Source organism: Aulostomus chinensis, chromosome 2, assembly GCF_037954235.1.
Source record: "Aulostomus chinensis isolate RoL2024-O1b breed Wild chromosome 2, RoL_Achi_v1.0, whole genome shotgun sequence".
Lineage (NCBI taxonomy): Eukaryota > Metazoa > Chordata > Actinopteri > Syngnathiformes > Aulostomidae > Aulostomus > Aulostomus chinensis.
In genome coordinates, this window is record NC_141321.1 from 25,877,305 (window position 1) to 26,164,358 (window position 287,054).

Consider the following 287,054-nt stretch of genomic DNA (forward strand, 5'->3'; position numbering starts at 1 on the left):
AATCTAATTTTTTCACATCGGATTGGATCCGAAATACCCACTAAGTCAAGTGTTATTAACATTGTCAATCATAGCTTCCTCTATGGCCCTCCCTCTTCTGTGTGGCTACCTTGCCTACAGTAGATATTAACCCTTTGTTATCCTTTGCCAGGGTACCACCGCACCAGCGGCCACTGACAAGGTTAAGCTCTTTAGAGTAGGTGAGGAGATTACACAGTTTATTATCCACATCTCTCTCTCTCTCTCTCTCTCTCTCTCTCTCTCTCTCTCTCTCTCTCTCTCTCTCTCTCTCTCCCCCCCCCATCCCCTCATTAAACCCCACCCCCAGGCTGGCTGCATGGGGCCTCTCCGAAATTTAATACCATGTCTACAACAAGATAAGGCTTTCTTATGGGCAGATTAACAATATGCCCATTGTTTGTTGCCCCCTTGCAGTCCTACGAGCAGGCAAGCACAGGCACTAAAGCCAGGGACTTGGTTGTCCAATGTGAATTCGAGCAGAAAGAGGAAAGAGATTGAGAGTGGGAGGACGGAGTGCAGAAGAAGAAGGGAAAGAGGAAGGTAGGACGAAGATAGAAACATAAAAAAGTCAATATGTGAGAAGAGGAGGATGAGGGAGAGAAAGGAATTCGGCCACCTCAGATGTTTTACATTGCGGGGTCAAGCGCAGCATACTTGCCCGGTAACTAGAGACCGAGGAAGGCTTGTCAGCAGCCAAATTGCCCCTCAAACCCACTGACAAGGATTGTCAGCAGAGAGGGGAGAGAGACTATTTCTGGTCTACTCTCATGCCAGGGTTAATCACTGACAATTAGAGAGAGGAGGAGCAATCTAAAAGTTGTGATCAGGCGAGGCACTGAAGTGTGTTTGGCTGCTGTACCTGGGTGTCATAACCCACTCCCACGCAAACCAGCAATTTATTAAATGCTGGAAAATAGACTGGTCCTCACATCCAGCAGCCAGAGGGATGAATTAAATGCTAAAGACTGAGGTTCCATTGGTGTGCATTTTGTTTTGTGTGTTTGCACGTGCGTGTGTGTGTGAGCACATATAGGGGTGGTAGGAGGTGATAAGGCCACATGGTCACTCATCATGATGGAGGACAGGAGTATATTAAGGATTGCGGTTCTGAATTAAATAATGAATTACATTATTTTTAGGCTGCACAGTGGTGCAGTGGTCAGCACTGTCGCCTCACAGCAAGAAGGTTCCGAGTTCAAGTCCCGGCTCGGGCACGGGATCTTCCTGTGTGGAGTCTGCATGTTCTCCCTGTTCCTGTGTGGGTTCTCTCTGGTACTCCAGCTTCCTCCCACAGTCCAAAGACATCAAGAGGGGACGAGGCTGATTGATACTCTAAATTGACCGTAGGTGTGACTGTGAGTGTGAATGGTTGTCTGTCTCTATGTGCTGGCCCTGAGATGGACTGGCGACCCGTCCAGGGTGAACCCAGCCTCTCGCCTGTAGTTGCTGGGATAGGCTCCAGCCCCCCCGCAACCCTTAATAGGAATAAGCGGAAGACAATGGATGGAGGGATGGACATTATTTTTAAATATGAGGAAAAAACATTTGAATTTAAATTTGGTTCATAGTCTCTCAGCATTATGTCACATGTGGGTAGAATAATAGGCTTTTAAATGTTTGTATTTTAATAGCCAAGTAAACTACAGAGTCTCACAATGATGCAGCCAAATAGATAACAGGACCGTGCAGTCATTGTTCATCCCAGCAGCTCGATGCAGACATACTTCTGTTCTTGTCGTAGACCGTTTGTATTCACATGGTGACAGTTGACAGCTGTTTTCTTCTTTAATAAGATTAGACTAAAGAAATTAGTTGGGCACTCTTTAATCTGTCATTTAGCAGAGGGGGCCACCTGGGGCCTGCCTTATCCCATCCTCTCTGAATGGCTAATCACAGAGGGTTTGATTCATACAGCAAGCAACACAGCACTTCACCGCACACAGAACCCACAAGCCAATAAAAGCTTAATTACCCTGGCCAAAAAGTCCCAAAATATCACCGTAAAAAAAAGGGGGGGGGGGGGGTTAAAGCATGAGCACCAGAAACACACTGTAGAAAAACAGAAAGTGTCAGTAAAATATATACATACACATACATACATATATACATATACATACATACACACAAACACACACACATTTATATATGTATGTGTATGTATATGTATATATATATATATATATGTGTGTGTGTGTATATATATTCTAAGGAAAAGAAATGCTTTAGTAAATATACGTATTAGTTATAACACTCAAAGTAGATTTTTCTGGGGGGAGACAGCTGTTTTCATAGGTTTGTCCCAGGTTATTACATATAGATGCTCCTGTCAATGGGAATTGATAACTTCAAAATCTACCTGTTCTTGCAAATAAAACTCCAGTAAATTAACCTCAATAGAAACATGTTTTCAGTTGTTCATTATAATGAGTTCTACAGTTAAATTCAGCCGATCTCAAACAATTGTGGGGTTGCAGTTTGTTTGAGTGCTTTGTTTGGGTGTCAGTACAGCAGAGCCGTGACGTTGACCATCAGCTGTACTTCCTGTTTGTTTGTTGCGTCCTCTTTGCACAATGTGATTCCGCCGGGTCCGTTTATCACGCTGTACTATATGTCAGCCGAGCATTTCAAACAGTTAAATATCTGCAAATAAATTTACTTTGTGATAAACTATGATGAGCAATTGAGACCAAAAGCATGTTAAGGTTATCAGTGAAGAAAGAAGTTTGGTTCTGGCTTCACTTTTCAGACAGATCTTAGCCAAAAACTGGAGGGGAATTCCGTACAAGTTGGTCAAACGATCACAAGCAGGAATTTGAGTTTCTTCTGGAACCGAAAATTTCACATTTGCAGCAGCGAGTCCAGTTCTGGAGTCATCAGACTTAGTAACATGAGAACTTTGTTAGTTTATTGCTTCCAAGCACATATTTGGAACAGCGGGTGATTATTGTAAGCATGACAACAAACGTCATGTTAATTTAAGAAAGTAATTCATTTCAAACCTAGGCTGGGATGTTTCCCTAAACCTGGCCATGCCTCAGTAGCATTCACACAACACACAAAATAAGCCTCATTTTATTCTGGAAGGTGACGTACTTCTGTGGAACGGGCACAGCACCATGTTTTCAAGCCAGTTTGCACATCAGAGGGGCACCTGCTGCGTCATAGTTTGAAGAACCTATCGTCAGTATTTGACGAGTTGGAGAATAACAACTTTTTGCCTTTCAACATTTTTGCTCACATGAATATCCTGTTTCAGGGTTAACTAGACTGAAATTAAGTTTGGCCACAACCGGATCACTCCTTGTTTGGAAATGTAGCCAGTGAACCCTCATTTGGTCGATTTGTTACTTAGTGCTGAAAGAGATTAAATATACTGAGCAACAATTAGCTAACAGTCCTTAAGGCTAATTGCACACATTTCCAGTGGAGAAAAGTGCTGTCACCCTCATTTGCTCTCAGCAGGGGTCTCTACATGTTGGTTAATGTGGTTTCTCCGCAGTGGGAGCTGTTGTGGGCTGGTTGGGAGAAACCAGCTCTGGCACAGCTGCACAAATGGGCCTTTTACTGTGCAAATCAATCAGGCAGCCCCGAGCTTGGGTCAGCGCCCAGAAAGCACAGTTTGGAGGGAGTCTCACCTTACCCATGTGCACCGGCTGAAAGGAGCTAGTATTATCACTGTACAGCACTCACCCTGTCACCTCCTCTTTCTTCTCCTCTGCCTCCTCCTCCTCCTCCCCTTGCTCTTTCTTCTCCTGTCATCTCCGTCCTGCTCTCCACTTTCAGCATCACCATTCCTCTGTCCTGTATTCTTCAGTTCTCCTCATGCTCTGCTACCACTTACGCACCCTCCAACTTAACTGATGGCATCAGGAGGCTCTGATCTGAGGAGAAATGTCATATCGTCTCCTGATGTTGGCGGCATGCCCTTCAAATCAGTTGTGACAGTTTCCTATTACATTGTTTACCTGCCTGAAGGCGGCGGCAGCTATACTTTAACCATATTAAAATCTGCTCGATCTGGAGCGACCACAAGTCCATGCATAGCTCCTTTAGGCCGATACGTTATGTGGTTTATAATGTCTACTGTTATTCCAGCGAGGATTTCTTTGGTAATGAGGACCAGATGGAGAAAAATTATCGTGCATGTTGAGATGTTTATGACAAGGTATAAACAGGGGTTTGCTGTAAAATAACCCCCTAAAGCCAACGTGCTTTCTTTGGATTCTCTTTCTTTTTTTGTTGCATACATTTTGTCTGTTAGATTTTTTTTTTTTTCGATGTTGGAGCTATAAATAATTACAACAGAGATTACACAAACAGTTCACCTAAAAGACAAAGTCTGTAATCGCACACAAAAATTGTACACTTCCCGTTTTACACTAATAAAAGATAACAAATTGCAAGCATAAGAAGTATAACGCATTACTTTTCTTGGTTAAGCACAATCAGCTGGTGTAGTAAATGAGTAATAAATCAAAATTGAATCAAGATTAATTGAAGTAAAATCAAATATTTATTTCTAAATTGATCTTACTGAAATGCTACATAACTGTAGTTTAAGTGATTTTGTCCTCTGTGATTTTTTTTTCTCCACAAGAAGTTAAATAAATATACTTGGCATGACTTTGGAACCTGCCCAAGAAAAAAATATTTACCGTATCAGCTTTCATGATTTTCGGTGTTTTAAATTAGCTTTGTGGTTGTGTGAATAAATTAGACTCTGTATGAGGTTTGCTTTAATGTTTCATGAGGACTATAGGAAATATTAAATCGGGTGTTGCTGTTCATTCCGCATGAACTTTATGAAACAGAATGTAAAGCACATGCGCCAGTTGTGAGCTAGCGTAGCACCACTGGCTACACCAGCTTTTCATGGGATCTCCATTGTCTCTGACTCTTATCTGCACAGACAGGTCATCAGGTCAGAGAGATTAGACTGTCAGTTACATGGTAGAATTTGGCAAGTGAGTGAAACAGGTTCCTTATAGCTGTCTAGCACTTCCTCGCCCATCACATCTCCCTCTCTCTTTCTCTCTGTGTGCCAGTGCGTGTTTTTAGACATTTGCACTACGCAGGATTGTCATTACAACAAATCTCATGCTTAAGTTGGCATGACACACATCCAGATGTAGTAACATTCAAATACTTGCGGAACATATTTCTGTAATTGATATGTTGTATAGTTCTCTTTTTTAAATAAAGTCAGGCATGATCACTTGCAGGAAAAGGGAGGTGGCTTGTTGGAGGGAAGAATATGCTTTTAAGTTTTGTGTATTTGGAGAATATTTTATCCTCTTTTACTGTCTTGAACTGACATTTTTAGTAACTATTGAAATCATCTGCCAGGTAATTGGCTTATTGTCTTTTTGAAAATGATATTGAAGTACGACATGCTGACAACATGTCTTTCAAAAGCTCCAAGTCACTGAATAATCAAACCACTGTGATGCTCAGAGAATAAAAGCTCATTTTGTTCTCTTCAATATTTACTAAATTATTTTCTCTTTAAGTCACTGTGTATTAAGAATACAGGAACTCTGCTGGCCTGCCTGTGAACGGTGTGTGCAGAATTCTCCAGAGCCGAACAATTAGTTAATTGAAAAGTTATGTAGTTGGCATGAATAATTGAAAACAGGGTCACTGGAATTAGCACACGATTCTGAGGTACAAACGAATCCTACGCAGCAGATTAGACAAAGAGTGTGATGTTAAGCTAAAGCTACTCCTTTTTCAACGTGCTCTCTCAATATCCTGCTGCTTTGTGAAGCCACAGCTCCAGAAAAATATACAAAGTTCCTGCTAAGAATTCTCAACATTTCATTCAAATATCAAATGTAAAAAAAAAAAAAATCACGACACACATCCGCAAGGAGCTCGAAGCTTTCACGTTAAACGTACAAGTTATTTGAGTGAACAGATGTTAATGGTGACTTTAGAAGTTCTCTGTTTACGATGATAACTTAATTTGTTGCGTGTTTCAATAATGTGTTAGTTTTGCAACCTATCTCTCGATCGAAAACACAGAAACCATGTTGAATTTGTCACATTTTCATGTAAACGGAACCACGCAGACTAAACAATGTAGACTTGTCAGAATCCTTCAGAAGCGTTCAACACATGTGGTTCCTATTAAGAAAACCCAAATCAGACGTCTGTAGTCTCTGCAGCCAGTGACTACAGGAACCTCACAGCCAGTCAAAAGTTAAGTATATCCAAATTCCACAACACTATAAAATATACACTATGTACTGATGTTGATGGATCACTAATGTGGCTTTTAGTATTTGAAAAAAATCATCATCTGGCGCTCTGAGGACTCTGGCGCTCTGAGGACTCTGTCCCCCGTCACTCACATTGAAAATCATTAAAATAAATATATTTTATGAGCGGATGTGCAACTGATTATTGTTTTTAAGGAGGGAAAACTGGGAATCTAACAATCTCACCCCTATTTTTTTTTGTAATGAACCCCTTATTCACCTTCTTCTTCTTTGTGTTACTAACCTCACTGGCATCACATCTTACTTTACTGTTTCTTGCTCTTCTCGCCTCACACGTACTTTGACCGCACACTTAAATGTCATTGTTGCCCTGCTGAGAATCTCAAAGTTTTATTTAGAGAGCTGGCGCTTTCTCATTGTAAATGCTTCCTAGTTAGCTGCTGTGTTTAGCCATGGTTATCTGAACAGGGCTAACATGACCTGCAGGGCTCCTTTACACCCCGCTGCAAATACTTCCGAGACTTCTCACTTGCCTTAATTTGGCAGCTGACCAGAAAGCATCTGTCATAGTAATCAACTTTAGCCCAGAGCTGATGAATAATAAAGAGACATGTGCTATTATTCATGGTACAGTGCTGCAGGATGATTCTCGCTGGGACTGATCGTCTCTGAGAAGTTACTAAACGCCTTTGCAATTATGATTTTAATAAAGTGAAGCCGTCATGAATAGCTCGGATCTTATGATAATGAAGTTTCTGCACTGGTGGGAAACAACATCTGATAATTTCAAGTCTTCATCACTAAATTAGGATTTGGAAAATTACTAAATGATGAAATCGTGCAAAATCGCACATTTAGTGTTGCCATGAATAAATTCTTGTTTCTCCCTCCAAGCATTCTGTATCTTTCAGCAGGCCTCTTTCACTCCAGTGACAGATGAACCAGCGCTGTGCAGGGTTCTCCTCCATTCTGACGAAACTGATCACTTGCCCTATGAACATGAGTGCCACATGGTGAAGTGGTGCGCTGGAGCTGAGCCCGTTACAAACCTGCTCTGGAGTGACAGCAGAGCCGGGATTCCATGACTGAGCTGTATTTAGAGAGGATGTTTAGAAGCTGATGATGAGTCTGCGCTTCATGCAATCAGAAAACATCACTTATATGAAGAACTAGCTGAGAAATTGGGTTTGATATTTGTGTAGGGATTTAACTGAATCCACCTCAGACTGAGTGACAGAGTGGGTGATCAAACCCGGTCACACTGGTGCTAACAGTCAATGTGTCGATTTATTTTCCCTCTGAGAATGCTCCAGTTGTCAGCTTGGGTGAAAGTTTTTAATTCATTAAAATGCTTTATAAGTTTTCTCAGTTTGAAGGACTGAGTTCAGTTCGGCTTTAAGACTCCTGTTTTAAAGATACAGCACCTCAGCATTTATACGTAGGCATTTCATAATTTCACCGTATTTAATCACACAGTAAAATGTAAAACAACATTACATTTGAACTTTTTTCACATTATTTATGAATCTATCTACATCTATATATGTATATATACATATAGATGGATACATAGATATATTTATATAGATATAGATATATACAGATCTGTATAAATGATCTGGGAATGCTGTGAAAATTGAAAAACCTTTGTAAGGACAATTTAGATCTATGATAACTCCTTCCTTATTAAAATACAAGTATAAAATAGAATTTAAAAGTTTGATTGATTTGAGATTTGTGAATAATATCCATAACTGTGTACTTTGAAGAGAAGTACTTCTGTGCCTGCTGTAACTGAGCATGTCCCCTTGACAAAGTGCCGTTTAAGCTGTTGTACTTAAAGTCTAATGTGACTGAAGGTGAATGCACCTGCACCGCTGAGCCCAGTCAAAGACTGACAAATTGACAATAGATGCCTCAGTGAAACCATTAGAGGAGAATGTCATAACAACAAGCTTAAGTCCAGCTGACATGTGACACAATGAGTCAGGAGGTTGTGAGCAGTTGGAAATTGTAATTATTGGCGTGTGTTCTGACTGGCAGCTCTAACAAAGAGGTGAAAGAGGAGTGGGACTGTCTTTGAGGAAAGCTCAGCAAAGGCTCCTATAAATGCTCTTAGCAGCATTGATCAAATACGTGTTTGCCTCCAGAGCTAGCTGGAAGAATTCTGACATCCAGGGAGGTCCTTGATGGACACTTCTCTCTCCAGGACAGCTCTTTGAGAAAAGTTGCAGCCCCTGCAGGGTTGACATACCTGAGCCACTCAGACAAGGTGAGACGGATCCCTCCACCAGCTCCTCCCGGGTCTCAGTGGGCTCCGCTAGTCAGGCCGTCCTGGTGACAGAGTAATAGATCAATTACCAGTGATTTGTAGTGCGGAGAGGGAATGTTCCAGGACCTGTCTCTGACAGACCAATTTGTGATATCACGGTAATGCATAGTCACGGTGGGCTCTCCCTTAAAGCTCAGCATATTGGATTTCAGCTCTGCTTTTTTTTTGTGCCTTTTTTGGAGAAGGGTTAGATAATCTCTGTGTTCCCTGTCATCTGCACAGGAGCAAGAAAACATTGTATATGCGGTTAAGAACCATCCAGATTTAACCCTTATAAACCGTCATGAAGGCTGTTCTCTGTCCTTATTCCTGCGTATATCCTGCCTCTTCCCAGTTAGGTTGCTGGCAAAAATGTGAACAGTTTTGGACAGAGCTCCACTTCCTCTGGCACCATCCACTTCTCCTTCATCGCTCTCCTCAACTACAGTCAAATGCTCTCTGTCACTTGGTGAATGTCCTCTTTATTGCCCCAGTGAAAGGTGTAAGCTGCTGATTTTTCATTCAGGTGCTGATGTTGGTCTGAGTTTTTATCAGCGTAATAAAGGACGTGTGTAGTCTGCTGCTGCAGTGGAGAGGTGATGATGGTAAGCAATCTAGGAAAACCTGTTCTCACTCGCACTCATTAAATATTGACGCTTTGTCAGTGGCTTTTTGCGTCAAACTCTGACGCTGTGAGAACCTCTCAAGCATCAGTGGAGGTGAGGACGCGGTTTGTAAAAAACAGAATGTGATTATATTTATATGTAAAGTGAGAATCAAGTTAGTGAGTGGAGAGATGGACAGGTCAAACACCAGCCTTGCAAGTGGAGAGATGAGATGTGATTTGAGACATACGGATCGTTTGCTTTCACATTTCTAACAATGAGCTATCATTTGTAACTATGGCAACTGTTGTGGCATAACCTGATAGCAGTTGTGAAAAGGGAGCTTAACACTGGACCCCAGCCATTTTCCATTTTTATTAAAATTTTGGGATATTTTAATTTTTGCTGACAACAGGTGCCTGCGACAGCCGCCAGGAGAGCTGAAACGGTTAATCAGGACAGCAAAGTTGAGGGAGGGACAACGAGATTACAGTTTCACCTGAGGAAAGCCCTTCAACATCCTTCCTTTTCCTTTGGACTGAGAATTTACAAAGTTTGTTCTAATTCAAGACAAGATAAGTCAAAACCAAGGTGCCTTCCAAGGTGTCTCACCCTGATTTGTCATCCACCTGCAACGTGACCCCTTTGACATCTGCCCATCGTCATCCCACCCACCAGTGGTTTCTTCAACGTGGGTAACAGATGTTGATGGTCTTGTTTTCTTTGTTAGCACTCAGATTTTGTGTTTTATGATGATGGAGTTACCGCCTTCTTGTGTGGGAGGCAAGCTATTATTCGAGCGAACAATTCTTGTCCATTGAAGGAGGAAAAAGTATGTATGTGTGGATGTGGGCAGAGCCCTGTCTGTGTCAGCTCCCGCCTCGCTTGGTGCAGCAGCCAGAGCCACGTCAGCCCCAGCTGCTGTGGACCAGTGACAGCCAGCTGTTTGATCGGCTGCATGCTTGTTACTGAATATGTGTGAGAAACCTTTGTTCCTTCGTTCATTCAACAGTCCCCCTATAACCACAGTTTGCACAGTAGCCAGGAAATGTGAAGCCTGTAGTCATGGATTGTATGAATAATAAAAATGTTTGAGGGGAGGAGAGGAGAGGAGAGGGGAGGAAAGGGTGAATTTTATGATACATTGACTGGAGATTTAGTCAAAGGTGTAAATATCCTTAAAATGTCACGTTATGCACAGAAGCCCACTTGTCTTTAGTACTGTCTCAGATGAGTACATCAAGAAATAACCTGTGGCCTCTAGGAGACCTAATGGTGCCTCTTTAGTGCCATTTGACAGCTCTGACCCTCCAGTGTCCAGGAGAAACATTGATTTTAGTGAGGGGAGGTGGAACTGAGTCTTCCTTCTCCCTCCCTCTTTTGGTTTTTAGAGGACAGGGGGGCCATGGAGCAGCGTTGGTTGATGTAAAGCTGTCATACTCCCTGCTAAGGTGTCTCAGCGCAGCGTGACTGCAATCACAACCAGACCCTCACACCGTGGAGGTGAAGCACACCTCTGAGTAAGAGATACCTGCACACGGTGTTTCCAGGAGGAAGTGTGGTTCTTTCATTTAGAGCAGAACATGAGGCAAATTTGTAATGAAAATGTTTGCTTACTCATTATGAATCCCAGAAGGAGTTTACGTTGCAGAACTCTGAGCAGTCACATGAATGTGTGTTTGTTGGTGTACCCAGTGTGAACAACTTCAACATTTATGAGGCTGAGCTGGTGATTGGAGGCTAATTACACTTTATTAGACATGATCGTGTTCAATCAAATCATCACTTCTCCAGAATGTTGCTCACCCGCCTCTCATCTGGTAACAAGGATGTCTTTTTAGTGTGTCAGCTATCAGATTGGCTGCTGTCAAACTCTTTAGTTATGATTTTAAATTGAGATATATTGGGGACTCTTTCGGTCTTAAACCAGTTTGATTGCACCTGTGGTATTGCAGATAACTCTGGGGAGACATGATAAAGGAGAGGAGTTTTCTGAGCTTGGCTCTGTACAAAGTCTGTCACAAAAAAAAAAATCCCCCGCAATTTCTTCAAGAGATTTTTTTTTTCCAGTTTTTCCAGATTACAAAAGCAGGTTAACAAAACAGATAAACACATCAAAACAGATCAGACACAGACATGTTTGTCATGTTAGCATCCGAATAATCATTATTGACTCTGGTTTTTACTTACCTCACTGCTCCAAAGGCTGGATGGTGTCGGAGGCTAATTTATCAAGTAATGTTCTCATCAGCATGAATCTTGATGCTTCAGGCAGCTCCAGAACCACACGAGCCACATCACCTTCTGGTCCAGGGAATTGGGAAACACACGCTCATTGCACCGGTGAATTGTGATTAGGAAAGACTGTTTCCTCTGCAAGAATAAACTGGTGTTACCTTTGACCCCTGTTAATCTATCATGATGACAGACAAGGCAGGGCCAGCATTGTTAGCGCACCAGTCAAGCTCAGCCATCCCGCTGGCTTCATGTATAAACCTACCAACCTAAGTCCCCCCTCCCCCCCCCCCCCCCAAAAAAAGCGAGCTCCTCAAGTAGGCAAGAAGAAGCTTTTTAAAACTAACTCAATGAGCTCTGTCATGCAAAGTTCACTCTTTGAAGATAAAAGCATGAAGCGCCCATCTCGGGTGGAAATCTACAAACACGGCCTGGTGATGGGCACTAAAGCAGAAACAAACAAACAGAAGATGAGATCTGGAGCAGGGAAGTAGTTCCATCAGTGTTTAGAGTTGGAAATATCTCAGATGAACTCAGTCGACCTTTACAAAACGAGCTTTACACTGTTAATTAGACAAATAAGTGAGGCTTAAGATGGTTCCGGTTTAATCCGCAATAGTTTGTTCTACAACATACTGCACCAGCGTCATGACAAAGGTAGTGTGTTTTTTGGATTCTAAATCAGGTGACAGTGATTTACACTCTGGCTCATGAAGGATGACTCATGTTTTACGGCATCTGACGCTTATTGTATGTTAAGTCTTAAAATAGCTAAAGAATTTGCCAGTAAATCAAAAGCTAAATGAGTGGTTGTCAAGTTCCTTAGCTTCTTTAGCATCCAATGTTGTATTTCGGAGTGCATGAATTCTCATCTGATTTTAAAGGTACAATTTGTTGATAGTCTGACGATGGAGTGCAGTTTATTCACTCTCCAAATGAAGAACTGAAGAGATCAAGATTACGTTCTTTGCGTGAATTGGCGGGCAGCAAGCAGCATAATTTAGCAGTCAGCTCACCAGCGGTCAAAAGCTTTGAATTTCAACCAAAAGAATGAGACAGCTGGTAGAAGAAGCCAACATGAGGTGCCTCGCAAGGGCAAACATCTCCTTGCGTGACATCCCAAAATACTGCCATTGGAATGATTGCACCCATCTACCATTGCTGGCAGAGAGTGTGTTTCCCAGCATCTTGGCTGGTCCCTGATGCCAGTCTGGTTGTACCTTCCCTACCAGTTTAGCAATTCTGTCACCCAAATCCATCTCTGCACACACTGATGAAAAGTCATGGTGCAGTTCTCCAGCCCTGAACTAGCCAGATGAAGAGCCAGATCATTGGTTACCTACCTGAACTCCTGGTCCGACACATCCAGGCGCAGCCCTCTAGTACGTCTGACGCTCATTCACCCCTGCAGCAGCTCACTGGCTAATTTTCTCAGAGATTCCACAATACTGCTGTAAGACAGATAGTGAAGTGTAAGAGTCACACAATATATAACATTGACTTCCTGAGCGAGATAAACCAATGACTCCTTCGCATGCTGACCAGACGTATTAGACACTGCAATGAGGACCCACAATGTAAACTTTGGCCTTTTCCCTTGTGTGTATACGATATATTAGAGAGGGAAGAGGCTGCAGACAGGATATCAATGCTGTGTATTGTGTGGTGTGTCAGTTTACTTGTCTCGGGCCTCCTCGCTCAAATTGACTCTCACTTTAATCTACAGTGCTCCTGACCTACTGCTGTTCTGTCACCCTGACATGTTTAACAAATACTGTCTGGCTGGGGCAGGATACATCATGGTGTTGCAGAGATGTTGTTGTCACTCCGCTCACAGGCTGATGGATTAGATGTGATTTGAACCTTCTTATCAATATCTTAGAACTTAGACCCCTGCTCATCCCTCCAATCCTATTCAAAAAAGACCCCACTAGAAGTCGAGACATTTTTTTAAATTCTTCAAATAAATAACTTATTCTTCAACAGTTTTATCAATTCCTTCTTTACATTGTCTTTGCTTTAGTTTTTCCTTTGAATCCTATTAAAAATCTGCCCCCCCCCCCCACACACACACACACACACACCCAGGAAGACTGTCTGATCACTGGGGAGGGAGACCGCCTCAGAGGTCTCCCCCTTCAATCACTCAGCACAAAAGCAACAAAACACGCCTCTGTAAATATTTCAGTGGCTTCAGCACCTTGTCCAAGGTCCTGCTGCTGGCTGTCTGCTGGTCTTCAGAGTGACTCATTGTGTTGTCCCATAGCAGACTGTTTTGTGTTGTGCCACTGGACATGGCTGGGCTGTTGTGTGAAGGCAGCGGTGCCTGCATGCATGCAGTAGCAGAGGAGAGGATTAAGGTTGATGTTCCTCTGTGGCTGCCAGGCATGCACCGCTGCCTTGGCACAGCACACCCCATTCACATCATTCGCTTCTCTTTAGTATCAACAAACTTGCAGAATGAACTGATTTATTAGTATTTGATAACATTTGGAGGTGTAATCGTAGGTTGTTATAAGCATTAATTATTAGGTTATAGGTATTAAAAATATAGACTGCATACAATATTTAATAATTCTCACCCCCCCCCCATCTGAAATTAATAGTACATGTTGTCGAGGTACGTGAAATTTGAATTAAAGAAAAATTAAAAACGCTCTGTTTTAAACACTCGGGTGCAATCGTACAAAAACAGTGCAAATTTAAGTTTAAGATTTTATTTAAAAGTGCAAAATAAATTATTTATTAACCTTAATAATTCACTTTAGATTCAATACCAGTAAAAATGTTAACAGTACATAGTTAACGTCTGTTAAGGGTGTAATAAAATATGTATTAACCTTAATAAAGCAACAAAAAGCAGAGCAAATAAAGATTTTTTAAAAATGTAGTCCTATATGTTTTAAGCTATAATAAATGTGTTTCTTCTTCTTCTTCTTCTTCTTCTTCTTTTTAATTTTCTTCTTCTTCTTCTTCTTCTTCTTCTTAACAACTATAAGGCTATATAACGTAAACAACACAATACACATCCTTATAAGGACATATAGGGGCCTTATTACTTATTAATTCATGTTTTTACAAGCCTTCTCAAAATAAAACCTTCCATTTACATTAAGATGAACTTAATGTCTTTGGGTATTTATGTAGAGCAACTTTGTGGCCACTGACTTGTTCTGATCCTGGATATTAGGAGTTTTACCAATCTTTGAGACGTACTTGTTAATGCTTATAGTCCAAGATCATTGTTATAATAAATGTGGATCCTATTTTAGAATGGATTTGCCCTTGGTTACCCACCATGTTGCTCGGTGCTTCGCTGAGTGAGTCTTCAGGGAGCGCTTTCCAATAAGAGTAATGTCCCCCCTGTGCATGGCCACCGTTCCACAATTTACGGGCAGATTACAGATTCTAATAAAATTTTTGCAACCTTAATTAAAGAATCTGCTCCCCATTTTATGATAGTTCAGTTCCCCTCCACCACTTCTATCCAATTTAATTATTCTGATGTACGTAATTAGCATGAGCTGGCCATTGTTCATCTCATTTGCATATTATATTGGATAATTGAATGAGAGTGGCTGATGATTAAATTAGGGTGAATGACAGATGATTCAGCTCGCAGTGTGGAAAAGTTAACAGAATGACCAGACTGGGAATACAACATGTGCCTTTTGAATATTTATATGTTCCAGCGTGGTTCACCCCCGCCACCCCCATGCACCCCTGCAATCTGCTAATTTAAAAATGTACAGCAGCGCAGCAGCTAAACTTGGCTGTTGCTCTCTGCTGTTTCTTCACCTCTGGCTGCAACTCCTGTGCATAAAGAGGCACAAAGGCAATGTGGCGCATAAAATTAACAAAAATCTTACACGTGTCCTTCCATCATCGAGGCAACACATTTACAGACTGATAAGACAAATGAGACTAGTGTGGGGAAATTCATTTTCAGGCACTTCCAGTGTAAACACAGACTCCTGGTGCCTTCCTGCCTGCCACATTATGGCCAGGCTCAAGTGGGCTGATGAAGGTTGTCTTGGAAGGCAGTTTGAAAATAACAAGTGTGGAAGTCAAATGCCAACTGCAGGACAATGACAGACTTTATTCTTTATTTGAAAAATCCCGTTTTCTTTCCCAAAGTAAAGTTAGATTTTTCTTCCTGATTTTTCACTTATCAGTTAAATATTTATTTCATCATCTTGTTTGGTGGTTTATCATTCTATTAACGGCTCAGATCCTCTCGTTGCACCCTAGAATCATCCTGGTGCCTGGAATTTTTCCACGTGGGGCTTCGGGCAGGATAAATGTTTAGAGGGAATATTTAGAACAGCTTTAGCCTTTCACATGCTAATGTAAGCACTGGCGGCACAAGAAAGCTAGCCTGACCCAGGGGCCACACGGTGACACAGTCTGCTGATTCAGTGCCGGCAGTCCTGGCTTTGTTTATGTGTGTGTGCACGAGAAATAATGCACGTCATAAAATGGAGAACTTTGAAGGGGAACCACTACCCTGGATGATAAATGCCCCCTGCTCTTCAGATATAAATAACTCTTCCCAATAGTACAAAAGCCTTCTCAGGAGTGACTTATCCTCCGTCTTTTCTATGATAACATTGGGCCGTGTTTCACCCCTGGTGTTCCTCACGTGTTGAATCATCCGCTGGGAATTTTTCAAGCATGGATTTGAACACTCCCCTCTTCACAATTTAAATAGGCTTTTCAACAACGATCATCAAATCTTTGACGTATTGAGGTCTTGTTTGGGATTTTTGTGGTTTTTCCAGCAAATACAAGGCGGCATGCTTCATTGGTTTACTTCAAGGACTGTTACAATTTGCAACACGTGAAACTACTGTTTGTCTTTGTGTCCCATATAACTTGTAAAATCTCCTCTGTTCTCTGTGTTATAGTACACATCAGTACACAAAGTCTCGTCTCATTGTCTGCCAGGAGTCATTTCAGGGGGTGAAGGAATTTACACAGTCTCAGGATCTGTCAGTAGATGGTATAGGAAACTGTAAAGATAAGTCCTTACTGAAGCTTCCTTTACACAAGAGCCTTCGGCATCTCTCAGATCTCCCAGATACAACCGCATGCCCTCATTCTTATCAGAAACCTGACCATGCCCACTTACAGCTGGGAGAAGGAGTTGAAGATCTACTGTGTGTGTGTGTGTGTGTGTGTGTGTGTGTGTGTGTGTGTGTGTGTGTGTGTGTTCCCTGCCATCTTGCAAGCCTGATATTTGTTGAGGTGTCCGTTGCCCTGCGTCAGCTCAATATAAATGAGGTTCAAGGTGTCTAGACAGTTGAACTCTAGTTAAAGCGGCATGCTGAGGGTCTATTTTAATGCAGCTTTACAAGAACATCATCTATGCATTGTGCTATAAAAGTAGTTTTTTTTGCAGAAGCTGCTTCCTAATGGAAAAACATATGCAACCCTGATAATGAGCCTATTTTCACATAAACAGGAGAATTCTGCCTTCACGCTTATGATAAAAAAACATTCATAACCATATTGGATTTTCTGATAAAGCTGTAAAAACCTCTAAGCGGGGTTGAGTTTTTCATCCTCCCATGAAAAGATGATGTTTACAGTAAGACACAGATATGCTAATACTTCAACATCAATCATACATTTCTGCTTTGGTTGATGGCATGCAAATCCAGTTCCTTATTTTCACCGCATCAAATATCTTTGACACTAAATGCTACTTCAGAACTATCCTGTTGACCAGGTAACACGAGCCAACAGAAATGTAAGCAATATGGTAGCATCACTGTCTTTCTGCATTAATCTGAAGAACTGACCTCTAAATAACTGGAGACAACATGAGATGACGCATGCAGGAGCGACCAAATAGTCTTTTCAATCTACACCTCAGAGCTTCTTCTGTCCTTTCAATCGCTCTCACAGTTGTTTCCTGCACGCTGACAATATCATCTTGTTTCTCACATCCAACCCTGTTGCCCTGCATGGCCACCTCCTTTTTAAATGTCTTTTCCAGCAGCGGCGCTTGATGAAGGACAATTTGTTTGGATGTTTAATGCTGCGGCACTGGCTAGTGGAGGATTATATGAGATGGACCAGTGATTTGTGGTGGCTGGTAGTGGGTTGGACTATGTGTGTTAGTGTGTCTAAACCTCTGTGTGTGTGTGTCTTCTGTGTGTGTGCGCGTGCGCGCGCATGTGTGTGTGCGCGCGCGTGTGTGTAACCAGTTCCACGTCCTCGCTCAAACACAGACGTCAGTTGTCTTCCAGCATGCTTCCTCTGAATTCTTACCTTTATGACAATGGTGCCTCACCTCCCACAGGAAAACATTTCTCACACATTAGTCTTTTTTTTTTACTCACTCTAACATTCATTGGCTACTGAAAGATTAATACTCTTTGAATTTAATTGTTTCAAGATTTATGAAACACGTCTCTTGCAAAGTTCTCTTTATGTATCTTGGCAGCCAGGAGAATCATTGCCTTCTTCTGTGAAGCTTCACACACTGAACACTCAGCCAGTTGCTACTGTGAGATTTCCCAGAGCTCCAACTGACACACGTCACAGCCACACACACACACACACACACACACACACACACACACGGGTGTGTAAAAGAGCAATGGAGGCACACGAAATTTAATATTTCATCTGACTTACTAGTTCTCTATTTGCTAACATTATTTATCATCTATTAAAAATCTCAACAAATGCGATACCTTCTGCTACATGAAGGACTTGCAACATCCTCCTCTGTTGGATAGACGTGTGCCATCCACATGAGCAAGACTCGTCCTGCTCCATCCCATGACACAGACCAATAACCTTTGTTATGAAATCTTCTGTTTATCCCTTTTTCAGTATCAGTGTCCCTTTTAAATGTTGCCCAGTTCTTGGGAAGATGAACCTCAATGTGCTTTATCCTCCAGAGAGCAAAGAGCTAACCGGTTACATCTCAGCTGTGGGCCAAAACATCACACGACAGCCCTTCATTTGATCTGTTCGAGGCTCCTTTGAACGCTGCTGTAGAACGTGGTCCTGAAGGGCTTCACCCTCAGATGATAAAAACGTGAATTATTGGTTTGTTTATCATGCTCTTAAAACCTAAAGTGCATTATTAAACAGAGAGCACATTAAAAGGGGAGTATTGTTAAAAGTGTTTTAAAAATCTTGTAAATCCTGATAATTTATGTCACTGTGGTCGAGGAAGCTCACCCTAGTCTTCTGGTTTTAATTTGCTTTCGGCTTTGCCCTCGGGGGTCTATACCTGTGATGCTGCTGGGTTTTTTTCCCAGACACAAACTGACCGACGTGACCCCCCTTCTGTAGGGCAGCGGTAGCCTGAGATTTAGGAGCAAGTGAGTGGAACTAGAGGTGCTTGTCCCTGAAATGACTGCGGTTGATGCAGCTTTGAGACAAGACACTGAAACGACAAAAAAGAGCCAGTTAAACAATAACAAGCAGGTTTTTTTGTATTATTCTGGAAAGTGTGATGTTTGTATTTATGTATTTTGGTGAGTTCGTGGTGAAAGAAACACCAGGAAGGTGAATTCTCAGTTTGACTCACACGTCCCGTACACCGCTCATCAGTGAGAATGCAACTTTATCAACAATAACACAAATAGAATTAACAGGAACACTAACCAGCTGCCACTAAATGCAACACACACACACACACACACACACACACACACACACACACACACACACACCACTCACGGTTTCTCTTCTCTCATTTCTCTTCAAAAACTGTGAAAGTCTGAACATAATTAACTGAAATAATGACACACCACCACAAACTGAGCACCTTTTAAACCAAAGCTCAGACATCTCCTTCCTGTCCGGTGTGAGTGCCAGCTTCCACAGACCACTTCAGTATTTTGAGGAACATTTTCATGGAAAATGATAGCAATAAATTAAAAAAAAAAAAAAAACCTTACTCAATTTTGTTGAAAAGTTTTGGTGCTGGAGGGTTATTTTGCATTTTTCAAAAAAGACTAAATGCTCAGATGGGAAAGGAAAACTTTTTTCCCCAAAATAAGCCGACTAACTGTTTCCGCTACGTCGTCTTCCCAGATATTCACAAACTTTGGTTCTGTCTTCAGACAGCATGGCCAAACTAGCTGGAACAAAAGAAAAATTACAACTCATCCAAATTATCCAGTTATTCCTCATCCGTCCATTTTTTTGCCAGTAGACCTCAGCAGACAGCCAAGACATCGGCTGCTTCTTTTACTCTCAGCCATGTGTAACGTCGCCTATACCGCCATCCAAGATGAAAATATTTATTGTGTTGCTTATTCACAATGATTTTTTTGCAACATTAACATTTAGATGGAAACACGACTAATGTTTGAGGACAGACGTATGCCCACACACACACCCCCACCCCACCCCAGCTGTGTACTGCAAGACAAAGAACAGCATTCAGAGGATAACGCGAGGTGGTCTGCTTAATGAGACTGTCCAGCTTCGCAGAATTGTTTGGTTGCAGCAGTAGATGTTTGACATGTAAACTAAAAGCCGGCCGTACATTCAGCCCTATACGACATGTACAGGATCAGCCTGACCCATGACAATCATGCTCCAAGAAGGCTTGTAGGGCAAAAACCTTCATGCTCCCAAACATCTTTTGGGAGCGTACACTCTACCTTTCCTTTGTAAACGAGCTAATTGCTTTTATCCTACAAGTCTAACGATTGTGGGGATAAACCATCTTGGTGAGAAATATCCCAAAAAACATTCAGCGCTGGAGATTTAAAGTGGATTACTCCCGAGCAGCTACAGTGACCAGGCCCTGGCTGGATGTTGCCTGGGACCATAAACCTGCTCCGGCCTCTTGGGACTCCCTGGCAGAGGCAACAATGGGTCAGAGCCCCTCTTTGTGTGGTTGCCCTCCTTAATCAAACTAGCCAGTGGAGTGATTGGATTTTAATACTGCTGGGCCCACCATAATGGTGTGATGGACGGGGACTGGTGAATTGGAGCAAGATGTCAGCCCTCGGAGGCCTCCATTAATGATATTGCTTCATTTCTTAAAGTGGCAGGAATGACTTGAGATGAGGGGATCACTGCAGTAGGCAGGCACAGACCTCCCCCTCCCCTTTTTTTGCCCTCTTATTCTGCATTTTTTGAATGTTTCCTTTTTTTATCTAGATGGGCCATTGCTGTCAATCTCTCGTGTCCTTAGTGTTTTCTTCAGCTATAGTCACAGAGTGTGTGTGCGTGTGTGTGGTTTTAAACCGTTGTTGTTGTGGCACTAAATATTGGATGTCATACTTTCCCATTTAACATATGAAAACAGATATCTCCAGTAAATACGGATGCACAGACATGGTATCACCACTGACAGCCTGCCCCGTCAAACAATAACCACCGTGAACACAAAGCAGAGGTGATTTCTCTTACCTTGAGAAAAGATCGCCGCTGTGAGTTACAGCGTTTTCATTTCACAGGAGCAATATATCATTGGTATTTACATCTCCGTTTCTGCTCTGCACGCTGTCATTAAAGTTTGTCTCTGTTCCATCCTATCTCACGAGTCACAGGGTTAATTGAACTTTAGCACTAAATCTAAAAAACAAAGACTTCCTGAAAACAGTCTTGAACTCCTGAACTGACACTGATTTGACCCTGGGGAACGCCAGCGTGTCTCCCTGCAAACCTTTTGGTGCCATCTTCTCAATTGTAATCATAAGTTCCTCATCATTGTTTGGTCCCGTTGACACATGTTTGTCTTCCTCGCTCAGCTAATGACAGTTTAGTCCTGTCAGAGGGGGAGGCAAGTACAGGTGAAGCCTCATTGTGTTTTACAGTGAGTCATTGTCGAGTGGGGCGGCTCCAACCTTGCTCTCTCCTCCTAATGGGTGTTGGTGTGTTGTTTTTGCAGTAGATTTATGTGTGGGTGGGGCGGTGTGATTTACGGAGCTCTGACACTGTCTCAGCAGCGGGACCAGAGACGCTGATTGTAGCTCTCTGTGTGTGTTCCAGGTGAAAAACACACACGTCCACACACACTGACACGAGAGAGCAACATAGTCTTCTGTGCAGAGCTGCTGCGGTGTAACGCTGCAGGCGAGCTGCCACTGTGGTCATTTCCTCCTCGCAGGTTCACCTAAAGTGCAGATGAATTGCAAAAATTGGAGTTGGAATTTGGTTGGTATTTGGGTTGTGATGGTGGTTTTAAGGTGTGTAAATCTGGACGGAAATTTAAATACAAAACATTAATAGAAATTTATTTTGAACATGTACTGAACCAAAAAAAAGAAATAACAGGAAAACCCAAACAAACTCGTTTAAATGCGCAAAAAGGAGTAGGAAGTGCACGCTTTGATACATTTTTTTTCCCTCCCATAATATACAAACCAAATATATATCACTATATTGTGATTATTTTTATACAGATATATCCACTGACTAGTCATCTTTATCCTCTGAGATATATAAATATACTAAAAACGAAACGCAGAATATCAATGCATTTCTTGATCAAATCATGTTTAATCAATAATTGTTTTAATGCAGCTTTCTAAAACCTCCTTCTCCCTTGTTGGCTTCACTCCTCTCTAAAGTTTAAAGGATAATTTTTACTCATCGTGGCAGTTTACCATAAAAGCAGTATTCATTCCCCAAGATCGATACAAGAAGCCCGGTATTCGGCGTGGATGTTGACACTGCCCTTTCATTATCACTGTAAGAGCACAGATGATTAAATTCTTGTCACCAGATGCTAAATTGGCCATTACCCATCTAAGATAAATTGGTCCTTAAATTTCCCACTAAAAACACCTGACAGGACACAGAGAAAACAGAGTGCAAACACAATTAATGATATTGACTCAGGAGTCAAAGCTCTGTTTGGCTGCATTGTGTGGATTATATGGGATGAAAAAGCTGTGATTTTGGTACATCCTGTTTTATGTGGACTCTCTCTTTTTGTAGTTCAAAGGCTCTCCCAGGTGGGGAAGCACGCGGAGGCTCAATCCCACAGATAGTTTTTTTGTTCTTTAGCATCGTGTCATTTTGCATGATTTAATGTTACATGAGCTATTGAGAGTCAAAGTCCAGTCGTTGTGGTTTCTCCACTCCTGTGCGACGCCGCCCCCCCCCTCCCACCACCTCCCTCCCTCTTTCTCGCTTTAGTTTAGCAGAAGAAAAAAAAAAAAAAAGCTCCCACTTCAGTCTCTGCATTAAGTCACCCTGTCAGGATGATTCCCCGGAGAGGTCGGAGCTTTAAGTTTGTCCCAGCGGTTCCTCTGCTGGTGGCCCCCGCTGGAGGACCGGGGTCACGGCGGACCAGACTGTCAAAACTTTCACAGAGACTTCACATGAAACACACACACATTCATACTCAGTGTTTGTCAGAAACGTTAATTCAATAGTCTTTCTTTGAATGTGACAAGATGACGCTCGCAGGCAAATTTCTGCAAAAACATATATCGCTGTGATGTCTTCGTGGATATTTTGGTCTGATGAAACGCGTCCTCTCGTGAAAGGATGGATGCACGTTTTCCCAGGCATGCTTCAACCAGCCCTTAGGAGTGATACAAAGCATGACATAAAAGAGAGAATTATTAGTTTAAAAGGCAAATTTTCTCCTGGTCAGACGCATCTTTGATATAAAATCATTCAAATTTGTCATTGGATTTGGAAAGAAATATTCATAGATTTAAATTTGCTATAGGTCAGATTTCCTCCGTGATCACTTTTTTTTAGATTTTTCTTCTCAGTTTAATTGTAGTTTGATTCATACTCAACCCCAGATGGAGCATCAGAGCGTGGCAGCCTGCTTCTGGGCCGCTGTGGCTCCACAAGCCAAACGCTTTTTTATTTACTTGTGGTCCCCCTCTTGTTTTTCTGAGGGTTTCTGTTTGTCTTGTTGATTTCTACCGAAACAAGATTCCATTACCTGAGGTTTTTCTTACACTTTAACGCTGCTTTTCCTCAGAATGCTTAAACTTATAGAAATCTGCATTCACATGAAAAAAAAATACATAAATGTGTATTCAGGGCCAAGCTGGCTTTGCATCCTGTGAGTAAACAGCAAAGCCATCAGACTCATGAAAGGTATTAGGACACTGGTGCATGTTTATGTTGGGTGTCTAGTGATTCGAGCTTAAGAGATCCTTTTCAAAGCCTTTAAAGAAAAAGAATAAAACGGTGAACTGAGCTAATTCCTGACTGTTGTGTGGTGGTGGATGATAACTGATCATGAAGTCAAGCCCACATGGTTCCACTCCTCCTCTTCAACAATGAGTAGGTCGTGGATAAATGTTGCCATGTCATTATTTTACAGGAAAAACTCATTTAAAAAAAATTGTCTTACAACTGTGTGTCCTCCAACCACTTGAGAATTACCTCTGAAAATGAAATTAACATTATTTATTTCGTGTGCTGTGTTTGTTACATTGAGTCGATTTGAAGGGATAAAATGGTCACGGGCCACAATGTTGTTAGCTCTCAATTTGATGCTTATTTTTATAGCAGTTCTGATGTCAGAGTACAATTAGATATTTGTTCACTTGAAAATTCAGCTCCGGAATGTGCGCGTTTAATGATAATAATAATAACAATAATAACAATAACAATAATAATACGTGATGAATTGTATAATTCAGATTAATTGCTCAAACAGAAAAAATGAATAGAACTGGTGGTCATGGTCCTTGTTATACTGCTTTTTAAATTCCGACAAACGGATGGAAAATGAAGCCGAAGTCAGTCAGTTTATTCCTTTTTCGCTCGTCCAAGTGTTCACTGACTTGTTTTACTTCGTCTCCGTGAAAACCCGAGTTTAAGGAGGATTCCCTGGTGTCTTTGATTATTGACCAGCTCACTAGACCGATGATTGTAGACTAAACGTGTCCACATGGATTGAAGGATCCGGCCTGATCGGTGTGTGCTGGCTTCAGCTGTGTGTGTCTGTCAGTCTTCAGTCACCGTGTGTGTGTGTGTGTGTGTGTGGAGGCTGGTCGCGGTGGGCGGCGCTGGCCTCCTCGCAGGCACGCCGGCTGATCTAATTACTGACACCCTCTATCAATTAGAGAATTACATCACACCTTTAAATGGGGTCCTCTTCTTAATCATTAATGATACGGTGTCATTTCCTCTCACAGCGTCCAGTTGCATTCAGGGCAACTTGACACATGCGGAGGTTTTCAGAGCGGCAGGACTGACAAAGTTCAGAGTTCAGCATCAGCAGAAGGAGATGTGAACCCGTGCAGCGTCCCGGGTGCAGGGAAATAAAGTTAGCTTAGCATTTACTGATCTTGCCATCCGGGCTTCCGTACCAGTGATGCAGCACAGTAAGACCTGAGCTCTGAGATGTGTGTGTGTGTGTGTGTGTGTGTGTGTGTGTGTGTGTGTGTGTGTTTCTGCGCGCGTGTGTACAATGAGGGGAAACGCCCATCAGGAAAGCTCAAAATAGAAAATAATAAAATAATTGTTAAGTTTATTTGCGGGTTAAATCTTGCGTTTGAACACAGTTTTGTGTTTTTATTTTTTTTTTTAATGAATTTGGATATATTTTGTTTAGGAGCCGTTGTATAAATATATACATAAATATATATACGCATATATATGCGTATGTATATTCACATATATGCGTATATATATAAAACATCTTATTTGTCGCCATTTCAAAAGCCACATGTTGAAATCGTTGGTTCTACCTGGTCAAACGCTGTTAATTTGGCAAATTAATTCCCATTTTGGCTTAAAACCTGACTTTAAGATTGAGGGGAATTAAACTAAAACACACGAGAAATACACCGAAGTGGAAACACAGTGACTCCTGTGCCACAGGAGCGCTAATAAGCCCGCATTCTTGTCCGTAAACACCATTGTTATCCCGCCGTTATCTCCGCCATCTTAATCTACCTGCATTGCTTCTCTATCTCATTTCAAATGGCTCAATTACAAATCTATTATCTATCTTCTGTTATTCAATCTACCGATTACATTCGGGAACATTTTTCCCCCAAAATAACGGACTCCACAGTATTACAAAAAGACGTGCATTCAAAAAAAAGGAGGAAAAAAAACAATTGGTAAATGATTGCACTTTGTTTTAATACAGTAAACATTGTCTGTGCGCCAGGATGCCCCCCCCCCCACCCTCTGTCTTCAGAAATATCACTCATTTCACACATCTGCCTTTTTGTTTGAAGTTCCTCAAAACCAGTAAAGCTGCGCAAGTTCAAGTCGAGCTTTTCACTTCTTTTTTTTTTAAAGAGCATATTTCACTACATCGTAATGTCGTTTGCGTCAGTCACGTGAGCAAACGCTGTAAAATAAAACATTTCCAAAGTGACCTCGGTGCTGTCCTGCTCTTTTTTTTTTTTTTTTTTTGGGGGGGGGGGGGGCACTCGCTGTCCTCCCGGCTGACCCGTGCGCAAAACGCAATTCACGAAAGGAAAATAAACCGTAGAGAAGTGACCCTGCCTTAGCTCTCTGCTCTTGGCTCCTTTCACTTACGAAGCGCTTAGGGGAGGGTGTGTGTGTGTGTGTGTGTGTGTGTGTGTGTGTGTGTGTGTGTGTGTGTGTGTCTATCTATTGGGGAGGGGGATAGTTAGTTTGTTGTGGCTTCAGTCAGTGTATCGCTTCCAGGTGATGCCAGAAGAAGATAAGAGGTCGCCGATCCCTGCGCGCTGTCTAGACCGGCTTGTGACTCAACCAGAGAAACTGGACTGAGCGCAATCTACAGCAGTTTGGGTTTTGTTTTGTTTTTTGCCCCAAAGACAGTAAATGACCACCGTCCGATTCCTGCCACATTATCGGGAGGAGAAAACGCCGCAGATGGAGGCGACGATAGGACGAGCGCCTCCCGGCTTCAGCCCAGGCAGGCCGGCGTGATTTAGGCTGGACAGGAATAACAGCATTCAGTGCGCAGCTGACAGTCCACATTTGTTTTACTAGTTTTAAAATACACAAGTTACATGCTTCCCTAATTAGAAATTAGGCTCCTTGCTGTGGCGTCGCATTTTTGTATTTTTAATTATGACCTGAACAAAGCAGCATTTATTTTTGTGCCGAGAGGAATCCTTCCGTCTCTGCTCGATGCTGGACCTTCAATAACAGAATCCAGCTCTGAAATAAAGAATTCTGCAAAGGCGGAGCGATTACTGTCTAAATGGCTATTCCTGCAGAAAGACTGGTCATCGAGACACGTTCTGTAGTCAGCTTTTTTTATTGTTTAATCCCTTTACGAATCGCTCTCCTAACAATAAATAATATAACAATAATTTACTTTTTGTTCGAGAAGCTCAAACAGCCTGCCTGTAAGTATTTTACAACACGAATAGATTGCAGATTCTCATGCTCTGATCTTAAGACAAAGAGTCAACTGGACTCGACAACGCAATAAATGTATCAAAAAATTCTCATGTTGAAGAAACAAGACACAATATGATCACAATGATATCGAAGGATGTCCGTCTGTTTGGAAATGGTTCCGGTTGGTTTCTTGTAGTATATCCACCGAGAGGTCCTCTATACATCTTCTTTCTCCATATCAAGTCATGCAACATTTGTTCTTCTTAGAAATCTCCAGAAAGTCGGAGTCAATCGATTGGTTCTCTGATCAACCATCTCCACGGCAGGGAAATAAAAACTCTCTCCTCTCCGGATTGTGGGCGATGTGATGAGCTGGTCACATGCAGGGGACCGGGATCATGCTGCAATTGTTCTTGCAGGGGAAGGGACCGACAAGGTCTTAGGGCCCCGTTTCACGTCTCCACTGGGCTTGGTACCATACTGTTGGGGGTGTCCGGTAACTGGGAGGATAAAGAGGTCACGTCGCTCCCCGAGGAGTTCCCGAGAGAGCCCGATTCGGAGAAAGATACCTGAAAGATCGATGACAAAGCGTTCGATTATAGAATTAGAAAAAAAAAAAAACAGGTCGCTGCAACACAGCTGGGAAAACAGGAGCTGGGGTGCATCTGCAGGAAGTGTGTGAAACTAACTGCTATTTTCATCATGGAACAATCTCCCTGAATGTATTCACAATTAATAAATCAATCTTTTAGTCTATGAAATGGCCAGAAAACTTGAAAAATGCTCATCAGAGTTTCTTAGAGCCCCAAAAGGCACAGACAAAAAGCAGCACACATTCATAGATAGATAGATAAATGGATAGATAGATAGATAGATAGATAGATAGATAGATAGATAGATAGATAGATAGATAGATAGATAGATAGACCCACCAGTTGTTGGAAGGCTGGCTGGTCCAGGTCACTCTGCAGGGCGAACTCACTCAGGGCCTTCCATGGAGGCTGGTAGGTCTGTACTTCCACTGGGTTCCCCTGCACTGTGCTCTCATGTCGGATAGGACTTCCAGCTACAAGAGGCGTTCCTGTAAGGCCCTGCAGATTCTGTCAGGAGGAGGGGGGGGGGAGGGGGCAGCAAATAGTATATTTATCTGTCTGCAAAACTACTGAGAAATACAGGTAAGACTGGCAGTAAATTATCTAATCTAGTGTGGAGTAAAAGAGATTACTTGCTGATCAAGCCTGGATACAGAGGATGTTTGTTTCAGGACAAACAGCTCAAGGCAAGGCAGCTGAATCATTATTCACTGAATTCAAGTTAGAATAAGAGTAATAACCTCCAGAAGGGTGAAGCATGGATTCATCCTGCTGGAGGGTTAGAATAGAGGCGACACAGAGGAGAGAGAGCCTTCCAAAGACGCCAGTGTAAACCAGGATTCTTCATTTTTGAATTTCAAACCATCCCCGAACTCAAAAGGCTTGATTTTTTTTCCACATATTTAAACAATAATCATATATGTGACATCTGCATTCGCTCTGGTCCTACATGTGCAACAATGACTCGGGCCTGTATAAGTGAAGAAGTTGAAAGAAATCGAGCTCAAACTTACGAAGATGCTTACAGTCTTATCACTGTGCTGCTGCTGCTGGAGCTGCTTGATGAGGAGGGATTTCTTCTTGTCTTTGCAGCGCTTGTTCTGGAACCAGACCCGGATCACTCGGGGACTCAGGCCGGTCATTTCCACCAGCTGCTCCTTCATCAGCGCGTCGGGCCTCGGGTTTGCGTTGTAGCAGGTCCGCAACGTGTGCAGCTGCTTCTCGTTCAGCACCGTCCGGACCCGCGTCGTCTTCTCCGACTGTTTGTGGACGTGGTTCCGATGCGGGGCCTGTCGCACTGTGACCGGGTCTGCTGAGGGCGGAGGGATGGAGAGGGCCGTCACGAACACAGTATGGAGCCCCCGGAGTGTGCTGCTGCAGTCTTCCCATTTTTTTTTTTTATTTTTGTTGTCAGTTTAATGTCGGGCTGTTTAATCATAGAGATTATCAATCACTGAGCCGGACGTGATCGTTTTTTATACTAAATAAATGCACAACAGCCCCAATGTTGAGTTCAGGAAAACTCACCCTTAGACAGTAAAATTTCAAACATTTTTCGTCTAAAATTAGATATTTTACTGAGTTTAAAGTAGGGACATGAACAGCAAAAACAAAAGTTTGGGTTTGGTTTATGTTTTTTTTTTTTTTTAGTGTGTGGCCTTATAACCTGTTATGAGTTCATTACGGTAAAGTAGGAAGTACAGGAGGAAGTCCAGCACATGGAATGATCAGAGGCCTGCTGGCTAAATGAAGGAAGAAGTTGCTGAAAATAATTCACATCTTTGCTTTGTTTGAATTGTTGGCAGGAGCCTTCAGGGTGACAGCTCCCACACACACACACACACACACACACACACACACACACACACACAGAGAGCCGTGACTTAAATACCAGATTATTCCGATAATGACAACAGAACAGGTTCCTGCTAATGCGATTAATTATGAAATTGGCTCAAAGAAAGGCTACACACACACACACACACACACACACACACACATTTAAACTTGGTTGGACAGGCCAATTTAAACATTATACTCACGCTTTTTACCAAACTAAAGTTAAAAAATATTGATAATTATATTTCTAGTAATCATAATAATAATAGTCTGACCTGCCATGTGCAGCGGTCTGTTGGAGTGGATGTGTCCGGGGCTGATGGGGCTCCCGGCGGAGCCTCTCTCCAGCAGCAGGCTGTGGTCCGCCCGGCAAAGCAGCTCGTCTTCCCGCAGAGAGAACTCGTCTCCCGGCAGGAGTTGCCTGCTACACACTGAGCACCGAAAACACTCGATGTGGTACACGTTATCCCGGGCTCTCATCACCAGATCGCTGCTGCTGAATCCCAAATTGCATTTTGCGCATTTTATTCCAAACAATCTGGTAAAAAGAAAAAGAAAATGGGGAAAAAAATTGTGTGTGAGTTAAAAATCTTAAATGAACGATTCATCTGAGACAAACACATCTAAGAGTGGGATGTGGGCTGGGGTGTTTTCATGCAGTTGCACTTTTTTAAATTTAGAATTTATTTCCTTTTATGGAGACGTAATAGCAGAACTTCTCATAAAGTCGTTATTCTGTTTTTTGTGCGTTTCGCTTTTATTCCTACTGTTTACATTTGTCCCAAGCTACGCTCCCAAATGAATGGAAATTCTACAGTTGTATTTTGCTTAATTTCCTTTATTTTACAAGTCAACTTTAACCCCCAGCCTACCGATGACCCCCCAGCCTCTACAGGTAATATCTCCAAATGCCTACCTTACATAATCTCTCTTGCAATAGGTTTTTCCGTCCCGGACGAAGCAAGTGCAGGTCTCGTCCAGGTACTGGCTGCACTCTGCACACTTGAGGCAGGCTGCATGCCACTCCAGGTCGGGAGAGACTCTCAGTATGTACTGGTCATGGATCTGACTTCCACATCCGACACACATGGCGAATCCTGGCTTCTCTGCAAAGACACAAATAACATTTTAACCACAAAGTCAAATGAAGCCACAAACACAAACGAGTGCAGCACCTTTTCTTGATTTTAATATCCTTTTTTTTTTTTTTTTTTAAGTCCAGACACTATGTCTCAGTTCTGCAGCGAGCTCCTCTTTTTCCTGTCTGGACATTCCTTGATGTTATGCAAGCGATGGAGACTGTTGCTACTGCAAACCACGGAACCGTCTCCATTTCAAAAGCGCAGCCGCTGAATAAGTAGGCGACACCTTATTTAGAAAATAAAGTTATCGGCGCTCTGCTGAGTGTATCTTGTAAAGCATGCTGGCGCTGCGACGGTCACAAAATTAGTCCGAACACTTTGGCTGACTTACTTTTGGAATGATCCCCCATATCACCCAAGAAAGAAGAGCTGAAAATAATATCCACCATACAGGAAGGATGAAGGGGATCGAATGTAGGTGCAGAAAAGATGAGGAAGAGATGACCGGCCCTTCGGCTGCCTCCTTGACAACTTGTGTCTCTCCGGACTGGAGGGGGGCAATGAGGCTGCAGGGTCCCACACGCTTCTCATCTGACGTCATGACGTCAAAACCGGACTCTCCAATCGCCCCGCTGCATCCTCTCAACCTGTGAGGGGATAAATCTCGCGCAGGCCCTTAATAAAGACGAATATTGTGTTTCTTTGATTTCGATAAAGTTATTTGTATTTCACATACACACACACACACACACACATTGATTAAGCCATGTGATACCCTCGGTCAATGATGCCACTCGGTCACACAAGAACAAAATGAAAACTTTAAAAATGCTGCATTAAACAGAAACGCTCCTGCACGTGTTCACTCAGGAAATGTGGGATTTGTTGCTGTGTTTATACTGCTGGAAAAGTGTTGGAAGAAATCAAAACCTCACGTTTCATTGCGGGTTTTTTTTTTTAATGTTTTATTTTCCCCAAATTCTTGCCAAAACTGAGGAGTTTGGTTTGCACGATTGAAAAAAGTAGAACAACAAAGATGAGTGCTCTTTGTTTGTTCTCCAAAACGATCAGTTCTGGCTGTTATTTAGTGTGGAGGCGTAAAATACAGCGGGACGCTGGCCAGGACTGCGCTGGCCAGGACTGCACTGTCCCGCCAGCGTTGCTCATCTATGTGAGAAGGCCATCTACTGGAGACAGACTAGAACTACATGTCACGCTAGAGAGGAACCAAGGGCCCCACGTTCATGGGCCTCCTGCATGTTCATGTGTTCATTTTGCTTCAGCAACACTAAGATGAAGTTGTCGACCAACATGGCTGCATGCATCAGATCAGGACTTAGGAGGGCTCCTGTCAGCGTGCTGGTACATGGAGTCTTTTAGATTATTTGCTTCCTTCCAAGACACTGAAAGTGAAATAATATTTTTGACAGCTGTGTTGATGGACATATTTTTTTTACTGAACAAATCTATTTTGAGTGTTATGATAGCAGTTCCCCTCTCAGAGTGGGTGGCTGGCTGACGACGGAGGTTCAAGTGTTGTCAGAGTTGTGTGGTGGAATGGTTTTGATCAGGCTTATAGTTGCTGTAGGCTTAGCCTGCCGGGGGATTTCCCATGGTGCACTGGGCTTCTCTCTCCTCCTCTCTGTCCTCCTACTTGTGTCATATATAAATCACACTCATGTGTTACTAACTTCTTCTTCTCCGGAGCCTTCGGGCTCCCCACATCCCAGGTCCTGGGTGCTGCCGGAGGAGGCAACAGACCTAAAGAGGCTCAAGCTGCCACCTGTAGCACCACCTTCTCACGTCCCCGTCTGACCATCAGTCTCTCCTCTTTCTCCCTCTCTTTATCTCTGCCCCGCCCTCTTGCTCCCTTTCCCCTCAACCGGTCAAAGCAGAGGGCCGTCCCCATTGAGCCTGGATCTGCTCGACGTTCCTGCCTGTTAAAAGGAAGGCTTTCGTTGCCGCTGTTGCAGGATGTGCTTGCTGATGGAGAATAGTTGGGTGTAAATTCACTGAAGGAGTGTGGTACTGGACCTGCTCTACTTGTGAAGTGTCATGGGTTAACTTTTGTTGTGATTTGGTGCTGTACAAATAAAACTGACTATACTTGACTTGTAACACCGCCTCTAACAGGTCAAATCACTGAGTTAATGCTGGTTTATACCCAGCCAACGAGATCCTAAAAACTAAACTCAGCCTTAAATGCTGCAACTATTGTCTTGTTTTTTTGTTGTTTTTTTATGATGACATCAAAACTCTTCCTCAGAGGCTGATTGAGTTCAACCTTCACATTTCTGGCAGTTCTTAATTTCTTCTGAACAAGGTTGTGGCCACAAAGGTAACAGCAACACGGGAGTGATACTAAGGCCTTACTTTGTATGTTTTAGCTGCTGTTTTAATGGAGGAAGACGCTGAATTTATAATAACATTAAAGCTTCTTGTTTTTGTCAAAAACTGTTTTTAAAAAAAAGTTTCTATTGTGGTTTCCTACAGCCAAGGTTTGGTCTTCACTCTGAGGAATGACGTACGCGCAGAGTTCGACGCTAGGAGGCCGTTTTCACATTCATTGATGAAAGCGTCAGTTTTAGTTTTCTGGTTTAAGAGGAGGGCCTACGAGCACGCTGTGTGACATCACAAACATTTTGGAAGCTGATCCTCCCCCAGTATTCATACAAGTATATCTGAGGCGTCCAGTGTCACGGACGGTGAGAACTGTCCTTATCGTGAAGTGCTGGGAAATGAAAATCTTTATATATTAATGTGATCTGAAATTTTAAATGAGGGAGAAGGAGTGGGGGACATTTTGAGACTTTTAATGTGGTAATTATATATTTAGTTTTAAGCAAGAAACATGTCACACACATTATAGTACATAATAGAGTACTTCTGTGTGTCTGTATGTGTGGGAGGGCTCTTTACTCATAAAATGGGTAATCTGACTGCTTTTGCTTCTCTCACTTCGATTACACTGATATGACATATAAAGCAAACCCATTTTATTGTTATATTATGCATCCTGTCACACTATATAATTATTATTCAGGAGAAGATTGAATATTCCTGCCTCTCTGCCCTGCAAATCGAATCTGTTGCTCAGAAAAATAAATGCCAAACAAATACCGATCATTCATAACTGTCCCGCCACAGCTTAAACATCACATATATTTAGTTAAACCAGACTTACTCTTAGAATAGAATTTCTAGATAATTCTGATGCATTTATGTGAGATGCTTAGGCATGCATAAAAATCAGATCAGTGTAATTCATATTGGATTTTGCATCCTTAAGTATTTTATCTCAATGTTCTAATGCATTTAAGTGACCTCATTTTTTGTTTTGTGATTGTTCAGTGGTACTGTCAGCTCACATATCTAATGGTATTTAAATTGAATTAGGATGCATTAAACAAAATCTAGGTATTTTAATCCAGCTCATATCGACTGAGGCTGATTGATCTTTATTGCTCTACCAGGCTTTACTGGGTTTTAGTATTGGAACAATTGCATACCAGCAGATTCAGCAAGTGATAAATTCTGCTGGCTGACTCACTCGCATCAAATTATGCTGCAGCTATTTCTGTATTTCATTGAGTGTCATAGTCAAACCTCTTTAATGTCTTATCCCCCCCCCCCACACACACACACACACACACACACACAAAAAAGGAGTGGTTTGGGGTTTAGCAAAAATTTGTAGCACAGATTTTTCTTCCAACCCTGGGCTCCGTGTTACCTCTGTTAGTGTGTTGTCTGGTGACCTTTTCACTGCCCCGAGAGAGCTCGTCACCGCCATCCCTGTCACCTAAATCTTCTCCGTCACTGTCACTTTGTAGCTTTCAGAGCCAAAAAATGTTGTGGTTCCCTTTCTAGTATCTCCTCCCGAGAGTTTCTGCTAGACTGTACGCGGCTCCGGTTAAGACTTAACTGAGGTCACATCCCAAGACACGTGAGTCTGGTTGCTGCTGTGATAAATGAGCGGAAACAAAACTGGAAAGAGGATTGGCACAAACTGTTGGCGACCATTTAATCAATGTTCTCTGAGGCTACACTCAAGGTCTTTGTGTTTCCTCGGTGATGAGTCAGAAGCTTTTATTATGATCATCTGATCATTATTATAGGCAGAGCAGGCATATTTCCTATATGTTCATATTGTAATGCACTGAATAACTGGTCAAACTGTTTGGCCGCTACCTTCAGGTCAACGGTCAGTTGATTTACAGAGACAGGGACCATCAGATGCAGCATTGTTGTTTGTGACCTGTTAATGACTGCTGGACAGACGTCCTAGCTGTCACTCTGACATAAAAGCCTCCCAGAAGAATCTCTAATCACAGTTTGATGGGGACCATTAACCTCATGAAATATATATGTGTGACTGAAATCATCCACTTAAACTTTGGCAAGAGCCAAATGGAATCCAGGAGGGCTTTCCAGGGCTGCATTACGGAACTTTAGAGTGACATGTTTTCTCTTGAATGTTTTAGAGTTCAATGGCACTTTGCCTCTATTGTCAGATCTATAAGTAATTTACAGTGGCCCTTCCTGCCAAGTCCCCCGGCTCAGTTTGGTTGAAATTTGGCCAGTTTGTTTATATCTGTTGGAACCTGTTTTTTGACACTAAAAACAAGGCAATAGAAGCATTAACCAGAAAGCCTGTTTATTAGCTGGCCTGCTGTGATTAAACTGAGGGAGCTTTGGGGGATCTCGGTGCTGCAGTGATGCTTTGCGCACTGTCACGTTGGCCAGGGTTTGTGAGGGGGACTGCATTTTTTTGCTGCACCTACAGGAGGAACTGCTGCTATAAAGCACTCCGGATGAACCTCGTTTAGTCCTTGAATAATTATTAATTCAGGACCACATCATGTGCCAAACTATGTACAGCTTTTAAGCCTTGATTAAGGGTCATTTGAAATAATCATTTAAAATCATCAGTAGTTGCAACCCTCTCAGCAGCCTCTCCTCTGCTTGTATCATTCCATAGTTTTCCTTCTTCTGTGGGGCTGAAAAGTTTACTTTGATTCTGAAAATCAAATAAACATCAATGATGTGCTGCATAAGGTTCAAGACAAGTGAATCATGTCACCATCATAGCATCATAGCATGTGTGTGTGTGTGTGTGTGTGTGTGTGTGTGTGTGTGCGTGCGTGCGTGTGTGTGTGTGTAGTTCCTGAATACTACAACTCTATCTAAAAGGATTCCTAAATGTTGTGCACTATGCCATCTATTATTTAACCATTTTAACTGAAATGTTTAAATAAGTTAATTTAGACAATTAGGATCCACACTATCAATAAACATATTTGAGAAAGACTTGAACATAGTGAAATGTAGTTAATGGATGGTTTCAAGCTCTAAATGATTTACCAGAATCAGCGCTGAGTTAGCTTTAAGTGCTGTGAGTCCACTCTTTGGTCCGGCGTCAGCCAAAACTGAAATTAATACAAGCACTCAGAGTATAAGATGTTGAAATATGTAAAGAGATAGCTCCTCAAATCATATAGTATAAACATGAGAGGTCAAGTATGAAGTGAAATGTTTTTATATATCAGGGATGGTATGATTTTGTACAGTTATTTATTTTAGTGGCAGCTTTAAAAACAACTCAATGGGAAACAAAATCACATCCTCATGCAAACAAGGCCATTCTGAGAGGGGAACCATGTTGCAGATTTATAATTCATAGTTCCTCAGAGTTAATGCAGTATTCACATGATAATTAGTATTAATTTTTGATTGGTGCCTGCGGGCATCTCTCCATTGTCAGGCTGAGGAACCTGTGCCATTACTACCTTGTTAGTGTAACTGTCAGACACCTGTTTTATTTTACAAATGCACATCTTGTATTTTAGCATCAGCTGTTCTCAGAGCAGCAGGACTGTTGCTTATCAGTAGCTTGAACAAGAAGCTGTGTCACTGTTTGGATCAGTCACAACAACTCTGTCGTTTAGGGGGTGACGCCTCGCCACGTAATCAAAACTTTGCTCTGCAAAGAACCTGTCCTGTTACTGTTGAAGGAGAGGGCATCCGTGTTAACTGTCATTCACGGATATATTTGTGTTTGATTATCTCTGTCAAAACAACAGCAGCACTTTCTAAAATTGTGAAATGCACACAAGACTCCAGCATCTCCTCGCTGCTGTTTTATCCATCTTAATGCAATTGTTCAAATGTGCCATACAGTCTTTTTTTTTATGGGCAAAACAACATGAATGCATTAATTGTATTTATGTGGGCAGAATTTGTGGTAGCACTTTACAGTAAAAGTACATAACTAATTAGTTAAAACTTAGTTAAATGTTATCTAATGCATGTTGCAATCATTAGCTTTAGGGGGTGGGGTTGGGGGGTATTTAAGAGATACACTTGACAATGAGTGTCACAAGAAGCCTCTATAACTGGCACATTATGCTTAAGTAATGCTTTTCGAGCGCTCGCTAAGCATCTAATAACTGTTATTAATGTGCGCTTACTGTCGTTATTTTTGTGTGTGTGTGTGTGTGTGTGTGTGTGTAAAACGATTATGGGCAGAGCAACATCTCATGAGTGATGCCCCTCTGCAGACCAAAGCTGTTGGATGAGAATGAGTACAGAAGTCCAGGACTCCGTCTGCTGTCGCGTGCTCCTCCGCTTCCTGACCACCTGATTAACTCAGTTGTCTCACAATCTGCATGTTTTGTAAAGCACTCATGTTCTCACACCTGAGGGAAGCTTTGCTGTGTGAAGGAAGAGGTTTCAGCATTACTTTGGGGTATTTTATTAACAAGACAGCAGATGCACGACTCCCTGACCTGCTCCCTCCACCAGCTGTGTGAGGAAACATGTGCGGACCAAATGGCTAACAGCCAGAGCTTTGGGAAAACTGGCCAAGCTTGGCAAATCAACCGGCCATTCTGGTCTTTTTAAGGCAAAGGCTGCCTGCTGCCTCATTCAGCTGTTTCCAGAGGAATCTTTGAAAAGCTGTTTGTATGCAGCTGGATACTGAAGGCAAAGCAAAAGTGCTTTTCTTTTTCCTTTTTTTCTGTCTCGCAAGTGAAAAAAGGCCCCCTAGATTGACAGTGCCTTTCATACTGTATTATCTGGCCTGGCTTTTAACTCCAGGAGAACTGTGTTCACAAATTGATGCTCTGCTCCTCAGGGGCTGTAGCTGAAACATTAAATTGTACTGAAATATTCATATGTGAGTGCATTTAGCTGAGAGCAATTGATGTGCGACTCTCCAGAGGACAGATGGAAATGTTGCAGGGCCCCAGCACCCGCTGGCAGACACCCTGAGCTCTGGCCAGGACAGTGATTGTGATTTAGCCGAGTGAAGCAAGTCAAAGTAAGTTGAGGGCTTCAGGAAGGCCCGTCCGGAGGCCAGAGGCACCGCAGACTGGTCAGCAATCCATAGGCTGCGTGGGATTTTAGGACTTGATCATATGGAGCAATATACCACCATTCCTCTCCTCAGTTTGACAGCTGCAAAAATACAGACTTTGTCCATCAAGCAGACACATAATAGAGAGTTTTTAGTGTTGCTGCTTGTTAATGACGTCAGCTGCGGACTCATTTATTCTTGAATATCTTGTGAGATTCATTTTTATGAACGCAATTAGATTTTTTAGAAGACATTGCATGGTGCAGGAAGAGGAGGGGTCATTGTTGGAGGGTTGCTGGCTCGATCCCCACCTCCTCCATCAATAGGGTCGGGTGTGGTTGATCAAGATAGTGGACCTCTAGTTACTGATGAGCTGGATGCTGCCTCGCATGGTAATTGACGTAATTTGGTACGTGTGTGTGGTTCCTCTGTTTCCAGTGCACTGCAGTCAAAAAACCTGCAGGAGCAATGCAGCGTCAGATCAAACTGAACCGAAAATAAAGGAAATGAAACAGAAGTGACTGTGAACACCATGTTACAGTTAACCGCCACTGTACGTTGGATTCTGCCTCATGAATATTCATGCTGTGTTTTCCTCTAGCATAAGCTCTCAATTTTATGTTTAAATTACGTTGTTTTTGTTGTTGTGGTTAGGGTTTTTTTTTGGGGGGGGGGGGGGGTTGCATTCAACCATTCACAACCGCTGAGAAAACAGGGATTATTTGTTTACATTTTGAATAAAGTATAAATAAATTAGGTTGTAGGTGTGTATTCATTCATCAGTGACTCAGAATGTTCTTCCATCCATTCAAACTATGTTATTGTACAAACATGTAAGTTACAGTAAATGTGTAGTCAGGATTTTTATTATTCATTCATGCATAAGCAAACACTGAATATGAATATGTGCATCATCTTTGGGAGATTTTTGAAAAACGTTGAATCTGTGGCCGAGGAATTCCCAGAAGAATTGTGCTCTTTACTCCAAATGTTTGCTGATTTACTCCTCGTGTAGCAAGCCATGCATAACTACGTGCGCACACGTTGGATTTCTGATTTAATTCTGATGTTCTGTAGATTGTGGTATTCAGAGCACGGAGTAATGTAGTGTCCCGTGCAACTCCCGCAGGACGACGTTGGCTGTGTCCTCATGTTTATCAAATGACTCACCACCATTCTTTCTCTCCTGATTGCTTCTAACATATGCTGGAGCAACAAGAGAAACTATCTGCATTTTCATTTCTGTCTTGTCTCTCTCTCTCTCTCTCTCTCCCCCTCCTCCCTCTCTCTATCCCTCTCTCTCTCTCTCTCTCTCTCCCCCTCCTCCCTCTCTCTATCCCTCTCTCTCTCTCTCTATCCCCCCCCCTCTCTCTCCATCTCCTGTATTTGACAAATCAGACTCAGGTATTTTCAGGAATTAGTCATTGATTAGTATATGATTTTTGTTGTTGTTGTTGCTGACCTGAATATTTATAAATGAGGAATTTGAAACATTTGGTTTTTTTGATTGATTGATTATTTTTTTTATTTAAATGATTTTATAATTACTATCATGTCTCACGAGGACTGATGTGATTCAGGTTGGTCACTCAGTAGGTCTTGTTTTTAGCTGTCTTTTTTTTCTGTTGTTGACCCACTTTTAGCCCAGCAAGTATCTGAGGGAGGAGAACCAGGAAAAAAAAACTGCTTTATATAAAAGCTTGGGGGGGGGGGGGGGGGGGAGACACTTCTGTTGCCATGACAACAGTCTCCTGAGTGGATTTCTTCCACTAAGCGAACTTCTGGATCCTGTGCACTTAAGAGGTATGTCTGAAAAAGAGAACCTGAGAAGCTTTTTAAAGAATGATGTATAATTTATTTGTATTTTTCTCAGGCTTCAGAGCTCCTCTGAAGAGTGTCCTGTGTGAGACGTGTTCTGAATCTGTCAGACCACAGCAGTAAAGCAGTCACACTCCTCACATCTATTTGTTCTCAATGAGATTGACCCCGCCGCCCCCCTCCTCCTAACGTATGCCCAGCTGTTTAGTCCCACACAACTGTGTTCTAAACCCCTTCCATGCAGTTGAAAAGAAATCTCATGCTATAATGGGATGAAAGTATTACATTCAGAATATGAACGTGTGTTTGCTCTGCTGGAAACGAATTTACTGGGCTTAAGGTAACACAAGGGGAATTTCAAACAGGCCCCGTATCTGTTGTATTATCACAAACTGTTTTACTAGAGAGTCAAATGAGAGTGACATCATTAGTATTGCATGGCTGCTTTAGGATGACCCAGCACGCCACTCGTTCATCAACGCTGGACCCGGTGTGACACGGCGCTTTTAAGACATCGTGTAAAATAAGAAGTGAAGTTGCGGTTAAAATGACAACATCAAAACAACAAAATATGATTTCGATTCAGCTGCAAACGTGTTTTCCAACAGGGTGGTTGGGGTCACCATTCCTGGAGCGACAGTGATGAAAGTAATATTATGTTAAATGTTTTTGGAGACAAAATCAGACTTTTGAAATAAAATAAATCCAGAATTGTTATTCTGCAATGCCATTAGTATGGTGTGTGTATGTGTGTGTGTGTGTGTGTGTGTGTGTGTGTGTGTGTGTGTTTTATTTTTATGTGGATAACAGGAAAGAAGTCAGGAAATCATAACGCACTAAATTTGGTAAGCTTTTGTCATAGGTAAGGTTTTGTCATATTAGTAAGCGATTGTGAAGTATTGTGATAGCACAGTTTTTCAAATAATTTGCTTCGTAATATTGTAAAGAATGAAGTCGTATCTTGAGCTGAGTTTGAAGGTCTGATTTTATCTCGGTGCCCATCAGTTTCCCTGTTAATGAGAATGAAAACAATGATCATGTAATGTTAATGCAGTTAAAGTGACTCCCTCTGTGCCATTATTAAAACATTTCAATTATTAAGCGTCTAATGGTCACTTTTAATTCACTTAGCTTCTTGTGAGTGTGACAGCGACGGTACCTCTTGATTCATCAGAGATGTCCCAAAAGCAATTTACTTCTTAACAGTTCTGGCGAAAGCCTGCTTCGTGTCTCTGCCTGTCAAAATTTAACTCTTACCTCAGGTCAGGTGATACATATTGACAAATTGGGTTCACATGAATAATTAAGACACGTTCATTCCCCGCATCCTTCAGACATCAGTGGAGGTGTGTGACATCACATGTTGTGCTTATTAGCAAAAGATTCCCACACGTACAAAAACACAAACAGGCTTCATGTGTGAGTGCGTTGCTCGGGGAGGAGCGAGAAGTTGAAGCCCGTGAGCTATCGCCCCTGTTACATGGCTGGTTGAGCTGGAAGGGGATCACATTAGAGGTGCAGAGTCTCCACTTAGACATGAATACTGAGGCGGGCGTGACACATAGAGGCTAGCCGACGCTGCCTGGCACCTTCATTTGACAGCATTCCTTTGTGAGTGTCAGGAACCAAGCAGATCATTATTTATTCACTTGCTCCATGGCATGCGATAGGCATCGTTGTTTTGGTAAACTAGATTGATGTGATGGGCTCAGTTGTTTGCAGATCCAGATTATCAAAGTGGTCTCTTACATTGCAGCTGAAGATCATGACAAAGTATTATTAGAACATTTGTCTGTTTTTACTTCAAATGTTGACGGTGACACGTTTGCTTTGTGAACATTTGTTCATTTGCTTTTACTTTAGGCAAACTAAAAAGAAATTGAATTGCTGAATTATTGTGAAGCGTTAAAAAAATTGTATGTTGACGTTCAAAACGAGAAGCTTTTTTCAGACACTCCACTGATGTTGGTTTTAGTGTAAACCTGGAAACAGTGAGCATGACAACATGCAGATACTTTATTCAGCTGAAGCTGCTAGTTTTTAAATAAGATCTTTTTTTTCTTTTTTTACATCTTAATCTGTTCTTTCTTTTAAAACTCCTCCTGAGGTGAAGGACGATTTGAAACATTAAGCAATTACTAAGTGTTCCATTATGAGATGGGTGTGTTTAACTCATACACCAGAATATCCAGTATCTGCCTAAGCACTCCTGAATCCATATGGTTTTAAATAAGAAATATAAAAAAAATATTGCACCAATACACATCCCAGTAGTAGTTTGCAGTAGTTACGACACAATTCTTGTCTAAACCTCTCAATTCATAATTTAAATGACTTCGATATCTTCCTTCTTTGGGTGCCACACGTTTCTGCCTCCCATAAAAGAGCGAGGTTACACTTCTTTAACTTAAATACATGCTGCACTTGGTGGGAGATGAAATTAAATTGCAGTTTACAGAAAAGAGGAGCTGATAGAAGTCAGACCTGTGGACAGAAATGCTTCATCAGAGTCCACAACGAACCCACTTGAACTCCTGCTGAACCTCTCCTCTCTACCACAGCTGGTTGTCATGTCCTCATATGTGCTCCCTCTATTGTCAGTGAATAAATGTTCTGTAAATTTAGTAATAATTCCCCAAATTTAAAACACTTATTTTGGCAGCTTAATTACGGCACTAATAGTTATTAACAATTAAAACATTCTCTGGATACTTGTAAACATTTGACATGCAACAAAATGGTACACCAGCAGTTTATCTTTTGAATTAATGATATGAGAGAGTAATTAGAGGGGGTCGACTCCTCTTGCTACACAGTGATAATGACTTGACCAATTAGCAGTTGTTGTGACAGGCCCTTCCTATCATAATGACCTTGAATAATTTAGGTTTCATAAAATCATATATAAATTAGAGGATGATGCTTATAAACTAACGTGCAGTGCAGAGTGTCACTGTGAGCCTGTAAGCCACGCGTTCATGGTGACATGTTTTGAAGTTGCAAAATTTTTTAGATTTATACAAAAATTAACGGCAGTCAATCAACTGAGAGCAGTTAAGGAAATACTAACTTTTATTTTTGCTATTTTCATTCAAATGACAACACCTGCATTTGGTGGTTACCAACCCCCCCCCCCCCCCCGCCACCACCACCACCACCACCACCACCACCACCACCAGGTTTACAAAAGTGTCTGTAAACATTAAAGTGCAAAGAATTTGCTTGCCATTTAGGGCACGTATCTTTTAAAGGTTCATGCTACAAGCACTCAAGAAACCAGTCACTTACCTTGTAATTTCACCCAAACATACAATATATACCCTACTTACTCCTTGTAGAACAAGAAAAACAAAAAGGCTATCCAAAAGATTTCCATAATGGTCCATGTTTCCAAACAAATAGGAGTCAAAAAGGCAAAGGTAAGAAAACCTGGCCGTTAGTATAATTAATCCAGTCTTGTGTACCCTGTGTCAAAGACGATTCACGTTTGCAGTTGGTCATACAAAATTAAAGAAAAAAAATATCAAGAAAAAGCAAATAACTGCTTTTAACTGCTTGCAATTCCAAGAACAGGGAACAGTATCTTGGTTTGCAATACTGATAGTTTTGTTCAATAAAGGCTTGAATGGCCCCTTGCTGGTTTTAATTTGTGTCAAGTTCAGTGCGTTTAGGACCTATTCAAAGTGAGAATTCCTGATGAAGAATGTGTTCAAGAACACATAAGAGTCCCCCTGTGGGGAATTTATTGTCTTTGTTGTGCTATACCAGGGCATGTCTGATCCCAGCATCCATCACAGACAAACGGGGAGGTTGAGCATTGTGAAGAAGGGCCTAGGAGATGTTTCTGTCCTGATGTCTGAGCACGTTGTGTTAGTGTTAGCCAACAGCTAAGGCTCAAGCTTGCTCTGAACTAAGATTGGATTCACACAGCAACAGAAAAATCTCTCACAAGGTTTGACCTGCCATAGGAGTTCATATATGTGCCAGAAAAGTTGGCAGTAAAGAAAGAAAGTCCTGCTTCTGCTTGTGTGTAAATGTAAATATATTATGTGTCAGGCATGCGCCCCAGAGGCGTGTCAGCTGGACCCAAGAGCCGGTACTTCTCCTCCAGAGAGGGCTCAGTACTGCTGCCCTGCAGGTGGATCAGTGGCTTGGTTTGCAGCAGCACACAGCCTCTCCCTCGGCCTCGCCTCTCCTCCTGGTTCCTACGGTTGAAGATGTTTATTCTGTTGTCCAGCTCAGGGCTGGCCTTTTCCGAGCCAGTAGGACTGGGAAGCTTAAGGTTGACGGGGTTGACTGGCAGGCCCTTTTGAGCCAGGCAGGAGTCCTCCGAAAGGGAAGAGAGTAGCTCCTGTACAACCATGCTGGGGTCCTGGCCTGAGAAGGAGGGGGGACAGCAGCGATGGGAGCTGTAGCTCAGACTGAGGTCCTGGGCTGTGCTGCTACTGCAGTCTGTCATCGATGAACCGGGGGTGTGGCTACTCAGACTGAGGGGGCGGGCTGTCAGGCTTCCACTGGACCTTGAAATGCTGGTGGAAGCGTCGCTGATGGCACTGCCCACACGCTCCATAGCAAGCATGGGGTTTGACTGGATGGGGTTTGGATTGGTGGGGAGGTGAACATCTATGGCTGCTGTGGTGATGACCCGGGCCCCCAGACCAGAGGCCCCAGGATCTTGAAAGAGTCAGACAACACACATCTGTCATGTAATTCCCTGCATCAGCCTGCTGTCTGAGACTCTCAGCAATTACTTAGATTTGGGTTCTAGATTTTGGGTAAATAGAACAGTTTTAATATAAAAAAATATGAAGTACAATGCAAGACTTTGAATAATCCTGCTCTCCTTTCAAATGCAGTTGGATCACAAATTTGTCCTGTGACTTCTCATCTCACTTCTCGATTTGCTCTAAAGACTTAAAGCGTTAAAGTGTTGGTGGGAAGTGCTGTGGGTGTTCATGCTCACGTACCACTGCTTGCTTCACTGTAGTACTGGCTGATGTAGTTGTTCATGTCATCACGTACAACTGGATCTGAGTTCAAAACGAAAAGTTAATCAACAGAAAATCAAGAGCATCATAGTCTGATTTTTAGTATCAATATTGTACCGGTATATCTGTGTATGTTCTTTATTATTAACGTCTACATATTTACCTTTTTTAAAATTTTAGTTCCTAAACCACAAGTGAATTCTCTCCATATTCAAAGACTAATCTATAAAAGGAGCACGTACACACATTATCTTCAGTTGTGTGCTCGGATGTCTTTAACCTTCCCACACATATATACTTACATATGATCCAAATTGTGATTCTCACTAGAACAATAAGCCAATTATCTAAATATTGACTCACCAACAGTTGATTAAATTAAGTCAAATTTGATTTATATAGCCTGAGATTGCTTATCACAATTTGACCCTGAGGACTTAACAGTCCTTAGACCCTCAATAGAGTGAGGTAAAAACTATCTGAGAGAGAGAGAGAAAAGAGAGAGAGAGTGTGTGTGTGTGTGTGTGAGAGAGAGAGAGAGAGAGAGAGAGAGAGAGTGAAGATATATCCTGCAAGTAAAAAAAAAAGTCATGATACAAGCAACACAACAAAAAAAGAAAATGCATTTAATCTAATCTTCTATTATTCACTACACCATAAATTATCCCAAACCAAGACTGACAGGAAGTGATGTTCTGGACCTTATCGGTGCAGCCCTGTGCACTTCCTGATGAACTACATGTGCACAATGGGTAAAATAATGTGTGTGTGTGTGTGTGTGTGTGTGTGTGTGTGTGTGTGTGTGTGTGTGTGTGTGTGTGTGTGTGTGTGTATATATATATATATATATATATATATATATATATATGTTGTTGCTGTTATTGCCACTAATAAAAAAGGCATATTGTTATGTTGCAAAAGAAATCATCACCAGTCATAGTGAGTTGAGTGAGAGACGCACAGTAGCACCAAGGTTTCACACTCTTTAAACTGTACGAAGCTTCATTTCAATGTTAACAACGGCAAATTGTCCAAATGGAAACTACACCTTATGTTTACAACACAATATTGACAGAAATGACTTCTGCCCCAGGCCACAGGTGCTTGATAGGCCAGTGTGGAGGATCACGCTCTGCTTCGCTGTGCATTAGCTGCACCCAAGTGCACCCACCAATAAACTGGGGGACGGAATAGAACTGGTTGCAGGATAAGATAAGAGCTATCAGGGGGCTCTTTGTTCAGGCAGCCATCCCTCCTGTGTTGCAGAGCTCAGTGTGCATTGTGAAAGGCTGTGATCTGCAATGCTCTTCTGCTCGCTTGATTGGTCTTGAGCTCACTGTCTGCTGGCTGAGTGGGAACCCAGAGTACCCTGAGTGCTAGCCCCTGTCCCCCGGGACATGCTGCAGACTCTGATGGGTAATTTCATTTATTTTTCAGTCTAAAATATTAATCCCTGAGCCACCCCTGGAGAGGAAGCATTGCACTCACTAAAACAAGACTGAGACAATCACTCCACAATTAATAACACATGAGCAATAGAGAAAAAAATAAGAATTATCCGTCCAGCATACATAAAAGGCTGTCCCCTTCCTTCTGTGACAGCCCAGCTACCAAACTGTCATCCGTCTGTGTAAAAGGAGAGCTGACAAGCCAGGGTCCTTTTAGTTCAGTTCTGAACTGAAGTCTCAGTTCTACACCACTGGTCAAAAAATCATGACCTCAGGTGGAGAGCTAATACTTATCTATTATTTGAAATTAATCAGTTTTATTACACTTTTTTTTTGGGGGGGGGGGTTGCAAGATTCATATACCAAACAGGCTTTTAACAGTATGATTGTGTGTTTTTGTGCTCAGATATTGGTAGATATAGTAGGGTCAAAGCTCCTGTGTGCTCACAATAATCCACCCTATCAAAATCAAGGAAAAACTGTTGATTGACACTGAATGTCGCTGAATCTTCTTAAAAATTCAACATGCCTTGGTACTTTTAAGGCCCATAACCCTCAGCCTCCTGAGACATTCATTTTTATGAAGTTTGATGGCACCCTGCAGGTGAGACACAGATAAGTCCACTGAGACACAATATTTGGCAATGCAACTAAACTTGAGTTGATTTGAGGTGACCTGACTTGAGTCCCGTGGTCTAAGTGCTCATCCCAGCGACCATGTTTCTGTAAAAAGCCCACTTGTATCCGAGAGCCAGATTTCCCACTATGCCCTTGGGGTAATATTGTGGCTGCTGCGGAGGCTGCTGGTGCCCTATTGTGGTTTGCAGGTGAATGGGAACAGATGTTGACAGGAGCCCACTCCATCCTAACAAGACCCCAATGCACAGAGCGCTCTGTACCTGAGACAGCCCGAGTGGTCTGGGCCAGCTGTGTTGGCCTCACTGTAAACGGAGGGTAAGAGAAATAATCGGGGCGTGACAGAGGACCAGGCAGGCTGACACAGTGTCAGAATACATGCTTGTTTTCCCCAGAATTCACCAGATCCTAAAAGCTTTTTTGCCCTCATATTGATCTCACTGTGCCTGCGGTCAGATGGGTGTTGTGTGTGAGAATAGAGGGACTAAGAGCCTGGCCTCGGTGATGCTCCAGGGCTACCGCTCCAGATTAACTCTACACTGCTCTGGCATCCAGTTCGCCTGATGTTACACCATTAGGGACTTTTTGTTCCACATAATTATGTACATACTTTATGTTGCACCTCTCTCCTGGTTTGTCATGCTGCTTTCTCAAGCACATCGCACCGCGCAGAGTCAAATGAATTATATTTTTAGGTATAAACTTCAAGATTATTTTATTCATTTAAAATGATCCCATCAAGTGATATTTTCTTTTTGCAACAAATCTCATGTATTTTTTGTTTTGTTTTTTTGTTTACTGTGAAATGATACTCTTTCAACATCCTCTATGAACTCTGAAAACTGGAATTTTGGTAGACATTTGTAAGCTTAAAATGTATGGCTGAGAATTAAATAAAAGGCTTTCATTTATAAGGTATACTAGTCACGCTTGTGTATGGTCCTCAGAAGGTCTTAGAAGGGTTCTTGGTGGCTTTTATTCATATAATGTTAAGGGCGATGAGCTCCTACGTAGGAGGGAAATTCCTGATGAAAACTGAGTTCTAGTGCACATTAACTGGGATGTTAGGGACTTGCATTGGTAGAGCATTTCTGGTGTCTGACATCCATCACGAAGGGACAGGGTTGGCTGGAAAGTGAGGAAAGTCAGTCTGACCACTGACACCTGATCATCTTGAGGAGTTTAGCTGGAAGCTCAGGCTGATATTTGTCTAATACCAAGCCAATTGCAAACATATTTGAACTCTTTATGGATCAAATGGCAGGGCATTTAATATCCTCCGGCCTCAAAATGCGTGATAAACTAAGACGATAGGATCAGATCCACTAAGCCAGTACAACAGTGAACTTTACCGTACCTGCAGTGGCATGCGACTCCCTCAGGTTTCTCTGGCAGCCCTCGTCGTCAGACTCCCCAGGAGTCAAGCCCTCTACAACCTGAAAACTCCTGCCCTGTTTACCCCATACGTGGTGGATCTGCATGGCTGCTTCACGCTCCGCTGCGAGGTCCAGGTCCTGCTGGGCCAGATGGGCCCTCAGCTGCCTGATCTCAAACTGGAGGGAGTTTTGTGTGTGTGCAAGCACGTAAAAAATGGACAATGCAAGAAGGAATGAGGAGGAAATTTTCAAGTGGAGTTGTAATAATGATAAGTGAGACATTTGGGACGGATATGAATTGAGTGTAGTAGAAAGAGGAGAAGAGGGAGAAATGATGGAAAGAGAGGAAAGGAGAGGATGAAGGTGAGGGTAAGGAGTAGAGCAGAGAAAAAAATGACCCTACTATATTAGAATTTCAAAAAAACTGACAATGGCAAGCAAGAGGCCATAAATGTCTAATATCTAACTCAAATATGAGTACACACTTGAGAAAATATCTAAAGCCACCTCAGATGTACCAAACCAGCAGATCAGACAAACAAGTTCGAAGAAATGTCTTAAATTCTCTAAAATTGACTAAATGTTTCTATTTGTCTGGATTTCTTTTTTTTATTCATATTGGAAAAAAAAAAAACCTAATGCTAACTATTAATGACATTTCAGTTATTACTTTCAAGTACTAATACTTGACTGGGTAAATTGCACCGATGTACTGCTGTAATGACATCTTGATTTCAAGGATTTTGACTGTGAACAAAAAAAAAAGAACATTCAGTTTACAGAAGACAAGAATTTTACAGACACCTCCTCAGCACTCCAGCAAGGGTGATATATCACTCTTTGTCCTATCAGAGAGCTGCTTCTCAAGATACTTCAACTGAATCCCACTGAGGGAGGATATAACAATGAAATCAACTTGGGTGAACATTAAACTACATACAACTGACCATCACTTCTGGGAGGATCTGATTGTTTTCTTTGTGATTATTTATTTGGTATCAGAAGAGAACCTTGACAGATTTTTTTTTTTTTAATTTTTCAACACTTATGAAGCTACACGTTTCTGCTGTAAACTGCATCGGATGAAACCTGTGGAAAGAATGTTTCTGTTTGTGGGGTGTTGCTGCCCTCTGGTGGTAGATGCGCTACCAGTTTCTTCTCATTTGTTCTGGGAAACATGGGCTACTCCTTTATCAGACCAATCCATAGGTGTATATTTACCATCCATTCATCCATCCATCCATTTTCTACCGCTTAATCTGTTAAGGGTCCCGGGGGGGCTGGAGCTTATCCCAGCTGCCTTCGGATGAGAGGCGGGGTTCACCCTGAACGGGGTGCTGAACATATACAGACAGAAAACCATTCACTGTCACAGCCACGCCGGGGCTCGAACCCGGAACCTTCTTGCTGTGAGGCGACAGTGCTAACCACTGCACCACCGTGCTGCCTTATATTTATCATGCAACTATTTTTAATTGAAAAAGTTATGGTTATGTGCCATATTGATCAAAAACTAGTTTAAAAAAGTACTGTTACTAAAGTTGTCAAATAATTGTGGTGAAATAAAACATGGAAATGGCATGAAAAGACAAAAAGAAACTTATCACAAACTTTTAATCCGCCAGACTGAATGTGTTAATGTATTTAGTGAAATGTACCACTAAAATATATCATCCATACTTTGGGCAGACTTTGTTACTTCATCTGGTATCTCTGAAATACAAGTGTGTGAAATTGTGCTTAGACACTCTATAAAAAAATATACATTCATCTATCCTCACCACCTCAAAACTGCATCTGTGGGGGATTATACTTCATATTTTCTCGTAGATTACTGTGATCAGAAAGGAGGAAGAGAGTCTGATACTGAGACTAAATCAAAGCTACTCACAGCTTGTTCCTGGCAGATCTGAGTGAGACGCTCCAGCTGCTCCTCTCTTACAGCCTTGGTCTTCTCACACTGCTGGATCTCCAGCTCCATCTCAACTTTGACTTGTAGCACATATGCTAACATGTCGTGGGAAGGGAAGGAAAAAATACAAAAAGCTTCAAAACAATGAAGATAATCCTAGTTAAGACCGTGAGGTGCGTGAGTAAACGTTGTAGAAACGGTGGCATCAGCGCATGTGATGGACAGTTTTTCCTGACTTTTTCAAAACAAACACAACAGGAACTCAAACTCTGGACTACTTTAACATTTTATTTAAAAGAGTTAAGTACATTATGGATTACAATGCAAAAATCTAAAGTGTAATGAGCAGATCAAATGTGTTATTTGTCTTACAGTTCTTGTATAAAGGATTCCTGTGTATCATCAGCTCATTTGTTGATTCTCCTAACTTGACTTGACTTTCATTGACTGGAGGCTTTTTCTGAGGAAAATTTCCCAAAAGGTTACTATTCTTCTGGCTCGCAGGTATGGCTGATGCTCTGCTGTGCACCGTTATGAATATCCTTCTTTGTTTTGGTGGGCCACGTGATCACATGTGCTTGATCTTTGGGTTGCTGGTTAACACAGTTGCGAGTTTCCAGTGAAATATTAAGTAGTGACTTCTGATACGTCCCTCTTCCTTTTATACTGACGTTGCCTGAATTACCACCTCGATTCGCTCTTTTGTTTCCTTTCTTTATTTCTTTAAGAAGTGACTCAGGAGGCGGAGGGTACTGTTTCATTAACATTAAGAAACTATCTGAGGAACTGAGTATCTCTCTCCCCCTCGTCATGGGGGGGTTAAGGTACCGGGGGGGGGGGGGGGGGCACCTCAACCCCCACCATTCAGGGCTGATAGAAGAGCATGAACATCTAGGATGAAAAAGATTCCTGGTTAAACAGTAACTGCGCCTCTTATGATCTGCCTCCATGCTTTATTTATACGTGACATAGCGTCTGGAGTAGGATGGGAAGGTGAAGCTAAAAAAAGGGTATCGAGAGTAAATTTGGATACTTGATGTCATCACAGCTGGCAGACAATCAGTTATTAACACCTCCATGTCATCGTGTTTGTAAGTCAGCCGCATGATTTCACACCTATCGACATGTGTGTTGTGTTGAGACATAATCAGCATTCATACTCATAAATCTCGGCTGCTGGTGCTGCAATTGATCCGAACTATTACAAGACCGACAAGGAACTGAACCTGCCTTCCCTGTACAGAGAAGACAGCATCCAGCTCTCACCACCTGCTCCTCGTACCTATTTATAGTCTCAATGCCACACATCAAATATCAGAATCAGTCCAGTCCGAATTCAAACAAGCTTGAATAATTCCCTACGACAGAATGTGTTGTTTTATCTCCCGTGTTTTTCGTTTTACTCGCACTCTCATCTATATTGGTTTTATTGCATTCAAGTTGATTTTTACAAAGAGAGGCGCATTAACACGATCTCACTGACATTACTAAGGTGTGTTTTGGTCACGTTACGAGAAGCCAAACAAGGTGCCCAATTCACTGAAGTAAAAATTAGTTGCGTTTTTGTCGGACCACCATTTTCTATATGTTTGAGGGATTGATTTCCCATTTGATGTATTGCTTTGCAAATAAATCCAGCTGCTTCACCTCCTGCTTCCTCCTGCAGCTGAATTTCCACTCCCGCTGGACTGACACAAACGTTATACATCAAGCTGATTCTGTGAGAGACTTCATCTCTCTCATGATAACCGAGCAGGTCCCTCCCCTGCGCACTTATTGTTTTGAGTGTGACTTTTGTTTTTTTCCTCCGAGGTGTGTGGCCACCTGCCTAACAAGGAAACTCAATCACTCACAAATATCAAACTCAGCAGGTCAAGTGAGCAGAGGGAAAATCAAGAGTTCATAGTCTGGAAGCCGACACTTCGGAAGCACGATTCTCCAAGGGGATGCTCTCCTGCTCAGTGTGCCTCACGAGAGTGAATCAATGGCACTGAACACTGTAGTGTTTTAATGTGTTCGGTGAATCAGCCACATGTTTGATTAAGGCTCTGGAGCAAAACTATCATGGCCATTTCTATTCAGTATCACCTGTAACACACGGATATACACAATACACTGCATGTACAGGAGAAAACTAGATGTTCATGGGGTATTGCATGTATTTCACGTGACATTACCACACAGCAAAGAGAATTCCTGTTGATCATGTATGCAGCAGGACGTCCGTGGTGAGGGTGACCTCCGAACAGATATCGAACCAGTCTTCATTAGCATAGAGAAGAACAACCACTATATTCATTAAGGCCTCCCCGAATCTACTTAACCAGGGCCTTGCAGTCAATACAAGCTAAAGTGGAGGAGTGGCAGAAATTTACTCTGAGGGATGATCAATAGTTATATCGCCCTGAATAGTAAATAATTTCTATCATCTCTATCATCAGGGGGAGACTGAGCTGGCTGATGCCTCTGATGCTTTTGAGGAAGACTGGCCATTGACTTTCTCATCAGATGATCACCTTTATGAGGCAATGCTGACGGATGTGTCTCACCGTCAATGATCCTCTTGACCCTCCAGATACGTAGCGTGATGATGAGGCTGATAGCATCCCAGGGGCTACTAGGACCATTGGCCACCGTGGAGGCCACCATGGGGGCCAGGGACAGCACGATGACGGCACCATCGAACACCTGAGGGGTCAAACACAACAGCATTCACTCAATTCAACTGATTCCACAGCGCCATGGTGATAATATGACTGGAGGGATGAGTCAGAAATGTAAGTAAGTAAATATAGATATAGAATATAAGAACTTATGACCAAATAACACTGACAACAATTCAATACTGATCCTTAGGATATGTCAGTAGACACAGAATGCCAGCACCAACCTCAACTTTGTTCTCAATGTAGTCCCAGATCCCGAGCACTACAATTCTGAAGACAGTCTAGGACAGAGAGAGAGAGAGAGGGAGAGAGAGAGAGAGAGAGAGAGAGAGAGAGAGAGAGAGAGAGAGAGAGAGAGAGAGAGAGTTGTTTGAGTAGTCAAGATGTATCAACATGGAGTAAAAACAGAGTGCCAGTGTAGTACAGGTTTCCTCCTCAAATATTTATGTCTAATTAATGAATGTAAGATTCATAAATATGCAAAAATGCTACACATAAAGCCACTAATAGTCATTCAGTTCATTTTAAAATCCCAGTGACTTTGATGCTCAATAATGCAAACTTATTTCCAGGATTTTTGAACTCATTCTTATACGACTCTCTTTTGAAAGGAGTCACTGTATCTTTATTTACTTCGATAGATACTTACAAAGACAGAGGACCACCGTTTTTATTTCTCTATGAGAATTCCCTCTGATAGAAGATACACTTTGTTGCAAATCTTTTCCCTGTCCCAGATCTTTGACCCGAAAAAAGAGAGCAACACCTGAAATCTGATCACCCATCAAATTTGACATTGCGCTCCTCAAATGTTGCAGGACCCATTGTTGAACGCCTCCATTGATTTACACTCCAATCAGCATGAGGTGTCATGAATAAGCGGTGCTGCTAATCCATCATCTGGAGTGTCCGTTAGACAATCATGACGGTGTCAGGTGAGACGGTTTGGAGCTCCACCCACATGCTAGGAACCTATTTTGTGATTGGTCAACAGGGACCAGCTGGTGATAGGCTAAATCTAACACCATCCTCAGGTGACTCTTCTCCTGTGATGTCAGTGGTAAAGGTGTGTGGAGGGATCACATTTCTGTAACCCCATCCCCACTGCTCATTAAGCCCAGCTTTAATTATTGCTCCTGCTGGCTCACTGTTAATTAATGTTTGGTTTAGGGCATTGGGGTTGGGGCTGTCAGGGTAATTGTTTTGCGCTGGAGAAGAGGCCCGCTGGTCAAATTTCCCTTCTCGATTTTATTTTTCAGAATTCCGGAGTGATGATTTTGTTTTTATAAAACAATGGCTTGAAATATGTTAACATTAATTAAAATTATAGTTCAAACAATAAACATTGTACGAGCCATCCTGCCTCAAGGTAGTATTTCTAAAGTTACAGCAAAGTCCTAGAAGGGACAATAATGGAAATTAAATGGCAAGGACCTACTCTAGTGCCCTCAAGTCTGCATGGTTTTCTTGACCAGAGATAAAATGACATTTTCAAAAAAAGTAGTTGTGGAACTTAATTAAGAATTCCCAACTCTACATGCTAACGACTCTGGCTTTATTTGCAAAATATCACCCAAAAAAGTGTACAATGCCTTTTCAGGTACTACCAATAGATGTCCTGAGCTCAACCAGACATTGCACTACTTCCTCGTAACTTCAGAAAGCAGAAAGAGCCAGCCACGTATATTTGGATAGGAGATCATGTTAATTGACTTTAAATAACAGCAAAGCCATTCAAAAATATCTGTTTACACCCTCTCAAGCCATCGTCTGGTGGAAACCAAGTCTTCTTTACACAGCCCTTCATTCAATAGTCAACGAATGTTTTTTTAAGCTAAAAACAAACTAATGTGAACAGGCCTGGATGAGTGAAAGCGGGTTGCTTCTACTAGTGCCAAAACACGAGTGTTATAGTTGTTTTGTTTTTGTTTTTTTAGCACAAATCAAATTGCTTTTGGACAACTGAGCATAAAGAAGACCTGGACTATATTGCACAATGTACTTGAGAATTTGTAAATGTCTGTTTATCCTTATGCTAAAAATACATGTCTGGCTCTTTCTGCATTCTGAACTCACAAAAAAAAGTGATGCAGGAGGAAAAAAAACATCGTCATGAGTTCATGACACCTTTGTTGTGACAATTTGAAAGGCGAATCGTACTTTTTGGGTCACTGAATTTGACAAGGGATCACCAGTTATTAAAATTGAAACTTTAAACTTGATCAGTGAAAGATATTTGTATTAATGGTGATACCAGAAATAGGATGAGACCATTGCTGACTGACCTCTGAAAAGAAGAGTGACAGGATGATAAGGCTGATCCAGTGGATGATGCTGGCAAACTGGAAAGCATTGGAAACTGTAGGGACAGGAAGTGGAACAAATGGTAACATATGTTCTGTAGGTGAGCACACATATATACCAAAAAAAAAACCAACAAAAAAAACAATAAAGACTTAAAAAAAATAGCAGCAATTCAAATGTATCTCTCAGTTTGTCCATCATCATTTCAGCTCCCTCCCTTTATGGGGCCATTCCTTATTCTGGGGCCAGACTGTATCAAGCCACAATCTCTACCGCTAATCTTTCTCTTCACCCTCTCTCAACTCAGGTATCATGGAAGCTAAACGCTGGCCAGTAATCAACAGAGATGTGCACCTGCTGTCATTGACATTCATTATTACAACACACACACACACACACACACACACACACACACACACACACACACACACACACACACACACACACACACACACACATTAACTTTTCAGAGCCAAAACAGTGATGATGGACAGAGTGGAAATAGCAGGGTTCACCCTGGACAGGTCACCAGTCCATCACAGGGCCAGCACATAGAGACAGACAACCATTCACACTCACAGTCACACCTACAGTCAATTTAGAGTATCAATCAGTCTCGTCCCCTCTTGATGTCTTTGGACTGTGAGAGGAAGCTGGAGTACCAGAGAGAACCCACACAGGAACAGAGAGAACATGCAGACTCCACACAGAAAGATCCTTCTCTCGAGCCGGGGCTCGAACCCGGAACCTTCTTGCTGTTAGGGGACAGTGCTGACCACTGCACCACTGTGCTGCCCTGTAAATTCTCCTATTAGAAAAAGGAAATGAGGGACAACACTGAAAATCACACTCATACATGACTTTTGTGTGTACATCAGAATGGTGGTTCTCAACCTGGGGGTAAAGAGCTAATTTCTGGGAATAGCTGATTGGTTGCGTGAAAAAAGAATAAAATAACATTTTAAGACAGGAAACAGTGTTTTACATTCTACCACATGTAATAGTGATCAAATTTGTCTTGGCAGTGACATTATTGAATATGTGAGAGTCAAGTGCACTTGAAAAGTATGAAAATAATTCTTAAAATAAGGTCTGTATGAGGTTATTTTATTTTTTTAATCGCTACCTTTTCCTTGGTAATATGAGAATGTAAATCTATATTCTTTTAAGCCTTAAGGACACATGTTAATGGTTATGGTGCAGTAATTTAAATACAACCAAAACACTGAAACCATAATGGAATTAAAACCATGTTTCCGTGGGCAAGAAAGTGAAGGAAGGAAGGGTTGGTCACAATTCCAAAAAGTTGAGAACTACTGGATTCGAGTATATTACTGGCACAGTAGTACATGTACTCCCATATGCATACTGTGTATAGTCAGAGCAATTTGGGGTCTTCAGTCTACCTGACTCACCAGTTTTTGTGCAAGGCCAAAAAATTTCCAGTGAGGGAAGAGAAAAGGCCAGCACTCAGTGTCCTTTGTGCCCTTTAAAGTAGAGGATCAGACAGCAACCAACAAATCAACAAACTAAGTGAGTTCAGCCGTATTCTGCCTGTGCAAACTTGCATCATACGTGTGAATTGCGTGTACAGTATGTATGCATAATATCAGGGGACCTTTGCATGCCAGTCCCCTTGTCCTCTTTCCATGCAGTGGTGTCAGGCACCCAAGCAGACATATGGTGAAGGAGAGAATTCATAACAATAATCATAAATATTTGATATTTGACAAAGAATGAAGCAGACCCTGTCAGTGTATAGGTCACAGTGCAGCAACAGCAGACTTGGTAAGAATGCTGATTAATTCTACATCATTTAATGCTCCATCGCTCCAGTGGCGCTGTTTCTGCAAGCTGCACATACTGCATCGCTGGAAACAGCCCCCCCCCCCCCCCCTCAGGTGTTGAGCGTCACTCAGTGTATAACTGCAGATGAATATTAAAAAAAGTGGCCATGCACTACTTACATTGTAGGAGTTTGGTGTCTATGAGCAACTCCAAGGACAGGAAAAGCACCACCAGGATGACACAGGCCACCAGGATGCAGTTGAAGCCAGCGCTGAGCAGACAGACCTGCCACAGGGCCACCCGACGACCACAGCACGGCTTCAGCCAGTTGGACCTGGGGGGGGGGGGGGGGGGGGGGGTAAAGAGAAACAGAGAGAAAATGGATTCCATGATGCACAGAACAACAAGTCGTACTAATATCAGGTCAAATATGTGATTAGTAGTACAGATAGAATCAATCAATCAATAAATCAGTCTTGATCTGCACTTTTCATCCATGTTTTATATGTATATCAAAAAACAAGTTTACAATTTAAATACGAAAGTTGCTGGATAAATAAAATGACAAATGATGAAAAAGTAGGGTTACTTCTTCCTACTCCTTTTCAAACATGTAAATTCAGTGTTTGGACAAATGGTAACGCCAAACTAAAAACATACGCAGTACCAAGTGGTCGCTCGAATGGCTTGGACCTGCACATTCTAAATCCTCATCTGTGGACTGAACCATCATAACTGAACTTCACGCTACATCAGTGAAAGGAGAGGCTTTTATACTCAACAATGCTGTGGATGTTTGAACTCCCTAACATGGCCAACAGAGGGAGATAGTTTGCAAAGGTGGCATCCACTGGAATGGAAGCAAGGTTTGGTTGGTGGTGACGGAGGGAGCAAAGGGCTGAGGGTGGTCAGAGACAGCATTGACAGGGAGAGGGACAGTGAAGCTCTGTGAACGAGTGGCTTGACCATCAGCCGCATCTGTGGCTGGAATACTGATGAACTCCTTTTTACGTGGCAAGAAAGGGAGTCACTGTAGTGAAGCTGCTCGGGGGCAAAGATTTCACATTCAGCAGAATCAAGAGCTTTAAGACCCAAGTGAGGAGAGTGTGATATATTTACAGACTTACAATTGAACTGGGGAATTTTTTGGATTAAAATCCATTTTTAATAGGAATATCGGCCTGTATTTTGCAATGAATTGAAACAATCAAACATTTCAACATTTTGATATCAAAGTGTCCAGCAAGGTGGCTGATCGCTATTTGGAGACGTATCTTACAGACTGGTGCCTATGCGGACTGACAGTAGGAGCTGAGAGGAACAATGCCTCTCACCAGTTCTCCAGCTGGAGTGGAAAGTTGGCCCTGCCCTCTACCTTTCCCTTCTCCCCATGCGCTGGCATGGAGGAGACAGACGTTAGCAGAGCATTTGTCTCCTCTGATCATGTCTTCATTTCTTGGCACAGAGCTTATTTGGGCTGCAACGGCAGCCAATGTTTCAAGACTGATTACACTGTACTCTCATCATGGAAGACATTGGATAGTGCATTCATTTTACTGCGGCCGACTCAAAACGCATCACTTTCTCACAAACTATTCAGGGAAGATATTGAGTTCTTGTTGAAGTGCATCAAACTGGAATGAAACTACATAAAGTTCTAATTTTATCTCCATTTGCATCCCAAAAGCGATTGCTTTAAAAAGCGAGGTGCTGAAAGGACCGATTCTGCAGCCTTTCATCTCACAGACTGATGTTCTTGATTGGTTCAATTTTTGATTGTGAACTGTATATCACTTTTGATCTAAAGGAAAGCATATTGACCCTTTGTTGTCCTTCTATGAAAACACTATTTTAAAGACATTTTTAGACATTTTCTTCCACGTCGCCTCCTCAGTTCTGCAACTTTTCCTTTGCTCTAATCTGTAGAAGAGACCACATGTGTTCTTAACTCCACATGTGCTTGTTTGGCTCCTTGGTGGAGGAGAAATGTGACAATTTCACATGGCAGCATTGAGTTAAAGCTGCTTTCATAACAGCATGCTATGAAGCTCTGGTGACTGGGAGACTTTCTTCAACATGCGACTATACAAACTTCTACGTATTCATTAATGTGATAATTACCAAATGCACAATACAACAGCTGCTTGGTGGTAAGAGACAAAACATTACTTAAGAATCAACTGCTGAAATGTTTTAAGCACTCGTAAATTGTTCTGTGTGTGTGTGTGTGTGTGTGTGTGTGTGTGTGTGTGTGTGTGTGTGTATTCGTTCAAGTCTGGCATGCAGAAGCACAGTCAAGTAGACATTGCTCAGCTAATCTAATGAAGGTGTAGCCATGTTGATAGCCATCGTGTTCTTGGCTTTGGGTGGGGTGGCACAAGTGAGTGTACTCCAGATGGTGCAGAATCTGCTCCACCAGAGTCTTGGCGAGACTCTGTGGATGCCAGGTATTGTGCCATCCCGCATACCAGCTGACATGCCAGGACACATTCGCACCTTGTCAACAAGCTTTTGGTGCGAATTATTTTACGGTAATTTAAGTTTCATATTTGGCACAAAGTTAAAAACAGATTTAGGACATTTGAGAATAGTGAAAAATCTCAGTAATTTACTTATATTTAGCATAAATCAATTGTTCGGAGGTCATACGATAGCATAATATCCAAATGCAATAATTTATATGAAAATATCAACTCACAGACAAGCCGCGTATCACCCATGTTCACCCATAGCACACAGGAAGCAGTTTGTTCCTCATGCGTGCCAACTACAGATCAAAGACCCACAAACAGAAGCCGCAACAATACAACTGAGAGTTTCTGTATCAAAATATTGAACTGATTTGTGAGGGCGCCTTTAAAGGGACAGTTCACCCAAAAATGATAATTCAGTAATTATTTACTCACTGTCATGCTGATGGAAGGTTGGGTGAAGTTTTAAAGTCCACAAAACACTGCTTGACTTTCACAGGAAATATATATATATATATATATATACAGTGTATATATATATATATATCATAGTTTCTCCATGCTGCTAGCCTAAAGTAATCTAAGCGTCCTGAAGCCTAAAATAAAACTTCATCAAAACTCTGAGAAAAGAAGGTATTAGCAAACAGTACAAATATGCCTTTAAGAGCAACACATTGTGACCCACATCCCTCTTGTTCATTGTGCATGGAGGCCACAGATCAGATCTTCTCACACACTGAGGCTACAAACCTGTGAATAACAATCTTCTTGATAACAACCTCATACACATGCCTGAAACATCACATGCTCTCACAAATCAATGAGAGCTGTTAAATAAGGAAGTGTGAAGCCTCAGCTTTGGTATATAAGTGGCTAAAACTCAGTGAATGTGAGTGTCTTTACTTCATGTCATGCCAAAATGAGCCCAGCCCAGAGGGGACGCAGTCACACGTTGCTAGTGACACATGCAGTATATTAATGAGTCTTATTAAAGCAACAGAGCAGAAGCAAATGGTGTTTCTCTGACCCAGTCGGCCCTGACAGCCTGACAGAACCACCTGGTCCGAGTCACTATCGGGCACACGCAGTGGACAAGGTCACCTATCAAAGTGGTCGTTTTTAAACTCCCAACTGGCTTTAACAGATTTTCACAAACCCAAACTGATTTTCAATCATTTTTTTATATCGTTTCGTTCTCTACACCTTTGTCCTTTCCTCCTCTTCCTCGACTTCCTTTCGGCCCCCAGTGCACGCTGAGCAGGTTGATACAGCTGTCATTGTTTCCCACTGACAGTGAGATTGAGTGGAGCTCGACAGGAAAACAGAGGAGGGAGATTAAATCAGAAGGGTAATCGATATCATCGTGTCAAGCCAGCCACCAAACGCTGGCACTGGAAGACTCACGGTAGCTGACGGTCTCATCAGATAAACGAGAGGATAGGTCGATTAATGCAAGGAACCAAAACATCCCAACGCTTAAGTGACACTTATCATTCAACTTAGGTGACGAGATCTGGAGGGAGCGAAAGTTCACGCCATAAAATGTGAACATTTTGAGGATGTAAGGACAGAGGGTGTTATACCTGGTACCTGGTTATACCTGATACCGTAAGTCAAATTGAGATTTTTTTCGTCTTTTTTTGCTAATTAAGTAGAATTTGATTTATTCTTCAATTTATTTTTATCCTGTTGATACCATCAACTTCTGGCTGCTTTCAACATAACATCTTAGTACACAATCAGCTATTTTTACAAGGTCTAAAATTGAACATCCATCCATCCAGCTGGAGCCTATCCCAGCAGCCTTCAGGCGAGAGGCGGGGTCAACGTCCATCACAGGGTCAGCACATATAGACAGACAACCATTCTCAGAAATATAGCATTTGTACTGCTTGTGTTGCTTCTGCACACATTCTGGAAATACAAACTAATGTGAAGAGAGAGTTTCTTTCTTATAAGAAAAAAAAACACTTCACTCTGAAGTAAATGTACACGCAAAGCAAAGCAAAGCAAAGCAAAGCAAAGCAAACAATGTCTTCACTCCACAAAGGGAGTAGTTTTCCTACACATCAAGGAAGCTCCTTGTGTGCATTGTGCTTATTGTATTTAGCCTGCCTTGCTCCCCTTTTGGACCTGGCTACTACTAATAAACTACACACACAAAACAAAATGCATCATCACTTGTTTTTGACAACATTTTCAGGTGCACCGCTCTTCACTAAAAATAAATCACCTGCGATTAATCTTAGCCGTGGGATTGGTAGGTCAAACTACAATAAGAGCTGTACAACTTGTGTTCCTACGTCACGAGTCCCCTGATGATTCACAGCGAGCAGCGAGGAAGAATCTCTGATGTTCAATAATCAGCTTCTTAGCCACACAGCCCTTCAATAAATTTAGGGCAACACCTCTTTTGATTTTAATTTAGACGCGCAACTCGTCAGTTTTTTCTTTGACTTAGGTTCTATAGGCTAATTACTCCAGGTGCTTTGAAACTGGTGATGACAACCAATCCTAGAAGGAGAGGTGTGATTGGGAATGTTAAGTGAGATCATCTCACACTTTTCATGTATTATAACTGAGGGAGAGGGAGAGAGAGAGAGAAAGAATAAGCTCTCAGAGTCCCAAATAAAATGAACACATGGAGACAATAGCTTGCTGGTTAAGATGCCACAAAAATGACCGTGATGTTTTAAAATGACTTTCTCTGTTGGAAAATAATGTTTTATGATGAGTCAGCACATTCTGAACAGGTTTATGCACAACAGACAAGTGAAACACTTCTCAGATGGGACTCCTGGTCTCCCCTTACAAAGCAGAGCTTCTCGCCACTATCTCACTATCTCGCCTGCTCCCTGATGCGGACTTACTCACGTACTCATGTTCTAACATCAGCGACCACCACCCGTCACGTGACTTTGTTGAACCGGGTAATTCGTGCGCCTGCCACGAAACACAATTCCAAACTGATTTCTGTTGGCATCGATTCAAAGGTTTCCAAATATAAATTTTAGGGATGCACACCAATATTGGGACCAGTATCAGCAGATATTGGTCATATTTTGAATATATGGGTCCATTTATATCAGTGATTTTGCTCAAGTCTCTTCTTCCTCACTCATCGATAAGAAAACAATAATAAATAAATGATTTATGAGCTTTTGCTACAGAACCCCTAAGGTGACGGGAGTTTAAAAAAAGGATAAAGAAGGAAAAAAAGGAGAAACTATCTGGTGCTCACCAGAAGTTATCAGCATCCTTAGTCAGTTTGACACATTCAGTGTAACCCCCACCCAAGAGGTCGTGCTCACTTCTCATACTGGACTACAGATCACCCTGAAAGAGGAAGAAGAGAGGAAATCCCTTCTCTTCATGAGGGAAATTTTGCTAGTGTCCCTCCTCAAGTCACTTGCTTGTGCATTCACGCTTGTCAGGCAACTATAAGAAAGCCCACAAACAGAGAGCATCATCCCCTCAAAACAAATGTGTCTCCGGCAGGCTCCACATTTCAACAAACAAAGCACGCATACAAACACACACAGACACACTCTCAATTCTTCATGCTAAAGCAAACCTGGAAAAGGGGAAATACCAACTAAGCATAAAATACATGCTGAGTTTCCTTGATTCTGTTGAATTGCAGGTAATTAATTTTACTTTTGAAGGTTTCCCTATTACCGATGCCTGTGCTCTACTGATCACGATACATCAGCAGGGAAGAGGCAAACCCAAGAACTCCTGCAGCACTGCTCTCAGGAAGCTCACCCGGAGGAATGAATGACTGACCCTGGAGTGTAGATGAGAATCTCTGATAGCTCAAAGGTAGAGCAGCTCATGTTTTTTTTAAAAACTTTGAGTCTGGCAATAGCAGGAAGGACAAGTGAATTATACAATATCCAGATTTTTACAACAACTAGCGATTACTATTGTGGATTTGTTTACATGTGACAATCATAGAACAGCTTCTTGGTGTATTCTAAAGGTGGCAGCAGCAATGACTGACTGCTGTGAATAGACAGCCACATGTGATGATATTGGTAGGAAATGGATGATGATCTAACTCTTTATCCCTCACCAAGAGTTTTTATAATGTTCCAAATCTTGTTTTGGATAAATCTCTTAATTAATCCCAGCGGTAAAATGATGTTCTCTATGTGTCAGACTGGATTCAACTGGAATATGAAAACCTGAGGACTCAAAGTTTACAGTGAACAGATCCTCATGTTCTCAAGGAGGAAGGCTAGGTGGCACTCAGCTTCTCCTTGTGGTCCTGTGGGAACATGGGGGAAAGAGTCTGACAGGAAGGTCAGTGTGTGTGTGCGTGTGTGTGTGTGTGTGTAACACATATTGTGTGTGTACAGCCTATCAGAGCCAATCTACATCATTACACTGTCACTATAAACTGCTGTTAGTCATGTATCTCAGTTGAGGTGACTGAACTGACAAAATTGAAAGCCATTCAGAGTTCATCCAGCATGCAGCAAACTAAAAACAATGGCACTTTAATGACAGACAAGAAACACGTAAGAAACTCTAATCAAAGAGTAGGTGCTGTAAGGCAGTACACTGGAATTTTACTGCAGCCAAACGCATAAATAACAGGAAGGTCTTGCTGCATTTCTTAGGTACTGTTTTAGCATCCTGGACTGGAGGATATTATTTCTAATAGCCCATCCATCCATCCATTTTCTACCGCTTGTCCTTTTAAGGGTTGCAGTGGGTGGGTGGGGGGGGGATCTCAGCAGCCTACAGGCGAGAGGCAGGGTTCACCCTGGACAGGTCACCAGTCCATCACAGGGCCAACACATAGAGACAGACAACCATTCACACTCACAGTCACACCTACGGTCAATTTAGAGTATCAATCAGCCTCGTCCCCTCTTGATGTCTTTGGACTGTGGGAGGAAGCTGGAGTACCAGAGAGAACCCACACAGGAACAGGGAGAACATGGAGACCCACACAGAAAGATCCCATGCTCAAGCCAGGGCTCGAACCCGGAACCTTCTTGCTGTGAGGCAACGGTGCTGACCACTGCACCACCGTGCTGCCCATTTTTACTACTATATATTAAAAATTGACAATAATTTTCAAGAAAGAAAAATTGCATTTTGTTTCACCATTTGAGGAAAACAAGAATTAAAATCATTTGATGACGGATCAAGGAGACAAGCTGACAGATGCTAAAGTTTCACCTTCAGCGTCTGACTGAGCCATCAGCGCTTCACTCAGGAGAAACTTACATCTCATGTTTGTATTTCCAGCACTTTGCTGTGAATCATGTAATACAAACAATTCTAAAGTAACAATATATTTTTTTAGAATACACATGTGATGCAATAACCTCATTAAACATTAAAAAATATCACATTGAATGTAATTCATCATATAATTAAACATTTTTGTAATCTGATTGTATGTAAATTGTGTACAATAAGTTGCTAAGTCCTGTCTATGAACATTAATCACTTCACCAGCACTTTGCATTTGTTCTGTGTGTTTAGTCAGATAAATAATACACAGGCTAATACATTTAATGATTTCTGATTCAGGTGTAATGAGCTGTTAACCTTTTGTTGAACCCAGAACCTAAGCAAAGACAAATTTCATTACCAAATCACAAAATGAAAGGATGACAGAATGGTTTTTACCAATCCAGGCATCTCAGATGTAAAAGGGGTTTTTCCATAACCGTTTGCAGTGAGACAGACAGAAAACATTTACTCAACATTGAATGAACATTTAGCTTGTGTGCTGCATGGGCCTGCAGCCATCCCTGTGGCACAGGAATTAGGAAGCCTGGGAGATAACAGGCAGGCTAGTCAGTCCCCGGTCACTGTCTCAGGCAACTTCCTGTGCTCTCTAATTAAATCAGGCCAAATTGACTCGACCGGGTGAAAGCCTTCTGAGAATGTGTTATTCCAAAAAGTGAGACTTCATCATTTAACTTTTTTTTCTGTCTCAGAACACAGATGAAGCCTAGATGATGGACAAACAGCTACTTATCGAAGTAGTATGCCACCATTTTGACCCCCGAGTGGCACAAGTGAGTCTGTCCTGCCCCTTCTAATAGTTTGGCAACACTCTGAAGACATGATTTCATACTTCAGACTGCCTTTCATTTACCGGCCCTCATACAAGGCAAATGATATTTTTAAGTTGCAAATGATGTGTCATGCTTGAAATGTCTGTGATAAATTGTAAAAGTGGTACTCACGGAATGACCATGACATACATGACATGACATGACATGACATACATAACATCATATGACATGACATGACATGACATGAAATAACATGACATGACATACATAACATGACATGACATGACATGACATGACATGAAATAACATGACATGACATGACATGACATACATGACATGACATGACATCCTACGTGTGCAAGGGTTCTCCACCTCAGCAGTGCTCAATGCACAGTTGCCTCATTCACCCGTTCACTGTCACTTTCACACACTCTGATAGCGGAGGAAGCCATCAAAGGTGCCAAGCAGCACATCAAGAGTCACTGTGGTTCAATGCCCTCCTAAAGGACACTTTAACATGGTCCCTGGTCAAACTAGTAAACCTCCCATTACCAGCCCCTCAAGCTCCTGGGCCGTGTTGGCATCTTACGCCAACATGTTACTTATCAAATGTCTACAGAGTCTCAGAAACACAACATCCAAACAAAGAGTTGGTTTTGGTCGGTCTCATGTTCCTCCATCTCCTACAACTTGCAAGTGGGCCAGCAGTTCTATCCAAAATGTGGACCCTTGGCAATAAAGCTGGTGCATGGCAGAGGGTAGCTCTTGTTTCTTCCTGTTTTACCACCTTGCTCACCATAAATTTAGAAGAACCATCTGGTCTTGGTGCCCTGGACTCCTTGCACATTTAGAACAGCCATATCAGCAACATATGCTTCTGTCTCCATGTCTGGCAACCACGTATCTATCACTGGGATGGGAGGTGGCGTCATACCACTGCTCAGGTGTGAACTCTTTTCATCGTGGCGGAAATATATTTACAGACGCTGAGCAGGTATTGCTGCAGTTAGTGGTGTGTCAGGTGCGTTGCCGAGAAGTAGAACTTCAGTTTTTTTGTTTCTTAATTTAGAGTTTCATCTCAGGGTTGCATTTTATTCTATGTTATATTTTTCCTGAGTTAGCGGTATCCAGAGCAGTCCAGTATTATGACCTGTACTTACACGACTAACACGCTTTTCATTTATTGCTTGATTTCTATTTTGCAAAATGATTATTGAGAGTAAACATTTAAGTGTTAAGTGTTTGTACTGCTGTGATCGTTCGTTAATTGTCACCTCAGGCTGTTTAACTGTCAGTCTAACAATCAACGCAAGCCTTAGATGAGGCCCGGCCCTTCAAATCTCCCTCCCTTCCCTCAAAAGAGTCACATACCAGCAGCAGCCTCCACAAACACATACTGAAATGCTCCAAAAGAACCATTCAACCTAAAATAAAAAAAAAAGTGAGCAAACAAACAAAAGCAGCTTGATGACTAGGGAGAGAGTGGGCGGCCATGAAAGTGCTGAACACAAGCCCACGCCACCTTGGTCCTCCCAGCATTTTTCCTAGACAGGAAGATGGATGGGCCCAACTCTATTAATAACTACACTCCACTTACCATGGCGCCAAAACTGCTAACACTGCAACTGCCCCCTGATGCTAGCTAGAACAACCACCTCCCACAATGTCGCCCACTTCTCTCCTGATAGGAACACTGTGTACAGTAACAATGCAGTAAACGGGTGCTGGAAATCTCCAACCTGTCCACCATTCTTCTCCTCACCATATGAACCAGGAGGCTGGTGAGGGCTTGTCAAGGTGCTTCTGGTAGGTTTGGATGCTGAGACGTGTTGACAAGTGTGTGGGACAGATTTTTCAGTATGAGATACAGCGAAAGCATGGCCCGCTTCTTCGCATTCGTTTAGTTACAATTCAGATTGGCATTCAACAGTGTAGGAGGGCATATTTTGTTTGAATCAAAGGGCAGAAAGAGCCTGAAAAAGATGAGGAATTGAAAGGAGGGCAGAAGATAATGAGAAAGAGGAGGAAACCTAAAAATCTGGAGCAATATAGAAATATGCTGAAAGGTAGAGAAAAAGAGAGAAAGAAAAGCCTATCTAAATGTACAGAAGCATCAATGAAGGAACACCATTGTTCCTAATGAGGTGTGACAGCTCAGTAAAAATTGGAATATGAAGTGAACCATGATTACAGAGGATTAGATAACAACCAGCGCAGTGAGAACAATTTTCAGGCCTGGCCTTGTTTCCTCTCTCTCTCTCTCTCTCTCTCTCTCTCCCTCTCTCTCTCTCTCTCTCGCTCTCGCTCTCTCTTTCATTCTATCTCTCTCTCTCTCTCTCCCTTTCTCTCCCTCAGTGTATATAAATACTCTATTTGCCATGTTTCTGTTCACACATTTGCATTTATGTGTGTGTTACAGAGACATGGACTTTGTGTGAGTAAACACTTAATGTGAAGTGAGGGCAGCGTACTATATGAGAGAGCTAGCAGTAAGGTCAACTCCACCTTCACAATGCTACAGGCTATAATATGCAAACATGGCTGACAGTAGGTGCTTCATCACACAGTGGCAGCTTGACACAGAGCCTTTGCTTTTGATTAATCCCTTCTGCATTGCTTCCCACTATGAACAGTGATGCAAACTTACAATTTAGGCAAACTATGATGGCCAAACACTTTTTCTGTGACTGTTTATTCTGTTAACTTATAAAGTGTAAAATAAGTAGGAAATATAATACGCAAGGGTCCTCCTGCTGGGACCTGGTTAATGGTTAGTGTTTGCTATTTGTCACAAGGGTATTCAGTGATGCCGGCTATGATGCAAATCCCTGGATATCAATACTTTAATAAATATATCTGGTGTTTTGTGTAGCGGTTGCAGTAAGGCAGTAAAAGACACACACAAAGAAAAACTGCTGTCTCTAGAATTGTACTGCATGACACATAACTACTCTACTGTCTTATTTACCGGGACCAAGCAATGAAATGGCTACTAGCTCACCACAGATAAAACTGCTCAAATCTGGCTTCGCTGTTGCTGTCAACCTGCAGTCAAGAGCATAGTGAGGCAAAGCCGCTGCTGCCTCGACCTGCAGTTCATCCCCTGGCCAGAGGGAGAGTTCCCTTCATTGCTCCTCTGGTCTCCACTGTACATCACTTCTTCTGCAGGCTTATGTAGAGAAGCTGGAGCAGAGAAGCAATTTCTGTCTGTTAACTGGTGCTAGCTGCCTGCTTACTGGAGGTCCTGGGAGCCAACTGGATGGGAGGTCCAGGGCCAGGTCTGAGCAGACAGCCTGTCATGCGTCGCTTCAGTAAAATGAGTAGTTTTCTGAAGGGAGTCTGGTGTAGAGGAATGGCAGTTGTGTTTGAAAACATTATGAGGAAGTGTGCAGGGTCTGTTCACACTGAAATCCTCTGATAAATGATTACTGGAATTTTTTTCAGTTTTAATTTGGCAACAAACTTTATTTCAGGGGATAACGCCATGTATAAGGTGTAACCTGATGTTACTTTTCATGCATTGCACAACAAAAAAGTACTCAAGTACAGTTTGCATATTTTTCATATCTGTATTTAAAAATGAGGTGAGTTTTACTGACAGCTATACATTCCCAAAAACACATAGCCAGCGAAAAAAAATAGTTGCGATCTCTCGCCCAGTGAAGCATCTCCATGTTGATGAAACACGTCCACCATGGTTGTGACAGTCTCACTTTCAGAGGTGAACATGCTTGTTCTGCAAAACATTACAACAGAGGATACATAAACAGTTCCCATGCACAGCCTCTTTCATGATGTTCCTTCACTATCTCAGAAAGCCAATGAGGCAGTGATTGCAAGATGGGATTGTGCGTGCGTGTATGTGTGTGTGTGTGGGGGGGCACACTTTGTCAGGTCGAGGAGTGAAGCTGTTACTGGATTCCCTCTCCCACATACATTTTCATTTTACGGTTGTGGATTGCTACGCCGCTGCAACTGTCTTTCCTTCTCTCAACTTCACTTCATCATTCTACACACCCATAAAAAAGGCTCATTTCCCCAGCCGCATTTCCCTAAAGGTGAGTTTAGCAATCAGTCTTTCTGCTGGATGCTTGCTCTCTAGAGAGAGACAGAGAGAGAGAGAGAGAGAGAGAGAGAGAGAAAGATAACTTTCAACATTCTGAAAGCAACTGTGGGCTCATCGGTGCTAACACACTGTAATGGCCCAACAACCAACAGGTAGGTGATGTGAAAATGCTGATTTACACCCCCACCCCCCCACCCCACCCCCCCAAACTCGGAAGAAAACCATCGTAAAACATGATGATGATGCAAGGGCATGGTGCTCATGATTGCCATTTAAGGAGGCTAATGGCTGCTGTCTGTTTTAAAGGTAGATTGATTCTGTAATGAGGTGATGAGGCACCAGCGTAATCACCAAAGGCCCAGTGGTGCTGACATCTACAAAACAGAAAAGAATTTAGTCCTGGAGGGCAGCAGACTGACTGACACATTGAGTGCGATGCATTCGCTACACCTCGCTGATTCTCTGACACCTTCATTTAAATCTAAACACAAGATTTGGAAATAAAGAGTCATGTGAGGGATTGGTGTTGCTTTTAAGGAGGAGTGGAAATGTAACAGAGTTTGCGGATTTAAATAAAATTTCAATAAAGCTAAAAGAGAAAAATAATGGCTTCTACAAGTCCCACTGGCAGAATTTGTACTGGCAGACATTTTGCACTAATGACTTGAATATGATAGTGACTCCCATCCACTAAGCAGTTTTGATAAAGTGAGCTCGCTGGAAAAATAACCTTCACTGCAGTGATTGGTAAATCTGTTGTTAGGGCCTCTTAGAGCAGAGATTTTCAGCCTTGAGACCAATCTGGGAAGCCTCTTAGTCTCTGAGCCAAGCCCATTTTCACATATTGGCACTCTAGTTTTATGATTACTCAACAACGGCAGGCATGTGACCCAGTTATTTACCAACTATTACAAGGGTTTCAAAAAGAGGTCCAACCATGGTTACAGATTATGTCGGCCCATGATGCCCAGCTCAGCTTCATGACTCCTCGAAACCCCGATTTAATTGCCCAGTGAAGCAAGTTTCCATGTCTGATTTGAAGCAATGTGGATTTTCAGCAAGACGGCTCGCAGGCAACAAGACACATGGCCTCTACCAAGCAGAGTAACAGAAGTCATCTTGGCCATCTTCAGGAGTTGGGCCAAGTTGAAACTGCTCTTCAGTGAAAGTGAGTATTGGCCATGTTTAATGCAATGCTATTTGGAGTAAGAGACACAGTTTGGTAACATCTGGGGAGACACCAGCAGCTGCAACAACTTCAACTGCAACAACAAAGATTTGCTACATCAGCGCTAATGCGAAAGAGACGCTTCCATCTCCAATTTTCCACAGTAACTTCTCAACAACAAGAAACATCTCAAATGTGTCATAAAACTGTATTTTTGCTCATTATTTATGCTATTTAGTACACTAAAACTATATGGGACATATTCTGGTGTCTGAATCTTTGGTATGAAACCAATGGCAAGCAATGCATACAATTTATAGGGAAAAGTTACAGTCTCCTGGCACTTTATCTGATTTGGGATTCAGGAAGTTGGACCTTTGTCTAATGCAGACTGAATAGTTTGTTGGATGTAGACAATGTTAGCTGCTCACTGAATAAAATGTGTCCATCCCCCTGTGAGAGAGCTCTGATGCAACTCTTCCAGGTTGTAACATAGGCTCTATCTGAATTGTCAGGACAGACCAGGTTTGAATGAAAGGGTTGAGCAAAGGTTTCATAACTCAGGCAATGGTCACTGGTTTGAAAGAGGTACGCAGAGGAAACACCACCTTACAGGATTTTCAAAGGTTGAGCGACAATAGAAATGCTGCATACATAATTCATCACTGTACACTGAAGTGTCCCCCATCCGTAAGACAGGACAAGAAAAGTGGTATAACATACAGAGTACACACACCCATATCCATTATGCATAGGAATGGGAATACATGCTGTCACTGACCCTGATCGGGATGAATATGAGGGTTGTTACCCATCAAGATACCAGTGGTATGTGGGTGTCGGCTCCCCTCGTTGACAGTGTGCCTGTGAAATTCTATGATTCTGGCCAGAACTGGCAAACTATTCTGATTTGCCAAACGGCGGCGTACTTGGATCAGGTTGTGTGTGTGTGTGTGTGTGCGTGCGTGTGTGTGTGTGTGTGTCTCCGTTGGATCCCGAATAACAGCTTATGGTGTTTATGAGCATCCTAGTGAGAGCTCATGCTGAGAGCCAGGTTTGAGTCACAGTCGTTGGACTGAATGGAAAGACTGGAGATCGAGCAGGTTTTTCAAGCGGAAAAAAAAAGTCTGATAATGTAGTGACTAATCAAACGGACAGCTGTGATGTGACCTCATATCCATATGCTGTACCAACATTTCAAAAAATAATTTAAAGGGCGAGTGTGTTGGATTTTGGAGGGATTTGTTGTTGTTTTCGGGATTGGATAATAATATTTGCAGTAAGTATATGTGTTCTGAATGCGGTGTTCTGGATTGACTGTTTTGGCAATTCAACATATTTATCTGTACATAGCAGCAGCAATACGGCTCTTTCAGGGATGAGGATGAGGAAAAGAAAGTGTGTTTGAGCTGTTGCAAAAGTAACTTTTAGGACTGTACTGTACGTTGCTTCATATGAGTACTAAACACTACTATATACTCTACTATATGTATAGTGGGCAGTAGCATCCCATGACACATTTACTCAAAAAAATCAAAGCCCAAATCCAACAATCAAATCAAAATAGCTCTGTCTAATACTACCTAATGATCCCTCACACAGTGACTCACCATCGTCCTTTGAGGTACAAAGTGGTATTACAAGACGGCCCAAATCAGCCCTACTTCTTCACAAATTGTACCTTAAAATGACGTCAAAGTAAAACCAGCATTTTATTGATTTCATCGAAGAACTGAATCAACTGGCTACACTGCCTGATTCTGACCTAGCGGGAAAGGGAGTAATTGATTTGAAAGGCATGTATGGTTTCACGGCACAAAAGACTTACATGAAATTAAGTGTGTGATATTATTGGCTTCAGGCTCATGTGCTGCTAAATGTCACTTACAATAAAGGCCCCTATTGTCAGCAGACTGGGGGAGGAGGGCAGAGATTTAGTTGGAAATGATGAATTGATCTCAGTTAACTTATGGACGTTGGACAACCCAGAGGCTGTCAGTTAATGATAAATGGATACGGCGCAACAGGGACAGCCAGTCAAGGACTTGGGGAGGGAGACTTAATACGTGATGGATGATAATAAGCCATACTATGTTGCATTTATGCAAGCGTGATGTGTTTGTGTGTGCGTGTGTGTGTGTGTGTGTGTGTGTGTGTGTGTGTGTGTGTGTGTGTGTGTGTGTGTGTGCGCGCGCATGTGTGAGTAGCAGCTCTTTTATTGGAAAAACTATAATTTGTTTATAGATAACAGCTTCAGGTTCTTGTGTCAAAGTAACCAGCCTGCTCTTCTAGGAGAAAAACAATGCCTGCTCTTCCATCATGTCAAGAGTGGGTTGACATCCCCATTGTCATGAATATCCAGCACATATAAATATGGACAGGGCTGGTCCACTTCATGTGAATGTAACTTTTCCAAAAGTGCAAATATCCTTCCATGTACCTCAGATATTACCAGAGGTACCGGTTGTAAGTTGCTGCATGGGCGATGTGTAACAAGAGGGGAAGATGTTTTCTTGAAACACGGCTAATGTTTGAGCATTTCACAAAAGTGCATCATCATGTAAATTCTTTTAAACAGCTTTTTCTTATTTCACACACACAGTTCATTCAAAATCTGGCATGTGAGGGTGGTTAACTTGCTTTTTACTGGAGCAAAAATGTTGAAACATTACAAATATTATTAGATTTCAATAATTACTGCGAAGGTGCAGCGTGTGAGGCAGCCCACTTGAGAGGACTGATATTACAGGCACACTCAGTAACAGATGAAGCGAAGGCTTTCCTGGAAGTTCCAGCTCTCCCACGCTTCCTTGTTGGTCATGATGTTGTACACTGATGGCTACATTTTTGACACTGCTAATGGTATAAATATTCCATTAATACTTGGTAGTCAGTCACCTTTGTCACAGATATGATCAGACCGAAGAGGTGATATGAACAATTTCAATCTATGTTGGCGTGGTGACATTAAAGCTGTTTGGTTTGTCCTGGCTGAGCCTCGTTTGAACTCCAGCAGCAGAAGATGAGTGAAGTTTGCCTTTCATCCTCAACGCGGTTGCTGTCAGAAGGAGAACTTGAAGGGGAGGACATCTACATTGTGGGGTTGTGAGTTTCAACGCGACAGGTAATGAATGAATGTCTTATCGCTATTGTCACTGACTCTTAAGTCTGATGTTTCGGTCAATATAATAACCTCAGGGTGCCATGAGCTCTGAATCCTAATTTGTTTCAGCAAAAATCCTTTTTCTTCAACCCCCCCCCCCCCCCCCACACACACACACACACACACACAAAAGTCATTGTGTATGTTTCATAATCATTAACATGAGCCATCACGAATAATGCCATGAACAATTTTAACTATATGACATGTAAGAGGAGAACACCTCCACTCTGGACTGCAATAAAATGAAGAATCAAGGACCAAAGGTCATAACCTGCCAAATTAGACAAAGTCAGAGGGCAAATCCTGCAGCAAACCTGAGTGACAAAAATTAGTTGCACTAATGTGCTTGTCAACAGTGCTTATGGCTTTGTTTAGTTGAAATAAACCAATAGTTCAGTTTGTTTGTTTGGGTTTTTGACCCACATGATGAGACTTGCTTTTAGTTGCCTTGCGGTTCTTCAGTTTTATTGGATTCTTTGTGATATCTGATCTCAAAAGATGCCCCATGATTTATTATTAATATTAATATTAATAATATCACACACAATAATAATAATAATAATAATAATAATAATAATAATGTATTAATACAAATATTAATGCTAATATCAATATTAATATTAATATTATTACAAGACATGCTTTGTGGCTACTAAATAACACTGGGGGGGGGGGGTGCTTGAATGAATGTGATGTGGCCCAGCATCAGTCGCCTCTTTCTGCGTGTGAAAGATATCAACAATGCGAGCAGCTTGACTGACAAACACGAAATCTGCCACTCATCTCACTTCTCAGTATTTGTTTATGTTGTGTTGTTCCTCTTTGTTGAAAACTGGCACCAAGTTATCTCAACGGCTGGCTGTTCATTTCGATTGTCGCACAGTGCCACTGGACTGAGATTGTTATGAGAAACCTTTTAGTACCTGCACACACTGAGATGTGAAACCAGTTTGAAGGTAAAAGTGAAAATGTGTGAACACGGGTTTTAACATAATTGTGCTGACATGGACTGGAGTGCTTTAACCCTGTCTACACATTAGCGTTCACAATTAGGTTCAGTTGATATTCAGGGAGGTCAGCTAGTTGGTGCTGTCAAGGCAGAGAAGAGGAGAGTTTGTGGTTGGAGCGAGTGAGAGGAAATGATGTGGAGTAGAAACAGGTAGTACTACTACTCTCTGGGACAATTAAATGAAGTTTTTCTGTGTTTTGATATTTTTTTTAACAACCTCTGGTCATCACACGCAGGAATTCGGGTCTGTGTGTCTTTGTGCAACTTGAGACCAAAAACACACAAGTGATTTCACAACAGTTACACTCGACAAAATACCCCCAGTGTGTCACTCACACCTCCCGGAAGCAAACCCTCATCACTCTAAACTCAAATAAAATCAGTTTGAAACAATCAAGTGATCACATGCAGCCCTGACTCATACTTGATGTTCTGTCCACCTTCATGAACAAACATGTAAATCCATTTCATAGAACAATCCCACTTGATGTTGTTGCATCTCACTCACCCTTCCCTGTTTTCATCTTCGTCTGCGTTGGAGAGGAGCTGGGAGCCTGCCAACGAGAGGTCCAGAGCTGCGAGGGGCAGATCTCTGTAGCCAAAACTCACCAGCTGGACCGGAGGAGCTAAGCACTGGTTCTCATCCTCCACCGGCTGGGAGATGATCTCCAAGTCTGACAGACCTGCCTGCTCCACTTCCCTAGTTAGAAGCAAACAACAGCCACACATGCACAGAAGAGAGAGGAGACAGGGCAGATGAAGGTAGACATTAGTAGAAAAGAAGAATCCCACTTCTCAGATGTGTACAGAAATATTACATCACGCCAGAAACATGAATTTAGAACTGAAGCTTGTGCTGTAAAAAATAAAGAAACTGACTATTTTCTGTGTTGGCAGCTTGCAGATACAATTTGTGCATGTTATCATCCTCTCCTTTTTCAGTACGACTTTAATGAACTTAGTTTCCTGTCTTTTTCATACATTACATACAAATTTGGAAACCATTTCTGATATCAACCCAAACGTAACTGGTATAACAGTAGAAGTTTCAGGCAAGGTAAAAGGGCATGAGCACTGAATACATTCACGTTCCTTGAAGAATGTACGAGTACAAAAGCATCTGAGATCAAATAAACAAATAAACAAATAAATAAATAAAGACCCTAATTATTCAGCCCAGCAACATCACTAAGAACACATTCTTATTGACAGCGATGGCCTAAGGGAAAATCCACCGGGTCACGGAGGGTTACATTCAAACACCCACTCAGCACCAGGGAACTACCGAGCACTCACAACGCCCTCCGCTGTTCAGCACCAGAGGAGATGCTTGCTCAATGGGACCATAAAAGCTTGGGTAGGTACGGCCGGTCCATTTGTGTCACACACTAGTGAGCAGGCTGAATTTACAACAAAAACACCTCACAATACAGAGAAGACATCTTAAAGGAATACCATGAGAGGGGGGATGATGCTGTGTAATACTCAGATCCCTTTACTGAGTTACAAGCAGCAACGTAGTGTCAAATTCTCAATGAGTAACAGTCAGACTTGCATTAAAGGGACACTTCACCCAAAACATTTACTTTTTTTCTTACTCATCTTCGAACTCACCAGACTGATCCGCATTTTTAACTTTTTAGCAACGCCAGAAGCTAGAAAATACCACGTATATTTAGCTTGAAGCTAATGAAGACCAACTACAGTACTAACAACTGCAAAACTGCCCAAAATGCTCATTTACAAACTCAAACATACATTCCAGAACAATCAACCTCCTCTGTATAATATTATAACTTCTAACAATTTCAGAGAGCAAAAAAAAAAAAAAAAAAGGAAGGAAGACACTAGCAGGAGCCCACTTAAGCCCGAAGATACTGCTTTGTCCATTCAGAGCTGCTGTTGATGTAACATGGCTCTGAGGACGAGAACCCCCGTGTCGATATTATGTTGAAGTAAATATTCTGATCTATTTAAAACACTATTCTTCTTAATGCATAAATAAAAGATAGCTCTGACTATCACATCCCATTCCTGACCCATATTAATCCTACACACCAACCCCTTTAATATTACAATATGTTATGTTCCTTGAATACCAGTGGTTTGATTTATTGTTAAAAATTGTATGTATATCCATCTTCCACTTATTCCTGTTAAGGGTCATGGGGGGGCTGGAGCCTATCCCAGCAGCCTTCAGGCAAGAGGCAGGGTTCACCCTGGACAGGTCGCCAGTCCATCGCAGGGCCAACACATAGAGACAGACAACCATTCACACTCACAGTCACACCTACAGTCAATTTAGAGTATCAATCAGCCTCGTCCCCTCTTGATGTCTTTGGACTGTGGGAGGAAGCCAGAGTACCAGAGAGAAAATTTATATCTGACAAATATACTAAAATGACTATATTCCTGCTAAAATCTGGCTCAGTGGCGTAAAGAAGCAGGACATTTGTCTAAGCACCAAAGTTTTAGTAAATGTAAAGAAATGCCCACTTATATCAGTGTAATTCACCATGAGGAGGTCCAGTATGTTAACAGCATCTTGGTTTTTAAATGACAGATTGGAAGTTCAGCTAATAAACATTTCACTTTCATCTCTTATCAGCTTAGTGTCTCCTAACAATATCCAAACACATCAAGGTTGTTCAGTTGTAGGCCAGCAGAATATAACCCAGCGTGCCCACAAGCCCCAGTTGTGTAAAAGCTGGGCCATCTCAGTAGAGCATGGAGGTGGAAACAAATGCTGAGTGCAGCTGCAGACTGACTGTGCGTGCATGAGCGTGCATGAGCGTGCGTGTACGTGTGTGTGTGTGTGTGTGTGTGTGTGTGTGTGTGTGTGTGTGTGTGTGTGTGTGTGTGCCCTGTAGTGTGTATTTTTAGACCAGAGCAGATGCTGGTGTATCATGTCTGCTGTGATGTCATTGCCTCTCCATTTGTCAGCTGAGTGAATCCCCTCTCTCCTTCAAACGTCAAAGGAAGTCAGGAAAAGGGTGGATGGGTAGGGAAACTAGAATGGGAGAAAAGTGGGATGACTGTCGAGAGGTTTTACAAGCAGTACGGGAGGGCAATAAAGAAAATAGAAAGCTATGAAGTGTAAAAGGAGGGGAAAAAACTGACTTGAGAGAGAGACCATTTAAAGACACAAGGAGTAGCACAGAAAGGACTCTGAGAAATGGGGGTGTAAACTGGGGGGGTGAAAGGTGAAGGAAATGAAGGAGAGATGGAGGTGTTGAAAACTGAGGAAGATTAGAGGAGCAAGAGAAAAGCTGGATGTGGATAATAGACTGTATAAAATAAGTGGAAAGTGAAACTGTAGGACTCCACTGGTTCCCTGACTGGTAAATTACATCCATTGCCAAAGTGTCTCAATCAGGGTCCCAAACATTTTCGATTTAAAAATTCCATATTTTTCCAGAATCAAATTCCCAAACTTTACAGGACACTTGAACGTCTGTATTTGACATCTCTAGTCCCTCAATAAGATGAGAACTCCACCTATGGATTTATGGAGGCCAGGCAACTACTGGGATTTTTCAAACTCTCTGTTTCCACCCGTTTGCAGTACACGGATACATATTTTCTACTTTATATTTCTGAATTATCCACCACCTCCCTTCAAAACTGCAGTGACAGACACCCCTGTGTGACTTGAAACATTCAGAGGGGGAGCACGCAATCTGACCGGCATACCATTAGAGAAGGACAGACAGGTAGACACACAAACAGGACAGGCAGACTGATAACGCACACAACCACACACCATGACCCCTGACACACACCTTCCCTTTATTAAAATATACAGTGATAAAGTCGGCGCCAAAAGGCTTTTGATGTAATCTGGAGTGACCTGAGCTCTTGAAGGGCAACCTAATCTCTGACAGCAGGTGTATGGTGCTGGCGTGCACAGTCACATTGCAGGGACTCGCCTCCCTTTTGGGGATATAAATTAAAGTCCCCTTTACATACTTCAAAAAAACCCTGAGCTTTTTAGTTACGCTTTTGGGCTCAAACATGTTTTGTTTTGTTTTGTTTTTTAAGAAATGGCTGTATTGGTGGGGGGGGGGGGTGCGGCACGGTGGTGCAGTGGTCAGCACTGTCACCTCAAAGCAAGCAGGTTCCAGGTTCGAGTCCTGGCTCGGGCACTGGATCTTTCTGTGTGGAGTCTCCATGTTCTCCCTGTTCCTGCGTGGGTTCTCTCTGGTTCTCCAGCTTCCTCCCACAGTCCAAAGACATCAAGAGGGGACGAGGCTGATTGATACTCTAAATTGACCGTAGGTGTGACTGTGAGTGTGAATGGTTGTTCACTGGATGGCTGGATGGCTGGATGGCTGGATGGATGGCTATATGGGGGACAAGACCTGGCTTTGGAATTAGGTTTGGTTTAGGTTTGACATTCAGTTGAGATGGTTAAGGTTCAGGGGAGGCGTTAGGGAGCAGGTACCATTTCACTTCCTCCAATATGACCCAGGACACATAGTAGCAGCTGAATATTTTCAGATGAATAAATCCCAAATGAGCACAAGTCCAAGCATGTTCTCCCCGGGTGTTTGGGCTAACAGGTACAAGGTGTCCGAGCAAGTTGAGATGAACTTTTTGTGCTCGGTGAATTACAACACGCGGCAGCTGAAGATCTCACAGACCGTTGATATTTTAGCAGTCCAAGTTTCTGCATGTATCACATATTCTGTTGTTTTTTTTTCAGGGGTTTGTTTTGTTGTTAATAAAAATGCTTTCTTTCATGATGGAGAGTTATTGCAGTCTACCCTCAAGAGCTGCTGCCTCATCCCAATTTGACAGGATTATTTCACACAGCAAGAGGGCCTCACATTTCTTTGAAGATACAAACTCTATATCGTCAAAATAAGTCACCAGGGGCTGAAATGTTGTTGACTCATATACAGTGCAATATGTATTGTATGATACAAGAAAACGTACAGTATATTAAAAAGAAAAACTATTTCCACCTGTGCCAGCCGCCAACTTTTTATTGTTCAGCAACTGTTCAGTGACGTCAGCGACAGGCTTTGGATAAAATGAAATTAAAAACACTAGAGGGGCGCACTTCAGTGAAGGCCCCAAATCCTGTAATTCGATTAAAACCTACATAGATTTATCAATATTTCAATGAAAAGAAGATCCCCCTCCACCCTGAAATAATGTATCTAAAAGACAGAAAGAAGAATTGTTTTGTAAAACAACAGCATAATACGAAAGTAAACCCCATTCATGAAGGAAACATAAATTGAAGGTGATTTTAGCATATTCAAGTCGTGGTTGCCATGGTGATGCTAACTGCTTAGAATCTACAGACAGAAGAGGATTCAGCTTCTCCATTTCAGTTTTATTTAACGAGAAACTAGACACCGTCTAAAGCGGTAATTTCTTTTGATGTTAGTAGTAGTAGTAGTTTTAAGTCAAACCAATGTGAAAAAGAGAAAAGAAAATTGCATAATAATTGAATTCAGATCAGTAAAGTAAATTTAGCATAATCCTGCTAACAGAGTGACGTTGGTGAAACCATGACCTCCTTAGTGGAGCTAATGACAACATGCTTGCAGGAGAGGGTGCAGTTAAATGCTACCAGTGCTGTTTGAGCTGATGAATTAATTAAATAAAAGCCAACACAGTATTTTGTCATGTGTGTCTCTGAATGTAGGTCAGAGTGGACTAGTAGTGAGCTATTTTGCTGTGGAAGGTGTCAGTATGTCAGCCACACTGACACCTTCCACACTCATGGGTGACACATGAGAGATTCGTGAATTTTTACTTGGCAAACAACTGATTCCCTCTCAGAGACTGTAAATGCGCAGTAAATTGTGTCACAGTGTTGGCCTGATAGATGTTCTCCACGCTTCTCCTACTCACAGAATCTCATCTATACCACCTCTCATCTGCAGCATGGCAGCAGGTTTGGCTGTCTTTCCTCACAATCAGGAATGTACACGTAACCACCCATGACAGAAACAAGCAAGTCCAGATAGCAGGGCAGGTGTTGACCGGGCCAGTGAGTGTATTCAATGTGCAGCAGATTGATTTAAATATATTTAAATGGTGAGTAACAACAAAAAAACTCACTTAGCATGTTTACAGTGACAACGTGCATATAAACCATGCATTGAATTAATCTGATTTTGAATAAACCTCAATCCAAAATTAAAACTGCTAAAAAAAATCCATGTGCTAACCTGATAATCCATCCAAGGCCCATCCTGGAGTACACAACTGTGCTGAGTAATACGTCACTCACTGTAGTATGGTATTATATCAGCTAGCATAGAGCTCTGTAATGCATAGTGAAGATATTGTTTCATTTTGTAAAAGTATAAATGACATCTGGTGATGAGAGAATGCAAACATATTCACCAAGTCTAATGTTTGTGATGGTGAGTGTTTACATTTAGTTTTGGGATTGAAAGACAGAAACCTTGAATATAAATAGGTTGTGCAAAAAAATGGAAATTTCACACCCCCTTGTCTTAAAAATTGTACTACTCAGCTATCATTTGCAATAAAATACTTTCCAACATTGTCATTAACAAAACCAAAAAGTCTCTGCTTCTATCTATGTGAAAATATTATTCCTCAAATTGCAGTATTTCTGTTGCCTGGCATACAAATACTGACCTTTCTGAGAACCTCTGATGTTGTCATCTCAAAGAACATGGAAATTGCAAAATTCTGAAAAACGCTATTTCGCAGAAATACTAACACAACTGCAACTGTGGAGGAGCACCCACAGGAAAGAAGTGATATTCAGGGTAATAAAACCCCGGGGTGGCAGATAAAATTAAATAGCAGACTATAGTGTTGAGGGCCAGGTAGGAAAGGTCATTACGAGACAAAAGTAGCTCAAGGGATTTTTACTGACCAAAACAGAAGGTCACGAATGTAACTGCAAGGCAGAAGCACTGAGGAATATTCTTCGTCTGACAACTGTAAGTGTCTTGCTCATGACCCTTCTGTCCCCTTTGCAATAAGACTTCCAAGCAGCCTTGGGAGCAGGGAAATGAATAATGTGGCTTTGCTTTTAAAATATTTGGAGGCAAATATGAGGAACCTACAATCAAATATATGAAAACTTGAGTGAAAAGGAGGACAATTCTGACAAAAAAAAAAACAGAACTATCCAACTATTTTGGAATCAGTCTGACTTCAAAGTGCTTGAAAGTGAACTCAGTGCATTAATATTTTGTTTAAAATTTTATTGGACACTGTTCATGAATCATGAATTCCACCCACACCCTATAAAAATAAGATTACTATCCTATGAAGATGCAGTACAATGTAGTGGTATTATTACCCTACACCATTGAATTGATTATGACAAAGTGTATAGCACATTGCTATATCAGATGGATTAGTAAATATTTTGATATTTCTTATAAATGGAGCCCAAATTTGTTAGACATATACATGAATTTATAAAGAAAACGAAAAATAAACACGATGAGCAGCTGCGGTTCGAGTTCTAACAGGAAATCAGGTGTTCTGCCTGTTAACTTCACTTCAAAATCTCAATTGCAGCTTTGAAAGTGTGTTTCCATCCAGGCAGGCGTTTTATCTGGAACCACATTCTGCGCAGAGCCTCCACGGACTGTAAGATCAACAAACACACTAGATTAGATTGTCTGAGCGTCACGCCTGACGTTTTTAAACACATCCTAAATTGGCAAGATACAGAGCAGATGTTGCCCGCTCCCACCGACTACTGCAAAGGAAACTGGACATCATGGCGTACTCGTGCAGCAAACTCGCGGTGCACTAATGCTGAGACACTTTTTTCAAAAAAACGTATTTGAAGCTTTGATGAGTTCGATGTTGAATGTGTAGCATTTACATGTTTCACTCCTCATTCTGCCCAATTTTGTTAGTCTCTCACATTTTTTTTTTCTTGAAAGAACAGTGGGCAGTGTTTATCGTAGCTGCTGACTCATATATTGTCATATTTCACATCAAAAGCTGAAGATGAGGCACAAAAAAAAGACCGCCGAGGGACTATTATTGGCATCCAAATTAAACTGCGATGCCAGCAGAAAAAAAAAAAAAAAAAAGACTTCACCTCACCTTACATAGCGCTTGGATTGTGGTCAGTTCACTGTACACCTGCACATAATTCACCCACCGGTCCTCATGTCCCATAAAGTCTTTCTCAATTCCATTTTATTTTCCTTAATTACAACCAAGACACCATAACAAAGACGGCGTTCAAGACAATAAGTCTGGAAACTTAACATTTAACACAATCTTCACTAAACCCTCTACAAATCTGACAATTTGCTTCAGGTCATTTCTTAGAACGCCCAATTCAACTTCCAGAGAAACTTTCATCATTTCACGCCAGTGGATATTAATAAAGTCTGCCAGGCACATTAGCTCATTACTAATACTACAGATTAAACTATGATGAATTGGTGGACTGCACAATGGACTGTTCTGGCCCTGGTGTGACCAGTCTCTTATCTGACCTTTACAGATGCAAGCTTTAGAAGACGCAGGAGACACAGAGACCCTGGTGGGGCAGGACTGAGAATGCCGATGTGCAGAAGCCCTCTTCATAATGTAGAGGTCTGTGCACCTTTTTTTTTTTTTTTAACAATGTGTCAGTGTCCAATAATAGATTATTTTAATTTTCTACAGACACCTAAGGGAGTATAGGCCTTAAAAGACATAATGACTGAAAAGACTGATTTCTCTAAATTTGTAAAACTGGATTGGAAAACTGGCTTGTTTCCTATGACTTTTGCACAGAAGGAGATCAAGTTCAGTATTACCAACAGTACATGCTGCCCATGTGCGTTTGAGGTGCTGCCACTTGTATCCTGAGCATTCTGCAGAACAAATTCATAAATGTATTTTGACCTGTCTTAAAAACAATAATTTAAACGTTTGTCTCGACTAGATCAATTATATTAAATCATTTACACTGTCCTGACAAGAAAGAAAGTATTACATGAAATAGCCATAATTATATCATAAATAAAAGCAAGAGTCATTCAGAGGCTCTAAATGTCAGTTTTAATAAATATTTCGACATATTTGACCTTTAGCAAATATTACAGCTCCTGTGACTACTGAGCAAATTTACCCTCCGGTCAAATCGGTAGTCCTAAAGTAGAAGTAGTGGGAGTTAAGAGTAGTAGTAGCAGTAGTAACAGGAGCAGCGGTAACAGCAGTAGTAATAGCAGTAGTTGTCATTCACCCTGACTTTGGTCCTGGTTCAAGGTTTCTTCCCGAAGAGGTTTTTTTTCTCGTCAATCGCTCCCCGACAGAGGGGTTGTATCTTTAAATGGAGAAAAAGCGTAACCCAAGTCTATACGACAAGTGTCCTGACACAACCTCTGTTGTGACTTTTGGAGTAAATAAATAGAATTCGGTTGAATTAAATCAGAAAGTGAAGCACAAACAGAGGAAGATGCGGGCCAGGAGCCCCCAAATGCTGCTGTAGTCCCTAAGGACTATTCATAGCTAATTTATAAAGTGAATATATATTGAAAAAAAGACCGGTTATGAAACTGTAATACAATTTTTGCAAATAGTTATTTCTGTTGTAATTTTACAGGAGAATTTTTGATATTTTATGCGTGTTTTTATGACATGAGCCATCTTTCAGACGTTGTTTCAGTGAGCTGCTGCGTTTAAAAGCTGATAAATTTCCTCTTAAACACAGCAGGAAATGACATCGCTACTGAGACCCGCTGAGGGGAACTGGTGCTCCTATATATAAAAAAAAAAACATTATATAGGACTTAGGCCTGTTTAGGTCAAAAGCATAAATGCAACTAATTAAGATGAGAGAAATTACCAAGTCATGCAGCACGTGCAGAGTCAGGAGATGATTTCTGGCGTTCTCCCTCGCGTCGCACTTCACACTCACAAACATACACACGAGCTCCAGCACATTCCCTCTGCAACACATCAGCTGTTCTCCATCCACACTTGGTGAGCAAAGATTAAAAAAAGAAAGTAGGAATGTGAGGTGCAGACGGTTTCCTGGACGATGGTGTTTAGTTGTGTGTAATGATCCATATATGTTGTTTCATAGAAAGGTTTTTAACATGCAGAGCTGTCTTCGTGTGGTGTGATCTGTCAGGCTGTTGCACGTGTGTGTCCGTGCGCATTTGCATGTCTGCATTTCGCATTCAGAGTGAGAACGGGTCAGAGACACTTCAATATAGTGAGTAAAGGTCATTAGAAATAGAAACAGGAGAGTCATGGAACAATGTGCAGAGGAGATGAAGGAACTGTACAATTTTTATATTGGGTTTTTTTTTTTTTTTGCCATTGATAATTCGTGCTTTTTGCACGTGAAGAAATGCAGTTTATGCTGGTTGTGAATATGGAGAGAGAGAGACAGAGAGACAGAGCGAGAGAGAGAGAGAGAGATCAGCATGAAACCCACCCAGTGTAAACTGTACTTACTCAGCATTAGCCATGTTGCTGGGTGATGGGGAGGGAGGGGGGATGCGGTGGGTATCACAAGATTTCCACTCTATTATGTCTGTTTCAATTGAAGTCTTTCACCTGATGGCTGCTGCTTTCATGTTGAACCTGAGGAGGACAAGTTCAGAATAAACATTCACAACTTACTGTCATCACATCGGCACACACTGGGAGCAAACAGTCCCACATTAGAATTTCTACAGCATATTAATGGCTGAAAAGACACTGTTTTCGCGTATTAAGATGCTCTTGCTCATTCTATTCTGATATATAAATACAGAAAAACAATGCAAGATATTTCCAAACATTAGCAAACACACTGTTTCAGGGTACGTAGCACTGGTGCCCTTCCTATTAACGTGTTTGTTTTTATAACTAATGACCTCAGAGGTCAATCTTATATAGCCTGAAGTGGAGGTCAAGCCATGAACTCTCGTTTGAGTTTTTCGGGGGGGGGGTGTAAAGACACCCGACCAGACACCAACTACACTATATTTGATAGCCTCCTTTTATACTATTTCAGACGAATTCAATGGGATTTTGAAGGCTGTTGAGATTTACTGCATTTTTTTTTTTTTTTTTTTAAAAGGTGGGTGTGATTTTGAGAGGTGATGATTTGTCTGCCTTTTGTTTCCCGGTCTTGTGGTATTTGGGTATCAAGCATGTGGCTGTAGAGACATTGGATGAAGCTGTTTGAAGACTGAAGAGGAAAGTGTAGCTCCTTCACAGCTGCACCCAAAACCTCCTGCTATCACTAAGATTCCTCTTTGGGAGAGGAAAAACGTGCAGATTCCCTCACACGCAGTGATAGAAAGCTGGCTGATTAGGATGCAAATCACAGCAAGCTAGGAATATTTTAGAAAAGTTGACTTCAGAGAAGGCTGCACTGCAAATAGTCAACAACAGACTCCACACACATGCTGACTTTTTGGTGTGAAAACTTTTAATCACCCCACTATACCACGGCGGGGTTCACAGCTGGGTGCACCTGTGATGGAACTGATTTACTCGCTGCTGTATCCGTAGAACATGAGGAAGTGCTAGGAGCTCATCTGAAGCGGCGTGAATTATTGATGCGGGTGAAAGGACCTACCTGTGTGAGACTTACATAGTAGAAGGGTGACTGTGGCTCCCGCTGCCCCCGTGCTGGTAGTGATGTCTCCCTCGGTGGAGGTGATGAGTGAGGCAGCAGTAGCGGGCTCGTAGTGTGTGTAGGCTGCAGTTATCCTGGACCAGCACCGCCACCGCCGCCGCCGCCGCTCGGATTTCAGTGCAAAACAGTAGAGCTCAAAAGCAAGAAGCATCGTATCTGGGCATGTTATCTTGAAGCTATCAGCGCGATCAAATGACGACCTCTGGGAGCGATCTCCTCCAACCTCCCACCACCCCCCCCCACCCCCCACCCCCCCTTGGCTGGGATCGTTAAGGTCCGCTCCTCAGTAGAGGGTTTCCCCGGCGAGCGCAGCAGGGAACCCTGCGAACGGAGCTGTCCAGGTGCTGAAATCAGCCCGACCGAGCATTCGCTCTGCAGCGAGCCCACCTCCACAGCAGCGGCCGGGCAACACGGGGCCAATTTCACCCCAACGCCATAAAAATATTGACGTTTCCGTGCCGGAGACTGACAGTAGCCAATGATTCGTGTGACATTTGCATCGCTCCGGTCACGACATAGCAATCTAAAAATGTGTGGGTTAGATGAGCGTGTGAGAGTGAGAGAGCGTGAGCCCGGGAATAGATTTTCTCAGATGTCGATTGAGGCCAATTTGAGATCGCCACAAATGATTTTATTAGCCTGGTAGGTCGTTCCTCTCCGTGTCAGGAGCGTTTTTTATGGTTTCCCCAAAATAAAGATACTACGGGGATATAAAGTGCCTTCACAGCAATTGGCTTAACCGTTTGTCATTCACCGGGATTAGCCAGTCGATGGTTAAAGCGCACATCAATCAATCTGGAGCGCCTCTTCCTCTCCCGAAACACGCCTGGACGTCGGATGTTATAGGCTGAGGAGGCTGGCATCTCCTGGTGGGAGCAAATAACCAAAAGTGGTGATCTGAATTAAGTGTGGCCTGATGTTAAGATACAAGAAAAGAAAAGAAAAAATAGAATTAAAATTAAAAAAAAACAAAAAAAACAATTCTCTTTTTAATTTATTGAGGAAAATGAGCAACTGAAAACAGATATGATTTGGCACATCCTGTAGAAAAGTGCATCCAGACCCAAAAAAAAAACAAAAAAACAAAAAAAAAACATAAACACTAATTTAAAATACAGGTACAGCTCCTCAAAAAAAAAAAACAACCTATAAAGAAGTGTATTATGATTAAAAAGGAGGAAGATATTCTGGGAAACTTGTAGGTAAATATTGGAACTTCCAAGAAAAAAACAAAAAAAAAGGAACACATCAGTCTTGCAACAATCATTGCAGCACCTTTTACAGAGAAGCTGAGCCTATCAGCTAGTTTAGCATTAACCGTAAATACATGACCGACATACATACACTGAGAATTGCACCTTTATCGCGTCAGGATATTTGTGGCGAGGAAGCTAGAGAAGAATGAAGGCCATCTAGAAAATACTCTGGACTTGATTTGCGTAGCAGTCAAGAGAATTTGTCAAAATACTCAAATTTTGCAGTTTTATTCAAATGTGCAACTAGGTAGTCTCAGACTATATCAAATTTCAAAGAGAACCATTGACAATTACCAAAGTACTCCTTCCTTAATATCTAATGTCCTCCAGAAATACATATATACACATCAGTTTTCCGGCCTGGGACAGTTTCCAAAGTCTGTCTGTGGAAATCCTGGAGGTTTCTGTTCATCACACAAACTTCCAGTCTGGACTTCTGTTCGGTCCACTTTAAGATCTATTTTCAATTTTTTTTACACTGCAGAGATGTGGTGGAGTATAAAGGAGTAAATGTGTCACGCAGGCAATAAAAGAGGCACTATCAAGTGCCCACTTGAACCTCTGTACATCTTGTGCGGCGTATTAATTTGCAGCCTAACAAGGTTTTCGTTTTGTTTTTTTTTTCCTTTTCTCCGTTGTTAAGACAAAAGTGTAACACCAAACATGTAAAACCTACATAAGAAGGAAGAGCATTCAAATCAAAATCGCCTCGATTCTGTGGAGGAGAAAAACACATTCCCCTTAATGTGAATAAAAAAAGTGCTTCTGCTGAATTAAAAAACTTGGGACAATAGCTTGAGACGCAAGTGTGTATAATTTAGTCACCTGCAAAGCGGACAGACCAAGACGCTGACGTACGAGAGGAAGATATGCACTGAGTTCTCAAGAAATTTGGGGAAATATCTACACGTATTGTACAAGAGGTGAGAGTTCTTCAGCGTTATGAAACTCACCGTTGTGCTGTACTGAGACACAACAGACATAATTTCCCAAATGTTGCCATTAGACGGATGGCTAAAGGGACAGCTGTCCTGCTGTCCTTCAGGAGGAGAAATGGTCAAAGTGTAGTGAGGCCCTGTTCAGACCTGGAATAACTGTGAACCTGTGGTGATCCCGTCACAAGTGGACCGCTCTAGAACAGGTGTCAGAGGTGGTCAGTAGGGGAGGCTCATTAGTGCTAGGGACAAGGGGAAATAGGGGATGCTTTGAAGTCAATATGATGAGAATTATGTCAAAATGTTTGAGTTTCTACTAGCGTCAGTACCTTGTACCTAAGATAGCTTGCAACTAGTTAAACTGGACTTCAGAATCTGGTTTATTAACAAGGACATTCTTTCTCTTTTAACACGTAAACATGGCTTGGTAATAAATAGGAGCTCTTTGAAGACATTGTGCAGATAATTGCTCCAGTTCACAAGTTGAAGAGGTGACCTTCCACTTAGCCTTAATACTCGTCCCAAGGCCATCTTCTTGTAAGCAGTAAGAACATGGAAGTATTTATTCATTTGCACACCAACTTCACATGAATTATAATTCCAATACATCCAAAATCGTCAAAACAAGCCCTTAGTGCAAAGCTCCCCAGGGGTCGGTCTGGACACACCTACCTGACACTGGTTTATTAAACCACAACAAGGATCAAATTCAGAGCTTTGTACTGAGAGTGTGTGTGTGTGTGCTGTTATTAGAGCTCAGCAGACGAGGCCCTGGAGGGGTGTGGCTGCATCCTGCTGATAACAAAAAATGCATTTAGTCTTTTTCCAAAAAAAAAAAGAAAAAAAAAAGTACATTTATTGGAGCACAGAGTGAGATTTTGATTTGGCCGATTTTAACATCCACCTTGGTGGAATTTTGTCCCTGTTCACAAGCGGTCACCTGAAACACGTCACTGGTGGTCGGGTCACCAGAGACGGGGTGTGATTCCAGGTTTGAACAGGGCCTGACTCATGATGTAACACAGCTTGATCCCATCTCCCGTTCCAAACAGAACCTGTGTGTTCCCGTTACTGTTGGTCAGTCAGTCAACCTAAATGGACCAGGGTCATGACTGTCGTGTACTCGTGCTGCAGAGAGTCCGTGTCAGTTTCACACAGCGTGTAGTCATCTTTGACTATTCGATCGCATCCTATTTCACCATTGCCAAACAAGCCGAAGAGGGGGGTGTTCGGGAACACCTTGCGAAAGGCATCGGCCTCCACGTTCGTCTGGTCGTTGTAGTAATTCTTGCCTCTCCCCACGCAAGCAAACATGAAGCCAAGGGTGTTCCTCTCAGGGATTTTAGCTGCCTTTAGCCTCTGGATAGTGGCTTCAGCTGCCTTTGGGTTGCTGATGTCTCGATCCAAGAGCACAGAGGCTCCCTGCACCTTTGGACCACTCAGGGCCAGGCCCACCACGCCGTACGCACCATGGCTACAGCTACAGAAAGATTGATGGGAGAAGGAAAACGTGAACAGTAAAATTCTGAAAGTGTGAAAATAATCACAGCTGGCAAATAAGACACAAGTTACAGAGAAACAGAAGTGAATAGCAGAGGACACGATGAGATGTTTAATAGCTTGACATTCACGCACCAGTGTCTGGAAGGAGAGAAGGCCCTATCTACCAGCCCCCCTGTGATGAGAGCTTTGCTCTTAGCCAGAGGGTCCAGGATCTGGTTGAGGAAGCGCACCCCCCCAGGTTTGAATGCCTCGTAGACAAACATCAGTACCACTCGCAGCTCTGGGTTGTCAACTAGTCCTGTAATGACACAACAAATAACAAATCTGTGTGCAATAACAAACGATACACAAAAACAAAAGCAACTGTGCTTCACAGGACAATCCAATGATTTTCAACATCTCAAATTTTGCTGCGGTTAAATTCAGTCCTGCTGAATTATTAGTAGCTGCCAAATACCATGAAGTGAACAACTTCCTGACACACGCTGTACCTAAGTCATCACTGAAGTGTGAATAAAGCTGCTTAGGCTAGGTGTGTGTCAGAAACAAGCACACAAGCAAGGCTTTATTTGGCAGCCAGAAACAGTGCAATAATTCTGAGTCACATCGAAGCATCGTGATGGTTTGCTACTTAGTCGACGCATCAATGTAGGTCATCAGCCCTTGTTTACACTAATAAACAACTGTTGTGGTCTTTCACTCACCTGCTTCTTTCAGTGCTGCCGGGGAAATGGACTTCTTGCAGAAATGGAAGGGCCTGATGTTAATTCCTTCCATGCTGGGGAACATGATTGCAAAGCCCGCCTCCCCCTCCTGGTACTCCTGGGGAGGCTTGGAGCACGAACCGTTGGGAGTCACTACACAGAAAAGACCATCACGAATTATTATGAGATCATTTAATGCTTTCAACCGCTTTGCGTCAAATGCGTACTGAACGCTAACATCCGTTTTCATTTTAATGGAAAACTGCCGATTCTTAATGAGACCTTTTAGTTATATGATCCAAGGACCATAGGCGAGAAAACTATGAATTGGTTGGAAAGTGCAGCAATGGAAATGAGACTGGACATCACTATTGTAGAACTTGACACTTAAGTCTAGCCTAGCGATACTATATTAAAAAATATATTCATGATACTGCCACCAGGATGGGTACAGGTGACAAGTGAAATCAACTGGGGTGAATGTAACTTCTTCTGTGTTTTTTTTTTATTCTGTCATACATTGCTCTTGGTAGTGTTAGTTTCTAGGAGTCAGCACCTAGTGGCTGTTAGAGGAACTGCAGCTCACTAGATTCATCAGTCCAGAGCGGTGCTGGTTGCTGCTGGGTTGGACTGTTTATTTGAATCCCACAAAACTTTATTAGCAAAGGGGAACAGTAGTCAGACGCTGACCCTCAGCAACACTGAATGAACATTTCAATAGATATTTGCACCACAACACAATGTCAACTACCCATGGAATATATAAACAAGCACTGAGTTTATGATCAGATAATACACAGATCAGTAATATAATGAGATCATTAACTGCCGTTTATTTTCAAACTTATGAACAATCTTGCCGTGCGTGGCAAGTACAGGGGGGCGAAATAGCACAAGAATCACGAGCTCATCAACCAGAGGACACAGTGCAAGTCTGCTGAGGCACATGACTTTCAGTCTGACTGGCTTTCCATTAAAACCTCCAGCTTGTGGAGGAACTCAAGCTTTGAGAGGTAGTCCAGATCATATCGGAGCTGTGTTCATCTTTATCAGCAAGTCAGTACTGCATGTGCAGCAGTCAGTAGGGCTCTGTCTTCTCACGTTACTTGGCTTTGTCATAACTTCTAACACTATTTGAGTTTGTCCACTGGATTGTTGGTTTGTCCTTTTGTATTTTTGTTCTCCTCCTCCTAACCCTGAGCTACAGTTTGGCTCAGTCATACCGTGCACCCTCTGGGAATTAATAAACATAAAAATAAAACGGTATATGTAACTAAGACGGTGCGATGTCACTAGTTAACCAGTGGCGTGAGTGTCTCAAAGGCTCAGTTATACAGGTGCACATCTACCATGCAGTTGGAAAAAAAAAAACATGACTATGACATAGGAAGATAGATGAAGCTCTGCATTAAATGCACCGCCCTGCGATCTGGTAATACGCAGGAGTTTAGGACAGCCTGCCTCATTTACCTCTGCTAGCATCTACACCTCTGAGATGAAAACGTTGCTGAGCTTCCTCCTCCTCCTCCTCCTCCTCCTCTTGGGCAACAGAAACTGTACATCACAGTGAACCTCACTGCCCATTTTATCTTCGTCCTCCAATGTGTTTCTATTAACTAAGTGAAAAAAAAGATTACGTACAAATACTAGGCCTCACGGAAATATTCAATATGATGCAGCCCACTTCGAACATGCAAAATGTTGAGCAATAAGAAACCTATTATAAAATCTATACCTCCTCCAATGAAGCATTGCATCGCATTCAAGCTGTGTGTGGTGACCCTGCAGTGACCCTCAGCTGCAACATCACAAAATGAGCGTGATCACAAACAGCCTGGTGTGCCATTAGACCTGATAGATGACGGGAGCCTGATAAGCCATCATCTTGAGCAGCGAGAACATGGCTGATGGAGAGTCACTTCTCTGGAGGGTTGTGATTATACAGAGAAATGGGGAGCCCAGCAGCAGGCAGACTTGGCCATCTATCAGATGTGGGAGCAGGGAGTTGCCAGCCACCACAGCTGCCTTCCAACTAGGCAGCATAATGCGATAAATACGAAGCCCCGTCTGCTGAAAAGTGAACTTTTCCTTTTGATAATGTGTTCACGTCGCCTGGTTACATGTCGCTTTTCTTCTCTCTATTTGACTTTTATATTTTAAGGAAACAGTTCCATCACAGTTGGCTTTGAGACTCTATAAGGAAATATTTGTATAATCATTATATCAATTATCATATCTGCAATGACGTGAAGATTTCTTCTGATGTATAAATCAGAGTGTGTGACATAGAAGAACACTTACAGACTATGCCTGGTGTAGCAATGCCCATGATGTCACAACCCTTGGGGAAGAACTGGTTCAGTTCTGTGTCTGGACTGTGACGACTCTTCTTAGCTTCAAATTTTGGGAGGGAGAAAACACTTTAATGGAGGAAGGTTACTGCTGATGTTAAAAAATACTTCACAGTCTGAGAAATTTCCATCGGAAACATGCACAAACACCAGTGAAAGAGGGACTTTGGACACAAGCTGAAACCAAGACAGACAGACAGCTGGCTAAGCTCACATTACTCTTCACTAGAAACAAGCAATTCATGTCTGAGCAACTATAAATTCAGATTCAGGTCTTCATTCAGGAATATGTTGTTCACAGAGACAGTTATATTGCCATCTATCAACCTATTGTATTGTTACTTAAAACTGAAATAAATATATGCCAATTTTGCAAAAGTTTATTGCTTTAATTTTTTACAAAATATTGTCACATGAGTTGCTAGGACAATTACAAGAGGCTGCCCTCCCCCGAGAGTTATGTTTGCGCTCAGATTTGTTTGTTCAGCTATAAATCAGTCAACAACTTTACGTAAAAACTGCCAAACTGGTCTCCGCAAATCTTAGAGGAGGTCTGCAGCATGTGCCAAAGATGAGGGGGACGCCTTTAAAGTTTTAGGCAGATCCGTTGAATAGAGAAGAAAAGTAGTTTTCTAACCCTGATGATAAAGGTATGCAGTCAGTAAAATGACCTAAATATTAGTATTATATCAATTCCTTTAAAACTCACCCTCCTCTCTTTAGCTAATATAGGAGGACACCACTCTACTATCAGAACTATATAAAACAACATGTAAGACGTGGATGTGCATTTATCATTCACCACCAGTGTTGGGTTAGAATAATAATAGTATTTTGAATACAAACCTTTATTCTGTGTGTACAAATAACATGGACCATAGAAGGTTTCGCAGTTGACCATTGCTAGAACTGTTTTCGGCAGGAGAAACACTTTCTGTAGATGAAGAAATGGCAAATATCAGTACAACTGTCATGTGAGCAGCTTGACTTGCACAATATTATACCACACTGCATGTGTCAGGTTTGTCAGAATATCACAGATTTTCACTTCTCCACTTTTTCTCCTTTCAGAAGATATGGAGGCTGCTGGGTAAATAATCAGTAAATCTATAGTACCATTTTCTTTTTTTCTTTTTTACAAATTGAGATGAGCAGTGTTCAAATGAAGCCAAAAGTTTCACTTTTATTTGATCTATTTATTTAATTATTTTTCAAACACTTTCATTTCCACTTTCTGAAAAAATGTGCCAAAGGCATCCACCCCAGAATGCTGTTAATCATACTTAGCTGTGGGTACAGGTGAGACAACTCGTTCTGCTTTACTGCAATGAGTAAAGGGCTTCATTGTGCTCTACTTACCCTTCTTCAACGGACACTAAATAGACATGGTCCTCCTACACAAAGTTTACTTGCAGTTCATCTGTCCGCCACTCATACCTTTTACGCTCATTATTCAAGTAGCTAACTCACCTCCACTTCGTCCTCTAGGATGTTGCAGAGGGAATGCACGTCCGCGCTGGACGGTCCACAGGCGGACACCCAGGCCACCTGCTGCTGGATCCTCAACACTCTGCGGGCACAGTTCCTCCACAGCCGGCACACACTGACGACACACAACCCCACACACTCAGCTTAACTTGTGAAACAGCTAACTCACTCAGCGTGCGCTGCCATCACAAAACACGACCGAGAGATTGTAAAGTCAAGTAATTAAGTACATTCATGAAAAATTCCAGCTGGTACCAACGCTTCTGATTTTCTTATAAGCAGTTTAATTTCTATCGACAGCCATTAGCCGAGCTAACTACTTAGCATACAAACATGTTCCCTTCGCTTTACGTTACCTTGCGATCCGTAGAAGTGATTTTGTCGGTACGAAAGTAAGAATCCGCTCTACCACTTCTGCAACATTGCTTAGTACGTAAGCAGCTTTGCTGTCTGGTAAAGAAACGGAAAAGTCTTGATTTTCACCCATGTTTCAAGTCGTTAACCTCGAGTTAGAATGCACAGCTACGAACTTTCACCTGTTTCCCCACCGCTGCCGGAGAGTTTTCACACCGCCCCCTTGTGGTCAGGAGGAGATACGACAGAGGGGTTGAAGGCCTTTGACCGGAAGATTGTTTACACCAAATCATCATTTCTACAGAGCTCGTTTTCTATCAATGACCGTGAAGATTTATAATCGGAAAAGTAAACAAAATCTATCCGTTTCACGTAGGCCAATAAAATGGGAAATTATAAATTTAGATCAATCCTATCTTTGCTTTTCATCTGGATGACCAATTCCTTCTTCCACAGATTGTATTTGAATAATATTGAAACCACAGTGTGTATATTACACACACACACACACACACACTGAATCATTTGTTGCATCCAATTGTTCTCGAGCATTTGTCTCTAAAGTTAAATACAAACTTCTTGCCTGTAAATTCAACTTGAACACTTTAATGTATACAATGAATGGTGAATGTATAATCAGAACCATTTTTGTAAATCATCTTTCTACAAGCGTAAGAAAAACCTTTCAAATAAAAATGTTGAGTAAATTGTAATTGATTCAACCATTTATTCATGATCTTTACATTTCCGAGATAAAATGAGAGACAAAATCAAACACATTTCCAGGGAAAAAACAGCTTAATAACGAGTACAATGTGCAAACATTTCTTCCACTTTGCTGTCACAATACATTCAAGCAAATGTGCTAGAATTACTTCCTTGCTGATCTGTAAATGAACACTGACACTGAATAAGTTTACATATCAGGACAACAAGCAAGCCACTTTACAAAAGTACACATAATAAAAGTCCCTTCATAACCTTGGCCTAATTATGGCTTTGCTCATGATGGTTATGTGCAGTATTTTCCCCACAAAAGTGCAAATTCTCCCAACATATACAAATAAGCTTATTAAAGACATAACAGTGAATTTTGCTGCCTTTAACTTACAGTGTTGAGTGTAGTTTTAGTAGCTCACCAAAACAGTTTGTGCTACCTTGTTTCTTCAGGAGACAGATCAAATGATCTGTAGCAGCCGTGCGCTGGAAGGGGGGTCCAGTCATATCAGAGCAGACCAGGCAATGGGGGGGACAGGGGACACAGCTGAGTCAAATGTTACACATCTCCATAAGAGTTTGATCCAGCATCTGCTTTACGCTCAGGTTCTCTTCTTTAGCACGAGTGAGTTTATCTGTTAACATAGCATCGCACTGGTTACAAATTTTTCAACAAACTGTGCAAAGATGTACAAGATAAGAACAAAGTCCAGGATAACAAACAGTATTAGACATGCTAAATATTGTTACGAACCTTGTGTGAGAAAGTTTTCCCTCTACACTTGTGTCAACACAAGTACTTACATATCCTCAACTCTGATAGCCTCTAAGCTGATTTCATATATTTAAGTTCTATTTTGATATTAAAACCTTTGAAACCATCCAGCTAAAGACAGAGCTGTAGTCACGGCTCCATGAGCTGGGTTCAGGACCAAACAGAACAAGGAGAGGTTGCATGATTTAGAGCTAAACTGGTAGCAGCAACCTACGATGTCACATCAGATGATCCTAGTCAAGATGGGGATCACGGAAGCCTTTCATGAGGAGGAGGTCCACAATTTGCTGTTGAACACCAGTTCCAACTGGAGTTACACTCAAGTGAATCTAGCAGGTTCAGTGTTGCATCTTGCCCATTGTGTAAGGCTATGTTCACACTGCAGGCAAATGGGGCCAAAATTACATTTTTATCTTCGGATCTTTTTTTTTCCCCTCCCATGACACTAAAACGGAACAGATCATAAGGAATCTGAACTTCTCCAATCAGATGTGGCCCATTTTTACATGCTATCCTAAATCAGACATATCAGACTTCGTCATGCAACCTCAGTCAAATTGGAATTTGTGTGACTTTGACATCCCTCCAGAGCGACAGCCTCAACACTGCACTGGCGCAGTCATTGATAGCTGTGACTAAGGCTTTCAGTGGAGGGACACTGAAATGTCATGATCTTGTCACTGCTGCTCCATTCTCTGCGCACGCACACACACACACACACACACACACACACACACACACACGTACAGAAGTGGCAGCCACTGCTCCACAAAAAGTCACGATTAAATATTTTTGATCTCGTCCTCATTATCTCATCACAAATTGGCTGACTTCCACTGCATGCAAGCTAATACCGCCCCACTTCAGTTTCTTCCATGTTCGTGCTTTGAGTGACATTGTTAATGTCCATCTGCATTGGGTCATATTTGAACAATAAAATGCTAATAGCCAGTTAGGATAGGATTAAAAAAAAAAAATCCAAGTAATTCCAAAGCATGCAGTGTGAACATAGCTTTAGGCTGTGCTGGGGGGTATAAGATCAGGTGTGGAGCCTACTCACGTTTCCTTTGAAATATCACCATAAAAAAAAAATGAGTCAATTTAGGGAAAAATGGCCAAGACACTGGTGTAAATTATGATAAATAGCAAAACTTCTCGCAATTCCCCAACAGCTGAATACACAACATCTCAATTTACAGTTGCTTATTTCTGCTGGAAGCATTTTCTCGTTCGTGATTAGCCTATTCAAAGATGATCAGTGGGAGTTTCTAAAAGAATCAGGCTGGAAGCATCGATGAATCCTTCTCCAGCTGGGGGCCACAAGAGCCCTTAGCAGCTTTCACTCCATAAGCAGTGTGCAAAGTTGGGAAAAAAAAAGATGCATTACAGCCCTGACAATAACTGGGAAAAAAAATGCATTTGATTACTTTTGAAAAAACCTCAGGCTGCCTGACCTTTATCTGGAACTGTACTTTGAGCATGCATAATGTTGAAAATCTGCATTAACTGGTGTCAGACAGTTGACTGTACTTATATCACAGCATTAGACAATATGTCCGGATGTTTGCGTTTCAGGAGAATGGAAGCATACGAGATTCCCCTTCACGCCTCGTTTAAGGCTACTCTCAGTTCATTGGTGAGCAGACGGTTTTTCTCAAGCTGCTTGTATAGATGGTCTTGACATTCAGAAAGCAGGTAAGAGAAAAGGGAAAGAGACAGAAGGCATGTTAGTACAGGAGACAAAGAGCTGCTGCAGCATCGAGGCAACAAGGCTCCTTTTGTACTCATGAACTCACTCATTCAGACTCAGATCTGTCCCCTTTACTTTCTGTCCTGGTGAGCTGCCCCGCTATCACCAGTCATCACTGGCTTTATTGGTGTGGAAAACTGCATTTTCACTAGGTTATTTTTTTTTTTACTGTATTGTTTTTCTCCACAGTAGAGTCACAGCAAATGAATAGTCATTTGACAGATTCCATCTTTTTTTAAGCACAACTTTGTTGGTTCCAGACTCTTAAAATGTCAGAGTTTGCTGCTTTATTTGGCCTTTGTGAAAAGAAATGAAGACTCTTTGGGTTTTTTGAGTCTAAAGCAGCATTATGGAATGTGTCATCTCAGGCCCTGGGAAATACTAATGAGCTTTGCTCCAAAATTTCTTGATAGATTGACTAAACCAGAGCGAAAAATACCCAAGTGTCCTCAGGGGGTCTTCAGACTGAACGGGGAGGTGTACAAGGAGGATTCGCAGTTATCAAAAGGACATTATGTAGAACAGCCTCATATAATGCGCTTTGGTGCGATATATTGTTTAGAGATGTCAAAGTTTAGGGACAATGACTGTTTGAGACTTCCAAAGAGTCTAAAACTAATCAATGACTCAGGACGACCATTTTCATGAATTTAATATACTTTGATTTCTCACCCTGACTGCTGTTTTACGTAAAGTCAATTTTTGTCCACTGGGAAAAGGCAAGTGAAAATTCAAATTTTACCAGCCACTCAAAATAGAGATTCTTATTGTTTTTTATTTTACCCTGAATTTGGCTGGTGGCTGGTGTAAATGTTGTGCTCTGATGGCAATATTAACCTAGCTTGGCTGAACAGGCATTAAGAGATCAAACTGTGCAATGTAAGGAGAGGTAAGAGGGATGCTTTACTCCAGGATTTTTTCCAAGTGTAGGCCCACCATCTCAGACTAGAAACCCCTGGACTAAATGACTCATCGATGAATCGTGAAATTAATCCGCAGATCACTCATTGCAGCTCTACTCCGGAGACCACAAGAACATGAAAGCAGCCTACAAGTTGCTGGTGAATACGTTCACATTCAGAATCCCGGGGACTCAAGCTAATAAGTTTGAAGGGGGCCAAAGACCTCATCCATCACTTTTCTGTTGTTTCCTTCAGTACAATTAAAGCTCAAATCTCCTGAGCAGCAGCAGCAACACAAAAGCCTGGATAAACTATCAAAGCACCTGCATTGAATGATGGTTTCCACTGATCTTCAAATTCAGATGAAAACTGAGAAAAAGCGTGTGTTTCATGTAGTAAGTATTTCAAGTGAGGGTCCTCCCACACAGAAAAGGGAACAGTGAATGGGAGAGGAGCTTCAGTTTATTCAAAAGCTACTCGACAAAATAAATTAAAACATATGACAAAAATCAAAAAAAAGATGGACAAATGGAAATGAAGATAGCAGGAGAAAAGGGGAGGGACTGACATAGATGGAAGAATGTTTATTTTACAGAAAGCAATATGGCTCAAAGGTCTGTCTGAGAGGTGAACAAAGGGATGGTGGCAGCAACAACCCAAGGTACAGAAAAGAGAAGACAGTAAAGAAATGCAGAGAAAGAAATTTGGGCAATGCCGCACCGGCGAAAGATGATGGCGCTCAACCAGCAGGTGGCTTCTGAGGTGATGATGTAAAAATTTAGCTGTTGAGATAAAAAAAAGGGGGGAAAAAAACAAAAAAGCGTTGGACAGATGAAAGTAAGAATGGAAGATAAATGACATGCAGAACAAATGAGGGAGGGATGCAGAAATAATAAAATAACACTGATGAGATATGGCTGAGGAGGGAGAAGCTATCAAGAGGAACTGCTGTTAGTAGTTACGCACACCAAGAGGTTTGAGAAATCTAGCCTACGAATCCAGTTGAAAACACCTTCAAGGCACATAAATAAATGTTAGAAAGGCATGTTTTTAAAAACTGCAACAGGACTCAAACATGCCACCAGAGGGAGCTATGCTATGTTAGAGTGGTGAAGGGCGTTAAAAGCGTCAAAGCCACAGAGCAAACACAAGCATGTGGTCAATTACATGGAAGTCATGTCGTTGAGGGCGTGGTCCAGCTCCTCGCTGATGGCCTTGTACTTCAGTTTCTGGGCATACAGCTCATCTATTGTGTGGCAATTATTATCAAGTGGCAGTGAAGGATTCCAAAGGAGACAAAAGAAAACGTGTCAGAGGTAAAAATGGAAAAGACAAATGAAGAAACTGAGAAGAAGCAGGACAGAATTAGGAAGGAAGGGCACATGTAACAGCTGCTGATGCTGTGTTAGATTCCTGAGGAGTCACTGAGACACAGCCTCACATGTTCCATGACCCTGCCGACTGCTACAGCCTAGCTGGCCTTAAACAGCTCACTAGAATGCCAAGCAGCAATGTGGTGAGAAATGTTGCTGCCAACATGAATGATATCACGCCGGCCTCTGCAGATCACTGCTTCAGTTTTACCCCCAGTGAAATAAAGGGAGTGTCGACGTTTGTCCTGGGGACTGCTGAACACCTTATTGTCCAGATAAATCAACCAACACTGGCAGTTGCTCATTTAAAAACAACATTAACCAAGATTGCAAGAAAACTCAATGATTACTTTTCTGAGTGGAATGCTTGAACAATGAATCGCTTTGAAACCCACAGTTGCGATGAGGCAACACTCACCGTGACATTTAGTGAACACTGGGTTATTTATGTGAAAAATCAATTTAAAGAGATTCATACCCTCCAAGTCATCAATGGTCTTCTCCAGCTTGGCGACTGATCTCTCGGCAAACTCAGCACGGGTCTCAGCCTGGGAGCAGGGACACAGTCAAACATTAGTAACCAATGCAGCGATGTCACAGCCCTGCGGGACATTTTAAGCACCCTGGGCTGCACATATAAAACCTTGACACAACATAACCTGATTTGATGCACTGTGGATTAGAGGCAACTCACCTCCTTCAGCTTGTCTGTAAGAACCTTGATCTCCTCCTCGTACTTGTCCTCCTTCTGTGAGTACTGTGGTTGAACAAAGGCTGGAGTGAGACAAACATCACTACAATTTAAACTTGAGCAAAGGATTTGTGTTTGTCGGCAGGGTTACCTTCTCCGCCTGAGCCTCCAGAGACTTTAGGTTGTTCTGCACCGTTTTCAGCTCCTCCTCCAGCTCTGAGCATTTGCTAATGTTTTACAGTTGTAGAAGCATGAAGAGGGCACATTGTTATCAACTGATGTGCAATCATATCGGTGAAAACTACGTAAGCATGTTGCCATTTAAAGTTGTGAGTCAGTATAGCTGATGTCAGGGAAACGGAAGGAAGTTCATACCTCTCAGACAGCTCAGCACGCTCCTCTGTACGTTCCAAATCACTCTCAATGATCACCAGCTTACGGGCCACCTGAAGTCAAATCCACACACTATCCATTACTTCAATACATGAATTGACTGAATGGAGCTGGTATGTTGGACACCGGACAGACAGCGATCACTGCTGTCAGCTGTCATAAAGAAAGAGACTGGAGAAAATTAGTGCCGCGAACAGCTGGGAAACTTGCCTCCTCGTATTTGCGGTCAGCCTCCTCAGCAATGTGTTTGGCTTCCTTCAGCTGGATCTCCTGCAGCTCCATCTTCTCCTCATCCTTCATTGCCCTGTTCTCAATAACCTTCATGCCTCTGAGGGGGGTGAAACATGACTTAATTAAGTCAAAGGGATGATGAGCCTAACAGGAAGTCATATGCTTAGCAGCAGTACAATCATTCACTGTTGTATGAGGGATTTGTGTATTTTCTATAATAGAAAGGACCACTTTGGCAGCTTAAGAACATTTACCAGAAACTGTGTGGGTTCTAGTACTGGTCAAGCAGACTGAAACTAAACTCATTTTCCAAAAAAGTTGTATTCTTTGGAAGAAATATCTGGTCCCTCACATACACAAGCCAAACATATAATTGTGTGTAGCGCATGATTGGGTGCATGATGAATTTGGAGTCAAACATCTTTAAGAGACTCTTCACAAAACTGTTGTAAAACACCTTTCAGCCACTAGAGGCAGCACTGAGGTGAATGTTGGGAGTGGTACTCCAGCAGCCACTACAATGAGCAACCTTTCATTATAAAGCACAGGAGTGGTACAGTCCACCAAAAATGTGATGCAACTTTATTTGCAACATTTGGCTGAGAGGGCATTTGGCCCCAGCATGACTTGCTCACAACGCATCTCAGAGGGCCCCTGATTCAGGGTCCTTCAGTGTTAACTTAAAAATTCGAACACGCCATCCTAACCCTGCCTTACTCCTCTGCGTTATTCACACTTGTGCTCTGTGCACAATCTGCTCTGAACAAGTGGTGCATGTTTTCAAAGGGGGGGGGGCACCCACCTCTCACTCTCATCAGCAGCCTTCTCTGCCTCCTCCAGCTTGGTCAGAGCTGTGGCCAGACGCTCCTGGGCACGGTCCAACTCCTCCTCAACCAGCTGGATACGTCTGTTCAGGGAAGCGACATCCCCCTCAGCCTGGTGGGACATAAAAATAATCAGTCAAGTTGATTTGTCTCATCTAACATTGCATACAAGTGGCTTTGCCGGTTACAACATCCTCCAGCCATCTTGGGCTGGGTCAGGAGCAGGGCGGAGAGAGGGATGTTGGGGGGGTGCATGTGTGCGTTTTACACTGTAGCTGCGGATGGAAGTTATTTTCTTTTAACACAATTTTTAAAATGTAAAGAGAGTATTGCATTAAAAAGGAGCCTGCTGAATATTTATGAGAACTCGCATTAAGTCAAGCCTGCCATTTACTGCCTCACAGTGATTTAGTTGCCTTGCCCAAACAAATTAGCGACAGAAACATGTTGTATTAGGATATTTTAGAGGTGCAGCTGGTCCAGGAGCTGGTTTTACCTCCGAGGACCTGTAGTGCTGCAGCACAGCTAGCCTACAGAGCTGTTTATTGACGGCTAATTTCAAGCACAGCGACGCGACACATGCCTGTATTTAAGCATAAACCGCCACTGTCTGGGCCTAGCAGCCACGCTTTTTGACCAGATTTACGCTTAATGCCGTCGGCAGCCTTAAACGCTAATTGCCTTAAATCATTAGCAGCGGCTTACTGCTTCCCTTGCACTCCTCTCCAGGTTCAACTCCCGCTGTAGTAACGCAGCCCGTTCCTCCGCCGCATCCGCCTGCTCCTGCAACGACTTGATTTTCTTCTTCACAGCTTCCAGAGAGCTCCCACCGGCCATTTTTCCACAATTTCTCCCAGCTAAGCTAGTTTTCCCCCAGCACAGTGTGGGTCGCCTCGGCGCAGACACACACTTGGAGATGCGGCGCGTTTGATCCCTACCCCCACCGCACTTTAATCAACCGCTGATGAGGATTGGGACGTGCCACCAAACCCGGAAGTTACTCCTTTTGTACGCAAATTTGTAAACGTTTCAAGTGATTTATTTTTATTTTATTTGTTTTAATAAAAGTATAGATTTCTTGGATTGATTAAAATAAATTCAGTCTTATTTTTGTATATCTTATCAAAATGTATATCTACTAAGTCATGAGTTACTGCAATTCAAGTGCATCCCCTACTGGTAAATTGAGCTGACCCAAGCATCAGACACTGATTCAGCAATGTAAACAATGGAGCCACATTAAACCCGCATTTTTTGTACTAATTTAAATCAGAAGAACATTATTATTATTATTATTATTATTATTATTATTATTATTATTATTATTATTATTATTATTATAAAAGCTTTATCTAATGCACTTTTAACATCTAACCCATTATGCTTATTTTTTTGTTTGCATGAATTTAATGTGAACTAATTATACCCTGATTTCCACTTCTTTCTGAATATATGTAATAACCTGATATTTGTATGTGATGCATAAAGAGTGTATTTTTCTATTCTATACACACTCAGAATAAAGGTGGGGGGGGGGGTGAGGGACCCTTTTACATATGTCTACCCTTCAGATGACTTTGTTCTGTTTGTTTAGGAAAACTGGTGTACTTCTGGCCTCTTGAAGACCAATAACGTACTTTTGAGGTTACAAATGTTACTCTGAGGGAACATTACTCAAGAGTGAATCTATAAATATAAAACTGCAAGTAAGAGAGTAACAAATTGCTGATAAAGGTCATGGATCCCACACAGAGTACAAATAGCAAAGGGGGTGATTGTTTCTTACCAATTTAGCTTTGTTGTTATGTCATTGCTGGCTGTGACATCTTCAATTAGGGTTATTAGTTGATTGCTAACTGGAGCCAGCACAAACACAAATGTGTCAAGAATTTTACAGACCAAATATGCATGTAAAATGCCAGAGTGAAACCCTACACTGTCCTTCAGTTTCATCCAAATGGCTGTGGAATGCACTGGTAAGCCAGTGAGCTGTGACCTTACCATATACAGAACATGAGCTAAATTTAACTTCCTGCATATTCATCAATACATCCCACTGACCTCCTCTAATTGATTATTACATAACAAAATCATTAGAGCAAATTTGTCTTGCTCTCCTGAGGGGACTACAGTGGTGGTTCAAGGTCATACAATTAGGCAGTGGGTGCTACCAGTGGGTGCGACCAGTGGGTGGCCTTTGCAGCTTTTGGTACTGTCAGCCCAAACTCACATCTGTGGCTTTCTTCTCAGCCAGCTCCAGTTTCTCCTGGGCATCCTTCAGGGCTTCAGAGTACTTGTCCAACTCATCCTCAGTTGCCTTCAGCTTCTTCTGCAGTGCCACCAGGTCATCCTCCAGCTGGAAGACAGAGAAGCAAGGAGTTCAACTCTTGTTTAAGACACTCTTGTCATTCTCTCACAGTCAGCTACAAATCAAGAGTGCAAATACAGCTAATTTATGGTTGTGCTATGTTAAAAAGGGCATCAACCAGTTAGTCTTTACAATTATTTTATCAAGCACTCGTGCTGAATCAAATGGAAAAGAATGGTATTTGTTTCCTTTGCTATGAAGTCCAAATACGCTAAAACTAAATATATTATAATCTGTATAATCTATTTAGATTCCACGACAGCGTATCCTCTTTGAGAGGATATGCAACAGCTTGCCATTGGCAACGGTGCGTAAAAGCGACACTGAATGCCGACCTGTTTGCTCCTGTCCTCGGCTGCCTTCTTATCTGACTCTGCCTGCTCAGCTCTGTCCAAGGCATTCTCCTTGTCGAGCTTGAGCATCTGCATCTTCTTCTTGATGGCATCCATGGCTGCTTAGTATCGAGGGTTTCCGCCCAAAACCACAAAAACAACACGCTGTTAAGGACTGGAGCGTCTGAACCACACTGAACGCCAAGCTGGAGTGCGAGCTCGCTTAGTGTGTTGTGGGTCAAATATGTATTTTAGCCGGGCAGTTACTGGATACCCAATACTTTTTTGGAAACAACTGCAGCTGCTTGCCAACACGGGACCCCTCTTTTTTGCGAAAGTCTTCACTGATTCGCTCATCCAAGACATTTGACCACTTGTTTGACTATACATGGGGAATAGACGTCAGGAAGGTACTGCCCCTCACACCAAAACGTCCACTCCTATTTCTAACACCCTCCAAGTTCCTTGCAGGAAGTAGGGTGTCAATACTCAAAGAGGTAGTAGCCTCTCTAAGGGGTGTCATTCTACAAGCTGGCAATAATAATGACCCAATTATCACTCTGAAAGGACACACAACTGCACGCTGGGACGGAAAATATCACTTTTTTGTTTGCTTCTTACATGTAGCAAAGGAAAAATTTGACTTAAAGATTAATGAGTCTTTTCCTCAAGAATGCTAGAGTATTTATTATTATATTCATGTTCATCCAAAGATATGTCAGCAGAGATCAAGAATTCATTATTATAGCTCTCCATGCACCCCTGCTATTTATACAAAGCAAATATATCTGATTGAATAAGCCCCTGTGAAAGTTCCTCTCCCTATGATGGGTGTCACATTAGCTGGGGGGGGGGGGGGCCTTGTTTATTTTCCCGGGGATCATTTCAGCAGCTTACTCGCAGCATAGTTCAACATCCGAGCAGCAATCAGATAGCTGTCCGTAGAGGTATCACTGAGCTTGTCCAACTCCTCTCCAGGCTAATACATGCCTGAGGGTTATATCTCAAACGGGCCACCGTGGATGTAGTGGTGCGCAAAGGAGAAGATATAGTGGTTCTGGCATTTCAACAGCCCCCTCAGTGAGCCACACTGATAGTTCGCAGAGCCCCTGGCACAGCCGCAGCTGTCACACACAGCTTGTGGTTGGTAAATGGTTGAGTTATACTAGTTGACTTAAGTAATCAGTTGGAACAAGATAACACGAAAACATCTGGAAGAACATGCTCAGCATGCTTTGAATGAATGAAATTAAGAGCCGGTGTCACACGCATATTGGATAGTAACATACTGAACTACAGTTATGTAATACAAACAGCAATGGTTTGTTGGTTTCAGCCCCTTCACACTTCATTCTCTTCCCTCGTTCTTAATGACCTGCTTCTGTTTTCCTGAGTGAATATTTTTGGGGTCTTACTGCTTAGACAAGCACCTGTTTGTCTCCGTCCATGTCTCCTGTGAACACTCCCACCCTTACACAGTTCCACTGTCAGAATAGAAATATTAGACTTCTTTCAACATGGCTTTTCCTGTTTTGTTCCTTTGGAAAAGGAAGTAGCAAAGACACATCCGTAATAACGCTCATCGCAGTTTGGATTTTTGGTAATTTAGACAATGGGGTAATAATCTTGATCTAATCGTGCTAAGTGGTTCCTTCTCTTGACAGGCAAACCGGTCTGAACATGCTAATTATCAGGTTTTCCTCATCATGTATCTGTTCTTCATGTATTCCTTCTCATTTGATGTTTGATCACCTTGGTGTTCCAGCCTAGCTCCTCTCCTGGGGAGCTTTTTTGAGACAGGCAGCTGTCACTTGTGTGGTCATCTCACCATGTGTTTTGTGAAAGTGTCCGACAGCCAGGCACACATGCCAGTCATGTAGAGAGACCAGAGAGGCTCGTGGCACAATCCATGTCACAACAGTATCCTGGACTCAGTGTTATAGCTATCCAGCAATTAACGACTTCCAAAGATCAGGTTGGTTCTGGTGTCTGTAAAGTATTTAGAAGCTCAGATAGAGGTAGTCTTTACTAAACTCAGTTTTCAGCTGTCATACTTGCAGCAAAAGTGTTTTTTCCCCCCCCCAGGACCTATCCTGAAATTCCTCTGACCATTTGTTTGTTCTCAGTAATACCAAGGCCTTTGCCAATTTGCGATCTCGTTAGCTGAAATTGTACAGTTTAGCTTGCTGATGAGTATTGAGAAAACTTAGCTAAATCCAGTCAATGCATCCTCTGTGTGGATACATTATTTCTTGAGAATTCCTCAAAAGATCTTCCTCGATATGACATCTGACATCTGACTCTTAAATTCCGTGTGTCAACAAAACGTTTCTGACTGGAATAAAGTCTGAATAAAGCAAACCCACAAATTCCCTCATACATGGAAGTCTGCAGCCCTCAGCTAATGATATTACAACCACTTGTGCCATTTAAAACCCTTGTGAGATTGTATTTGAGTAAGTGAATGCTGTCTGTTGATAGCATGAATGCATCTCTGATTTACTGTTGTCATAAATCAAAGCGCGGAGCTTTATCAGAGGTTTATCACATTAGGTTTGTGATCTCTTCCTCATCCTCCACCACTAAAACAAAAGCCAGAGCAGTTACAACAGTTCATAGTGGATGTTTCGAGACAGCTGGGCGAGCTGCTCGGACAGACCAGGGAGTATGACGATGATTTCATTGTCGGCGCCCGGATTGGAATTTCTCACTTACAAGTACTGATGGGCGTTCCATCCAAGCCTGTTTGGTCAAATCTCTTGGTGCGCGTCAGCCTAATTAAACTCATCCAAACAGTTGAGAGTTCATATGTTAGGTTAAGTAAAAATATCTGTGTTTAGCCAATGTGAGTGGGACTACAGCTGTACGATTTGTCATTGGTGCGTCACTTCCTGCCAGAGGTCTGACCAGCCCACAGTGTGATGTGAGTGACGCTGCGTCTTTTCAGTCAAAGAAAAATGTAAAAGCAAAAAATAGTGACGCTGACGTCGCCATGTAGCTTGCTGTAGTCATCAGTAACACTACACTCCTTCTGACTTTTATCATAATTAGATGAGCTAATTCTATCATTAAATTAAAATTCCAGGACAATGAAATTTTGCAGTCTGTCCCTCAACCAAGTCAACAATAAAATGTTCCAGAGTTATTCCTGTGACTTGAGAAACCATTAACAGTAACAGTATAAAGAACAGAGCAAAGGAGAATACGGCAGAAACCAGATTCCATATTTAAAAGCGGTGCCTGGAGCAGCTGTGCCACTGTAATTGACATTGCCTCCTCAAATTTTAGTGCTGGCCAAATATAGCTCAGGTCTCAGTTTGTAGCCTGGACTCGATATAGCTTCAGGTTTAGTGCTGACTCAGAAATGCCAACGTGTCCTGACACTAAACTAACACTTTAAGGACCTTGTTCACTCGCCAGAAGCCACTTCTCTGTTCTTCACTTCAAGAGGTTCTGCATCATGTCGTTACTGCTGCAGACCCCAACCATCCTTTCAATCTGGAGAAATACACTGATTATCGCCGCAGAAATTTGAGCCTGAGAAAGATTTAATTCTGTATTTTAGACTTTGGAAAACTTAGAATTATTGTTCTTGTTAGTACTGCACAAATGAGTGTAAATTAGTATACTGTTGATACCTGTCATTAAGATAAATACTGAGCTTTTACATTTTAATGTGTGTTTTTAATGAATTAAAACCAACTGCAGCTACCAATAATATCAAAATTTAATACAAAATCTGAGGGGATCAATTTTCTTCACATGCAGTTTTATAAATTTTACCAATGCAGCTCTCAAATTTAAAAAAAAAAAAAACGTATACAGTAAAATAAAATTCTAACGCGTAATACAGACACACTTAACACAGAGAAATTGAGACACATTGTAATGCTTTAATTTCAGTGAATACAAAAAATAGTTTTATTGAGGCCAGATAAATATCTTTTATATCATACGCTATCTTTATTGTAGTAACTTCATATTCTGTTAAAGTTAAAACATACAGAACACTTCAAATACTCCACATCTTTGAAATGTATCACGACATCTTAAATGGTGACAGATATATTGAAATGTTCTTATATCACATTATTTATCTTTCATAGTCTTGAAAGCACAAAAAAAAAAAAACATTCATAAAATTTCAGTGATTTTATAACATAATAAAGCAGTTGACAGACCCAAACCTCCAGTCTGTTGTTGTTTAGAAGCACTGTGGTGCATGCCCAGGGAATATTTTTCTATATATACGTAAACTGTTTGACTAGCAGACAGCTTCTTCCCCAAAAGGCCTTACATGAGGGAGAAAGACAAAAAGATACTGAGGATGCAGCTGGTTCAGCACTTAGAGGACCAGTATCTTAAGATGTGGGACAACAACAAAACCCCCCACGGATGTGAGATCCTACATTCCCAAACTCGTTTGCAGAGTACTTTCTACTAACTGATGAGGTGAAGCTGTCACTTAAGCAGACCAGACACTGTATGGGCTACAGACTAAGGCACTAATAATAACACTACAGATTTGACTGATGAGCAGTGGACCCCACCCCTCAGACACTCTAAATACAACGCAGAAACATCCAACCTTCAAAACATCGAAAAATAATTGCCCCTCCGCAGCTATTTAAGGTCGTCCTGTAGGGTGAGAATCACTCCGTGCACGCTTACATGTTTCATTCTGTGGCCGTGTAAAGTGAGACGCGTCTGAAGCAGGAAGCCATGCATTGCACAGCAGGACCTAATCTTACAATACACTGTGGTTTAATATTGAAACACAGCTCATAAAGTAAGACAAAGAGCCACACACACTACAATCAAATTCAGTAAACAGGTTCTTCTATTGCAGTGAGAAGTAAATCACACAGAGCACCCGTCAATTCCTAGAGTGATGGATGGATGAAGATTCACTGCATTCATGTTTCAGTTCTTTTCAGGTTTCAGTTCTTTTCAGTTCTTAAGTACCTTCTTCGAAGTTTGTCACGTTCTCCTAAAGGAATTAGCTTATTGCAAAGTAATTTTCTTTTTTTAATACTTCTATTAATACAGTTTGCTTCCTGATTTTTTTTTAGAAGTGGAGGTAAACTGATGCTCATCAATCCCTGGTGATAATAAGTATTGCTGCTAATATGACTAGAGTTAGATTAATACAGAGCAGGGCCAGTTAAACCATCAGAAAAAGCAAAAAAGAAATGCGAGGTATTTTCTAATTTGCATTATGATGTAGCCAATTTATAGAGAAAGCAAAATAAACACTCGGTTATAAATCTCCCATATTATTACTTTACATAGAGTGTGGCGTAAGGGACACAAATATGCCTCCTAAAGCACCGCCCATGTTATTGCATCAAATTCTTTCGTACCGTATGTTGTTTGTTTTTCTTGCCTGGAAGTTATCAAAGGCTCTATTACTCAAGGTGAGACCATTTCTGCCTCCCCAACCCCTATCCCCTGCCCCCGCCCACTAAAAATAGTCCGAAGTAATAAATAATCCTTCTATGTTTATATGTCACCTGTGTAGAAAAGCATTCACGTGGTAACATTCTGTAAAACGTTCTACTTGAGTCTCCGCCCGCTACACACGGTCACACCCATATTCAAGAGGCATAGACGAACATGCAGACATTATTGTTGCATCTAAAAAGAGGGTCGCTGAACATGTCGGGCCCGTCAGTAACAGCAAAAACATGTCAGATTATAAGCATGAAGAGTAAGAGGTGCTTATGTGACAACACAACTGTTCATCATTTAAATTTACAGTATGGTCCAACAGTATGTAAAATCTTATCAGACAGCCCTCGTCATGTGATCTACAAGGTTCAGGAAGGTATTAGCGGCGCCAGATTGCATTTGAACACATTTCACAGCGCAGGAAGGCCCACATTCAAACAATGTCAGCGTACTGAGCTCAAGTAGTTTTGCTCTTCACGTGGCATTGCAGTTAAATGGCTATATGACAGCAATACAATCAATTCCTCTTCTTTAGAGTTTATGAACTAGAGCTGCAACTTATTGAAAAAAAAAAAAGAAGATAAATTGCGACCAGACATGAGAGCTAACCTGCTCTACTGTTTATCTCAAGCATGTCACATTTTTGTTTGAGATTACAAAGTAGGCATACACAAAGTTATTCAGTTGTTTTACCACAACCTTCACATTTTTTTTATTTTTTTTTTAATAAGAGTAGTCACTGTTAACTTTTACACCTCTCTCCACGTGAAGTACAGATTCGTCCCAACATACCTGGAGTCACTGCAGGACACAAATCTGCACTAATAATGATGTGCTCTTCACCGTTTCCAGAGTATTTATCAGAGATGGCTGGTTTGTTTTATTAGTTGCTGTCCTCACGTAGTTCGCTGGGTAGGAACTTATACTGCTGCTGGCGGATCTGAGCCAGTTTCTTCCTGGCTTCCTCCAGCTCCCTCTCCTTCCTCAGCATCTCCTCCTGGGCTGCAATGATCTAGACACAACACACAAGAAACTGTTAACCTCACAGCATCTAATAGTTTCATTGAGGTAAAGTTATTAGATTATTCACTGGAGTACTTTCTTGATTGAATCAATTCCATAGCAGGAACAAAATAAATTCAATTCTTTGTCTGCTACTACAAGGATTATCAAGAGGGAATGCAAGAGAAGAAGGTTAATAATGCTAATTTTAGTTTTACTTGTGCAATGCCGCCCACAAACTTGGTCTTGACCACCACGTTGTCTTCATCAGCTTTGTCAAACGCCGCCTTCTGAGCTGCTCGCACCAGGTTGTCTGATGCCTTCTTTACTGCATTTCCAGCAATCTAACAGAGAAGGGTGCAGCCTTTAAAGCCAGGAGCAGTGGAACACCAACCCTCCATGTTAGCGGGACTAATGTGGTTCATGTATCTGTACCTGCAGTCTCCTCATGGCTTCAGAGTCTTGGTCAGCCTTCACCTTACAGGCCACCAGCAGCTGGGCGGTGGAAGCCGCCACCTGTTTGGCTGAAGAGATGAGTTTCTCCTCACTGGCGTGGCCTTGCACAGACGCATTAGCGGCCTCACACAGGTTGCTGGTTGCTGCAGCTACCATACGTGCCTGACAGATGAGGACATTCAGGTGATTTGTTTGGAAAACTGTGCCTCCACTCACATAATATGTCCCTTCATACTTACAGCTGAGATGAGCCCCTGGGACCACTGCCCATCATCCACAGCATTGGCTGGGATGGAGCCCACTTTTCCCTGAGCCACCAGTTCTCTCTGGGCAGCTGAAGCAGATTTGACCAGAGCACTGGTGGCTGCAGCAATGGACTTGGCTGCCTCCAGAATCTGCTCCTCAAAGTTCAAGGTCTCGTCTGCTAGCTGAGGGGGAAGAAGACCAATCAGTCAGACTGGATGGAGTCCTGGACACAGCTTCGATTTGTACTAAATAAACCATTTCTGAATGAAATCTATATTCAAGTTTGTAAGGACAAGCTTGATGATAACATGACACTTGCAAAATTACACATTATGACATGAATGATTAATTTTAAACCTGGTTGGTAACTATATTCTTTCAAATACTATTTCTGTGGACTATCAAAACAATAGTTTCAAATTAGAATTTTAATCAAACGAATGTTGATTTTTCCATCAAAAGACATTGGATTCATCAACCCAGAGCACCAAATCTATGAGAAACTTTGACCTTTGAAAGTAAAGTTACAGCTAATTTGCAGCAATTTATGAAGAGCAACAGTGACGACTTCCAGAACATTCACTCAGGCAAACACCCAAAAATAAGAGGCTGCTGTAGATGCAAACAAAGGCCTCTGCAGTGATCGTCCGTCAGTAATCACACACCGACTCACACCCTTTCACACACAAACACATTCACGCCACAAGTCTGTAGACAGAGCGGGACACTGTAGGAATATGTTTGATATATAGTTGGGACTGAATAACAACCTAATATATCAAACATATCAGACAGAGCCCTGCAGAGAAGGCCTCCTGAGGTGGGGGCAGGCAGGGACGTGGGGGGAGGGGGGAGCGGGTTAATTGGGAACCAGAGAACAAACTGGAACAGGCTTTAGCTGGAATCACCACAGATGGATGGATGGAAGGGGGGACAAGGGGGTCAAAAGATAATCGTGTAATGAGGAGGAGGCGCAGGAGGTGGGCTCACTACCAGCTCGAGTGATAAAAAGTCTAAAGCCTAAACTTTGATGGATTACCAATTAACTGGATAAAAGGTGAATGTCTGATTAGAACGGGAAATTGTGAGGTTAATTTATTAATTATAGATCAATATTAGGGTGAAAGACATTTTGATGGCAATGTCAACAGGGAGGAGACAGCACAGGAGACAGAACTACCTTTCTGTGAATGTCAAACAAAACCAGCCATTTTGTTATTGTGAAAACACACAAGCTGAAACTTAAAGGTACCCTGTGGAGTTTTCTTGTGCATCTACGCCACCCTACAATCACTGAAAACACGTAAAAGTGAGTTGCGTTACTGGTGTACACTTGTTCATAATGGAATCAAGGTGTGTGAAGCCTGTTCAAGCTGCGGAGGAACGCATTAGATTCCACGAAGAAGGTCATGTGATCACTCACTCGTGTTTGTCTGTGAGTAGGATCTCACAAAAACAAATGGATGAATACGTTGAAATTTGCTGGAAATAAGATGTAATATCAGCAATGAGTGATTCATCTTCAGATCTTCCATTCTGAAGAATATTCAAGGCTATTGGCAGGATACCATTAGCTATGTGTTTCTGAACCATCAATCAAATTGATCAAATTCCTTGAAAACATACCGTGTGGATACAGTCTTTGTTATGTAAATGTTTATGATCCTGCCATGTGAAAGATAAAAGCAGTGAAGAAGTAAGTGAATCTATTCTATAAACACCCATAAAAACACAAGTAACACAGATATATATGTGTATCTCCTGTTGGGTAAAGACTCCCATGGTCCTGTTCTGTAATCATGTCCCCGAAGAGTTTTGGCTTGCAGGACGCCCCAGAACGAGCACAGGCACAAACAATATACAACACCACGAGAGGTCAGAAACTCCACAGGGCCTCTTTAAATCTAAACCACAGAGAACACAGATGCTCACAGACAAGCACAGACCATTAAAAATAAATGTCATACTTGTGCACGTTCTCAGAAAATGTTTTGTTCCGTATCAAGTGAAAACAGTACAGGCTTAAAAAGCGCCGATGATACCTTGCTGCTCAAAAAGGACTAACAAATATATCTGGCTGCACACGACATTCCGTTACTGACTTATTTGGCAAGAAACGCCTCTGAATATGAGTTAAGACCTTGCAGAATTTATGAGTACAACAAAACCATGTTTCCACAATTCTGCGGCTATTTTGGAACAGCGCTGTGATGACATCATTATCTCCAGTGTGAGATCGAGTTATCAGCCATCCAGTCACTCACCTTGGGCTTGGCTCTGGGTTTGAGCTGCTCCAGTTTCTTAGCTGCAGCTTCAATGGATGCTGCTGCTCCAAGCAGCTCAGTTTCTGCAATCACGGTTGGGTCTTCGGGGTCCACCCACTCTGAACCTACAGTGCACGAACAAACAGGCAATAATTTGCAAAATTAAAAATGTAATCTTGACAAGGTGTCAGTGGGGAGTGTGTCACCGCGTCATGCCTCACAACAACAACACTGATCACACAGACAAAAAACGAAAAAAAGAGTGCCACATATCACCACATCCCATGCATAGCTGCTGAAGGCCACTAAATGCCATTCATGGTCACAAAGATGTTTTTCATTAAGTGAGACGGCGTGTAAGACAGCATGATGGATGGAGCCGACTCGGAACTGGAGAAGCTTGAGAACAGCTGGATTTGGAGATGGGATTAAATGATTTGATGTTAGCACTGAGAAGACGAGGTGTTGAGCAGCTCACAACTGGTGAGATCAGTCACAGTACAGAAAACAACTCTAACTTACCTCCATCTGTGGCAAGAGAAGGAGGACAGAAGTATTACCAAACGATTCTTTAAAGGACTGTTTCTGTTTTTCTGTTGTTTAGGAAATTTAACTACAGTATATTTGGCACAAAGAGTGACCGGTCAATCTATTGTTGAGTTCACTGTGTTCTTGAAGAAAACTGATGTGGTTGCCTCAGACAGGGGATTAATTCAAATAACCATTATGAAAAGTATTTAATATCGTTTGGGAGATTTGGTTGGTAGCTTCTGTACAAAAGAGAGAAACGTTACACACTTGAACAGTGAATTCTGAGCATTTCACATTAAATGTGCTAAAATCAGTGCCTGTGAGCAGTTAAGGGATGTGGTGTGTGTGTGTGTGTGTGTGTGTGTGTGTGTGTGTGTGTGTGTGTGTGTACCTTTCATGGCCTCTGCCGTCTGGATGAGTTCTGTGACGGCTCCTGCCACTCGTTTGGAACAAGCTGCCAACTGCTGCTTCTGCTCTGCAGTGGGCTTCTGCAGGACCTGCACACACACACACACACACACACACACACACAAGCACACACACACACACACACACACATACACACACACAAGCAAATACCTTTACACACAGTACCACATGGTTATACGCTTTACAAAATTGAGTGGACTTAAATTATGGAAATTCTGAAACCTACACCCTTTTTTCACATCTTTCTAATGAGTGTTAATTTTATAGGAGGAGAAAGAGATTTAAAATGTTCATCTAATTATCCTTTTTTTTAGATTTCAAAAGTAGATAAAACAAAGCAAGAATCAAACTGGAATCATGAGCAAATTATCATTTTGCACATCTATGTTTAGAGACATGCACAACTGCAAGTCTATAACAATCTTATTTGTTAAAGTCTGCAAATTAATGTTACATTGCAGCGTCATTTCTACATCAAACATGACAGCGTACACATTAATAACGGAATCCCATCACCTACCAGTAGCACTTGTTCCAGTAGATCAATGTATCCAGTCGTACACTCAGATCCAAATGACAGGGCTCTGCTCTTCACCTCCCCGTTGACCTCTGGGTGATAGGCTGCTTGCTGAAAGACACACACACACACACACACACACACACACACACACACAGTTAGTTTCAGGAATGCTGACCCTGTGCAACACTGTTATTAAAGACCATTGCGTTTGGATTAGAACCTTGCAGGTGGTAAGCATGTCCGAAATGGCCTTGCGGCTAAGGTTGGCAGTGTGGATGATGTCCTCCTGCCGCGCTGAGTTCCCTGCAGCCACTGCCTTCGCGGTTGCCATGGTGATACCCTTGGTCATACGAATGAACTCTTCAGGTGTGGTCGTTTTGTTAGGAGCATCCTTAGACTGGAATACCTGGAGATAGCATAGGTGAGCGGGTGATATAAACTTGATTAAGAGACACCAAAACCCTCCTCAGCCATTTCTGCGTCAGCCTCAAAGCTTCTCGCTGCACGAGGGAAAATTTGCTTGTTTAGGTTGCTTTGATTGTTGGTTGATCCACTGAATGGTAGACAAATGTCATCTAAAAAAGTTTTTCAAGAGCAAGGTATTTCAAAACATTTAGTGGACAGTACAAAATACAGCACAAATGGTTAGTTCACATACATCTCCATTTCACCGCGGCTACTAGACAATAACTGCTATGGCGAGGCGATCAAGCATAAGGGATGTAAAGATGTTACAATAAATCAATGAGTAGACTGAAAGGAATATTTTTTTCTGCAATTCTGCAGATTAACCAAGGACAGAAATAAGTCATTAGTCGTGGCCCTCCACAGACGTGTACTATAAAATCCATTTGTGCAGAAGCAAAGCCCTCCAACTCTCCTCACCGCCAGTTCCTGTTTGATACACTCAATAGTGGCCTCCAGCGCTCTGGTGCCTCGTGTGGCCTCATCCTCCACGGCCTTCACAGTCTTCAGCAGGGACGTCACATTGGTCACCATCACCTGGCGGGAAAAGAGCATGCAAAATATGAAAGCATGTCACCTGAACGTTTCCAATTTTTTAAAAAAGAGCAGAGACACACTGAAAACACTGGTCTTATGTTATAACTTCCAAATGTTTACAGGTTATACAACAAACCCAAATAACACTGTTAGGTTATGGAATATCGAGGCTTTGAGCCTGTCAGTACAAGAAACCATTCATGTCCTACTTCTACTTATTACAACATGCTGCATATTACATTGCCTGTGAGTATGATCATGTATGAGCAAGTGGAAAAGAAGTTGGTGGTTTGGAGGATTACATGGAACTTTTTGGGTGTAGTACATCAAACTGAAAGACAGGGGGTGCACAACACCCACACAAGACCACCCACATCCCTCAAGTTAAACTCCTACCAGATTGTTTCACCCCAGGACCTACAACAATCTGATGAGGCATGTTGTCATCATCTAGAAGACTCCACAACACATTTTGCTGTCAGATAATGTGAAACTGAGGATTACATTTATGTCACAGCGAGAGGTGAGGCGCGTCATCCACAGATTATTAATTGTCATCCTGCAGGTGTGTTTCACTGCTTAGAAATATCAGAGTATCCTGTTACCTCCAACGTTCATTTACTGGCCATTTACATTTCTGAAAAGCACTCTTTAGTGTAACTTGTGTGAGCAGACATTCATAACAGCACCAGTGACGTCGGGACTGATTAATGGCACCACTTGGAGGAAGAGGATGTCTACTGTACAGTTCATTATGTACACGTCTTCACTCACATGGAACATTTACCTTCTTCTACCATGTGACTTGACATCATTCACTCTCGAAAGAATGAAAACAGCACAACTACCTTCATATCTTTAGATTTAAGCTTTTTAATGGACCGTTTCAATAACATGACAATGGAAAAACAAAGGAAAAAGAAGCAACTGGCCTTGTTTTCTGCTTTGTAAAATATATCTTTTAATTCAAGACATAAAACCTATATTTGTCTATATTCAAGCCCACTGGAGACCTTCACGCTGGACGACAGGGTTTCGAGCTTTGCTTCACCTTGGCAGCGCTCTTCAGCTGGTACATCGATGGATCATCTGCTGCCTTGCCAGCGGCACACTTGGTGGCACTAATGAGCTCGGCCAGCGCCTTGGCAACATCTTTGACAGCATTTATCAGAACCACCTAGAGAAAGGACACAAAAATAAATGCAAATTCATCAGCACACGATCTTGTTAAGGGTAAAAAAGAAAAAACCCTCAGAGGGTACGATCATTCAGAAGTCACTTTTCTTAAAAAAAGGACAAACATCTGAGATTTAGGTTGTATGATCAAGAAATCCTTGAAGCATTTTAGGGATTTATAATCTACCTTCTAATGGCCCAGCACCTGCACAGGCTGTCTTTTAGACACTACAACAAACCTGTAAAAGTGATTTTGTTGTTCTGACTGGTACCACGCATGCTCAGGACCCATCCGACTAACCTGCGTCTCAGGATCATCAGAGCCAATGCTGGCAGCTCCCAGTTTGACCACATCGGTGAGCTGGGTAATGGTTTTGGCAGATGATTGGGCAGCCTGAGCCAACTTGTCCTGACCAGAAGCCGCACCAGACACCAGCATCTTTGTGTCCTCAACCAGAGCTTTGGCAGTCTTCAGAATGTTTTCTCTGGAAAGAGAAATTGAGAAACGCAAAAAAAAAACAAAAACCAGAGTAAAAGTTAGAGAAGCTGAGTCAATAATGATCAATAAAGCATCTGAGCTTCAATGTGCTGAAGCTTTTGCGAGAAAACAAGTTCAATATCTGAAAACCTGATGCGAGAATCACCAGCTGAAATAAAATATAAATGTAAAATGCACACTGGTGTACAACAGAAGGGGAATCTGTACTTTTATGGAAGGATTTAAGTCAGTCATTTGTCAAAATTTGCCGTCAGAAAGCTACTGAAAAGTTGCTTCTCAATTTTTAAAGCTGCACCGTGAAAAAAAATAAAGATAAAAAAACCCCACTCTCTTTCATCCTGCCCCAGGAGGGCTTCTCTGCATTTTTACTTTCATGGTTCTTGAGTGAGGTAAAGTACAATTTCACTACCAATTATCTGTGAGGATCTGGGTTAATCCTTTTCAGTCATAGTGGCATGTAAGATGCCAAGTCTTTTCTCAGATCATTCACTATTTATCCCTTTGAACTCCATTCTTTTAAAAAACGATGTCAAATATTTGATTAACGCATTTGTACAACAATGTACCATTTCAAAGTGCATTATGTAATCAACATTTCTAACTTCTGAACCTTTCGCTGTTTTTATCCTCACCGCCGACGTCCTTTCAAACGGAGTCTTTCGTCTGAGAGAAAGCACAGTAAGAGATGTGACACCTCCTCCATCTTTCAAACCCTGAGGGTAATTTGTAGTTTCTAACTCAAGACATTTCCTGCCCTTGTTCAGCTAATATGTCATTCTGTCAGTCTCCCGAGAAAGATAACCAGGGGGTGGATTTTAGGCTTCAATCTGGTCTCACACTTGTGTAGTCAACTGTGTCCTGTGCTTTTAATACAGAGATAGTAAAGCACATTTCCAGCTCTCACCTGTGGTCAGCGAAGGACTCGTCGTTCTCTGCGTTGAGCGTGCCGGCGGAGGCAAACATGATGGTTGTGTCCAAATCAGCGATGATGCCTGACACCGCGCTGGCTGCTGTGATGCAGGCCTGCGTGCCCTTGTTGCCTGCCTGGAGGGCTGAGAGCACCAAAGACACCTGTGGACACACACACACACACACACACACACACACACACACACACACACACACATTACAGCCTATATTCAGACTGGTAAGGTTGTACAGATGTCTTCACATTAGCCTTATCTAACCTGTCTGAGACACAGATGCATTTTCTTAACTATTTTCTACATTCAAAAAGACAACAGTTTTGATCTTTAGGGGTAAACTAGGGCGACCGGATCTGGTCACTTTGAATGCAGATGAACACACATCAACTGGTCAAAACAATGCAGAACACACACTCAACCTCACTCAGTCAGCGAAATATAGTCAATATTAAAACTGCTTTTGCCTCCCATTCATTTCCCTCAGAGATGCCTGAGTGGCACCAGATGAACCGTCTTTTCTGGACTCCAGCTATGGTTTCAAGCGTTAACACTTATTCATATTGAAAATACAGAGGAAGAGTTTGGAAAAAGGCCCACAGATAAGACAAAGCATCATGTTACATCATCTTAATAAAAAGATAGCAATCAAATGAGTAAACCCAAGATTTGGTATCCAAATTTGGGAGTAGCATAAATTAAGAGGACATTTGCTCTCTCAGGCAACGACAGCACATCTGGACATTGTTGCCAGACTGTTTTAAAATGAACTGTGTAAAATTTAGGCAAAAATTATTTAAATCAAACTGAAGGGGAATGTATTTTGCCCAGGACTATGAATAAAACAGCCAGCCTTTGAAGCATAAACATGCCCACAGCAAAGGATTTCTTCAAAAATACTTTATTTTGTAGGAAATTATTTTTTTGGAGGCATGTGATAAATTTAATTATAGCACTAACCCTCTTACATTGTTGATACCGTGACAGTAGAATCACTTGGTGTGAGTCACACAGCAAGAAAATAATGACATTGTGTTGTTTGGGCCGCAGAGGTTGTTGGTGATGGTGACGGAACCGAGCTAAGTGAGAAAAACTTCCAGCACGAATTGACTTGATCTGAACGTAATTCACACTTTAGATGCAGCTCAGGTTCAGTAGCGGTGTGGACGCAGAGGACAAAACAGCTCTTATCAAACACGGCAGGTAGGAATTGGACAAAGATGTGGTTGTAAACAAATAGATCAAGGCACGTCTGACACAAATGTGTAACAACAACATTCTGACCCCCGATCTTTTAATGCTGTGGTACCTTCTCTGTGACAGCACGGGCACAGTCAATGAGCTCTCGTTTGGTGAAGCTGTCGGAGGGAGTGATCTGGAGCGCTCCGGCCTTCTGGACCAGGAAGATGCAGCCGTGACCCAGATCCTGCACTCGAGTCTTGATTTGGAAACCAATCTAGATGAGACCGTAACACAATATTCGCGAGAGGTTATTTCTGAACAAAACTAGTTATGGGGGGCGGCATGGTGGCTGTCTGGCAACCAAAGGGTTGCTGGTTCGATCCTCACTTCCCCTGGTGACCATGTCGAAATGTCCTCGAGCAAGATACCGAGCCCCCCATATTGCTCTGGGATAGGCTCACTAGTTGTGTTCCAAGTCTAACTGGCCCTCTTTGTCTGAATGCAAGTACACACTCATATAAACGCTCCTGCCAGGTCTCTCTTACAATACAATTTCTTAATCTAAATGAGACTTGCCTGTTTAACTAAAGATTAACAACAAAACCTTGGCTTTCAAAAGATAATTTGAATAAAATTACAACTATGTTAATGTTATTCATGACTTGTTCTCTTAATATAGTTCTTCATGCACCTCTTCTTACATGCTTGCAGCTAGCACTACTGCTTTAAGCAACAGATTAAAAAACAATCCGTCACCATGAAAGCAAGGTTGTGTAATGAGAAAGTCGATCCGACTCTGGCCATCCTCACCTCCTCTGGCTCAGCTGTGTGAGCAGCCAGTCGCCCCTGAACAGCCAGCTGGCTGAAGTCCACGGTCACCTGAGAGGCCAGAGCTCCCAGCTCGTCTGGACATGTCACTGACTTGGTCATCTGATCGAAAACAAGACATGGATCATCAGTCATTAATGTAAACAAGTGGAACAGCTCAGAACAGGAGCGGGCCCTGAGGACAAAATCAAATATCATATAGTTTTGGCCAAATATCTCAATATCAATTCAAGACAATGTTTCAAGGAGGAGTATTGGTGCTTTTACAAGATAATAACAATGTGATTTTAGGTAATCAACAGGAGTGTGAGGGCGGCACGGTAGTGCAGTGGTTAGCACTGTCGCCTCATAGTAAGAACGTTCTGGCTCCCAGCTTGGGATCTTTCTGTGTGGAGTCTGCATGTTCTCCCTGTTCCTGTGTGGGTTCTCTCTGGTACTCCAGCTTCCTCCCACCGTCCAAAGACATCAAGAGGGTTGATTGATTGATACTCTAAATTGACTGTAGGTGTGACTGTGAGTGTGAATTGTTGTCTGTCTATATGTGTTGGCCCTGAGATGGACTGGCGACCCGTGAACCCTGCCTCTCACCCGAAGGCTGCTGGGATAGGCTCCAGCCCCCCCGTGACCCTTGACAGGATAAGCGGTAGAAAATGGATGGATGGAACATAAGTGTGAATTCAGGGACTGAGTAGGTGAATATTATTATATATTATTATAAATATGATTACAACATCTAGGGCAGTCTTGTATATTCACGAAATGGCATCACTGTCCTGTAAAGTGGCCTATAAAGGCAAGATATTCGTGGAACGCATCCAACTAACTAACTAACCGGAAATGAATGCCACAGTCCAGTTACTGAATGTTGGCACGAAAGAATTTTATCTGTCATTTCAAGGATTTCACCAGTGCTACATTCATTACTCACAGTCATATTCATGCTCTAATTCAACACACAGTCATTTTGAATTCTTACCATCTCCTGAGCAGTGACAGCGATGGCCTTGGAGTACTTCACCATACTGGTCTGGTAATCCACAAATGAGCCCTCAGGTTCAGGTGGTGTCCCCTCATCCAGCTGGAGAACCACACAAACACACACTTACAGACTCCTAAAACAGCTTTCATCACTTTCATTTTCATCAAGATTTGTTTGTCCTTCATTAAAGTTCCAAAAAACCCCAAAAAACCTTCCATACATTGGAACATTGTACAAATTACATAATAAATTAGCCAGCGATTATAGTTCTGCCAGGTGTGCAGGTATCTCTTAATATGCAAACCAACATTAATTCAATTTTATGAACACTCACTACAAGTTTTCCCCTGGATCTGCTATGCAATTACATGTCAACTCTAAAAATATTTGCTGCGTACATTATGTTTCTGGCATTTCTGCTAAATTAGACAGTGCTTAGCACATCTGAGTGTCAAAACCAGGGAGACGAGAGTGATGAGGGAAAAGAACGCTGGTGCTGAATCCACACAATCACAAGTACATGATGTTCGCTTAGCTCAATGAGCAAAATAACGCCTTACAATCTGTTCTGACAAAGTGACTAAAAGCTCAGCAGCAAAGCCTTTAAATCAACTCTGCTGAAAAGATGGTGGAGTGACCGTTATCTCCGTTTCATCAACTGCAACACAATGCATCTTCATTCATTATTCATGACAGGGGACACACACAACTCACATGCGCGCGCGCCCACCCGCCCACACACACACACACACACACACACACACACACACACACACACACACTTGATCCAGAGATGCTGCTCCCTCTGGCGACAAGGACCTCAGGCGCTTTTTCACCTCTGTGATAAGTCTTGCTCAGAAATGTTCCATCTAATCACCTGATGCTCTTCTTCTGTCTATCCGGGAGGAGGTTTTTTTTTTCTCTCTTTTTTCACACCATTGTTTTGTGACTGTTAATTGCACAGATAGTCTAAATACGCAATGCTGGCTGAGTGATGTCGCTCTGGTTTATTGGCTTGAATTTTGCATTAATATGCAAATCTGAGGGGTATTTTACGCTGACATCATAATCAGAAATGTCATAGGTGATGTAATAGGGAAGAAAAAAAGGAAACCTTATTTGGGAAAATATTCTCTGAATAAATCCCAGACAATCTTTGCCAAAGATGAAGTAAACGCTCTTTCCTGTCAGTGTTCTGTGCCTTCCAACCACTTTATTCTACTCGTTTTCCTTACACTTGGCCTAAACAAGGTCTGTTCCGCTACAATATTCAGCCAACTCATTTGACTCATGCTGGAGGGTGGAAGGCTGTGTAGTCTCAGGCAACCACACTGGAGGTGTACTACATATAACTTTGGGTTGTTTCGCCATAATGCTTTCAGAGCCTGAAGAGAGGAAATGAAAAGGAATTGTTCTTGTGTTTTGTTTTTTTTGTGGTTTTTTTACTGGATACAAGTATAGTCTATGTCATCTGGGAGCAGCTCCAGAGCGCTATCCCGGGAACGAAACAGAGATATTTGCCATAACTTGCTGCTCTAGGTTCTGATATGTGTTCTTAAATACCTCATGATTGAACAGAACTGGAAAAGCTTGCTGCAGAGCCAAACTAGTTGAGAGGCTTTATGGTGCTTTTTCAGATTGATTAAAAGACTCTTACAGACAGATTTTTGCAATCTTATTGCAAACCACACTGTAGTAACCTTTGGGCGCAACCATCAATCTGAAGCATGTCCACCTCAATCGCCACAGCCATGATAAAACAAGGCCACAGCTAGGAGAAAGTGCCAAACTGGAATGCTAATTTTTCAAAGAAAGCTTGAGGTAAGATACTGTTAGCGTGCCTGTGCTGTTGTGTTGATCACGTGTTATCTCCTGATGCAAGTTTATTAGCTGGTTAGCTGACAGAAGCTGTAGCAGTGTAGGACACTGAGTCTCCAACAAAAAGTATCATGACATTTTTGTCATTTTTGTAGGATCAAGTCATACTGAAAGAGTGAGGGATAATTAAGACGACCCCTTACTATCATTAAGACGACCCTTACTACCATTAAGACCACCCCTTACTATCAGTAAGACGACCCCTTACTATCAGTAAGACGAACCCTTGCCTTAGCAAAGCGCATTTGGTTAAAAGGTAAATCATGTTATTGCTAATATACAGCATTAGAGATAATTTTGTGGCTACGGAACATAAACGAGAGACTCACCTTGGCCATGGCTTCCGCGATGGAGTCCACCATACCTCCCACCATGCCTACTTCACTGGCGGCCTCATTCAGTGTCACCATGATGTCATCAACAGCCTCCTTCATGAGCTGAGATGCCTCTGCGATGGCGTCATGGGTATGGGATGCCTGAGAGGTACATGTTAAATATTCTTATGTGATTTCCTTAAACCTTCATAAACTGAGGAGAGGGATTGCATCATGTATAACACTGTCAGCATAAACCTCCCAGGGGTGGGTGGGGGCGAAGACAGTAAAATGATCTCACCTTTGGGTTTCCTCCCCCCTCCTTCGCAGCGTAGAGCATCTGCAGGGCCGACTCAGCGAGGGTCTTGGTTTGATCCAAGAATGTCATCTGTTGCTGGTGGTCCTTCAACTTGGAGGCCACACCCACAGAGGCCTTGATCAACGGTTCAAAGTAACGAGCCAGCTGGGTCACCTGAGGGTAAAATGTTCTCATGAGCTCTCAGGGAGCAGTCCAAATGTAGCTCTTCTCTAATTCATATTTCTAAAGCTGAAAATGAAACCCTAGTAGTTCTGCTGTCATATCGTAAAAAAAGCTTTTAAATGTGTCTACTGGTTAAAAGAACATGCAATTACTATGAAACAATGTAGAAGCAAAACTCTAAATAAAGACCATGAAAACATTGAGTGTCTCAAAATTGTGCTGCAAACACGGAAATATGTAATGCAGCTTCTCATATAAGAGTACTACTCTGTTGCTTCACACTTACAGAGTAAAAGTAAAGTCATTAACTGCCTGTCCTATATACCTTGTGTCCTAGTTGGGAAGCTTCGCCCCTGGCAGCGGTGGAAACAGGGTCAATTAAGTGGCCAATTTCCTGCACGGTGGACGTCAACTGTTCTTGCAGAGCCTGCAGAGAGGAAATGAAAAGAAATTTTCTCTTGTGTTGCTTTTTATGAGAAACAGAAGTACATTCAAATATGTCATTTGGAAGCAGCTCAAGAGCGCTATCCAGGGAACGAGAGGGAGAGATTCTGCTGTAAGCTTCTCTAGGTTCTGCTATGTGTACTTAAATACTTCATGATTCAACAAACCCCAGTGTCAAAACCAGCTCTATAATTAATTCTGCCTTCAAAGTCAGTGATACAAGGTATTGGGGTTTAAGGATCCAGCAGTGCAAGTCCGCTATTGAACAGGTCAAGTTAAAAGGCTGCTTTGTTCTACACAAAGTTTTTAGATAACATTAATGGGCAGGAACTTATTTAAAAAGCCCAACAACAGATGCATAATTTAACAGGGAGAAACATCAATAGTGTGAGAGAGAGAGAGAGAGAGAGAGAGAGAGAGAGAGAGAGAGAGAGAGAGAGAGAGAAAGCCGAGAGAAAGAGAGAGAGAGAGAGAAAGCCAAGAGAGAGAGAGAGAGAGAGAGAGAGAGAGAGAGAAAGCCGAGAGAGAGAGAGAGAGAGAAAGCCGAGAGAGAGAGAGAGAGAGAGAAAGCCAAGAGAGAGAGAGAGAGAGAGAGAGAGAAAGCCAAGAGAGAGGTGTGCAACCAAGATCAACACTCTTAAAAACAAACAGTGAGAGATTCAAACAGGAAGCATGCTCACAGTTGCCTGTGGATGATGTAAAGCAATTTTCGGATGGTTGCTCACCTCCAGCGAGATGTCGTCCCTGCTGGGTAAGCTCTGGCTGACTGCTGCCAGAGAGGCCTGCTCAATGTCCCGGATACATTTGTTGATGTTGTCAATTGAGGAGTCACACTCCCGCTGGCCTGGGGCCTTGTCACTGAGAATGAAATAAAAGGAGAATAAAAAGCAGGGAGGAATAGGAGAGCAGCAACAGAAAAGCAATTTAATGATTAGGGAAAAAAAGAAAAAAAAAGAACAAGATCATAGGATGATGTATGAGTGGATAAAAGGTAGAGGTGAGGGTGACAGAGGATAAAAAGCAGAGAGAAATATGAGGAGACAGGAAGTGAGAGAGGAATGATAATATACATGACACTTATTACAACACAGACAGGTTCCAGGATGTCTTTGTAACATCTTTTCTACTAAATCCCTCATCTTGCTGCTGCTCAGGTCATATCTGTTGAATTGGGGCCTGGAGGGTCTCAACACCACAGGGGGATCAAGCTGTGCAGCCAAATTAGCTTTCAGAGATGTCTGTAAGATGGGAGGGCACCGGCCACAAGGACAGACTAAGTTATTTAACACTACTTTCCATGCAAGATCACACATCGAAAGTTAAACTAAAAATCAACCACGTCTTGGTGTGTAATGAGAGTAATAAAGCTATATCGCCGAACTCTATTAAATGCTTGAAGTGCCAGCGCAGTGTAAAGATGAGCATGATAAGGGCATCAGGACTGAAAGAGATGCTAAGCTGTTGCGTGTGATTGCTAATGTGCTAATGTTCCCAGCCTTGTACCCCGAAAATTCAGAGTATTTGACTCTTGAAATTAGTCTGCATCAGATTTAGTCCACTGAAGGTCAAATAGAAAAGGTGTGAGAGAGGAGATGAAAAATGTAAGCAGCAGAGGTGTGAGAACAACTATTTGTCAACTTGGAATTGTATTTTGGCGTCATTTCCCAAGGACACTGCATTAGTTCAACAGTACCGGAGGACTTGATAAATGGATGCAGAGGCTGTACAGTAAAATCTTTGTAACCTTAGATCTAGATGTAATATTTGTGTACCCAGAAATAACCACGTCCCTACAGGAAAATGGAGTACACAGCTGGAAAACACCAACCACAAAAAAAGAATTAAAAGACCTTTAAACCTGTAAACACTCAGAGTCTGCACACCTCCACCCTGGTGAATGTTTGGCCCTCGGCACTTTCACGCTTATTAAAGCTACAGACGGCGAGTGGGCCCTCATAACCCCCCCATGCTTGTCTGTTCCATAGAACGTGAGGGTAGTGAAACCTCAGAATATTTGAATTTTCCATGACAGGGCAGGTGAACACATGCACTGCGGAGCAAATCACACTTCTTGCGTCGACTAGGTGGCACCAGAAAACACACACTTACTATATATTTTCTTGCTGTACATCATGAAAAGACAACACAGTGTGAAACTGATGCAAGTTGAATGACGTTTGGCTCATTGGCTCAATGTCAGTAATGTTGATGTAATATTGCAGATGGACTGTTGTTCAAAATGCTGTTGTGTTTTGTGTATCATCTCGCTTACCGGATGGCTGTAATAAGACTCTTGATGGAGTCGGACACGGTGCGAGAGTGACCAGCCAGAACAGACCAGGTGGGCGGGTCTTTAGGGTTGATAACCAATGAGCGTGCAGTCTTGAGCAGGTAGGTTGAGCTGTCAAGCATGGAGCATGCTGATTGGATGATGGGTTCCTGCGCTGCAGAGCCCTACAGCAGATGAAGACATTATCTATTACTAAATCCCTCACGTGCAGCTCCCACCGCTTTGCTAAGACACTCAGTACATGTTACTGGAACAGTCTTCAAGCAGGCAGACCTCGTGGCTGATTTGAGCAGGGACGCTGGCAAACTCTGGGTTGGATGCAAACGTCGTCAGGTTTTCCACAGCTTCAATTAGCGGCGCAGTGGCGACGCGACACTTGCTCCTGTTCACCTCTGAGAAATCACCATCTAGAGCCTCCAGAGAGAAAGACAGAAGATAAAAGTTGCATAAAATAAGTCTGATTCAAACATTGTGCATATCACCCTAAATCACTTAGAATCCATCTAAGTGTTTCAGGATTTACTGGACAGGGCATCTATGAAATGATCCCTGAACAATCACAAAGCTGTTGAACATCAATTAAGGAAATAAGAGCCAACGCTGTAATTAGACTGGCAAAGAAATCCTACCTTGATGGTTTTGACCAAGTTGGCAGTGCTGTTGGCGACCTCCTTGGCAGACTGGACAAAGTGCCTCTTGGCGACTGGGTTGGTTGTTTTAGAGGAGGCCAGACGGCAGGCGTTGCACAGCGCCGAGGTATGCTTAGCAACAATGGTGGCTGCTGAGAGCACCTGCAGTATAATACCGACACAGTGTTCAATTAGCGAAGGACGTTTTACTGTACTGCAGCACTCCAAGTTGAAGGACGCACGATAGCAGTAGGGTTCATACTGTCATGTAAGCAAAACCATTAGCCTCGAACAAAGACTGTCATTGAGGAAAATAAAGGTGGTAATCAGGAAAATATTACTTTTCAGAGCTGCAATCAAGCATTCAGATCTTCCTGCACCAGGAATTTGCAGAAAACAAATTATAAAAAAAGGAATGTTGTCTTTATTTTGAAGCCAGCTATTTGATTTTGTAAAAAAAAAAAGTCAAAGTTGTTACTGCAATGGGAGTGAGAACATAATGTATGAAATTGACTTTTTGTAATCTTTTCAACACAAGAAAATATTTTCATTTTAAAAAGTGTTCAGTACTAAGATACTCCTGCTTCTGCCAAAAGCTTGTAGAGTTAATCTGCTGAATTATTGGTAAAGTGGTGCCTCTAATACCAAATCCAGTGAACTGCAAACATTTACCCAGATGATTTTTTTTTAAATTTCTAATAATGTATGAGCTCTGCTATGGAAGAAGACCAAGCTGTAGACTTTCTCAGTTACTGATAGAAATGACTTTTTACTTTGCTCTTAAAAGGATACAGTAACTCAAAAAAAGGCCAGTTAGGTTCTGAAATATTTTGAATGTTTCACACCAATTCTTGTAAGAGAATATTAGACTGATGATGGGGTAGCGATCTGAATACGGTCGTTTTCGATGTCTTCTCATTTGTCTACTCAAATTTACACCAAGATGAAACAAAAAGATGGAGCTGTATGGGTGCAGGGTAATTCCTGATATGTAATCCATACCTGTTCACATACTTCCCTGTTACATACACCAGTTACCTGACAGGACTTGCCAAGATCACCTTCTGACAAATCTGAAACTGATACTTTGTAGATTTGACTGACAGTTTATAGGCTTACGCACAGAAAGTGCGAAAGGGGTCATGTACCTGGGAGGGGCTACTGTCTGGGTCGACAAGATTCTGACAGGCCATCTGGATTGCCTGGTTTGCTTTGGCAAATTGGATGGGATCCACCAACCCCTGGTGCCCCGCCTGACTGTTGGGGTCAGACACGCCCACCAGGTAGGAGGCCTGTCCAGCAGCTTCGGTGAGGCCGCACAGAGCCTTTGATGCTGATCCTACACATTCTCCGAATGACGACACATCTCCCATCTTACAGTTCTGAGAAATCCCCGCCATGGACTCTCCCAGGACCTGGACGGAAACAGAAGAGAGCTCAGGATGTTATGTGTTGTCTGTGTGCTTTGTGCTTGTGAGTTTTTTTTCTCTCCGCTGGTTGTTTTGAAGGCCTACCTTGGAGTTCTCCATCACACTCTCGATGCAGTCGAAGTAGGAGAGGTCACTGACCGGCTCGTTGGGATTGTCCAGCATTCCTCGGACAGCCTGAAACACAAACAAGCTGTTTCACAACTCGAAGATCCTCAACACCCAAGTTATTTTCCCTAAATCCGCTCCACAAATGTAGAGTATGATGGATTTTTTTTCCCTTTAAACCAGGGTAGGCCTTTGCTGAATGAATGCTGACTGTTCCTGCTCCATCAGAAGTTGTGTTTACCTCCAACTCTCTCAGGGCGTTGTCGCACTCCTTCTGTCCAGGAGCCTGCTGTGTGCACAGCGTGATCAGCTGGTTAATGCTGTCCGTCACAGCTCTGAAACAAAGAACAGATTCACACACCAATCCACAGCTTAGCAGTTCACAAGCGACTGCATCCATCTTTGTACCGGAATTTAAACCTCTAATGACAAGTGAAATCGGGAGCTAAGCTCGGCACCGTCGAAGCTCTTTAAGACACATTTTGATTTTCCTGGGAAAAAAAACATGATGATTAAGTGCTTTTCCCAATAAACTTGAACATCATAGAGAAACGCTATTATTTTGATAAGATTACCATGAATCAGTAAGTTGAATTTTTGTTGTATTGTTTTTAAGCAAAGAGCATATGTACCCTGTTTTTCATCAAGTAAAGGAAATGAGCCATCGAAAATATGTCATTGTTTGAAAGAGATTGATGGACGGTAATTGAGTGGAAATACTTTGAATACTTTTTCTAAGTATCTGTATGTTATGTCCCACAGTCCAAGGACATCAAGAGGGGACGAGGCTGATTGACACTCTGAACTGACCGCAGGTGTGGCTGTGAGTGTGAATGGTAGTCTGTCTATATGTGTTGGAGGATAAGCGGTAGAAAATGCATGGATGGATGGATGATAAAAGTAAACGCTGTTTGTAAATGTGTATGTGGCGTGTTGTGGCACCTTGCAGCTGCTGCGAGTAGGTTCTTGGCGTTGGCTGCTGCAGGATCTACAGACAGACTCTTGGCTGCCAGGAGCAGCTTGCTGGACGCCATGGAGATGTTCTTCAGGTTACCGATTACCTGCACCTGGTCGTCCTTCTTCTAAAAGAAAAAACATGAAAAACACATCATTTCAAAACAGCGTCAGATCCCACTTCTCCACTAATAGTTTTGCATAGCCATTGTGTAGTGATGGATATTTGAAAGTCTGAATGAAAATCACTCATGCAATCAATACAAAATATGAAGACCTGAGTATGGCCGGCCATCTCGATGCCAGCGTCAAGGAACTCATCAAAGTCCTCGCTGAACTTCCCGGAGGCCACAGCCAGCTGGCTGCTGGAGCCCCGGGAGGCATGGACCACCTCGCCTGCTGACTGGTTCAGTTCCGCTGCAGTTTGGTTCAGCTCAGTCTGGGCCTCCTGGAATGACTTGGAGGCTGGAGGGATCTGAATGACAGAAAAACAGACTGATTACTCATATCCAAGTGAAAATTAAAACCATTTCTTGAACTTCCAAGTGCCCTGAGTGTATTAATATACAGGCAGGTCACGGATGAGTCACTCATACTCACAGTTTCAATCAGAAGCTTCTTGCTGGCCTCACCGATGCTCTTGAGAGCCATGTCCACGTCCTTCTGACCAGGCAGACAGTTGACACAGTTGTTCAGGGAATGAGACACAGCCTTGGCCACCTGGAGCACAGCGGAAAATGAGAGAAGAGCAGGTTCAAAGCTTTTAATCCTACATGAGGATGTGTGCAGGTGACCAGGTAGAGCTGGGAATCTGAATTGAAAATGTAAAAATGTGAATTGATGAGAACTGATGTCACATTTCACAATTTTATTTTATTTTTTTATAAATATGAACAGTACACGTGTGTGTGATGCTGTACAACAAAATTGGGCTGTCACATCTCATCGATTGATAATTAAAAACACACATTGATGTTTATCTTTTTTGTGAGGAAAATATGAGGACAGGTCATTAATAATTCATAAAACTTATCCTATAAATATGCCACTGGGTTTATTACAGGGGTCCCGAGCAACATTTAGCAGATGTTCACTTCCATGTGTTATCAAGCTGATGCAGATGTATATCTGGCTCACACTTTGCCTGCAAGTAAATATTTACCTAAACATCTTGAGCAATGTAAAAAGAGCTGTTGGGGAAAAGATATTACTTTTCTTTTGATTTTATCTTAAAAATAGGACTTGAAGATGATTTATAACAACACAAATAAGGAAGGTCAACATTTAAGTCAAATTCAGCTGTACGTAAACTTGAAAATACCCAGTTTGAGTGTGTAAATCTTCTGGGACCCACTCAAATTATTTTAAACGAACTATGATCAAATACACGAGATGGAGTTTGTTCACATGTATGTGTATAATTCCACATGAATGTGAACCTGTCTGTTCATATGTGTCAAACAATTTGAAAAGCAACAGATGAAAAATAGAAAAATACGCACAAATAGTGAATTGTTGAGGTGATACCCTTGCTGGGTCACAATGGATACAATCCAATATTGACATGCTCTATTTAATCATAAATATTTATGGTAGTTTCAAACTCGTAAAAGTAAAAAAAACTAAAACCCTTTTTATGAATTCACAGTTCATTACCTCATTACCCAACTGCAGTACTCTCACAGCCCAAATTGAAATATTACATTTATTTTGTGTGTGTGCGTGTGTGTGTGTGCGTGCGTGTGTGTGTGCGTGTGTGTGTGTGTGTGTGTGTGTGTGTGTGTGTGTGTGTGTGTGTGTGTGTGTGTGTGTGTGTATCCAGCTCATTGATAAAACAGACAGGATAGAGATAATGCTATAAAGTGACTGACAGACTTAAGAAATGACCGGTGCAGTCATCTGAGGGTGGGACCAAGTTTTCCAGCTTACAGTATCAGGACACACTCGTAGCAGTGAAAAGCACAACAACTACAACCTCCACCTACTTGGAATCCTACACAAACTCACCTGTGCCAACCTCTGCTGACTCTCTGCGTCTCCAGGGGAAATCAGAGCCTGCTTGGCTTCATGAATGAGAAGCGCTGATCCCTCCATAACATCCCGAGCTGAGTCCAGCATGGCAGCAGCAGCCTTAGGGTCTGAGGTGGAGGCAGCGACGCCACGGGCTGCCTGGGCCAGTGTTTTCAGGGCCTGAGCCGTCTCCCTGGCTGCTATTCCTGCACATAATTAAGACGAAAGAACCAACTGCAGTCAGAAATCCTATTGCTGAAGTTCATATGGCATTGACGAGATAGTTCATGTACAACACGTGCTAAATCAACTGGCATCCTATTCGCACAGAATGCTACTTTAATGCAATAAGACAAAATGACTGAACAAATGTTTAGCAGGCAGCAACAGACGCAAAATGTAATTTGGTACAAGAGGTTGTTTTCCTCATAGGCTAGAACCAACAATAAGAGTCTTCGACCAATATTATATATTATTGATAACAACATTACTTAAGGAAAAGTAAGTAGGATCCAGTTGAGAGGAACATTTCTCCTCAGGGGACACTGCTCTCTTAATGAAAAAATTTCAGGTGAAACATAACATTTTGGTGGGTTAAATTATTTAATCGCATTTGAAATACTTCACATTCCTTCATGGCATGCGAGAAGGAGAAAGAAGTGTTTTGCAGAGTGTGTATTTATATATAAAAAAAAAATGCTCGGGGAACAGTAAGACAAACGTCCTAATCATTTAATTAACACTGAAAATAATACAAGGTCACACACATCAACACTTGTACTGCAGTGAGGAGCATGAATGTGAGGACACGTTTACAAACACTGAAAGGAAAACCTCATGGAGACATTTATCCATCCAGTTTGGAAAAAATCTGAACATGAGAAGTCCAGTTACAACAAGTTCATATTTGGTGGGGAATACATTTTAAAATTGCCTCGCCACAGTAACAGGATTGAGCAAAAACTTAAGAATAATGTCGTTGCTTCTTCAATGGCCCATGATTCCAGTTAGGTTTTGTGAAATTCTGCTGCCAGACGAACCAACAATCGTCACCTTAGTGGATGTAATAAGGTGACTGATTAAAGACTTTGTGTCCACCAACCTGTGTAGTGTTCATTTCCTTGTGCAGCGCAGGTGAGAAGCTGAGCCATCGAGGATCCGACAGATTTGGAGGTGCTGCCTAGATCCTGAGCACACTTCTCCAACTGCAGCGGAAGAAAGAAAACAGAGGCAGAAGTTATATGGTAAATATTAGGCTACAAAACATCACTTCCAGTCAGTACCTTCTACACAGATGTAGTGAACATCAAGCAACGGCAGTTTTTCATTTCAGATTTGGGGGAAAGTAAAACTGAAGTTCTCTTACTGATTCTCCAGGTAGCGGTTTGAGCTGGGCATTAACAGCAGCCAGCTTGGCATCTTGCAGCTCACTTCTGAGGGTCTGAATTGCGGTGAGCGCAGAGTCGATCTCCATGGGCCCACAAGCTTCATGAGCCTATAAAATACACTCAGTCTTACTACCAAGAGGGTGCATTTACTCAGGTGCTGCTTGGGTCCAAATACTTTTCATTCCTCTTTTTTCTCGGCACATTTTACAGAGAAATATTGCACTTGGCGGTTCTTTGACGACAAAAGTTACGAGTTTCTTTCCTAAAGAGTTTTACATAAACAAACATACACAACTTTTGACTTCTTGATATTATTCTCTGTTTGTTGAAGGATTAGACACATTTGTCCATGTCTGAAAGGAAGAGGCGTTCTGTGTGTTCTGTCATCTATGTTGATGTCTCTGTGCTCTACCTTTTGTGCAGATGTCCTCAGCTCAGCCAGGCAGGTGGCCAGGTTCTTGGCACATTGACCCAGTTGCATGGCCGCAGCCTGATCAGTTACCGTGGGGACAGATGACTTGGCTGAGGTCACCATCTTACTACCAGGCTAAATAAGATAGAAATTGGAGAAAAAAAAAACAAAACAACAACAACAACAAAAATTATTCTTTGGGATTTTAAAGAAAACAACAAAACAAATGTCTCCTGGGACCGCAAAAGAGAATCCTCTAGACAAGTTTGCTCCAGGGAACAAGAAGCACAGGTTAACATCCTGCACCACAAGGATGTGTTTGTGGAGAACCAATACTCCTACATCTCAATCTCCCCACCGCAGTGCTTCTTTAACTGTTACAACAAAAATAGGTTACAGGCCTATTTTCAATTTGTCCCCACATGGAAGAACTATTAATACCCTGTTCAGTCCGATTCCCAAATCAGGAGCCGGTATTAGGTCAGAAAGTTTGAACAATTCCTTCTCGAACAGTAAGAAATAGGGAGGGCCAAGGGGTGTGTGTGTGTGTGTGTGTGCGCGCGTGTGCACTGCACCTGTAGGAAGTTCTGGCTGGCGATGATCAACGCAAGTTGTGCGCTGAGATCCTCTGGTTTTGCTTGGCTGCCTCGTACCCCCTGGACCAGCTGTGGGATGTGGTCTGCCACTGCCTACACAAGCGGACCATCACGTCAACAGTTTAGATACAATGAGCTGCAGCAGCACGTTTGTTTACGTATGTTAAAGGACCCATGAAATGAAAAATACATTTCCCAATTCAAATAGTGTCCCTTGTGTCGACAGCTGTCTTAATATATGCCAAATATACAGCACATATACTTCCTAAATGGGTGTCAGAATGTTTGTCTTTTATCATTCAAATGTTTGATGACTCCTCCTGCACTCCGGGGCACGACACTTCGACATCTATTTCATAGGGCCTTTAAAAGTGATGTAACATTTAATCTAATTTTTTTTTTTTAAAAGAGCCGAACAAAAAGCCATCCCCACCTTACAGCTCTGAACCAGCTGCTGGTGAGCTGCAGTGTTCTTGTTGGAGGCAGCAGCATTCTGGGCAGCAGCGATGGTCTGGGTGGCTGCAGCTGCTGCCTGCTTAGCAGCATTCTGGAAGATGACGCACATGTAATAGGTGTTCAACATTAGCTATTAGTCACAGTTATATATAACAAAAGACCTGTCCTTAAATACTCAGGTTGATAGTAGAATAGTAAAATATTGAAGATAATGAATACCGAAACTGATGACAGTTAAGTATAACATGCGTATAAGTGCACATTTTTACGGGATTACATTCTTATTTGCTGTGGTATCTGAGTCATGAGCAAAGTTTCTATATGTTTCTAAACTTGTTCAAGTTAGATTTTCAAAGCCCACTTTAAAAAAATGTGGCATCCAACCAGAATCGGAGAGAATCTGACATTTACTGGTAAATGATACGCCGCTGATATTGAGATTTAATACACCATGTTCTTGGATGGCGGGTAACAGCTGTGACCGTCATGATTTTATAGATGGTGATGCAGTTTCCTAATTTATGCTACTTTAGAGATGGTGACATTTAGGATTTGTCTTGTCACGTTTTCCTGGAAACATTTCAGTCTCATCTCCCTGAATATGTATCTGAATATATGGTATAACCCCTTTCTGAATTACAAAACTGACATAATACATTTCGCAGGAGTGGTTTGTTTCATCACTGCTACCGCTGACCTCCAGTCTGTTGATCAATTTCTTCTTAATGGCATTCTGAGCTGCAGCGTTGGTGGCAACACGGAGCCCCTCTGCAGCTTCCCTCAGTCTCTGCTGCTGATCCTCGTTCTCTGGATACGCTGCAGCACCCTTAGAACACACACACACACACACACACACACACACACACACACACACACACACACACACACACACACACACACACACACACACACACGTTAGGACACACATGCCATTTGAGCTGACAGTCCAAAAAGAGTACCGGCAATAAAAGAAAATGCAATTTTAAAGGAACGTGCCAACTCATGGGTAATTATCGTCATTTGCCATCATCTCCAAAGAATATAGAAAACTTTCCTCCGTGAGCGCAGTCGGGAGGTGAGACACACGGAGAAAAGCTGACGGCTAGTTAGCTTAGTGCAAAAAAATGGCAGTAGGTGGGAAATGTTAGCAAACTTCCACCAGATGTTGAGTTTCAGGATCTTTTGACACATGTACGCTAACACTTCCCACCCACTAACATTCACTGTGCTAAGCTAACCATCGGTCAGCCGTTCTCCAAGTGTCTCAGCTCGTTGACTCACACAGGAGGAGAGAAGCGTATCCATCTTCTTGTCTGGCTAAAGGGAGGTGGGACAATAAATGTCATTTCCTCATGAGTTGGTGTGTTCCTTTAAAAAAAAAAAAAAAAAACAAAGTGTGCTCCTGAATGCAATAATAATCCAATATCAAGGTGACATCTTGCACTACTTTTCTTTTAACGTTTCTGAGAGACTTAGCGAGACTTTAGCAGTCATCATATCATAAGCAGCGCCAACACCTTCACTATTACCATCAGCACACAAACATAATATGAGTTAGAGATATGAGGGAATGACACAGACTTAATCACAGCACTCCGCCTACGCTACAGCTCCTCTTAGGTTAACACACTCCCTGCTTCACTGACAGCTGAATGGAAAGAAATGCTCTTCATTCATATCAGCAAGCAGCTTGTGTACCTTGCAGTGCTAACCCTTCCTGAGTTCTGTGGAAAGCAATATCACTTAGTGTTTCCTGCAGTAAGAGAGAAGGCTCAGCTTGCTGCCATTAGATTAATTATCTCCAAACATGGTAGCCTCACCTGCAGCTAAGCAGATATGTGAGTGTGCACACGCTTGGAAATCATTAAGCGTAGTTTTTAACCCCACAGAAACCACATGAGAATCACTAGTAAAAAACAAAAACAAAAAACAAGTGCACAGAAACAAAAATGTAGTTTTGCTGGTAAGTAACTGAATATTCTCTAAAATCAAATCAGTCGTCCCTGTCGGCCTGGTGGAAACAGTTGACAACAATTATATAGAACAGCCTATTTGCATAATTATCTTAAAGGTGCTGACGTTCAAAGGGAATTGCAAGATATTGCATGCAAGTATACATCATAGGAAACTAGCCTTCAAATAGCAGCATCTGTTTTATAATGACCATGCAAATCATGAAATAATCCGGCCATTAGATAAACAAGCAAAAAAAAAGAACAACCACCATGTTGTGTCCAAGCATATTGTCAGGAAAGAAATAAGCTCAATTAATCAGTTTCCAAGACAACGTCTGGGTAAGTGCTGAGCTTCCACTGACATGTATAAATATACAGCTGTGACTGGTGATAAATCTGGCGTCAAACTCCACTAACCAGCTGCAGGGCATCATTTAATTTTCACGGTGGAAGTGGAGAGCAATTCATATCAGCTTGTGATTCAGGAGACAGATAATGAGGCTGATGTAGAGGGAGATGAGATAAATAGTTGTGATAGAGGAAGATGGGCTCGCTGGCAAACCTCCCTTTCAGCAGTTTAGGAGGAAAGAGTTTGATGTCGTCTTACTCTTAATCTCGTTTCACTGAAAACTCCAGGGGTAAGACTGAATGTGTGATAAATCTCAGTGCTGCTCTGCCACATTATTGTACAGTTTAACTCTTTTAACTTTCACTTTCAACCGTAAGGAAGCAGAACACTATGAAACCAAAGGGTCATGTCTTCATAAATCAATTCGAACGTTTCAGTTCCTTAAAATTCATTGTTATGCTTGAAGATCTTAAATGATTTGAGGAAATTATTCATTTCTTGTATTTTTTCCTCTTATTCACTGACCACCTGAGGTTTCTCTTAGACTGAACAGAGGACTTTGTCACTGAGAGGTCTTTCACAGTAATTATAACGGAAACCGCATGAGAATCAGTGGCAACGCTTTGATCAGAGACCAGAACGAATCCAGGGGCTGCTCCTAGAACAAGAGGACAGCATTGCTCACTGTTCTCTAATCCTGATCTCAGAGCTGTACATTCAGAGAAAATTAATATAGCAAACTAGAGGTCTACACACTCGCAAATTTGGTCATTTGTTATCATTTGTTCAAGCTTCTGATCATCTTGCAATGTTGTCCGTGTTTATGGAGGTTTAATTTACCATATTAAAAAGAGAGAGTGTAAAATCACGTTCAGAGACATGCATTTGGATTGAGGTGATTCAAAGTAAAGCCATGAATTTCTACTGATGGATTTTTGCAGCTGGATTAGGTGAATTATATTTTACAGTGGCTCCACAGCTCACTTCATTTACTGCTTTTTGTTGTCAAAAGTTCAGCTGTGAATGAAAACTGAAAAGGCAATAAAAAAAATAAAACATTTTTTTTTTAGCCTCATTACCTTTGCTGCCTCCACCATTCTTGCAGTGGCGTCTGCTAGCAATTTCGCAGCTGCCAGAAGCTTCTTAGAATTGTCCACATCCACTTCAGCTTCAGCATCGGACCTCATGGCATTGACCAGGTCTGAGGTGGCTTGGGCCAAGACCCGGGCCTGGCGAACCATCTCTCCTGAGAGACCGAGTAGGAGCGAGAAAGCATGAGAAATGGTCCATGTGATACACAAACACGTTTAAAATTCTCTTTCTCTACTGTCATTTTTCCATTTTATTAATCTCTGGGTTCTTTTTCATGAACTTCACCTAAAATAACAAAAATCTTACAACATTTCCCTCCTATTTTCGATCACTTGCAGTATGAGGAACAACTTGTTATTTTCTTAAGTCTCTTTCAAAGTTAACTTACATTCCTAAGTGAGGGCTAATGATGCAAGAGGTGCTGGCAAACCTTAGTGAAGCAGATAAATATTTCACAAAGATTACGCTGATTTTTATTTGATTCTACTTAATTTTGTATCAGTTTCAGACATGTTTACGTGTTGAAATGACTCATGGTGTGTCCATCCGTACTGGGACTTTAACATAGTAAGGTAACGTTAAAGAGCTCAGTTAATGTTAAAGAAAAAGTTGTGGGGTTAGAATGTCTGCCAGTGGGGGAACAACACACATAAAAAAAACAAAAAAACAAACCACACTTTAATCTTTCCCTCAGTTCAGTGTGGTTACATTTCTCACACTGATGTAATGTCTCCCAGATTGCGTCTGGATATAGAATGTGACTTATAAAGCAACAATTAAATGTGTCTTTCCAGCTGCTTTGGTGTGTCTCACTCCCTCTGAAAATATTCTTGGGAGCAGACTAATGAGGTAAGACAAGAGGGATGGAGGGAGATTTGTGTCTATAGTCTCTCTGTCTAAGCAAACCTGGCACACCACGAAAGTTAGCTGGCAGCAGGCATCTTTAATTCATGTCAACCTACCAGCCCATGTGCCAAAACTCCACTGCCCCCCCCCCCCCCCAAACACACACACAAAAACACCCCTTTTTTATTCAGAAATGGCAGCTGTGACATAACCTGACACATTTGACACCAGTTTAAAGGTGGCGTACACCTCCTGGCTGCATGTGGTCAGGCCCACTGGTCTGTTAAGTCAATCAATCTGCCTAAACTGACAGCTGCATCGCTTTCAGTGCAGCCCGCCATCACGCCAGCCTCAGAGGAGAAGACGGGAACATAGAATGGCAGGAATCTACTACGCTAAACAGAGCTGTGGCAGGTGAATGTTAAGGCTTACAGTAGATGTTATTTACGTTCTTTTTAACGATGAAACACTGATTATAAACTACATTATGCTCTTTATAGTTTACCCAGTTGTATTTGTGCCAAGATAACTGGTTAGTATGCAGAATCATTTCATTTATTCTAAAGCCATGCTAGTTTAATTTAACACAGCTTTCAACAAAATGCTAACAACACTGTGTTAACAAGCTCACAATGCCAATGCTAACACGCTGATGCTTAGCACTTAATGTTAAATGTGAACTATAGTAGCGTTTAGCATTGTGGCATGACAACAAACAACACTGAACACAGAGAACTTTCGCATCAAAAAAGTTTATACAACTCATCCTGAGAGCTATTTAAAGGCCTGTAAGGAATTTCACGACGAACCATACAACAGTGAACCTCATGGTGGCGCTAGAGGACGCTCATCAGTTATATAGGATTAAAACTCAGATGACCATGAACGTAACCACCCAAAATATAAATTGCTTGAACAGCGGTTAAACATCCTGTTTTGGACTCACCTGCATCTCCCATCGAGCTGAAGATACTCTCGGTGACGGTCATAATGGTGTCCGTGGCCTGGTCGTAGCGTCCGATAGGCTCCCCCCTGGAGGTGTACTGTCGGACGTGCTGCAGGAGATCTCCCAGAGCCTGGCTCACCACGCTAGCTGCTGCACTCACCTTCGGTACATCAGATGTTAACTATGACAGTGCATTATTCCCTACTTCTTCTCTGCTGGGCTAGAGCGAGGCACCCTGAACTCATTGTTTTCACTGCTCTTCAAGTGTGTGTTAGTCCTACACACATCCCTGAGTAAAAAAACTGGTGTGGTTTCAATGAAAAAAAGAAGGCCTGAGAATTTGTATGCAAGAAAACCCCATTTTGTTCTTGTTGTATTTTCTGGGTCAAAGATGTCACGTCCCCCAAGGTGTCGTTTGTGGCGAACGAAGCCCTACCTGTTTGAGGAGCTCTCCGTCCTCAGTGGCGGAGAGGCAGGCCTGGACGCAGCTCTCCACCGAGCGATCCACCAACTTTCCAGCTTCGATTAATTGCTCCTGGCAAACAGGGGAACTGATGGTGGGACTCACCACCTACAACAGCATGGGTGTGAGGAGAGGGGGGAAAGGCATCATATACCGAGGAAAAAAAGCTATGAAACAGGCTAAAAATAAAAAAAAATAAAAAAAATACTAATTAATCAACTCATCGTTTATTCTGTAAAATGTCAGCAAAGGTAAGTCTGTCCAATGGTTAAAAAAACAAAACAAAACCCACGTATATTAATTTAGTATTATTGAGGACAGAGAATACATACATACATACTTTGAGAATACTTTTCTTTTTTTGTAATATTTTTGGTTCCAAAAAAAATAAATCTTTTTTTTCAATGAGTTCATCTCCAGCTCAAAGTAATTATTCAATATTCCCTGTGTGACTCAAAGGTTGTCACAGCAGTGTATTTATACCAACGTAGACGATGACATTTAGGTGTTAAAGAGACTTTTCATAATTCAATTGCAATATCTATTTGAAAGGGATTTAGCAGATGGTTCTCATCACATCACCATGCAGAGAGGTGAGGATTTGTTTACTAAATGAAACTATTCAGATTAGGAGCCAGGAGGGAATTTTACTAATTAGAAGCATGTGGGTTGTAAAATTAAGGATGTGCAAATAGGATGAGGGCACAGGGTATTATCTGACGGTGCTTTAGTGCATCCTGATACGTTCACTCTTCAAAAATATGAGCAGAGAAATATCAGGCAATTCAAACATTTGAGGGAATAAACTTTAACTTATCGAAACAATGTGAAAAACAATATCTAATTAATGTGAATGCACATTCATTCCATAGGTGCTGTCGTAGCTCCCCACGTCGTGTCTTTAAAAAAAAAAGAATCAGCATGTGTCAAACTGAACTTTGACTGGGCTCTCAAGCCCTCACCACTGAGAGGCCACGAGATAAAAACTATTCCCAGAATTTGATTCATTTGAAGTCAGAGGATGATGAAGCTGTTTCTCCGAAATAACGCTTGTCCCAAAAACCTATCACTAAAATCATTATTCGATTCGTTTGTGGCAACAGGAAATAACTTTTTCCCATAGATTCAGTTAAATCATGGGAACAAGTTATATCTTGTGGCCATGACTTAATCAAAGCCTGGGGACAAGTTTTATCTTATGGCCACAAATTAATTAATTAATGAATTTGTGAGAACAAGTTGATTGATTTGTGGCCACAAGATATAACTGGTTCCCATAAATCAGTCAAATCAGGGGAAGAAGTCACCTCTCGTGGTCATGAACGACTCAAATCTTGGGAACAACTTGTATCTTAGCTGCCACAAATTATCAATCAATTTGTGTGAAACAATCATATTTCATGGCCACAACGAATCAAACTGAGGAGGTAACTTTTTTGAGAATTGGGTACATCTGATCACATTTTATACTCAGCATGTGTTATTATTTATGAGTCACACTTAGGGTTGTTATGGGGGGGGGGGGGGGGGTTGTTCCTGTTCATCAAATGAACTTCCTGCAGACACATTGCTGTACCTTGGCACACGCCACCAGCTGAGAGGTGGAAAGGGCACACTGGGTGGCTGCAGCGATGACTCGGTTTTGAAGAACAGTGTCCTCGGCGACCTGGGCAACATTCTTGGCCTTCAGCACCAACATGGCTGCGGCATTAGCCACCGCTTTGGCCAGATTCATCAGGACATCCTGCACAGGGAGTAAAGCATTTATAAACCATCCCAGCCAATCTGCCCACACCTTAAATACTACAAGAATTATATTGACATCATAGGGTTACATCTGCAGAACTGAATGCTTGTAATGGCATTAAAACATTGTTGCTATATTCAGATGTTCACGATGTGGCTCGGGTATGCTGAGTGACAGTTCCTGGGTACTGAGGTTTCTGTGAACATTACACTGAGGGACGGTGGTATGATAGATGCATGAGAGCTGTTACCTGAAACCTCTCGTCTGTCTCGTTCTCTCCAATCTGGCGGAGGAGGTCTCCGCTGGCCTGGCCGATGCTGCCTGCTGCTGTCAGCACAGTCTGTCTTGGCTACACACACACACACACACACACACACACACACACACACACACACACACACACACACACACACACACACACAAAGCCATCAGGAATGAAACTACATTTAGACGGCTGGTTCAAAGAAGCATGGTACTCTATTTTGAGCTTTAGCTTCTCTTTAATCTGCATAGAGTTTAAACGTTCCCTTTTGCAGCATCACTGTAAGACAGTCAGCAGATACAGAACATTCCGACACACATGAACAATTAACTCGACAGTCGCTTCGTCCGACAAGCCTCCATGTACTGTCACACTCCCTAAGATAGATAAACCTGAGCTTCATGATTATCTGACCAACGCTGCAGCACATGAACACATGAACGTTTCTTCCACCAAATGAAGAACAACAAATTCTTAACAAATGTCAGTGAGAACGTTACAATCCTGAAGCAAAAGTCGATGTGTGCATTCCATTATTCATTAGCACACGAGTGAATGATTCACATCGGGGCCGGGGCAGTATATTTAAGCTAGCTGTTTCCATTAAAACAGAACATGCCTGCCGGTCAGCCCAACCTCAGTCAGAGGCCTTCATTCAGACCAGCCAGGACAATCCAGTTAGCTAAGCCTAGCCTTCAGCAGGGGATGGGAATATAATTAGGGGCACTTTGGAGGACCAACCGAGACGCTGCATTATTAAGAGATGCTCCATTGTCACAAGAGTTGCTCTACAGCAAATTTAATTAACCTAAGGTTAGGGTAAATTAGGCCGAACAAAGCTTGTTGTGTGTTGCCAACCAAAATAAAATTTGGTATTTCAATGAAAAAAAGGGGAGAACTGACGCTGGAGTCTCCATTTTCTGATCATCAATCTATTCTCACTATCTGCCGTTCATTCTCCCTGTTCTCCACTTTAGGGCTCAATAGCGAGTCTCTTTTCAACACCTGATTGTACTTTATATCTTTCATTGTCCTCAGTAAGCTGTAAAATTACATTTTCAGCATTCAGAATTTAGAGAAAAACTACCAATATTGTATTTTTAATAGAAGAGCTGCAGCAGCTAAATGATTACTCCATGAAAAGGAAATGAATATCCAACGACTTCTGACAATTCAGTTCTATCTTTTTTGAAGCAAAAATGTCAGACAGTCATTTTTTCTTTTCAGACTTTAAATCTGAGAGATTTTATTTATTTAATTCTTAAACAAAATGAAAAGTCTTAGGGTTTTGGACTGTTGGATGTACCCCCAAAAAAACTGAATGTGTCATTTTTGGCTCCAACAGTTTAAATGAGTACTTTTCGGCGTTTCTTCAAAGTTTCATCACTTAATTTGAAGATAATTGTCAGATCAATGATGAAAATAATCACACGGATACTTGCAGCCCCAATTAGGAATAGATAATATATACATAAGACTAAAAAGGTACCATATGAAGACAGACAGACTGACAACTTCAGGCTTGTTATGGACGGTGCATCTACTCAGGAGTTGAATTTGACATGTTTCACTTATTAAAATCTGAGTTTGACATTCTTCTGCTCACCTCTCCAGACGCTGGCTCCACAGCCTTCAGCAGGTCTGACACGGCGCCTGCCAGTGTCCTGGCAGCCTTCATCAGATCGTTCCCTCCGCCCACCTCATCCTCCATCAGTGCAGCTAGCAACTTCACACCCTTTGACATCTCTGTCAGGTTGGAGGAGATGGTGGTGATGGCGCAGCCCACCGCTGTGTAGTCGGTGTCAGTCGGGTCACCTGTTGAGGGAGAAAGAGCAGAATAAGAATAATAAAACTGATGGAATTCAAATCCTGATAGAATAAAAGCAAACTCACTAGTGAGTCACCACCTTTAATAAACTAATCAGTCAAGCAAAGACTCTCAACCTTATCATCCAGTGCTTTCCTTGACAAAATGCTGCTTTCTGTGAATAAAATAAATAGTGCAGTGTAGAACTACTCTATAAATGTTGTATAAAAGTAGTACACTATCTGTATTTGGCGCCATATCAATAGATTTACTGAATTTAGAGACTCTGTATAAACACACCAGTGCTGAGAATTACATTTGAAAAAGCACAGAAATGAGGGACACTGTTATCAGTCCAAAGCCCAGATAACAAACCCGGCGAGTGTTTCAGACTGGCACTCAGCCAGCCGGGACCCTCACTCCCATATTCACCAACCACAGCAGGATACGAGTGAACCACTAGACTTTATTCAGGATCTACAGTCGTGTTAATGAGTAACAGAGTGAAGCAAAGACAATAAATTGTATATAATTGGTCAGGTAACTTTAACTCTGCAGAAAATAGGACCCTTATTTTTACTTAGAAAACTGCAGGCTCATGACTTGCTACATCAAGTGTCCCTAGAGACTTAAAATCATTGTAGATAGGCAGATAAAATGTTTGACTTTTATTGACAAGAAATATCATAAAATGCATCAAAAATTTGTTTCGCTTCCAAAGATGAGAGGAGCGTCTTTGTTTCCTGCCCGCTAGAAGACAGATCTGAGGGATAATCCAGTATTATTCTGCTGAGTCATGCTAAGATACTGACCAGCGGTGAGGTTGACGACAGACGCCGTTCCTGCAGTGATGGCATCAACCTGAGAGTGAATCTCATGCTTTGACTCATCCATCTTGTTCTGGATCCACACCTTGGATGCCTGCACAAAAACACGGAGGGTCAAAACACCTTAAGACCTGACACCCTTATGTATTGCCATGATGTGATGGTAATCTAGGATTGTGAGCTTGACTTCTAGGTTGTATATTAACTGTTGATGCACTTCAGCATACCATGTCCTGTCCCAGTGGAGGCAGGTCGTCGACCTCCCCCAGGTCAATCTGGGCCTTCTGCACAGCTTGCATGCTGGTGTTGATGGTTCCCATCAGAGCCTGCTGCGCTGAGCTCTACACATAAAAATAAATAAATAGCATCTGCGTTTCATACAGTATAACCTGCAGAGACAAAGATTCTTCTTCTCTGTGAATTGTTTGCACATGACAGGATCAACCATAAGGAAGGAAAGATGGATGTGTAGTGATGGTCACTGACCCTTCGGTCTTATACAGTATGTGTGGCTTGGAACAGAATTCATTACCGACTGAAGATAAACAGATGTCCTTCTGAGGGCCATTCTGCTGGATTCTTACCAGTGGTGGCATGTGTCCGCGGTGCATCTGACCCATTGTGATCTGCTGTTGAGCAGATGGCATGGTGCCCATGCTGAGCGACTCTGTGCCAATGGAGCCGGATCGGATCACCCCTGGCAGCGCCACAGAGCCATGCTCTACCCGGCCAACGCGGTTAAACTGCTGCTGAAGGATGGTGGACCTGCAGGTGCAGGAAGACACAGGTGTTCATAGGATATCTAGCAGAGCTAACGGAGCATCGCCACATGATTTAGGGATCATTTCCATTGGTGCATCTAAAATGACTCCATTATTCCTATATCCATTTTTTACCATTCACTACTGCGTTCATCATCTGTTACTCTAGAATGCAGAAGGAGGCAGCCATGTATATTTGCTTAGCTTGAAGCTAATAGGGTCTGATGGCTAACAGCAGCTACAGCAACAAAACAATAACAAAACCGCCCAAAATCCTCCATCTAAACATCTCAAGTGCTTCATCCAATACAATCTACGTCTTCTTTATCCAGCCAGAATATGCTAGAGTTTGGCTGTTGTTTTATAGCTGTTGTTGGGTCACCATTAGATTCAAGTTAAATACACGTGACTGGCTCTTCCTCTTGCTGCAGTCACAGAGTAGTAATGCAAGAAGTCTGTATGAGCTCTATACACCTATTTGTGAGTACTAGAAAGGCAAGAAACACTTCTTGCGTGAAGTAGTGCTTTAGGGAACAATACCACCACATACTCTGGTTGAGTTTGAATCAGATAGCACCACATTTTTTTTAAAATATTACCATACGTCCATTATCTACATGGCTTACATTTCTTCATGTCACAGGTATACCATGAAACCCCTAACATACAGAGACACAATCAGATGAATTGCTTTCTAATGGAAGAGACGTGAGCAACTGTGTGAGCGTGTTTTTGGGAGAAATTTAACAACAGCTAGCGTCGCTGTACGTGTCAGTTGGTAGGACACACAAGGCAGACAGACAATGCCGAGTCTTTCCACTGCGTACTTCAGCAAGACAATGCCTTGTTTTGTTTTTCCTCAGATAAGGCCTTCCAGAATTTGTACTGCTCTTTGTTTGCAATATTAAAAGCATTTAGCCTTCGGCCAGTGTAAAAGCGCTGATAAAAGAAAGGAGAACAAAAAGTCTAATCATACTTTCTCAGTTGAATGTAGGGAAGAAATATCAACTGATGTAAGGCAGGAAAAAGGCGTGTGTTACTGACTGAGCATCCACAGTAGATAAATGAGCTAATACACATTTAATCAGGAAATGGTCAGATAGAGGCTTTGCTTGTCCAGTGTAGCGAAACTATCCTCACATGATTATTTCTCTAGATGAAGTCCAGCTAAGGAAGTATTCATGTGGTGAAATGAGGTCCTGGAAGATGGATGTGTGAACTGCAGTCGGAGTTGGTATTGAGAAGGAAATTGAAAAGGAGGCAGTCTGATAATTGTGTTTCGCAAGAATAAAATGCAATAACGTTGTGCTACTAACAGCACTCATATTCAAACATCATCACTCAATAGCAAAGCACAATAATGCACTGTAGAGATTTTTGAGAACCGCTGCAAAGATTTAGCAATGAATGTTTGTTTTCTTTCTTTTGCAAAGCTTCACGTTTGTAAATTGTTCAATACTCGAAGCACAGTTGCCTATAGAAAGATAGAGATTAATGGAGTAGCTCAGACTGGTTGCACACACCATCGGGGATGTGGCGCTGTGAGTGTGTCACTACACGGCCTGCTTGTGCGACGTACGCTCTGAACTCTTCACCAACTGCCATTACAAAACAAATAATACCCTCAACTCTTTTTTTGTAAAAATTCACATGAAGGTAAAGGGAGGTGATGGGACTTGCTCTTCAAATGCAAGCCAGTCTGTTGCTGTGGAAACAGCAGGAAGTGTCTTCTGGTCTAATCTTAAATGTTTGGCTGCAAAAGTGTGACATCAGGTTGAATTTCCCAAACTCTGAGGATCTCTGGTTCAAATTTTCAGGTCCGTGCCTCCAAAGCCCTGTTTGAGCAACAGTTGCTCATTTACATACTTTTTAGGGGAAACGGATTCCTCCAGCATGGTTGATTCCTCATCGCCCTCTAATCCAAAGCGATCTTTGCTTTGTTTCTGCACAAAAGAAAAACACACAAACATTAGTGGCAACAGCAGCTTCAGTGATGGATGCTGCACAAAAGACAAAACCTGAGCTGAAACCAACCAAGAACTGAAAATAGGAACTGTATCGATTTAGTCCTATTTCTAAAGCTTTGGCTGTACCACCTGCTGTTCAAAGATCAAATGGAATTCAAAGTCATTTAGTTTAGGGATAAAAGTTTATCTAATCTCAGGTGTGATGAAGACAGAGAAGTACCACATCCCAATGGTTCAGAACTTGATATACCTGCATACCAGTGCTCCATGAGGTCAGCTGCATTTTATGTAACTGCAGCTGAAGTCCATTGTAGCCGGGCTATAACAAGCATTTACACATCCGAAATGTTATCTACCACAGGAGGAGATTGATTCATTATGATTCATCTTTGTCTCTGGAGATAAATGTCTCACCTTTTTGAGGATGATGTCGATGTAACCGGCAATGAGCTGCGAGATCTGTTCCCCTTCAGTGGTCTGAACTGAGTAGTAGCTCTCCTGATACTCCCCAAAGTCCTACACACACACACACACACACACACACACACACACCCGCTAAACAACCATTTATGCTGGACTGTGAGGAAAGTACCCTCTTACCTTGGAGTGTACATGCTGTAGAATGGAATACTTAATGCTAATTCAATTTCATACGAATGCAACACAAAAACCGATATGGGAAAAAAAAATTCTGCGAAGGACATTTTTGTTGAAAACTGAGACATCTGAGCCCTTCATATCATGTACGTACCGGTACATTTTACAACACATCAAAAATTTCAGTGGATTGTTTCAAAAAAATCTCAGAGTCACAAGAACATACAGGCAAGCTCTCTGCTGAATTAACAGCAGGAAATGGAAGCTGTGTTAACAGCGCAGATCTGCAAGATTAAATCCATGTTGCTCATTGACTTGTGGGTGCTGACACAAAGAAGGAATATTGACAAGGAAGACAAAAGGGAAGAGCCTGCTCAATAACAGAAGTGCATGAGGGATTTTAAGGAGCAGGGGAACAGTTGGGTTTACTGGGAGCCTCTTGTACTGATTTACAACCAGAGATACTGCGCCAAGTGTGGACAGAATGAATAAAAGATTACGGTAAATGGGTGCAAGAACAAAGCCAGAGGTAGCAGCTTGATGAGCAACACTGTGGAAGAAGAAAACCCAATTTCTTACACTAAATTGGAGGGTAAGGGCCAAACCGGAGCATCTATGAAGCTTACCAGGGTGAAGCTCTTGGGTGACGCTGCCCACCTCTTAACAGTGGTAAGTGGCCACTCTTGAACCACATCTTTGGTCTTCTCGTCCACTCTCATCACAGACTCTTTGGTGATCCCCAGGAGACGCGGCACCAGCTTGTTCTTACTCTTCATCTTTTCCTGCAGAAAATGAAATGACTGAGATTACAGCTTCTCCCGTTGCTCGTTACTCATCAACAAAAACGGGTATTAGACAAAATCAATAAGACTTTTTGCCTGCTCAGTGGTGAACTGACTTGATGGTGGTCACGTGTTTGGAGCTTATCAATATCAGTTTTGGGCTATTAGGCTGATTTTATTGTGCTATACTGTCACCAATTAGCCTGAGTATTTGAAAAGGGAAACACGTTTTAGAGTATAATTTGTCCATTTCATTAAATCCTAATCTGACAATACTCTGATTTAAAGGGTTAGATTGGTAGATGTCATGCTGAATCTAAACTCTCAACTACTTATCATTGTCATGGAACCCCATGGCCCCATGGAAGCTATGTGTTCAATCATTTATTTGTTTTAGGATCAATTTTCAACCTTGGAATCTTCATCTCCCGTTGAAGTGTGTTTGCTCGTTTTATCTCGTCTACATATATTAACTGCAACTTGTGGCATTAACCCTTTCATTTCTTATTGCACACACAGAAAAAAAACAAACTCAGGCTAAATGAGATCACTCTCATCAGACCACTCCAATCATTAAAGACTGAATAAATAAATGAAATGCACAGTAATTTTCTTGAATTTTCTTCATCTCGCCTGAACTGCAAATGTAATATGAATAAATACTTGAATGAAAGGCATTTTTAGAGAAGTGAAGAGATGAAAAAAAATTATAAATATCAATCTTACAGGCCTAGCAGCTCACTGATGTGCTAAAATTTAAATTACACTGTCTGTCCGATAGGAAACAGTTTCTTTACCCAGCTAGTAATTAAAATCTTGATCTTAATCTGGGTTTTTATGTGGCTTGCAGCAGCTCTCAGCCTCCGCAGTATTCAATAAAAGTCTACTCTCATCCTCCAGATACTCTCCAAAACTGACAGACAGTGGCCTTCTTTTTTCTCTCCCGCGCATGGAAAGAGCAAACGTGTCAGGAGCTTCGGTGGCTGAGCAGATGGATAGTATGAGACGGGTTGTGACGTCAGGGCAAAGAGGTGAGTTCTGTAAAGGTCCTGGAGGGAGTCAAAACTTTACGGGCCTCCCTGGGTTATAGGTTATGGGACTTCAGGCTGTTTTTTTCCTGAGGTATTTTTAAAATGTTTCTGTTCCATTGGATTATGCTCAAGGATGGCCAGTATGACAAAAGGTGAGCAGAAAGGATGTCGAGCTGATCAAGGGGAACACATTTACAAGGCCAAGAGGTGCTTAGTGTTTTAAGATTGGTGTGGTTTATGTTTAAAAAGGAAAAAAGAAGCAGAGTGCAACGTGGGATTCCAGAGCTATCAAATGTGGGAGCTTCTGCTAAAAGGCGACTCGAGGTGAGCGCTAATCTAACATGAGCTGTTATTGGTTTTTAAAACTTCTGCTTTGCATTTATCCTCTGGCGTAGAACATTTCTGATGACATGCCAGAAACTGTCTGGCAGAGAATCAATAAAATCGTCCTTCATTTTGAGCCGTTAAAAGAAATTATGTAATTTTCTGTGAGCGGCAGTCAGACAAAGTGACGGGGAAACCGATTCATAGATGCAGACAGGGAAGTTTCCCATGACTTTATACAGGATGTCTCCTTGATGCAAGTGTCACTGTCACTCTTGGCACAGCAGTTGCACTGGTAGAACAACTGGAAATCAGTAAATTGCTCCCATCAGTAGGTATCTGGCTGCCAGTTGGACTAGTTGGGAGAGTTAGTGTCCAAGGTTTGCCTGTCGCTTTCATTCCCTCCCTCTACCTCACTCTGAAATAATCTCAGCGGCACACTCTGCTGCACAGACAGCATTTGGTTTCCTTCCAGAAACACACTGAACTCCCAGCAGACCTGGTGCTGACAGGGAGTGTGTATGCACTTGTGTTTGTTATTGAGGAGGTGTGTGAGTGAGACAGATTTCAGAAGGGGAAAAGTACATCTTCCCCTGTATGCTTCACGTAGAGCGTTATGGTCCACTTCTCCGTCCTCTCCACCTCTATCACCCTCCTCACGCATGGATGTACCAACATGTTAGCATCCTTTTTGTTTTTTTAACTTTATCACAACACGCGCTTAAAAAGATTCCATGCTGAGAATAGGTTCCAGGTCATGGCAAGGTCGAGGGAAAAGTGGAGATTTCGTAGTTATGTATTCTCTTGTACGCCGTCTGTTATCTCTCTGGTTGGTGACAGAGACGCTTATCCATTTCCTGATTCCTACAAGTTTATCTCCCGTGAATGCCTGCACTTCCATGATTCTCTTCAGTTGTACAATTGAATGCTGCAGTTCTTTCGTGAGCACTGAAAATCCCACAGAGGGCGGTGAGGTGTGCCATTACATGATCGGCTGCAGGTTTAGTGCATTCAACGTAAAATTAAAAGCGTGTTTTTGCTGGACCGGCCATGTTGCTGTCTGTGCTGCGCTCTCCAGCGTTCAACCATCAGCCCTGAGAGTGACCCCATCAGTGTGCTGCAGCTGTACCTGCTGACCTACATGATGGACCCCTGCCTGAGCTGAAGGAGACCACTCACTGCAAGACGCACAAGCCCTGCCCTTTGAGTCCACATGGTCCAATCATGATACGACATTAAGGGGTGTAACTACATACTCTAGCCTCTTAAATGATTCACATGCCACAAGGGTCAATAAGACCTTACTGATGGTGCGATTACTTAAAACTAGATAAGGTTAGACGTTTGATTTTAAGGTGAGAGAGTTTTTGATTTTAAATATGCTCCTTTAAATAATTGGATTGCATAATTGGCATTTGGTCTTTATTTGAGCACATTTGTATCATTTATCTTCAAGGGTTTTTGTTTTTCGGAGCAGTTTGATTGTCCATCAGCTGGATGACACAAAATTTTCCCAAAAGGCAGATTTTTCCAAAACTTGATAGAGAGGTCTCGCACGGTCCGAGGAAGAGCCCATTAATTTCCCAGGCAGATTTTACATTAAACTCGCTGGAGGACGTCACTCCCCTTGTGCTCTTTTAGTTTTTCAGTCTTCTTGTATTTTTTTTTTTTAAAGCAGTGTTATCAAGAGGAAATTGCCAGCAGGGATCTTTGTTCAGGAGACATGAAAAGCTTTGAAAGTTCAGGTGGACCTGGACAGTTTCCCCACCTGCAGGGTAATTCCTTCGACTCTCTCATCCAGTTAACTCCAAGTCCAGAGAAAAGATTTCACACTCAACAGATAAAAGGCTCCAAGGATACTTGATCAATTTGCCTCTCCTCATTTAATAAAAGCAAGAAGAAAAGAATTTCAGGCTAGCTTTTTTTCACTTTGAAACTTCAAGATCTATTGAATATATTATTGCAGTTTTAAAAAAATGTAGTTTTGCAAAATTACAACAAGGCAAGGCAAGGCAATTTAATTTGTACAGCCCGTTTTTACAAGCAGTTTGTCTCAAAGGGCTTTACATGGCATCATAACAACATCCTCTGCCCTGAGACCCTCACATCGACTGAGGAAAAACATAGAAAACCAGTCTAACAGGGAAAAATCAGGGAAACCTCAGGGTGAGCAACAGAGGAGGATCCCTCATCCAGGACGGATACACGTGCAATGTTGTTACAGACAAGAAAACAGTTTATAGTTTATAATACAGAATGTGATTATTAATGATTATTAAGTAACAACCAAAGAATGTTATCAGTTTACCTTGACCAGGAAGAAAGAGACTCCGTAAGTCCTCAGAGACCTTGCAAGTTTGACATATTTCACCTTTGCTTCAATTTCTGTCATTTCACCACAGTTTTTGTGTTCCTGTAAGTTAGATAAGAGGTTTGGTCAGCTGAATGAACACTCTCTCTCACACGCACACACACGCGCACACACACACACACACACACAAACACACACACACAAATATTTATCAGCCTATTTTATCAGGTCAAGCATTTATCAGGAGGGCAATATGACCTAACCTGGAATACTTTCTTCTCTGCTCCTCTCTGCTTGATATATTCTTTGGGTAGAAACTCCTTCACACTGGCAGGATTTGACAGAAAAACATTCATATAAGCCACCAACATGGTGGTGGTTTCTACAATAAACCAGAAACATGTGTATTTGTGGTAGTTGGTTCACAATCTGATGGGTTGAAGTCTTACTCTAGGAATCCAGGTTTATGCTTATGCTCTATGTGAGGTCCAAACTGGATCTGGGCCTGGATGCCTCCAAACTCGCAGGCCTTGTCAAACGATACTGGGTGAGAACCATTGAGGATGTCGTCTCGAGCCTGAAAGACACAGAAAACTTCCATTACTTGTGAACAAGTAAAACGAAGACCTGATATCATTGTAATGCCTCCTCTCAAACCAAGTAATCAAATAAATCACACCCAAGCAATTACACTGTACAGTATAGTCCAGTTGAGACCCATATAGCCAGGATTAATATCAAAGTAGAATGAGGCATATAAAATAGTAGCTACTGCGTGACTGGACTCTAAACTGGAGCCCATCTTAGCCACTGTTTAAATTATCGTGCATTGTTGTTAATATGAAATTAATGCCTCGCTCTGCCTTTGGACTTTAGTCTCTCCACTAGCTTTTGATCCAGACTGCACAAGAACAGGGCAAATTTCATTCTTCGTTTACCTTATAGCATATATAATCGCATAAATAGTGGTGTGTTATTTTACTGCTACGATGTAGAAATTCCCAAACCACTGTTTATTTGTTTCTCTTTTAGATAACACATAAAAAGCTACGGTTTCTATTCCTCCGAGGGCTCTCACTAACTCTCTCTCACATTTACATCGTTGTATTCCTGCAACAACTCATCTCCCGTGAGATTTCAGAGCGAGACTTCTGTTAGATGTTAGACACGCGTCTATCTCTGTGGGGATTCCCTCAATAATGATGTCAGACACTTGTAACAACAATCTGAGCTTGTCAGGAGCAGAAATGAACACTTTTCGTGCTTCTACTAAGCAATCGCAGACATGGCCATGATTTAAGTGGGTGCAGACCTGAACATAGAGGAGGTTGAGCTGGACGGGGTCACGGGAGTCCACGTTTTGGTCTGAATAAAAGAACTTGCGCCTGAGCAGGAGCGTCTCGTTCTCGTCCACACCCTGCTCTCTGAATGTCCTGCTGTGGTCCAACCAGTTCACTGACAGCACAAAATGAAGCAACACAGGAAAAATTATACCAGCTGCTTCAACATGTGGGTTTTAAAAGGTTTATTATCTAACATGCAAAGAACAAAGTCAGATTATGGAGATAGTGTTATCAAAGGAAACACTCCCAAAAATGCAAAGTATTCTTGAGTATGCACTTCATGTAAGGGCAGATTTAGAGATGAAAGCCTCGCGACTCTGATTAAAATGTGTTCTACGTTTAAAGAGCATCAGTGCAGATTTAATGAGTTTTCTTTTTGGGAAACACGTGTGTTCACGTTCTACCAAGAGCCAGACAAGAGGGTGGATACTATTCCCTCCCATGTGCGTGCATTAGGGAGCGGAGATCCACAGAGACTGCTAAATGCTAATTAGCTTAGCACAGTGAATGGTAGTGGATGTAGCTTATCTGCATGTTGCCTGCTCAGCTGCTAAAAGCTGAAGTTTCTACTCTGGTTCAAATAGGTAAGGTTCACTTTAATGGTTTGTTCACAAGTAACCCTCTTCACCCTCTCTCACAAAGCTTACTTGCTAGTTCCACTATCACTCAATGCTAAGCTAACTAGCAATCAGCAGGTCTCTGTTGGTCTCAGCTCAGTGATGCACATAGAGGACAGAAGAGTATCCATCTTCTTCTGTGGCTCAAGGGAGGAAGGCAATTAAGTGTATTTCCCAGGAGTTGCTATGTTCTCTCAACACTTTATTAGAAAACAAATAAGCAAAGTCAAATACACCCTGAGGTAACATATCAATCTACTGTATTCAGGCTTTTCTTGATGTTTGTCCCTTAACTCACAGTCGTCGTCCGTGTGTAGTTTGGCCTTCAGCTTCTCCATCTTCCTCTCATCACGCAGCAGGGTCCTGTCTTTCTTGAGAGTACCCATTCCCTCTTCTTTCTTTTCCTCCACCGTCTCCTGGATCAATGAGTATTCCTCATAGTTGGTGATGCCTGCAAATCAATAGCGGGGGAAAAATGATCCCTCTTCGTTAGGTGCTGGATTCACATCTAATCTAATATGTACACTTAGAATTTTTTTGCAAGCTGACCTATTAATTAAATGTATTAATATTCCATTATTTCATCTTCTAAAAATGTAACATTAACAGCCTTAAAATGCAACAGATTTTTTTTTTTTAATTTTTAAAAGCCCAATAAAAGATAAGTGTACCTATTCTACTGCAAATAGTCACAAGCAGCTCTCCCACTGTTTTGGAGTCATCCACCATGATGGTTTTAACAGCCCCATCCAGCATTTTGATTTTCTGGGGTCTTTGCTTTTTCTTGTATTCAAGAATGTCCTGCAAAGTTGGAGAGAAAGCAACAGAGAACAAACAAAAAAAAAAAGAATAAAAAGAGAGGAATGCACGAGAGATAAAGCCAAACAGAGACAGAGAGACTGAAAGGACCCACTGAGAAAATGATCAAATGCACCTTGGTTCCGTGGTGAGAGGGGAGAAAATAGGCCAGTAAACCTAATTTACCGGCTGCCTATCACAGCCCGCTGCTCCCTTACGAGCACAACAATGAGGAGAGATTTGGTTCAGAAAAATTGGTCACAGTCATGCATTCTACCTAGTTTGCCTTTGGTAGATTTGAAGAGGAGAAACCATTTCGAGCTGCAAAACCAAAAACTACAGATGTACAGAGGCGGAGGGCTGAGCAGTTACACGAGAACCAAAGCTGGTGGAGTCTTTGACGGCGTTGATCCGAAACAAGCGGGCAAAGGATCAACAGCTGGCTGGAGCTCGTCTTTCAAACACAGATTTAAAGGTCTCATTTTATTGATATTCATCTTCTATTCTGGTTTATCTACTCAATTTATAAATATTTTTCTTTGCTTTCCTTCCTTTTGTTTGGTACAATCTTTCTGACACAATGCTGCTGGATTAATTACTAACTTAAAATGTATATATTTTTTTAATTTCCTTCACCGCAAAAGCCCCTTTTGACTGATCTATTCAATAAAATATTAGAATCATCATATTATTGATGATGCTATTGTTGAGATATTATCAGCTGATGATGTTGTAGCACTCCGGTGGAGGGAGACGCTCTCCCTGTGCCCTCTTGATGGATTGAAGCTTGGTCAGAACCCCAATGTGTGTGTGTGTCAGTTGGACCCAGTGGGCTTGAAAATGTGCTGCTGATGAGTTTGTCCAGGTTGATGTTCTCCTGACTTCTGTCTCCAGGGTTTGACCAGGGTCCAATTATTATTGAGCTGCTTACTTTAGCCACCATCTCACACGTTCCAGGTCCAAACAATCACTCTGTGGTGTCAGTCACAGTTTGTGTGTGTGTGTGTGTGTGTGTGTGTGTGTGTGTGTGTGTGTGTGTGTGCGTGTGTGTGTGTGTGTGTGTGTGCATGTGTGTTCCCAAATGATTTCTTTAAGGTTTGGGTTTGGCAAGAAGTAGTTAGTCACCAGGATATGAATGTAAGTCTGTCTAAAACATTAAATATAAAAATACAGGAGGTGGAACAATGCAATAAATGGAGGTGTGTCCTGTACGTCCCATCCAGTATCAATATCTGGATTGGATTTGGAGTCCTTAGATCACATGATCTGGAAGCTGTTAGAAAAAAAACTGAATAATGAAGTACATGAAAACCACATTTTGCACTGCAATATTTATCTAAAATAAAATTAGACAATAAAATGTAATAAATGATCTGTGTCCTTTATTTCCTATCTATTGTAATACCTGGTAATTATTTGAACTCTGTGTCACATGATTTAGAATGAAGAAAAAAAAAAGGATGAATTTGGCAGCCAATGAAAAATACATTTTGCAAAATATATTCATATAAATCTAGGAGGGAATAAAAAGGGACAAAACCCCATCTCGCACTAATATCTGGTAATTATTTGGAGAAGGTTGCATGACATGGATGATAATGAAAAAGTTGTGTATTTTGCACTGAATGAAAAAATGATTTTGTACTGAACTATTTTTTATAAAATACAGGAGAAAATAAAATGCAATAAAAAGAAGGGTGACCTTGACTTCCCATCTTGTCCCCACAATGTGGTTCAATGTTGCAGTACATGAAAAATACAGTTTCTCACTAAATACAGTGATATAACGTGAACGTGTGTGTGAGTGTGTGTGTGTTGTGTTAATGTTATTTACCCCATTGCGGAGCATATAGTAGTCCAGTGTCCTGCCAGACTCCAGCCAGATGCCTTTCCTGGGGTCTTCATCAGACAGGAACAGGCCGTAGTCTGAAGCTGGAGCGTTGAGAAGAAAAAGAGTCAGTTGAGATGGAAGTCATTTTGGCAGCAATCAGATTATATTTCAGTCTCGTCAATAATGAACCAGACGAGCCACAAACCAAAATGAGCATCGGCTGCTCATTTTCTCCTGTTTAGTGTGTCAAACCCATTTTTTTTTTACCCTCCGCTCAATAGATGTCAGGAGTAAGGAGTTCCAAATAAACCACCAGGTCGAAATTGAAGTGTGCTTACCATGTAATACTGGTCCTTTAGGGGCCATTTTATCACTCACCCTGTCCGGTTTGGGCCTCAGCAACTCGTTCCCTGATGATCCTACAGGCGTCGTAGACAGCTGTGGACGGCTCAAACTGCATCGTCTTCACAACGTTGCACTGGCGAACGCAGATTTTCAGTGACAACACCACCATTTTGGCGGGCGTTGTGGGCGGGGGCTGCAGCTACACCTGCACAAAAGAAGAGGTTGAGATTATTTGATGGCAAACATCCAGGACATCTCAGAACTTTGAGCAGAGTGATGAAATTCAATGTGTGTGATAAAGCTGCCAGATGGCGGAGGAACACACACTTTATACTGATACACAAGTCCCTGCATCACCGCTACGGTTGATGAAACAGGTAACATCTTTTTTTTTAATTTACGCACCTGTGCTTTCTTGTAGTTTAGTGTGCTATTATGACACAAACACTTGAGAAAAATGTCTCTCTTGCATGTCATAAACAATGATATTTTATGAATGTGACGACAGTGCTAATTTGTGCATAGCAAGACCATTGTTATGCTTCATAAAACAAATTTATCCATTTTGTAGTCCATCTGGTCCCTACTGGAATCAAAAAAGAATATTCTGAGAGAGAGAGAGAGAGAGAGAGAGAGAGAGAGAGAGAGAGAGAGAGAGAGAGAGAGAGAGAGAGAGAGAGAGAGAGGAGTACTGAAAGGTAAAATTAAGAAACATCTCCACAATTTTAAAATTCTTCAATTTCTTTTTGCATCTGGCTGTTTAAACATTATACTTCTAATATACAGTATATACACAAGTTCCTCACTCCAGGGACAGAAAATACCAGTCAGAGCCCAAGAAAACATCATCACCATCAAGACAAACTCAGCATAGGTGCTTCTCTGCTAAACTGACAAGCACAGAAATACCACAAACACAAACTGGATGCTGATAAATTTGTTGCTTTGTAATATTTATATCTCATTGAGTAACATCTTTGTGTCTAAATGTGAGTTTTACATTGTAATAGAAGCAGATGTGACTCAATAAGGTAGACGAGGCCAGAAAAAAGAAGAGAGATGCGACCTTTTGAACGGACCACCCTCGTATCTGGAACCAATGAGAACACAGGGCTTCTCTGTGTCTGAGGTCAAAGGTGAAAGGTCAGTCTGGGCCACGGCCAATAGACAGAGGAAGCCCCTCTTCTGCTACGATGGCTTCTGACCCTAACTCACACGTACAGAATCTGCATCCTGAGTGATGTGTGCTCACAGAGGGGCGAAGGCGTTTGCTCTGGTGCACAGCTCACCCTCCACAACAGTATCCTGAACCACAGAAGGTGATAATACATCAAATGGGCTTCTCTGTCAATTTCAGCATTTATTTGTGAATAAAAATTTTCTTAGAATATAAAAAGGACAAACCCAACCACATGTTGCAGCATTTCAATGAAATAAAAAGACGAAGGTAGAAATGTACTGTCATCAGACACCAGAGACGTTTCACTGCCACTGGTGTCTGGTTACGTCGCTGCACAGGGAGCTACAGTGTGCACACCTCCATCTTTGTCCTGCACTACTTTTTTAGACGACACTTTCAAAGACGCATTTGAAATTAACTTTTTGATTACCGTTTCATGAAGAACAATGAAGCACTAAGATGGCGCAAGCCCCCTCCACGAAGACAACGTCCTACTGCTGCTACTTTCCAGCTCGGGTGCTAATTAAAGCCTAAAGCAGTGGTGAGCCGGCGGGTCACGGCGTACGGCTGTTGTGTGGAGCAAGAGAGCAGCGAAACCTGATCATGTTTGGATTATACATGAAGGAGCAGATTAAAGTGTGAACTGTGTAGCAAATTACACTTCCTGCATCCGCTAGGTGGCACTAGAGAGTACACACTTGATGAGTATTATGTTGTTGTACATCACCTGACGTCAATGCAGGGAAATTCCAATGTACATCAAATAATGTGTGTTACATTGGATTTCGTGGGACCATTTGGAGCCTAGTTATAAAGCTACAATTGGAGGAGTGCATCCAAGTATTGACAAACTCGCATCATTTCCTGTTGCCACCAGGTGGCACTATGACTAATATGCCTCTTTCTTGGCCCATTCTACAAACATGACCTCCTTAAATATGATCTAATTCCCGCCTCCCTGGTAAACTTCCTGTTAATATATAGCCTGTGACTTGCTGTTGATAAGCTGAAGCCAAGAATTTTCCTAAATATTTTCTCAAAAGTCCGTCACCACGTACTCACATGTACTATCAGAGACAGACCGAACTTTAGAGACGAAATCCCAAACTCGAAAAAACTTCAGATTCATATGATTGCAAATTTGTTTAAAGTTTAAAGAAAGCATGATTGCCTGTAGAGAGCTGATTCATGAACTAAGTCGGTGAATGTAACCAACTAAAGTGTCTCAGTTGGAACAGTCCTAATAAATGGACAGATTTTAGATTTACTGAAAAGTTTGTATCATTAAAACCCCAAGTCATAGTTACTCTTTCTTCCTCTTCTATTCTGTTATAAGTAGATCTCAGACTGGAGAATCTGGTTTGTGCCAGTGTCAACCCTTACAAGCCTGAGAACTGGTCTGACCGTCAGCAGGAAGACGGACAGAGATGAGAGACAGCAACGAGGACGGAGCGCGAGGACCAACTCTCATTCATGACAGTAAAATTGCAGATCAGCACATATTAACACTGTGTACCAGCAAATCAACAAACCTCGGAATTATAATGGATTTCAGAAGAGAGAGAAAAATCACATACAAATAAAGCTTTTCGGATGCATTCGTTCCATACACAAAACTCGCTGACAATACCATTTCATTTTACCTCAAATCAAGCATTACACATCAAATGATTGTTCGCAAGACACCCTGACAAAAAAGGTAAATCTCCTCATTCTATATCAAGACAAAACAAAGTCTGCTTCAAAGATGGATTACCACACAAACATCCAATCATACATTTTCCCTTCGCTGTGATGAGAGAGGATTTGCCAAGATCAAATGTGATTGTTAAGGCCCCAAAACACTTGAGAACAAGCAACTCATTAGGCTGCTTCCAAATCCAGCCTGGGAATATGGCTCCAGTATACAGACAGCCCCCTCCCAAACCCCCCAACCCAGTAATGGTCCCAACACAACTCAAGACACAGCTCTGTCTGTTTAGAAATAAATAACCCTGACTTATTTTGTTCGACAGAGAGTAAAATCAAGAGGTGGAGGCTGTTGATCTTCAGTAATTAGCGCTTGTTTGTCACTGATAACTTTAAAACACAGAACACAGCAGGTCAGGGCTATTGTGGTTTTTGTGACTGGGCTAATAGAGGAGGACAAGTTCAGGATCAAACCAGTGACGACGTTGTCTCAAGACTAACGAACAGATCTGGATTCAATTTAATGGAAAGATCTTACAATCAACCTGTGATTCTGGGTGATCAGGATCTGGGAGGATTATGAATGTATTTTGAAGATACTATAATAAAAATCTGTAACCATGTAACCTCCTTGGTGGAGGTATGTGGCCTCAAAATGAATAAAATAGGCTGAATGGCTTTCCAGATCCTTTAAGACGACTTATATAGTATTATAGAAGTACACTAGAATAAGAATTAGGTGAGCCAGAATTACCACCTCACAGTTGTACTCCTGCTATTACATCCAACTTTGTTCGCTGTCGTGATACAGAGTCGTGCAGAATTTTAACTCATCCTTCCAACTGTTTCGTCCAAATTGCAGGAGGTCCAATGGTTCGATGAAGTATTTGAGAAAGTTAAGAAAACATTTTAGAACAGATCCCCACATGCACTGCACCGTTATCATTTCAATGTTGTTGGTTTTTTTTTTACATAAAATGTGAACAATGCAAGACTGATCATTCCTACTAATATTGTGAGTCACACCGCGGTTCTGCATCAGTTCACATGATCACATTCATCCATCCCAATGACATCGATGACCTCGGAGCAGCACTTCATCCTTGAGTCTGAGCGGGCGTTTGTACCAAATGAAGCAGTTGAAGAAATTTACTCAAGGCCTCACTGAGATATGACATTCACCCTGAGATCATAATGCCTTCTGCCGAGGCTTTCAACAGAGCGCAGGCCCAAAAATGAACTTTGCAATCATACACCGAGAGGAGCAGATAATCAAGCAGAAACACTACATGGCTGCAGTTACAGGATGATGTGGTCCGAGTTGACCACCGTTCTCCCACACGCTTAATTTACTTGTCTGTTCTATCTGAGTGAGTGCACATGTATTCTGCTGCTGTGCTGTGACTGATGCTGAAATGAGAAGAAAAAGAAAAAAGCCAAGACACAACCCACAAAGAACATTTTTCGGATTATCTGTCACCTGAAATGAAAGTACAATCTTTACATCCACATTTAGATATGGAGGAACCGTAGACCCCCGAAGCAAGAGGGACAGGACCTGCTGGCCACACACAGATCTGAGCCACTAATACGCACAGACGGCACATAACAAATCCATAATCATTAATACACAGTAAACTCCCACACTGTAATACATGAGCACAAAGCATCCCTCCCCCTCCTGACTTTAAACCCAACTGCACCAGTTACACCTACACTCCTTTGATCTACTGCAGGCTCACATAACACAGAATATTCAGCAGCACCACTCGGCTGAATGCAACAATTCCCCTACTTTCCAGCAACAGCAGCAGCGACTCATTCAGGTGCTAATCAATAAGCAAAAGGGACGTGAGAGCAGATTGTATCACATGGTGGTCAGTGCCAGTTAACAGTGCTTCTACTTATTATAAAACCTGTTTATGCATCAGTACTCTGCATGGTGATTAGGTCTAAATTTCTAGTGCAGAGCATGTCAGTCAAAACCCTACCAAACGAATGGGGGCCACCTGTTGGCTTACCGACCAATCTCCATGACAACCGAGCAATCTTCACCTGCTGATGTGGACTGAGAGATGCAGATAGACGCTCAAGAATAAAACTGGCAGCGGGGCAGAGGTCAAGGATTTCCGTATCAACGAGACGTTTCACACTCGGTACCCTGAATGTCTAGATTTTCTATGAGGGTATTGAAGCAACAAGGACAGTTGGCCTCCTGACAATTCAAGATAAACTGGTCATGAATGTGTGTTGTTATTTCAAAAGACAGCATGCAAATCTGCAATTTATCAGCTGAGCCCTGTAGGCACATTTCTATCATATTCAAAATCTAAAATGATGTGTATAACTAAACATTTGAACCTTGAAAATGAAGAGGACGACAAGGATAAAGGCAATAAAATGCCGTGTGAAGATTTAATTGAGTTTCATGCTGAGCAGCAAGTGCGAGGTATAAAATTCCCTTCTTACAAATTAAACGAGATTAAATGAACGAGACAAAATACAACAACGCAGATAAACTAATTCAGATTTTGCCTTGAAAGAGTCCAAAGATGGGGTCTTTTTAAACTACTGAGGGACCTTTCGTCAGGACCTATTTGGGATATATCCTCGCCTACGGACGATCAACTGCTCCTCTCCTCCAGCGGACAATAAATTTGAAACTGGACGTGGTCACTTTCTAACAGCTGTCAGAGGTCTATGCTGAAAGGAGCACCGTCTCACCATTATTCAACCACTCTTTCTGCTGGTCAGTGAAACAAAACCTCACACAAAATCCATCAAGGCATTTTTTTAATCCAAAAATAAATCTGATTGCCACAGACAGAAATAATGACCAAAAGTGAAAAATCCAGCTAAAAACAGCTGTAAAGTGTCATAGGACTGAGTAACTAATAGGAGTTACTTAGTGGAGTCCAGCTGAGCTGGTAAAGGTGCTACGCAACTAGATTAGAGTAGATACAGCTAGATAAAACTGGTACGATACCCAGAATACTGTATGTTATATAACTGAACTGTCCAAAAACAAAACAAAAAAAACCCCAAAGTAAATGTTTTCAGTTGTGTTAATGCATCCCTACCCATCCAGGGCCGATATAACTAGAAAATGTAAATCACAAGTTCCATCAAGATACAACTATTACACTCATTCTTTGAACACCGGTACAATATTTGTCAGCAACACCATACTGCCTTACAATTTTGATTTGAACAACGACTGTACGTCCATCAACACAACACCATTTACATTCCCGAGTTCTCAAAAACATTCCACGAAAATCATAAACCCAAAATGAAAGACACAGCCTATTCTGTTTGAAAATAATCAATCAAAGCTAACTGTGGAAAGCAATATGATCGATATGGGGGTTAGCATATTACGCTGCATTGTTGATCATTTAATCAATACAGATCAATATATCCTTACATCCCTACAAATACTGCTTCCTAGTTATGATACTTCAGCCGTACTGTAACGAGTACAACCTGGAGCGCAAAGGCTGGGTTTTGAGTTGCATTTGTTCTCAGCTGGACCCCCGCTACTCCTCAGCTGGTCGTCCGACTCAGACTCTGCTGAGTGAAGGCAAAGCAGGTTATGCTTTACCACGCGGACGCACCAAATCTGATTTTGTCTGGAGGAAACTGCCAACCTAAGACGAAAGCTCATAAAAGCAAAAGGAAAATGAGATTGAGAGATGAACATACAGCCATTGTTCAATAGATCATTGAGGCAGAGCAGTGCCTGCTGGGAATGCCCGAACCCTATTACAGTAACATGGCCTCTAATCCAATAATAGAACAGCCCACGAGTCAAACAGGCCAATTCCATCGGAGTTCTGGACCAGAGAACGTTCAATATTTGGACTGAGCATGTCTGTAGCCTACTTTATAACACACGGGTCAAACTGGGCCAACACAGACTCGGCTGGTAGAGAGCAAGATTTACCTTTCCTTCCCCTGAAATCTACCAACTTGATGTTAGCAGACGTAGAACAGATGTTGGTTAAGCTGTTTAGCGACACCTTTTGGCCCTGAAAAGGACAAAAATCGCATTTGCAGTCAAAACTCCATAGAACTACAGCGGTTTACACATACATGGCCTCAGGAGATGACCTCTTCTGCAAATTGATCCGTTTTTCAGATTTAACCGGAAACAAAGATACAGTTGCTGCATTGATAAGCCAAGTTTTAATTAGAACAGACTAATTTAGAATCCGTGACCAACCAGTGACACAAGCTTCTTGACTAACAAGTGCACAAGGTTTGTAATTTGATCCATCTATTTATCTTGTATGGCTGAGTAATAGTTAGGTTGTGCAACACACCACTTCTTCTATGCGTCATGAGTCGGTCTACGAGTCATTATGAGGGAAATCTGTTAAATAGATAGAACCCCAGCCCACCAGTGTCTATGCCACTGAGCCTTGATGAAGTGATGAAGCAATCATGAATTGGTCAAATTTATAAAATGGCCTGAGCGAGACTGAAAAACGAACGCGTAAAAAGAAAAAGAGGGCCTGCAGATGTAGTCAGACTAAACATTTTACTGTAGAAGTTGACTGACAGAGACGTTGACTGGCCTGCTGTTGCGATGGTGTCCAACAGCTTTCTAACAATATGTCAAAAGATTGGGAAAAACAGGAATTGTGCACGTAGTGTAGCATAACATTGCGCAGACGTTACAAAGTTCATGGGAATCCACTAATAAAAGTTCAACAAATGCATGATGACGCCGGTGAAATGTTCTCACACACAATCAGACTTCTTTAAACCTTGAATTTAGAGGAGGAGGAGGAGGATGGCCATTTTTTGATCTATGGCCTGTATCTCTTATAACATTGAAATTTTTTATTTCTATTTTTTTTTTTTTGCAAGTCTGGGTGATTGACAGTTACAAGAGGTTACAGGAGTTACTAATAGCTGCCAAGATTTGCTTCCAACCTGTGAGACTCAACGGAGGGTTTAAAAAGTCGTACCGTGTGTAAAAACAAATTTGGGGCCGGGGTGATGAGTTGTTGAATGTTAGTTAACTATTCAATATTCAGCAAAAATAACTGTGATGATAAATTTTACTATCTATTGTGAGACTGTTGCTTTCGTCACGCTGGACAGAAACGAAAATGACGACGTCAGACCCCTTTTTTCCATGACGAAAACGTCACCATCGCCCTGTAAAGACTAAAATGTGACGAAATTGTATACATTTTTGTCTGACGAGAACAAGACGAGACTAAATTGTTAGTGGGTGGACGATCAAAGTTTCAAAACATGCATTTTTTTTTTCTTTCCGCCAAGTATAACATGCGTGCAAATGTCAATCAAGAGCTCAAACATCAGAATGGAGCCAGCTGTAGCTGTTGGTCCTAATGGTCACGCCCCCATCTTCAGTACACATGCACCAAAATCCTCACGCGTGCGCACACACACAGACAAGTCTGGGCCTGTCTGCAGCAGACTAGACACACACCATGGCAGCAGCAGCAGCGGTGTGGGGTGGTCATAAGAGAAGAAAGAGGGATGATTAAAGCATAGCTTTACTCAATGTTAGGCCAGCCCTGTGATGCATTTTCTTTTTTGTATTAAGCCTAAAGTTTTGTGGTGGTGGTGATTACACCTCCCCCGTGGTGCAGAGACCGCTTCCTAGTGCTACATGCTAAAGCTAGAATAAATGGGGCTGCTAGTGGCCCCGCTAATGTTGGCTCGTTTAAACCAGCCCTTCTATTAATTTAGCATGTTATGAATAAAACCCCTGTCAATTTGTTGCTATTCCCTATCCAAGCAACACACGTTGATGCTTTAACCAATAATAGCAGCTAAAGCCAATATGGAGGGACATATGGTCATTCATATGGAAGTCAAGTGTGCTTTTATTTTTTGTTTAATCATATTTTATTGTGACACAATACTGTGTGCCAGTGTGTTGTCTGTATCTGCAACAAAATAATAAAAAGGTAGAGAAAGAAAAAGAGGGGGAAAAGCTCACCTTTGAAAGTTAGATCAGTTTCAGTGTGCTTCATTCTCACACCTGTATTGGCCTATTAAGTACATACACACATATATCTTTTATTTATAGGTATCTTTGTTATTTGACTAAAACCTTTGAGTTTGCGTCGACTTAAACTAGACTAAAACTATCAAGGATAGAAATGACTAAAATGTGACTAAAACTAAGAAGCATTTAGTCCAAAAGACTAAGACTAAAACTAAATCTAAAATGCCTGCCAAAAACAACACTGTTGTGAGACAGATGTCCCAAAACATGTCTTTATATATTTTAGTAACTGCACACAGCCGGAGTGAGGAGAGAATGACAATTTCTCATTTTCCTCTTGATTTAGCACGAAGAATTTAGGAGAGACTTCATTAATTTTTCACTCCACCCAGAGGAAAGAGTGTATTTACAGCAAAACAAAGTGGGATTGCTTTCACGGTGGCACCAGGCACACAAAAACAAACACACACCTTCCAACAATTATCCACCTGGTTGCTGTGACATCACCTGCACACAGCCTTAGTGACAGAAACTTCACGTCTCTTGTTTGCCTTGTCTGTATTTTGCATCCACACATTTGTTTGAATGAGTATGGAAATGAAAGGGGAAGACCGGGCGAGCCTGGAGAACAATCCAGGCAGGCAGGTGATGCGTATCTGTCGGCAGCGGCGGCGGCGATGCTGGCGGCAGGAGAGGAGGCGAACTGTTGTAAAACACTCCTTCTAATCCGAGGCAGTTTGATCGCTCTCCTCTTTACCTGCCGTTTTCAGCGAGTCTCGTGAAGAATCGCTTGACAGTAAACCATGACAAGAAAAGGAAAGGGATCAATGAAGCCTCTCATCTAGAAGAGCGAGTCAATTTGAAATTTAAATCCTTACTACGGTCTCTCCTCAATCCTTTTGGCAATTTGTCACACAGACATCAACTTTGAGGGGTAATTGAAAAAGAGCGCAACACCAGAAGACACATTTATCAGCCACCAGTCGGTTAATCCTGTATTACAACGTTCTCCATCATTTTTGTTTTCCATTTAGAAGATGCATTCATCATCTAACATTACTGTGCACACTGCCATGTTCAAATACATGTTGCTATGGTTACAGAGGCCGACTGTTGCCCTACTAAGGAATTGAATACACTTGAGTTCCAACAGTCCAGTTTATTATATTTGTCACCTTTTCATAGGAGGATAAACTGTAATCTCACAGGTTCCTTTAGTCTTTAAAAGAATAAAGAGAAAGAAAAGGCAAGTCATCACAGCTACTTTGATCTTCTAAACTCTTTTTTTCATTTTTTTTGATTCCCTATCAGTTTCTCTCTTGACATTTAAAATAGTTTGTATTTTAGAAATAGAATGTTTTATATTTGTGGATCAAATATAGTAGTTACCAAGTGGATTGAGTCTATTCATGGAATATAAAAAGGACTAAAGGTACATTCTTTAGTAGCTTTGTTTCCTCATGGTGTGACAGACAAAAATAAATGTTCCGTCATCCAGCATGCAGAGAGTTTCCCGGCGTCTTCTGGGCTGTTGGATTGAAAGTGAATTATGAATAGTGTTTACATCAAGCGAAGACAAACATATCCCAGCCCAGAAGGTAATTTTTGGTCAGGACTTTTTTGGCCATCTGTACCCACATCACATAAGCGCTCCTAAACCCTCAAGCTGCACGGGCAAATTATGACGGAAATCGATAAAACTTGATCATAAGCTCAGATTTGTCTGCTTTTAAGGGTTATTGTGGAGATTGTGCTTCTTTTGGGACATTCAGGCTTAGTTAAAAGCCGAGGAATGATTCAGACTGTCAGACGGTGATTGAGACTGAGCCTCAATTATCATTCCACAGCCTTCTGTGGTACCAAGATATCTGTGATTTGAATACTGCACAGGAGAATCATCTTTTGCGATACACTCGTGTACGAATGGCTCAGTAATTGTTTATTGCCATTTGAAGTGATGAGGACAGTGAGACTGAGCGGCTGCAGTAAACTATTCACGTCACTGCTGGAGTAAAAATGGAAGTTAAAACTAGAAATACTTCCATCATTGGGGATTTTTTCTTTTTTATATTTGAAGATCCTTTAAGGTGTCCAAGAGATATTTGCATTCACGTTCGGTGACGAGGAAACTTTGACCAACTCAGTCTCATCTTTAGCATCCAGTGGATGTTTGATCTAAATTCAAAGGAATTCAAGTGGTTCCAGAGATATTACGTTAACAAAAATAGGTTGTATGATGGACAACCTGGAAACGCAACGTGTCCTGCAAACAGATTACGCCGACGCAGAGGCATAAGAAGGAAATGACCACTATGATCCCTATCAGGTTGATATTGGCTGATTACTACTCATCAAATCCTCTTATGATGGCTCAAAATGGTTTTTCAGAGAAGCTTTAAATACAAAAATATCAGGGTCAATGAAAAAAAAAAAAAAAAAATGAACCACAATGAACGTGTAGATATGAATGCCAAGAAGGCCAATAGGTTTCCGGACACTGAGGCCTGTTCTATTTGGCAGTGATGCAGTTGGAGATTACACAACACTCCTGATGACTCCAGCTCTGCCTGGAAAAGCAGGTGATTCACTACAACTGTGTCAGACAGCTGCTGTGGCGACAGCCTCAGTCACCCCCCAACACACACACACACACACACACACACACACACACACACACACACACCAGCAGCAGCAGCAACCATGACGGTTGCCGCTTCACAGAAACACAGCTGACAGTTGAAGGCCTGCGCGAAGAGTCGGTGGTCAGGAGTTCAACATTATTCAATCTTAACAAGAGGCAGTGAGAGTAGTTCCATCAGGTTAGCTAAACCAATCAGGGGCCAGCCAGGCTCAAGCAGGGTTAACGATTGCAAAAAGAGGAGATGGAGGTTAAAATTGAGACGCCTTGACGTATGAAATATGGGACAAAATGGAATGTTTAGAGAAATAACAACGGTGATGTTTACAACTCAAATACCTTACATATAATGTCCAGATTTACTTTCAGCGTTTGTCCTCAAAAACACGGTTTTATAAGCTACGGCCCTGCTTGACTAATCGCCCATGAGCAAACAACTCCAGTGTGTCAACAGACAGGATGGTGAACATCTGGCTGAGGCTGTGATGACTTAACAGCTTAATACAGAGACAACAATGCGGAACTACAGCAAGAGAAGAGATACAAAGAGCCTGTAACACTCCAGCAGTCACTGCCTCTATTTTTGGTTTGGCTCAATCTCACCACATGCACGGCAGTCCTTTAAAACTGCGGAGGAAAAGCTCGACACCAGTCAGAGTTCAGGATTGTTTCCAACATTAAACCTTTATATGGAAACACAAAAAGACTTTGGGTTCAAACTTTGCTCAACACCTTTCAGACCACCGGCAGAGGTATTGAAAGCAGTCAAAAACCAAGAAAACCATTCAACCCGAAGACTGTCCATTCATGTGCTTCCAAAACTCAATTCAAGCTCTAGCACTGTTATATTTTGATAATTAAGTTGAAACCTGGCTGTTAAGTCAAGCAGGGCATGGAACAAATCAACATTAGAGCTCATTAATTGTTGGAAAACTGAAAAACACGCAGCAACTGTAACATCATTTGTGGAGTGTTGCATGATTACAGCGAGTGAGCTGAGCACCAGATGCTGCCAGTTAATTGCCCTCTGAAAGCAGCTCATTGAGTCGGCTTAAAAATGTGCACTGTTGTGGAAGTGTGGAAGTTCACGCATCGTGTGTATACCAAAATGATCATTTTGGAACAATCTTAATTGAATACATGAAAGCAACAGTAGAGCGAAAAGATTATATAGATTTATCAATCAAAAGAAAATTGATTACCAGTAATCCTTTTGATCTTTTTTTGAACGACAAAGAGGTTTCAGGTGACTTCTTAGATTTTTCCTTTGTGTGTGTGCATGAAAACTCTCTGTCTTTGCTGTATAGAGGGAACATGCAGCACTAGCAGCCAGCGATGGCTCACCAAAGAAAGACAAACAGTCTACTTGTTAGAGCAACAATACAAAACCACAGAATTTACGGCACTTGTTGATCAGTCGTCCTCCGTGAAAGAAGACTGAGGATATCGCCAGCTAAGTGAAGAGGTTAGCATAGATGTTGCTAATATCAGAACTGGAGTCTTTGAGAGGAGGGCAAAATACGGTGCTGAAGGCTTCTCTTGATGGAAAACAGGTTTCCACTCTTGCTCATTGGTTTGTTAATGTCAGGGGTTGGAGCTTGTTGTGTTAGATGATTGACAGATGGTTCGTACAATCACCTGCCCAGTAATTACAGCAAGTGTCTATTCGTCATTTTCCAACATGTGAGCGCGGCAGGTTATCCTAGTCCCTCTAGCTCAGTAAACCATGATATCCCCAGGCATTCTTCACGCCCCTCAGTTACTATGATACGCGGCCTGTGGATGTGTATGAGAGCAGCATACTAGCTTTGTTACAAGAACTGACAAACTGTTTGATGACATCAGCTCCATTTGTATCTCTGAATCTTTAAAAGTGCTCCCCCCCCCCCTTCACATTCATTCGTATTTCACAGTTCAATTTAGTTCAAAGACAAATCGCACGTTTTCAGCTTCTTCCTTTTCATGTGTTAAGTGATGTGAATGTGCGTCTTCACCACAGATGGTTCGAACACATGCGCGCACGCACACGCGCACGCACACACGCACGCGTAAGCTGCAACCATGCAGAGCTGCTGAAGCTCTCTCCAGAGTGACGACAGTCCTAGCGCCTCATCTGAGAGCGATTCTGTCACGTTTTGCTCCGAGCTCTGGATGCTGATCAGCTTCTTACCTTATTGCTGAGGGGGGGGCGGGGGGTGGGGGGGGGGGCGCCACCGTTGATGTCTGCCGACCTTCACAGCTGAAGAGAAAACAACACTTTTATGAGACATGAAGACAGAATACAGACACACACAAAAATTCTATTTTCATCCTGATTTTTATATAAAAGAAATTCAGCTTGTATTTTATCGCTCTGCTCCAACAGACAAAATACTCAGCGCGTCATTTTTCAGAACATTTTTAAGCCTGGGCCATATGTCACAGCAGGATAAAGCGCCCTTAAAGCTAAATTAGCATATGCAAATAATTAGGAGCTTGCTGAGTGAGAAGACAATTACAGCTGGTTGAATTTAAACTCATGACTTTATCGAATGCAGTGAAGATATTACAGTTCATTTGCTTTCAGCTCAATATTTTTCATATCAGGATTAAAGAGAAGAGCAGTGAATAAATGCACGTATGCAAATATGTATGATCAACAAATGTGCAGTTGGGAGGAATACGCATAATTAAACACCGAAACATCAGGACGCTGCTTTTGATAAATACATTAAAAATTTATATCGCAGTGCATTGTCATCTTTGTATCAAAAGCTGTGTTATCTGCATGTGCGCACACACACACACACACAATAGAAAAACACTTTCTCACTTCAGACCCAATTACCAGTTTCTCCACTCTACTTGGTGGTGAGAGTTTGTGACTGAGGCAGTGTTATCAAGGCCAGTCAGCATGTCTTTAGTTGATCACGTCCACCACATTAAGCTCAATCACAATTACATTTGTTTACAGAAGCCCGTACTCGAGGTGAAGCGGCTCTTTTCAGAAACACCCTGCGGTACATTCAACCTGAAACACGGAGACCTACTCTAATTACACCATCTTTCAACAACTCCACCGTGAGTGTCAGCGCAGTGAGGTTGAATTCATGATATCCAACGGACGACACGCACAAGTGGGGGACGCCGGCACAGCCTTCCGTTTGGGGGGTTCCAAAATTGCTCACTTTAAGTCATTTCTGGGTATTTTCGCAGCCCACTTTGTCCTTAAAGACTACATTTGTGTTCATAGTTGGGAAGGAGAGAGGCTCCAAAAACTACCTGCCGGGATTATAATGGACTGATATTCCTCCCCTCATGAATAATGCAGGAAGCGCCACACAGCATTTTTAAACAGAGTTACTTGGCTCTAAACTTGGAGCCAAATCTGTTTATCAAAGAGAGGAACTGCTTTGGATTTACTTGGCTTTGACTGGCAGGTTAGTTCTACAGGGACATTGTTATAATTGTTAAGAGGCATAATTAATAATAATTATTCTAATGGTTTGACACCAAATTCAACAGCAACTTTTGACAAGATTTAAAATTTTGTACCAATAAGATGTGATTATGAAGTTCTGATTCACTTGTCCAAAAAAACTGACTCGACAAGAAGGCGGATTACCTGGTAAAGTACAACGCCATGTCAAGCCCAATGAAAATCAACTGCAACAACTCTGAGACATAACTGCTCACGGCCACTGATGCTTCCTCACAATGTGCTTAACACCAATGAACTCTAAACCTTCAACATTTGAATAGAACCAAAACAAGATGTTTACTACAGATTTATGAGTAGAAATCATGACAAACGGTGCTGAGCTGCATCCAAAATACATCTCCAGGTCCTTGAGAGATGGAGTGTACCACCTGCTATCTCCCCCTCGTGAACACACACACAAAATGGCTCTATGTGGTGGGTCGAAGAGTTTTAAGCAAACCACAACGAAAGATTTAGAAATTACACTTTTAAGCAGTCTCGAGCCCGATGCCAGGGCAAAAGCACTTTTCAAACCTTTAAAATTCAACATTAAATTTAAAGCTCTTTCAAGGGAGTCACGCAGCGTGGGAACCTTGTGATAAGACTTTATTGATCCAACGACAGGAAAGTTGCTGCCACTCAAAAGAACAGTAAGTTAAAGAAGTGAGTGATAAACATAATAAGTAAAAAGAAAGTAGAATCAAATATGAAGGGACTGAAATATACTCCATTAAATATATGCAAAAATAAATATTCAGGTTTATTTTAACATGTCCTATGTAAAACTGAAAAAAAAACATATGGAAATAAACTATATATAGATTTCAAAAACTAAAAGATGTGTATATGTCTGAATATTGTAATATTTTAAGTAATATATGGTTTTTACCAGTATTCTTTTATTCCTCCTGTTTAATTTAAACATTCTGGACCAAAATAATAAATAAAGCATAACTAGAATACTCAACTGTAGATGGCTTATTGCACCTGTCCAGGCTGCACAGTGCAATGCCCAGAGAGCCAGAGTTAATGGCTGCAGCCGCACTGCTGACAGGCTGCAGACGGATGGGGGACGAGTGAGAGACACTTTCAAGGTGGATCAGTGGAGGGGAAAGCCAGCAGGCTCTCACCGCCATGCAGGTTCCCTCTCCCTCAGAGCGTTTCGCATGCCCCCACTGCAGCTACAACGCGCGCACACATGCACGCACGCACGCACGCACACACACACACACACCAGAGACGTAGCACAAAACTCTACTTTACAAGTGCAACACAAGCAATACAGAATAAAGGAATTTTTTTCCCATCATAGACTTCAAAAATTCAAAACAATGTCATGTTTAAAAGTCAAATCCAACTGCAACAACTGCGTCCCGATGACATCAAAAACTGGCTGGAGCTGTGAACTGCTGTTACCCTTGGGTGTCACTGACTCGCTGACATTGGCAGGGAGCAGGAAAAGGTTTTAGGTTTCTTACCAGGAGGTGACTGAGTCATACAATGACTCACTTTTCAGATTCAGGGGAGGTCAAGAAATGAGAGGTTCCATTAACATCTGTCCGTCATAGAACAATGATTAATCGTTAAAAGATTAAAGAAAGCCCAGTCATGCAGGGTCGCTCTGTTTAATATTCATAGATGCTCTTGTTTAAGCTCTAATTAAAAAGACAAGGGGGTCAACGAGTACATTTATTCAAATTAATTACATGTATTTTACTTTTTAAACATTTTGGCAGTATTCTCGTCATACTTCACAACAAAAATACTTATGCTGGATTCCATAAAGATCATATTCCATGATAATAAGTAGTTGCCACAGGTAACAGGGCCTCATATTTAACCAGTGCGAGCCCTGAGGGGGTGGGACTTTCTCACAGATCAAACAACAGCACACTAGCAAAGGAATCCCTGGAAAGTGCAGTGATAATGGAGAAAGTCTTTATGCCTTCAGGAAAATAAACGTGAGCACAAAAAAGGCTTGTTCAGAGAGTGAGAGAGCAACTTAAAGAGATATTTGCATTCCTGCAATTCTCTTTTCTTTGCCTGAGGCGGTTTGCTTTGAGCAAACATGCTTAGTTTAGGATAGAAGACCTCCAAAAAAACAACCTTAAAAAAAACCAAACATGTCAGGTGCCAGCTAGTGCTTGCAAACCTAATTAACTCTCAGAATTACACTGATGACAGAGTAGGAATGGCAGGAAATCAGGATGAAGGAAAACTGAATGAGCTGGGAAACTCCTCCGGCTCCAGGGGGTTTCCAGAGGTGGGGCACAGGGGTACATCCCAGTGGTAATCTAGGGAAGCACAATATGCCACTCGAGAATTCATTGTTCCGTCCATCCTGCAGATTCATTAATCTTGCACAGCAGAGCAGGACAGATTTAGACTGGGGAGAGCTCAGACAATTCGGTGCCTGGGAAACACCCACCTCCGGCGGCACCCCCCCCCCCCCCACAAAAAAAGAAGCTCCATTCAAACTGCCCGTGATGACGTCTCAGCATCTCACTCCATCAAACATGGCTGCAGAATTAATAACACATCAGCATGCAGGTTTAAAAGGCGCGTACGTGACAGAGGGAGTGTGGTCGCCGACGTTGCAATAAAATACAGCATCCTGGAATGCAATCAAGCAAAAGCACAAGTTTGAATTAATCATATTGGCCAGATTTATCACACACAGTTGTTGCCACTAAAACTAATGGGGGGCAGGGTGCTAAGTTTCTTGCTGTGGGCCACCTTAAAGACGTTGGCAGCTGTTCAGTGAGAGGAAATCATTACTCATCCCCATCTACATTTTCCCCCTTAAATATCTGCACAAACAACCTTTTACATACAAACTGGTACTGGCTTGTAACTTTTTGACTCCCGTTGATTTAATGTTCCAATCACGTGCAAAGGAATCCCAAATTGTAAAAATCTCCAACTATATCTGTGGAAAAACTCCACATAGGCTGAAGGGGGGGACTAGATGCCAACTTCCTGTCTCACCAACACTGAAGCTTAACTCTCCTCTGGAAGTCATTCAAAATGTGGATCTGACATTCCTAATTTAATATTATCCTGAGAACTGGCTCGCTGCGGTCCTGCCGGGACATAATGGTCTCTGCAACTATGTCTTTGCAGCATTGAGGTGTAGAATAACAGAGTTCAATCTTTTTATTCCACAAATGTCAGCTAATCTCTCTTCCTCCAGCTCCGAAACACTGCAGCCACGAAACCTTCCTAAAACGCAAAGGCAAACAGCTTTATTTACCACTGCAAACTCCGGAAAAAATTCCCATTGTGTGAAGAAGAAATTCATTTCCTCTGATGTATCGTGTTAGAAGCCATGGAAATGAGGTAAATTAAGAGTACAGTACCAATCATCATGGAGGGTCGTGATGGTAACTGTGGTTACGATTTTATATCATTTACTCCTTTTGCTTTTTCAAGGTAAACAACCCATTGAACAATGTTAGAGTGCTGCTTGAATGCAGGCAGGTACAATTTGTAGCAAAAATAACACGAAAGTTGCCTAAGTCACCAACGAAAGCACACCATAAATTGCTACCTTCACCCTGGTTTTGTGTTCATATCAAGTGCAACTAGAGCCGATAAATACCCGTGTCTACTACGGGGTTATTTGACCCGGGAGTGAATGCTGATTACACTCTTTCCCCCTGCAGATCAAAGCTAAATGATAGCGTGTGGTAGTGGTTTTTTTGGGGTTTTAGTTCCACAAACACTTCTTCAAAACCCCCCTAAAAAAAAAAACGATAGAAGTATTGCCAGATCAGAGTCAGCAGAGAAAAAGGGTGAAATTTTACAGACAGGAAGAGACTTGACAGGTTGATGCTACTTTACTAGTATTAACTAGGATTAACTCAAAGCAAACATTCCAGTTCAGCCTTGCAGCACACACAGACTCAAGTCCACTAACTAATTGTCTGCTCACTTCTGCTACTCCGCTGGATAAATGACAGACCCAGATATGCAATTAGCTAAATGGGTCCATGGGATCTGGGCTTAATAAATACAGGCAAGCAGGCAGGAATTAGCCAGCGCCCTCTCACTGGGAGCCACCTGTGATGAGCTGCTCTCATCATGTAGGGCTGATTACACCAATAACATTTGGACCCACAGACTAATGGATAGGAAAGGACTGAACATGTGTGTAATCCCTGGCAAACACCTGGGGGAGAATCTCTCAGTGTGGGTACAAGCCAGCTCTTATTTCACAGATAGCGATGTAAAGTTGGTAACATCTTTCACCAGAACCCAGCAGTGCACCGCTCCCCATCCTCAACAATCACGACTCCGCCTTTAAGTACATGGTCTGCTCTCATTTTGATGCAGATCATCTTCCACGCAAGGCGGACACACATTAGCACTTATGACATGAAGGAGAGCGATGATGACGACGTCGATGATCTGTGTTGACTTGCAAGGCAGCAGGACCTGTGAGACTACATGACGATTGGGAGAAAATCGTGTCACATTTGCACGTCTCAACTCACGGAAACAAATCTCTACCCTACACACACGCTCCTCTGTACATATATTCAACGAAGCCAAAATTAGTTGGTTATGGATGATTTCTATGCTATTACTCATAAATAAATGATACCCTGCAAGCCTCATCTGTACCCTCTGGGGGATTGGGATTCTCTTTCATAGGTTCCTTAGTTTCCCCTTTTTGGGGGGAGTTGATGACATCTGGAGAGCAGCTGTTGCTTTCATCACATGATAGCAAGCAAGCACGCACACACACACACACACACACACACACACACACACACACACACGTTACATAGCTGGCTCATCAGAGGTTCAGGGGTCAGGAGCCCTGTGTCCAGACACACCATTTAATCTGGTTTTGGGAATAGACAATCTCTGGAGAACACACGCAAGCATGCGCACACACACACACACACACACACACACACACACACACACACACACACACACACAAAGTGAGGCAGAGTTGCCCACACATGCACAGTGAGGTTGGTTAAATGCAGTCCCTCTCATCTTCCATCTATACATGGCAACCATTTGACCCTCTCGGGGGATGCTAAAGATTCTCAGTGATTCGTCCTGCCCTCACAGAAAAGGGGTGGTGGTGGTGGTGTGTTTGTGTGTGTGTGTGTGTGTGTGGGGGGGGGGGGGGGTGTAGTGGGGGGGCATGGCTACTGATTCAATTATATGCAGGAGACCCTCGTCCCTGCTCAGCTGCACTCCACACTTCCATGAATGGAGTCAAACCAACGCGAGGAGCAACAGTGTGTTTACATTTGTGATTTACATTCGGTCAAAACTTTAGCCACGTGTGTGTGCGTGTGTTTGTCCAGAGGAAGTGAGAGGGTTTTAGTACACCAAGTCCACCCCCCCCCCTCCAGTATCTAAATGGTAGAACATTATTTCCCAAGGTTTGCTACAACACTAGAGTCATTTGCCATTAGAGCAGAAATTCAGCAAAAGAATTTTACATGAAAGATATGACCAGTATTTATGCGCACTATTTTTAAACCCCTCAGCTGGCAAGGACTGGCCTACGCATAGACTATGAAAGCTAAAAAAAAATTCAGTTGTTTAACAGGCAAAAAGACCACAAGACATCAAGAGATGATGTTAGCTGCTCTTTATAGCTTTAAAAAAAAAAACAAAAAAAAAACCAACCCACAGCATTACGAGTGATTGCTTGCTTAAAACTCTGCAATAACAATAAAGGAAAACTGCATTTACTGTTTTCCCAGCAATACAGGAAAAGATGAAGTCTATTCTGGGTACCATCTCCTGAGCAGCCACGATAATATGATGACAAAACATGACAGAGGATGACAGCAGAATCTAAAGTCTTACATAAGACACCACAACTGAAACGTACTGATGATAAGCTAACAGGTGAAAGAAGGCATGAGCAAGAATTGGAGGCGGATGACAGTTCTACCAGCCAGTGCGGCCACTAGCCTTTGCAGTCTTTTACTTGTCATTATCATTCATTTCCTTTCTGTTGCTTATTAACCCGCACCTATCCCTGAGAGCAATGGTTCCCTGGAGAGTTCTCGCCAATACGTTCCCTGAAATGTCTGAAAAGTTCCTCCTCTTTCATCATGATGAGAGCGGCTCTCAGAGAACACACACAGAGAGAAGATGGACAGCGAGGGCTGAAACTGTCACAGGCTGGGCTTAAATGACACTGACAACTTACACACTCTCTCACACACACACACACACACACACACACACACAGGTCAAGCAGGTTAAAGCCCATCCCTGCGTCTGACAAATAAAAACAATTCTTAGAATGATAAGGTCAATCCAGCTGCATGAAAATCCCCAAAAGGTTTATTCTAAATATAAGAAAAGGATGCACGTTTGGTGTGAGACTTATATTCATTCAAGAGCCGACCGAAATATTGGAAGTGAACCTGATGAGTAATACAATGCTGGTGGGAATATATCATTATATTCCCAGTGAAGTTTATGATGTCAGTCCAATGAATATTTTTGTGTGTAAAATATCGTCCCTCCATTAAATATCTACCTCAATACCTCGATTTTTTTTTATTCAAAAATATTGTACCAAATCTCCAGTATCAGTCAAGCTCAGTGCACTGGTGTCCACCACTTTGGATGATAAAGTTTATTATTAACATGCTAGCTATCCACCCTTCCATCAGTGTGGGCATCTGCTCCAAGAATTCTGTACCAGCCGGCCACTAATGCATAAAACATCCGACTGTATTCGATCCGTCCAGCGTGAGGTTTCCAGGAAAGCAAACTACATTTCAGAGCACAGAGTTTGGACCTTGTCCAGTGTTTCAGTCAGGTTTGGTGGACCTGATGCCAAGGAGCCGCAGCACGGTGGAGCAGTTGAATCAAATCCCCCTTCTGCACTTCATGATGAGGTATGATGGATAGATACTGTGCTCTGGTCACCTTGCAGGAATCCCTAACACTATCTGGAGTTCATCCAAACAAATGATCCATAAAAAACGCATGGGCAGCCATAGAGGTGAGTACATCATTTACAAGGTACAATAAATCATCAAAGATGAGTGTAAAAGGCGGAGTCTGAGTCTAGCAGGCCTGCAGATTAGGATGAACCAGCACTCTTCACGAGCTACTGACCTAATCTTCTTTAGCATCTCAGCTGTAGAGATATGTGACTCCTCTAATCCACTCTAGGGGTGGACAGCTGCTACTGTAGCTCCAGCAGCTTTGGCCTTCAAAACCCAATTTAGTCAACAGCTATATGGATTGACATATATTTCAATTAGGATAAGCGCTCTTATCTTTTCCATTAGCAGCTTTCGCAGATTCTAAATGGATGAGCGCCTTTCTAGGTGTGACACTTTACTTAGAGGCAACCAGTTTGTAGGATCCCGAGGCATCTAGTGGTAAAGCTGCGGATTCCAACCAAGTGCTCGCCCCTCCCCCCACTCTTCAATTTCCAAGCACAACCTTAAAGGCTGATTTATGTTTGAGCATTAGGTCTAAGCACACCGCCGCCATGGCCTACAACACCAAGGAAACTGGCCTTGAGGCGGCCTATGAAGTTTTGCTAGGCTAGCTGTTGGCTCACTTGAGGATTTTTGGTGTAATGTTACACAATTAATGAGGCCAAAATCCTAGTATCAATTAGATTTTTTTTAATTGACATGGGGGGAATGAATTTCTTGAGCTCAAAAATCTAAAGAAACTAAATTGAGATCAGCAGCCTTATATACCTGTCCATAAGGACCCAGGCGACTGAAAACATTTGTCACTCATCAACCATTTTCACTTCATTTTTCGAATGTGAAATGATGAGAATGAGCCTCCATCTGGCACCAATTTCAGGTTTTAAAAGTCCCACAACACAAAATGGCTAGCCAGCAGCCTCTTATTCTTCTGGTGCAGTTGCTAACACACAACAACACTTCATTTCAGGTGACTAATGAATCCATAATTACCATATAATAATTATTTCTGCTAAGAAAAGAAATGATCCTACATACTGGCCCTAGTACTGCAATTCCATGCCAACTTGATGTGATAACAATATCAGGCAAGTGCGCCGACTGACTGCCAGGTAGGAAAACCAATTAAAAAGCAGGTTTGCGGCAGGACAGCGTCTCACTGAAGGAGAAGATAAACATGACACGGGAGTAAAATGCCTTCCAGGCCCGCAGCTGCCTATTGTGGATGAACAATCCGACTGCTCCAAGCCCAGTTTTTCCATGCTGCTGCGCAGTGAAAGCCTGGCCACTTGCTTGTCAGTTCTATTGTTAGGAGCAGGCAGGAGCTGCTCCCAATCCACGCATTAAATACTCCGCATTGTTTGGCAACTCCGACGACAATGGCAGGAAGAGAAATTGGTAGAAATGCAAGCACACCTATTTCTTTTAGCGCCTCATCCTGTGGACATGAGACAGCTTGGGGGTAACTTGACAAGGGTGAAGCTAATTTAAATGGCAAATGATTTTGCATCTGAAGAAACATTGTAGAAAACACAGAACAGCCATTAGAACTCACAGTGAACACAGCCTAACCATCTCAAGGATGGATATTCAGCTAAATCAAAGGGCCATGATTAGCAGCTGCACTGCACGGTTCCACCTTCATGTTCAACAACCAGTTCAGCAGTTTCTGAGAGAGCAGACGTGTGTATTTTTGAAACTTTGCTTTGTGATTCTGCCATTGAGGGCAGGAGTTACACCATTCATCATGCTGTCTTTCTAATCCATGGAACCCATTTTGACCAAATGTCTAATTTTGATTATTCTGACTGATACTGTAATTGCGATACAAATTGCAATATTAGAGTAAATGATCATTTTTGTATCATTATTCTCATTTTCACAGAAAATCCAATTAAAATAATAAAAGCGGGATCAATATCAGATGCGCTGTCCGTAAGTGAAACATCTCCTCAAGGCAACACAAGGTTTCATATGAAGTAGTAATTTGACACGCAATGATTGTGCTTTCCTGCAATTGGAAAATTGCAATGGAGTGTATTGCAGTTTTGTTTATATTTGTCAAAACAACTTATCAAAAACTACTTATTGTCATTATTTATTTATTTATTATTCAATTTAATGATCTCAATCAAGCAAAAAAAAAAAAAACATAACTCCATGTTTCTATTCTAACTTCACATGAACAATTCGGGACCATTTTCATGCTTCCTTGTAGCCAAGTGGTAATAATATTGTTTTCCCCGACTCAGCACAAATCATACAGGTAAGGTTTTTCTTTTGTTTTTTTTTACTGCAACAATAAGAAACATCAAAATGCCACCCAAGCAGAGTGGATTTTCTGTCCATCTGAACAGAAGCCCTCATACACGAACCAGATGTTTGTGTGCTGATACAACCCAGTATGGCAACTCTTGTCATGTCATCCCTGTGACTGTCAAGGTGTTGACATGCTCACTAGCGTGTGTGTGTGTGTGTGTGTGTGTGTGGGGTGGGGGGTTAGGAGGGAAATGAGCGGATGGGAGGGGGGTGCAAGGAACTAGAGAGGTAGATTGAGGTGGCAGGAAAAGAAAATGAGTAAGATAAAGAGGGGAGAAAGCATTGCTGTAGATTGAGATGAGGTTTGGGGGGGTTGGGTTGGTGGGGACGTGGTGGTGGTGGTGGTGGGAGGGGGGGGTGTTGAAGGACGGGGTGGTTGCTACTCTATCCTGCTTGCTCAGCAAACTGGGGCTGATTCCAGGACGGCTTATCTTTCAGCACGAATACCCACAACCACACCGGAGGGAAAGGAGGAGGCCAGCGCGACGAATTATGCTGCAGAATGTTGGAATTATTACCATGAATATGACAACTTTAACCCCACGGGAGAATTATTATTGAGACACAAAGCACAGATGCCCTCCTGAGCAGCTATGCATGTGGAAGCTTCATATATGTGTTCTTAAAGTGATACTTTTTTTAATGAAAGGAGATAGGCTTATTTTCTAATCAAATGTGGCTGTAATTACAATATTAATCGTCTCATCTCCAGCGGGTAATTAGCCAGGCGGAGGACATTGTACCTGACCAGGAAGTAACCTTAAACCATGGTTCTCTCTGGCCCTACAGTTGTGTTTGCATACAGATTAAACAAACATGATGTATTGATTCCCTTCAGCTAAACTACGCTATTTGTGTACTACTTTCTCCAACTTCAAACCTGCAATGAAAAGATTTTGGAGTCAAAGTAAAAAATAAAGCATTAAAAGGAAAACTGACATCACCATGGTGATTTGGTGAACATGGAAGCAGGATGCAGTTGCCTTTGGCCAACACAGAATTAGAAAATACAATAACATCGCTTGGAGTAGTATCTGTCCGATGGATCCAATATTCCCTCTTTCAGCTCTTCGCCCTGTCTTCATCACTAACGTTCCACCACGTCTCGTCAGTTTGCTGCAGCCAAAAATGACACAGATAAGATCCAGAAAACTGATGAGGAAAACGCAATTGATACAGTTCATATTAAAATTTTTTGGATGCACTGATTTATCAGCCATATTATGATGTCGCTCAATATTTTCCTTCTTGACTGCCATCAGCTCATCTACAGATAATAGGACACCACTGATGGCGGTCGCTGATTTTTATCTGCTGTTTTGAAAGAAGTTCAGCATTGCTTCATAAATTTGTGATTGAATTTGTGCTCGATCAAAGATAGAGAGATGAAGGGCTCTGAGACTTCACAACAGTCCTGGTGTTATTTGAAGATGATGATTTTTGTCAGTGGCATGAAGGGGAGGACAAAAAACCCCCAAAACAACAAATGCAAAGTATAACGAGAGGGCACTCTAAAAACTCTAATGAGGAGATGACATCATCGTGACGTCATCAGATAGGCCAAACCAAAAGTTAAAAAGGCATGAAACTCTCATGGGTTCTTCCTCGGCTCACACTCCACCCCTCCATCAAGTTTGGTGAAAACCTGCTAAATGACTGACATCAATAACCTCAAAATAATCATTTTCATCAAGAAATTATGAATGAATTAAAAAAAGAATGTTGTTCTAAATATAAAATCAGCCCAGGTTTTCACAATCGATGTATCCCTAATAAACAATATTGATTATGACCAAGATAACACATAAATACAAGTAATCAATCACCTTTCTCAATATCTGCTGGCAAAAGAGTAAGTGAGTGTATTTCCAGAGCAGTCATCTATGTATTCAATGTCTGCAATTTCATATTAGATCCACTTCTGTATCAATAGTGGGAAAATGTGTAGGGTTTTCCTTCATATAAGCACAGCCAGGTCTAGAAAGGTCTGGAAACTCTCAGCCCTGAGGGACACCATTTGCTCAGGCGTGTTCACCTGCACCAAGAGCTCCATGAAAGTGACAGTCCAGGCAAATTTATAAAGCACAATTCATACCAAAGGCAACCCAAAGTGCTTTACAGCAGATTTAACAAAACTCCAATTGGGCAACAAGCTGCACTTGACACCAGGGAAAAATGATCAAAAATTCCATTCCCCATCTGCCACTTGCAACTCACATTTAAATCCGCCATCCCAGCAGTGAATGTTGCCAGTTTAAAATCAGCACAAAGTCTTTGCATGAACGTTCCCTGAAGAGAAGCCAGCAAGAAATTTCCCACCTGCCACTTTCCTACCAGCCCCACAAACGCATTCTACTCTTGTCGCTAATAGAGAGGATGCCTGGCTTTAACAGTATAAGTGACAAATGGTGAACTCAAAGGATGAGACATCATTCAATAGTGGGTGGGAATCCCTCCCCCCTCCTCCACCCCTTCCCCCAAGTCATTTCCCTGAGGGTGTGCTCTGCTCTGGGGAGATAAGTAACCAACTGAGGACAAGGCTGGCATTCTAGCCTGAGTCCAAAAGACAAAACGCCTGAGTCCATCAAAAGAGAGGAATCTGACAATGCAGCATTTGTCTCATTGCCAGCTGGAGAACAAACCACCCATAGACATGAAACACTGCAGACTTAAAGTTCACAAGCCTACCATACATTTTATGCTAATCTTCTATTTCTATATTTTACTGCAAATAAACAAATAGTTCAAATTGGCAAAGGAAAAAAAAATAATACAGACACTAGTCTCAGTACAATTCCATCACAAGCGATTATGCAACTGTTTCTAAACAGGCGGCTGAGGAAAATAAGCATATAGTCCTCATGAAGCAGAAAATCCAGCACTTTTCTTACTAATCCTCCACAGAGCAACATGCCAACATGTTGAAGGTCCTTGCACAGCTGCATGCAGTTGATGTGGAGTGTGTTCAGTGAACGGTCAAATTCAGCTGCAAACTGCACTGCCGCTGTGCTTTTACAAATCAGACATCCAAATAGGAGCAGTGCAACTCTCGACCACCTGCAGTTCTGGCTGCCGCCACCTGAGTGACACCTGTTCACCTATTAAACCTGGGCACCTTGTTGCTGTAACGTCTGACAGGCGCCACCTTAACCTGGGGTGCCTATGAACTCCTGGTAGGTTTTTAATCATGTGAAATGGGTTTTATAGTTTATTCTATCATCCTCTCACACAGATTTGCTCTCCAAAATGTGACACGATTTATGTTTCCGTGTACTTCTCAGGCAAATTGTTTTTAAAGAACTGTGGATGTGTCGCAGAAAAAGAAAGCCACCAGAGGAGGACGATAGGCAACATTACACATTGCTGTGGCTGTAAGAGAGTTGCAGAAGAAGAGCTGTCCCCTCAAATGGAAAAGTCTAGAGGAATTATTTTTGGTTCGACAAACTGTATTAGTCCTAAATTGTATTGGACGTGCTGCATGCTGACCAGAGATGAAGACGATGTTTAGAAATATCAGTCAACAGGATGACAGTAGAAACAGCTGAGCGAGAGAGAGAGAGAGAGAGAGAGAGAGAGGGAGAGAGAGGGAGAGAGAGAGAGGGAGAGAGAGAGGGAGAGAGAGAGATTTGACATGTCCAAGTTTATCTGAATCAGAGGTTTCCATCTCACGTTTTGCCTATTTTCTCTTCTTTGAAAAAGGGGGAAAATAAGTTTTTTTCCAAATTTCCCTAGCAATGCACCACAAAATCAGTTGGCGGCATCACCCTAATTTGTTGTCCATCCTTCAAAATAAGGAGTTCTCTACCCAACTCTAACAATTATCATCAGCAGCTGGAATTAAACATTTTATTTTGCTAAATTTTCGACACCCCCCCCCCCCCCATGAAGTAGCACAAGAGAAACTCTGAATATCAATCTTTTAAAAAAAAAATTCCCTTGGTAAGTCTGCACTGAGGCTTCTTTACAAGTCAAACAACTAAGACACACCTACTACTACTACTAAGTCAGGCCAGGGGAAGACAGGCAGTCTGCAGCAGGTGGACAGCCTCTCTCTTACAGTCTCCCCTTTCTCATAACTCTCCCGACAGAGACCACCAGACTGGAAGTCCTAGGGAGGCTGCTAATATAGCTGCTGTATCCTTGTGGCCAGTCGCATTAGAGAACACCACACAAATAAAAAGCTATTTGCAGCCACTTGATTAACACCGAGCGAGCTTTTCACAAGAAAAGTAAGCCAGCTGCTACACTCATAATCCGACTGTTGAAAAAAAAAAAGGGGGGGGGGGACACAGAGATGTGTTTACAGCTCTACATAACAGAGTGCACTCTGCCTGAGTGGTGTTTCGTCTTCTTTCTGTCCTCATTTTCAACTCCTGAGGCCTGGCAGCAATCCCATGTACTTGCCCTCAACTAATAAACAAAGAATTGTTTGCCTTATATAGCTCTGTTCAAATGCTACAACCTCCACGAGCAACATCGCAGGCCTGTAGGGTGGTTGGTTGGGGGCAAGCAAGTCCATTCCAGACAGGTTGTGCCATGAGCAAGGAGCAGCATGATTGTGTAACAGTCATACATTAACAGCCACTTTAAGAGCTATTTCTGGTGGTACCGACCGTGTGCAGACTTTTGTAGTGTCAGGCTGAGAAGGTTGCAAAAGTAAAATATCTGAAATAACCCAAGAGCCAAAAGGTTAGGAAAAGAAAAGAATAAAACAGGAGACAGACAACTAAGCGCAATTTTCACAGTGGAGGTGAAAGACTGCCTTTTCCAAGTGTGCGGAAACATTTTCTCTTGCAAGTGTCGTATTTGTCAACATGCATTTTGCACCCTGTGACACAATCATCTGGTGGAAAATGAGCTACGACTGGAAATACAAAGGGGAAGCATCAAGCATGAGTCGAATCTGTTTGAGCTTCAAGCTAGCGCTGACATTTGGCTAAACTGTCACAGAACAATACACATCATCATTTTCCATTATCAGGCAAAACAATGACCTGCCAAACAATTTTACTTGCTGAGGGTTCAAACACCTCTTGGAGCTACAGATAATGACTGACAGATGGATATGAAGATGTCAGTTTCCTTAAACTTTATGTGTGCGATGTGGAGAGCTGTGATATTAGAACTGCAACCATTACCTCCACAGAGGAGGTCCTGTCTTTGGTGATGGCTGCTCCTGTTTGTCAGCACATTACACAAAAACTATGCAGCTTATTTTCATCAAGCTCTGATGACAGGGGGGTAGAATTGGCCAAGGAAGAACCCAACAGACTTGGGGACAGATTAGTCATAGCACCACCTGGTGGTAAAGGGAAATGGCTTTTTTTTTTACTTTTATACTCCTCCCAGTTTCCACAGGATCAATCTCAAATTTGATCAGACACATCTTAGCAACGTGATGAAGGGTTACTGTGAAGACAGCTCTCGTTAACGATGTTACCACAGTGAGGCACCCAATTTTGACATACAACACAAAAATGTTGTTACTGGACTCAAAGATATTCTGCTACATCGTGCAAAATCCAAAAAAGCCCAGGTTTCACCATCTTCATATTCGACAAAACAGCCGAACACAGCAAAGTGCACGAGGATCTGAGGGCCCGCTCATCGGAGGGCCCCCTCATCGCCGTCTGCAGGTTTAATCACAGCCGAACATGAAAGTTTAACAAGCCATAAAGTTCCCCTTGGTTGAGGGATGCACTCTATTCTACAAGCTTGATTCATCTGCTATTAGACCCAAAATACATTAAGTGATTGTTTGGTCTACAATTATTGGAAAGTAATGAAATCCCTAAAGTCCAAAGTGATACCTTCAAGCAGTCAGTGTCATTTTTCTTTGAAAATTAACTGGAATACTAATAGATTTTTTAAAAAGTAACCATTTTAGCCACAGGGGTTGGTGACGGCATGTTTTAAAGAGACAGTCCAACCTGAATGAATCTATACACAAGCTATGCCCTCTCTAGCCTGTAACTCCGGGACCATTTATATCTATATATACACACCATACATACAGCGGGGCTACTACCCATGCAATTCCGCCGCCAAACATTTGGAGCAAGAATTTATCCCTATGGGAAAACCAAGAATAGACGCCCCAGGCTGCAGGAGGGCTGAGAAGCTGCGACGGGGTGGGATACATTTCCAGCCCTCTCAGAATGTTCACTCACCCCCTGCTCAACAAAGCTCCGGGCTGCTCCACTGCGGCCACATCCAGGGGAATTCCAACACAGGATTATTTTCACAAACCACAACATCACAGAAACAAATATAGTTGTAAGAGAGTGATAGAAATGTGGAAATTTGTCAACAAACCTGTTGAGTAATGACAAAACCATTTGTCCATGGCTGGGGACTCCATACGGTTACAGGCAGCTGCTGTGAGATCTTCAAAGCTGCGCTTGTTCTCGTCTTTAAAATACACTAGATGGGATTTGATGAAAAATTAATGAATTTGCGATGAAAGCGTATAAGGTCTTTTTTCAGATTCTAATTTTTTCAGTTCTGACAAATGTGAGCAAATCTTTCATGCATGCAAACAGATTTTGGCCATAAAACAGCCAACATTTTTATGAGTTTTAATGCCATATTAGCTTCCGTGGCTATTTCATAGCAAAAAGGGAATTAAAATAATTCAATATAACAACAATTTGGCATCAAGTGGCCCATTGGGTGAATCTCAGCGTGTTGCTTGGGGGCATTTGTAGTGATAAGAGACCTACACGCTTCACTTCCTCGCTGCAGATGTTGGCTGTGCCAGCCAGCAATCTCTCTCTGTTAATAGGCATGTTTCTGCAACCTTTAGGCTTCAACTGCATTATGTGGTTTCTTTGGCAAGATCAAGATGTTCCAGAGAAGAAGAAGAAAAGGGGGAAAAGGGAAAGAATTTTACTGCCTGAGGCAAAATGAGGATCACTAAAGGGATCTATGTTATGTGTGAAAATGACAGAGCATCATATCGTGACATGGCTGACGAGAGCCACATTTGGTTCCATGCAAGACAGCAGATCGACACTCTGTTCACAGTGTGGCGTGCTCATGTACGGGGAGCAACAGACACCTGATTAGGTTACATTTCTGCCCTGGTGACTAACAGGCATGAGCCTTGAGGCTGCATCCATGGCAGCGGGGATATCTGCCAGAGATGCAGTCCAGTAATAGCTGAAGAGCTCAGCTGAAACCTGAAACACATTTCAGAGCAGATCAGCCTGGGGTCTGCATGACGGCCCGCTTTGGACAGAACCCCTGAAATTACGAGCCAAATATTTTTTTGCCCCAAATGCTTCCACAATGACGGATAAGAATAATAATTTCATCACAAATCCAAAATGTATCAAATCAAAAAAATCTGCACCAAAAAGATCATTTCAGGGTTCAACTATATATTAGCAGAATAATTCGTAAAAGTGAATTACAGAGTCTAGTGAAGAGGATAATTCCCAAGAAAACAGAGGTGAACCCGACATACCATGTAAAAGGACTTATCTTTAACAGCAGACAATTAGGCTATTTTAGTTTATGTTTATGTATTTATAGCCAAACAGCTGTAACAGATCCTGTGACAAGCAGTTCCGGAAAGCTAATAAAGAAGACGCTTAAATCTAGAAATAGTTTGGTTGTTCGTTTCACTGTTACAAATTTAACCAGAGGGGACTTGACCTCACACAACCACAGGAATATTTCATGTCTGATATGATGTGTTTATGGACCATCTGATCAATTAACATACTAAACAAACTCTGTGTACAACATGTTCTATTGAAACTTGAGTACCAACTGAACAGCTGCAGGTCCGACTGGCAGATTGTCTCCACTTGGTTTTCATAAGTCATGAAAAGCATGAAAAATTGCCACGAACACTGAATGAATGTTTCAGACCACCCTAATGTTGTTGTAAGCATCATACTCTTGTGGTTGATAATGTCTCCTAAGTTGTAGTCACTATGACAACCACATTAACTACTGCTCCTGGAGACTGACAGAAAAATAATCATTTCAATACTGGAGGTCCACTCACTTACATCGCAGTGTGTAGTACCACATATGGAGGCGGTTTCCAACAGCCCTATTATTCAGTGTACGGTATTAAAGGAACATGCCAACTTTTTGTAAATACATTTGTTATCTATCCACCCCAGACAACAAGATACATACCCACTAGGGAGCTGAGACCAGCTAACTGCTAGTTAGCTTAGCACAATGAATGGTAGTGGTTGGGCAGGTTGGCATACTTCTTTTTCGAGTGACACTTCAAAATTAGACACAAAGAACTACTCTTCTGACAAAACTCCTGGGCACAGTGGTTTAACCCAACCCCTCAAAGGCCGTGTCTGAACTTCACCCAACAAAAGAAAATGTTTGTTGTCAGCTAGTAGAGCGACTTATCACGGCTGACTTTGTAAGACCAGATGAGGAGGATTACTGGACAACACAAGGATCATGAATCTTATCTATTAGAACCAAAATACAAAGTAGAGGAACTACAGCTTTTAGAAGCAAAGCCAGCAAGATTGAGACATGCTATCCTGCCCATTCAAAACCATTCATTATGTTAAGCTAACTAGCAGTCAGCTGTCTCTGTGGGGCTCAGCTCCCTACTAGGATATCTATCTCCTTGTCTTGCTCTGGGGAAGATGGTAAGTAAGCATATTTTCCAAAAATGTGGCAGTGTTCCTTAAATTTCATTATTTAGAAAAATATTATTAATGCCACTCGCGTAGAAACTGTTCGTTGTGAAAAGGTCTGGATGTAAACATCTTGAAATCTTCCACATTTATCTCCACATTTCTTATCATTTCATTTGCCGGACAGTATTTTGTGGTTTTCGTTTGACCTTTACAAACCCTAACTTTTGCTGAGTACTGAGACAGTTGATGTTTTGGGAATATAGGAATGAGGTTGGGACAAAGAAGCATGGAAAGTGAGTGATACAATTCCTTCTCTGTCTGGTGCTGTCAAGAAATAAGCGAGTACTGTATTAGGACAGGGAGGCAAAGGGGCTCTTTACTCAGATTGGAATCTTGTGATTTGACTTTGATGTTTAAGGTTACACATGCCTTAGCTTGGTCACAACAAAGTGTGAAATTCTGCAATATTGTTAACTTGAACTAGGCCAGACATTCCTCAGTCTCCATTCAGACCACACTGCAGGACTCCTCACAATGTTCACACCGCCGCTCCATTCCTAAAATCTGAGTTGAGTGCAATGTTACGTCGACAGCACTTAGTTCAAACAACAAATATGACCTAAAACATTGAGTGCATGTGTGCATTCAGGGCTTGATAGTAAGAGTTGTTTTGATCTGTTGCCCACAAATAACGAAGACTTGGTCACTCCATCACCAACAGGAAAAGAAGTGTGGAAGGAAATAAACAAAGCAAATGACAACTCACCAATATCACAGAAGAATCCAGACAAAAGCAAGACAGCTGTTACAAAACTAAGAATACTGACAGGGAACAAAAGTGTCAGTTGTTCCAGAGCATTTGGGTTTGGGTGGTGGTGGTGGTGGTGGTGGGGTGTTTGGTGGTGACAGAAGGCCTGACAAACCTGAACATGTGAGCAAGCTAGTACAAAGTCATCGTTCAGCTTTTTAAAACGGTGGATTTTTTTCACACATCGTCTCTTTAAGCCCTGCAAATGATTTCGAAGCAATTAGTCAGCATTTCTGAACACTCCAGAAGACGCAAACTGAGAGACAACCCCAAGGGAAAGTCTGCTTCACTTGACACCTACGCGGCGAACACAAAGCGTTCTAAAGTTCGCCGACTCCTCAAGCTGAACAGGACCACAAAAAGAACCTTTTCTATCGGCTCACCTTTCGGACCGTTTTAAGGGCTTCAGCTGATGAGCCTCTCATCTTTGAAGCACTGAGGTTTGTTTACATACAGAGGAAAATGCAAAGGACAGAGAGGAGCAGGTTCTCTGTGATTACTCCTCGAATGTGTCTGGGGCAACACAAGACAGTCATTACAGGTGGAAGGTTCTGTGTTCTTGTGCATATTCCTACTTTTTTTTTGTTGCATATATCTTCCACCTTTTCCTGCTACAGTTAAGGTGCTCTGCCACATCCAAAAAATGCAACATCTCAAACAAGAGATCCATAATTCAGCACAGTCTATGTGACCAGCTGCAAGCTGAACTGGGAAACATGCACCAGTTTTCTCTGCGGTGACTGATGATTCAGGTGGAAGAAGCGATGAGCTATGAATGAGGATTAAAATTATTTGAGCTTTCAGACAGACAATCTTCAGTTTTTAAGATGGTACGGAACCAAACAGATGAAATGAATACGTGCAAATGTAAATACGTATCTACCATTTTACAGCCGCTGCTTTTATAACACTACTGATGGAATAGTCTCCTGTATTAAGAGTATGTTTTTTACGATTCAACAGTCATTACGGGTTGCTTATAACTTTTGCTCGGTAGTCATCTAAGGCAAAAGAGGCCAATTTCATACAAGAGAGTGATCAATAAACTAGCCACACGCATCCCTCTTCGAAAGGACAAGATTGGTCTTCAAGTCAGAAGCGCATGCCGACTGTGAGTTAGTCCCCAAAGATGACAGACTGGCTGCATGGCTATCAGAAGAAGCCAATGAATAGTTTGAGTAATCATCTGTCAAATCAATGTGATTTATAACCCTTCTGCTTTCATCCTCAGCACGAAGTATCTGAACACCGCTGAAGCATTAAAGAGTGTGTGTCTGGAAATCAATCTGCTTTGAGAAAATTAGGTGCAAACTAGTAGCGGCAGCATTACAGATGCATAAACACATCCCTCCAAAGGTCAGCTGCTAATATAATGAAACAATTTTGATTGCTGCTTTTATGTCAGGAAAGCCAGATAGAGTTTGGTCAGTTTAATAAATGATCGGTGGCGTCGCTAGTGGAGGAGCTGCATACTAAACAGCAGCAGCTGCTGATACTAACAGTCAACTATAAAGGCTGAAGACGATGACATTTTCACTGAGGAAACAGAGGCGGAACTGATCAGTGGTGGAGAACAGAGTCCTGGCTCGACAACAGAGGGGAGCTGCCATTTTGAAAGGAACTTAAAGAGATGCAATGATATAGACTGAGCCATGCTTTTATAAAATATGAATTTCCAGGAAAACATAACTTATTTGATACTTGTCTGAATTTTCCAATGAACCACAACACCCAGGCTAGGTCTGCACAATAAAAATCAGAAATTATTCGCGATATGGCCTACTGCAATTTTCAAATCGCAGGAAAATATCTAATCTCGTGTCAAAATTCGACTTTATATGATGTTGCAAAAGAGATGTTCCACCCACGCATGGTGTACTACAGATGTCAGAAAACATTTGTTTTAAAATGTGCAGCCAGACAGATGTTAGACATACCTAGAGGATGTGTAACCAACCTGTCACTCATTTCTTAGGCATCTCTCACACAGCAGCCTCCAGGCTATAGTCATGTGTTTTCTAAATGTCTACCCAACCTGAGGGGAGAGGGGAAGGGAGTTCAGGGGAGGTGGGAGGGCTTCAGGACGATTCACTGGTGTCCATCAAACTGACATTCAGTAGCACATCAAACATTTCAGACATCTCTTGCTTCATCTCATATGACCACCTTCTCTCTCTCTCTCTCTCTCTCACACACACACACACACACTGGCAGAGCAGTGCAGTATTGATCCATCATGCAGCTTATTGATAAACGTCTTATCTTTTGAGACAATGACGGCACAAGCATGTTCCTGACTGTGAAGAGCAGTAGAGGCTGGTATAGATATATGAAGGGGTGTGGCAGCAGAGCGCCCGCGCGCGCGCACAAACACGCACGCGCACAACGCCATCCTCGCATTTCATATATTGGATGGAACATGTAGCTGCAGCTGCTGCGGTGGATTCATACATGATGTTTCGCACCTCACAGCATCGCCTCAGTCGTGATAGGGTGGCATGGGTGCTCCACGTTAGCCACAAACGCATGACCTCGCCGGGGATGGAAATAACACCCATGCCTCCTTTGCAAGATATATCAACTTTACCGGTACGGTGTGGGAGATTTGCACTGCAAACCGCGATGCTTTCACAGGTGGTCGCCTCTATGACATTGCTCTATCAGGTCAAATCCAGGAGTGGGCGGAAAAAAAAGTTGGCAACAATTCCCTGTGGCATTACTGGAAGCGTGATGGTAACTTAACATGGCGGAGGCTAGTTCTCCCTGGCCAGTAAGATCTGTCTAGCAGCCCCTCCGGTAACTCTCCATGCTTTGACTCCGCACACCCACCAGAAAACTAGCCGCCGCTGCAGTTGCCACCGCTGCTGTCCACAAGCTTAAAAACGAAAGCCCCGGAACCCTCCTCACCGGGCGAGCCCATGCAGCAGCCCCTCTCCTCGGAGAAGTCTCCACAAGTTTATTCAAAGAAGCACCGGAGGAGCAGAACTTAGCAGCGATGCATGCAGAAGGCGAGCCGAGGAGGTGATATGCAGGTTCCCATCAGGCAAGCAGGGACTCACGCTGCGCGCTCTCTCACACACACACGGCGTGCGGTTTATTAAAAAAAAAAAAAAAAAAAAAAAAAGCTTGGTCGGAGGGAAGGTCAGACAGATTTCTGCGTGTGCTGCGGGGGAGATGGGCAGGAGAATAAGCCGATTAATGTTGTAAACCTACCTTCAGGTCCTCTACTGGGGCATTCCAAGCTGGCAGCCCGGAGAAGATGCACATTAGCCGACAGTCCCGCTCCTCAGCGGTAAAATATCATCCGCGTTGAGAGAAATTTCCAAGTGGCCGGACAGTGTGTGTGTGTGAGTGTGAGTGTGCGTGTGTGTGTGTATGTATGTATGTGTGTGTGGGCAGCGGCGGCTGTGTGTGTTTGTGGGAAGGGGGGGCATAAGCCTACGGTGGGGGTTTAAAAGGAAATACGTCATTATAAATGGACAAAATGGTTTGTAGTCCGTTCAAATCCTCGACGTCCACTGAGTGAACTAAAACTAGATTTGTATATGATTGAATAGTTGAAGTGGTTTGTTCTTATATGATCGAGCTCATGAATGAAAACCGTTATATTCAGCCTTATAAAGTCTAGTGAGTGGAAAAGGACATATCAGTGAGATAGATAAGCAATATTTATTGAAAAAAGTCTGAAGAGCAAGACTACCAAAATTAAAGTCTCGTGGCAGAAAAACACCGACAACTTTTTTCCACGCCCGTAATTTTTTGTTTGTTTGTTTGTTTTGTATCTGACTGTAATCAAGCAAATACAACTGAATCCCTGGGAAATATAGCCAATATACAATATACCACCTATAACTTTTCCCTACAATTCAGGTAATTGTTGAATATATCACTTCCTCAATCTAATTAATTTTTGGCCATGATATAACACATGTTCCCACAATTTATTTCATTCGTAGATCCTCGACATAAGGTGTTACTTCAATTTGATAATCCGTGGATACAAGAAATACACGTGCCCTCCGTTTTATTAATTTGTGGCCACATGATGGAACCTGTCACTCTGTAAGACTTGTTCAACCGTTAGCAAGTATTTGACGTATCCCATGTTGCAGGGTAATAGTAGATACTCACGTCATTCAAACCCCTCCCACCCACTTTGAAATGCAAGCTTTTCATTTGTTAATGTGAGGGCTAGTAGTGTCACAATCACCGCAGGAGTCATTAAACAGTGTTCCGTTAAACGGATTAAGCTTATTCAGTAAAAATGCCTCATGTGAAATTGTCTGATCTACTGCCTGAAACAAATAATATTCCTAGCCATAAAAATGCTTCTGAGAAATGGTGGTGACAGTAAGTTCAGACAAATTTAAAATATCTATATCTCATACATTCTTATTTACCAGTGTCATTTGGGAAGATTTAAATATAAACTGTGAGACAGGCTATAAGGGGATGCTGGGTCCTTATGTCAGGGTAGTTGGGTGAAACATGACCCTAAACCAGGACCAAGCTAAAAGATGTTGAACCCAGCTGGAGAATCACTGTTGAATTCCAGACATTCTGACGGAGGCTCCTTGATACTGTCAGAGCTGTTAACATGCCCGTCAGTCTGCTCCTGTAATCTCCACACTTCCACAGCCGCTCTTGCCTGCAACAGCAGGTATGTAGCATGACTCAGTGACAAACATCCAGCTCTAAATATGTGGATGTAGATGTTAGTAGATGTTATCCAGGAAGACATTTCTACTTGGGGATTGGTTGTCATCTGTCCATCCATAATCAAAGAAAAATACCTAGCATTACTTTGATTTTTAAAAAAAGTTATATAAACTAACAGCCAGATCAAATAAGAACAGGGAGATGGGAAAGAGTTACTGTAAAAAGAAATGGTGGCTTTTCAACAAGCACCTGCAGGCGGGAAGTGGGGGGGGGGGGGGGGTACTTAAAGTACAATGGACATACTACATCAACAGTTGAGGTGACAGGTTATGGCCTGACCACAACATGACCAAAGATTGCTGCTGTGTAAAGTGCTTCTGTACTGCAAACCCACAAATTAGTGAAATCCACAAAATCACTGTGTTAGTGTTCAGCTGCTGTCCAACCCCCCCCCCCCCCCCAAAAAAAAAAAACCCCAATACAAAACAAAAACACTAACACCTAACAGAAATCTGCAGGTTTTTCCTCAAAGCATCACGTGTAGGTAACATATGAAGGTTAACAGAGCAATACCGACACCCTGTGGTCAAACACGAGCAGTGCATAATACGGAGCTGGAAGGAGACTGAAATAGGGAAAACACAATATACAGTTTCACTTCTGGATTTTCCACATAATGATAGTAAATGTAAGATACTCTTTACATGCCAACATTTATTACAGGACAGTACATACAGTTCTTGTCCTCTTGTTTAGGGTATGGAGGCGTGCCTCAGCTTTAAAATCATGCTCTTATAGGTAGGAGAAAGTGCAAAGAATATGCAATTAGATTAAATACACTTCATTTTATTGGTAATAATTATCATGGCATTTAGAAAACAGAAGCAAGTGATATTTGTCATGTGATGGCAACAGCTGGACGTCTTTCTAAGGCCACACTGGGTTTTTCAATATTTCCAAAAACGTTAGAGCTCTGAACATGTGACAGAGCTCCTTCACACACAAAAAAGCAGCTGCAGGTTTTTACAAATACATGGAGGAATCAAATTCAGGTTTTCTTTATGAATCAATGTTGATGTTATGTGACTAAATTCTTTAACATTCAAATTATGTGATTTAAATTAAGTTTCCATTGATAAATGTGTCTTCCCATAATAGTGGTTTTGTCTTCTACAGGGCAAGTGAGGCTGGAGTGAAACACAGCGACACCAGAGCACCGCCATTAAAAACCACACAAAAATATGTTTCCTGTGTATTTAAGTGTCACTAAGGACAGAAATATAAATAGTTATACAGGTTTCCAGCCAACTAAAGTCACATTGCCTTGATCAAATGCAAATTTATTCCAAAGAATGACCTGTTTTGTACATTTTAGGTGCATCGACCCAACATCTAACACAGATACACACAAAGCACTTCTACTCCTGTGGTTCAACTATTTGAGGTTTGGGCTCATGTATGTGAGATTCCATCCCTGGCAAGCTGTTTTTCCTACGTGCTGCAGTCTCAATTTTCTGCACAAGCTCCACATCCCAGGGATGAGTGACGAAGCTGAGCACCTCCCCATCTTCTACCCCCCCTGCCCTCCCAACCCGTCCGACCCTATGGATGTAGTCAGTGTGAGATTCTGGGAAGTCATAGTTGACAACCAAGCGCACTCGAGATGTGTCGAGACCACGCGAGGCAATGTCTGTGCATACAAGCACATCTACCATGCCCTTCTGGAATGAGTGGAAGATTCCTGCCCGTACAGAGGCAGGCATCTCCCCTTGCAGACGAGCGTGCTCCACCCCCAACTCCTCCAGAGAGTAGCCCAGCCAGTTGACAGTGCTTGCCTTGTTGCAGAACACCAGAACAGCACCCCCTCCTTTTTCCTGTTGAAGCATTTTCAGGGCTTGGTTGAGCTCCAGGATCTTATCAACACCCCTGACCTTCACGAACATCTGCTTGACATGTGGCATGAGGAAGTGCAGCATCTTGCTCTTTATAACAACCATCTTGCCGATGTCCGTCACCTGGCTTAGAACCTCTCCGACTCCACCGGGGAAGGTGGCCCCCACGATCAGCAACTGGGCTTTACGGCCAAAGTCCAGATGTGTTTCCTTAAGATCTCTAGCGATGTCAGTGTGGTGCAGGATGTTCTCCAACATCTCTGAAAAGCTAGGGTCAAACATAGTATCGGCTTCATCTATCACCAAGAAGCTCAGCTCACTCAAGTCCACGTAGTCTCTCTGCAGGGCCTTGACCAGAGCACCTGGTGTGGCCACTAAAATATGAGGGGCACCCTTCTTGAAGACCATTTTGATGTGTCTTACACCTTGTCCACCTCCCAAAGTCCTTGTCTGCATGCCAAACGGAGCACACAGGGTTCTTGACACTGCAGCCACTTGCTGAGCTAGCTCTCTGGAGGGCACAATAACTACAGTGCAGACCTTTTGTTCACTCTGACTGTACATGTCCGATGCATCATATGCCTGTAGCTTGTGAATGATAGGCAGGAGGTAACTCAGCGTTTTTCCACTGCCCGTCTCTGCTGCACAGAGAACATTGTGACCTTTCATGACCTTTGGGATGGTCTGCAGTTGGACAGTTGTGGGGTGGGTAATATTGATTTTGTCCAAGGTTTCCACCAGCTTTTCACAGATCTTCAGATTGTGAAATGTTGCTGAGGTTTTCTGCTCTGGATTCTTCAAGTTTTCAGTGACATAAGGTGCCACAGACATGGTGTTATTGATGCTGAAATAATCACCGAACGATTTATTGTGTTTCCATCCTTTTGAACAGAGAGTGGTCGGCTCTAACTTTCCAAGAATATGTCCCGCAGACTGGTTGAGATCAGGGTTCTTGCTCTGAATTAGGAGTTTCCCGGCTTTGCTGGTTCTTATTTTGTTTTTGCCCCGAGTCTCCTTAATGCTCTCGACGCGCTTCTCCAAGTAGCGCGGAACACGAATAATTACAGTCTCTGACGGGGGTACAGTTTGACTAAAGCGAGTCTGAATGACAGAGCCATACACACGAAAGCTGTAAAATGGTCTGGAGCAGAGAGCCAAACAACCGACCTTCAAGGCCTGCATCTTTCTGCTGGAACAGCCCAATAGCAACAACGTGCTAGCAAGAAGAGAAAAACACGTCCAAGTACCGCTCGTAATTAAAAAAAAAAAAAAAAGTGGTGTCGAAACTAGTTGGTAATCTTTGGTATTCCATGTAAAGCTTTCATAAAAGAAAGAAAAGAACTGAAATATGCAGTCATCTCGTGTCTCCCATCAGCGGCTTTACAAACATGCTTTCTTAGCGATGGCTGATGATGTCAAGACTCCGGACGCGGAGTGATGACGTTTACGGATACTTTGGCGCATTGGCCCGTCGCCACCAACTGGTATGGTGAATCGCCCTTATACTTATGATACTACTACTACTACTACTACTACTACTAATAATAATAATAATAATAATTTCGTAAATTATAAAATTCTTTTTCAATCCCCTCCTCCCTCTCTCTGATTCTGTACATTAAAGCACGGTTTAGGTTTTCTGTATGGGTACAGGTGCTCTTTCCTGTAGTGTGTGTTTTTTTTACATTTTACATACTTCAAATCAAATCTGCTGTTATCTCTGATTTATTAAAGAGGGCTGAGATGACTATGTGACTCATTATAGTGACTTTCTCTGCACATCTAGCGGTTTTTTCACTCTGCTTAATTTTTTTCCTCCCACTAGGCAGAGTTGATTCTTCTACATTACACCACTCAATAGAAAGCATGCCTCAAGCCCCTGAGTCTGAATTTTTAGATCTTCAAAAAGCCATGAAGAGAAATAAAATGCATTATAGCCTGAGTGTCAGGCTACCCTGTAGTGCTACTGGACAGAAATTTACCATCCCAACTCCTTAAATTTAAGTGGGCCTCTTATCTTAAATCTTTCCATCTGTCTAATCTCCTCTGGCATCCTTTGAACAGCAAGCTACCTTCATACAGTATCATCAAAATCTAGGAGGCCTACCAGGGCCAACATCCAGTTTGTTAGAAAACCAGTTTGTGTCAACCACCGAATAAAAATCCAAAAACGGCTCACAAAACAACAACAAAAATCATTCTAGCCACAGTATCTGCCAAGTTTTCCCTAAATCTCTATTGATGAATAACTTAAACTCACATTGTGTAAAGAAATAATTTATGGAATAATTTCAATTTTATGTTTTGATATTTTTTATTAATGTATAATTGTTGTTTTATTTCAGAACATTTGCATCTGTACATCATTTGGCTTATACTCTGATGACATTTACAAGACTAAAATTATTCTCCAGATAAATATCCTTGTTATAAATCTGTTTTATATATATATATATATATATATATATATATATATATATATTTATTTATATATATATATATAAAGTTGTGTATTACGTTGTTTTCTAAATTTACATTGTATGCAATTACTAAACAGACCATGATGATAGCTAAGATATATTTTGACATGTCAAAAATATCCTTAGAATAGTGCACATATAAGGAAATTATGGAATATACCATATATGGAAATGTTGAACAAACACATAAATACTCTAGAACCTTTCTTTGCTATTTCTATGTATTTATACCTTTCTTCATTTCTGTTATTTTATAAACTACATTTGCATATAGTTTATATGATAAAGTAAATGAAAAGGATGATTCCTCAAACTACATTAACTTGAAATTACGATGGTCATAAAAATATGAGACCAATAATTATCTCCACGCACGTGCAGTCTCCTAACATAAGCCTGGTTCCCGTTTCAAAACCCTGGTACGTGATAGGCATGTTCTAACTATAAATCAATCAGCTGATCACTTGCTGGGTGAATCACCAGTGCCTGCAGTGCGATATACTGTCAGAGACCCTAACAGATTAGAGAAGGGTGAGAAAGAGCTGCTCTGTCAGTGACACAACAGTGTGTCAATAACTCCACGTGACTCTGGTCGAGCCGATTCAGCAAAGGCTGAGCCTCAGGCAACACAATGAATAAAATACACTTTGTGACACTCACATAGATAACAGCTCAACATTTTGTTTGATTACTCTTATAGGGTTTATTGATGCTTTAACTCACGTCAGCAAATGACTATAGTTTACTCTTCACAAGTTATTAATTCATTAAAAGGCTCAAGACAGATGTAATATTGCACTGGCAAATACTTTCTCATCATATTAATTTTCTTGAAGTGGCACTTGACTTTATACAGGGCAAGAATAAAATGGACATCAGAGCTGCTGTCACCTCTATCATTGATCGTACATTAGCTGCTGATGTACAGCCCTTCCATGTGCTGAATGAATTAGCTCACTCATTGATTTACAGTACAGAACATCACTTCTGTCACATGGCGGCCAAACCGATGCCATGATGGACTGGATCCCTTTCAAATGGGGTCTTGAATGACAAGGAAGAAAGACGCATCTTATTATGAAAAAGAAATATTAGATTTGTGCAGACATTTGGTGTGAAGGTAACTCCCTGCGGCACATTCATCAGCCAAGCTTTAGTTACAGAGATTGACCATAAGAGGGCAGCATATATCAACAAGGTTGACTTCAGGTCACCTCAACACAATCAAAGCACCTTCTTCAAGGGTTGACTCAGAAAAGTCAGAGCATGAAGTCTCTCAAATCCTCAGTACTTCTCTACACAAAGCTCCAAAGTTAGATTATATATTCTACAAACTATCCTTGTGCAATGACGTTGTTGACAGTGAGTCAACCGTGCAAAAAATGAAGACATGCACTTTAGTTACAGAAATCTCTATGAGGGTTTACGTGAATCATGCTGTTTTTTCAAAAATATCATTGCTCCGCCTAGCCTTTAATTCCACTGCGTAATTTTGTAATTGTTGACATTTACTGAACGTCGTGCATGTCACAAAGGTGCTGCGCTGCATGCGTGTGTGTGTGTGTGTGTGTGTGTGTGTGTGTAAATCCTTGAAAGAGTGACACCTTGCAAAGAGGACCAGTGTGGGGGCAGATGCTGTTTTTTTTCCCCTTCATAACTTTCTTTAGAAGAACACGATATCACAACCCACATCTACAGCCTTCCACACAATTTGTTTTCTTTATCTTTTCCCTTCAAAGGTCATCTGTGAAGATAACACGTACAGGTAAAATGAATGAAACACGGGTGCGAATGGAGACATGACTGCTGCAGAGGAGAAAGTTCAGTCCAGCCAGGTGACTGCCACACAAAAATAATGATAATAACATATATGTAAATATAAAAACACGTGCAATGGTGGTGGCACAGGAGGGTACAGCTGCTGCTACTTTTGGAAAACCCTCTTTTGTCATTCAATTTCAAACTATGTTGTACCTCTTTATACCTTTTAAATGATTCCCAAGTCAGCAATTTTACTTTCATTGCTTGCTCTCAAGTTTGTATGTATTGCACTCCTTTTATACTTAATAAAAATCGTAGACATATATTTGTAGTTATCAAACATAACTCTTCCTCATAGTACTCTTCAAAGTAGCTGATCACTTGCAGGTATTATGTATACATATTTATTCTGTCAGATAATGCGACTATTCAACATTCATACGACTTTACCTATTAAGGTATTTCTGTTCACATTTCATTTCACTGAAACTGAAACTAATTTATTGATAATTTGCAGCTCTGTAAATCGATTTTACTCCTGACACAAAAGGATACTGTCACCAAGTATGACGGGAAAGACTTACAGGAGATGGCACAAGAGTGGAAGGGTTAAGCTTCGCTCTTTTGCTTGGAAATAGAGACCACAGGATGTGATATTGATGCTTTCAGATGCATTTGTGAGCTGAGCACCCGTCTAAACGCCCACATGCTTCTAGCATCGGTATATGTTGAGTGTCAGAAATAAGGACGGTGTTTCTGCTGTGTGTGCAATTTGTCTTGAGAGGAGCTAAATGACTGATTTACACCAAAAGTGCTCTAGCAGAGCAGTATCACTATGTCTTCAGCAATATTTACAATTAACTTTTGCACTTTTTCTTTTATCTATGTTTGGAAATAATACATAAACTTACTCTATGTTAATGTTCTAAATTGTTTTGTTAAGTAGGTTGTAAAAATGTCAAATATTGTGCCCTTTTAATGAATATATGACAATGGATTACACATTCTAAGAACCTGATATGGTTTATAACGGTGCTTATCAGCCTTGCATAAACCGTTGGTGAAATAATAAAAGACTGCATGATAGAGGCAGATGTTCTTGATCAGCCGCCACCGCCCGCATGTATTTGTGTGTGTGTGTGTGTGTGTGTGTGTGTGTGTGTGTGTACAGAGTAGTAAGAGTAGTTCATTTCTATAAATATTACTAACTACATATGCTGCCCAGATTGATTCAGTTACATTGTAATAGAAAAAAAAAACAGCACGAGTGTATATTGTAAATTTGGACTAAAGCAGGATTAACAAGCACAACGTTGTTAGGCATCAAAACAACAACACATTAAAGCTTTAGAGTGCATCAGCCTGAGCTGTTTACCTGATAAAGTTTAACCTCAGGCGATCGTTGGGTTGGATAGAGGCTGAGAGGTTAAAAGGAATGGGAAAGCCTGTACAAAGATGGATTCGTTTATGCTGTATTCCAGCCACAGATTTATTCTTACCCGATCTCTGGTAGGACACATTAAGATTACTTAGTGATTAAAAAAAACAAAAACAAACTGGCCTTTGCCAATTTAACTAGATACCATTACCGTGGTTTAATCAGAGGTGAGAGAAGAATTCAGATACTTTAGTAAAAGCGCCAATGCAGAAATGTAAAAATACTTCATTACAAGTAAAAATCCCACTTGAAAAGAATCTTAATGAAGTAAAAACAGGAGTATTAAATGCCTTTGAAGCATTAACGTTGCTGGGAAATGTGTCAGCAGTATGTTACTGTTTCAGCAGTCACGCTTATTTTATGTAAAGGGAAACAAGCTAAATGTAATAGGTTGTGGGGTTATTCATAAGAGAAGAAAGAAAGAAAAACAAAGTCTGTTTTCAGCTGTTGATTTTTGTTCTCTAATCTTTGATTTTTCCTGAGAAGTTAGATCATTTGAACTAATAAGGGAATTAAAATCAATGCTTAAAGAGAAAAGGGTCTATTTGGCACTTTTTTTGTTAGACATAAAAATGCAACGTGTTTGAAAACCAGTGGCTTAATGTTTTATGTGTTGTATCATTGATTATGTAAAATCTTTTACTTTGGTAACCAAAGTGGTCAAATAGGTTAAATGAAGAAAGCAAAATAAAGTTGGATGCATTGGAAGCACGACTATGAAATAGCCTACAAGACCACCAAAATAAAACTGACATCGATAATCTTACTTTCCTTCAGTGTGCACAAAACAAATAAGGTGACTGAAATAGTAAAGGGACACATTCAGATTACAACCACAGAAATAAATCAACACATCTCTCAAACAGTTTCAATAAATACGGAGTTTTACCACCCTCATGAAAGGAGATTTTACTCTGCCGCAATGCATTTATTGCCTCCAAAAGATATTCAAAAGAAGTTGGTTGGAAATGAAACTTTAAAATAACCCAGCAACTGAGTTAATTGTCATACTTTTTAGTCTAAATGTATGTATTCCACATGGCAACCATAAAATATTACATATTTGTTAAACATTCACACAATCAATTAGGTTTAGGATGACTAGTATAACGAGCAAACATAATAGGGTCTTCGCCTGAAGTACCTTCTGGCTCAGGGCCTAATAACCTGTTTATTAAGCGTACGTACGTGGGGGGCGTGTGTGTATGCGTGTGCGTGTGAGCGTGCGCGTGTGTATACGTGTGCGTGTTTGCCCTATGTTGTGTTGTGTCTGTGACATCACCGCTGGAACTGCCTTGTCACGCGGGGTTAGTAAAAGTTGGGATAGGATCTCCGGAGAGAGATAGACGCGAAGCAGTAGAGAGAGAGAGAGAGAGAGAGAGAGAGAGAGAGAGAGAGAGCGGGACAATCTTCCGGATAATTCATCAGCTTTATATCGAACATTACACGCTGTCAGAGAAAGCAGTTCTGGTGTTGAGCAGGCAGAGTTGCCCTGAAGGCGCAGGCGACTTTTTCTCTGAAGTTGCAGCCAGAAATCTAACTACCAGAAGACTCGAAGAGCGCGCGACCCATATTCTGGATTTGTCTCTAACCGGGAGGAGAACACCGGTTCGCGTATATGGCTCGAAACTAGGAGAGTTCTAGCTGAATGAACTAAAGTTGAGATTCGGCGTCGTGGCAGTCGGTAAATGTTGCGACATTTTAGGACATAAATTGCTCCAGCGGTCGACGGTCGAGTGGCGGGGTAAAACCCGAGCTGTCAAACCCGATGACTACTGCAAACTTCCCCGGGAATGAGGAGCTGGACTTCAGACTGATTTTCGGAGAGGACGGGCAGCAGCAGCCGTTAGGCCCCACAGGTCAGTGTGTTTCCCTGTGCCAAGCGGCGTGGTTTACGTGGAGTACACTGGAAGTGAACTACATATATTATTAATTTACTCACCTTTCTTTGCTAACTCGCCGCTTGCTTAATTTAACCTGGCAGCTTGCAGTCTGCCGTCTGTACTATAAATGCGGAACCGACCCAAACTGTACTTTTTGAGGGAAATAAAGCTATTTCAATTGCACGTTGTTTTTTGTTGTGGGTTTTTTTTTCCTTTGGTCGTCGCTCCGGCAATGTTAACAGTACAACACCAGCTGTCATTAGCTTGACATGCTAGCTAGTTAGCATAAGTGTTGTTACTGCTATGCAGTATGTCATACATCTGCGAATGCTGTCATAACTGTGAAATACAAATATAATTTTTTTGCTACAGGTAACTTTTAATTTATTAGTCTGTTTGTACAGTGTGGTTGGTTCAGGGTGGATAAAACAGAAGGGCTGAGAGAAGTAACAGTTCGTCATTTATTGTCAAAACTCACATGCTGTTTATAAATTCATTTTAAGTAGGAAGCTTTTTTAAACTTATTTAAACATACAAGTTATATAAGTTTACATGTACAATTGCTACATATGCGAGTACCAAATTAAAAAATGGGATATTTGCAGCACATTTGGCACAACATCAAAGATAACAAATTATGTGTTTATTTTACGTGTTTGTTACCTAATTTAGTTTGCTCCAATCATTTCCACAAGTAAGTGCATTCTAATTGAGAAAAAAATATTTGTTCAAAATAACAAAATAGAAATAATGCTAATAAAAGTAAAGTTGGTTAGGATTTGGATCATACAGTGACCCATAGCCAGAATACTACATTTGAAGATGAAATGAAAAGAGTGGCATGAAGTAACTAAGTGCATAAATACTAAGCACAGCTATGTTTTTGATATTAGTATTTAACAGGACACGAGGAGATGTATTGAATTCACATACGAGATGCTGTTCACTTTTGAGCAAATGACTTTGGTCAGAACTGGACCTCTGTTACTTAGCGAGAAAAATTTCAAAACTCAGCAGATGAAACTTATAGTTCTGTCGTTAGAGCTAAATTAAAAGGAGACGAAGGAGACATACATGTAAATGGACTGCATATATATTGTGCTTTTTGAATCTGATCTATATAACAGAAGTTCATACATGAATCCAGTTAGTTCTCTCACAAAAATTTGCATTTAGCCTCGCTGCTGTTAGGGTTTGTGTTTTCCTTTGTCGTTCTTCAACTTCAGCTTTATACATATCGCAAATTATACAACCATGGTTGACAAGGTGCTTAGCTTGTTACATAAGTAATCATCAGAAATAGTAATAAAACATCTTTAACAACAATTCTTTACAGTAAACTGAATATCTTTGGGGTTTGGTAGCTTTTTTAGACAAAGTGAGAACTAATACTTAACCTTGCACTCTTGGCAATTATAATGTTTTTTTTTTTAATAGCTCTTACTTTTCTTAGACAAAATAACGGATTTATGAACAAAGAAAATAAAGTGCAAAAATGTGTGGCTCTAATGTGATGTGAATAGAAGCACAAGCCATTTGATATAGCCTTGATTTCAAATACATAATTTTAATAAAGATCCCAAAGCTCCAAAAAGGAATGGAATATATAAGTGAAATGAACCACAAGACAATGAAATATTTTCTTGATGATGTTGCAGCCATAAAAAAACTGAAGCAACGGAATTTAAACAGGGTGGCACAATGGCGCATCGGTTAGCACTGTTGTCTTACAGCAATAAGACTGTGTTTGAATCCACCAGCTTTGAGTGGTGTTAGTGTGTTCTGTGTGGGTTCTCTCCAGGTACTCCAGCTTCCTCCCTCACACCAAAAACAGGTTAATTGTTTTCTTTAAATTGCCAGTAGGTAGGTGTGAATGTGAGGGCGAGTGGTTGTCCGTCTCTTTGAGGCCCCGCAATGGACATGCAACTTGTCTGGGGTGTACCCCTCCTGTTGCCCGATGATGACAGCTGGGTTAGGCCCACCCCCCGACCCTGAAACAGGATAAGTGGTTGATGATGGATGGATGGATTGAAATGTCCCCTAAACACATTGTCAACATAGAACTAGTAGCATCTACCCCAGGCAGAGAAGACAAGATATTGGAATCACTTGGTGTCATTATGACAATATTTCCAACATTGCAAGAAATCTGCAGGGCATCCCTGTGCTGCTGAATGCTGGAGTTAAACCGAGAAGTGTATGAATTTATAGCATTTGCCCTGGTCTGCACATCCATACTTTGTTCAGATTCCTCTACCATGGTGGCAATGTGATCACTGATATTGTGTGTGTTTTTGTGTATTTGTTAGAAGGGTCTCTAAAAGAATTTGTGGCTTTTTCATGAAATTTGATTGATGGATATATGATGAGGTATAGAAGGTAATATTGTGTGGAACATGTGAGTAATTTTTGGAGGTGATCTAGATGAAATTGTAGATAGTGGACCCTGAAGACTGTTCCAGACCATTGGCAGGATATTGCTACTAGTGGTGTTTAATGTCATTTATGAATTTTGATCAAGTCTGCGGTGATGTATAATACAGAGCAACTATAGCCGGTATTTTTATTTTTCTTCATTGGATTGTGCTTTGATGGTACCATGTTCATATTCTGAATCCAATGGTGGAGGTATGCGCTCTTTGAGTGTTTTCCAGCTTAAGCCTGTATTTGGCCCCAAACCATTGGAACCAGTGCATACTCTGACTTTGTCCTTTTCATGAAACTCAGGCAAAGTATTGGCTCCATGAAGGTTTGGCTTGGGTAATCTTAAATCAGTTTTTCCTTTGTAAAAAAGTTTGATTTGCAGATGGTACAAGGGGAAAACGGCAGTTGGAATAAGCGTAGGAAGAAAAGCACCTCTGTGCTAGTGATTTTAATCTGGTAGTGACTGTATGACTTGGCCCAAAAGGGGGGCTCCTGTCCAAATTAATAACTGGAGTGTTCAGTAATACAGGATCACACAGCCACAGTAAAAGGGAGTCACTCCTATTCCTCTAAAGCCAAGGCTCAAGTTAAGGCTTGTTTTGAACCTGGAGAACCTCTGCTGTGTATCTGAGAGGTTTCTGCTCCACAATACTTTGTATATTGCACGTTATTTGAACCGGAACGTGACTGATGTCATTTCAGTAACCGTGTAGCATTATGAAAAGTAGAGGTTGGATCTCTTAGAAGAAGTGTGAAAAATTATCTGTTATCCACTGCACCACAAAAGGTAACAAAATGTTACTGTACTTTATGAATAGGATGCCTTAATTGCTAAGGCTAATTTTCCTCTACATCTTTGTTATATTTTCAATTTCATCCTATTTACTTATATAGATGGCTGACTATAGCTTCATACTGTGTGTAGTTTCATTCCATATGTTGGCCATATTACTATTCTTCAGCCTTCTTAAAGTGGATGTGCTGAAGGGAAATCAGAATGCTGCAATAGTATGTGGTATAGTCTGACCCCCTGTGTCTCTTGCCTGTCCTTCTGCACTGCTCCTCTTTATCTAATTGCATGAGTGTCTTTCTTTCTTTCTCTTCCTCTCTTGAGTGTTAGTCAGGAAACAGTCTCCTCTTTGAAATTAAATGTTCCACCGTTCTATTTAGATGCAAAATGTACTACAAGGGGTTTCCTCTGTTAATGTAGATCCAGCTGAGCAGCAGCTGAACTGTTTGTCAGATATTTAAGATCAAATTCTCATAATATGCTGCTGATAATGATCAAGAGTTTGTGAGAACCATTTTTGAGTCTGACATGATTCAGTAAATTAATGTGGTCATTGTTTTTGCTGAAGTTTAAATGCACTATTCGTAAGAGGAATTATCTAAACATGTTCATTTTGTTTAACTTTTGGCATCTATACCTCTTCTATTGTCATTACCGGATAATACCCTCAGATGTTTGCAGGCATACTAAAGCCCATATTTTGATTTATAAGTAAACATTGTGTCAAACAAATGATTTTGATAATATATGCCAAAACCTAAATTTTAAATTTTGCTAACAACAGCAACAACAAAAATATAGCGGAATGATGATTTTTGTATCTTAATGTGTTTAGTTTATACATGAGGGAGAGTTGCAAAATTTCTTTGCCATGCATTAAGAGTTAGGGGGTTATTAAAAAGTCAGAGCAATGACTCTCTGTCTTATGTAAGGAACATGAGTAATTTTTGCTAAGTGATGTTAAGTTTCATCTTGTTTTCTCTGCATCTGTAGGTTTTCAGCCTTTGACTGCCGTCCAAACTGCAAGTCAAGTTCTCCTGAGTTATGTTTACTCTGAAAACAAGTCATGACTCTGAAACAGCTCAGACAAGCTGATTTTCACCCTAACCAGGGACTTAATATTTTATCTTATTTTCATGGTACTGGTGCTATCCTCTTTTTGTGGTGGATGAGGTTTTATTTATTAATAATCTTAGGATCAGTCATAACTAGTTGTAGTTATTTCCACATTGTGCTCAGAGGTAGATATCTCACATGTTAGAAGATACGTCAGAGGTTATTTGTATTTAAAAAGGTAATCTAATAAATTATATGAAAACAACCATCACGAAAAGTACTATATAAGTGTTGTTTATTGTGTCATTCTTTTTTTATTTTCTATAGTTAGATTTGGTCTTTTCTGCAGCACTTTTCCCATTGTGGTTACAGCTAATGTTTTGTTCATTTTAGCTGCTACAGATTTCAGCAGGGAATATCACATTGCAAGAGATAGACTAGCCATGTTTTAAAACTTTATGTATAATGATCCTAAGTTCAAGATCTTTTCACAGTGAACTGTCATAATGAAACAAACGCCACTGAAAGAGGCAGTATTCTAGATATGTGTACGTGTGTTGGTTTTGCTTGTTATAGGTGCCGCCTCCTACTCAACAGGGTGAGCAGGGTTTCCGGTAGTGTTTGGCAAGCCTGGTGACCCACTGGGAATAAACAGACTGCCTAAGCACATGGGTTTTTTTTTTTTTTAAATATATGCTTAATTCATTTGTAGTTACACAAGTAGAAAACTATTTTTAAAGAGTAACTTGCAGCCTGTGTGTAAGTAAGCGTGCAGTAAGGATGAAATTAGCAGTAACATTAATGCGGCATGTAATGCAGTGAGTGTACACAGCAGTGTCGGGCAGTTGGAGTGTTATAAGTTGTGGTATTACTAGTTCAACTAAATTTTTCAGTATTGTGGTGGTAAATTTGCTGTTTTTTTAATCAAATGGCTTTTCAGTAGGGAAGCTCATTTATTAACTCCACCCAGGTGGTAATGGTGATCTCTCACCAGGATTATGCAAAAGCTATTCACAAAATTTCTTGAAAATTGTTGGAACAATGGGACATGGGTTAAGGAAAAACTTCTTAGCTTCTGGATAAAAGGCCAAATGCAGGTTTGTTTGTATTTTTAGCAGACTTGTTCTCCAAAATTAATGGATGAATTATGATTAGATTTGGTGGAAAAAATTGTGATACTAAAAGAAAGAAGGGATTTATGTCGTGGGGGTGATCTGGATCCAATTTTACATTCTGATTCCTAAAGACAATTTTAGTCAAATGGCATGAGCTATTAGCAAGATTTTTCTCCCTGGGGGAGGTATGTGTTCTCTGAGGGTGTTCAGGTTGACCAAGTACTGTGATAACATCCACACAAGTTTCAGTCCCCTAAGCCCTTTGGAAGCAGCAGACTTTTCTGCAGTGGTCTGAAATCAGTCAGAATCATTTAAGCAACTTTTAGACAGGTATTCTGGAATATCATAAAAATCATCCCACTCTTATGACAATTTGCTCGATTACACAGAACCAAATAACACTGGTGTATCGGTGCTCCAGCTTGTAAATTTTTATATTGTTCCAGCATTCTGCTGCAGAGGTGCAACATGTAACAGAATTTCTAGTGAGCTGCCCAGTGTTCCAGCTATTTCTTTTACACTTAAACTGATTCTGATACCTCCGCTGCCAGCTCAATTGGAACGATCTGTTCTCCCATTCTTTCTTTCTGTACTCTTATGAAGACTTTGAGATGTAACAGTGGTTTGATATTGCCGTCTTGAAAAGTTTGTGTAAAATGGGGGCAAGTTTGTGTCAGACACTGACCTGAAAGTGTATAGTTAAGCTGTTTTTCGGTGAATCACTGGTACTCCGCATCAGACACCAAGCCTTGTTGAACAATTTTCCTTTTACTGATTTTGGATGTCGTTTCCAGCATGAAAACAACTCCATTCATTGTACTTCGCATATACATGTCAGCCCACACTTTGAAGTCTCGTTTACCACATTTTTTGGAAATGTGTGTATTGCGAAGTTGTTGTGTGAGTGGTAGAAATAGGTACTGGTGAGTTAGGATCATGCAGGTCACGAGCACTGACCTTATTGGGCATTGGAGGTGGTATGATGCATGGGAGCAGAAGTGCCCTTTATGGGTGGCAGAGTTGTAGATCCATGGCGGAGGTGACTGGCATTCTGCCCAGACATGCCATGTGGGGTTCAGATGGCAGGGTGGAATAAAGGAGGGGGGTTACACACTGCTCTCTAACTGCTGGTAACGGGAACATGGACAGCATTTTGTTCACACACTCGCCTTGTCTTTCCCTTTCCTTTACTTGTTGCTTTTACTTCACATACATGGACATTTTTCCCATGTTTTATCAAACATATCGAAAGACTTTTTTGTGGTTGATTTGTTGTTTGCCACCATGCCAGCACAGAGCAGTGTAGACCCACCAGGATGATTTTTTTCCTCCCTTACTGCGTTTGTCAGGATATGAAAGACACCACCAGTGACACAAGAGAGATTGATCTAGGGTAATGAAATCTCCAGATGTCAGCAGTCACTGCAAGCACTTACGAACTTGTCAGGTTTGATTTGGTCTTTTTAATTAGCAGTTTCATTTCTGTTGTTTTTGGAACTGTGCCTATCATGCTTGGATATGAAAATATGTGATTGAATTTATATGGTAACAAACTTATCAAGTTAAGAACAGCATGGTGATAGCCATTACCGGTGTCTATGTTATTGTCATTGCTCTGCTCCTCGGATCCAAGAGCACGTTCCTCTCAGTCCTTGTCGTGGGAAAGACTGAAAGACTGAAATTACATCGGTCTCATGGTGGACTATTTTGAGCTCCCAAAGAGAGTGGCAGAGGGCAGACGGCAGGTTCTGGTGACTCGTTCGTACTTAGCGGAGGAGCATCCCTCTCGTCCCAGCACGTCTGCAGCCTTCAACTTTTTACTGCTCGAGCACTTGTGATCTTAACGAGGAGAGGAGTGGAAGAATGCTGTGCACCACATCACCAGGTGAGTGTGTCAGCACTCCCAGACTCTAGCCAGGTGTGTTATGTGAGTGTGTCTGTGTTTGTCTAGACTTTTTGGTTGAGGGGTGGCAGCAACGACCGAGATAAACAGCTATACAAGTACATGCTGGCCCAATGTCTGTAAGATATATACAATTTTCATCTAAAGCAGAAATAGGACAATAAGACTGTTAAAACTGTTTCTTGCAATTTAGTTTGAGTTCGTTGGTCCTTAGTTCAAATATGCTGAATGTCCTACATTGATATTTAATAATGTATGTGCTACACTTAATTCTCATTTTGCTAATGTGTAGCTGAACAGAATATTGTGGTTCATTTGTAGCTCTTTGTTATTTCAATTTGTGAAGCTTTTTTGAGGCATTTATTCTTTATGATTATGCATTTGTGTACTCTAAATATCTTGCTGCAATATAAACAAAAAAGGAGGAAATAGAAAAAATACAGACATACATTTTTTTAAAAGTGTGGATTCAGATGATAGGCTGACTGATGTCTGTCTAATAGAGAGAGTAAAAGGACCTACACGTTCTGAGCTCTATGAAAATGTGAAAACCAGAGAGGTCATTGGTCAGACATCCATGCATGAGGTCCACATGTGGGGCCATATCACCACGTGGGTGCCCCCTAACCCTACTGAACCGAAGGGGTCCCAGTGACCCACAGTGATGAATGAGACGTTTGTTTCCTGGGGCGAGGCATGAGTAACTATGTGTGGCATCTGTCTAGTTTAAATTTAGTGTAACTGAAGCTACCACTGGCTGTGCTGTATCAACATATCAGAGGCCGCATTACAGCTGAGAGAAAGCTGTTAAACTCCTGCATCTAGTTTCATTTTATTCTCCCTCTGGTCCTCTTATACTATGAGGTGCAGCTTGCTAGGCAGGGATTAGGTTAGTCTGAAGCCCATTGTATTTTAGGAAACACCTTAAAGCTTTCGGTCAAGCAAATGCTTAGTATTGGCACCTCTAGCCCATGTGGGTTTTCTTGTCCCACTTCCACTATGTGTCTGATGTTCAGGTGCCACATATTTTAAACTTAGTTACAAATAGAGAGTGATTTGTAGTGCTCTTTATTGACATTGAACAATCATACAAGGTGTTTGGTAATAAGAAGGCAAATCAGATCACTGATGTATTAAGTGTTCACTTGAAAGGTCATTTTAGCCACTCATTTAGTAACTTGTGATGCACTCGTTAGATTTTCACATGCTGATGGTCCACATTCCATCTGGGACCCATGTGGTTTGATGGACCCTACTACATGGGTCACAATTGGAATGTGGACGACGTGAGCTTTGACAGGTGGACAAAAAGAGCATTACACATCAGTTGAGAAGATGAGTTTCAATATGAGCCACCAGGTGCTTCTCTGATCATCGTTCAAAATGATGAAGCCATTGGTAAAATTGTACACTTAGATGTGAAGCAGCCTGTAAGTATGACTTCTTTCAAAAATAATTAATCACTTGCTGAGGTATGGAAGATCATAATGCTGATTAAAAGCCAAGACTTATGCACATGTATTCCTCATGATGGGGTCAATAGACGACCATCCCAAATCTTTCATATTTGTCACATCACAATGCCACATATTTCTCAAGTCAGTGGTGAGGCTCTGCATCTCATTGTTTTGCCCTTTGTCTGTCCACATAATGTCACTTTTCCGCCTGATAATGCTAAGCTGCATATCACGTCTAGGTTGTGAAGAAAGTTTCAGAAGCTGAAAACACATCTTTTCTCTAGTGACCTATTCAGAAGAGTCCACAAGTTTCAGCCATCCATCTATCTATTTTCTGCCGCTTATTCTGTTAAGGGTTGCGGGTTGCTCTTATGCCTACAGTCAATTTAGAGTATCAATTAACTTGGTCCCCTCTTGTATGTCTTTGGACTGTGGGAGGAAGCCGGAGTACCTGGAGAGAACCCACACAGGCACAGGGAGAACATGCAGACTCCACACAGAAAGATCGCGTGCTTGAGCCGGGGCTTGAACCTGGAACTTTCTTGCTGTGAGGCGACAGTGCTGACCACTGCACCACCGTGCTGCTCAAATTTCAGTCAATATTTCATCATTCATTCTGTATTGAGGAGATGCACTGCTTTTGATTGTCTTGATTGTCTTTGATTACTGACCTCCTCTGTGTCTCATTGGCAGTTGCTGCTATTCAGACATTTTAGCGGATCTGTGTATTGTTGATTTCATGTACCTGCATTATTTACTCTGGAGTCTTGAGCATTATGTTCATAATATGCTCATAAATCTGACACCTTTCATTTGTACTTTTGTGCAGTGAAGGTTTTTGGGTCCTCTGACAAGGATCCTGAGATTGTTTTAGAATACCAAATTAATGTAACCTGATGGCAATTATGTTTGAGAGAGATCTTTGTCCCTTCATGGGTGTTTATTGCAGGTGGTTTTTTGGCACTCTTGTTTATCCCATAATGTTATCTCAGCATGAGATTGTTAATTAGGAGCTTAATTTAGCTGTCAGCATATGTTAACATTGGCATAGGCTACCATTGTTAAGCCTCTGTTGGCTGGTGAGTCTTCTGTGACGGGACAGGAAGGCTTTTTGATGGAACCCAAACATAACATTTACAGGATAAGACAATAACAAGGCTCTACTGATGCCAGATTAAACTGGGATATATATGTGTTGTGTGCCTCTTTACTCTAAATCAATCTAGCCTGTGTTATTTGTGAAATTTTCACTCTCACAGCCTTTTATGTGTGTACAACGAAGATACAGATTCAGCTCTGAGAATAGGGTTTTGGCACTAGCCCAGTCAGGAAGGTTTTAAGCCACAGGTGTACTGTACCTTTACAATACGTGTGCATGTGCGTCACCAGCTCTGTGTTTAGAATTGTCGGCAACCAGCCAGGCATAGACTTCTTGGAAAACCCTGGGGGAGGGAATTAAATCTGTATTTGGGAGCTCTCCAGGGAATCCCTTCAAATATCTACATCAACCCTAATGCTGAAATGTGTGAAAAACACATTGAAATTCTCTAAATCTTTACTCTACTACTTGCAAGGGAAGAAAATTTACAACAAACCAATATGATATGCTGCTGATAGACTAATGGGAGTCAGTAAGTCTAATATCAACCAATGAAACTATGCTCCATGAATTTTCTTACAGCAATTGTTGATTAATTATTTAATGCAGGGGTTGTACATTGAACAATGCCCTTATGAACTGATGTTGTTGGTATCAGTTCATTGAGTTTTTAAGGCACAGCAGGCCCCCAATTAAGTTTCTAATCCCAGCCCTTTGTTAAATCACAAAAAAAATGATTTCACAGAGTATCCCACTGAGAGCTTTCATACTTATTGTAGGTGCTGGATTTTTTGGGAGGGGGGGCGGTGGCAGAAGTCATAGTTTTGAAATGGGTAATTGTATCCACTGATTTTTAGTTTCATTATAGCCACTGTATTCCACCAATGACAATTTGTGTTTGCAAAGAAAAGGTTAGATTGGTGTTTTTCTTTAGCAACTAAGAGAACAAATAAGATTGTGTTGTCCTTAAGATTTGATATGCTCTGATATATTTGTAGAAAGGCATTTCTAATGAAAATGAAATCACAATGACTCCTTTCAATTTTCGCATGATTATTTTTCTAAGTCATATGCCATGTGGCCTCTGGTACATGGAGTTTTGGTAGAATGTTGTTGTGGTCTGTTGGTCAGCAGCTCTTGAGAAGAGTTGAAAGAGGAGACTGGGCAACTGGGATGAATACAAAGGCCTTTGTACAGAGGATGTAAGCAGAGCCTGTTCTAATCAACCTGCTGCTCACCACAAAGGGAACCCTGGCTTAGATTACCTTCTAGCTCCTGCACAGCACGGTATTGGGGCTACTGGGTAACCCTAGACAGTGATACATGTCAGGCTACACATACACGTTTTTTTTCTCTCCCCCTGCATCACTGTTTTTCTGCAAGTGACACACTAAGAATATTTAGATGACACATACTTGTCATCTATTTGTCCACTGTTATATTGATAACAGCAGTAAACTCTTTCATATTGACAGATTTATGTTTTGATTCTTCAGTTTTGTAATTCTACAAGAATTGGGAATCCTTACTGAAAATTATAGCTATTTTTGTTTACCTTTTGAATACTAGATCAGTTGTACAAGTAGAATCAAATACTGATTCAGCCCAGAGGACTGTTCAATGTCTCTCAAGAATGCCTTTAATTAAACATCAGTTAACACTCAGAATCCATCCACACAAAACTCTGGACTGCATTCTGAAAGTTGGAAATAAAATGTTATCTTGATTACAAATAGAATGTTACTTTTTGAGGTAAACTTAACTACCAGCTACACCTTTTAAAACAACACATGTAACATGCAAATACTATGATATTTCAATAGAATAATTGCTCCATCAGCATTTATATATCAGTTCAGGAATAATACAACAATTCATGAGTCTTGCTGAAATGCAAGGGGCATTAGGAAACAAATTGAGACACAAAGAAAGGTCATGAGCTTTAGAGACAAATCCTTCCGTAGTAAACTGGACTTTCTCAGAATGTGGGCCTGTGTGTCACTGCCGGTCACAAGACCCTGACATACTTTGTGTGCAGTAGCAGTAAGAGGAGGGAGGAACACAGTCTCTAAGCTTATCCCTCAAGCAGGAATCCTCCGCCAGTGACACACTCAGTCAGAGGCCTGTTGAGCTGTGTGTCAAGCAAGCAAAGTGGATGTCACCATCACCAATGGGTCGGGCTGTTCCCCGTGGTTACTGTGACTTTGTGGTGCGTCACAAACATCCGTGCTTTACTCAAACATCTCCCAGTGAGTGTGGCACTATTATTAACTCAGGTACAGCAAAGCCTCTTAGAGATCTTTATTTAACCGGATTGGCTGTCTGATGTATGGACACTTGAGGAGTGTGTGACGCACTAGGCTTTCAAGAACAGTGCGGGGGATTTGTATCTGAGGCCATTGATAAAACAACGGAACCTGTGCTCTCTTCTGTTCTCCTTGATGACCTACTCTTCTAGGGTCACTGGAGTTTGGCTCCAACAGGGGGTTTCCCACCACCCACCCCTTCTCTCACTTGAGGTTTTAGGTAGCAAACTAATCTTTTCTTAGGACAGGGAGAGGGCCATGAGCCAGGTAACATAGTCATCCCCAGTCTTACCCTCTTCCATGCAACACTGCCACTTAACACTTTCCACCAAGTGTTATGGTAAAAATGTGCTAAAGTAGAGGGTGAGTGGACTCTCGCTTTTCCCAGTTGTGCTCAGTCATCACCAGGTCCACCATGTGTCTTACTTGTGCTTGGGGACAAGATGATCCCCTGTGGTGTTTTTGAAAAAGTATTACAGCAGTTTATTTTGAGGTGTGACAGCACTTTTCTGCCATGACAACTGACCTGGTTGCACCCCATGTCAGAGGCCCTGATCAATGTTAAGTTTGCTTAAGGCTTTTATCAACAAGACTGCAAACCAAAAAATATGAATTTGAACTTGGTCTGTCAGAGAAAACTGACAAAGCAAATGGTTTTCAAATCTTTCATCTGTGGAGACTTTGAAACAGGCAGTCCAAGGACAGGCCTGAAAAGGTTGCTACTCTCATGACTTGCAGATACTACCAGAAGTGCTTGGTCATGGGGGAATGTTGGGTTTAATTGATGAAAAATACCTGTATGTGATCCTAAAATGTGTGCTGGAATAAGGCAAAGCATCTCAGAACCAATTCTCAACTAGAAAAATCCATCTGAATGGTATCCTTCTGAGATTATCAATTCCCCTTAGCAATATCATACATTGCAGAAAAACATATGCTGCAATCACAATGAAAAAGCAGTTTGACTGTTGCTATTCCTGTAGTTCTCAGGCTACAGCCAGCTAGACTTGTTAGAGTATAATAAAACAATTGTATTGATGAGGAAACTCTGTTTAGGCCTACATTTTTTTCCTCAGAGCAAAGTGACCAGGAATCAATAAGGAACAGATACCTGGAATTGCTAAAGGGCAGTGGTAACAGTAAAATCTTATCATTTAGTCCCAACCCTAATGACTTCACTTGAATCTCAGATTTGAGGACATGAGACTTGGCTATCTTGATATATATGAATTTTTAGTGTCTTGACATGGACTTGAGACACTTAACTTTGAATATTGTTATCAATAAACTGGGCATTACCAGAATACCAGATTTTTTTGAGACACTAATATGGTATATAGGATTCAATATTGTAAAGAAGCAAATGTACATGCATTGATACCTATGAATTTTCATGCCAAAGTATACCTTCAAAACTGTGACCATGACGCCCTGCTCTACTGTGTCTGTTTTTGATACCGTCCTCGCTTTTTGTCTTTTTTCTCTTCCTCTTCCTCTTTTCCCTTAATGTAATTACACAATTCAGAATATCATGGAGTGAATTTGCAGCCATTTCTTTCTCACAGTGCCTCTTTTTCTTCCTCTCCACTCTGTTGTCCCTCACTTGCTCCCTGTATGTCAGTCATGCAGTGGTTAGAGTATCCACTGCTTGATCTTGTGACAGGCAGGCAGGGCCAGTGTGAAGCTGAGCAGCTATAAATAAAGAGCTTGCCGACCCGGCTGCTGTTGCTGTTGTTGGGAAGAGGGGAGTGCAGGAACATACTCGACCTCCAAATCTTTTTCCCCGAATGTTTGAAAAACTGTCAGATTATTGGTATGTTGTTATTTCTGTAAATAAACAGAAATAAATATGGGAAGCCAAATTAACTAACTGAAAAGTTATGAACTGTTTATCTGGGCTTGAAAAAAGCTCTGCACTTTGTGTATTAAATTTATGGTGTTTTACATTTACCAAATGGTCTCTTATACTTAGGAACTTGGGGAACTGTTGAAATGATTTCACAACCTTATCCTGTACAGGATACACTGTGGTTTTAACTTCACTTGATGATTCATGAATGCTCAAAGGGCTAGACTTGTACAAGTATTATCATTTTAGTAATTTAAACTTTTCCTTCTTTTCAAAATGATTTTCCATCACAGTAAAGCTGGAGCTGCGTGCATTATAGCCCAAAACTGTTATGTTCTGCATTTATATAGTAAGCATTTAGCAATAAATGGTAAGTATTTGCATTTTTTTTAAGGTTTACATAAATGCATTAATGAAGGCATGGGCGAATTTCTTCTGATAGATCAGTTCTGTACATTTGAAACATTTGATGTGTAAAATGGGGGGGGAACACCCAAATGGGAGCTGCAGAGAGCATACCCAGTGGAAGTTTATCAATAACCTCTAACAGAGTAGAGGCAATGGGTTTGTCTATTTGTTTGTTAGTATGTGTGTGTTTGTGTGTGTACATGATGGCAGTGCTGGATGACCTTTGGTATAAATAGCCTGCCGGTGCTAGCTGTGATGACAGCTGACAGCACGCACCGTTGTGTGAATTTGTTTTCTGAGCAGTGCTGTTCATCAGTGGAACAATGCCTACATGATGGCCCACTACCCAGCAACCCTCAGGTCTTTGATATCCTCACAATAGGCTCAATTTCTACCACAACCTTAAATTGTGCGACTGCAAAAGGATGTACTATCAGCACAGTTCTCCTGTGGAGTTGATTGGTGTCATATGAAAAGGAGTCGAGAGGAGGATACTTGATTATGAAGAATAGAGTCAGTAGTTGTTTCAAAGTTCAATATTGGTCATATGCTGACCACAGCTGGTCTTTTCATTTTTAAAAACAATAAATGTTCAAGAGGAAAGGGGTTATCTGTTCTGTAGCATTCGGCACAAGGCAAGAATACACACAAGTAATAACTGTATAATGGGCAGAACTCTCTAAATTTGCTTTGCACAATTATCTCTAGAGCATATTCATCTGGCTCTTAGCCTTACAATTTTATTTAGAATCTACAAGATAAACTGAAAAGTAATTACTGTTTGTGCAGTGCTCTGTAGAAGTAGCTTAGTTTTTGATCAAAGATTATGAGGATCTAATTTGATTAATCTTATTTGACTGAAGAAGTGTTCGCCATGATTTGAATAAATAAATGTGGCTAAAATGTGTGGAGATGCAATTGCCAGGACATGCAGAGCATTGACTCCTTTGTAAGTAATTTCCTAATCTGGAAACTCACTCTGGGTTTCTGTGTGGACGGGCAGCTCAGTTTTTGCAGAAATCATAATCGCAGTTACTCAATATTCCCTGCCGGCACCAGATGTCAAATACATCTCAGAAAGTCTTTGGATGCAACTTTGGATACATTTCACATTTTATTTCAAAATGAAAATCTGGTTGACATTGAATCCAATGTGACATCAAACTCTCATGTTGGTTTTGAAACAAACAAAATTTCCATGTCACAAGTTAAAATTCATAAAAACATTTGAAAAAAAAAGTAATACGATAGACCACTAAACATGTCTGACCACTCCCACTCTTCTCTATCTGTTGTTGTTTTTATTAACATTTGTTTTCTTTTCTTCTTTTAGATCTGGAACCTGATGACAATACATCTTTCTACATCCTAAATGTGGGCCAGCCCCAGTCTATGGTCACTAACCACCAGTCCGTTGGCCTGCCCCGTCATGGCATGCAGTCTCACTCCCAGGTCATCAGCACCTCTCCCCGCCTTCAGTCACACAAACCAGGATCAGAGCCCCCAAGCTATGAGGCACATGACTCCAAGTTTGGCACCTCACCCTTGCTTCCCTCTGCTCCTGTGGAGGCACCGAAAGCCTTTGAGTGCCCCAGTATTCAGATCACCTCGATCTCCCCTAGTTGCCAGCAGGAGATGGATGCTAACGAGGAAGATCTGAGGGCAAATGGGCCTGATGGGGACTACCACAGTGACAGACCCTTGTCCAGAGACCACTTGTATTTGCCCCTGGACCACTCATACCGGGACTCTTCTCTCAGCCCGAGCCCATGCAGCAGCCTGTCCTCCAGGAGCTGGTTTTCTGATGCCTCCTCCTGTGAATCATTCTCACATGTGTATGACGATGTTGACTCAGAGCTCAATGAAGCAGCTGCTCGCTTTACCCTGAGCTCTCCGCTCACTTCCCCAGGCTGTGCCTCCCCTCAAACTAGTGGTGGGATTTTGGAGGAGCAGACCCACTGGCAGCACCACCACCCCACCTATGTTCACCACTCCCACTCCATCAGCCTGTCACCCCGCCAGTCTCCCTGCCATTCACCACGCACCAGTGTCACTGATGAAAACTGGCTTAGCCCCCGGCCACCTTCTAAACCCTCCTCACGTCCCACCTCACCTTGCGGGAAGAGGCGCCACTCTAGCGCAGACATCTGCTACCCAGGCTCTGTGTCACCACATCATTCACCCACACCCACACCAGGACCTTCACCTAGGGGCAGTGTGACAGAGGACACCTGGGTTGGCAGTCCCTCTGTAGCCATGTCACCCTTTCAGTGCTGCCAATCTGAGGCAGACATCCCATCCAAGACAAGGAAGACCTCACAGGACAGAACAGCTATGCAGACAGCAAAAGGGGAGCTGGGGCTTGATGACCAAGGAAATATTTCTCCTAACTTAGACTCTCCATCAGAAGAGGCCCTGCATAGTCTAAAGAAGGATGGGCCTGGGGAGCAGTTTCTGTCTGTGCCCTCCCACTTTTCATGGAATAAACCCAAGCCTGGTCATACACCTATATTCAGGTAAATGGGCTAATATTGAGGGTAATACACAGGTAAGGGGCTGTTAGTGGATTTCACATGTAACATTACAATTTAACTCCATCTCACAGTTGCAGTCATCTATTTCAGCTAAATCTGATTAATTCAAAAATATAACCTAGACATTTAAGATGTTATTATTTTCATAAAAGTCATAAAAGCAATTTCTCAGCTTGTTGATGTAACTGGCTGTCACAGTATGCTTGTTTTATTCTATTTCCTTAGTGACAGACATGCCTGTAATATTAGTATCTTGAATGATGGGAACCTAAAGCATAAAAGTGTTTTTAAACTTATAGCCATCGGTATTTTTGTGAATTATTAATGATGTCAACACAAGACAGCACATTCGGTCAATTTTAAAAGCAGTTAGAAACTCAAGGCTAAACCCCTGAAAATACAGCGTCATGAGCTGTAATAAAAATGCAGGGTTCTTTTTTATCTTTGAGAGAAGTAGAAGCATTGCAATACAGTAAAACAGTATCAGACAGTATAAATAATAGACCTGCTGATGGAGGTCTGCAGACCAATGTTCAGTAGCAGGGGAACTTTGAGCTTTGTATCAGCAGTAGAAACTCTCACATAGTTTGTAATTAGATTTTATTAGTGTGAGGAGGGAAACACAGGGGCAAACACACACGCTCAACATCTCTTCCAGTATAGTTTATACATATGAACACACAGACACAGTCTCCACATTAAAGAGTGATGGGTGCAATCAAAACCTCATTATAGTGGTGTTTAGGAGTGTAGTCTGCTCTCTATTCTCCAATGTGTGCAGCAGATGAAGACATGGCCTTGTTTGTGTGCACTGGCCCCGAGCACTGTAAATCAGCACAGGCTACATATGGCAAGGGGGCTAACACACACACACACACGCACACACACTCTCTCTCTCTCTCTCTCTCTAACACACACACACACACACATAAACACACATGTAGACATAGCATACTTGCTTGCACACCCTAAAAAGCTTTAAGATGATGCCATGGACAGCCATAAGATGAGTCAACCATTTGTTCTTTCATGCTGTTACAAGTGTAATTTCAGTTTAACCCCATGGCCATCTATGTTACAGAATACTGTCTAGACTGCTACTATAAGATCTGCTGTACATATGATAAAAAAAAACATGTCATCCCGAGAAATCTAGACATATTCTTTTTTTTAATTATTTAAAATGTTAGTTTGCTAGACCCATCCTTAGTAAAACCACTGTAGAATTAATCACACTGGCTTGTCAATACCTTGTTGTACTGCTTCCTGTTTTGAGTTTGGCCTTGCATGTGGAATACATGGGATTGAGATGGAGTTGCTTGGATTTGACTTTGGCAGGTTTCCTGACTCTGTCTTTGATTGTGTGTTTACACGCTCTGCTCTGAACTTTCTTCTTTAAAGTTTGAGTATTTACATTTCTGACCAGAAAGGTAAAGCCTTTGACAGTTAAAATTGAATGAAACACAAATTCTTTGCAAAGTTTCTGTCTTTTTATGTTTAGAATATGATCATGATTAATTTTGGCTTTTACAGCAGGAGCCTTTTCTTTTTACGGCCAGAGTAAATGGAGCCCGTGTGGGTAGTGAAGAAAAGATAAAATTGCAAATTACACAGATACCTTTTTGTAAACATGTTAGAAAAATTGTGTTTTTTTTGGGACAAGATTAGATTCTTTATTACCAGAGGTAACGGATGGAGAACATGCAACGGGAATGATTGGGGTAAAGAGACTAAGTTGTGGGAATTTGATTGGATGAGGAGCTTCTACTCTCCGACTTAGACATTTGAGAAAGGTTATGCTGCGTCAGCCCAACGGCTGTTGATCTGCTTTGCTCTATCACATTGCTTCAATTTCCTCTGTGCTGTTCTACTCCTGTTACGTAGCAGCCATGCAACCCCAAACTTCCTGGATGGTTATGTCATGGCTAAAAGGAAGGAAAACACAAAGGTTCGATGGCTGGTTTAGGTGCCAGACTGGCTTGATCTGGCACTTCTGCTGCACTTACTGATCATGCCCTCTCTAACTATTGGCATTTACAGACTGAAAGCTTACAATTGACAGATGTTACTAAAATGTCATGTTATATATTAATTTTTTTTTTGATTTATCAGAACAATATTTGTTATATATTGTTTGATCTTTGTTAGCTAACATTAACTTATCAATGATAACCAGCTATAAGAACGTTGTCCTTTATAGAAAATTAATACTATAATACTTAAGATATTAATAGGTCATAAGTTTGTTTGCCCGGGCTCAGCGTGTATCTTGCTTTGAAGAATTCATCGGTTTTTCAACTGGAATTATGAGTGTTATGTTTTGTTTATATTATGGCATTGCAGCAGTGGTGAGAGAGAAGAGAGCTGTCAGCCTGATCTGCACCGGGCCTGAGCAATACAGGGATAGTGATAGGTACCAGCCGGAGATGACTAATCATTTGCAATAACAAAGTTGCTTAGAAGAATATTCCATGGTTTCAATAAATGCAAAGCCAATAAATAGCCAGTAGCCATAACAGTTTATATTCCTCGAAAAAAAAAATTAAAACGTTAATTTTCTCTTTCTTCAGTAAAAAAATAGTGTGTTAAAATGATCAACAATATCACATAAAAAATTTGACATTGTATCTGTAGTTTGCTCATTATTTTCTGTTTTAGCACACTTCTGGTTTGATGGAATTGTTTAAATGTTTTATTTCTAATTATTTCAAATCTCTAATATAAATTTTATGGGTGGCACTGACACTGGGGTGCACTGTAGTGCTTTAACTTCACCACTTAGAGTTTCTGGTTTAGTTAACCTAGAGAGCCTGGCCGTTTATGTGCTCTCTGTACCTGCAGCTGTTTCTTCAAGGTGTCCAGCTTCCTTACACAGCCAAAGTGTCAGGTGTTTGTCTGACCCATTGTCACCCTGGCCTCCTTCCTACACTGACTGCGGTGCGATAGACTCCATCACGCTCTGGCCATGCATATGCACAGCCATGCACATGTACAACTTGCCCTCGAGGGGCTCTGACTAAGCTTCTGTAATCAGCAAGCTGGAAGAATGTGCATCAATACATTGAAACACACTTAGTTCAATTAATGAGTGCATGCTTCTGTGCTCCAAAAACAGAGGTGCTCTTGGTAAACTTTACAGACAACAATATATATTGCCAGTTCTGTTCTTATTGTCCCATATATGTACATTAAGCTCTTAAAGGTTTTACATTGTACCCTGCTATTCATTTTACACAACATCAGTACAGAACATCTTCCATACATATAATAATATAGAGAGAAGGAGGAGGAAGGGGAGTTTAGACTCAACAAACTATACTCAAATTATTCATTTTGGGCATGTACATACGTGTAACCAAATGTACAAATATTGACAGTAGTCAAAACAACTATTGGAAAATGCTACAGTTTTGTTGATATTGGATATTGATGAGAGTGTTTGCAAAATGTTTCTGGATAAACAGATTTAATGCACCCAGTTTCTCTGTGGATGAGACCATTTAGTCTTTTATTTTTGAGTGCAGCTGTTCAAATATGATTGTGGTGACACAGATAAAAAAAAGGAGGCAGGGAGGAAAAACACACAATGCCAGCCCCTGTGTTGCATTACACACAAAGTATAGTATCCACTCTTGCAGCAATCACACAGACATACACATTTATTCACTGTCTGACATACACTCTTGGCCTATTCTTAATTTGATGACCCAAACAGAGAGTAAGTAAAGGCTCTCAAAAAGTCCCCCACAGAAAATGATTCACCCTTAAAATCTTAACTTGACCTATTACACATTTTATGTCTAAGGTGAGAATCTTGCAGGTGGGCATTCAAGTGATTCACTGTCTGGTGAGTACACTGAGAAATGTGAAAGTGTTAGAAACCAACAGATATTGTGATGGAAATTGTTACGATATCGCAGCTACTGTTCTGCTAATGACAAATGTCATATGTGCACATACTCGTGACTAGTACATTTCTGCTTATCACTTTTAATTCACTGTTGAGCACATTTTTAACACAAAATATTACAAAAGATATATTTCCTAAAGATTTCAAATCAGAGTTGTAATATACTCTTCCTCTGTGTGTGTTTCTCTTTTCAGGACCACCTCCCTTCCTCCTCTAGATTGGCCGCTGCCAAGTCAGTTTGGCCAGTATGAACTGAAGATAGAGGTGCAACCCAAAGCCCACCACCGAGCACACTATGAGACTGAGGGGAGCAGGGGAGCTGTCAAAGCAGCATCAAGTGGCCACCCCATTGTAAAGGTATAATGTTTCTGCATTTTACCACAGACTTGGAACACTTAACTACCACTCAGATTCAGCAGTATAAACCCTGATAATCCTGCAGCTTAAAGTGAAACCAACAAACTTACTAGTGAGCATTATTTGTCTTGACATCTTATACTTAGAAATGAGCTGAACCGTTTTGAAGCACATAAGCTTGCATTTTGCTCCATTAGACCAAATACAAGCACTGATAGCTCTACCATTGTGAGGATTAAACTTCCCTCTGAGTGAGGTCAGGACTAATTTACTGTCTCTCTCTTAACTCAATGCTTGCCATGCAGTAGTTAAGTTGGACCCTGTGACCTAAGTACTTATCCAACCGCATAGCCAAGACATTACTTTTGCTGTCTTCAGTGATCAAAATGAACATGAAAGGAAGCAACCACTTACTTAGAGTCAAGTTCTTTTCATGGATTGCCTTCTGTATTTGAGTGGAATACATTGTACCAACGTAATGTAAGTTACATCTTCACACTTGAAAAGTAGATGCCAGTATTTAATCAATAATGAGGGAAATGTCTAATAATTTATGTAGGGTTACAGCATCTTTTTGAGAAATCCTCATCATCCTTAGACATGGCCTGAGACTATAAATGAATAATTTCAGTCATGTTACTTTAACATCCACTAGTTGTTGTGAATGAGCATCACATTCAGGGTTTCATTTTGCACATTTGCCTGTTGCGGATTATCTAATGGATCCTGTCCCACGTCTACATTGTCAGTCAACCTGTTGATGCAGGACAAGTAGGAAAGCAAAAGAGCTGTCTGCCCAGTCAGCTGCTTGGTCACTTGATAGCACCTTCAGGAGGCTAGGTGAGCGGGCATAGAGCTAAGGCTGCTAGGGCTTCCCTCCAAGAAAAAAGGAGAGAGAAAGATATTGAGAGAGCAATACCAGAAGACTTCTGTCCCATCAATAATTCAAGGCTGCAGTGACAAGCTTCCTTTGTGTGTATGATTAAAGTAGAGCCTTAGAGCTGGGCCATGACTGTTGTTGTGGAAACCAACAATGGCTGAGTTCCAGTTGACAGCTCAATCAGCTGTCCCATCAGCCCAACAGGAACTTCACATCATTCAAGTCCTCCCGCAATGTATCTTGCACATCTGCTTTACAAGTAATTGCACCTAAAATACTGGATCGTTGAAAAGAAAATCCTTTTTTCTTGTAACAAAAATTTAAATAAAAGTTGTATTTAAGTTGCTAAACTTCTAAGTAATCCACTACAATTAGCACTCCTCTATGATACCCCCAAAAAGCAGGAAACAAAGTTGAGTTTGGAAAAATAATATTAATACCGAATGGAACGAGGTCTACATTAACATTGCAAGACATGTAAAAAGGCCCCTGAAATAGTCATACTGTATTTGTTTATACTGGTATTCGACTGCAACATTCCAGATGTTACAGAAGTGAAGTAGGTTTGTCTTTAGTCAAACTCAGTTACAGCTAATTAATCATGTTGCAGCATGTACAAGATGTAGCAGTGTAAATAAACCAATTTCGCCAGCTGTCTGCATCAATTTCCCAGAAAAGCACGAGGAAACCCAAACTACTATTGTATTGTTGTTGCTTCAGAAACAGCCACGTTGTCCTCATGCATTCAGTCATGCAGGCACCCTCCAGGCCAATAATTAACCATTTCAACCTCAGTGCTACCAAGATTCTATCCTGCCATATGTGACGATGCATAATTTAGTGGTCAAATTTTTTCAGCCCAGTGTTTGCCACGCTTGCCCTCATTCCTAATTCCTCATCCCTTAGAGGAAATTGTTTGGCTGAAGCAGTTTCCTTACATTTGCTAAAAAGTTTTGTGTCAGACCATAGCAGGCCCAGCTGGAATGTGGTCTACACTCTCATCTCTGACTCTCAGTGGTGCTGGATTTATGCAAGGGCTCAGGCTTCAGACTTTAGTTGTTTCCCTCAGAATGTCTTTCATTTCTAAATGATATCTGTCCTTGTGTTTTTAAAAGGCTGACTTTTAACTTTTTTATTATTAACTCCTGGCTCTTTGCTATATGAGGTTATAGTGTATAGTATCAGCACTTGTCCTGCAAGTCTAACAGTCAGGTTTTGTTTACTAAACATCCATTACGCTATTGTTAGCCATCCTGTCCTCTTTTTGATGCACTGTGCAAAAAGTGCCACATTGAAAGGTCATGTCTTTACTTTGTGAAGCCAGTGTTGTTTTTATAAAAACACTTACTTTTAAAAACAATACAGTTGCATTGTGTTTTGTATTATTGTTTTAGTTTATCAGAACACACAGTGACACACTGGATTTAAGGTCAGACCTATATTGAAATAATGCTCAAATGTATAAACAACATAATCACACTAGTCACATTTGCTTTCAAGAGCATGCATTATTGAAGGAATCTGAAAGTTTGTCAGATACTGTTTGGACCCAGTTTTGATCTTAAGGGGTCAGAGGACTTGAAGCCGTTAACAAGCTTGCACATATCATGTTTCTGAGGTGCACCGTGGGTGTGAAGTCAGCTTTTCCCTGGAGGCCCAATACCACCAGTGCCAGCAATTATGATTATATTATTATTAATTATTATTGCAGTACTCTGCTACAGAATTCAATATGTAGAAGTGATACTAGAAACATTAAAAAATTGGGTAGCGCTAATAAGACGGAGCTTTTCGTGTTATGATAAAGGAATAGAGTGAGATACAGAGTGATAATGTCAGAGCAGATGTCTCATTCAAATGGAGGCTATGTTAAGAATTTTTTTTTCTGCTTTTCATCTATAGGTCATAGGGAACATACTAAACAATCTTTTATCCAAAATTTCACAAGTTTGAACTTTCATATTCCAGTGACTGCCTCTACTACACATTATAATTCTCTGTCCTCTGAGCTCATTCTCCTTGGGTCTTGACCCTGGTGCTGTGATGTCACCAGATGACGCCATAGCTACCATCTGGACATGGTGATGACTTCCTTTTGTAGCTATGCCGGTCCCCAGATCAATGCACCACTGAGCTGCTGTGTTGACAGAAAAGCAAGAAGGAAGGGAGGATGTGGGGCTCTATTTTTTTTGTTTATGGATACATGTGTTTATTATAAATGACACTGTATGTATAGTGTGATGTCTTCAAAGAAAGATTTCTTTACAATAATATTTTGTGCTTTGGATCAGTTTAAAATTCAATGTTAAGACAACATGTAATGCCGATATCAGTTTGACACAGAACACTCATGACAACTTACAGCAGTCAGCAGTCATTTGTTGGTTTAAGTCATATCGTTGACGTTGGTGAAACATCATAATGTTAACCTCAACACAACATAACGTTTACCATCTTTTGGACTGATATATTGTTCACATGGTTAAATTATTTCTAAATTGATGAATAGATTAGAAGTTCAAATGGGAGAATGCAACACAATCCATGTGTACAGTTTCAGAGCCTTATGCTGTGCTTTACTAATTATAATCCTAATACCAGTATCTAAAATCAGAGCTGCTCATCACTGTGCTCAAATAATTTTACAAATACACACCATGTAATATTTGGTTACATATTGAAAAATGATGTAAAAATGATGCACTAGGTTGACTGGCTCAGACATCTCTTGTTTTATAGCTTACCCTGGCATTGGCCATTAAAAGTCAGCATCTTTCCAATAGGCCGCACTCAAAGGCCACAAAGCACAGTTTTTACACTGAATTGTTTTTGGCAGGCATGGCAGTACTGGGTTCTGTGGGGAATATTGTGAATTCCTTTGCAGACTGATACACTTAGCTATTGCTGCTAGCTACAGTGTAGTATTGTTGTGTTTGAGCCTTTCTGCCCGACAACTACTGCCACTTATTCACTTTTAAAGTGTCATAATTGTTGACCTGTGACAGAAGTCCTATTCAATTACTTGTTGCTAGATCAATTTGTAACTTCTTTTGGTTCAAATAATTCAAAGTAAAAGGTGAAGTAAATGAAATACAAGTGGACCAGACCTTTTTCAAATTAATGCATTGCAGGATGATTATGTCTGTGCCTGGCTGACTGGCTGTTTTAGCCATTCCTCTGGGGCGGGCTGCAGACCATAATCGGTACACCTGTTGCTAGGAGACATATAAGTCCAAAGCCTCTCTGGCTGACTGAGGTATCCTTGTGCGTATTTAACCAGCTTAATTGAGTGCTGCTGCACCCACACAAATATAAGGAGCCCACTGGTATTACCTGCTGGGCTACGGATAAAGGCAGGCAGTCACATCAGAAAAAAGCTGACAGATTGAGTGAAGAAAGGACGACACATGTAGTACACAACATATACACAAATATAGACCCTCCTAAAATGTCATAGACATCTTTAAATTTGTTGCTCCAGTTGATAACTCTAAATGCAGCATCTGGGAAGAAGGATTTGAAAGGCATTATGACAGAAGCTTCCTGGATTGGATGATTTTGATTGATCGATTTGACTTTGATCCTAGTGCTTGATTGCACGGCCATGACCCCATGCCCGCACTTATCTGGCAATGCCATTTACTCTGACATTTTCTGCTTTATTTTCTATTCGTCTGCAGACTCCTCTTTATTTTTATGCCACACCCCTCTTGTGTTTGGTGAAGTTTCTGCCATACCTTGATAGTTATTTCTCTCTGAATGCACTGGGTACCATAACTGGGGAACAAACAGACACTGATGCAGAGTCATGCAGTTTTCACTGGAGCTAGTGCTGCTTTGCCACCACACTGTATTTGATGTAAACATGGGAGAAGCTTGGCTCTCATTTGTTGTAATCAGGCTTAGTGCACAGCAGGAAAACAGTCACCGAGAGGGGGAGAAAGAGACAGTGAGGCATGTTTTTGTGTGTGTGTGTGTGTGTGTGTGTGTGTGTGTGTGTGTGTGTGTGTGTGTGTGTGTGTGTGTGTGTGTGAGAGTGTGAGAGAGAGACACAGAGAGAGAGAGTGGGGGAGGATAGAATGTGAACCAAGAGAAATTGAGCTTGGACCAGTCTAGCAAGGCCATATACAGCCCTCATGCAGTATACGGTAAACGATTGTGCATGTGCGTGCGCATGTATTGACCTTGTTTAAACAAACAGTCAACTGGCCCCCTGGCTCCCTCTGCCCTCCCTAGTGTGCTGGGCAAACAGCAAGCTTGTGCGAGCAGCACTGTGTGTGTGGGTGTGGGTGTGTGTGTCCATAGATCCCAGGTCGTGCTGCCATAGTGCCACAGTAGGGAGACCAATGGCTGATAAAGTAGGCCCACTCATGACCTTGACCACCATTGCTCCTGTTTCTACATCTGTCTCACACACTTTTTAGCCAGACTATTACCCACATACACACACACACATAAACCTTTCAAGGACCACAGTTTACAACCATGACACACTCTCTCTCTCTCTCTCTCTCTCTCTCTCTCTCTCTCTCTCTCTCTCTCTCTCTAACACACACACACACACACACACACACACACACACAGACACTCTTGCATACACACAAAGAGTTTCACCATGGCAACAGAGGAGCAACACAGAGAAACAACTTAGCCGAGTCAGGCACTGGCTGTGAGAAAGTGTCGAGTTACGGCAGAGGGGTAGAGCTGAGGTAGGTGAGAGATGAGGACAGGGATGGAGAAGAGAAGGGAAAAGAAGGAGGAAGAGAAAGGGGGGAGGAAATAAAGTCAGGATAAGAGTTCGCAGATTAAGTGTAAAGATATTATGAAGAAGAGTGATATAAAAAGCAGAACCACTTGGATGAAGTGGAGCTTTAGCAAAAACTTAAATGCACTGTTAGGAGAGGCAGAGTGCTGGAGGAGGGAGCAGGTGATTGTCCCATCTTTGTCAGTGTGATTGTCTTATTTTTTAAAACTCTTGAAGCCCTAATTTTTTTTTTAAATATACAATTAAGTGCCTGTTTATGTGTACATGTAATGGTGGACATGTTTTTACCCTAAGCTTGCTAGCCTTATTACTGGACCAGTGGAACAGATGAAAGCCAAAAATAAGTTGGGACTTTATTTAGTGGGAGCTGAGTATGTAACTGTATCCAGTGGTTTAATTTTAGGGGAGGGAGTTCATCCTTAACTCAATCCACAGTTGGAAGCAGCAGTTACAGTTAGTTACAGGCTTTAACAAGCACTGGCCTGGGGACATGTGACTGGTGTTAATGTCAACGTTGTTTAATATAAAAGTGATCTGTGTGACTGGCTGACCAACTGGGCCCAGTGCTCTCTGGATAGGCAGAGAGGTGAGGAGTTGAAAGTGTAGAGCCCACCCTCCTGTGGTATTTCACACTTAGGCATAGATTTAGAGGGTGACGGAGGGTAACTCAGGAATGTGAAACAAGGGTGTGTATGTTATGTGTGTTTCATTGTTGAGAAGCCTCCTCTGCTGGAGCCCTGGTGCTATCCATGTGTGCTTGTTTACATGTCCTACTAGCCCCTTTTACACAGCCGAAGGTGAGAATATTTGGTCATTTTTAGATGTAGATATATTTAGATATAAAAATGCATAAAGGACAGCAGAACCACGTTATACTTTATGTTATACCTCTGCTGCCCATAAAATGTGAAAAGGGAATTTTGGTTTTACTTTTCATTGGAGAACAAGTACTAACACCTTCTTTACTGAATTGACACTCACTGTGCGTGTCCTTGCTGGGCTGTCAACGAATATTCAGTTATATAATCAAATCATAGAAACAGACAAGAAATAGCACTCTTGAGGGGTCTCACTTGTGAGTTCTTGTGTGGGTCTGGATTACTTAAATACACCTGCATGACAGGGGGGAGTCACACAGCTGCCATTCACACAACAGTGTAGATTCAACTGAATGAAAGAAACTGTGGAAACGATGGCAGAGAACTCAGCCACAGTGAGTGTAATTTGTCTCAGTACTCTTTTATGAATATTACCTAATCTATACAAATATATGGCTATTGAATAACATATCAATTACAATCCATTTGTTTTATCTTGCTCAGAGAGACAGCACATTTTCAGTTCTCAGGCTAGCACCAACCAAATTCCAGATAAAACAAGATACAAAGTCTTTCACTTAAGAACTAATTGTTTGACATAATTTTTTATTTTTATTTTTTTCTGGTTAATAGGTATACAGATGAGGCAGCATGGTGGTGCAGTGGTTAGCACTGTCACCTCACAGCAAGAAGATTCCGGGTTCAAGTCCTGGCTCGGGCACGGGGTCTTTCTGTGTGGAGTCTGCATGTTCTCCCTGTGCCTGTGTGGGTTCTCTCTGGGTACTCCGCCTTCTTCCTGATGCAATTGGGGACTAGGCTAATTGGAGACTCTAAACTGACCGTAGGTATGACTGCGAGTGTGAATGGTTGTCTCTCTGTCTGCCGACCTGTCCAGGGTGAACCCCGCCTCTCACCCAAAAGCAGCTGGGATAGGCTCCAGCAACCCCCCCCCCCCCCCCCCACGACCCTTAACAGGAATAAGTGGAAGAAAATGGATGGATGGATGGATGGATGGATGGATAGATGGATGGTATACAGATGTTTTATGGATTCCATGAAAAAATTTTTTTTCCATATTCTAACAACATTTATGTCCAGTTTTAGCAGCTCAGTTACCTACGTATAAGTATTATGTGCCAGCATGAGAGCTCTTGTTGATAAAGTGAATTTTTCTTGGTTGTTTTATGTCTAAATGGGATAACTAAATATTATTTTGTGAACCGGTGCCTCTTTCTAAGACTTGTGTGTTTTTGTTACTGTTTACTCAAGCAGGTTTGTTCATCTTTACAGTTTATATTTGCAGGAGACTTGTATTTTTCAGAACTAATAATCATTACTGAATTGGGGAAACACCAAAGAGAAAAGTGTTGTGTTTTCAGAAACAGTGGTGGACTGACTGAATTAGCCTGTTTGTGTGGTATGTGTTTGTGTTTGGTCAGGAGTGTTGATTCACTGGGACGGCTAAAGTGAGCCCTTTCTTTCTGGCCATCTAATCAGGTTTTCCTGCTTGATTATTTGATTTGGAAAGAACTCCTGGCCTGCTAGCTGTATGTTTGTCAACACTCTGGCTCCATACCAAATCCCTCCGGTGAAGAGTTGGAGAAATGCAAAAAACACAAGAGGACACAGTTCACAGTGTTGGGCAGAACTGACGTCAGGAATTTAAAGTGGCGGGAAACTTTTTGGTATTGAATTGTTGTTTTTTGTGTTGGTTTTGTATTATTTAAAGTCCGTCTACACTCTACATTCTACTCCAGGCACTGTTAATTAATTTTATGCTGTCTGAAAAATGCTGCTGCGAATAAACTTACCCTGACTTATGGAGACACACATACAGTTTGTATTCCATAAATTTACACCGACACACTTAAATGTGTTCATGTGTGAGCACTACCTCTGTGGTGTCATGTCTAGCCATGGACCTTTCGGACTAAGATGTATCATTACCTTCTGGTCAGTCTCAGAGAATTATCTTGAGGTCTTGAGGTCTGTTGCGCCGTTGGCAGTACAAGAATCATCAACAACATCAAACTTATACGAAAACAGCCATGAATTTCACCTGAATCATTCTACTTTGTCACTCACTGGCAGTATCAATATTTGTCTCACCTCTAATTTGGAGCAAACTGTGTCTGTCTGCTTACTGTGTGATAGAAGACAAATTTGCTTATTTTGGCAAGTAAAAGAAATTGTGACAGTGTGACTATATTCAACAGGTTTGAGAGCAGTTTAACACCTTATTCCTACTTTTGTGATGTCATCACAAATTTATGTTATTTATCTTATACTTTTTAGTATACGCTCATCCTATTGAAGTCCTTGCACTATTTTCTGTCTTTTTCCCCCATGCTGCTGTAACAATTATTTCCAGAGTACGTAATGAATAAAGTTTATCTTATCTTATCTTATCCACTCGTACATTTCCCCAAAAAGTACTTTTATTTTGCAATGTTAATATAAGAATCACATCATTTGTGTATTCACTTCATGGTCTGGATTTGCTCCAAAATTGTATGGGTTCATCCTTAGTCTAGTGGTCTAACTCTGAAGGTGCATTTACTGCATTAGCCTAGGCCTTCAGTTAGCAACCCAGACTTGTGTGTAGCCTTTGGCCTCGATACTCCAAATCAGTTCGAAGCTCTTGGATGGCACCGGAACTGGAGGAGCGGTGTTATATCATTTAAACAAAGCACAGCACTGGAATTTGTTTTTACAAATTGATGATGGATGCTATACTTAAAAAAGGCTTCCCTAAAGGCCTTGTGTTGTTATTCATGTTGAAGGAATGAGGTTAAGTCAACAGTTGTGCATCTACTTAACATGCTGTTAGTAGCAGTAAGCACTTTTTTTTTGCCTTTGCCTTTTTTTTTTTTGCCTTTCCTTATCAAATAATCTTTTGGTAAACTGATTGAGTTCAGAATCATCTCAGAGTAGAGAAGCATGATGGAGATTTATGCTATTTTATTTATTCTATTCATTTTAGCATGTGCCTGCGGTGGCTCATCTTCTAAAAAACCTACTACATACACAACATATTTCATGCTTCCAATGCCTAGTTCAACCTAGCTGACCCATAACCTGACTTATGTTCACTACAGGAGGGCTCAGAAACAGCCAGTAAAAGAGATGAATATAGGGTACTAGTAAATGGAAGATTTATCCACATTTTACCAGAGCGGGAAATTTAAAAAAAAGTGAAATAATGCTGCTGCAAACCAACATAATTTTATAATTGGACTCAGAAAATAAATATTGTGAAACCAAGCATGAATTTCATTGGTAGAGCTCACTGTTTTTCTCAGTTACATATAGTACCAGACCATGATTGGGACCAATAGAAGCCTTTTCATTTTTGATGGTTTTGGAATAGCACATGACAAATCCCAAACTACAGACACTTTCTCTCCTTAAACCCACAGCTTTTTTGTACTACACATTGACACAGTGATGTGTGACGCAAACCTTAAGCGAGCAAAGGGTCAGCAGCCAGCTGTGGTGGGGTTGAGGCTTGGCAGTTCCTGGGCTAATACAGCAATGAAAGACCTTGTTCTTCTCTGTTAGCCCGAATGGGCTGCCCTCCGTTTGAGCTGGAGGTGTGGGCTATGAGTGCAGTACAGAGTGTGTGCATGTGCAGGGGGGGTGGTGCCATCCTGCCGTCATGGAGTCTGCCAACGACAACATTACAACAGTAGTGGGATTGTGTGGCCTGTGTGTTTGTTCTGTCTCTCTGAGGATGAGAGGTCCTGCTCTCATTTCCATCTTCCCCTTGTCTATGCCTGACACGCAACACTTTTCCCTCATCAAATATCTCACCTGTCTGAGTGGATACCTGTGTGCCAGCTCTTTGGGACTAAAGGAGAAAGCAGCTGCTGCTAGATGTTCCCTGCCAGCCAGGTTGGCAAGCATAAAGCAATGGATTTGAAAAGGCCATTGACATTTTTACTGGCTATTCTCTGTCCTCTGACCACAGTGTAATCATTCTAAGGCTATTTGTATGCATGGGATCACATAGAAACAGATAAAGATCATGTGAAGTATGCTTTTATGATCATATTAAGTTGTATCAAAGTTCTCAATTATTGGTCTTGTGTAAGTCTTATTCTGTTTTTGCATTTTAAACTTCTGCTTGATGTTGGAAATCGTTTTTACAATTTTGTGTAATTGTTTGGATCTCTTCATTATCATGTAACTACAAGCACACATAATCATCTGTATTATCACAGACCTGACTTGGGTACATATATCTACATATTTATGACTGGAACAAATGACCCCCAGAGGGAGGTGGTTGGTTGGGTTTAATGTTTTTGCAGGAAACAGTGTCCTGCATTGAATTCTGCCAGGGTCATGGGTGGAAGGGGAAAAACTTTAAGGCCTATTAGTTGAAAACATCAGAGCTAAACTGGTTGGAGGCCAAGGTGCCAGATGAATCTCCAGTGGCCCTGCCAGAAATATCACAACGCCCTCAATCTGACATTTAAATTCCCTCCAAAAATTGTAGGCCTCCGAAGGCAGTGGAAATCAAAATTAACATTTTTTTGTTCGCACCTCTCACCTGGATCTCAAGGAGCCACATCTGTTTTTTTGATTTTCTGTCTCTGTCATGTTTCAGCTCATTGGCTACAGTGAGAAACCTGTCAACCTACAGATGTTCATTGGAACAGCAGATGACCGCTATTTGAGGCCACACGCTTTTTACCAAGTGCACCGGATCACTGGGAAAACAGTAGCCACGGCCAGCCAAGAAATACTGATCTCCAGCACCAAAGTTCTTGAAATCCCTCTCCTGCCTGAAAACAACATGTCAGCCAGGTTGGTGTGAAAGCATTTCAGGGTTATATTATTCAGTTATGAGCTTACCTCTATGAAGGAAAGCGTGAAAAAATATAATCCCATTTATGACTGTATAATATTTATAACACCTTCCAAAATACAGTTTATAGCTTTTTTAATTTGAACTGACATTAGGTTTAAGCACAGAGGGAAAATTTTAGGGATTCCCAAGGAGTAGATAAACATGAAGACAAGTCTGCACTACTCTGATGATTATATTTACATGAGGTGTAGTTTAATTTGCATTGGACTTTGTAGGAAGGGATTTTGTGGGGGTTTTCTCATTTATGGTTGAAATAAATCATATTTACAATTCTTAATTTGTGATCCAACATTTAATTAGTCTTTCCCTGCCAATACTCTGCTGTGCTGCTGGTTTGTTTTATTCCTCCCTAGACCTTGTCAGCTTAAATATATTTAAGATGATTGTCATTGTTCTGATGCTATATGAGGCCAATTATTATATCTTCTACCCTGCAGTATCGACTGCGCTGGCATCCTAAAGCTACGGAACTCAGACATCGAGCTGCGGAAGGGTGAGACAGATATAGGAAGAAAGAACACACGGGTACGTGTGGTGTTCCGAGTTCACATCCCTCAACCAAATGGGAAGGTGCTGTCGCTGCAGACTGCCTCCATTCCTGTGGAGTGCTGTGAGTGTTCTTCTACTTCCTTGTCACAGATGAACACACAAACATATTTATGCAGAAAGCTTCACACACACACACACACACACACACACACACACACACTCTCTATCCACCCAAAACCTTTTGCTTCTTGATTTGTTTTGGAACATGAGACAAATTCATGCTGCGGCAGTTTAGACATTAGCGAAAATTAACTTTCAATATTTAGGATATAAGTTACTACAGCAGGTGCAATCATATTCAGAGCAGTAAGACTGATTTGATATGTTAAAATTAACTGTTATTTCGCACCTTGAAGTGTGAAGAAAATGTCATACTCTTTACCCCGCAACTTCTGCTGCATCTCCCCCAGCCCAGCGTTCAGCTCAAGAGCTACCCCAGGTTGAGAAATCCAGCCTGACCAGCTGTCAGGTCAGTGGGGGAGAAGAGATGGCCATCACTGGGAACAACTTCTTCCCAGAGTCCAAAGTCATTTTTCTGGAGAAAGGCCCTGGTAAGAGTTTTGTCTGAACATGAGTAGAGCATTGTAATGAAACTCTCTTGAGACATGTGTGATTATGCCATTGGTGCGTAGCAGCTTCTTTAACCAACCACACTGGTTCTGTTTGTTTTGCCTGCTCTACAGAGCAAAAGGAGCCGTTTTTATGGAGATTCTTTCATGTTAAATGTCCTGGAGGACTGTGTTATCACATGATGGGGGAAGAAAAGTTAGCGATACTTTACAGTGAACACACAATAACCATAACTACTCCAACTGGCTGCAATAATTATGGACTGCAGGATGATCACAGCATCACATAATGCACTGCTGGCAGACCCTTTATATTTCTGGGGTTGTGCATGTAATAGTGTGTCCAGTGACAAGTGAGTCTGTTCTCTCAGTCCTTTTTATATTTGGATCATTACTTCTGAAACATTTCATTATAAGCACCAGAATAAGTAGAGCCAAATTAGTTTTGAGCCTTGTGCAGGTGTGACGTTTTTGTCGGTAGTACCACACCAAACATAGTTTCTTAGTATTTACAGTAGTAAATAGCATTGCGTTTGTGCTGTTCTGCTCTGAAAAGAAAAACAATCTCTGTCCTTTGTACCCCACTCTGTAATGAAAAAACATGTAATGGTGGTTCTGGAAATTTTAAACGGAGAACATTCATTGAGCTAGTCCCTGCCTGCCCGAGGTTCCTTTGTGATGAAGACCAACAGAATCAAGTTCACACATGGCAGAAAGTAAATTGATGTTCACTTGTGAGTAAGAGCCATTTTATAAGATTTTCTTTAAAAAGAGTGGCACAGAGGAATGTCTTTTTGAGGTTTATCAGCTGAAGCATGGCGTGTAAATGTAGCATGGTTGAAACAACTCTAATGGTGAAGTCTTTACAGTACAATGGGAACCACAAAGAGGTACATCCTGGGTAAGGAGTACTACTGAGTCCCACGGTGCATAAAAGCAGTGGACTGTAGAAGGAGACAGAATGATTATGAAAAGGGAAGGAGGAGATGATGATGATGATGATGATGATGATGATGATGATGATGATGATGATGATTAGGTTTGTGTAAATGATTCCCCTCATCATGCCTAATCCTCCGGCCTTAGTGCAGAAAGGCACTGATTGGAGTAAGTGTAGGAACGGAAGAAAAGAAAGACACACAATGACAGATATTTTTCCACCATCTTTCTTGACTCAAAGAGGACAGTAATAGATTCCCCAAAAAACAAACACTAGATTATTGTTGCTAGTACACAAATTATGGGATGCTACTGTAAGTGACTTCATTCAGAAACAGATCCCAAACTTGTTCATAGTTATACACTGTATTCAAGAAAATGAGAGAGGTTTGGCTGTTTCTACATGCAGTGTAGTTATGGTTCCTGTGTTCTGCAACTTAGATCTTTAAGAGTTTAGCTTTTTAGACGCAACACAGAAAAAAACTTGTAACCATCGGTTCTCATGCTAGGTATTTATGACAAATGGATAACGTGTTTAAAGCCCATGCAGTGTGGCTTTAAGATAGTACTCAAACAACAACTGTGAAGTTTTAATCATATTGGTATTTTGGATTTAAGAAAGGATAAACTGAGGAGGGAGAGGAGACACAGGTACAGGCCTGAGAAATTATTGGCACAGTAGTTAAACATAAACTTGCTGAAGAATTATTATTGTTCAAGTGGGATGCACATAGAACATGCATATACCCTTCTTTTAAAAACTGAAATAATATTTCAGAGTAATTACACTTCACACATCAAACATTAAAGTTAAAAATAAAACCATAATTGGTATCTCGACTTTACAAGGACAAATGTTTACATAAATGAGTGGACTTTAAAGGCAATAACAATGACTGGCTTCCTTGAATAGTGACTAACACAGCATGTGTACTGCCATGTTGTTTCTGTTACAAAAGCCAAACAGCTGTGGCCTTTTGCAAAGATGTAGAAGCCTAGTTACAATATAAACAGTTCTAGGGATGGGCCATATGGCCTGAATCTTGTGTCACAGTATATATTATTTTCAGGCATGTTGCAGACATTCAAAGTAACAGTTTGATTTTGTAGATGTGAGTGTATATGCGTTGTATTTTGCCGTTTTAGTGCTGTGGAAACCAATGAATCTTAAATAAAAAAAGATTACAGAAACAGTGTTAAGATCTACAGCCTATGTTTTTGGGCATCCTTCCTGATTTTATTTCATGAGAATGAGATATATAGTGGTATTAGATTAAATCAAGAAAGGTGTAAAATAAGAATACAGTACATCTTCACACCTTATTATTTTCTTCTCTTTGGATAGCCATACAAATAAACTGGAGAACAAGTTCTTCTCTCCAATCTTGGTGCATCATGGTCACTATGCCTTTTCTTTCTCTGTATTTTGGATTTTATTCTCTTCCCCATGTCTGCCAACATTCTGTTACCTTGCAAGGAAGGGGGATTTTCAAGATCACACGAGTATCTGGCCCTAATTTGCTTGATACCCTGCCCAGAATGTAGTTCCTTGGTCATGTTGCCCAACCTGTTAGGTATGACTTTTAGAAGTTTTATGTCTATGTATATCTTCATATTTCCAGCACATGTACACAAGTCACACAGTTTTTTGTTCTTTTTACCTCTGAGTGGGGTGTGCACGGTGTCAGGATGATCACTTATTGTCTAAGAATGGTATGATGTTCTTGTTGGTGCTTGTCGTTTGACAGAGCATGTGGGGCCCTTGCTCCAGCCTGTTGAATGTCAACAAGCTACATGGCAATAATACACCACTGTCAGCTGTAGAGACATTCAAGGTCATCTCCCCATTGGAAAAGACAGTTCTGTGTTTCATAGCTTAAGCTCTTCCTTCACAACAGAGGCAAACACTGAAGGACTGTGACTGTTGAGTGGATTACTACAACTAAGACTTTGGTTACATTATAGTCAGGTTAGTGCACAAAAGGTTGATGGCAGGCTTAAAGCTATAGTCAGGTGTTGATAGTGGAAGAAAGCTGATTAGGCTAAATGTTGCAGGGCTTATCGCTGTGCGCTGCAGAACCTATATTGAGGTTCTGCAGACATGTTTTTGATGCCTGGCAGTAGTTTTAGGGTAATCCTTTGGGTTTTGAAGAGCCTGTGCAGGTGTATTCTGACACCATTAACCAAATGAATTTTTCACAGCTCAGAAGCTGTTTGGTGCTAACTTAGTTGTCAAATATGTTTTTATACAGTAACTGTGATTTCTTCCAACCGCATGCCAAGCCTGTCAGTGTTTTCAGCCTGCTGCTTCCCTTCAAGCAACTGCCCCTAAGATGTCTGGCCAAATAATTAGATCCCTCATAGGAAAACTGGAAAGGATGTTTTCTAGTCAGAAACCTGGCAGTGTTTTTTTAAAATAAATATAATTATCCCACTGCTCTCTTCATAATTTTAACCAGGCAAGACAAACAGCTGGATATTTGGATATTTGATTACTGTTTAATAGCTGCTGAGATGTTCTCCATGGGGCTTCTGGGCCTGTAAAGTGACATCATTTTGAAATTGTGTGCTGTCTGAAGCATTGTTTCTTAAGCCCTGTCTGTTTGAGAAAGCACTGGACACTGACATCATCCTCAGACTCCAGATGGGGAAAGTTTCTTTGTTAGATATGGCCTCACTTACTGACCAGGTTTTTGATTATTATCAGTGAAAATTAAATTAATTTTGGTTTTCTCTTTAGCCCAAAAGTTTTAATTTGTAACTTTTTGAAGTCTTAATGTAAGTTGTAGTCTTTGTTGCTCTCAGATGGGGTTCTGGGTCTTTCTGAGAATACTGGTTGGTCAAGTGTGGCTGTAGTTCTGTTAATTTTGAGGGTACTAATGCTGTTCTGTTTCATTCACTTAAACTGTGATGTTTTCTAAAATTTCAATATTTGTTTGGGTTTTTTTTGGCAATAGAATAAGTTTATGCATTTAGCTTTTTTTTTTTTTTTTTTTGTCTGAACCATCTTGTAGATGGACGGCCACAATGGGAAGTTGAGGCCAAAATAATCCGCGAGAAAACTCAAGGAGTAAGTAGTCCTTTATTTGTCCATGTATTCACACATTTTGTCTTTTACTTTTGCAGTGGAATATGCTTCTTTAAGTTTGGCTCAAGTGTTTGCAATTTAATGGATGCTAATGATATTATTATATATCAGTCTGTAATAAGTCTAATTAGATAATTTCACATTTTTTTGCAGTCGTGTATTGTCGTGGAGGTTCCTCCGTACCACAGTAAGACTGTGGGTTCAGCTGTGCAGGTGCAGTTTTATGTCTGTAATGGCAAACGGAAAAGGAGCCAATCGCAACGCTTCACATACCTTTCAGGTGAGATGACAGGCTCTCATGATTCTTAGAATAAATTTGAGAACAAGGACTGTGATGTGCTTGCGCATGGAGAATTGTCGGGTGGAAATTCATTGAAGGAGTGGGGTGCTAGACCTGCTGTACTTGGGAAGTGTCATGAGATAACTTTTGTTGTGATCTGACGTGAGACAAATAAATCGACTTGAATTGACTTGTTTAGAATTTCCTCAACGCAAAATTTGGAAACTTTATTTGGGCAACAGACAAGATACAAAAGGACTTTTCAGACCCATAGTAATTTTCTTACTGCTTATTGTAATGATTTCTCACCAATGACATTCAACCGAAAAGGTCTTAAGCTTTACTTTGCATTCATTTGTGTTTATTGCGTCCTGTTGTAGCTTATCATTGAAGGTAATGACAAGATGATTGACTGCCAGCAGAAACAGCTGCGACATGTTCGTCTTGCTCCTCACAATTGTAATGGGGGCTTCACTAACCCCACTTCCCTCTTTTTGTCTCCAAAGAAAACGTAGCTGTGGTTAGAGGGGGATCTTCCACAGACAATAACATTAACACCTGCCAACTGTTGTTTTTCTGTTAAGCCTCCACAACTTTTTTTTACTGCATTTGCATGGAGTTTCATTATACACATATTTTGCTGTCCAGGAAACATTTACTAAATATACACTATAAATTGTGGTTTATATAATAGTTTGTAATAATTCTGGCAGCTGTTCCCCAGGTTTTGATTCTAAAGTTGAGAATTTTGTGTGACATGTTTCTGCCCTGAATTTTACCACAAGTGTGTGTTTTTCGTTTGTGTGTATGTGGCCTTACCCCTCCACCCACCCTAGGTTTCTGTTTGCAAGCACGCCCACTCGGCACAGGCAGTTCCTGTTTTCATCGGTGACAGACTAGAGCAGCCAATGACAGCAGAATAATGTTACCCTGCTCTGTCAGTCATGTTGGGTCCGTGACACTACGCGTGTCACCACGGACACCACAAGCTTTACTGTGGCCAAAATCCAAAGCTCTTCTAATTAGCCATTTTTTTACTTCCTGTCAGACCCTCCAGTAAAAAGACCATGGACCAAGGATAGATTCTGAGACAAAATAAGATAAAACTAATTAAATATTAGAAATAAAGCACAAGCTAACATGTGTGAACTTGAAATGGGATAAATACCCTTTATTCCTACTGTGTATCCAAGCATTTATTCAGCAGCTATCTGTTACGTATAATTTTTACACTATTTAGCCATTCACTGCTATCAATTCATGAATGTAAATTAAAAGCACTACAAATCAGTACAACCATTGTAAACTATTTGTGTTATTGCCCTTCCCTTACCCCTGATATCCTGCTGGCTTAAGCCAAAATAAACTATCTTTTTGGTCCTTCCCTTTCAATCCCTGAGGCATGATGGGGTGAGTAGAGGGCATGATCAGTGAACTTGTTTGTTCTGTTGGTTTGATCTAGGCTGGGGGGCATTCAGCTCCTCTTCCCAAAACAGCATTTCACATGATGGCACCCAGACTGACAACATATGCTCTCCCTCTGATTCAGAGTTGGATAAAAATAAAACTCACTGTCACAAGGCACCAGATTGGGAAATAGGTTACTGATTGGCATAGCAGTGCTGTGTGCTGCCACGGTAAAGGGAACGGCCCCATTAACTGTCTAAATGTCACTAGCATTTTCATCTAGAAGCAGACCCAATTGAAAAGCCATACATAGTAAGACTATATACCCACTGCTTTGAGATTCTGTTGTTCATGTTAACTATAATAATCACAAAGATTTTCATTGAAATAAGTGTATTTGAAATCACTTTCATCACCACATAAGGTAAGACAGTGGTTACTGAGCTTTTAACCCACAGATGAAATTGTTACATTTGGGGTTATTATAGACTTAGTAAGCTGGGTAGTGGTTGAGACATTTTTGGGGAAAAAAAATTAAAGACACTGCTGATGCAAATGAAATATTTCTTCAGCTGATGATTTCACTAGAGTTTTTAACTGGCATCATGAAATTGTGTGTTTATCCACTTATTGACCTGACTTCTTTGTTAAAATGGTAACACTTGGAAAAAAAACAGTAGTAACCACTCGTAAGTACAAGTTCCACCAAATCACACATGACTGAAATCTTAGGATGGCAGTGTCAAAGAGCTGGAGGAGAATTAGTGAGGGTTGACAATGTGGACAAACCAGAAACAACTACAGCCTTTTGTAGCTAAGCTTAAGTTACTGGAGTGGTGTAGCTGGAGCAAAAGAAGCTTACAATGACTGATGCACCGACAGTGACTATGATAAATGACTTGTCTTTTCCTTATTTTTCTTGCAGGAAAAAATGACAGAAGTAAATGTTATTGTTCTTTTTTCTCGCTCCCTTTAGTTATGGTGAAACAGGAACACAGAGAAGAGCTGGACCTTCCTGCGATACCTCCTTTGTCCATGCCCCTGGCACATGCCGCCAGTCTGGTGCGCACCCAGCTGCCTTCTCCTGAGCAGGGCCACCCATCGGATAACCTTCTGTCCAGCTCCCCTCATGGCCTGGCCACGGGCTCTGGACCTGGCCTGCTACCTCTGCAGGCCCCCTGCCCCTCCCTGGGCTCCCCGTCTTTCCAGCACCTGCCTCAGCTCCAGGGTCGCAGTTTGCACCACCCCCCTGCAGACTGCCACATGACGTTCCACCCAAGCTCCACCCCTGTACCTCTTCCTGCTCCTTCCAGGCCCTCCTACCAGCCTATGCAGCACAGTCAGTGCCACAGTCATAGCCTGCCCTTCAATGGCCAGTCCAACCTTCCTCCTCAAGGCTATGAGAGGATGCCCTTTCAGCAGAGCCCCAGTGCAGCGTCACACCCCATGAGCATGGGGATGGTGTACTCTTCCTCCCCTTGCTCCTCCCCATCAACTCCATCCTCTACAACCACTAACCCCATTGCTGGATCTCCTCAGAGCCATCAACCCCTGCTCACCCCCTCATCCCCGCATCTTCACACACTTGGAGGCTACCACTGCTCCCCGAATCCCACCCAGCTGCCCTCTCCTGGTGGCCACCCACTTGTAGGGCAGCACTCCTCCCAACTGCAGAGGGCCATGGGCTACCACCCGGTAAGTCAAAGGTCAGCCTCCTGCCCCACACCGTCCAGTGCCCCTCCTCCACATATGATCCCCTCTCCCCACTCTGGGCCCTCCTCCCCTCAGCTCCATTCACTTCCCTACCAGTCTCCCACTTCATCTTCACCCACCTCAGGTAGCAGTCCGCTGGGACCTTTACAACAGCAGCATTCAGGACAGCCTTCCCCCCAGGCTATGAGCCCAGTAATGGCCAGCCTGTCCCCAACAGCAGCTGGGCCTTTGGTTCACCCTCTAAGCCCACAACGGCCCTTCACCTCAGAGGGAGAGAGGCTGAACATCAAACAGGAGCCAGAAGACAGGGAGCCCACTTTCCGCTCTATAGGCCTACAAGACATCACACTTGATGACGGTGAGATATTTGTCTTATTCATTCAAATTCCCACTGCAGCTATAATGGTCAGTACCCATCTGCTGCCTTCAGCAAGCACTGAGATTTTTTTTGAGTTGAGCAATCAAGCAGCTTGAAACATTTAATTAGTCTCAGTTGATTAAGCTTTTCCTACAATTTGTGCCATTTGAAGTGGACCCTGTTGCTCAGATTTTCATTTAGGTTATAAACTATAGAAGCTATGGAGTGGTGCAGAAATGAGTCCTGGAACCTGGAAATAAGTCAGCATTGTTCCGTCCTCTAAAAGTTTGATATTTATGAATGGGCTTTTGCTTAAATGCCTGAAATAAGATGTATTTATCCCAAGCTCAAGAAATTTTGATATTTTGTGCTATTGCATAAAATCTTTCAGTAAATACCACAAGCATGAATATTTACACTATTTGTGTGGCTTAAGATTTGCAGTTGCTAGTAAATTTTGCCGAAGCAGTGCCAAGCTGATTGTTGTGAGGTTGAAATCATGCGTTTGTAGTGTAGTTTGTTTATAGCAAAATGTCAATTTTGTACTTCTAACGATTGAATTTATGCGTTAAAAACCATAAAATTGGTTTATGAATTTTTGTTCACAACAGAACTGGTTTTCTGCAATAATTCAAAATGTCTGCATTAGTCTGTGTATGCTACTTCTCTACAGGTCTACTCTTTCTGCTCTCATTATCACACATCAGATATTTAGAGCACACCCATCTGTGATCCATCTCATTTTCAGACTAAAACAAGGGACTGCCGAGGGAATAAATTTACCCTACAATGCGTGACGGACGAGATAAATTTATATCTGGTGATGTAAAATAATACAGATCTCAAGTTATTGTGTTTTCAAAACGCTGAAACCTTGATACCTGATTACAGTGATAGCGTTTAATTTGTCATTATAAACTTCCATTACTGAGGGGTCCTGTGACTTATATAGACACAACACAACTGATTGCAGTTGTATCAAATTAAAGGGTCTAATTGTAAACCACTAAGCTGCTGTATCTCAGTTTGCAGCAGGAGTTTGGGGATTTATTATGCTCCTGTTTTGGCTTCTTGATAATGGGAAGAGTATTGCATCATTTTGTGCTACTTGCATAGCTCTGTCACACAGAGTGTGTGCTGCTGCAATAATTACATCCTGTGTGTGTGTTTTTTTTGTACGCGCAGGCTTTAACAGCTCTAATTAGGGTGCTCAGGAGAACTTGTTGACTGAACAATTGACTGTGAAGTCAGAGCGTGTATTTGGCAGTGTTTTTTCTCCCATCCATCAGCTCGACTTTTTTACCTCAAGTATGTGTCCCCTTATCTGCCATTCTGAGCCTTGTCAAGTTATGTTAAGCCCAGTGCCATATTCAAATCAGGCACCAAAAGGTTTATAGTTAAAGAATAACCTGGTGAGGTTGTGTTGTGGAGGTGTGATATTGTGCGTTAGCAAGGGTCAGCCTAATTAACACAGGGCTTTTGTCAATAATTCATGTGTGAATAGCAACAACTGCTGAAGTTGATAAGTGCATAGTCCTTGTGCTGCAACACACACTTGTACACACACAATAAAAGATGTAACCTTTTTTCGAAGCCTCATGACACTGCTTTTGTAACCTTTTCTGCAAACAATGTATAAATATTATTTAAATCGAAGAGACAAAGCCAGCCAATCAGCATACGTTTGTTGGCTGCATACATACTTTTTTGAAAAAGTGTGAGAAAAGTTTCTGAGTGACATGGGTCAGCTGGGAATGTAAGCTCTCCCTTTGAGTCTCTAATGCTAAAAATAGCTTTCTGTGCCAGCCCAGCTCTCTAGGCCATGTTTTGAAGTAGCAAGATGGAGCTCCCCCGTCTCTGTCTCTTAAGAGGTCACAGCCACGCTTAAGTAGATCATGTTCACCCCAGTTTGACAGAAGGACCTCGGTGGACACAAATACAATATTTTGACAGAGAGTAGCTTAAATTCATATAGCATACGTGACAAAGATCTATGAATTTAAAATTTCTGTTTGTTATGAGTTGATTTAATTTTATGGACACAAATGTCAAAGTATGTCTTCATGTGAGAATGCATAATTCACATTTTAAACTAACTCCTGATCACCAAGTCCCCAATGTCATGCTTGTTTATTGACTGAATTGTGGTCAGACTTGTGGGGTTTTGCAACATTATATTGTTGATAGTAAACAAGAGTAACTATAGTAGTGATTGTGTATTGTAAGTGGCATGAGAGGCAATACAAATGTGTGTAGAAAAACTGTGCTGGTTAGCAAGCAGATGGCCCTTGTGACGCACACCAGAGTATGCTTGAAATGTGTGTGTGTGTGTGTGTGTGTGTGTGTGTGTGTGTGTGTGTTAGAGAGAGAGATGACATATTGTCTTTGTGTGTATCTTTTGTTGAGGAGTGTTTGTGTGTGCACGCGTGCAAAGCAGGAGACACAGGAGGTGAGAGGACAGACTGACAGACAGATGGATCAACGAGTTCAGGGTCCAATCCCACGGCAGGGTCGCTCAGCTGAGACATTCAATCTGAAATGGACTTGGCAGCAAAATGAATACAGAGATTATACAGTATGATTTTTCACTTTGTATATTTGCAATTCATATGCAACCTTTTAATTGACTAAATGTCAAGGTAAAGGTAAAAGTGAAACAATATCAAATGGCTGCTTTGATATGGTAGCATGCTGAATGTAAAGATTTATTTTTATGAGGTTTTTGCGATGTTAAAAAAGGAAAAGTTCACTGAGCTGGAAAAGCAAAGCCTGAACTTTAAAAGAAAGCAGCATGGGACTGTGACTCCATGTTGCTCAAATGTGCTACCCTGTGTATTTATTACTTTGATGTCTAAATCCATAGAGAGCACGGTCACATTGGGTGTTGCCGTCATGAAATATTATCACCAGCATGTTTGAGAGGGTCAGTGCCCTGGACATTTGGTGTAAAAACCATGCTGTGTCATTCATCCAACAACAAATGCACTTTGTTTTAAATTACTCAAAATATTATTTGTATTTTGATGTCAGTTCACGTCTCCAGCTTAACCTCAGTGACAGATCCTCTAAACCGTTTTAAGGTTATTTGCTCAGCTGCTCCATAAACACAGTAGTAGCTTGAACAATGTGCCCTCTTGCTAGGTTGATTATTGTGCTGCTGTGTTTTAACTAATTAATCAGCATGCGACGATGCCTGTTTACAGAGCATGGATGTAAGATTGGTGTCAGTGTGTGGTCACATGAAGACCTGCTCCTTTGCTTGCCCTGCCCTAATGTACCGCTGCCTCAAACTGTGAGCGTGGCTTTGAGGATTAATAATAGACAGACCTGCTGCCTGCACAGTAGTGACACTAATGTACACACAGTGAATGACCCACATATTCCCAGAGATGTACAACATTATAGTTCCTCACATATTGTTAACGCTTTAATGCCTTCGTCAAAGTTTTGGTTTTTTTTTTTTTGACTGAAAGGTCATAAATTAAAAGAAAAATTATTAACCATTCCTGAGCCAATTGTGAATTTAGTTTTCTTGCCCACACAAGTTGGGATATCGTCCCACATCTAAACACATCCGACATATTTAAATTCTACACAACATCGTGTCAGTCATTTGGCCAATTCTGAGTTTTCTTATACTGCTCTATCACAGCATTTTTTCTTGCTTGAAGTTTAGCTGCATCACCTCTTATACACAGTGCCTCTGGAGAGGCAGACAGAATGACGTGTCGGTCTTTTGAATGGATGACTTCTCCAGATCTACACCTAACCTTCAAGCTTGTGAAGAAATAGAATGGGATCTAGTTTACTTTAATGTGAATACTCTGTGTATTAATCCTTGCAAGAATGTTTCTTACTGACATGACTCCTCAGGGTTTAAATTTTAAATGAGCTTCAGTCATTTGCTTCCTTGAGCCGTTCAAATCAGACCGCTGTGTGTGGGTCGGGAGGCTGTTGTTGGCTCGTGGGCTGCCAGGTCAATAGGCTTATTTTACGAGGAAGCGTTTGTAACCTCAGAAGCTTGTGAGCCCCTCTGACCCCTCGAATTAACAGCATCATCCCATTGTGTTAAGTTCTGTGTCACTTCCAGTTCATGGAAGCTATTCTTTGTCCTCAGTCTAACAGTAAAAGAAGAGAAGAATAGAACTTTATTATGACTGTAACATGTACAACAACATTAAATTCACCGGACAAGAGATATAAAAAGAGATTGCAACAATCCAAAAAAAGTCTGATATGCTTCTCTGGAGTTGACCGATTTGTTGTGAGATAAAAAGGCCAGTGAACAGGCAAAGACAAAAAAAATCCAGTCCCAAATGTAATTAGAGTGTCTTCCTTTGTGAATCCTCTTCATTGATGTGTTTCTGCTTGATACTCTGAAAGTAGAAGCACTCGGAGTACATACCTGGGCCAATGCAATGATGTCAGTGAGCTTGCTGACAGACGGAAACTTGGACACTAAAGATCTTAGCCAAACTTCATGTAAAAAAAAAAAAAAAGAAGCAAGTTTTCTCTATGTTAAATGAATTTGCTCCAAAAGGTTCTTCCCTGGCCCAGACAACAGTCCTCCACCCAGTTTGGTGAAAATTGGCCACATAGTTTGTACGTGATCCCGCTGACAAACGGTACAGATCACATTACCTCCTTGGTGGAGGTAATAAATCATCCATTTTGACTGTGTGTGTGTGTGCGTGCGTGCGTGTGTGTGTGTGTGCGTGCGTGCGTGCGTGTGTGTGTGTGTGTGTGTGTGTGTGCGTGCGTGCGTGCGTGTGTGTGTGTGTGTGTGTGTAGGGCCATCTTAGTCAGGCCTCGTGCTGCCATTAACCAAGCATTACAGTAAGACTACAGAACCTCTGATTGGATGGCATGGCAAAAACAACAGTGGAAGGAAAATAGGTTTCCATCAAATGCTGCTGCTCATTAAAAACAATGGCAAACATTTGCTGGGCTTTTCCCCTGAATGAAGTGGAAATGGACTTTGTGTGTCATCTTTCCATACAATCAAGGTCTTAGAGAGTATAATACAGAGGTCTTGGCAGAGGCTGAAGCCTGATGGGGAAGTGCTGCCAATGTTGCCTTTTGCTTTAGACAGGAGGAGACTAGAAATCCCTCAGCAGGCATGAAAGAGCTCACTAAGATTTATACTCACATACAAAGTTCAGACTGTGCTCAAACTCAATATGTCTCAAAAATTAATAGTGCTGTGACTGCAGTCCATCATGTGGATTTTGCCAAGATCGTGTCGTATTGTTGGCTGTGCCTTTTGCTTCCAGATTTGATTTGAGCTTGTCAGCTAAGCATGGGGTGCTGCTGTTTGACTGGAAAATAAACACTCGTAACATTGCTTGAGTCTCACAAGTGAGGACTTGACACGACATGGGGAAGTCAATTTCACTCCCTCCTTTAAAAGCAGACCTGCTGAAAGTCTGTGTATGCAAATCCGAGTGTGAGTTACGTAACGTGTTGCTGTTACCTTGCTAACAACCTCTTCCAGTCAAAATATCATTGGAGGGAAGAAAATGTTTATTTAAAAAAAAAAAATACACTTTTTTTTTTGAACGTTTCAAAGCTGACAGGTAGAATATTCATCAGCAGCTATTACTGATAATTGGATAATTATCATTTCTAAGCAGAAATGCTAAACATTTCAACAGCCTAACCTCTTATTTGTGAGGGTTTTCTGCTTTCCTCTGCTGGTAAATGAAATACATTATTTTTAGAGCTGTTGACCAGACAAAACAAGCTCAGACATTAAGACATTTTTCAGTTATTTCTACTAATATTTACTGTTTTCAGTACCAGAGAGAAATGTGCTTTTAGGGGCTCCTCAAACAGCTTTACCCATTAAATTATATGCTTTTTTCAGTAGAATTCTGTTTTTGACACCAGAAACAAGTCGGAATCGTGGTCCCTACATTGTATTTTAACCATTGTAGTGGGCTCTGCTAATCTCCCCTGGTCCTGTGATCACCTGCCGGGTGGAGCCACCACTCCAGGGCCTGAGTCAAAGGCAGGAGGGAGGCTTCTGAATCACTTTACCGGCAGATCAAATGGAAAATACACCAATGATTCACACAGATGAGTAATTTTGAGAAACTGACTTTTGAATGAGCTTCACTAGAATACTCTGTGCCCTCACCAACTCACCAACACCTTCACAACACGTAGTCCTTCAAGTAAAACAAGAAAGAAAAGTGTCCAAAGCTGCAGCAGGGATAAAATACTGAACAAGAGCAGAAAAGAAAGACTGACCCTCTGTGTTTCCAGTGTGTGTGATCACCCAGCGGATCTTTGCTTCACGTTTGCCGCTTTGTGACGACACGTGCGTGTTGTTACAGGGCCCTGCAATGTTCTCCAAAATTCCTTTTTACAGTCTTTTCCCTTTACAAAATCTACAGTCAGTCTTTGACTTATACGCTTAAACTGTTCTGTCAGAGCTTTTATTCTAGGGTCAGGAAACTTTTTTTGAATGTGTCATAGAGGGTTATGGTAATTACCCATTCAACAGCAGTAGGGATGTTTATCATAATGAATGTCAAACAGCACATTTCACTTCTGTTTTGCATGATGGAAGTCTTTTCTCTTCCGTCGTGTACTTAAAAAACAGAAATATGAGATTCACAAGATGCTAAACTTTACGTGACAATAGATCTCAACAGTGACCGCCCACTTTTTGAACGGCTATAATGCCAGAAGTAAATCTCCCATTCATTTTCTCCATGGAAGTCTCAGAAAACACTAATTTAAGGTGTTTTAAACCTGGACCTGAGACCACCACCAAAAAGCTGAATTGTGACCCCTAATGAAATGACTTGGCGCCAGAAAATAACAGGAAAACAGAAAAAAAAATGTCAACGGCCTATGAAGGTTTTAAACAGCCTGTGTTATTTTAAATAGCTGCATTTTGTGACCGACTGACCATTTTTGCTGCTGCTAGCACACTTGTCACTGATGTTACTAAATGTACACGTAGAAAAGATATTCACTGTTCCTAATCAAAATGGCCAACAGTAACAAGTGCATCCAACATCGACATGGTAACAGTGGGCTCCACCCATTCGAGATGTTGCTGATGCAGTTTAGGATTGTTGGTAGTTTAGTCATTCTCAGGGTTTTGTTGAAGAAGGTTGATTTTCTATGAACGTGAGGCAGATAACCTCCTTTTCCCTGACCCATGCTAAAGTCCTCTACTGGTCAACAGTGCTGCTAATTCAACAGATGACTGGACCGAGCTGACCTTGGTGTGTTTTAAGGTTCCTCTGGCTTTCAGTACTGCACGGGCAGCACTTTGTCTCAGGGGTTAGCAGCGCTGTTGCCTGATGGCACGCAGAGGTTTGTGTCACTGCCGTCCTGCATGCATGCATTTGCACGTTTTCCCCGTTTCTTGGTGGCTTTCCCCTAGTTTCCCCTAGTTTCCCCCACCCTCAAGGACAACGCATGTTTGCTTGATAATCTTGTTGGTGCTCCTGACTGAAGAAGTAGAAGGAAGATCTGGTGGCGGTCCTGAGAGGATGGATTAAATGTAGAGGACAGTTTTTGTCTTTAGCAGATATGACGCATGAATGATGCCCAGCTCCCAAACCAGCACCAAGGCTGTGAGGAGTTGCTGTTTCTTTCCCAAAACTGAACTGATTTTGATTGAAACATCAGATGAAGGTGGCTCTAACATCTCAGTTTCTTTGTACCCTGAAACACACAAAAAGCTGATTTTAGAAGTGTTAAAGCCACAGCAGCAGACCGATGGACTCTCGATGTGTATTGTGACGAGGGAGCCCCCCCCCACAGTCATCTACAGAGGATCTCCCTCCGGCTGAGACATTTAGAGCTTCACTTATTACGACAGGCAGCACTGAATCATCTCTCTGCTGCTCTGTCATGAACAATACGAGTAAATCTGAGAAAACTCAACCGGCAAATGAAACTCGTGCTCTACTCAAACCTCCCTTTCACTTCTGGATTATCGATTTGTGGAGGGATTTTATCTGAAGTATTAATCATTCGTCTGTTGCTTTGGCTTGATTTAGAATACTGTTACCTTCCCTGTTCTATCAACTAATTGAATTTTACAAATTTGCATTTTCTAGTCAATTGTGTTAGTTTTTCAGAAGCAAAGCATTAAAAGTACTGTCTCTGATGTTACAGCAGATAAAAAGATATAGGTGAGATCAAGGGGCTGACAGTCGTAGATTCAATTTTAAACTTTTTCTTCATGAAGTCCAAAATCAAATTATTCAAATTTAAATATAGTCAGCCCTTAACGGATGAACGGTAGAGAAAATGGATGGATGGATGGAAACGCAGTGCAACTTGAATTCAGAGAGCGAACCACATTTGTTTATGGAGAAAACAAAGTGAATCATATTGAAAGGAATTCATCCAACGATGCACTTGATCGAGTCTCCATTTTCACATCGTTCTATGCAAAGTTGCCTCTTGAATTTTTTTTTCTTTTTCTTTTTCGCTGAGTTGATAAATTGATGTTTTGCCTCTGCAATAATCTGATCAGTACAGCGGAAAGAAATATGTTCCTGCAAACACCCACTTGATGTCTTGGTTGTTCGCAGATTCACTCCCATGAAACAACAGAGCTAGAGTTTACCACATAGCATTTCAGCTGCGCAGGAGGTTCACGACGCCTGTAAACACGGCTCTACAATCCATACGTCTATTTTTGAATTCTACAGATGGGGATCAGTCTGAAAGTGTAGAGTCGGTGTTTGATGGTTGGAGGTCAGTTATGTGGAGAATGGATTAAACAAGCTGAGTTACCGGCATATAGATTGTTAATTTTAGCAATCAAGCTGTGCTTCTCGTTTGGTGGTCTTGTAACAGCTGTTTTTTTTTAATGCTGGTCTTCTGAAAGGTCACGATCTTTAAAGGAGACCTCTTGTCCTCAGTTGCAGTTTTATTTCACAAATGGAACTTTATGACCGTCAATCAAATCTTGTATCACACCTCTGTGTTTTATATACAGAGGTGGTGTTTAGTCACAGTGTCGTCTCATGAGTGTGTGGTGGTGCTGAAAGCGTGTGTTAGCATGGTTGACATGGGAAAGGAAGAGCCTCCCACGCTAACAGGATGATGTGAGTGATGGTGGCCAGACACAAAAGCAAGCGTCAGAGAACACAAATAAAACAGCACAAGGAACAAAATTAAAACTGTAACAAACCAAATGCTAATGACTGAGAAGCTTTTGCTCTCCGTAAATGTAAAACAGTAAATCAAGGAAAGGTGCTGAATCCTAGCAAATAGACTTTTACTTTAGACACATGTTTCAAACTGCTGGGGCAATGTGTGTATTTACAACACAGTTGCACAACCTGACAGACATGAGGTGCAGATGAGGAGGGCTGTGTTGTGACTGTCATGAACAGACATGTCTGCTTGTAAATCTCCCAGTGTCAAACTGGGCCAGAGGTCTCTGCTGCTACCTCCCAAACCAGTCTGCCATCGTCACCTTCAAGACACCTAGAAAGCATTTGAAGAGGTCAGGTGAACCCGTGCGCATAGCATACTTTCCTGGTGACGTTCTCATCTATTTGAAGTTGACTTTACGACTTCAGGGTTTTTTTTTTTCAGCTGTTTCTGGTGACCCCAGTGCGAAAACGTCATGGAGGCATCAGTTGCAAAACAATCACGCTTGGTGGGTGAAAAACGTTGTGCAGGGCTGTTTATTTAAAATCAGGCTGTAACAGAGTTGGCGGGGTAATTAACCTTCATCTGCCTGAGTGCTTCTCCAGTCTTGGTAGCTCCTGGACAATGAGGATTTTGTGCACGGCCTGTTTGCCCTGCTAGGGGCAGTCTGCTGACTGGCCTGAGCGTCTGTCCTCAACTGCCGTGAAAAGTGAAATGAAGGTGCAGGTGGACTGGGCAGGAGTGTGTTTGTAAGAGTACGCTGCTGTGTTAGCTCGGAAAATGTCTTCTGCCTGGCAAAATGAGTGAATGGAATAGTTGCTCTCATTGGTCCTGTCAGGAGTGATTATGCATCATGTCACAGCTGTGACTTTGTGACCTTTGGGTTTGCCAGTGTGTTTGTGTTTTTCCACCTGGAGCTTTTAGCTGTTTGAGCTTTGAGTGTTGTGGAAAACTGATTGTGGAACAAGACTTCCCTCTGCTGGCCAGAGGTATGCGCTTCCACTGAGCTGCTCTGTTAGGGGAAGTAATACAAAACTTCTTCATCTGCATGTTAACGAAGAAGGGAAAACATGAACTAAAAGAAGTCTGACCTCCTGGTTGCATTCGCCTCATATGCTGAGGTTGTGGGTCCACTGGTTTGACCCCCCCCCCACCCCCGCAGCTCTTTGGCTGTTTGTCACTCCCTGATTCTCTTTCCTGTCTCCTATTTATCTAATAAAGGCAAACTTGCCTTCAAAAAGCATTTAAAAACAAGTCTCAAGTGCGTTGCAACCCAAGTTGAAGAGAAAAGTATTTGATAAGTATATATATTTAAATATATATTAAATACACAAAAGACATTCAACCAACCCTAGAAATTAGAGAAAGCCTGCATGTTGACGGGAGGTTGGATATTTGTTCCAGAGTCTGGACCTCATACAACTTGTGGTTTAGCGGAGGGTCCAAGGGAGCACCCACAGATGCTCGGTGGTGTGGGTGGTCTGGAGCTCTTAAAGGTACACCCTGATCCTGGAGTTTGGTTTGGTAATCAGGGTAACAGAAGGAGAGGTGAAGTATTTTGAAGGCCAGTAATGAGAAGCTCAGTTCAGTTGGAGAAAGTTAGACGACAGTCAGTAAGATATGGTGATGATATGAAATGTCCTGCCCCATCCAGAGAGATGCCGCCCCCCCTCAGGAATAGCATCTAATACTGTGCTTTGTTTCTCATTTCTCCTCACAGTGAATGAGATCATCGGCAGAGACATGTCCCAGTCCCCCAGCAGTCACGCCCCCCCATCGGCACACAGCCAGTCGTAGCTCAGCCTTCACCCGGGCCCTTCCGCCCCCGCAACATCTTCACAGTTCCATCGCAGACCTGATCCAGGTCCTGGTCCTGGTCCTGTATGTGACAGGACTGGAGGGCTGCAATAGGAAGCCACGTGGACCTGCTGGACCTCCTGCTGGACAAGATGCAGCTGCTTTTGTCTCTTTCTGATATTTTCTCTGCAAAACTTGTAGCAGATTGAACACTGAGTGACACCAAGAGTGGTTGTTCTGGTCACAGCTGCTATTATTTCTCAAGCTAATGATGATGATGATGATGATGATGTCAAGCTGAAACCCAACAACCTACCAGGTGTTTCCCTGAAGCTTCAAAGCATCGCTGTCTTCCCGGCCAATCAGATCTCTGTGAGTGTGGAGCGCTCGCAGCTCAGACGATTTAATAGTGGAGACAGTGCAGCTGAGTTGGTTGTTGTCCTCCGTCACCAGCAATCACGAGTGAACAGAGTTCGGTTCGCTCTCAGGCCAAAGCTTTTAGAAACATCAGGATTCTCGAATTCCCAGAATGCATCTCATCCTTGGCAGAGACGTGGTCCTAAGCTTGATATTAAACCACAGCTTAAAGTCATTGACGTTTTTAATAGATAAATGATCTGATTCTCAACAAAGCATCCAGGATGACTAAGTGTCAGTTTGATCTTTCTGAAATACTGAGTGAAACGTCCGGTCCTGCTAACACATCGAATCCCCCCCCCAATGTTTCAGAGAGAAAGTTACTCTCTGGTCGTCCCCTTTTGAAATACTAAAACCATTCAGGTTGGGTAGCAGGCCTGACTGCTGGTCTGCAACCTGCAACATTCCACTATGTTTAGTTCAAACAGGCTGATGTCAACACCACCCCACCCCCCTGTAGTACACGCGAGCTACACGCCCTCCCCCCGTCTCTCTTCAAGTTTAACAAATGCCTTCTTAACATTTAGCAGCTTTGAAAGGTAGAGAAAAGCTTTTGTTGCTGCGTTGCACAGCTCAGCTGGCTTTGAGGCTTTGAGGGGGTTTGGGGCTTTTTAGGCCTCAGATGTGTGACTCAGGTTGTGTGAATCTTGACGGTTCTGACAGGAATGAGCGAGCTCTAATGATCCCTTTCACTCAAATGTACTATCATAGTATTGATGTATTTACCCCCCCCCCTCCCCGACCAGAGATCAACGTCCACATCCAGCAGGGTCTTCCAGTCCCCCATCAATCAGTTTGCTTTTGACAGTCAGACAGGAGGATGAGTTGATGCATCTTCCTACTCTGACAGATATGCAGTGCCTGTATGGCAGCAATAATGATGTGCACCGGGCACAAGCGCAGCGCATCACTGCCTCCATTATAATCAACTGAAGCGACTACAGTGACCACAGTGCGTGCAGGCCTGCGCTGCAGATCTACTTTTACGTTCTGGTCTCCCTCTCCTGTGCGCGCAGCTTTGTGGCCTCCCAGATTGGAAAATATTAACAATGTCTCCTGATTAAAATTTCCACATGACTGCATGAAACGAAGACGGGGCTGATGTAGCAGGTTGACGTGATGCACCGCGAACGCGCCTGTTGTATTTCAGGAATCAGCCTGGTGCAGTGAAACTGGGTGTGCGTCACTCTGATTGGAGGGTTTCCTTTTGGGGTTTTTTGCCTTAAGATTGACAATAACGCTCCTGCATGCGAGAGTGTTGCTTTTGACGGTTTGAAGTCAGTTTTCCAGGTGAAAATGATTCTGCTATGCATTCAAGTTCTGCCTAATGCCTTTAAAACTATATATAAAAAAAGAAAACAACAAAAAAAGACCTTGATGCCTCTAGAAGTAGACCACAGACTTGTAGATGCTTGATTATTACTGTAACGTTGCATCCTTCTTGTCCATCAGCCGATGATCTGCCTTGTCAAGGTTGAGTGCAAGTATCTTAAAAGTGTGTGTGTGTGTGTGTGTGTGTGTGTGTGTGTGCGTGCGTGCGTGCGTGTGTATGTATGGTTGTTTGTACAAAAGAGCAATTTTAAGAGTCCAATTTTCAACAGCACAAGCACACATGTATTTAGGCTATGCAAACGATGACAGCAGCAAATGTGAGATAAAAATATGAAAAATGAGATTATAAACTATTTGTAATAATGCTAACAAACTTCAACGAGCAGAAAGAAAAAAAAAACCTTTCAGATGGTGACAGGATCATGTCACCTTAAGACTTTTGGGATGCCTTAACTCTAGTTTGAAAAGCAGTTTGTCAGTGTGTCTGTATGCTGTTCTGGGTTGATTGGTTTGTTTTTCCACAACTAAGTCAGTAAGGATTACTATGCTCGTGGGTTGGGGGAGGGGGCACAGCGTGGATATTAAGGGTTGGGTGGGAGAAGGGAGATGGCCTTTTGAATAAAAAAGCTGGTTTTGCAGCTTAAAATTCAACAAAAACTAAAACCAGCATTCACAGTCGACTGGGGCTGCCGTCTTCTTCTGTCACAACCAAAGAGCGAACAATATGTTCTCGTTTTACATGTTGGTAAAGGAAGACTGTACAACTCTATTTTTGATACTTTGAAATGGATGTCATTCCTAAAAGGTTGGGGACATATATGAGTGCTGAAAACATATATATTTATATATATATATATATATATATATATATATATATATATATACACATGTGTACACACACACACACACACACACAGCTGACAGATTAAAGGAAAAACCTGATTGGGGGTGATGGTGGCGTGCTCCACCCACATTAATACAAGGAGGAAGGTTCTTCATTCCTCCAGTACAATTCAAGTAACTTGTCAAATCTGTATGACACCCCCACACACACACACACACACACCACCCCCTCGCTAAAAACGCTTTATGTTGGTTCTTTCCTTTAATAAGTCACCTGTTTGTATGAGAAAAGTTTTGTAAAATAAAAGGGAAATACAGGTTTAGCTGATGTTTACCGAGCCTTGTATTGTCATTTGTTGTATATTTTGTATGTTAAAAAGTTTTTTGTAATTTTTAAGACTGCAGTGCTTTTTGAAATTATTCAAAGGGAAAACCTTGCATCATACTGTAGGCTCTAAAGTAGTGTACATCAATAAAACAGAAAAGTCAGTCACGGCTTTGTGTCACTGTTTTGTTTAACGTGGTGTTTAATCCCATTTTTTAAACTTTTTTTTTCAGTTTTCCATTAAACTGTCAACCCACACATACATGCATTTAATGTCAAAGAATAACAGCAGCTCTGCTTAAAAAAAAACTGTTACCCAAAAGCCATCATGTCTTGTAGTTGAATATCTTGTGCCCCGATAAGAAGCCTCTAGAAAACATGTTGGACCCACTTATGAAGGTCTTTGGCTCAAACCACCCTTGAACCGACACCAGTCAGGTCTGGATCCAACTTTGCTCTCCAGAGAACGCGTCTAAAAATGAAACATTTGCTTTTTGCTCCACAAGTGGAAACTTCCTCAGAATTGAACGTCAGGGTGTTTAGGATACAACACTTGTAGTTTCTGGCATGTGTATATTTAGGATGTGTATTAGGAATTTATACTTCATAGAAACCACTTATGGGGATTTGTGCCTCCACTAGATGATTGCCAGAAGAGCGCGAACAGGAAATGGAGGAGGATGTGACATTTATTCAGCCATTGTGAGCTTTAAATGTGTAAATGAAAGCAAACACAAACCCAGCCCACTGTCAACATTTCTTTTTATTGTATTACCATCTTACACACAATTCTAAAGTCATACTGCCATAAGTCAGAAACCGGCAACAAAAATATCTCCTCTGACACCAGAGGGTTATTCTGGCTATTTTGGGGCCAGTGTTGCGCTCTGGGTAGTGTAGGCACATTTAAGTTGAAAAAACTAAGACGCATGGCATCACAGGAGTTTTACACATTGTCTGGAAACAAGGACAGAGACAGCAGTTAACACCAAGGCCTCAGTTCGTTTACATTTTCTCTTTATCATTGGACATTTTATAACAAAATTACCATTTTTCTCAGGAAGTATGGTTAATGAAGATGTATTAAATTCATGATGCCTCTCTGTTATGGTTCTCTAATGTCTTGATCAAAGCAAAAAAAATCTCTAGTGCTTGAAGACATTCGTCAGGTCTGTGACATCACCGTTTTAACTAATAGTTCTGCATGTCAAGCTCCAAACAGATCTGAGACAGCAGAGAGACGCAGTTTTAAATTCCTTCTGCTGTTTCAGTAATCCAAGTCCGTCCTTATGGCTCTCTCTTTTTCAAATGGCACAGATGTGCTGCTGGAGGCCATGAAATCAATAAACACGCATGTACACACACACATACGCAGCTGTGTTTGCAAACACCAAAGTTGATAAACTCCGGAGAAAAAAATGTAGAGACAGAAACATCAAGAGTATAAAGAAAAGTTCAAGTGCTGAACAACGCCTCTGGAAGGTGGAAGCAGCCTCAAGCATTTCAGGATGAACATCTGTACAGTTTCATGAGCGAAACATAAAAGTGGAGAGCATAAATATACATGCAGACGTGGCTGTACAGGGTCCTCAAGCTCCAGTGGCTCGTCTCCACAACCGGCTTGTACAAGAGGAGGAGATGCAATAACACACAGTCAACATGACGGCTGTTTCCAGGTGCAGCACCTGAGGATCTGGTCAGTGAAGCGATGGAACTCCAGCGGCCCCCTCAGGAGTGTCAGGGCCTGGGGTGTCATCAAATAAGGGCGGCTCGTGATGGGGGACACGTTCAATAGTGGTTTTACTTGGGGCTGGAATGTTCTGGAACACGTTGTTGCAGGGATGTCAGAAAGTGAGCGCTCTTCTCTGGTACGAGGAGAGAGATGAACGACTGACTGTTAGTTACAGAAGGCCAAGTGGACCTGCTGGCCGTAGAAGGGATGGTTGGAGCGCTCGGCCACGGCCTGCTGGGCGATCTCTTCACTTGGGAAGGTGATCAAGGCCTCGCCGCTGCACTGGCCACTGAAGTTGTACAAGATGAGGATGGCATCAGGCTGGAGCTGCAGGGACAGAGAGAGAGATGGAGGATGATGGTGAAGAGAGGGTCATTTAACTGCAGTTGCACCATGCAAACACCAGGGGGAGCCTACATCCAAGGAGAGCAGCACAGAGAGAAAGCTCATGTCAAACTGGATCAGTTTGTAGGGGAAAGATTAACCCCTTCATGTCATCAATAAAGAGCATGGGATTATCCCGCCATTTAAAAGTGCTACTTCAGCCAAAAAGTGAAATTAATTGATTTAGCTTGAAGATGATTCCACAGTCAGCAGTTGAAAGGAAGTGAGGCAGAAAAAAAAAAAATACACCAACCCATGTGAGTGGGGGGGGTAATAACTTTTGGTTGAAAGATTGCTTTAATTTCTTATCTTCCTTGGGGGCAATCATGGCAATGTTGTTTAAGTGACTCAGTTGTTTTTAATGTTAAATTAAATGTGTTAAATATTAAAAGGTCTCTACCAAACAGTTCAGATGTCAATGATAAAATTCAAGAAGACGTTTGAAACAATGAACCCAAATTTGAAAAACTGAATAGACGAGTTCGATTGGCTCGTCTGCGTGGTGGCACAATCGTTGGCCATCAACTTTATTTCTGCTGGAAACTACGAGGCATTTAAAACTCCTTGAATGAAATCTGAGCATATGAAGAAATAAATAAGGAGTAACAACAAATTAATACAGAGCAAAAATCAAGTAGTCCATTTTAAAAAGACACTAGCTGAGCTTCTCAAAGTTTGCCATACAAAGACAAATGAAAAGTTTGGTAGAGCATGTTGTTGTACCCTTGTTACAGGTGTGTTGTGGAAAGTTAACTCTGCTGAGAGGTTTAATACACTTGAAAGGTGCTTATTGCTCCACCGGATAAAGCGCTTGCATCTGGTGAGGCCTTTTAGCTCCTTTTAGCTCCTGTAACATGGAGACACAGCGACATCTAGTGGATTCTTATTAGCAGGACACAGCAAGATGAGTTCAATGTACTCCAGCAAACAGCTGAGCAGAACATTAGGACAGCAAGAGCAGAGAACACACTGTTCCCAGAGCAGCTGAAACCCAGAGCAGACCTTCACCCACTGTTAGCAAGCATGCATGATCGCCATGCATCAAACCATTTCTGAAGCGGGAAAAAATTAAGAAGATATGAAACAACAGCAGGGGGCCAGCATGGCTCAGAGGTAGAGTGGCCGTGTAGCAACCCAAGGGTCGCTGGTTCGATCCTCACTTCCCCCGGTGACCATGACGAGGTATCCTTGAGCAAGATACTGAACCCCTAACTGCTCCTGATGGCCCTGTGACGGACTGGTGACCCATCAAGGGTGAACCCGGCCTCCCACCCGATGTCAGCTAGGCTCCAGCCCCCCCCCCCCCCCCAACCCTCAACAGATAAGCGGTATAGAAAATAGATGACAGGATAGATGGATGAAGGATGGATGGAACAACAGCAGCAAAGAGCAGCTCAACTGTCATAAAATTTAATATCAGAGCCTGAGAGAAAGCGAGAGAGCTGTCATCTGCTGGAAATGGTCAAAGAAGTGGGAGCCAGCCTCCCGAGGTGAGCTGGAGTAGGAGTGCTGAGTCAAGACCAGCTGCAGTCCGGATCACCGTCATAGAGACCACGGGGACGGCACAAGATGCCTTTGCATCACAATCAATTCTAGCAGCGACAAAAAGGTGCACTTGGATCCCACCTCATCACCGTTTGAGGTCTGAACACACGTCCAGCCCACATCACCAGAGACGATTTACTGTTCGCTTCCTCCTCATCTTTGGATTCAAACAGTAAAATTACATCCAACCTGCTGCTGAGTGATGTCACCATTCACAGATGTACAAAATAATGCATTTATTATCTCAGAAAATATTTGTAAAACATGGCAATGGTCTCAATCACTCATTTCAAGTGTTCTTCAAATAGAGACAAAGGATGGTAAGCTTTTTTGAGTGGAATAGAGGCTCCAATTGCTAAACAATCAACAGGATGAGAGCTGAAGAGTAAAATATGAGGCTTCATAACCTAAAACCAGTTACTGACATCACGTTGGCTACGTCCACTTCTTGTTGCACAGCTGATCTGCACCTCGATAACCCTGAGGGACACATTTATGAGTCAGATGGCCACTGAGGTGGAGGACTGCTGAGGGAAATACACCTGTAAATAGACCACCAGGTCAAGAATCAGCACTGCTAACAGGCGGACGGGGAGAAACCGAAGTTATGATGCGTTGGGAAGCATGCAGGCCGACACGCCGGGTCAAGAGCTCCGAACCACGATGGCCAGATCAGGCATTTCTTTTCACGATCAAAATATTTTCATTTCAATTCATTGCAATTGAGAGGAAACATGTAGATCTAATGATGGTGACAGAAATGCCGTTTCTGTCCACTCTGGTTCTCCGGTCCAGAGGCTCTTCTTACCTTGGGGTGAGTCCCTAAAGACAGAGCCATTCTTTGGGCTGAATCAGACTCCTGGCCTGTTCGCTCATCTGAACCACGCCGCTGTACTCATCAGGGGCGTACTACAGACAGCATAATAATGAAGAGAAAGTCAGGGTGACAGTACACAAAAGAAGCAGAGGTTTACACTCACACATTTACAAAAAGGTTTAGGCTTTAGGTGAAAACAAATTAAAGGACACACACAAACAAAATACCCCCAGCAAAAGCTTAATTTGAGCTGTGTGTCTGGGCTGGTGTCTGAACCAGTCCTTCACCCAGGGCCAGTGTGACAGACCCTGAAGAAGCTAGAAGACACTAAACCATGAAAGGTTCTGTTAATCAGCCAACAGTCGGGGGGGGGGGGGGGGGGGTCAGTTTTACTCCCCCGAAATACTCTCACACAATGAGCCAATGTGAGCCTGGCAACCCCAGCTCCCACACACACACACACACACACACACACACACACACACACACACACACACACACACACACACACAGTTTGGTGAAAAAGTCACACTGCAGTTATGGTGCACAATATTGCCATATGGTATCATGTGTTTACATGTTGGATTTCACAATAAGTACTGAACATTTGTGCAGCACTGTTAGTAGAACAATGTTATATTGCTAAGTTAAAGAGCACAAACTAATTGAATACTTGACAGAAATGAAGCCATTTTTGCAACATTTGTGCAGTTCTGTTCAGTTTGTTTTTTTTAACATTCATATAATTGCACAGGCTGACATCATGTTTTGAATCTTATCTAACACACACACACACACACACACACACACACACACACACACACACACACACACACACACACACACAAAGTGGCCCCAAACATAGGTAATAGCTCTGTGCCCCTCCACCTCCGATCCCACCTCTCTCCTTTCTGAACTCACCACACCAATCACCTACCTGCTGCTGGGGGCTCCACCTAATTAAGGCTGGCAGCAAACAGAGAGAGGGGGAGAGCACAATCTCTCTTAAATGTGGTGGTGGGTGGGTGGGGGGTGGGGGGGTCTAAAAGTTGGTCTAATCCTCTTTGAATGTTCCATGCCAGTCACATGCTCATCTTACTGACCTGGAATCCCTGGAAAAAGCTGAGGATGTCCTTGACTCCAGTGTTGAAGGGGAGGCCCTGCATCCGCACCAGGGCACCAGGCTGGGGTAGCACTGAGGAGGCGGCAGCTGCAGCAGGGTGGGGTTGGGCTGCCACTGCTGCTGCCACCCCTGGGGGAGCAAAATAGCCAACTGTGGAGGGAGAAACTGGAGGGCTGGAGGGAGAGAGGGCGGCAGGTGAATGAGGAAAGTGAGGGAACAAAAGAAGTCAAATATGATAAGTGATGATGATATACGCTAACCTGGGGTAGTAGGCAGTGTAGTTCATGTTCATGAAGAGGTGTGGCTGGGGGGGGTAGTACGCCAAAGTGTGAGCGGAGCTGTGAGTGGTGGTCTGATGTGGTCTGGGGGCAGCCAGCAGGGGGGGCTGGTAGAGGGCAGCCTCTGGCAGAATGGCAGGTGGGGTGGGGAAGGCAGCGTAGGCTGTGGGGGGGGACAGACCTGCAAAGGAGAGAAAGAGAGAGAGAGAGAGAGAGAGAGAGAGAGAGAGAGAGAGAGAGAGAGAGAGAGAGAGAGAGAGAGAGAGAGAGAGAGAGAGAGAGAGAGAGAGAGAGAGAGAGAGAGATGCACACCATCACTGTCACCTGTTACATCCAGATCTTAATGACATCATTAGAGATTATGAGTCCCAGTGAGGGGTTCTCACAAGCAGTTTATCAAACACTGCTCACAGTCTGACGCATTATCAGAAAACAAAGGACTCAAATGACACTTGACCCACATAACAGCAGAGTCGTATGGAATCTAGAGCCACAAATGTTCTAGTTGGTAGCTTTTAGCTCAAATCAAAGTGTTTGTGGAGTGTTGAGCAAACCACTTGGCTCATCCTGGATGACACGAGATTTGGAAGAGGGATGTTTAGCTGCTCGTAACCGTCCGTCTCCAGGAGCTTCCAGTGATGACCATTATGTGATTTAACCAGCAAGTCAAGCAATTTAAGAGATCCAACTGTGAGGGTCCAATAAATTAATAATCATTTGGTGCAAAACATAACCATAGCCTTGCATTAGATAATCCCATCTCAATAAACTACTTGGATGGGTCAGATTCCTACTCCTCTTTCTAAAAGCAGACTGATCAGCATGAAGCAACAGTGGCTCAGCGTCAGAGTCCAAATCAACCAGAAACACAAGCACTCACACAACTGACCTGAAGTCACAAGTTGTGTAGAGCAAAACTACATTCTGTTAAGTTGTAAAAGTAAAACTGCAAAAAAAACTGGACATTCCGTACACACAAATCTGAGTGGGTGACAACTTCACCTTCAAATTCACTTTCACACGTGCTTTAGGTGACACCATTTAACTGTTTAATCACATTAAAACGGGTTCCATCATTGAACGAGCAGAAACTACAACAAGAGGACTTTTTGATGCCTCGTAATTCACTTACTAAAGCTACTGCGTCCTTCGGGGTGTCCCACTCAGAATATAAACAAAGACAAACGACAGAATGCTTGTATTTACATACAAACAGCCTCTATCAGCGTGACACTGTGGGACACTGGTCACGCTCAGTGCCGACAAGGGAACAGCGTGACATCCAACACTGCCGACCTTGCAGAGGTTTCCAGGCGGACTGTGTACTGCAACGATCACAGCTATAGTACCCAGTGGAGACGCAAAAGCCACCCTATCCCCCAGCTGGTATTTATACAGGGTTCATACGCATTTTTTACTGTCACCAAGGAGGTAATTGTGATCATTTTCCACTTAGCAGGATTATGTAAAACTATGAGGCCGATGGCAGAGGTATGCCCTCTAGCTACCACTAGATTTACATGACCATGCAATTCTTAAAACATCAATTAAATAATGAATAGCTACATATTGTGATAATATCGATTTTGCCAATCAATCTCAAACACATACACCTTAAAATACAGTCAATTGTGATGCAAATGTTCATGCTTTTTTTCCCCACAAACTTTCTGGCTTTAGTTCTTTTCCAAAAACTCTCCAGATCTTTCATGACCTTGTATTCACAACATCTATGAGCTGTAGCAAAGTACACAGCCAGACGTTTCCAGCAGAATGTGGTGCACTGACAGAACCATTTCAAATATTTTCTGTAAAACAAAAATAAGATCCAAAAAGATCAAATAGTTTGATGCGTATTTCAAAACAGGTCGGATCCATATCTTGGTATCTTATTGTTCTGACTTACAGGGCAGTTTGCAGGGCGGAGGTGAGAGGCCACTGCGATTCAGAGTTCCTCCCATCAGGACGATGCTCATCTCCTCGGTGGAACACTGGAACACCTCCACATATCGGTCCTTCATTGTCTTTTTGTGGCACTTCTGGGCAACCATGAACGCCTTGTCCGACGACTTCATCTGGATGAAGGCATCGCCAGAGGGTCGACCCTGCACAGACAAAATTCATGTTTTCAGGTGTTCTGCTGGTCTCCCATCTCTTAACACAGAAGAGATGGGAGACATATCTTCACCTAAATCTGTCTGGCCAATATTAATGTATTGAATTGTATTGAATCAAGAATGTAGTCAGAGGAGTTTTTACAGAGACTTTGACCAGCTGAATTATTTCAGTGAATTCCCTCTAGGAGATCCTCAGACATCAGCTACTGGGAGGACAATGGACTAGTTTGGATAACGTAATGTCTCTGACCGACACTGTTAGTTCAGGATTAAGGGCATTAAAAAAAGCCTTCAATGTAGGAATTTTTCTTTTTAAAAAAAGAAATAAAAAGAAAAGAAGTCAAATCGTTTGATCTAAAGTCAATATTCAACCTGATCAGTTTTAAATAATATAATATCAAAAATATTTAGCTCATTTAACTGAATACATTTTAGGCCTGAGGACAATGAGGTTTTTTTGAGATGTGCAACTCTACCTGCAGGGGATTTGCTTTAATGCTGTTTTTCCTGACTCATTTACTCTTCAGTAGTTAATTCTGATGAAGGAATGCTTCTCAATGAGTGACTAACTGGGAATGACACTTAACATAAATACACACTTGCGCCTCAGCCCACCACTCTGACCTGTTGGTTAAGCACCATGTGGACTCCGTGGGGTTTGATGTCAACAGTGTGCTCCCCCATGAACTCGAGGATATCCTCAATGCCAGCGGTATAGGGCAGGCCTCGGAGGCGAACACAGTCCCGAGTGCTGCTGGCTGTTGGAAGGAAGGGAGGTGTGGCCAGGACTGGGACGATAGGTGAAGGGGGCAGCGTGGAGATCAGAGGGGTGGACATGTAACGGTTCAAAACCTACAAATCAAAAAAGGAAAACACTGATTAAATCAAACACACTACTGTAGATTTCTGGTAAATGTCCGTCTCATTATAGTGTTAACTCAAGAAGGGTGCAATAATAACTTGGAGAAAAGCACCATAAGAAAGATATCAGTTATAGAATCACAACCTTCAATTCATCAAAGTCATGACTGTTCCTGACTTCCTGATGATATATTTTTATCCCATTTCTTCACTTTGTATATGTACACACATACGTAGCTGAAGCTATACAACCTTGCAGGAATGTGCAACAATGTCCTACACAGACAAGGCCTCCCTCTGAGGTCAGTCGGAGTAAAGCATCATCTGCATCGCCAGCTTCCAGAAAGACTGGACTTACCTCCCAATGTAGAGGCTCATCGTCCAGTTGGTTTTGTCATAACATAGTGAAACCAAAACTCAGAGGATTTTTTACAGCGCATATAGGAGAACCTACCTGTTGCACCTCAGCTGCAGTGCTGCGAAACAGTTCGATGTACCGCTTCCCGAGGATCTGCCTGTGCTTCTTCATGGCATTCTGAGCGTACTCGTCACATGAGAAGAGCACAAAGGCATCACCAGTGGGCCGTCCATCAGGGTACTTGACAAACAGCAGGCCCTCTGTCCCATCAGTGACTGGGCTCTCTGGACCCAGGAAGTCCAACACTTCTTGGGGTGTGGCAGTGAATGGCAACCCCCGCATACGGATAATCACCTGGTTCTCTTTGGACAGGAACTGGGTGACCTCATTAGATGTACCTGGTGTCAGAGAACAGCGATGATAAAACAGCAGCTGGCAGCAGCTGAAGACACTTTGGAATCCTATTTGAGGGCATCCAGCCTGAGATGCCTCTGTAGAAATTCTACTCAAATCAAATTTCAAACCCCTACCAAATGTAGTTTGGAGCAGATTTGAGTATTGTCATTTTGCCCATTTCCTGGGATTTTTGGCTTTTTGGGTGATCTATAAACTAATGTGAATATGGAAGGCAGTCTGAATAAGGCCTCAGAGTCTCACATGGATGGTCTGTGGACCCACTATGGAAGCCTCTGGTTGTTTCCTCAGTGAAGAAAGCCTCAGTTCCCTGTGGTCCAGTTCTCCAGGATTGCATTGGCTATATTTGGTGGTGTTTATGTGCTAATACATGAAATCATGATGCATCTAGTCTGGTTTCTATTGTCTATGAATGGTTTCTATTGTCTATGAATGGCCAATTTAAACCAGCCAACTATGAAATTAAAATGTGCCTCTGATTGCTCAGAATTCAGATTGTTGATAAGTTTATTGTGTATTACTTTCCCTTGATAAATGTAGTTTGACTTGTCTGCTTCGCTATTTGCGTAAAGCTTGTGCTGTCAATCTGTATTGATCTCAACTCTGAGTAAAGTCCACAGTCAGAATGTTTCTTTTGTCAACTATCTCTGTTCTGGGCTACGGGTGCCTCGTGCTCAATGGTCCACAGGCCCCTGGTCCTTCCTTTGTCTCTTCACACCCCCTTTGTATCAGCATTGAATTGGTCCTTTGACTGGCCATTGGCCTCTCTCCCTTCAGGGAGTGGAGCGAGAGACTGAACTGAAAAGGTGAGGTGCTGTTAGCCAAGACTAAAATTTCTCTCAGGCCTCTGGAGGGTTTGGCAGGAGATGGAGAGGTGAGGAAGGAAAGAAAGGGGGCGGGAGGCTGCATTTCACAAAGCGTCTTTTATGAGAAGATAAGCTGCTGGAGAGTCACTGGAATGAGGCAGGGACACTGGTAACCGAGAGATCCCTACTCTTTTACAGATGTGGAGGGGTCTTGTTTTTCCTCAAAGATGCAGAAAAGTCATGAAATAGAAGGCTGCCACACAACAGAAAGCCTTTTACTTGACTCTTCATGCACACAGTGAGAAGAGAGAAAACATGAAATCTGACCTCCAGCAATCTTGAGGAATTCCTCTCCTGTGGCCTTGTAGACCTGAGAAGATGAAAGAAACCTGGATTTAGTCTTATCAACACAGACGGAACACTCATACTGAAAATGGCAAAAGTTAGATATTTGCTGCAATAGCCAAATAAAGGACAGTGATAAGAAAGAGCACTGAGGTTCTATTTCAACATTAATTTTGGTGTAGTATAAAAGGGACACCTGCATCGTCTCCCAGAGCTCACTTGACACTCATTTCCCTTTCAGGATGTATCTTAATGCAGGGGCCATAGTGTCCTCACTCACTATTGGAATTAAATCAAGTAATGTTGGTCCCCATCGACCATTTTGACCCCAAAGCAAAGAAAAATAGGAACCTGAATTTTCCTCCATGACAAAAAAATCTCCCCTGGTTCTCTGAAACTACTAAGGCATTTCATGGCATGGCTTCTGAGGGACAGGGTGGGAAGCTTGCCTGGTCATAATTTCTCAAAAATCAAGCCTGAGGGAATCTATTAAATGCCTCATTGGAAATGCTGCTGAAGCGTCACCTGTCACAGTAATCTGGCCCTGGGGTGGTTTCAGATCAACTTGTTTGACAGGAGAAATTTTCCTGTCAGTCTTCTAGTAAAGTCATGAGTATTGTTAAGCTAGACACACGACACAAATCTATGCATCACAACTGAGCGTGAATGAGACAAACTGTTGAAACTGACCTCGATGTAGCGGCTGCCCATGTGGTGCTTGTGGCGCTCTAACGCCAGATCCCTATGTTCTGAGTTGATGAAGCGAACTAAAGCCTCGCCATTCCGCCGTCCCTGAGCATTGAGACACAGGGCCACGCCACCTCTGGAACAAAGGGTCGCAGGTACATACATCACTTTTCACTTCCAGAGTCAATGACACAGAGCCACAAACAGCCTACATCTACAGTTTCTCGAGAGCATTGGTTATGATTTCTGATGTTCATGCCAGTTATCTCTCAAAAGTTAAATTCCAACTTCAAGCTTCAAACTAAGGTGTCCGTTTTACACACACACACACACACACACTCACACTACCAGTCAAAAGTTGGGACACACCTTCTCATTCAGTGTTTTTTCTTTATTTTTACTACTTTCTGTATTGTAGATGCACACTGAAGACATCAAATATATGAAGCAAGATACATGAAATTATGTAGCAAAGAAAAAACTGTTAAATAACTGTAAATATGTTTTATATTTTAGATTCCTCAAAGTAGCCACCCTTTGCTTTGTTGACAGCGCTGCCAACCCTTGGCCTTCTCTCAAGGAGCTTCATGATGTTGTCACCTGAATGGTTTTTACTTCTCAGGTTTGTCTCGTCAGGGTTCACTTGTGGAATTTCTTGTCTTCTTAATGGGGTTGGGACCATCAGTTGTGTTGTACAGAAGTCCAGTTAGTTCACAGCTGACAGCTCTGTTTGACAACTGTTAGAATTCACATTATGGCAAGAACCAATCCGCTAAGTAAAGAGTAACCAATCAGGCCCTTATGGTCAAATAGCTGCGAAGAAACCACTACTAAGGAAAAGCAGCAAGCAGAAGAGATTTGTTTGGGTCAAGAAAAACAAGGAATGGACATCAGACCAGTGGAAATCTGTGCTTTGGTCTGATGACTCTGATGAGTCCATATTTGAAATCTTTGGTTCCACCTGCCATGTCTTTGTGCATCGCAGGGAAGGTGAACGGATGGTCCCTACATGCATGGTTCCCACTGTGAGGCATGGAGGAGGAGGTGTGATGGTGCAGGGTTGCTTTGCTGGTGACACTGTTGGAGATTTATTCAAAATTGAAGGTACAGGCGAAGATCAACTGCAGAGTGAAGGCAAAAGGGCCAACAAGTGCTCAGCATCTCTGGGAACTCCTTCAGGATGGTGGAAAACCATTTCAGGTGATGGCCTCATGAAGCACATCGAGAGAAAGCCAACAGTGAGCAAAGCAGTAACCAAAGCAAAGGACGGCTATTTTTAAGAATCTAAAATATATAACATTTTGAGTTATCTCACAATTTTTTGTATATGCATATATATATACTCAGATACCAACAATTAACCCTGCTCTGAGACATGTGCGAGGTGTTTGTAGTTGTTGTTTGGTCAAGTTACAGTGTCCAGTTCCAACATACTTGGCTATATTGAGGCCTTTAAAGAAGCGAGCAATGTCTTGGTCTGAGGACTGCCATGGAAGCCCCCGAGCTCTGATGACCGTCTCACTGTCCACTGGCTCAGTCTTACTGCTGCACAAAATACATAAGTGAAGGAAGAAAACATTGGTGCTATTCTCACTGTAACCAGAAAACACGCAAGAGATCACATCCACTAAAGAGAGAAATATCACAAATGGCTTTATCCAGCCAGTCTTCAGGAACTACAGTTCGATCCAGATCACCACCAAGTGCTTCTAGTCATACTGCCTGTCGCTCTACCGAATTTAACAAAAAATCCTTTGGTTTTTGCAAAATCCAGTTAACAAACAAACAAAATCTTGCAATTTTATCAAATTCAGCACCAAATTGCAAATGCCAGCATGTGTTACTATCTAATCAAAAAAATAAATATAACTCCTGGATTCGATCAGATAAGCTCCAAAAACTAGTGGCCATGTCCCTTCCTCCAATCAAGTTGAGAATTTCAGTTACATTTATTTGGGGTGGTAACACCTACGAGGACATATTATTTTAAGCATTTCCACACACAGCCTTGGATAAACATTATGTATAACTTTATTCCTACTTGTTAAATCTGACTGAGTTATTCACAGAGGGTTGATTGCAGGAGGCAACACTGTGGTACGATTAAATTTCAGAAGGTTATCAAGGACGTGGGCTTCTGGCTGACGGAGGACTGTCGGATTTGGTGTTCTGTTGCTTAATAGGCAGGTGAGCACTTGATGGTAAAGCTGGACTGCTTTAATAACACATTTGAGGCTGCGGTCGTCAAAACTAAGGGCCCAAGGTCTGAGATATGGACATGAAGGGCGGTAGTCAGTCTTTAAACAAGGTTACTGGCAAACAGGTGTGGCAGGAACACACACAAAGTTCATACATACCAGGTTCCAGAGTCAAACTTGTACTTCACCGTTTCGAAACAGGAGAAATTGTGATCTACAAAAAAAAAAAAAAAAAGTAAAAATGTTGAACTCTGTGTTCAGTAGTGAAGCTGTTCACCTTGTCAAGTGGAGAAGACATACTTGGATGTTCTTAATGGGCATTAAGCCAGAGGGGATGGACACAGTGACATTTGAAAATATCAGATAATGATTTATTAGCACTGTAACATCCTGTCAAGTTATTTTATCAAACTGTAGAAAAAAAAAAAAAGTCTGATGTCAGGAAGAGTTTTTACTGCTTTCAACCCCGTTTTCGAGAGCTGCTTACAGGGAAAAGCATACCAAAGATAAAAAGAGTTTTAAAATACCATAGAAACAGGACAAGCAGGTTGTGGGACACAACTGCAGTGCTGATGAAATAAACCCAAACAATCTGGTTGTTTAAGTAGGTGAACACACAAAGAAGTACTTAATAAGACTGTATGTCACTTCTTTGATCATATTTGTTTATGCTGCCCTTGTAAATGCAGGTCAGTAACTGATGGTGCCCTACAAGCTCAAAAACATTGTCTAGTTTTCTTCCCACGTGGGGCTAAATGAATAGAGGGGAAAGATATTAGTCCACCTGCGACCCTTCGGTTGCAAGACAGCCACCATGCCAGCCCCCAAGAATATTAGTTATCAAAGTAAATCAAACAGCCAAAGTATGTGTGAATTGGTTCAAACTGTTAAGAAACTGTTTTTTCTTTTTTCTTCCTTGAGTCTGAAACTCACTACCAATTCAGGATAGACCGTTATCAAGTATTTAGTTTATACTGACGTAACGTCAAACAGACATATTAAGAAGCTTGACAAAACAGTTGACTGTTGATTATATAACATAATAATCATCCAATACTGGCGTCCAAAAAAGAGGGGTACGGGGGGTTTCTCACTCCAAGCCTTGTCTGAGGGGAGGCCACTCACTTCAGACTTTGAAAAACTCTGATCTAGTAAATTTAGGAGGTGGTTACTTACTGTATGGCTCAGCCAGGATGCGGAGTATGAGCTGCACCATGCTCCTCACCTCCTTCACCCCCATCAACTGCTCTGACACAGCAGGAAGACCAACATCTGCATGCTGAGTTAAAGATCCTTGCTAGTTTGCTAGTTTGTCTTTTCACAACTTGATGTTCTAACGCTTTTAGTTCCAAACATTTTTGGATAAGAAGTGAATTCCAAAGTCATCAGTATGAATATGTAGCAATTCCTTTTGGCCAAAACGTGTAGAGGCTAGCAAAGGATACGTTCCAGCATGGAGGAGAGCAGGAGCTTCTCCACAGGGCCGGCGCAGGGGCAGCATTTGTGAAACTCCTTTCTCACGTCCAGGAACGAAAAGAAACATTCAGGAAGGACAAGATTCTAGAAAGTAACAGACAAAAAAAAACAAAGCTTTTAGAGTTGCAGTACCACACCAGGGTGCTAGCATCAAAATAGATGAAAATAACGTACACAGACATGAAAGCTTAATACATCCAAATTGGTTTGAACTACCAGGAAGATATGAATATATATAATATTTATGCATTCAGTACAGATCCTGATTAGACTGGATTGAGTGGAGAAAAAAAAACTTTCCTATAAAGCGTGATTTTAACTCAATCACTCAAGACAGATGGTGAGGATTCAGTTGAGCAAAATCATTCTCATTTCGAATTTTTGTGAAATATATTAAGACAAATATGAAACCAATTTTATGATCAAAGATGTTTCGTAGGAGTTGAAAATAACCTATAAAAGAAGTGTGCTGTGAAGGAATGAAATATCTTTTAACTTTGAACATACATTAAGGACATACTGTGTATCTGCTGAATGGAAAAAGAGTAGAGAGATAACTTTACCTTTTTGGAGGCTTCGGGGTGGAGGGCCTGTCGAATAACAAGAGGACTGTTGACACAAAGTGTGTAAGAGCTCCGGCCGAGGCACTTGACTTCTGATGTCACGGATTGTTGGAACTGCATTAAAAAAAAAAAAAAAGGGAGAGAAAGGACTGGAAAATAAACATGGATTTTATCCCAAATTCTGAGAATTTACAGGAAACAGACCATCAATATCAAATCTGAACATATTTAATAGGGTGATTTATGTAAGGCGACCCCACTCCTGTTCGATTTGTAACATAACTGCACACCGGTCAAATATCTTGTGCGAACACCAGCAATGACTTGAAAAGTGAGAATTACACGGACGACATAAAAATGGAAGGGCAGACAAGCGAAGGTGGAGTTGTGTTTGATGTCTGACAGTGTGTGTGTGTTTCTCATCAGTGAGATGGCTTGTTTAACAGGTTTTAGTGTTTGCCTACCCTGCGAGGGAGCACACAAAAGAAGAGGAATGAGCACACCATGAGTTAGGAACGCCAACACTTACCATCAGACAAGAGGGGAAAACAACAAATACTAGTCCAACCTGCCTGTTTATATAACACAAAAAGTGATGGGTGCAACAACCAAACCTAAGTACCAGCATTTATTGTGTTTTATCAATAACCACATAAAATGAGCCCTGCCCTGTGTGTTGTGTCAACCTGCTATTGGCAGCACTTATTTACATAAAGTAGAACACAGTCATAGAGCATTTACCTTCACCAAGGAGAAAAATCCTGCCAATAGCTATGTCAGAACAGGGTTCAGGAGCCAGCATCTAAACCACATAAACTACAAAAGTTAATCACCTGATCTTTTCACCGGATTTTATAAAAATCATTGGAGATTTTTGGCTGGAAAACAAATACACACCCGTGATCACATCACCTCCTTTTGAGAGGTAAAAATGTGTCACCAGTGTTTCTTTGTATTTGGGATGGTTTACATTAAACAAAAAAAACAAAAAACAGCCGTGTTTTAAACATATTGTTGCAGACTTAATGTACTGTAAAAATCATTTTAACAAGCCAATCAAGTCCACTGCACCAGTTGGATCCACCAAACCGCATGCAACTACACAAATAGTACAACTTACCAAATAAACTACATTTACTTTGGTTCTCTGCCATTCTCTACAAGGCCTTGAGACACTTGTCACCGCTGATATTTCTTACGGGGAAAGAGCCAGGTTTGGTTGAGGATCGCTGAGGTCAACTATTGATAGGGAGATTCAAGAAGCTGCAACATGCTGTGGAGAGTTAAGGAGTACTTGTACATGTTTTAGTTTATTCTCTAATAAAGATCTCACACTGCATGGCTCAGGGCTTTTGAAATGCTATAAAGCAGGTGACATTTTCATTTCAGTCCTTTAGACTGCTGTATTTACTCACTGCTCAGTGTTGAAATGAGACTCCCTTTAAGACAACTTAATTTTCCCCTGAATCCTAAAGGTCAAGATACATGACAGCAGAATTGGACCATCTGCATTTGAGACCACCAAAAAAACCCAGAGACTACATGGCCACTGGCGATATATGACATATAATCAGACAGTGAGAGAGTATTAGTGGTGCATGCTGAGACAAGTTCCTTAAGAGTCAGAAATGCAGGGCTATTAGGCAACTCCATCCAGCTGCTTCTGGAGGTAACATTAAGTTGATTTCTAGGTGTTTGCACAGGAACACAAGAGAATTGTTTTTCCGACCTCTCAAAAAAGCCTGTGTGTTTACCAAGCAGGTCCCCCAGTACCTACAGACCTATGAAACATCGTATGACACTCCTGGTCAACATCATGTTTTGAATTTTAGTCCCATTCATCTTAACCTCTAAATGTTGTAAAGGTCATGTGACAAAAGCAGTAGTTCTCAAGCCACTGACAATGACGTGCAAAGATGTTGTTGTTGTAGTTCTGTGGTGCCCAGAAAACAGCAGCATCGAAATAAATCACCACACCCCGACTTGCTTTACACTTAGCAAGAGAGACACTTGCATTCGATGCAGAAATACACATTTGATATAAAACTCAAATCAAAAGAGTTTATCAATAGATATCTACCATGAAAGACAAAAACAAAAAAAACACCGGAACTACAGTATAAATGTAATGAGAGGAAGACTTGTCTGACTTGCTTTCTGTCATGCAGCCAGAAAAAACACTTGTCAGACTCATTCAGAGGAAACAACTGTCTGAGCTCCTTTAATTATGAAGGCAAAATGTCCTTTGCAGCATGAGGGTACTGAAGCCACAGGGCAACGTGAAGAATGGTATCAGCAAATGCTGCAAAAGATCTGCTTATGGATGGAGACTGCAGCATTTCAGCTGTGAACAGCAACAGAACAAAAGAAAGTCCTCATAGCTGTCCAGCAGCCCGACCTCGCCCAACTGCTAACGCTGACAGGTGACTGTCGTCAAGCACACAGCATTTTACTTTCTCTTCCGTGGAGAAAAGAACAGCTGAACATAACTGAACAGCAAACAGGAGACAAATCTTGACCTGACAGCAGATTGGTAAAGAAAAGAACAGCCTCAAGAAGACAAAAAATGTCCAGAAATGTACAATGATGAAGCTTTCACTTAAAAACCAGGTCTAGAGTCTGAAAGGCATTTCTACAGATGAGTGGGAGGAAGTGGCCTTTGAACATGGTCCTATCAGAGTTTGCTCTCCAGTGAAGCAGGACTGTTTGTATGCAGAGGTGAGGTAGGGTGGTGGTGGCTGAAACAGACTCTGATAAGACCAGCAGGGAGTGTCAGGCTAGTCCTGTACTGTTAAAGAAACCTACAGACAAACACACTGCCACCGCAGCACATTTAGTGATACGGAAACGGATGTTCCATGACTTATGTACAGGAGGGGAACATGGACATGGATTAATAAATTGAATGAAATAACCGCGGCTTGTTTGCCAAAGAAACAAAATCTCTCGTAAATAAATGACAAATCTAGTTTTAACTGTAAAGAGATGACCGACATGTGAGCTGTAAACTGGGATTAGAAAAAAAGGACCATGAAAATATTGAATTCAGTAGAGAAAATGGTTTTAACATAACCATTGTGTGGATAGCACAAGACTTACCACAGGAAAGACCACTAAAAGCCGTCTTTGCTTTGAAAAAGAAGTAAGATCAATATCTGCTTGAAGTTGAAATAAGCAAAAATGACGCTTATGTGCAAAAATCAAATATGGTCACAGTGAGAGAGGCTTGACAGCAAAGCCTGATGGGTAAATGTAACTCCTTGACAACAATTATGTACCATTCAGGCATGTACATTTGGGCACACCCAGCGGAGACTAGCATACCTTGATGATGAGCTGCAATTATTCATTCATCACATGGTTGGCTTTGATGAGTTTTGAGTGACATCTGTAAGTCGTGGCGTGGCCCTAAAATCCTTATTGCATCAGTCACCTGTCCGATGTGACTCACCATATTAGGAAATCTCAAAACATATGAACTTTAATACGCATGCAGTGGGTACAAGTACTACTGTCTTTGTTGAGCTTGTCAGATTTGAAAGATAATGTACTGCATTGACTGGCTCCAACCTTGTTTTTGTATTCAATTTTTCCACTTGTTGAAAGGTGAAGCGTTTCCCAGGGTCGCAGTTGAACGAATGACAATCCCATTAATTTACCCACCTTTAGAATACAACGAAACAATCCATTCAATTGATGGAGTGCACAGCTGATGATGTAGTCAGATGTATTTTGCCTGAATGATATGAATGAATGATGATGTGCAATGATATTGATAATCATACATATGTAGACACACACACACACACACACACTGAAATTTGCTTCACTGGTTTTCCTTCCAGGCCTTGTGAACAACTGTGTTACTTTATTCAGAATGATATCTATTAGTTGAGAATTTTGGTTCATCTTTTTTACTGAAGTAGATCTCCATGTGCGCAACTGGTCATCTCGTGCCAACCAACACCGCCCCATTAATTTGCACATGTTCTACAAGTTGTAGATCTGGAGAACCTAAGGTGACTAAACAAGTTGATTACCATCATCAGAACACTCTTTATGCAGGAATGCAGTTATTAGGTTTTGTCAAGCCAGCCCACAAAAAGATGTCCTGAGCATGTTGAACTTGCCGTCTGACACAGACCCCAGGAGGGCTAGCTATATGACATATATACATCTTTAAAACATTTTATTGATGCTTTATACCTAACTTTTAACTCTGTTGAGCAATTCATACCTCACTTGCTATAATTATCTCCACAAATTTGATCACTAGCAGGTCTGTCTATTCGGATTTCTACAAACAGACAGTTTTTAATAAAACTTGGTGTAAAGGTCATATTGCAAGAAACAAGTGATCAACTTCACCTGCTTTCATTAAGCATTTTGTGCCTCTCTTTTTTTTTTTAAGTGTTCAATTCACAACAGCAGCAACAAGGTGTGTGAATCCTCACATCCCAAGCAACTCAACACATGCTGTAACATGCTGTCAATTTCCCAGGCAAACAGCCTGACAACAGCTAAACTAGCACCAGCCCACTACCAGGAACCACACTGCACTGCAGGTGTGACACACACACACACACACACACACACACGCACACACCTGTGATAAGTGTCACAGCCCCAGTCATCCAACGCAAACACTCAAGCACTCACAAGTTGTACAGTCGTCATCATTACACATTGTTTATTCACGTGAAATGTTGATATTTCAAGACTCAACCAATGTGTTTATCATCACAAAAGCATCCATCTCTTCACTCTTCTCTTGCTTCATAAATTAGCATCAAAATTGGCTTAACACCTCTGGGGGGGGGGGGGGGGGGTCATATAACTAGCCCACCAACAAGACGGAGCTACTTGGTTCCCTCTTTCACTGGATACATTGGAATGCCCACCTCGTGTTTTTTTTTTTATTAAAAAAATACAAAACAGTGAGCAAAATGTGCAAAAAAAATACATTTTTTTCCTCCCCTCTTATCAACAAGGATACAACTGGAGTGCGAAAGGAGAAATAGTAGGAAAGTAACGGGTGAGACAAAGGATTGGAGGAACAAACTGATTGCTTGGGTTAATATTTGAAGGTTCAGCACACAAACTAAACTACGGTGCAGCTGAAGTCTTAATCAGGCCTGTTTGTGTCAGCTGTGACTTCAGAATTGAAGCTCAACTCCCATGAAACCTTGACTGTCTTGTTCTTTGTACTCACAAATATGAACATGGAGAAGGAATTAAGACCCAAACTCAAGGCCACTCTCCCGTGACTACATGGCATTCAGGCCCACGCAGCACTAATATCTACCCTGATACACTGGTCCAGCATGATAATGAGAGGTTTTAAACTACGAAACAGGGTGGGAAAGGTGCACCCACTGCAAACAAACACACCAGATTAGCTGCGAGAGTAGTTGAAAAACATGTTTGGCAACATAAGCACTTTTGTCAAAAACACACCTACCAACAAGGAGGAACAAGAGCAAAAATTTGCATCTGGGGTCATAAAGAAGCCCAAGATGTGAATTACTCCACCCACTTTCTGTCCTCCAGCCTAAAATAGAGGTGCAGCCCCAGGTAAACATCCCGCCCTCCAGATGTCTGCAGCATGCATCAAGCCAAGACAAGACTAGACCTGACACAGTCCTTATCTGCAGACACCCCAGGCTCTACCCATGGCTCCTGACTGTCAGAACAGTTTAACTGTCAGGACTGAACCTAAATCACATAACTCAGCCAGGTGGAGGAGGGACATTTTTCAAAAAAGGTCATTGGGGAAATTTGACACCTCGGCTTAACTTTATACAGAAGCTCTTCATGTCACATCTTGCTCAGTAGAAGTAGAAAATAAAAAGTTCTCTCCATTTCGTCTGACTGTTAGCTGCAACAATTAAGTGAATTGTTTTATTAACTTGGTGTGACTTTTTTTTTTTTTGTTAGGCCTTTTGCTGGTTAAATACACCACAGTGAGGAGTGAAATGGAGTTACCATGGTGACTGATTATTAAATGGCCTGTGAGAATCACCTGTTGCAGCGCCTTGTCCAGGGGCTCAGCCTTGACCAGGTCCTCCAATGTCAGCCCCGTCTCCTCTTTACTCTCGTCTGTCAGCTCCAGAGAGTCCGGCTTGACAAGACATCTGTTAATCTTGCCAACCTGAAAGGGGATTTAGCATTTCATGGCGCAGAATACCGCGTTAGACGCTAATTAATGGTAATTAAGTAAAACAGGCTACAGCCCCCGACATAAAGGAAATGAACTACTTAAACAATTGACAATGTCGTTGCAAAGCACGGAATTGTCAATAAAGGTGTTGTTTTGACATGCCAAACCAAAAGGTGTGTTTTCTCCATTAGGGTGTAAATCCCTTTCCCCACCTGCTTGTAACGTTTATTTATTTATTCAGGTCGTACACCTGTTTTAAAAAAAAAAAAAAAAAAAAAAAGTGAAGGCAGAGTCGCTGCTGCGTTAGCTAGCGTTAGCCTGGGGATAAGCAGGCTCGAGCCGAGAGCACACACCGTGTTGATTTAAATGTCAAACATACTCCTCCACTAACAGGTAAACTGTGCCACAAAAACAAAAAGGTACACAAGAAACCGTACAACGAACGAGTCACAGAGGTCCATACCTTTTTCTCATGTAGATCCACAATTTGCCACACCAAGAGAATTATTTCCCTCTCATCCGAACCCAGTTTACCCCCATTTGCACCAGCTGTTGCCCCAAAGAACACCACCAGAGTATCACTGTGCGAAGCCATCAGGGACCACAAGGGTAAAAACTACAATTAAAGCAAAGATTAAAATAAAAACAACACGAGGGTTCACCTTTTTCCAAGTGATAAGAGGAGCGAACAAAAGGTCTGGAATTGAGGTAAACGGAGAGAGAGAAGAGGGGAGATTATGTTCAGAGGACCCACGGAAGAGTTTGCGGTCAGAGACTCTACCTGTTGCAGTACTTGAGTGTGTTCTATCCAGAGATACTGGTTTAACTGGTAAAGAAGGGTGGAAATCCGTGTTTCTTTCACACGAACTCCATATCAAGCCCTGGAATTTTTTTTTCCTCCTCTTCTATTTTTTTTTTCCTGAGTTACCTGTGTGGCACGGCCCTTCCACGAGCGGAGTCCCACAGGCGTCTCCTATTGGCTGGTTTGCAAAGGTGAGGGCGGGACTCTGGTGTGTGTGCTGTAAACTAATTGGTCGGAGCTGCTGACTCAAGAAGAAGGCTGGTAAAACCACCGCATTGGCTCCACGAAATAGACCAGAATGTTTTGTACAAAAGAGAGCACAGCTGAGTGACTGCATCTGAAACAAACCGTGCAGACTCGAGAAATCTCTAGATACTTGGTTTTAAAACTTGTATTGTGTTCCATAAATGTGACAGGATGCATTATCTTCCGAAAAATAAAAAAAAACAAGGTGAAATGATCTTCTGAAGGGTGTATTTTCATGTCTAGGTTAGGAGTTTCTCTATGTAGAAGGGCGTACAAAAACAGAGGATGGAACACTGTGTTTTTATTCACTGATGAAAGGTGTAAATATTCTGTGTGCAAACACAAAATCTGATGAAGAGAAGGGGCTACAAGTGAGGTTGGGGACATCACATCATTTGGATCCTGGTCCTCGGCATGTATAATGTGAGAGTCTGATCCCTGCAGGTCACAAACAGCGAGAAGATAAAATCAGTTAAATACGACATGAAAAATACTAAAATTCCATGTATTCTTGAAATTTTAATGGAGGGAATGCGGTTGCCAATGTATTAAGGATTTTACTAGTTTTTGTACAGTTTTTGATGACAATACATGTGTTTATTTTTGATGAGGCATCATCATTTGAGACAAATACAGATTTTTGTGCTGAAACGGCAGCTCCTAATACTTCACATGCAACAGTTTCACAATCCTATGTTGGTCATGGTAGTCCTATATATGCCTAGACAATAACAGACTGCTACAGAGTGCCAGAACGCATTACAGATCCATTAACAAATACGTGTGAGTTTGTAACAACGTTTTTCCATTATGAACCTGATTAAAATAATATTTTGCATTAAATTTACTGATCACACAATAGTTTGTGCTGGCACTAGCTTGCTATTGACAGAAAGAGGCAGAAGCAAGCCTCTCAAAGGCTGCGATATAACACAGGTTCAAATCTTGTACTCTCACACTTTGAGAGGCTAAAAGTCACCAAATGTTTGAATTTGTACATTTTCAATAATCACGGGAGTTCCCTATAGATGATTTTACTTGGACTTCTTCTACTTGGCAACGTTTCTACTGTTTTGCTCATGTTGTGGCAGATTCGGGTAAAAGTTAGAGGAAGGAAATAGCAGGAGGAAGGGAATAAAGATGAAAACATTTGTAGACAAACAACTGAGATGCAGTGAATCAGCATGTTTATGAACATATTTTTACTTTAATCTCCACTGCTGTACTGCCTCTTGCACTGCAAAACAGTGGCCCGAAGCAGAGTTACTCCGTAAATGCTTATGTTGCTAATACAATTCAAATGAGGAGTAATAATTTGCAATTTAGAGTTTTCATTAAAACTTTGCAGGTTCTCACTGGCTGGGTGGAATTTTCACTCGCCTGGTCTGGTTCCCAGAATGCCATATTTTGTTGCTCCTGACACTCCCATCTCTTTTTGCTATGGGCAACAGTGAGTGCACTGCTGTCTTCACCTCCTTTCACTCATTTAAACCCTCCATTCTTAAGGGTAAATCTTAGTGTCTCCTCTTTGATGAACCAGCCCAAGAAGTTTGGGACAGACTGACAGACATTTTAGTTGAAATCTTGAGCATCTAATAATATTCCATCAATACAACAATTCACATATTAATATCATCACACAGTTATCATATTTACAAACCCTGTCAGTTTGTAGTACTAGAGTGATAATCTGAGTCTAGCTTTTGATTTGTGTCACTGGTAAAACTGCAATCAAAAATGAATATGTGGTGTAAGAAATCTGAAGTTTTTCCACTGGGGAAGTGAAAAAACAGTTTTTGATAATTAACAAGTTGCCAAAGAATTTTAGACATAGTCATCTATGGTCAGAAGGTTAGACCCAACATTCACAGGGATTACAGATTATAAAATAGAATAATTCTAATCACAAATTAAGTTTATGATGGGATTAATGATTGTCATAGAACCTTATTCAAATATTTTTACTTTTTTTTGCTTGAAATATAAAAGGCAGTTTTTACTAATGTAAACTAATTACGTGCTTTATTCAAATAGTGTGTCTCAACAGACCAAAATGTTTTAGTATGCCTAAATCAAAGTCATGATAAGCCTTTTCAAGTCTGCAACTAATTCTCTTTTCTGCAATGTGTTTGTATTTATCCAAACCTAAAATCAAATCAGACAATAAAGGACATCCATCCATCCATCCATCCATTTTCTTCCGCTTATCCTGTTAAGGGTCGCGGGGGGTGGAGCCTATCCCAGCAGCCTTCAGGTGAGAGGCGGGGTTCAC

General features: G+C 41.7%; 8 protein-coding genes and 1 long non-coding RNA gene across 26 annotated transcripts; 2 read left to right on the plus strand and 7 right to left on the minus strand.

Annotated features, from left to right (window-relative positions):
* Positions 1 to 25,758: 25,758 nt before the first annotated feature.
* On the minus strand, positions 25,759 to 30,710 carry isl2b (ISL LIM homeobox 2b). Of its 4 annotated transcripts, none has more exons than XM_086187462.1 (6): positions 30,557 to 30,710; positions 30,000 to 30,189; positions 29,359 to 29,621; positions 28,270 to 28,553; positions 27,584 to 27,751; positions 25,759 to 27,220 (listed from the first exon to the last, which is right to left on the minus strand). In XM_086187462.1, exons 1-6 carry the CDS (start codon positions 30,612 to 30,614, stop codon positions 27,104 to 27,106), a joined length of 1,080 nt encoding a protein of 359 aa, XP_086043588.1. In that variant the 5' UTR covers positions 30,615 to 30,710; the 3' UTR covers positions 25,759 to 27,103. The 4 variants fall into 4 exon arrangements, with proteins under 4 accessions (XP_086043588.1, XP_086043570.1, XP_086043580.1 ...); XM_086187444.1 differs by having other exon boundaries at positions 28,258 to 28,553; XM_086187454.1 differs by having other exon boundaries at positions 28,270 to 28,556.
* An 11,872-nt stretch (positions 30,711 to 42,582) lies between these two features.
* LOC147269591 (transmembrane protein 266-like) lies at positions 42,583 to 86,167 on the minus strand. Of its 2 annotated transcripts, none has more exons than XM_086187509.1 (11): positions 85,934 to 86,167; positions 84,805 to 84,933; positions 74,891 to 75,082; positions 56,638 to 56,792; positions 54,652 to 54,725; positions 52,591 to 52,647; positions 52,250 to 52,388; positions 49,680 to 49,795; positions 47,770 to 47,965; positions 44,308 to 44,370; positions 42,583 to 44,014 (listed from the first exon to the last, which is right to left on the minus strand). In XM_086187509.1, the coding sequence occupies exons 2-11, from the start codon at positions 84,816 to 84,818 to the stop codon at positions 43,386 to 43,388; spliced, it is 1,635 nt and encodes a 544-aa protein (XP_086043635.1). In that variant the 5' UTR covers positions 84,819 to 84,933; positions 85,934 to 86,167; the 3' UTR covers positions 42,583 to 43,385. The 2 variants fall into 2 exon arrangements, with proteins under 2 accessions (XP_086043635.1, XP_086043626.1); XM_086187500.1 differs by having other exon boundaries at positions 85,919 to 86,167.
* Positions 86,168 to 87,843: 1,676 nt separating this feature from the next.
* Positions 87,844 to 94,946, minus strand: fbxo22 (F-box protein 22). Its single transcript, XM_086195278.1, has 7 exons — positions 94,572 to 94,946; positions 94,198 to 94,330; positions 93,574 to 93,661; positions 92,678 to 92,770; positions 90,377 to 90,529; positions 89,805 to 89,970; positions 87,844 to 89,649 (listed from the first exon to the last, which is right to left on the minus strand). Exons 1-7 carry the CDS (start codon positions 94,700 to 94,702, stop codon positions 89,256 to 89,258), a joined length of 1,158 nt encoding a protein of 385 aa, XP_086051404.1. The 5' UTR covers positions 94,703 to 94,946; the 3' UTR covers positions 87,844 to 89,255.
* A 333-nt stretch (positions 94,947 to 95,279) lies between these two features.
* LOC147269593 (tropomyosin alpha-1 chain-like) lies at positions 95,280 to 105,219 on the minus strand. 8 transcript variants are annotated; one of them, XM_086187554.1, is made up of 10 exons: positions 104,929 to 105,207; positions 104,456 to 104,581; positions 102,204 to 102,337; positions 101,381 to 101,498; positions 101,153 to 101,223; positions 100,929 to 101,004; positions 100,781 to 100,843; positions 100,565 to 100,634; positions 99,881 to 99,959; positions 99,351 to 99,495 (listed from the first exon to the last, which is right to left on the minus strand). In XM_086187554.1, exons 1-10 carry the CDS (start codon positions 105,040 to 105,042, stop codon positions 99,492 to 99,494), a joined length of 855 nt encoding a protein of 284 aa, XP_086043680.1. In that variant the 5' UTR covers positions 105,043 to 105,207; the 3' UTR covers positions 99,351 to 99,491. The 8 variants fall into 8 exon arrangements, with proteins under 8 accessions (XP_086043686.1, XP_086043664.1, XP_086043696.1 ...); XM_086187560.1 differs by lacking the exons at positions 99,351 to 99,495; positions 99,881 to 99,959 and adding an exon at positions 95,280 to 97,737 and having other exon boundaries at positions 104,929 to 105,205; XM_086187538.1 differs by lacking the exons at positions 99,351 to 99,495; positions 99,881 to 99,959 and adding an exon at positions 95,282 to 95,921 and having other exon boundaries at positions 104,929 to 105,199.
* A 3,579-nt stretch (positions 105,220 to 108,798) lies between these two features.
* LOC147269594 (talin-2) lies at positions 108,799 to 195,889 on the minus strand. 4 transcript variants are annotated; one of them, XM_086187592.1, is made up of 58 exons: positions 195,672 to 195,889; positions 172,471 to 172,539; positions 158,835 to 159,006; positions 158,460 to 158,557; positions 156,499 to 156,628; positions 156,126 to 156,278; positions 155,180 to 155,322; positions 154,317 to 154,444; positions 154,131 to 154,194; positions 153,865 to 153,969; positions 150,046 to 150,201; positions 149,237 to 149,338; positions 149,073 to 149,141; positions 148,722 to 148,798; positions 146,679 to 146,859; positions 146,322 to 146,435; positions 146,080 to 146,188; positions 145,067 to 145,275; positions 143,449 to 143,547; positions 143,028 to 143,195; positions 141,425 to 141,559; positions 140,989 to 141,148; positions 139,184 to 139,350; positions 136,498 to 136,626; positions 135,778 to 135,891; positions 135,324 to 135,437; positions 134,749 to 134,883; positions 134,315 to 134,443; positions 134,051 to 134,153; positions 132,946 to 133,154; positions 131,539 to 131,658; positions 131,216 to 131,413; positions 130,927 to 131,066; positions 130,226 to 130,319; positions 129,964 to 130,053; positions 129,598 to 129,864; positions 128,450 to 128,611; positions 128,094 to 128,234; positions 127,803 to 127,984; positions 126,256 to 126,388; positions 125,412 to 125,513; positions 124,907 to 125,077; positions 124,621 to 124,767; positions 122,411 to 122,512; positions 121,417 to 121,536; positions 120,734 to 120,880; positions 119,406 to 119,572; positions 118,304 to 118,487; positions 117,878 to 118,003; positions 116,710 to 116,826; positions 116,045 to 116,230; positions 115,825 to 115,932; positions 115,267 to 115,372; positions 114,345 to 114,469; positions 112,074 to 112,262; positions 111,814 to 111,996; positions 111,597 to 111,722; positions 108,799 to 111,388 (listed from the first exon to the last, which is right to left on the minus strand). In XM_086187592.1, exons 3-58 carry the CDS (start codon positions 158,968 to 158,970, stop codon positions 111,260 to 111,262), a joined length of 7,698 nt encoding a protein of 2,565 aa, XP_086043718.1. In that variant the 5' UTR covers positions 158,971 to 159,006; positions 172,471 to 172,539; positions 195,672 to 195,889; the 3' UTR covers positions 108,799 to 111,259. The 4 variants fall into 4 exon arrangements, with proteins under 4 accessions (XP_086043718.1, XP_086043724.1, XP_086043740.1 ...); XM_086187598.1 differs by lacking the exon at positions 195,672 to 195,889 and adding an exon at positions 195,288 to 195,304; XM_086187614.1 differs by lacking the exon at positions 149,073 to 149,141.
* On the plus strand, positions 124,173 to 125,274 carry LOC147269595 (uncharacterized). Its single transcript, XR_015110423.1, has 3 exons — positions 124,173 to 124,234; positions 124,575 to 124,774; positions 124,936 to 125,274. It is a non-coding gene; the product is annotated as an uncharacterized LOC147269595 (long non-coding RNA).
* Positions 195,890 to 197,703: 1,814 nt separating the features above from the next.
* Positions 197,704 to 200,414, minus strand: ddx28 (DEAD (Asp-Glu-Ala-Asp) box polypeptide 28). The gene has a single exon (XM_086195288.1). The coding sequence runs from the start codon at positions 200,189 to 200,191 to the stop codon at positions 198,536 to 198,538; it is 1,656 nt and encodes a 551-aa protein (XP_086051414.1). The 5' UTR covers positions 200,192 to 200,414; the 3' UTR covers positions 197,704 to 198,535.
* Positions 200,415 to 205,899: 5,485 nt separating this feature from the next.
* On the plus strand, positions 205,900 to 261,274 carry nfatc3a (nuclear factor of activated T cells 3a). The gene is made up of 10 exons (XM_086187635.1): positions 205,900 to 206,547; positions 222,312 to 223,494; positions 227,617 to 227,779; positions 238,855 to 239,054; positions 239,556 to 239,728; positions 240,078 to 240,218; positions 244,190 to 244,245; positions 244,417 to 244,543; positions 246,927 to 248,021; positions 258,877 to 261,274. The coding sequence occupies exons 1-10, from the start codon at positions 206,457 to 206,459 to the stop codon at positions 258,951 to 258,953; spliced, it is 3,306 nt and encodes a 1,101-aa protein (XP_086043761.1). The 5' UTR covers positions 205,900 to 206,456; the 3' UTR covers positions 258,954 to 261,274.
* A 1,313-nt stretch (positions 261,275 to 262,587) lies between these two features.
* esrp2 (epithelial splicing regulatory protein 2) lies at positions 262,588 to 284,679 on the minus strand. Of its 4 annotated transcripts, none has more exons than XM_086187646.1 (16): positions 284,516 to 284,679; positions 284,198 to 284,350; positions 283,597 to 283,725; positions 277,575 to 277,688; positions 276,981 to 277,095; positions 276,712 to 276,807; positions 275,695 to 275,749; positions 274,772 to 274,882; positions 273,341 to 273,473; positions 272,633 to 272,675; positions 271,182 to 271,483; positions 270,491 to 270,718; positions 269,656 to 269,854; positions 267,732 to 267,930; positions 267,452 to 267,644; positions 262,589 to 263,929 (listed from the first exon to the last, which is right to left on the minus strand). In XM_086187646.1, exons 2-16 carry the CDS (start codon positions 284,327 to 284,329, stop codon positions 263,768 to 263,770), a joined length of 2,211 nt encoding a protein of 736 aa, XP_086043772.1. In that variant the 5' UTR covers positions 284,330 to 284,350; positions 284,516 to 284,679; the 3' UTR covers positions 262,589 to 263,767. The 4 variants fall into 4 exon arrangements, with proteins under 4 accessions (XP_086043780.1, XP_086043772.1, XP_086043787.1 ...); XM_086187661.1 differs by lacking the exon at positions 284,516 to 284,679 and adding an exon at positions 266,340 to 266,440 and having other exon boundaries at positions 263,788 to 263,929; positions 284,198 to 284,507; XM_086187654.1 differs by lacking the exon at positions 284,516 to 284,679 and having other exon boundaries at positions 262,588 to 263,929; positions 274,772 to 274,879; positions 284,198 to 284,507.
* Between the last annotated feature and the right edge of the window lie 2,375 nt (positions 284,680 to 287,054).

Bases quoted from the DNA above. Each gene is read 5' to 3' on its own strand.
- nfatc3a (XM_086187635.1), top strand. From the start codon at position 206,457: ATGACTACTGCAAACTTCCCCGGGAATGAGGAGCTGGACTTCAGACTG. The intron at 239,055-239,555 runs GTTGGTGTGAAA...TCTACCCTGCAG, and splicing joins GAAAACAACATGTCAGCCAG to TATCGACTGCGCTGGCATCC. The intron at 240,219-244,189 runs GTAAGAGTTTTG...ACCATCTTGTAG, and splicing joins TTTTCTGGAGAAAGGCCCTG to ATGGACGGCCACAATGGGAA.
- LOC147269593 (XM_086187522.1), bottom strand. From the start codon at position 105,042: ATGGATGCCATCAAGAAGAAGATGCAGATGCTCAAGCTCGACAAGGAG. The intron at 101,224-101,380 runs GCAAGTTTCCCA...ATTTGACTTCAG, and splicing joins CTGACCGCAAATACGAGGAG to GTGGCCCGTAAGCTGGTGAT. The intron at 100,844-100,928 runs GTAACCCTGCCG...GTTCAACCACAG, and splicing joins TGGAGGCTCAGGCGGAGAAG to TACTCACAGAAGGAGGACAA.
- esrp2 (XM_086187646.1), bottom strand. From the start codon at position 284,329: ATGGCTTCGCACAGTGATACTCTGGTGGTGTTCTTTGGGGCAACAGCT. The intron at 275,750-276,711 runs GTAAGTAACCAC...TTTTTTTTGTAG, and splicing joins CATCCTGGCTGAGCCATACA to ATCACAATTTCTCCTGTTTC. The intron at 273,474-274,771 runs GTATGTTGGAAC...CCTTTGTTCCAG, and splicing joins AAAGGCCTCAATATAGCCAA to AGGTGGCGTGGCCCTGTGTC.
- isl2b (XM_086187435.1), bottom strand. From the start codon at position 30,614: ATGGTGGATATTATTTTCAGCTCTTCTTTCTTGGGTGATATGGGGGAT. The intron at 30,190-30,556 runs GTAAGTCAGCCA...GTGTCTTTGCAG, and splicing joins TATGGGGGATCATTCCAAAA to AGAAGCCAGGATTCGCCATG. The intron at 29,622-29,999 runs GTAGGCATTTGG...TCTTTTTACCAG, and splicing joins TGCAAGAGAGATTATGTAAG to ATTGTTTGGAATAAAATGCG.
- fbxo22 (XM_086195278.1), bottom strand. From the start codon at position 94,702: ATGGGTGAAAATCAAGACTTTTCCGTTTCTTTACCAGACAGCAAAGCT. The intron at 93,662-94,197 runs GTGAGTTAGCTA...CTTCATCTACAG, and splicing joins TCCTAGAGGACGAAGTGGAG to AAAGTGTTTCTCCTGCCGAA. The intron at 90,530-92,677 runs GTAAGTGTTCTT...TTTTCTGTGTAG, and splicing joins TGCTACACCAGGCATAGTCT to TGACTCCCAACGGTTCGTGC.
- LOC147269594 (XM_086187592.1), bottom strand. From the start codon at position 158,970: ATGGTGGTGTTGTCACTGAAAATCTGCGTTCGCCAGTGCAACGTTGTG. The intron at 135,892-136,497 runs GTCAGCGGTAGC...GTCATCTTCCAG, and splicing joins AATTGATCAACAGACTGGAG to AATGCTGCTAAGCAGGCAGC. The intron at 131,414-131,538 runs GTGAGTATGAGT...TCTGTCATTCAG, and splicing joins AGAAGCTTCTGATTGAAACT to ATCCCTCCAGCCTCCAAGTC.
- ddx28 (XM_086195288.1), bottom strand. From the start codon at position 200,191: ATGCAGGCCTTGAAGGTCGGTTGTTTGGCTCTCTGCTCCAGACCATTT.
- LOC147269591 (XM_086187509.1), bottom strand. The intron at 56,793-74,890 runs GTGAGTGAGATG...CCCCCCCCCCAG, and splicing joins GAAGATGAAAACAGGGAAGG to GTCCAACTGGCTGAAGCCGT. The intron at 49,796-52,249 runs GTGAGACACATC...ACGACATGTTAG, and splicing joins GGTCAAGAGGATCATTGACG to CATATGTGCTACAAGTCAAA.